Source organism: Carcharhinus amblyrhynchos, chromosome 19 (assembly GCF_965287045.1).
Source record: "Carcharhinus amblyrhynchos chromosome 19, sCarAmb.v2.hapA, whole genome shotgun sequence".
Classification (NCBI taxonomy): domain Eukaryota; kingdom Metazoa; phylum Chordata; class Chondrichthyes; order Carcharhiniformes; family Carcharhinidae; genus Carcharhinus; species Carcharhinus amblyrhynchos.
This window is the reverse complement of record NC_137342.1, coordinates 12,222,021-12,510,378: the sequence shown is the minus strand read 5'-3', so window position 1 is coordinate 12,510,378 and position 288,358 is coordinate 12,222,021. Positions and strand designations below refer to the sequence as shown.

Sequence of the window (288,358 nt, the reverse complement as noted above, 5' to 3'; positions counted from 1 at the left end):
GCGGGTTGATGGGTTTTTGATAAGAGAGGGGATTAAGGGTTATGGGGAGAGGGCGGGAATGTGGAACTGAGCCACGACAGATCAGCCATGATCTTATTGAATGGCGGGGCAGGCTCGAAGGGCTAGATGGCCTACTCCTGCTCCTATTTCTTATGTTCTTATGTTTATGTTCTTTGTTTTAATAGAAACATAGACAATAGAAGCAGGAGTAGGCCATTTGGCCCTTTAAACCTGCTCTACTATTCATTTTGATCATGGCTGATCATTAAATTCAGTATCCTAAAGCCTCAATCTCCTCATATTCTTTGATCCCTTCAGCACCAAGCTGACTTCTTCAATGCCCTGCTTGTGTTTATAATTTTTGAATGCCTGTATTTTGCTGCTAGTTCCATTCCAATTGCAGCTTCTGCCTTGCAAATTTCATGGTTATTCTGTATTTTTCTGATAGCCTCAACATTCTCTCTAGCCTTCTTGTTAGTAGGACATCAAAGATAAACTAAAGCATGTTTCCACATCTATTGATTGCTTCAAGCACGTTTGGGTTAGATATGATTATATGACTAATGCGGAATTGCCTCAAGATTTATTTCAAGTCAGAAAGCAGCTTTCTCTGCTGCACCAAGGCCATATATGCAGATGTCTCTCTTCTCCAGTGTTTCAAATAGTCTGGCATTTGGCCCTCGGTTCCGAGTGAACGCTCCCTTGCATCTTATTATTCTTCTTGTGTTTCTTGTTAATCGCAGCTCCTTGTTGCCTCACCTCACACTGTTTACTGATGACTTTTTCATTGTTCTCCTCAGCCTGCCACCTGATGATTGACCTCAAGTGGTGGGCTAATTATTAAACTGCAGCAAGGAGCTATGCGGAAAGAGCGAACCAAATGAGGGGCTTTGGTTATACTGAATATAGCAATTCTGGTGTTTATCGAGTGAATATGTATCTCTTCAATAGAAACATTCATTTTTATTATCATTTAGCAAAGGCATAACAAGGAAAGGATCAAATTTTGCAATCATCCAAGGCTGTGCAGCTGCAAATCCTGCTCAAAGTCAAAAGACTATTTGGGACTGGCTGGGAGGGCATCATAGTTGGCATGGGCCAGTTGGGCCAAAGAGGACCTGTTTCCGCACTATATTGCTCTCTGATGCTATGATCTTTGGTTGGTTGGGCAAATTTTCAATCCCACCCATGATGATTCCCATCAGAGGTGGGACTGGAAAATCCTGGCCTTGGATCTCGCCATAAAACGGAACCATAACGGCCCCCAGAATACTTAGTCTACAATTAAATTGGCCCGTAGATAAGGGGAAATGTTGTGACATAGCACTCTCAATTTGGAGCATTCCCCAATGAGAGGGCACATCAGGAATTTGTCCATCCAATTTTCAACCTATAATAACTCCAGGAGTCAGCAGTAAAGGAATGGTGTTTTTTTGCTCAAGCAAAACCACAAAGCCTGTGGTGGACACAACCAAGTCCCAACCAAGAGAATGCAATAATGGATGCACTTAGGGGCCTCCTTCATAAAGGGCTCGGTATATGAGCTCCACCTGCTAAGATAATTATCAGTCATCAAGGAGCTCATATTCTCAAGTCTGACAGAGGAGTTAATCAGCGAATCCCCATACAAGTCCAGATGCAACAAATAGTCGCTGAGCAAATTTAGGACAGGTAAGTGTATGGCACAATGTTAAACATGAATTAATTTTAAAAAAGCAGAGACATGGAAAGAAACAACTTGCTGAGCAGAAATAAAGCTAAATGAATCGCTTTTAAAAATGAGTTACAAACGTAGATGACAATTAAAGGGTGAGGGAGTGTGTAACCAGCTCACTCCCTCAGGGTGCTCACTCACTCACCCTCTCTGTGAGTGGCTATGAGAATGTGTTGGTGTATAGTGGGAAGGAGTAATAGTGAGGGTGAATGAGAGTCCCAAGACTGGGAGTGAGTCAAAGTCTGTCACACACACACACACACACACACACACACACACACACACACACACACACACACACACACACACACACACACACACACACACAGTGTTCTCTCTCTCTCTCTGTTTTTCACACTTTCACTCTCACTCAGGCAGAGGCCCTATTCAGTCCCCCTCTCCTCCCCTGCCATGTGTCTCCAGCTACCCAGAGTCCAGCTTTGCACTCTGTGCCCTGTCTCCATCTGCTCTGGGTCCCACTTGTGTTCCTGCTCCAGACCCTAGCTCCATACCTGGCCCCAGCCGCACTCCCGGGGTGAACACAGACACATGGTAGGCCAGGTTCCGGCCTCTGGGCTGCCAGTTGGACGAGCCTGTTCCAGACTGTGTGGGTCTTGAGTCAGGCAATCTGACCTCTGCAGCTGAATTTCCAAGGTGTGGTCCTGCTCTGTGAGGCACTGCTCTGGAAACTTGAAGAGGTAACAATCACCCCATTGCCACCTGAATGAATTGAACGATTCACAAAGCACAGGGAATCCTCACAGCAATTTCCACACCTTCATACAACCAAAGCAATGTTTCTGTTTGTATCTGTTTGTTTTGTATTCTGGCCACTGTACTCCAATGAGTGAGATTTCAAATAAATAAGTGTGCCTGAAACACAATGCGAGGAAGTCAGTATACTCCCTGTATGTACAAAATTAATCAATAGAGGATGTTAACCCCAGCAAATGTAATGATAAAGTCAACAATAATGCGTATCTGAGTGTCTCCAATTTGAAGTAGCATTTTAAAGTTAAGTTCATCCTCTATTAATGCATTAATGATTAACATTTGGACACACAGTTCATTACGGATTGTGTCAGTGTTATCTAGACGAATGGGTAATGTGCCAAATAACATTGTTGGCTGCACTGGAGGAGTATCAAAATACTGGCACCTTATTTATTAAGAACAGAAATTGTGCAGCACAGTGGTTAGCACTGCTGCCTCACAGCACCACAGTTCAATTTCAGCTTTCCAGTCTGTGTGGAGTTTGTACGTTCTCCACGTGTCAGCATGGGTTCTCTCTGGGTGCTCCAGTTTCCTCCCAAAGTCCAAAGAGGTACTGGTTAAGTTGACTGACCCTGCTAAATTGCCCCTTAGTGCCCTAAGATGTGTAGTTTAGGGGGATTAGTGGGTAAATGCATGGGGTTAAGGTAATGAGCGAGGTTGGGCCTGGGTAGAACATTCTGTTAAGAGTTGGTGCAGGCTCAAATCGGCCATGGTGGAGTGGCCATGCCAAATTGCCCCTAGGTGTCCCATGATGTCAAGGTTAGGTGGATTAGCCATTTGAAATGTGTGGGGTTACAGGGCTAGGGTGGGGGAGAGGGTGTGTATAAGATACTCTGTCAGACAGTCAGTACAAACCCACATTCTCTGATACAATCTTTTATTGCATTCTCCCCATCATCCTACCTTGCCTTTAGTCATCTGGGCCCCAGGTTGTGGATTTCTCCCTCAAAAGCCTTTGTTTTCCCATCTCCCTCTCCATCTCTTCAGTCCCTCTCTTTATATCTCTTCACTTAATTCATGTGATTACCCCTCTGAGAGGTACCCATTCTTTATCTGCATTCTATAAATGCAAATTGTTGGTGAAATTCCACAGAAAAGCAGAGTTCAAAATGTTACATAGCTCCAGGTCCATTTGCTAAGTTTCAGCAAATGTCCCTGGGTGAATACTTTTGATAGCCAATCAGTAGCTCCAATCTGTCATTTTTCTGTCCATTACTCTGGACACATAAGCAATCGGCAAACTCCAGATGGGCCAAATTTTGAATACAGGATCTCCCTACCTTCTCAGTGGCTCCCCTAGTCATTAATACTTAGAATTCTTAATGGCCTAAAAAAGTATCCCACTAAACACTTAGTGTGAATGGTTAAATGGTTTTTGAGAGGTTTTCAGAAGACAGGTAATTAGTGATAAGAAAGATTTGCCTTTCGTGAAATGGAAGGGATGAATAATGAGTGGAATCAAAAAAAGAGTGGCGTGCCATTAAACAGACTTGAGGAAAGTGGAATGGTCAACTAAGTGAAAAGTGGCAGGGAGGATGTAAGGTAAACCATGATTGCAACATGGATAAGTAAACAGCTCCTTCTTAGACAACTGCTTGCAGTGACTAGCCGTTATGTTTCACTGCAGAACTGTGGCCCTTAGGAAGAATTTGCTAACTTTCATGAAAACTGCTGTCACCCTGGTCTTGATGTAACAAGGAATAAGTTTTTTATAAGTTTGTTTAATAGTGCCACAAATAGGCTTACATTAACACTGCTCATGTCATAAGAGCTTATTGATGCCAAAACTAGTTTGAGTCTTTGGCCAATCACTGCAGATTTCTGAAATTTAAAGCTTAGTGCCACAAGTAGCCTTACATTAACGCTGCAATAAAGTTAATGTGAAAATTCCCCTAGTTGCCGCACTCCAGCGCTTGTTTGAGTACATTGAGGGAGAACTTAGCATGGCCCAGTGCACTTAAATCAGCATGTCTTTCAAACCATGGGAGGAAACCTACACAGGAAGAATGTACGGACTCACACAGACAGTGACCCAAGCCGGGAATTGAACCCGGGTCCCAGGTGCTGTGAGGCAGCAGTGCGAACCATTGTGCCACTGCCGTTACACCCAATGAACAGCCCATGACACGATCTTCAAGAAAAAAAAAGGTAGCCTCCATTTTACTCTGGCTAGCTACACAAATAAACCACAATGTGGGAGGTTAAGGAAGCTGGATTGAATTTGGAGCATTGGGGATTGTGTTCATTGTGGCATGGCTGAAAGGAACATACTCAATGAACCAGCCGATGCTTCTCTGTCCACATTCCAATTGCTCTTGTCTGAACCATACTGGGACTAAGCACCTTGAACTGCCAGTGGTTTTGGCAAGAAGTTGGACAATATCACCATAAGTAAAGACCAGCAGGGCTGTTTATTCAAAGGTCCTGTTATTATTTGGTCTACCTCGTTCCTCAGAGGTGTCACAGGAACTTGTTGATGCCAAAAACAGTTTGAGTTTTTGACCAATCACTGGAGATGTCTGAAATTTAAAGCTTGCTTTAATATATTTTTCTACAAGATTTGATAATGATTTCACTCTGTTGATCTTCTTTGTTTCACATAACAGATTATCTTCATTTGCAAAGTTGCCAGTGGCTAAATTAGAAAAATACTGTGGTTGCAGGAGTTTTCAAATTAACACACTTTTCAAATTAATCGGTGCTCATCCTGAATGCATATGTTGGTTCTGGAGATTCTCCTGTGTTTACGGTCAGTTGACACTTGGCATTCTGCATGCGTTTAAACTGATCTTGGCTCTGAACAGAAATCTTCTTTCAGCACCCAGTAATTCAAATGAATACTTTGGTACTCTGAACTTGACGTCAACAGCTGTCTATTTGCCGGAGCGTGCTCATTCTTTTGGGGTTAAGTGACACGTTAATGAAATTTCCTTGTAGACAAGTTAATTTTATCGTTCCATCATTGGTGGAAGTGCTTTCAGTTCCATTGCCCAGAGCACACAAGTTCCAGAACACTCGAGTTCTTCCTGAAACCTCTCTACATCTTTACCTTTCTCTCTTGTTTTAAGAAGCTTCTCAACACCGATCTTTTCCATCAAGTTTTTGGTCATCTTTCCAGAATTTTCTGTGGCTTTGTGTCAAAAAGTACCAAAAATTGTTTTTATTGATAATGCTCTTGTTAAGCACCTTGCAACATTTAACTATGCTAAGAATATTATAATAAAGTTATTATAAAGAAGGCACAATGGCTCAGCTCCAGGAACTCGGGTTCAGTTCCGGCCTTGGGTGACTGTGCAGAGTCTGTACTTTCTCCCCTTGTCTGCATGGGTTTCCTCTGGGTGCTCCAGTTTCCTCCCACACTCCAAAGATGTGTGGATTAGGTGGATTGGCCATGGTAAAATTACCCTTTAGTGTCGGTTAGATGTGTAGGGCGATTGGTGGAATAGATGTTTGGGTTTACAGGGCTTGTAAAATCTCACTTACTGTCCTGTCTGGAGACAAAACACATCTCTTTAACCTATGCTAATACTATCTCCACTCACATTGTCTGCACCTTTAAACTTAAATAGCAGGTTAGCTGTAAAGACGAGCATTCTAATCAGTATTCTGTAAACTGTGCATGTCTTTATATGCCCTTCTCTGATCAGAACCTTCCACAGACCTGATGAAGGAACATTATTTCCAAAAGCTCATGGGATTTCTATCAAATAAATTGGTTGGGCTTAAACCTGATGTTGCGAGACTTCTTACCATGCTTACAGGGATAAGGCAGGGGATCGGCCTGGGTAAGATGCTCTGTCGGAGAATTAGTGCAGACTCAATGGGCAGAATAGCCTTCTTTTGCACTGTAGGGGTTCTATGATCTGATCTATGATCTATAACCTCTTGTTCCTGGAAGAAATCTGTATGACAAAATTATTATTCATGGTTTGACAAAATAGTATTTCCTCAGACATAATAAGCTGTCTACCTGTGAGAGGATATCAGAAAATCCCAACTCTCAGGCCAACAGTTCTCAGAATTTGCATTCCTCTTACCTTCAAGGTACTTGAGGATTGAAATGATTAAAGTGGGTCCACCTCACCCTAATGCGCGGGGTGGAGGGGGTGGTGTTGGTGGTGTGCATTGTTAGCTAACATGAGAGTGCAAAAGACCCCAGAGTTACCTGGGTGTCGTGGCAGTGAAACTTGTTTTTGCCATCTAAGCTTCACTAACCAGGTCTTTCTGCAGGTTGGTACTGAGTCCTTCAATCACTTTGTTGAATGAGCAGAAAAGTAGTCCATAAAATACTGTAAAATGCACAGTACACTGCAGACACTCACTCAGTATTGCATTGTCAGAGGTGCTGTCTTTAGGACGAAACATCAAATCAAGGCCTCGTCGTTTCTCTCAGCTGCACGTAAAAAAATCCAATAGAATTACTTTGAAGACAGTAGGGGAGCGTTTCATCAAGGATTCTCCTCAACAAAATCGCGGTGGCACAGTGGTTAGCACTGCTGCCTCACAGCACCAGGGACTTGGGTTCAATTCCCATCTGGGGTCACTGTCTGTGTGGAGTCTGTACATTCTCCCCATATCTGTGTGGGTTTCTTCTGAGTGCTTTGGTTTCCTCCCACTTTCCAAAGATGTGTGGGTTAGGCAGATTGGCCTTAGTGTCAGGGGAACTAGCTGGGGTAAATACATGGGGTTATGGGGGATAGGGCCTGGGTGGGATTGTGGTTGGTGTAGACTTGATGGGCCAAATGGCCTCCTTCTGTACTGTAGGGTTCTACGATTCTATTAAAATAGACAATCCTGTCAGTGTTACACTGCAGTTTGTGGGAGCTTGCTGATGCAAATTGGCTGCTGTGTCTTCTACATTACAACAGTGACTAGGCTTCAAAGTGTTTAATTGCTTGGAAAGCACTTTGGAACATCCCGAGGTTGTGCAAGGCACTATGTGAATGCAAGGCTTCTGTTTCTTTTTGAAGTGGATAGTTATGGTCATATGCCAATTTACGTAAGTGTTAGCAAGTGGCACACCATCCAGATACTTACTTGTTATATGGTTCTTCACCACACATTTCAGCTAAAGTGTGATTTTGTGATTACTCCCTGAACAAGCAGGCAGTTATGAATAATTATGTAACTAACCCGACCTGTACAAAATTGCAGGCACTCAGCACAGGCTGGCTTTGCACCAACAACTATGCATTCCAATCTAAATTTAGCCTGGACCAGAAAGTCAGCCATACTGTTCTCATCAAGGAAAAGTAATATCTTAAAGTAGCTGAAAAAACAAGATTATTAAAAAGGCTTGAGAGAACGTGAGACCATAAGAAACAGCAACAGGAGTAGGCCGTTCAGCCTCTTAACTATGTTTAACCGTTGAATAGGATCATGACTGATCCAATGCCATTCTCTACAGCCATTTTCCTGCCCTTTTCCCATAACCCTCGATTCCCTTACTGGTCAAAATGCATCTATTTCAGCCGTAAATATACACAAAAACTGTCCCTGCAGCTCTCTGTGGCAAAGAGTTCCAACGACTCATGGCCCTCTGACAGAAGAAATTCCTCCTCATTTCAGTCTTGAATTGGTACACCTATATTCTGAGATTATACCATCTGCTCCAAGACTCTCTCCCATTAGGGGAAACACCCTCTCAGCATTTACCCTGTCAAGTTTCTTAAGAGTCCTCAATGTTTCAATGAGGCCACCTCTCATTCTTCTAAATTCCAAACAGTAGAATCCCAACCTGTTTATCTTTCCTCATAAAACAATCCCTCCACACCCAGGATTATCCTAGAGAAATTTCTCTGAACTGCCTCCAATGAATTACGATCTGTCTTTAACTAAGAGGACTTAAACTGCTCACAATACACCAGATGTGGTCTCACCAGTGCCTTGTACAGTTGCAGCAAGACATCCCTACTCTTGTACTCCAACCCCCTTGAAATAAGGGTCAACATTCCATTAGCCTTCCTGCTTACCTGCTGCACCTGTGTGCTAGCTTTCTGTGTTTTATGTACAAGTATCCCAAAGTCCCTTTGTGTTGTAGCTTTCTGCAGATTTTCTCTATTTAAATAATAGTTTGTTTGTTCTCCGTTCCAAAATGAAGAACTTCACATTTTCCACATTATACAACAGTTGGCAACTTTTGCCCACTTACTTAACATATCAAAATCACTTTGTAAACTGTTTGCATCTTCTCATAACTTGTCTTTTTGCCTATTTTTTTTGTGGCATTTGTACGTTTGGCAACAGTATATTCACTTCTTTCCTCTGAGTCATTGGTATATATTGTAAACAGTTGTGGCCCCAGCACTGATCCCTGTGGAATCCCACTGGTTACAGATTGCCAAACTGAAAAAAAATGCCTTATCCCCACTCGCTCTTTCCTACCCATTAGCCAGTTCTCTGTCCATGTCAGTATACAACCTTCAACACCACGGCTCTTATCTTATTACTTAGCCTTTTGCGAGGCACCCTGTTGAATGCTTCTGGAAGTTCAAATACAATACATCAACAGGTTCTCCTCTCTCCACTCCAGTTGAGACTCCCTTGAAAAATTCCAATAAATTGGTCAGACCTGATTTCCCTTTCACGAAGCCATGCTGATTAGGTTATCATTTTCCAAAAGTGCTGCTACTACTTCCTTAATAATTGATTCGAATAATGGAAGTTAGGCTAATCGACCTGCTTTTTATCTCCCTCCCCTTTTGAATAGGGTTGTCACTTTAGCAGTTTTTTGATCATCCAGTAGTTCTACAGAATCCAAGGATTTTTGGACAATTACGACCAACGCATCCACTATCTCAATATCTTTACTACAAATGGCTATCTGAAGTTTCCTTCTGACTGGGGGCACCCTCTCCTTAAGGCCCGGTGACCTTCAAATCATCCTTATACCTAACCTCCATGGCCTCTGCCCCAAGGCATTAATCAACCCCTTGCTACTTCCCAGGCCTTCCCTACCCTCCCCACCCTAGGGCCACTTACACTTACCCTGTGCTCCACACTTAGGCTCAAGCAGGTTTGTGCAGTTCCTCTTCTGTCCACTGTAGCACTGTCGCTCTAGTGTCTGGAGAGCTCCCAGCCAATCTGACTTCCTCGTGAGTTAGGAGTGGACGTTCTGACTGCAGCCAATCAACAGTCATCAGAACATTAATTGGCCGTGGGGCAGTAAGTGTCAGCAGAGATGTGTTCCCATTGACTCTTTGAATGGCAGGAAGTTATCCCGTTATTGAAAAAAATCAGGCCACTACCTAAAAGATGGTATGCATATCTGAATGTATAATTTGGGGAAAGAAAATGGGTTAGAGAAGCTAGCTTCAGTTATAGTTGAGCTAGTAACTCAAGCACAGTGGGCTAAATGGCCTCCTGTGTGGCAATGCAGTGTTCCTTCACTCTCGCTGGGGCAATATCCCTTCCTAACGGCACTGTGGTTGTACCTACACCATATGGACTGCGGCAGCTCAAAAAGTGGAGATGCTGGCGTTGAACTAGGGTGGACACAGTAAGAAGTTTCACAACATCATGTTAAAGTCATGATTCCAAATAAACAGGTTGATTTGGAATCACGAGCTTTCAGAGCGCTGCTCCTTCACCAGTTGAGTGGAGGAGGTTAGTTCATAAACACAGCATATATAGGCAAAGACACAACTGCGAGATAGTTATAGATTGGAATGTGAAGAATGATTGGAATGCAAATCTTTACAACTAATCAAGTCTTTACAGGTACAGACAGTGTGTGTGGAGAGAGGAACAATCACAGGTTAAAGAGATGTGAATTGTCTCAAGCCAAATAAGAGGACTAAAACTGCTCACAGTTCTCCAGATGTGGTCTCACTAGTACCTTGCACATTTGCAGCAAGATATTTCCACTCTTATACTCCAACCATCACCTTCTGAAGGGCAATAAGGAATGGGCAATAAATGCTGGCCTAGCCAGTGAATCCCATATCCTGGGGATGAATACATTTTAAAAATTCAAGGCATCAATTAAACTGGGAGAAGAAGAAAAAAAATGATTGTAAGGTTACAAATTTGTTAAAAGATAAAGCTAGTCTGAGGAAATTGAGAAAGAAGAATTCTTGAAGGAAACAAATTATGGTAGGGAGAGCATATTTGTCTTGTTCCCTTAAAATCTGACCATTTCATTAGGAATTAAAAACTGTGTCAACTTGAAATTATATTACTTTAATATTTTTTCAGCAGTAGTAGAGGTGAGTGCAATTTTATCTTTTGAAAAGCATTTAGACAGTTACAAGGGTAAGATGAGTATTGGGGGGGGGGTGGTATGGGTCAAATGTGGGCAATTGGGACTAGCTTAGTGGTACAAACTGGGCAGCATGGACAAGTTGGGCTGAAGGGCCTGTTTCCATGCTGTAAACCTCTGACTCTAATGTCAATCATTCAAGGTTGCACAGTTTTCGGGCAGTAAGTTAAGATTTATAGAATCATAGACATTCCAAAAAAGACATTTGTTCCATTTTTCCTAAGCCAATACTAGCCCTTCAGCTGTGATACCTCTCTCATGGGTTCAATCCCACCATGGCAGGTGGTGGAATTTGAATTCAATTAAAGATATCTGGAATTAAGAATCTATTGCTGACCACGAAACCATTGCTGATTGTCGGAAGAATCCATCTGGTTCACTGGAGCAGCACGGTGGCACAGTGGTTAGCACTGTTGCCTCACAGTGCAGGGATCCGGGTTCGATTCCGGGCTTGGGTCACAGTCTGCACATTCACCCCCGCGTCTGCGTGGCTTTCCTCCGGTTTTCTCTCAGATTCTGAAAGACGTGCTGGTTAGGTGCATTGACTTGAAGAGGCGCTGGACTGTGGCGACTGGGGGAATTTCACAGTAACTTCATTGCAGTGTTAATGCAAGTCTTTATTGTGACTAATAAATAAACTTTATAACTTAAAAAAAAAATCTTTAACGACCTTTAGGGAAGGAAATCTGCCATCTTTACCTGGCCTGGCCTACATGTGACCCCAGAGATACAGCAATGTGGTTGACCTAACTGCTCTCGGGCAAGTAGGGATGGGTAATAAATGCTGGCCAGCCAGCAATGCCCATGTTCCATGAATGAATAAAATTAAAATCAGAGGCAAGAAAACACAAAATTAAGGTCCAATGTCACTTTTTTCTCCCCTTTCCAGAAGGAAAAAAAACTGTTCAAAATAATCAAAAACTAGAAATGCTGGACCCAGTATTATTGGAGTTCCACATTCAGATATAAAGTTTAAGTCAGTTCACTCAAGTACCAGTCACTTCCAATTTTTCTGCTTTTTTCCTTCTAGGCACCAAAGATTAGGAGAATACTTTTGGTTTAAAGATATAACAGTAATTGTTCCGAGTGTGCGTGTGTGCCAGGAACATTCCTCGTGGTTTTCCATCCACAGGTTACAAGGATCGTGGTTACAATTACCCAATATAGGCTCCGCACTGGGAGCGGACATGCAGGTTACCCAGGGAATGTTAGTAGAGTGATGATGGTATTGGAACAGCTACTCAAGAGCTTGTGAATTCACAATCCTCCATGATAAGTTTTGAAATTGTGCTCAGTGACTCATCGAGAGATCACTCAGAGCTGCTGAATTGTTAGAAACTCCCAACTGTTTAAACATCTTTTAGAGAAGGGAATCTGCCACTTCTACCTGGTCTGACCAACAGGTGTTTCAAATACACTGCAGGATTAACTTCTGAATATTCTCCCAGGAACCGGGGGAGCGGCGGGGGTTGCAATCTTACCAAGCAAATTCTAAGTGCCAAATAAGCATGAAAACGGGAGAGAATTGTGCCTTTTTTTCTGGCAAGTTAAAAATTGATTTTTACCATTCTCTGAAGCAAAAAATGAACCAAGATCTGTTTCCCACCAGTAGCGGGAGGGGACTGGGCCTAGACTCTCCCAAAAGTCAGCAAATTACAGTAGAGGGTGCCATTGCACATGCAACAGCACAGAACAGTGAGATTTGTCACTGCCTCTCCCCAGCCATCACTGGCCTCCATAGCTGATCAACCCCCCACCTCCCGCACAGGACATCTGATCATTTCCCCGCCCTGCACAGACCACTGCGCCAGGCTGGCACTGCCCAAGGAGCACCCTCCCCCGTTGCCCTCAAACTCCCAGGGAGTCTCAATGGCCTTGGTCCTACTGGCCATGCCATCACAACAAGTCCCACGTTGATGGGGACCATACGTAATGCTAACTGGTGAGAACCTTCACCAGCGAGGTAGCTGAAGGACAATTGCCTCCCAGGCTCACTTATAATATTTAAATTCTAGCTATTAGAATTTAAATATTACAATCAGCCTCGCGCTCTTCCTGCGTGCAAGGTTCATCTCACTGGGTATCTGGGGTGTCAGTAAGACTGCGTGAGGTGAGAAACTGGGCGTGAAGAAGGTAAGATTGCCCCCAAAGAATGGACAATAAATATTGCCGTACCACTCTTGCCCACGTCCCAAAATTAAAATAAAAACAGGCGCAAGTTGCAACTATCTTCCTTCATGTTTACAAGTGAGTGTGGCTATGGGGAAAGAGTAGAGGAGTGGTATTAATTGGATCGTGTTTCCAAAGAGATGACATACGCGTTATGAGATGACTAGCTTCCTCCTGTGCTTTAGGATTATGTAACATCTTCAACAGTTGCCAGATTCATAGCACCAGTCAGATGAGCTAATTGACTGCTAATCACTTCAGGATTTCTGTTCATTGTTTTCTGGTAGAACCTCCCCAGGACCTGGCTTCAGCCCCAGGCCAGCTGCAATTGGGTGCAGTGCCGTTTGACCAAGATGAGGTCAGCCATGCCCATTGTGAAGAGCTACTTAAGAATGAAGTTGCAAAGAGAGAAAGAAAGCAAAAACCAACCTGGACCTTGGCATCTGTGGCATTCTGTCATCGTACGAGAGACAGGAGCAATGTTCCACATGTCGTGGACAAGGGTGTGCCTAAGGTTGATCAACATTTGTTCCTGGCATTGGACTGCAGATGTATCCATTTGGGAAACGAGTGTCAATGTTCAGGAAGCAGAGTCTGGTCAGCACATACCTTCTGTTGGGTGGTACTGCTTACATCAGTGCCACAGCAATCAGGATGGGAAGGTTTCACAATCAAATAAGGGTGAGGCTGCCACCTAAGATACCCTGGGCACCCACCCCAGCAAGATAAATAAAACAAGGACTTGCATTTATCTAGTGCTTTTCATAGCCACCGATGTTTTAAAGTGCTTTACTTTTTCTCCTAGCTTGTTATATCTAAAAGTTAAAGTTTATTTACCAGTCACAAGTAGGCTTAGATTAACACTGCAATGAAGTTACTGTAAAAATCCCCTAGTCGCCACACTCCAATGCCTGTTTGGGTACCCAGAGGGAAAATTTAGCTTGGCCAATCAACCTAAACCGCACATCTTTGGACTGTGGGAGGAAACCGGAGCACCCGGAGGAAACCCACGCAGACACAGGGAGAATGTGCAGACTTTGCACAGACAGTGACCCAAGACAGGAATTGAACCCAGGTCCCTGGTGCTGAGAGGCAGCAGTGCTAACCACTGTGCCACCCCTCACCACAGATATTAAACAGATTCACCTGTACTTGCTGGATTTATCTTTCTCTACCTTGAACAAAGGAGAAACTAATTGCAATCCTCCAGTTTTCTGACAGTGTGTGGAGTTTGCAGATTTTCCCAGTGTCTGCATGGGTTTTCTCCGGGTGCTGAAGTTTCTTCCCACAGTCTGAAAGATGTGCTGGTTAGGTACATTGACCTTACCAGGCACCGGAGTGTAGCAACTAGGGTAATTTTACACTAACTTCATTGCAATGTTAATGTAGGCCTTACTTATGACTAATAAATAAACTTTAAATCACTATATCTCAACAGGATTGGAACGCTGTGGTCAGCCCCTCCGCAGTTTCTACCCATACTCCCCTCAGCAATGTAGGATGCATGCCAACCAGACTGAGTGGCTCATTCACTTTAATCACTGCCAATGTTTCTAGTACCTCCTCTTGATCCTTTTTTTTAAATCTCATCCAATATCTCAGCAACCTCTTTGTTTACTGAACTTTGGCAATGTCCTTTTCCTGTGTGACCATTGATGCAAAGTATTACTTTATAATAAAAACGTTATTCCCTTCTCAGAGTTACCAAGCCAGTATATAGATTGGACATGGCAAAGTCTGTCATCCATCGCCTTCCTTACTTCAGAAACCCTTCAGTACCTCAGCCATGCCTCCATTTTGATCCCTAATCCGACCCACTGCTCCTCTGACAATCCCTTTACTAGGCCCCTAGATATCCCAATATGCATTTCTCCAATTTATTATTGATTCATAAATCCAGAATCGAATGGGCAGCAGAAAGCAATGAGGTTTAAAGAGCCTTAACTTCTGAACTCAGATACAATACACTGGAGAAGCGCCCCCCCCCCCCCCCCCCCGGCCTCCCGCCCCGCCCCTACCCAACCCCCCTCAAGTTCCCAGGTAGGAATTTCACAGCAATTGCTGGGAAGTTCAAGCTTCCTTTGGGCAATTGCCCCACGCTGGGAACCATCCAAAAAAAAAAAAAAAAATGCGATTGAAATCGCAAACTTGGGATGGTTCCGACTGTGGTTTCAGAAATATCATTTTTATTTGGCCTCAGTAAGCACTGTTCTCAAACGTGCTTTCCTGGTTGGAAATGATAGGGCTTCTGTATAGCTGGATGGGAAATAGTGATAGTGTATTAACGTTGATAGTTTGGCCATTTTCCAGAACGAATGAATAACTCAAGGCCTGTCAGGGGACAGAGATGATATGCCGAGTGCAAGTGCTACCTGCAACAGCAAACGTTTTGATGTACATTCTATCAAACGGATTCCATACCATGTGAGATTTCTGTGACAATGAATAGTCTGCAGGATCCTGGACCGTGGCCCAGTTTTCTCCAAGTATATGTAGCAGCTGTTTTATGTTTCCACGCCTCTTGCCAAATGAAAGGGTTCTTCCCATGTCATCATGTTTGTGAAAGGAATCTTCAAATTCATACATCCTCATCAGGTCACTCCTTGACTCTAACCCCATTCTCCAGAAGCTCATTCACAGCACAGGAGGAGGCCATTGTCCTCATCATGCCTATGCCAGTACTTTGAAAGAGCCGTACAATGAGGTCCTGATCCTCTGATCTTTCCCCATAGACCTGTAAATTTCTACTTCTCAAGTATTTATCCAATTCTCTTTTGGAAGTTTCTATTGAATCTGCTTCCTCCATCCGTCAAAATGTGCATTCCAGATTTTAACAACTCGTTTTATAAAAACCATTTCTCCCCAGGATATTTTGCTAACCACCTTACATCTGTGTTCTCTTTACTGACCCTCATGCTAGTGGAAACTATTTCTCCCAACCCAAGCTATCAAAGTTCTCATAATTTTGAGCAACTCGATTATCCCCTCCATCTACATTGCTGTAGATTTTCCAGTCTCTACACATAGCTGAAGCTCTTCACCCCTCTTCCCATTTCTAATAAATCTTCTCTGCACCATTTCCTCCAAGGCCCAAATGACAGCTTTCCAAAGTGTGGTGCCAAGAATTGGGTCACAACTTGGGGAGGCGATGGCCTTGTGGCATTATCGGCAGTCTATTAACCCAAGCATCCACCTAATGTTCTAGGGACCTGGGTTCGAATCCCACCACAGCAGATGGTGGAATTTGAATTCAATAAAAAAAATTATCTGGAATTAAGAACATGCAGATCACCATGAAAACATTGCCGATTACCAGAAAAACCCATCTGGCTCATCGTATCTAACTAAGGGATAGAAATCTATCGTCCTTATCCGATCTGGTCTACACGTGACTCCAGAGTCACAGCAATGTGGTTGACTCTCAAATGCCCTTGGGCAACAAGACATGGGCAATAAATGCTGGCCAACCAGTGATGCCCATTTCCCATGAATGAATTCACAAAGTGATTCACTTTGGTAAGAGTAACAGGAGTACAGAACATAGGGCTAATGGAAGGACTCTTAGTAGTGTTGACGAGCACAGAGATCTTGGGGTACATGTGCATAGCTCCCTGAAAGTTGGCACCCAGGTTGATAAGGTTGTTAAGAATGCGTACAGTGTGTTAGCTTTTATTGGTAGAGGGATTGCATTTTGGAGCCATGAGGTCATGTTACAACTGTACAAAACTTTGGTGCAGCCGCACTTGGAGTATTGCGTACAGTTCTTGTTGCCGCATTATAAGAAAGATGTGGAGGCATTGGAAAGGGTGCAGAGGAGGTTTACCAGGATGTTGCTTGGTATGGTGGGAAGGTCTTATGAGGAAAGGCTGAGGGACTTGAGGCTATTTTCATTAGAGAGAAGGTGGTTACGAGGTGACCTAATTGAGGCAGACAAGATGATCAAAGGATTGGATAGGGTGGACAGTGAGAGCCTTTTTCCTCGGATGGTGATGGCTAACACGAGGGGGCATAGCTTTAAATTAAGGGGTGGTAATTATAGGACGGATGTCAGAGGTAGGTTCTTTACTCAGAGGGTAGTAAGGGCATGGAATGCCCTGCCTGCAGCAGTTGTGGACTCGCCAACTTTAAGGGCGTTCAAATGGTCAGTGGATAGGCATATGGATAATATTGGAATAGTTTAGGTTAGAGGGTCATTAGATTGGTTCCACTGGTCGGCGCAACATCGAGGGCCGAAGGGCCTGTACTGCGCTGGAATGTTCTATGCTCTATGAATGAAAAAAATTGAAGGCTGATCAGTATCTCAAGATTAGCTAAGTCATGGTTTCCACTTTCAATCTTGGAATAAACTTGGTTGTTATGGACATTCCTTTCTGTAACTTCTATTAATCATCCATTTTACTACAACTATACTAGGCTCATCGACTCGTAACTTAGGTGTGGCTGTGGGGTCCATTTCCATAGAATCCCTACAGTACAGAAGGAGGCCATTCGGCCCATTGAGTCGGCACTGTCAACAACACCATCCCAGGCCCTCTCCCCACAATTCCATACATTTACCCTGGTGATCCTTTTGACCTACACATCCCGGAGACGAAGAGGCAATTTAGTATGGCCAATCAACTTAACGCACACATTTTTGGACCGTGGGAGGAAACTGGAGCACCCAGAAGAAAGCCACACAGACACGGGGAGAACATGCAAACTCCACACAATGATCTAAGCTGGGGATCGAACCCAGGTTTTCGGAGCTGTGAAGCAGCAGTGCTAACCTCTGCGCCACCATGCCACCTCATTGCCCTGTCCCTTCCATATTATGATGTGGGTATGCCGGCGTTGGACTGGCGTAAACACAGTAAAAAGTCTGACAACACCAGGTTTTAGTCCAACCTATTTATTTGATAATATACTCACAAGCTTTCGAGGGGACTGCCTCTTCGTCAGGTGAATGGAGAGTTCTGGCCTCAGAACTGCTCTGTCTGAGGCCAGAACTCTCCATTCACCTGACGAAGAGGCAGTCCCCTCGAAAGCTTGTGAGTATATTATCAAATAAATAGGTTGGACTAAAACCTGGTGTTGTCAGACTTTTTACTGTGTTCCTTCCATATTAGCCCTGCAAACTCCCCCATTCCTCACTCATTCAAATGTTTCTTCAATTCCTTTTAGATTGCTATAATTGAATTTGCTTCCACCACTCTTTCAGACAGTGTTCCACTGGGTAAAACAAAACCTCATCAGCCTCTGGTCATTTTGCCAACTTTTAAAATCTTTAGCCTTGGTTACTGACCCTTCGATCACTGGAAATAACTTTGTCTTATTTATACCATCAAGATTTGGAGTGCCTCGTTAAATCTTCTCTTAACTTGCTCTGCTTGAGGGGAATAACAATGAGGCCTTAGTATTGAATCAATTTGGGAACTTTTACTGATTTAATGTGGAACGCGATTTACAATAAAACAAGTTGTGGTGTTCCATAGTTAAATTACATGACATTTTCATAGTCTGCCAAACATTTCTGAAAAGTGTTATTTGTTTAGCAGGAGTGGATACAATTGTTCTGGTTCCTCTCACTGTAGTTCAGGGTGGGGTTTATGGGAGTTTATTTTCCCACAATTTCATTGCAGTGTCAAAGGAAGGAAACTGTCTGTACGCCCAGCCAAAGAACTTTGACCAAATTTAATATTACTGTAGCACGGTGAAGAAAAAAAGCCCGTATAAATCTCGGGTGCTATGTTTTAGCGGGATTCCATTTAGCTGAACGCTTCAATTAACAGGAAAGAAAGGGAAATATGAGTTTTTATAAAGTGTATGTCTGGAATTTTTCAAAGTTTGGGGATTTCATAGAATTCGTGGGAATGATTGAATGGCGTATTTTGTAGTAATTTAAAATGTTACAGAATTACAAATGTTACAAGAAAAACAAAATTCTGGCCACGTAACTTTTGCATTAGTGCTGTTAACAGTATATGGGTGGGATTTTATGGTCTTGCTCATCCCAAAACTGTAAAATCCTGCTCGAGGTCAACAGACCTTTCCTGCCCGACCTGATTCCTGCGGCAGGCAGGGTAGTAAAATTCCGGCCTATATCTACATAAATATTTTATATTTATGTGTGTGTATATATAGCTCTATACATATATCTATACAATGTAATAATAAGTAAATACACAAAAGCCACATCTCATGTGTTTTTCAAACTAATTCACTCCAAAGTCACTATCCTGGCAATAATATACGTTCAACACTGATTTGTTGCTAATATGGATCTGAACTTATCAAAGCTCACATTGTGTCAAAAGCCCAGTACTGGTAAGTATGGTTATGAGCATAAAACAACGATGAATAACATGGTGGTTGATTTGTCTCCAAATGTGTCAACGTGCTTGTAAAAATAGATTTAATTAGTAGCTGGTTTTTTTATAATTAATATATCCTGTGTAACTGTCTGGTGGCATGAAAGACAAATTACACCCTAGAAGTCGAGTGGTTAATGATTACCCATGTTTCTCTTCATGTATTCCTTTGCTCGGAGGCGTTTTCATTTTCCCAGGCTGTGTGGAGCCATGTATTTCATGGCGGAATTATTGAAGGACATTTCCATCATCTTACCATCCCAAACTGGTGCATTTCATGAAATCGGTTCTTCTAGAATGTTGCTGGTTTTAAGCCCCGTTTCAAGCAGAGACTTAATTAACCTATGCAAATGGATACGGAGAAAGATGCACTGACATTTTCTGGTCAAGGGCAGGCCAGGTGCGAAGTTCACAGGACAACCAATTAAATCTGATGGTCAGGAGGCTTTGGGGAGAACTGTAGGGCGATTGTAACCAGGCATCAAAGATTCTGTTGTGAACTAGCTGATAGTACAGGCACATTCCAGATCCCTAACACATCAGCACCTATACCATCATAGTGCTCCAGCTACAGCAAGCTTAAAAACATTAGTGAGTAGGTTCCCAATGTAACTACCCTGTTTTGCGACCAAAGGATTTTAAGGGCCATAAGACATAGGAGCACAAGTAGGGCTTTCAGCCCATCAAACCTGCTCTGCCATTCAATGAGAACATGACTGTCTTGATATGATTATCCTCAACTCCATTTTTCCACCTTCTCTCCACAACTCTTGATTCCCTTATTGATTAAAATTCTTGTTTGTCTCAGCCTTGAACACACTGAGTGACCCAGCCTCTACAGTCCAAGAATCCACAGGTTCACTACTCAGAGCAAAAAAAAAATTCTCTTCAGTTTTGCCTAAAATGGATGACCCCTTTCTCTGAGATTATGCCCTCTTGTCCTAGACTTTCCTAGTGGTTAGCATGCTGCCTCACAGTGCTAGGGACCTGGGTTCAATTCCCAGTTCGGCATTGTACAGACTCCACACAGACAGACATTCTCCCTGTGTCTGCATGGGTTTTCTCCGGAAGAAATCTCACAACACCAGGTTTAAGTCCAACCAGTTTATTTGATAGTAATCCCACCAGCTTTCAAAAACGTGTTCCGAAAACTTGTGGGATTACTATCAGATAAACTGTTTGGATTTAAATCTGGTGTTGTGAGACTTCTTGCTGTGTTTACCCCAGTCCAACGCCAGCATCTCTAGGTCATGGGTTTTCTCCCACAGTCCGAAAGATGTTCTGGTTAGGGGCAATGGCCGTACTAAATTCAGTGTACCCAAACAGGTGCTGGAGTGTGGTGACCAGGGGATTTTCACAGTAACTTCATTGCAGTGTTAATGTAAGCCTAGCTGTGACATTAACAAATAAACTTTAATGTTGTTGTCATGTAGCATTTACAAATTAAAGTCAGTTTCTGTTTTACATTTTCTTTAAATTTTTTTTTAATAAATTCGTGGGACATGGATGACGTGAGACTGGCCAGCATTTATTGCCCATCCTGAGTTGCCCTTGGAGGGCAGCTGAGAGTCAACCACATTGCTGTGGCTCTGGAGCCACATGTATAGGCCAGACCGGGTAAGGATGGCAGATTTCCTTCCCTAGAGGACATTAGTGAACCAGATGGGTTTTACCAACAATTGACAATGGTTCCATGGTCATCAGAAGATTCTTAATTCCAGATACTTGGAGATTTGTTGGCCAGTGGTTCCTTTGATCAGCACTAATGTTAATCCGTAACTGGTCACTATTCACAAGTCAGCAAGTTTGCCTTCCACTTTGTCTTGGACAGCCTTGCAAAATGGGTGATACTGGGTTAACCAGCCGCCAGTTTTAGGTGGCATCCGATATACAGTTGCCTTATAGTCAATGGAAGTATTAGACGCTGTGTGTAATGTTGGATCCAAAACAACTGACTAAGACAACACCCCCTGACCCCCCCCTCCCCGTTTTAAATCATCAAAGCACCCAACAATAGTGAAACACCCTGCCGCCCATCAAAATGACCAACGCTTCCAGAACGAACCTCCAGTGTTACACAGAGTCTAACATTACAATTCATTACATGCGGTGAATTGAATGGAATGTGGAACTTAGCAGTTTTGTAACATGAAGAGTAAATTGCTTGTGTATTTTGGCATTTCATTGCATTACCAGGCCATGTATTTCTGCACTAATGAGACTATCAACAATTGCAATCCAGTAAAAATGCTAAATTAGCTCAAATGTCAGTGTCAAGGGAGTTGTTCTCTGAACCTAGCAACCTGGGCGAATGTGATCTCGTCTGTTTTTTATTCTAGGTCATGAAAGAGCATGTTCTTGGCAGTTACTCCTGAGAATGTAATAATTATTTAATCATGTTCTTGATTGCATCCACAGTGATCACTGCGTTTTTTGTTTTCAAGTGCATGCTGTGATTGTCTGTCAACTTCAAGAATGTAACTGATGTAATCCTGAGGAATTGTGTAGGTTACGTCAAACACAGTCCTGATTTTGTCAGTTTATATGTTTGGAATTTAAGGAATTGCCGTGGTCTTTGGCGTTTTTAAGAAGAGAAGAACTTGCTTTTGCCCATCATGTCATGATGTACCCAGAGCCATAGCACATTGCATCCAGTCAATCACATTCTGAACAGCAGTCTCTGTTGATCCACCAGCAAATGCTGCGGGCAGTTTGCACACAACAGTCCCACAAACAGCAAACCAATCTTTAATTAGGAAGTATCTTTATTTTACCACAAACAGCACTCCCCGCCCTTCTTTCAACAGCACCAAGGGTATGGCGGACAAACAGAGCTTCATCCAAAAGGCAGCACTTCTGACAATGCGGTGTTTCCTCAGTACTGAACCAAAAATGCTGGGCTGGATTCGTGTGTCGGGACTGGAAAATCCAGGTCGGGACCTATTGCAGCTTACAAAATGCAAGCTCGGCTCCAAAGCCTGTTGCTGCCAGATTTTTGTCTCTGAGGTCGTGGGCAAGGAGAGATAGGAGCAGAATTCGGCCACTTTATCCGTCAAGTCCGCTCTGCCATTCAGTCAGATCATGATTGATGTCAGGTTTCTTGAGCCACGATCCATGAACGAGCAATGTGGAAGGAGTGTGGGTACAGAAATGGGCTGGTTAGAAGGAGCGCCCAGATTCTCAGGGAGAGCAACCTAGTTCCCATCACTGTTCATAAGCCCCTTAAACCTCTCTGCTCATCCTCTCAAATCACCATCCTCCCCAATGTCTACTCATGCTCCTCAAGCCTCTTCCATGCCTCCTTATACTCCTCATACCCTCTGAATACTCCCCATTACCCCTCATACTTCCCAGTGCAACCCCCATATGTATTCGATGGCTGCTCACCCTATTCCCGTAACCCCACACCTTTATCCTGTTAATCCCCCTGACACTATGGGCAATTTAGCATGGCCGATCATGCCACACATCTGTAGAGTATGAGAGAAAACCAGAGCACTCTGAGGAAACCCAGGCCCTAATCTCAATTACATGTTCAGTTCTTGGAACAGGGTTTGGACCCATGACCTCTGACATAACGCACTGGGCTAAACTGACAGAAAGAAGGGAAACAGCAGAGAAAGAAGCAAAAATATAAATTAATTGACGGTAAAGTATATTATGATTTTGGCTAGGTGATCTTTAGCATTGCTGTTACTGATTGATAGACAATTGTGTAAGGATCCACATATGTCAACCGAATGTATGAATGTTAATCATGGAACCCCTACAGTGCAGAAAGATGCCATTCAGTCTGCATGACAACAATCCCCACCTGGACCCTATTCCTGTAAACCCACACATTTACCCTGCTAATCCCCCTGACACAGAGGTCAATTTAGTATGGCCAATCAACCTAACCTGCGCACCTTTGGACTATGGGAAGAAACCAGAGCACCTGCAGGAAACTGAAGCAGACACGGGGAGAACGGGGAAAACACAGACAGTGACCCATGGCTGGAATTGAACCTGGGTCCTTGCCACTGTGAGGCAGCAGTACTAACCACTGTGCCAGAATCTGGCCATTTGATCTGTTAGAGTGCTAAAGGTTTGTTGGAAACTTTGATTTTCCACATGCTGGGTGATCTGATTTGCATTTATATTGGTGCAAGGCTTCCTCTTACCTACAAACTAGACATTCTTGTATGTCCTTTTATTCTGCAAGAACGTTGCTTACAGTTTCATTTGAAAGAAGCAATTTGGGAAAGTGTGACCAAGGCACAAGGGAGGGTGTGATGATCGTAACATACTAATCAGTGCCCATTCGTCATGGACTGCCTGTTCATTTACATGATTGTAGTGTCCAGCCTGAGTCAAGTGCTCTGTGAAGTGGCTACATGAATGAACAGGGGAGTAGTACAAGATCATGCCAGGCTGCACTATTTAAAAATCGGCCTCTTCCTTCTAAAATGGATGTGCTCTTTGACTTGAGCAGATCCTGGAAGTTCTTAAGACACAATGTGGCAGAGAGCTGGTTCCTAGGTCCTCCACACAGCAATGGAGGCTTCACTGTAAAGGCTTGATGGGAGGACAGATATCCGAGTGCCTCCAGACCAATTCTGAGAAAGCAATAGAAGAATCTATTCATCTAGATAGATAAGGGAGTGTAGCCCCAAGGGCCGGAAGAAGTTCATTGACTTTAATGACTAGTCAAGGTTAGTAAATGTATCTTCATATGCTTCATCTCAACAATAGTGTCACTCACCTCAAACTGCTCAATGCACCATGCCTCCCTCAATCACCTGCCTACAATCTGCTAACAATTGATACCCGACATTCACACCTTCCCTCCCCCTCACACAGTTAACACTGTGGTAAGCCTCACACCCTTATCACACACCATTCACACACTGCCAGCCATTCAACCAATACAGCCACTTTGCACATACACTTCCGTCTCTCCACCAGGACAAGGTGGCACAAAGTCACCCTCACAGCAGTCTAGAAATCTGGCGTCCAAGCTCTTCACCCTACACAAGGCAGAAGTGCCTTTGATAACGTTCCACGTTCCTGGATGAGCGTGTCTACAAGAACACTCAAGCAGCAGCACCTAACCAGGAATGGGATGTCCTCACCCTGGTGGGCATCACTGGGGCAGCCAGTGGGATAAACAAATAACTTAAGGTGATGGCATCTTTTTAGGGTGGAAGTGACCAAATCTAAAATCTAACCATAATTTATGCCTCTGATTCCATTCCATTCAGATTCTGAAAATCTAACCATAACGATGTCTCCGACTCCATTGTAGCAGAAAGAGAAACCACCCCCGCCCCCGCTATCCGAGACCTGCAAACAAAGCTCAGACTGAAATCATACAATCTTAACTTGTTTCCAGGTGAGCCCGACTTGGTAAGGTGCAGGCTCAGACTGCTGCTATCACGGCTGCAGATACCAGCACTCAACTGGTCTCACAGCAGTTGTGAAATCTGGTGTCCAAGCCCTTCACCATAGACAAGGCCACAGTTGGAAGTGTCATTGATAACCTTCCACGTTCTTGGATGAGCACAGCTGCGAGAACACTCAAGCAGCACAACACCGTCGAGAATAAACGCTCTGCTTGATCACCACGCTATTTACCACCTCAAGCATTTACTACTTCTGCTACCAAGTAGCTGCAGTGTGTACTATCCACACAATGCGCTCAAAGGCAATGGATGACCAATAAATGTGGGCCTGGCCCCGATAGTCTTACCTCAATATCTCAGATGGGATTGTCTTTGTTGCTTCAATTTCACTGAACTATGCTAACTATCAAGACCGGTCTCCATCAGGAAGGCTACGCTAGTGGGTAATAATAGTTTAAAGTTTATTTATTAGTGTCATAAGTTGGCTTACATTAACATTGCAATGAAGTTACTGTGAAAATCCCCTAGTCGCCACACTCCAGTGAACCTGTCTTTATGTCTGCCACTACAAGACCACCTCCAAGTAGCTGCCCTGCTTCTCAAACACATCACAGGACCTTGAAGGAATGAAGAAGTCATTAATAGCTATCCACCTACTGCAGGCGGGAAGCTCTCCCATGCCCCTTCCCCATTTGGTACCTGGGAAAATGGTCTGGGATAGTAAGGTATGGGAAACTGCCCCACCCACCTCCATACCTCTCCCCATGGGGCCTAAAATTTCAGGCTTTTGTTTGCAAGGGAATGCATGTGGATCGGCTTCTCTATGGAAAGGAGCTTTCAGCTCCATAGAACACTGAACTTATTTCTATTTAGACATCTCACGAATGCAAAGCATTACAGATGGAACCCATGTATGTATCAGGTCAGCTAGTTGCTCTCCTCCGCTGCCACAACAGGGTGGCACAGTGGTTAACACTGCTACCTCACAATGTCAGGGACCTGGGCTCGATTCCTGGCTGGAGTCACTGTCTGCGTGCAGTTTGCACATTCTCCCCATGTCCGTGTAACTTTCCTCCGGGTGCTCCAGTTGGGTGGATTGGCTATGCTAAATTCTCCCTCAGTGTACCTAAACAATTGTCAGAGTGTGGTGAATAGGGGATTGTCACAATAATTTCAGTGCCGTTAATGTAAGCATACCTGTGACACTAATAAATAAACTTTAGCCTTGCTCTGCCTTAACTGTGCACTCTCCTTCTATGAGTACTCTTCATTCTTATACTGAACATCTGTTCCTGGATCTGCCACAGTCCCAATATAAATGCAAACTGCGATAAGGCAAGGTTGTGACATCCCATCAACACTCTTTGTCATCTTCCTCACTGCAACCCTCCAACTCATTCCCTGAAGCTCACCGGAGTGGAGCTATCCTACAGGATGAGAGGGAAACTATTCAATGCCTGTTGTATTGAGTTCAGAACCAAGGTCACGCCTCTCTCTGTCATTGAGCTACAGTAGGTTGGTGATACTTGCATATGCATGCACTCAGAGGCCAAGTTCCAAACTATAGTCAAAGCATTCACAGGCAAATAAAAGAATGGACCTTAGACTAAACATCTGGAAGACAAAGATCTTCTACCAGCCTGCTCCCACTGTGCAACACTGTTCCCTCATTATCAGGATCCATGACAATCCATTAGACAACGTGAACCATTTCTCATACCTTGGGAGCCTCTTCTCAACGAGGGCGGACGCCACTGATGTCACCAATGTGCTAGTGCAGTCTTCAGCTGACAGAAAGAGTGTTGGATGACAAAGATGTGGAACCCCAAGCTCATGGTCTACAAAACTCTCCTGCGTGCATCAGAAACAGGGTCAACGTACAGCAACAATTGTTAAATCCCTGGAGAATTATCAGCAGTGTTACCTCTGCAAATTCAACAACCAGACAGATGCTCCAACGACCCCTATTACACTGTAACCAATGGCAACATGCTGTAGTGGTCAGCTGACCTGTTTCAATGTAACCAATGGCAAGATGCTGTAGCAGTCAGCTGACCTGTTTCACTGTAACCAATGGCAAGATGCTGTGGTGGTCAGCTGACTTGTTTCAATGTAACCAATGGCAACATGCTGTGGTGGTCAGCTGACCTGGTAGAAATAGGAAGCAAATGGGGTTTGGGGGAGAGTATTTGTGGCCCAGGGTGGGATGAAGTTTTTTTTAAATTAAACCATTACTTTGTGAAGTTGTGTTTTTTTGTTTATTATTGTTTAGTACTGGAGGGTTCTTACTGCTGATGAACATCCTCTCTCAGGCCAACATTCCCAGTACTAAGATGCTGGATTTGATGAATCAGCTATGTTGGGTAGAGCCATGTTATCCGCATGCCTGATATAAGACTCCCAAAACAATCCCTCTCTACTTTGAGCTGTGTCACAGCAAGATGTTATCAGAAAAATCAGAGAATGTCCTCAGAGCCGCCCTGAAAATATACAACGTCCCCACTGAACTGTGGCAATCTTATGCTCGGGATCACTCAAGTTGGAGAAGAAACATCTGTTTTGGTGTCAACCATTTTAAATATCTCCAACAGATCCAGGTGGAGACCAAACGCAAATAGTGGAAGGAGCAAACCAAACTCCAAACATCCTGTCCATCCACCTCATAAACCACAACCAAAACTGATGCAGAATGCACAGATCCAGCATTGAATATTTCACTTACCTCAGGAATCCACAACCCTAGCGTGGAAGAAAGTCACCCTCAATCCCAAGAAAGAAAAAAAGCATCCTCTGAGGTATGTGTGGTTGTGTTAATGCTTGGAAACATCAGCAAGAGGGACAATGTTCCCCAAGTCCACTTATAGAACTGTGAGGCTGTTCTTTCAGGCCTATTTGATTTGATTTATTATTGTCATGTGTATTAACATTACAGTGGAAAGTATTGTTTCAACACAATATTGTATTGTAGAAAGCATACCATTCATAGAGAAGGAAAATGAGAGCACGCAGAATGTAGCGTTACAGTCATAGTTGACTAACCCCAGCTGAGTGTGAGGTAGGTTCATTCAAAAATCTGTCAGCAGTAGGGAAAAATCTGTTCCTGAGTCGGTTGGTATGTGACCTCAGACTTTTCTATCTTTTTTTCCTGGTGGAAGAGAGAATATCCGGGGTGTATGATGTCCTTAATTATGCTGGCTGCTTTGCCAAGGCAGTGCGAAATGTAGACAGAGTCAATGGATGGGAGGCTGGTTTGCATGATAGACTGGGCTTCATTCACAACCCTTTGTAGTTTCTTGTGGTCTTGGGCAGAGCAGGAGCCATACCAAGCTGTGATACATCTGGAAAGAATGCTTTCGATAATGTATCTGTAAACGTTGATGAGAGTCATAGCTAACGTACCAAATTTCCTTCGTCTTCTGAGAAGGTAGAGGCCTATGATGGAGCTGGATGATTGTGTGACTGTTATTGGCAAGCGGCAAATGCAGAAGAAAAGACAAAACCTTTGACCTGGCAAATGATACGCTGAGCTGTCTCACCTTTTGATGTTCCGTAGAGCGTACTGCCTTCAACCTCTTCTCAGTCTCAATGCATACAATATGATCATTATGAGCTGGCTGAGATCTTGGGAGAGTGCAGTATCAAATAAAATCTTTCTGATTCATCTTATCCACACCACTATGCCAACCAACAAATAGAGGTTTGGAGTGCTGTATCACATTACTTATCAAAGACTGCATTTCATAGAATTCCTAAGTGCAAAAGAGGCCATTCGGCCCATTGAGTCTGCAGCGACTGTCTGATAGACCCTATCCCAGTAAGCTATACATTTATCATGACTACTCCATCTAACCTACACATCTTTGGCTGTGCTAAATTGCCCTTTAGTGTCCAATCATAAGAACATAAGAAATAGGAGCAGGAGTAGGCCATCTAGCCCTTCGAGCCTGCCCCACCATTCAATAAGATCATGGCTGATCTGAAGTGGATCAGTTCCACTTTCCTGCTTTCTCCCCATAACCCTTAATTCCCTTGTCTATCAGAAATCTATCTACCCGTGACTTAAATATATTCAACGAAGTAGCCTCCACCACTTCAATGGGCAGAGAATTCCAGAGATTCACCACCCTTTGAGTGAAGAAGTTCCTCCTCAACTCCGTTCTAAACTGCCCCCCCTCCCCCCTCCCCCCTCCCCCCTCCCCCCTCCCCTTATTTTGAGGCTGTGCCCTCTAGCTCTGTTTTCCTTTCTAAGCGGAAAGAATCACTCTGCCTCTACCCTATCTAGCCCTTTCATTATCTTGTAAGTCTCTATAAGATCCCCCCTCAGCCTTCTAAACTCTAACGAGTCTATTCAGTCTCTCTTCATAAGCTAACCCCTCATCTCCGGTATCAGCCTGGTGAACCTTCTCTGTACTTCCTCCAAGGCCAATATATCTTCTCACAAATAAGGGGACCAAAACTGCACACGGTACTCTAGTTGTGGCCTCACCAGTACCCTGTACAGTTGCAGCAAGACCTCCCTGCTTTTATATTCTATCCCCCTCGCTATAAAGGCCAGCATTCCATTCGCCTTCTTGATCACCTGCTGCACCTGCAGACTGGGTTTTTGCGATTTGTGCACAAGGACCCCCAGGTCCCTCTGCACTGTAGCATGCTGCAGCTTTTCACCCTTTAAATAATAATCCCTCCTACTATTATTTCTATGAAAATGGATAACCTCACACTTGCTAATGTTATACTCTTTGCTGACGTTCTCTAAATCCACCTAACTTGACACAGAGGGGGTGGTGGGGAAATCCACCTAACTTAACACGGGGGGTGGGGGGAGCAGGGGGGGGGTTGGAGTAAGCATGCTAACTCAACACAGACAGTGACACAAGCCAGGAATCTAACCCGGATCCCTGGCACTGAGGCAGCAATGCCAACCACTGCCCCACCATGCTGCCCATTTCATGCCTTCGTGATCAGTTTCCTCATTTTATTTATGTCCAGCTCAAACTGTCTTGGCAAACGATGACATCTCATCAGGATCCATTTTGAGCCTTTTGAAAATAAAATTGACCCCACGCTCAGACAATTGCTTTCATCTGGGTGCGGTCATTTACGTTTCAGTCTCTGGCCAGATTTTCCACATGCCCAATAAACTAGGTCCTGGCGCCAGCACAGATCACTGCACATCCTAACTATCCGAGGGAGCTGACCACAGAGAAACCACAGGCAGTCAGCTCCTTGTGCTTCTGGCTAGCTTTCCGCTGGCAGCGCTCATCCCGAGGGTCACTTTGTCAGGGTTACAACATCAGTTCTCTAAATCAGTGGCTTCGCATTCTTTCCTACAGTTGCTTCAGAACCAAAACACTTCATAAAGCAGTTTTAAACAATCCAATTTTTGAAGAGTCGCCATTTCCTTTTGTACTATTTACCAATTACAAATGAGAAGAGTGGTGCCAGTATTAGCAATTAGAACAATACGGGTGAGTATTAAAGCCAAACACGCAGCTCATTTCAATTGTATTGCTGTTGGGAGTGTTATTTCTCTTTCTTGACACACTGGCTACTCGTTGATAATCTGGTGATTAATTTTTCTTTGGAAAGGTACAGTGTGTAATATTATAATCTGTACCGGAGCTATATGCAGGGTATGGCAGACTTGCACTGTTGGTCTAGGTGCTACTCAAATGCCGGCACCATCTGTCCTGTGACTGTGGAATTCCTCCGAGCGGCCTTGCAGTTGCTGGAAAGTTTACTTACATCCCCTTCTGCATCGCCGTCAGCTGCAGAAGAACTGATCCCAGCATCTGGCTGGGAGCCAGCTGTTTCCTTGGCTCTGGCAGACCTCCGCCTGCCCAAGCCCTCTGACACTCCTGCCTCCACCTGCTGTGCATCAACAGCTGTGTGGTGCGCAGATTGCAGCTTACCTAAGAAAGGTCACACAAATGCAGGTTTTGTGGATCCTCACTTCTGTGGCACACCCTGACTTGGTTGACAATAATGGCTCTACGCTCGGCCTTCCCCAAAATCTCCAGTGCTCGTTCCTCAAATGGGGTGAGGAGTTGCAACTCAGGAACCCCCATCCCTGCTCCTCTTTGGCTGCTGGAAACAATGGGCTGTCTTCTCCTGTGGGGACCAAAGGAGAGACTGAAAGCCTGATGGCTGGAAGGGCATGGGGCAGTCGGGTGGTGTACATTGGCACTGTGCCACAGCAGACAGGGATTTGTCAAGGAGGGTGCCAGAGGGGTTGGAGGAAGGTGTTGAGAGTTGGATGCTGTAAGGTCATGAGGTGTCAGGGAACGGATCGATGTGGACATTCCAATGAATGGGACTGATGCCAGGGTGGGATGGACACTTGCTCTTGATGCCTAAAGGAGGTTGTTCATCTTCGTGCCAGTGCACAGGCACTCACTCCACTGCCGCTGCATTGCTGACCCAATCCTTAGGCCCTGAATGTCCCGGGGGAAGAATATGGCCCCCCTCTCCACTGCAGCAGCCAGCTCAGATCCCCCTCGGTAAATCATGGAGCCACTCTTCATGGTGCCATCTTCCTGGCGTGATTGACTGAGAGTCCTTCGTTAGTGCTTAAATGCTGCTCCCCCTGTTAATGGCTCCCAGCTGCAGCCTCTTTGGGTGAGTCTTGTACTTGGACGGTCCATAACAGTGTGAGTCTTTCATGGCACTGAGCTGTAAGATTGTGGTGCGGGGCACGCCAAAAATACCAGTGCAGAGGATTCCCATTTTCACACTACTACGACACTTAGAAACCTTTTGGGAAAATTCTGCCCTTGATGCTGTGTAGCAAAGGCACAGGCATCTATTTCCTCATCAGTACCTGGCATTAGTTTGGCTGCACTAATTGGTTCAGACAAACAATAAGGAACCTCACTAGAGATGAGCGTAGGTTGGAAATAAGGCTGAAAACATTGTAGTTCCAAGTCCTACCTACTCTCATTGCTGCCAGGTACTGAGATTTGTAATATTACTCCTCTGGAGTTGGAAGTAGACTTTAGTGGCTAGAGCAAGGGAGAGTTTTGAATTAGGCACTGAAAACATTGATGTAAACATCAAAATTCAATTTAACAAAAGAGTACGTATGTGGAAACTTGCGATCTCTACTGTGTAAAAGGACAAAGACAGGAGAGGCAAGAGAACACCATCAGTGGCAATCTTCCCCCACCAAACAAGACACCGCCCTGATGTGGAACAATATGGGTGTATCTACAATGCAAGGACTTCAGTGATTCAAGAAAGCAGAACACCAGCAAGGGCAGTTAGGGATGCGCATTTTATGCTAGCCTAGCCAACAATGCACACATCCTGTGAATGACTAGAAAACACCTCACCTACTCCTTCACACACAACCCACTGCTGGCAACTCAGCAGCTCTTAAAGGGCTGTCGTTTCGATTTAACAAACTGCTCTAGGGTTTGAACAATAAACTTTAGGTTATAGAAGAATACAGATGCAGAGACAGGGCAGGAGTGTTCCATTTACTAGTTCTGTCCTTGAAATATTGTGAGTAAAGCAGGCTTTATCCCTTCATTGTGAAAGAGGGCTCATTACCAGAAACACTGTTTTAAACTTCCTGAGCGGAGGTAGCTGAGGGAGTGAATTCAGACTCTCACTGCAGCAAATGGAGGGCTGGGATATAAGTGATGTTTACCTCTTTAAAATGTGAGGAAGCATGGTTCACAATCTCTCTCAACCTGCTACAGCTTCACTGAGACAATCACCCAATTATATATGTGCATTGTTTTAATGATACTGATATGCTACTAATATTGTACAGAAATCTTGCACTGACCAAACACACTGATAACTGAAATCACTTGAATGCTGATGGGTCCCATACATTGACTGGGCAGATGGATGCTATCACTCTCTCACATTTCAGCACATGTTAGACATACAGGTAAAATCTGCATAATTGTTAGGAACTGCAGCAAAATGGAGTGACCTTACCCATTGACTAACTATGAAGAGTATCCAGAAACCTCTGGGACTAGAGGCCAGTGTTTCATGCCTCAGATCCATATGAAGGCGAACCCTTACTGACCAAGGTCCTAATTTTCTGAAATGAAATGCTATCTCCAATATCCAGCACTATCTCTTGTCTGGTTTCAGCATTCTTGTGGATCAGATTAAGCACGCTAAAACACAAAGCTTTATCAATCACAGTGCCCAGTAATCTGCTCTCACACAGGTATTTGGACCTGTTGAGATAATTTGTACCCCTGGAAAAATACCCAATTCTCTGAATATTTGTTCTGTGCACAAACTGATTCATTTGGTGATACTACACAGCCTTGTCATACTCCTCTCTTGAAACATTCAATTTCCATCTTCAACCTAGCTGGACACTTGCTATTTGGTCACAATATAGGCTCTGGAGACATCTCACATCTTTACTGTCAATATCACATTTCAGTAACATGTCTATTAACTTTTGGTGATAAATACAATCAAATGTTTTTTCATAAGTCTATGAAGCATAGTTAAATGTGCTTGTTTACCACTAGGTTGTAATAGTGTGGCCTCTTTAAGGGACGATTTCTTAAGGGCCACGTGGTCAGGTCAGACCTTATGGAGTGTCAAGACAGGAAGCTGAGTCAATCAAGTGCAAGGGTGTGTATCCTGTATCAGGGGAGGATCTGCACTTAAAACCAGGAAGGAGTAGTGTACAGTTGTATAGTTATTCTGTCTGGCCCTGTTTGTAGATATCGTTATTTGACAATAAAGCCTTTTGCTTCCAAGCCTCAGCGAGACATTCTTGATTTATTATTTATTGAAAATTGCTCTTGAAGTAAATATTCTTACTCTTGTTCTTACCCCAGATCTATATTCAGCTGTGTTTCACCAATTTCTACTTCAAATGCATTATTATTTCAATCAATTATGATTTTCAAGATCACTTTAATGGGAGGCCTGATTAAGCTTGTAATCCTAAATTACTTTCATTCTGTTGCTTTAGGTTTCTTAGATAACCTAATGATTAAAGAATAACACAAGTCACCTGGAATGTGTCCTCTAGTATATCTTTTAGTGACAAATGCCACTTCTAATTCTGTTTCTCCGAGGACTTTTAGATGTTCTGTTATTACCTCATCACTGCCTGAGGGTTTTCCTCTGCTCATAGATTTCAAAGCATTCTTTACTTTTGACATCATGTTTGCTCCTTCAATTTTGGTCACCCTGTTATTGGAAAGAGTGTAAAGAAGATTTGCAGGGATGTTGCCAGGACTAGTAGGCCTGAGTTATAGGGAGAGCTAGACCAGGCTAAGACTTTATTATCATACATTCCAAGGATTAAGGAGTGAGCTTATTGAGGTGTTTCAAATCATGAGGGCAATAGATAGGAAAGGGGAATTGAAAACTAGAGGGCGTAAGTTTAAGGTGAGAGTGAAGAGATTTAAAAGGAACCCGAGGGGTAACTTCTCATGCAGAGAGTGGTGTGTGTATGGAATGAACTGCCAGAGAAGGTGGCTGAGGCAATTACTAAAGCAATATTTAAAAAGCATTTGGATAAGTACATGGATGGGAAAGGATTAGAGGGATGTGGGCAATTGGGACTAGCTAGAAGGACAGTGTGGTCAGCATGGACCAGTTGGACAAAAGGACCTGTTTCCATGCTGTATTACTCAATGACTGTATGGGCTCTATTTTGATTCAAAGTGCTAGGTGGACTTGAAACTGGGAGTGTTTCAGATCCAACTTTTAGACCCATTCTCAGGCGTCCCGTGTGCACCCTGCCTGAAAAAATATCAGGTGGGGCTTAGCGCGCCCAAAATCCTGCAGCTCCGATTGGCGCCTCCAACTGGGCGTGATCAGACAATGAGAAATAGAATGTGGCTCCCCTGCCACATCGCTCCTGGGCTACCTCACCATTCTCCCACCCCCCCCCCCCACCACTTCCACCCCCACCGATCTCAAGCAGAGACTCGTTCGGCACTAAGCACCTCATTAGCTGGAGTGCTCGGATTGGTCTTTTGTAGGGCACGTCTGTTTCACGTTGAATCTGGATGGGTGAATGCGGTGGTAAAGGGGGAGGTGCCGGTAAGGTTGGGCGTGCAGCTTAGAAGGAGTTGGCAATAGGATCTGTCATTAGCTGTAGACAGGCTTGGTCTCAGTGTCCCTTTTGCCCAACATTGCAGATGGGCCTTTGATTCTCCCATTTGGCGGTAATGCCTCTGTGATAAAACCATTTAAAGGCTATAAATGAGTGTTGCCAACTTACCCGGACTCACCACGGACAGACCCCCTGCCCCATGCCGAAATGAAAATAAAATTTTACGTATCAATTACAGACTTCACAATATTAAAATAAAACATTCAGTACATTTATGTACAAAGATACATACATGTACAATTTAGGTACAAGAGCAGACCACTCAGCCCTTGAGCCTGCTTCACCATCCAGTAAGATCATGACTGATCTGATTTGACTCAACATTCCTGCCAAGTCCAATAAATTAGTTAAACGTGACTTCCCTTTCACAAAACCATGTTGGCTCTGCCTAATTGCCTTTGTTATGGTGGAATTAAAAGTGATGGACACAAAATGGTTACCCGGCACACACAATGGCTACCTGAGAAGGGACATTAAGAGGCACTTACTTTGGGCACAGACAGTTACACGAAAGGTTAAAACCTGCAGTATCTGAATTGCTGCAGGAAGCTGGTCAGAGCTTGAAGCACTCCAGATAAGAGCAGACCCAGAACAATGAGTCTGATAATAAGGTCAGCCACAGATGGGAGCATAAATACATAAATGTAACAAGATCAGCCACTGAATGTATAGATCAAAACCAGTCATTGATAGAAGACATAACTGCATCAATGATATGTTAACTGTCCACGTCAGTACCTGTCTGCTTGCAACGATGTGTTAACGGCCAATGTCCATACTGCCTTTTGTCTAAAAGGTATAAAAATGATTAACTACCATTGTGTAGTTGAGAAGTTAGCTGCCAAGTACTGCAGAGTACCTGTGCTTTCTCCCAAAGCTTTGTCTGAAATAAAACTGTATTGTTGGAACCTCCAACTCTGACTCCAAAGTGGTAAATTTCCCACAACACCTTGAAAGTTTCCAAGTACCCCAACCTGCTATAGCATCTTCAATAATGGCTTCTAACATTTTCCCCATGACAAATGTTAAACTACTGAGGCTGTAGTTGCCTGCTTTCTATCTCCATCCATTTTAGAATAAAGGATTTATTGGCTGCATCAATAGTGGATGGCATGGTGGAACACTGCTGTCTCACAGCGCCAGGGACCTAGGTTCAATTCCTGGTTTGGGTCACTGCCTGTGTGGAGTGTCTGTGTGGGTTCCCTGTGGGTGCTCTGGTTTGCTCCCACAGTCCAAAGGTGTGTAGGTTAGGTGGATTGGCCATGCTAAATTCTCCTTCAGTGTCAGGGGGACTAGCTAGGGTAAATGCATGGGGTTATAGGGATAGGTTTGGGTCAGATTGTGGTTAGTGCTGACTTGAGCCTTACATCAGTGGTAGAGAAATTATTGGAGAGGATTCTTCAAGACAGGATTTATTTCCACTTGGAAATAAGAAATAGGAGTAGGAGTAGGAGTAGGCCATATAGCCCTTAATGGACATATTAATAAGAACATAAGAAATAGGAGCAGGAGTAGGCCATCCAACCCCTCGAGCCTGCCCCGCCATTCAATAAGATCATGGCTGATCTGTCGTGTCTCAGTTCCACATTCCCGCCCTCTCCCCATAACCCTTAATCCCCTCGCCTACCAAAAACCTATCAACCCGCGTCTTAAATATATTTAGCGAGGCAGCCTCCACCACTTCAACGGGCAGAGAATTCCAGAGATTCACCACCCTTTGAGTGAAGAAGTTCCTCCTCAACTCCGTTCTAAACCGCCTCCCCTTTATCTTGAGGCTGTGCCCCCTAGTCCTACTGTCCTTTCTGAGCGGGAAGAGCCTCTCCACCTCTATCCTATCCATCCCATTCATCATCTTATATGTCTCAATGAGATCTCCCCTCATTCTTCTAAACTCTAACGAGTACAAGCCTAGTTTATTCAGCCTCTCATCATAGTTCAACCCCCTCAACTCCGGTATCAGCATAGTAAACCTCCTCTGCACTCCCTCCAAGGCCAAAATATCCTTGTGTAAGTGCGGCGACCAAAACTGTACACAGTACTCCAGCTGCGGCCTCACCAGTGCCCTATACAGCTGCAGCAAGACCTCCCTACTTTTATATTCAATCCCCCTCGCTATGAAGGCCAGCATCCCATTAGCCTTCCTGACCACCTGCTGCACCTGTAGGCTGGGTTTTTGCGACTCATGCACAAGGACCCCGAGGCCCCTCTGCACCGTCGCATGCTGCAGTTTTTCGCCATGTAAGTAATAGTCCTTCCTACCATTATTCCTACCAAAGTGGACAACTTCACACTTGCCAACATTAAATTCCATTTGCCAGTTCCTGGCCCATTCGCCCAGCCTATATAGATCCTTCTGCAGACTCTCCACACCCTCCGCACAATTTGCCGTTCCACCAATCTTGGTGTCATCAGCAAATTTCGACACCATACACTCAGTTCCCTCCTCCAGATCATCCATATAAATGGTAAATAGCTGAGGCCCTAGCACTGACCCCTGGGGCACTCCACTAGTCACCAACCGCCAATCCGAATAGCACCCATTGACCCCCACTCTCTGCCTCCTGTTTGATAGCCAATCCTCTATCCACGCTAACACCCTACCCCCAACTCTATGCCCCCTGACCTTCTGTAATAACCTCTTGTGAGGCACCTTATCAAACGCCTTCTGAAAATCAAGAAACACCACATCCACCAGCTCTCCTCTATCCACCGCCCTAGACACATCCTCATAGAACTCCAACAAATTCATCAGACACGACTTCCCCTTAATGAAACCGTGCTGCATCTGCTCTATCAAACAATTCTCCTCAAGTGAGAGGCAACATGGTTTTGTGAAGGGGAGGACATGCATCACGAACTTGATCAAGGTTTTTCAAGGAAGTGATGAAGATGATTGAGGGATAAGCGAGGGGATTAAGGGTTATGGGGAGAGGGCGGGAATGTGGAACTGAGCCACGACAGATCAGCCATGATCTTATTGAATGGCGGGGCAGGCTCGAAGGGCTAGATGGCCTACTCCTGCTCCTATTTCTTCTGCTCTTAGGTCAATGGATGTTGTCTACATGGACTTCAGTAAGGCCTTTGACAAGGTGCCTCATGGCAGACTGGTGCAGAGTGTGAATTTGAATGGGATCAGAGGTGAGCAGACAAGGTGGATACAAAACTGGCTCGGTCAAAGAAGACAGAGGGTAGCAGTGGAAGGGTATGTTTTTGAATGGAAACCTGCAACAAATGCTGTTCCTCAGGGATCGGTGCTGGGACCTTTTGCTGTTGTAATATATATAAATGATTTGGAGGAAAATGCAACTGGTTTGATTAGTAAGTTTGCGGATGACACAAAGGTTGATAGATTTGCGGATAGCAATGAGGACCATCAGAGGACACAGCAGGATATAGATCAGTTGGAGACTTGGGCGGAGAGATGGCAGATAGAGTTTAATCCAGACAAATGTGAGGTAATGCATTTTGGAAGGTTTAATACAGATAGGAAATGTACAGTAAATGGCAGAACCCTTAAGAGTATTGATAGGCAGAGGGATCTGGGTGTACAGGTACACAGGTGACTGAAAGTGGCAATGCAGGTGGAAAAGATAGTCAAGAAGGCATATGGCATGCTTGCCTTCATCAGCCGAGGCACTGAGTTTAAAAATTGGCAAATCATGTTGCAGCTTTATAGAACCTTAGTTAGGCCGCACTTGGAATATGGTGTACAATTCTGGTCGCCGCACTACCAGAAGGATGTGGAGGCTTAGGAGAGGGTTCAGAAATATTGCCTGGTATGGAGGGCATTATCTATGAGGAGAGGTTGGAGAAACTGGGCTTGACCTCACTGGAATGATGGAGGTTGAAGGGGCGACCTGATAGAAGTCTACAAGATTATGAGAGGCATGGACAGAGTGGATAGTCAGAAGCTTTTTCCCAGGGTGGAAGACTCAATTACTAGGGGGCACAAGTTTAAGGTACAAGGGGCAAGGTTTAAAGGAGATGTATGAGACAGATTTTTTATACGTAGTGGGTGCCTGGAACTCGTTGCTGGGGAGGTAGTGGAAGTGGATGCAGTAGTGACTTTTAAGGGGCATCTTAACAAATACATGAACAGAATAGGAATAAAGGGATATGGTCCCCAGAAGGGTAGGGGGTTGTAGTTCAGTCGGGCAGTACGATCAGTGCAGGCTTGGAGAGCTGAAGGGCCTGTCTCTGTCCTGTAACTTTTTTTCTTCTTTGGGCCAAATGGCATCCTTTTGCACTGTACGATTCTATGAATTTCCAATCTAATGGAACCTTCCCCAAATCTTGGGGAATTTTGGAAAAGTAAAAGCAATACATTAACAATCTAACTAGCCACTTCTTTTAAGACCTTCAGGTGAGGGCCATCACAACCTGAGCACTTGTCAGCCCACAGATCCAACAATTTACTCAGTACCACTTTGGTGTTTTTACATTTTTTAATTCATTCGTGGGACATGGGCATCGCTGGCTGGCCTGTATTTATTGCCCACCTATGCTTGCCCATGAGAAGGTGGGTGGTGAGCTGCCTCCTTGGATCACTCCAGTCCATGCGCTGTGGGTTCACCCACAATACAAAGATTTCCTGAGTTCCACTCTTCCTCCATTTTCAGATTAACACTTTTTCTGGGATGTTAACTGTGTCATCTACAGTGAAAACAAATTCAAACTACCTAAAATAAAAACCAGAAAATGCTGGACAAACTCAGAATGTGCAGGCCTGGCAGCAATGGTGGAGAGAGCAACCACAGTTAATGTTTCATTAATGTCCCTTCTGGGAAATGGGATTTTCATTTTGTTTCATCTATCCAATGCTAGATTGAAGTGCTCCCAATCAAATATACCAAGATAAACATGTTTACTTTCTGCCTCCGTAATGTGCCTCAATCCCAGAATCAGAAGAATACCACATCATAAATGTGTAGGCCTTTATTGAACTATTGAAGCAGTCATCCTAAGGGCCTCTCACAGCAAGTTTGTCCATTTATTGGGAGCTTAAGAGTGAGATATTGTGCACCCATATCAATTAGAACTTACCACAAATTACACAAGCCCATTTTACAAAAACACTTAGTAGGAACATTCAAGAGGTGAAAGGTCAGTGTCCAACCCACTGTCTCTCATTAAAAATGTACCTCCATTTAAAAAAAACTATTTTATTCAATATGTAATAGACAAAAATTCTTACCAATATTATGAAAATAACTTCATACTTTTCACATTTGATACTGAAAGCAAGGTACTGGAATTGCAAACAATAACGTGGTATTTAGCAACACAGATGACTGAGCATTTTGTAGACGCAGGCCCTTCCAAGAGAAATAAAAGATTGCAGACATATGGTTTATGGCTTATTGTGCTAGCATATTGATTCCAGACTTTACCATATAGAGTGTGGCTTAACTAAACCATTTCCTTAATCATGCATGTGCTCTCTTGCGTTTACATTCCTCTTTGGTTGGGACTACTATCGCAACCTGGAGTCATGGCAACTCTGTTATATGGCAACTTTTTGAAGTATGTCTGATCATCTAAATTTAGATCACTTTCCATTCAGAGAAATGATTTGTAAACAATCATGATTTGTGACCAGTGCCGTTTTTGTCTGCGAGAGCTTGCATTAGCAAATCATTCCATTAGTAGAAAGAGTGAGTAGCCTATTGGACTTTTGTTTCAGAAACAAAGCCTTGGGCCACTGTGTGGAGTTTGCATGTTCTCCCCGTGTCTGTGTGGGTTTCCTCTGGGTACTCCATTTCCTCCCACACTCCCTTTACTGTCGGGGGCACGAGCAGGATAAATAAATGGGGTGAAGGGGATAGGGTCTGAGTGGGATTGTTGTCGGTGCAGACTTGATGGGCGAAATGCCCTTCTTCTGCACCGTAGGATTCCATGAAATGTCAGAAAATTGGCAGCTAATAGAGAGTCCAGATTTAGTAACATTGGCAAGATGTGTGTACTATGTTTTTAAGATTAGTGCTAAAAGGAATACTTTATTTCCCTCAACAGCATTGTGCAAATGATGGAGACCAATCCGGTGTACTGGGTTTTTAAATGTATTTGGTTTTTTTTAAAGTTTATTTCTTAGTGTCATAAGTCAGCTTACAGTAACACTGCAATGTAGTTACTATGAAAATCCCCTAGTTGCCACACTCCAGCGCCTATTTGGGTAAACTGAGGGAGAATTTAACATGGCCAATATTAGCCAGCACATATTTTGGACTGTGGGAGGAAACTGGAGGAAACCCACACAGACATGGGGAGAACATGCAAACTCCACTCAGACAGTGACCTGAGCCGAGAATTGAATGTGGGTTCCTGGTGCTGTGAAATTAATTATTATAATTTATGATTAAATTTGTTGTGCTCTTGAGAGAGGTGATTGTATTGAACTGAAGTTACATGGAAAAGGTCAGCCTGGAAGATTTCTTCCAACTAAGTTACAAGAATAGGACAAGAAGCTACAGGCTCAAACTAGGAAAAGGCAAATACAGAACTGCTGTCAGAGAGTTCTGCACAGAGCCAGTGCTCAATACATTGAATGGATATACAGCCATAACAATAACAGCTTTATTTATCTAGCATAGCAAATTCCAAGGTGCTTTACAAGAGAATTATAAAACTAAATTTGATCAAGATTTTGCTTGATTGGAAATCGGTGTAATTCATGGAATCCGTTCAGCCCATCAAGTCTACACCGACCATAATCCCATCCAGCTCCTGTCCCCTTAACCCCACATACTTATCCTGCTAGTCCCCCTGACACTAAGTGGCAATTTAGCATGGCCAATCAAATCTGCATATCTTCGGATGGTGAGAGGAATCTGGAGCATCTGGAGAAAACCCGCGCAGACTCCAATTCAGCACGTACAGGTTTGATAAGTGAGCAGGACTTGGGACGAGTTAAGTCAAGGACTGCAGGGTTTTGGATCTCCAGTTTACTTAAGGTAGATTGTGGAACACCAGCTAGGAGTGTGTTGAATTTAAATCTAGAGGTAACTAAGGCGTGAATGAAAGTTGCAGCAGCGGATGAGCCGTGACAAGGACAAATTTGGCCATGTTTATGGAGAGAAAATGAGCAGCCTTAGTAAATATGTCTGGAAGCTCAATATGGGGTCAAACATGACAGCAAGGTTATGAACCGGGTTTAGTTCTCAGGCGGATATCAGGGAGGGCAATGGAGTTGATAGCTAGGTACTGGAATTTCACGTGGGAATCAAATAATCCTGATTTTTAATATTCTCAACCTGTTTTCAAATTCCTCCACGGTTTCACCCTTCCTTAGCTCTGTAGTTTCCTCCAGTGCCAGCACCCTCTGAGACATCTGCCCTCATCTAGTTCCTGATATCCACCATTGGCAGCTGTGCCTTCATCTCTCTGGGTCCCAAGCTCTGGAATTTCCTCCCTCTACTTCTCCACCTCTCTACTTTGCTTTTCTTCTTTCAGACACTTTTTACAATCTGCTGTTTAACCAAACATTTGCTCGTCTGACTTGATACCACCTTATGTGATGCAGTGTCAAACTTTGTTTTATAATACTCCTGTAAAATGCCTTTGGAATATGTTACAATGTTAAAGATGCTATATAAACTGCTGTTGTTGTTATAGCTGGATATCCATTCAATGTGTTGAGTACTTGTTCTTTGTAGAACTCCAACATTATTATAGAATTCCTACAGTACAAAAGGAGACCATTCAGCTCATCGAGTCTGCACTGACAACAATCCCACCCAGGTCCTAACCCCATAACCCCACATATTTACCCTCCTAAATTTCCCCCAAAGTGCCAGGGGGATTATCACAGCCAATCAAGCTAACTCTCACATCTTTGGACTGTTGGAGGAAACCCACACAGACACAGGGAGAATGTGCAATCTCCACACAGACATTGACCCAAGGCCAGAATTGAACCCGAGTCCCTGGCATTGAGGTAGCAGTGCTAGCCACCGTGTCACCCATATGTTCTGTATTTGTCTGTTTCTTTGTGTGAAATATGACTCCCAGGTCATGAACAGACTGGTTAATCTCAGCCAGTTGCTGGAAAGAGCAATGGAGTCAGTGCTTAGGTATTAGAATTCTGAATGGGGATCATTGGCTTCAGTCTTTGCTATGGTTAATTGGAGGAAGTTTCTGCTCATCCAGTTTTGGATGTCAGATAAGCAATCTTATGATCTCATAACTGTGGAGGAGTCAACAACAATAGTGATATGTTTGACAATACCTAGCTTTGTGTTAAAATGAATAGTGTGCTTTCAGATCACATTGATTACACCAGGTCACACCAGCTGATTCCAGGGATGGCGGGACTGATGTATGAGGAGAGTTTGACTAGGTTAGGGTTGTTTTCGCTGGAGTTCAGACAAATGAGGGGGGATTTCATAGAGACTTATAAAATTCTAACAGGATTAGGCAGGATAGATACAGGGAGGATGTTCCCGATGGTGGGGGAATCCAGAACCAGAGGTCACATTCTGAGGATTGAGGGTAGACCATTTAGGATGGATGTGAGGAGACATTTTTTTCATCCAAAGAGTGGTGAGCCTGTGGAATTCATTACCACAGGAAGTAGTCGATGCCAAAACATTGAAGTATTCAAGAGGCTGCTAGATATAGCACTTTGGATGAATGGGATCAAGGGTTATGGGGGAGAAAACAAGATTAGGTATTGAGTTGGACAATCAGCCATGATTGTGATGAATGATGGAGCAGGCTCAAAGGGCCAAATGGCCTCCTCCTGCTACTATCTTCTATTGCTGAGGGCAGTGTGCAAATTGAGAAACAGAAGACCTGGGCTAGATCTTTTGGAGGACAGCAGAGGTAGCAGGAAGGGAAGCTATTACATTAATACTGCAACGAAGTTATTGTGAAATGGCAAATGAAGTTCCAGCCAACTGGACAACAGAGCGGAGGCAGTAGCAGAGAATAGCGAGATCGAGTTTGCCAAAGACTACAAACAAGTCGAGGAATATGAAGAAGGATAGTGTACCTTTGTCACAATCATGGAATATCATTAACAGCTGTTTCAGTACTGTTACGGCAGCGGAAATCTGACTGGGATTAAAACATGGAATTCCATGAAAGAAAAGGCTGGATTTGGAAAGCAACAACACATTCAAACACATTGAAAAAAAAAAGGGAGGATGGAGGTGAGATAGTAATTTGATGTTGGGGGTCACAAGTTGTTCTTTTGGAGGAGAGGGGAAACAAAGGTAGATTTAGAGGGACAACAATAGAGGAAAATACCATGAAAAGTATTGATTAACGTGGGGAGCAGGAGGGGAAGTTGTGATCAGTAATTTTAGTAGGGGTAGGGTCAGGGGAGCAGGACCGCATGACATGGACAAAAAGGGCTTGGGGAGGGAATAAGAGCTGCTAGGAAGGGAACAAGAGAAAGATGCGAGTTCAGGGCTAGGGCAGCAGAAGGATTTAGGGGATGTTTGAACCAGTGGATTAGTGCAAGGGATGGAAGAGCATAGACAGCTGATTAGATTCTCTCCATCTGAATGCTTAAAAAAAAATCCACCCTTCCAAGGAAGAGGTTCCTCACAATGATGTGACAAAAGTTAATGGCATATTGTGTTAATGCAAGGGGGTGTTTCTAACCCAATTTATTAACTACAAGTAATCTCCAAATTTTGCCATTCTTTTTCACTCCACAGCAATCCCTGAAGCCTCTTTAATCATTAAGAATTCTTGTGTTTTTTTTCTCATTAAATTGCTAACGAAAGACATGAAGGAACGGACGTGGATCTTTTCATAGTTCCCTTCATGACTCAAATTTGAAAATTACTTTGTAATTATTAAGTTATGTTACAAAACTATCTTGCAAACATAATACATAAATTTTAATGACTTTAACGTGACCCATGGTGTGGACCTCGTAGAATATGAGCTCCCAGACTAAGGCAGTAATGGCTTGTCCAATTAGAGAGCCCTGCCTGTGTAGATAATGTGGAGTGTCAGGATTACTGGAATTCCGGGTTTATACCCTGTGAGTTCAGAGTCTGACCGTTGCTTACTATTATAAATAAATCTAAATTCAGTGATGTGACCCTGGTCTCAGAGGAGTTATGTCATAAATGTGCTCACTTTTTATACAACAGTCTTCTTGAGTTAATGTTGCATCTCATTAACCTTAGTCAATATATCCTTAAATCAGTTCTCGAACCTAATTTTGGAATGGACAGTTCTTGACAACTAGTAAAAGTGAAGTGGTGGCCCATTAAAAGGTTATCCTTTGTCAGATAACAGTATAGCAAATCTAGATTTAAATCAAAATGAAGAGGTGGAATAGGTTTGGCTTTTTGATCAAGGAATTCCTGATGGTTTATTCCATTTACAAAGGTAACTTTTAATAATTTCATAGAATCTTAGAATCCCTACAGTGCTGAAGGAGGCCATTCAGCCCCTTGAATCTGCACTAACAACAATCCCAGTCAGGCCCTATCCCTATAACCACATATTTACCCCTCTAATCTGTGCATCTCAGGGCAATTTATCATGGCCAATCAACCTAACCCACACATTTTTGGACTATGGGAGGAAACGCACGCAGATAGGGAAAGGACGTGGTCACACAGTGACCCAAGCCGGGAATTGAACCCAGATCCCTCTATCTGTGAGGCAGCAGTGCTAACCACTGTGCCACCATGCCGCCCCTGTGCAAGTCTGTAAGTGTCTGAAACAAAGTTATGCCACGTTCACTTTAATGCATGTTGAATAGCTACTTCTAAAAGTGAAAATGAATGAATTAACCAAGGAGTGCTTAATTAACACACCTTGTAACAACTGTCCAACTCTCTAAATGGAGTGATGGTAACTCATTTGTGGGCTTGTAGCTTTGGTTACCATAGAAATTTGAAACAAATATTAAAAATAACTAAAAAATCAGGAAGGGTTCAGTGGGAAATGTCTGTTCTCAGCAGTGAGCTTGCCAAACCCCAGGTACATGTTAGTTTGAATGTGAAAGCTTTACACAGAGCCTAAGTTAAGCTGAATGACTATTGGTGACTGGTTCCACATTTACAATGGCAAATGCATGTACAGACCAAATGTAAACATAAGAACATAAAAGTCGATATTATCAGAGTCTATGGTAAAATCCCAAAAGAAGTAGATTCAAACTTATAATTTTGTATCGAAGGATGAAAGGTAGCAGATAACAACGCACAACAGAAAGGCATATCTTATTAATTTATTGAGGCCAAGGTGATGGGTGGCCAAAGAAGCTGACCCAAGAGATGGTGGGATGATCACCAGAACTGAACTTACTGCAAATTAAAATAGTTGCTGAAATCTATTAGTGATGCTGCCTTGCAGAACTGTGCAAATCACAACACTACTAACTTCATCGATATCTGAGAAATTTAGAACACGGAAGGAGGTATCATGTCTGTGTCAGCTGACATGTGGCCATCCAGCCTAATCCTGCTTTCCAGCCTCCATCAGGTACATGGTACATACTCTTGCAACTTGGCCAATGTAGTCTACCTGATACGCTGCAGGAAAGGATGTCCTGAGGCATCGTACATTGGGGAGACTGTGCAGACACTTTGACAATGGATGAATGAACACCGCTCGACAATCACCAGACAAGAGTGTTCTCTTCCTGTTGGGGAACACTTCAGTGGTCACAGGCATTCGGCCTCTGATCTTCTGATAAGCGTTCTCCAAAGCAGCCTTCAAGACACACAACAGCGCAGAGTCGCTGAGCAGAGACTGATAGCCAAGTACCACACACATGAGGACAGCCTCAACTGGGATCTTGGGTTCATGTCACGCTATCTGTAACTCTCATGACTTGCCTAGACTTGCATACTCTCTCTAACTGTCCACAATGCACATTTCTTTAACCTGTGCTTAAAGTTCTCTCCACTCACATTATCTGTACCTTTAAGACTTGATTAGCTGTAAAGACTTGCATTCCAATCATCATTCATGTAAATTGAATTTGTGTCTTTATGTGCTCTGTTTGTGATCAGAACTCCCACTCACCTGACGAAGGAGCAGTGCTCTGAAAGCCGGTGGCGTTTGCTACCAAATAAACCTGTTGGACTTTAAGAAGTCTCACAACACCAGGTTAATGTGTTTACCCCAGTCCAACGCCGGCATCTCCACATCACGTCCAGCCTTTGGCCCAGAGTCGTATAGGTCACAGCACCTCAAGCGCATATCTAAGTATTTCTCAATACACTGTGAACTCCATAGCCTCCTGCAGCACTGGACTTCAGTCATGTCAAGGTAGTTGGTTCACTGCCTGTACACCCTAGCAGCTGGGTAGGGGTATCTCCTCCAATGCTATCCCCCTTGTCCTGCTGGCCCTAAGCACCCTGTGCCTGTGCCTCTGCTCTGAGGTGACGCCTGTGGCCACCTGGTCTCCTCTCTCTTTGCCCCCTGTCTTCCTGCTCAGTAGATGCTTCCTGTTGAGCGCACAATATCCATCTGCAGAGATGACCTGTGCATGGAGAGTGCCAAAGGGACGAAATTCTCAGATGTTACAAGACTAGATACAAGAAGTTGCAAAAAGCAGTGAAAATGCTTATAATGTTCCAAACTAATCCCTCATCAGCCTATCAATTTGGCCTGCCTTTGCTCCTACCCCTTTTATCCTGCCTTTGGATCACAAAACACTAAAAACGGATTGTGTGAGGACCTGAAAGTCGCACAGCCAATGTACTTTCTGGCCAATAGTGCATTTAATCCTCTAATTTAGCTACCTAATTGTTGATGGGCATGCATCCAATTCGCACTCGTGCCCGCCAACTGAAAAACCGCATGAGTGCATGATTGTGGGCCCAACATCTTCTTGCAGGGTTCTATGCATTTCCAGTTCTAGAATCATAGAACCATAGAATCCTACAATGCAGAAGGAGACCATTCTGCAAAAACAACAATTCCACCATGCCCTATTCCGGTAATCCCGTGTATTTATCCTTCTAATCCCCTTGACGCTTAAGGAGCAATTTACCAGTCCATCTAATCTACACACCTTTGGACTCTAAGGAGCAATTGAACATGGCCAATTTACCTAACCGGCACATCTTTGGCATGTAGGAGGAAACTGGACCACTCGGTTAGAGACAAGTCTTTTACACAGGGGGTGGTGGGTACGTGGAATTCGCTGCCAGCAGATACGAAAGTGACTTTTAAGGGGTGTCTTGACAAATACATGAATAGGATAGGAATGGAGGGATATGGTCCCCAGAAGGGATTTTAGATCAATTGGGCAGCATGATCAGTGCAGGCTTGGAGGGCCAATGGGTTTATTCCTGTGCTATAATTTTTTTTCTTTGCTCGCCCAGAGGAAACCCACATAGACACTGGGAGAACATGCAAATTTCACACAGACACTGGCCAGAGGCCGGAATTGAACCTGGGTCTCTGGCGTTGAGGTAGAAGTACGAACCACTATGCCACCATTCCGCTGTTTATTTGGAAGCAATTTGCATTGCAAAAAGATCATTTAAGCACCTTATCAGAAAGTCATTTAATCAAGATTGGAAGGTTAATTTGCAGATTTTGTCATGCGAATAAAAGGGCTAGCTTTCCCTGAAGAATCTATTGAATACGGTAGGGTGCGTAACCAATTAAAGTATAGACAAGAGAGGCATTCTTACAGAGACAGCTAAGCATTTCCCCAGGATTACAGATAGCCTGCATCTAGCACTTGGAACTTAGTCAGAGGGAATCTCCTCCTGTCCTGGTTGCAGCTACCTCTGCAAGGCAGTCTGCTGTCATTGCTATAAAACTCTCATCTTTCTGTCCTCACACATCCGCTGTTGCTCTGCAACCACCTTGTGATGTCTGTCATCCAACTCTGCTGAGCCATTTCAGGCACGCACTACCCAGGCAGCATAAATTTCTGGCCCCATCGTGCTCGTGGCTTCCCTCCGTTGCACGACTACGCAAACAAGTCACTGAGTGCTTGTGCAAGCATCATTCAGACCACAAACGTTTTTATTGAAGGCATCGGGCCAAATTTGCATCACTTTTATTAGGAAAAGCCCCCACCGAATGCCACTGTGGTGTTCAAGCCCACGTTAGGGACAAACTGCCAGAAATTAAGTATAAATTGTGCACCTAACACATCAGCCGAAAGATCAAATTGTAAGGCTTCTGCAAAATAAACATATATTCTGAAACCTTTGATTGGGAAGTTTTGGCACATTTCCCACCATAAACGCTTCAAGACAAAGCAACATTATTGTGGCTATGAGCTTAATGGTTACCAGTGTAACTGATTGCAAGTCCCAAATTACTCTTTAGGTACTTGTTGTCTTTTATCTGTCCCTAAGTTTCAAATTAGTCGGAGAACTATGGGGGAATACCAGGCACTGGTGCAATCCCCTAATACCTTCATTGGTGGCTCTGTAATTTATCAAGCAGTCTCACATCAGTGACTCAAGTACAAAATTTGGACTGATGCTCCAGTGGGATACTGAGGGCATACTGAACTAGTAGAGGATTCTGTCTTTTGGATGAAAGTTTACATTGAGATCCTAACTAATCTTCCAGGCCTATGGTTGATGAGGGATCCTGGGCTTTATAAATAGATTATGACTTTATATGACTTTATAAATAGAGGTATAGGCTGGAATTTTACTGGCAATGGAGAATAACATTCTCCATTTGCCTCAGGCGGACATGCCAGTAGAATTCTGCCCACAGATTATGGAAGATAAGATGAATCTTTATAAAACCTGGTTTGGCCTTACTTTGAGTATTATCTCCAATTTTGGGCACCACACTTCAGGAAGAATTGGAGAAGACACAGAAAAAATTTAAGAGAAAGGTTCCAAGAATGAGAGTTTTTTTTTCAAGTTTATTTATTAGTCATAAGTCAGGCTTACATTAACGCTGCAGTGAAGTTAGTTGAAAATTCCCTCTTCAGCTACGAAGCTAGATTGGAGAAACTGGTTTTGTTTTTCTTAGTGAAGAGAAAGTTGAAAGGATATGTTTGATAGAGGTGTTGAATATTGAGAGGGGTCGAGATGGGGCAGATAGCAGAAAACTGTTCCGTTTAATGGGAGGGTCAAGAATCAGAAGACACTGATTTTAAGGTGATTGGCAAAGGGAACATGAGGAAGACTTTTTTTACGCAGCGAGTGGTTAGGATCTGGAAGTGTTAGTGTGCTGGAGGCAGTTTTAATCATGACATTCAATAAAAAATTGCGTAATAATTTTAATAAAGATTTGTAACAATCGGAGATGAGGCAAGGGAGTGGGACTGGCTGAGTTGCTTTTGCAGAGAGCCGGCACAAACGTTATAGGTCAAATGGCCTCTTTCTGTGTTGTAATATTCTAAAAGTCTATAGTTTTATCTTTTTCTATAAAATCAATTGTCACATGACTCCTGTGCCGTCTGAAAACCCAAAAGGGAAAATGTTCACTGACTATCTTAGCTGGTAAAGATGTGGCTGAGATGGAGCTATAAGCTGAAACGCTGATTTCAGCTTACAGCACCATCTTGGCAAAGGAGTTGCAGCTCTAAGAACAGCCGCCTGGAGGCTGATTGATACTTACATTGTTGGCCAGTTTTCCTTAAAGAGACTGCCTGGCATTTCAGTGACTAGCATTTCAGCTAACGCCCTCTCCTAATGATGACCAACTGTTTGAGATCAAATAGGTCATTGACATCAACCTTAAGTGCTTCTCGCCATTTAACGGAATACTTCACATTTCACGATGGTTGCTGCTGGAGATGTGTGTAGGATGTCCAGGGCTTCCTGAGACCCTCATTTGTTTCCCTTAAACTAATCTGGATGCAGAACACACAATATATTCTGACCAGAGCACAGTATAATTTGGTCACTACCCGAGACAGGATACTGTAATATTTGGCTCTATAGGTCATCATTCCATTGGCCTTGTTGACTGCAGCTGTGTTTCTGTTTTGACTACGTGCATTATTAGTTCAACTAAGGCTGCTAACATTCTTTTCACTTCTTGCTTAACAGTTCCAACACCATTCGTAAAGTACATGTTGCTTTTTTCCAGCCATTTACGTTTTATAATATTGTAATAAGTCCTCGGAGGCAGAGATCCTTCATCAGAATTGCTTTATTTACAAGAACCAGTGACATGAGTATTCTCAGTATGCAGTCTACATCCAGAATGTCAGAGGAATTGACTCCTGCTTAAGAACAGAACATAGGGCTCCCTGATTGGACCACCAATTGAGTTCATAGTCAAGCCAACCTCAATTGCCTGATTAAAGTTGTTACAAATATTAAATTTAATCTGCCCTCTTTCATGTTCACACAAAACCTGTCGTATCCTGCATTTTCTGAGTTGCATCTTTCAATTGCGTTCTTCCTCCTGATTTGATATTGTGATAACCCTAAGGATTTATATAGGGAATTGATTTTCCTATGGGAATTGTGAAATACGAGTCACCATGGTGATGGGCGGTTGTGTACCCAGCTGGAACTTGTCTTTTGAGCCTTGATAAGGTGGGTCTAGTGATCTATTGTCCCGAATGGGATTCATGTGTACACACCACAGTATTGTGGTTTAACTTGTGATTTAAGCATAAAACATCGTTCATCTCCAGTTGGCTTCCTGATTTATTACCGACATCATCTACAAGTCTGACTAATTTGCATGAGATTCTGAGTCGATGCAAGTTAGAAACAGCAGTGGTCCTGAGACTGAATCCTGGCGCACTCACTGTAATTTCCTCCAATCCTGACCCAACTCAAACCCAATCTCTGTCCAACCCCTAAAGCCTAACTCCTCTGACATATCTCTTTCACAGAGCTACTCTGAATCTCCACACCCTTGACTGGCAGGATTTTACATCTAACTCTGCCTGATGCCTTTTCATATATTTTAAGTGCAGCACAAGGGATTCCTTCAGTCCACACAGGTTGTGCCTTTCAAAGAGATCGAGAAGGTTCGTGAGGCAGGAACTTTGGACGGTCGCAGCTCTTGTCAGTGGTGGAGTGTGCGACTGCATTAAGTAAATGTGTAGCCAGGACTGTATCCGAGGGTAAATGGAGCCCATGCCAGCCTGACAGATTAATTTTCCTATAGCTGCTTGGTCACAAGGTTTAAAAATTTATTTCTGGGGAAGGATCAGTTTTTGTACAGAGCAAATCCTCTTCAAGCAATCTGCCAGTCCTCTTTATCCTCTTATCCCATCTCTTTCCCTGGTGCTGATCTCCACTGATAATGTTCTGGTCCTGAGTCTCCTCCTCACACACTTCTCAATCCCACTCCTCAGCCTGCCAGCCCATTTCCCCTATCCCAACTAATAGATTCCGCTGGGGGAACTACTACCCCTCTGCCCATCCACCAATTGAGGGAAATGCCTTTGAGTGCAGAATTTAAATAATGTCAGGGCCACTTTGGACCATTAGAGGGGAGTCCTGCTCTCCATGTGGTTAAGAAAGTGGAACAGACCTTTGGATTTTCAGGGTCTGATTGTTGACAGCCTGTTTGATTTCTCCACATTACCCACTCTGTACAAAAGCAATTTGGATTCTAGATCAGAAATAAAACAACTAATTATGGTATTTGGGGATGGGGAGGGCTACAAAATCCCTTTAAAAGGAATCGTCTGTAATAAAGAAATGCTATAAACGTTACCTTTGCCAGCTGCTCTTTTTTGCATTTTTTTTTCCCCCGAAAGCTATTTAATTTTCCTTGGCAGCAGGATATGTTACACCTCTGGCCATAAGCTTGCCCATGACTGAAGGCTTTGTGCTCCCCATCTAAAATAGGGCTCTATGTTGTCGGAATACTTCAGTTAACTCTCTGGAGAACTGGGTAGGCGCACAGCAACAAGAAAAGTTTTGGCAGATCTCTGCCTCACATCTAGTTTCAACTTTACCTCCGTCACCAACCAAATTTATTACCAGTCGAGTCCAATGCATCACCAGTCAACTGAGGACAAGCATCGTGGATGGTTCATGTAATGTTCAAATTAGTGAATGAAGGTTATTAAATGGAGTTAAATTGATATTTTAACTATGAAGACCCTTATTTCAGAACTCCTACTTCTTTGTGAGTCTCAAATAAAAATGCTTGTGGAGTTGGAGAATTCTGGGGTATTGTGTCACCAGCAAATCTCTTGTGCTGGTCAGTGGCAGAATGCATTGTTTTCAAAAAATGAAATTAGTGTGAACAACGTGACTGTGTGGAGTTTACACCTTTTCCCCTGTGTCTGCGCAGGTTTCCTCCCACACTCCAAAGATGGTTAGGTGGATTGGCCATGTGCTAAATGGCCCCTTGGTATCCCAAGATGTGTAGGTTAGGGGGATTAGTGGGACAAATATGTGGGGTTATGGGAAAGCGCAGTAAAAAGTCTGACAACACCAGGTTTAAGTCCAACCGATTTTATTTGATAGTACACTCATTAGCTTTCGGGTTAGTCCCTTCGTCAGGTGAATGGAGAGTTCTGGCCTCAGACAGAGCATATAAAGCACAGACAGTTTACAGATTACTGATTAGAGTGCAAATCTTTACACCTAACCTGCTGTTCAAGTCTTAAAGTGGCTGACAATGTGAGTGGAAGGAGCACTGATCACAGGTTAAGGAGATGTGTATTGTCTCCAGACGGTACAGTAAGTGAGGGTTTGCAAACCCAGGCAAGTCACGGGGGTTACAGATAGTGCGACATGAACCCAAGATCCTTGTTGAGACCGTCCTCATGTGTGCGGAACTTGGCTATCAGTCTTTGCTCAGCGACTCTGCGCTGTCGTGTGTCGTGAAGGCCGCCTTGGAGAATGCTTACCCGAAATAAATCGGTTGGACTTAAACCTGGTGTTGTCAGACTTTTTAGTGTGTTTACCCCAGTCCAACGCCGGCACATCCACGTTATGGGAAAGGGCAGTGATGGGACCCTCTGTTGGAGAGTTGGTGCAGATTTGATGGACTGAATGGCCTTTTTCTGCACTGTTGGCTTCTATGAATGAATAGGAACACATTGTCACACGGTAAGTATTACAGTAATTAAGTGTGATACCAGTGGAAGTCTGTGGTGCTCAATATGTTGCAAGCATTACTCTGCCATAGTTTTAGTTAGTGATAAAGGTGAATTTTGACCTTGTTCAATCGTGTTAAATGGGTGATGATTGGTTAGTTCCACGAGTTACACCTTTGCTGCTTACTTCCATTGATATCTCATTTCACAAACTTAGGCCTAGGCAGCAGCACAGTTTTACAGATTCCAATCAGGGGTATAATGTGATGGGGGATATTAGGGCCAATTCCTATATATTGGCAAGGGACCCTGTGTAAGTGTGTCTAAAACATAATTGATGGGGAGATCTAACCCTGAATCAGCTGTACTAGCTCAGCCTTTCACAGATTAGGATAGCGTGTATTTAACAATAATGACTTCCACAAGTCGTCAACAGTCCCAAGTGCACTGTCCAGTTGTCATCGTCATCTCTTGTATTCAGTGAGACCTGGACTACCACTTCAGTGATGCATAGAAGTGCTAAAGAAATTCCATCAGCATTGCCTCTGCATTGTCTCTCCAGATTCAGTGGGAGGACCATTTAAACAAATGCTAGTGTCTGCAGCAAGTTCACAAGCATTAAGGCAAAAGCCACCTTGATAGACTGGTCACTGTCCGTGTATCTCTGTGCCAGGCCTTGTTCTCTCAAATGGCTAGCAGTCTGGGAAGGACAAAGAAAATGCTTCAACGACACACTGAAGCCCTCCTTCATGCGTTGATCTTAATGACTGGGAGGAACTTGCTACCAGTCATTCAGAGTGGTGACAACTGGTCCATCAATTTGAATTACACTGAGTCCCAGCAGATGGCACAGTGGTTAGCACTGCTGTCTCACAGTGCCCGGGGATCTGGGTTTGACTCTGGCTTGGATGACTGTCTCTGTGGAGTTTGCACATTCTGCCTGTGCCTGTGTGGGTTTCCTCCCACAGTCCAAAGAGATGCAGGATAGGTTGATTGGCCATGTTAAATTGCCTCTTAGTGTCCCAAGGTGTGTAGTTTAGGAGGATTAGTGGGTAAGTGTGTGGCGTTCAGGGAATGGGCGAGGTTGGGCCTGGGTAGGATGCTCTGTTGAAGAGTTGGTGCAGACTCGATCAGCTGAATGGCTTCCTTCAGCACTGTAGGGGTTCTATGATTAACGTTGAGGCAGAGCAGCGGCCGAGAAGGAAAGATAATGAAGCAAATCCTGCATTCTGGATGTCACTACATTGTGAGATGTCTTGTCCCTTGTGCCCATAGATCTAGAATCAACATCTTCAGTCATATGAAGACCCAGAGCAAATCTCAACCGAGTAGTCCTTCAAATCGAGGGACAGCTGATGTGTCTAAAACAGTTACTGAAGTTTATTTATTAGTGTCAGAAGTAGGCTTACATTAACACTGCAATGAAGTCTAGTCGCCACCCCTGGCACCTGTTTGGGTATACTGAGGGAGAATTTAGCATTTCCAATGCACATAACCAGTACTGCGTTTAGGCTATGGGAGGAAACCAAAGTACCCGGAGTAAACCTGGGGAGAATATGCAAACTCCCCACAGACAGTGACCCAAACTGGGAATCGAACCCAAGTCCCTGACGCTGTGAGGCAGCAGTGCTAGCCATTGTGCACAGACTCTTTTCATATGTAAATAGATTATTCAACTCTTGTTAGTTGGCCATTTGCAATTTTATGAATGATTGACTGCAGTAGTTTGCATTCTCAGATACTGGGCAACCCAAATCAGCGATCCCCAAAGATCGGTTTCAATCATTAACTTGCATTATTGTGGAATTGTGAGGAAGAGGAGCGCTCTTCCAAGCTCCACAATAAATTCCTCAGCTGCTCCCCCCCACAGCGCCAGGGGCCCGGGTTCAATTCCTGGTTTGGGTCACTGTGCGGAGTCTGCACTTTCTCCCTGTGTCTGCGTGGGTTCCTTCTGGCTGCTCCGTTTCCTCCCACAGTCCGAAAGATGTGCTGGTTAGGTGCATTGGCCGTGCTAAATTCTCCCTCGGTGTACCCGAACAGGCATCGGAGTGTGGTATGGCAACTAGGGGATTTTCACAGTAACTTCATTGTATTGTTAATGTAAGCCTACTTGTGACACTAATGAACTTTAAATGTGCCCCAAACATGTCAAGCTATGTGTCAGGAATGTTCATTTCTAAAATCTATCCCTAATTAACTTAAAAATAATCTTCCATCACTCAACATTTCTAATATAGTAAGCACTGTCGTGGAGGGTACCATGCAGCCAGTATGCTTATAATTACTGGATGAAGCAATTGAGTGAATTGACTGAGATGTAAGCAGTGAGTTATCAATTATGTCATTCAGGATGCTGTTGAAATTTAGAGAGTGGCCTCATTAATAATCAATAGTTTTATTGTTAAATGTAGATCTCTGAAACAAAATCGTGCGTCAACATTGCAGCAAAATTGAGTTTAGACTATCAAGTCTGCACCACCTATCTGAAAGAGCATCTTGCCTGGATCCCTGATGCTGTGTGGCAGCAGTGCTAACTACTATGCCACTCAAACTTTTCACTATGCTCACTCTGGACAGACTGGTCTGATGGAAGAATTGAAAGGGAATAAGTAAAGCAGATGAGCCCTGAGACAAATTTTAAGGGTGGAATTGGGCTGGAAGGGCCCAGAAATTGTTGTGCGTTGTGTTGGGCAAGTCAAATGGTGATCACTGAGATGTGCAACCTGGGAGTTGAGACAAGGAGAAGTTAGAATGGCCTATTGAAGGGTTGTACTGATATTATTGTGCATTATTGTTTGTTGGCCATTTGCAATTTTATGAATGATTGACTGCAGAATGTATTGTGTTACGCAGTAGGTTGCGTTCTCAGATACTGGGCAACCCAAATCAGCAATCCCCAAAGATTAGTTTCAATCATCAACTTTTTTCGGACACCCTTCTGCTGGGTATCCAACAAACCTAGTCCCTGGAAGATCAGGTGGGAAGTTGGGAATGTCATCAGAATGGATTGTATGAACAGGCACTTACTGCAACACATCGCAACTTGAATCTCTCATTCCTGAGAGAGCCTACGGGGTGAAGAGGACCTGATATAACTGGTTTTCATCCTGTGTTCTGCCTCTTCCCTGGGTACAGGGAACATGGGTGACACAGGGCCCAGGATAATCTACTTTGAATATACTATCAACTCTTTCGTTAATTACAGTGCAAATCAGCAAGGGCAGCACAGTGGCATAGTGGTTAGCGCTGCTGCCTCACAGCACCAGGAACCCAGGTTCGATTCCCGGTTTGAGTCACTGTATGTGTGGAGTTTGCACATTCTCCCCGTGTTTGCATGGGTTTCCTCCCGGGTGCTCCAATTTCCTCACACAGTTCAAAAGACATGCTGGTTAGGTGCATTGGCCGTGTTAAATTCTCCCTCAGTGTACCCAAACAGGCGCCGGAGTGTAACTTCATTGCGGTGTGACTGTAAGTGGACAAGATAGCAATAAATAAACTTTAATAGCCATGATTCAATCTTTTAATGTATTGAGGGAATTACTGGGGCAGTTGAATAGTTGTTTTTTGTGTAGGCAGGGAATGATTATAAGTTAGTCAGTGGGGTGGATTATCTGATTAGATATCCAAACTTCATGTAATAAGCACCTGACTTACAGCACGCTGAGTTTAGCTGATTGTGTGGAGGTATTTACTTAGTGATAGACATTCCAGTCCCAAAGTGTGACCTAGAATTGGGGATTTGTCAGGAGGCTGGAACTTGACCTGAAGCAGTGCTTCAAGGGACTGCCGTTAAGTGAACAGGTGAGGGTTGTGGGCAGGGGGGGGTTATGGACAAATTTAAAAGGCATTGCATTGTTCCTTTAAAAGTAAATGGTTACAAACATTCGTAGTAATTACAAATGTTGCTGGTATTTCTTTAAATGCGTATTTCAATTCTTGCAAAACGCTGTTGGACAACAAGAACGCCTGGCGAAACCCAAGATTTGGCAAAGTAAATATGAAGGTGTCAGGAAGTGGATTTCCTGGCTAGGTGATGGCATACTCCAGCTAACTGGTTAATGGTGTGGAGTTGGCACAGAATGCAAGGCAGCACGGTGGCACAGTGGTTAGCAATGCTGCCTCGCAGTGCCAGAGACCTGGGTTCAATTCCGGCCTTGAGTCACTATCTGTATGGAGTTTGCACATTCTCCCCATATCTGCGTGGGTTTCCTCCGGGTGCTTCGGTTTCTTCCCACAGCCCAAAGATGTGCAAGTTAGGTGTATTGGCCATGCCAAATTGACCTTAGTATCAGGGTGATTAGCATGGTAAATAGTGTTACGTGAATAAGGGCTGGGTAGGATTGTGGTTGATGCTGATTCAATGGGCCAAATGGTCTCCTTCTCTACTGTAGGATTAACTGGGTGGTGGCAAGGATTGTGCAGCAGAAAGTGTGACATTCTTTACTGACAGTTGTCCAAGTGGGTGTGCTGAAAGACGCATCAGAAGCATGCGCCACTTGTCATTCTGTGAATGGACTAAACCCAACATTGTTAAACTGTGCAGGACTGACACGCAATGGCTCACTGGGCTACTGTAAATGGTGCAAGCTGCAACATGCTGCCCTCCCTTGATTTAAAAGCTGGCATTTCCAACTGGGATGAATGCCAGTCGAGGAAGCTAGCAGAAACCTAGCCTCAAAAAAAATTCACAGAATCCTATAGTGCAGAAGCACATCTTTTCCTCCGGAGCACTTGGAGGAAACCCACGCTGACATGGGGAGAATGTGCAAACTCCACAAACACAGTGACCCAAGCGGGGAATTGAACCTGGCTCCTGGCGCTGTGAGGCAGCAGTGCTGGCCGCTACACCACCCACTATTGACACAGCTAACAAAAAGCTTAGAATTCAGAAGGAATCCTAAACAAAAGGTCATGATAAACAGGCTTTGTAACTTAAACTGAACATGTACACAACATGTACACAATCTTTTTTCTTTCTTTTTCCAGTGAATCTAAGATGTATAATCTGAATTGTGTGTACAAGGTCGGTGGTGCAATCTGAAGGACATGCAATCTCTCAAAATGCTGCATGTTTACTTGAAAAATGCCGCATTCTACTTTAATTTGAACCAGTTTTATATTTCACAATTTTTTTTTGTATCTTTAAAGAAAAGTAAGGTGAAGTTTGGATCTTCAATACCTCAGGAAACCTCAACATTCACTCCTTCACATCCATTTCTCCTCCTCTTCCCTATCCATTATCGACTTTGTAATTCAGTCAACTCTCCGTTCCTTTTACAGAGAATTTCTTTCATGCACGCTAGACTTTTCTCCGGCTATCAAAATTCTGCACATCTATCTTTAACTGCTGGAATTTTTCTTCCACTGTAATGAAGCTGGTGCTTTTGTCCTTTCTCCGGACCCATCTTGTGCTGGTATTCCACCTATTCCATCAGAGAGGTGGTACGTTGATTCCCCTCACTAGTCCTGGCATTTGCTCCCTCCCCTGGCTCCTTCATTGGGATTCAATTTTTCTCCCATCTCTCCTTAGCATGAATGTTCCCCGTCAGCACCACATTAGACCAGTGCAGCTGCCCCTATGAAAAAGACCCTTTCTGAGTCCTAATGCACTAATGGATCAACCCCCCTCCCAGCACCAACCACGTCTGCACTAATAGGATGGGATCTCTCTCCTTCCTGCTCCACTGCTAGAAGTAGGGATACACCAGACTGAGAATGGGAACTCCTGTGAGCGCTCCTGCCTAAACCTTGAGATAGGAAACCTTTCCACAAGCAGCATTGGCAAGCAATGCTGAGAAATTAACATGGGAAATGGCACTGAGGAGGAAGTATCCCTGACCGTTGTAAATGGCTGTACAGTGATAATTCTTTTCCTCTGAAATCCAAAGTGGATATACAGACACGGTGGGATCAGACACATTTCTGAACTCCACTGTCAAGACATTATTGAGACATGGTCCCTACCCCCTTTAATACATTAATACCATTCCACTATTGCTGCCCCTGATTTTTCTTATAATGCATCCCTTGTAATAAATTGGGATTTGGTCACTTCCTAAATATTTCATTACAACTGGATCTAGCATATTCTCAAAGTTGAATTTACAGTCTTCCTCCTACTTAAACTTACTAGAAAACAAACAAATTAGCTGCAGCCAATGGATCCAAATTTACACAGTAGCCGGGCTCGCTTAGTCAGTAGAGCATGAGACTCTTAATTTCAGCATCATGGGCTCAGGGCAAGTTGGGCATCACTGCTTTGTGATCGACATGGTAGCACAGTGGTTAGCACTGCTGCTTCACAGTGCCAGGGACCTGGGTTCAATTCTGGCCTTGGGTCATCGTCTGTGTGGAGTTTGCACATTCTCCCTGTGTCTGCGTGGGTTTCCTCTGAGTGCTCTGGTTTCCTTCCACATTCCAAAGATGTGCCAGCTAGGTTGATTGGCCATGCTAAATTGACCCTAAAGTCTGGGGGATTATCAGGGTTTACAGGAATAGGGCCTGGGTTGGATTGTGGTTGGCACAGACTCAATAGGCCAAATGGCCACCTTCTGCACTGTAGGGATTCTATGAAATTGTTCCAGCATTTAAAGTTACTGTCAGGAGGAGATTTTCAAGGATGGGGAGGGGTAAAAGGGGTTATATGGTAGTGCTGATTGTCATGGGGTGTGAATGTACAGGGTGTTAATGAGGCCATACTGGAGTATTGTATGCAGTCCCTTATCTGACGAAAGGTGTCCAGGTTGATTCCTGGGATGTTGGGTCTGTCATATGAAGAGAAACTCAGTCGGTTAGGATTATATTTATTGAAGTTTAGAAGAGTGAGAAGGGATCTGATTGAAATGTATAAAATTCTAACAGAGTTAGACAGAGTAGATTCAGGGTCGAGTCCAGAACTAGCGGGTCATAGTTTGAGGATAAGGGATAAACTTTTCAGGACCAAGGTGAAGTGAAAGTTCTTCACCCAGAGGGTGGTGAATGTGTGGGATTCACTGCTGCAGAAGGTAGTTGAGGACAAAACATGGGCAGCACGGTAGCACAGTGGTTAGCACTGCTGCTTCACAGCTCCAGGGTCCTGGGTTCGACTATTGGCTCAGGTCACTGTCTGTGTGGAGTTTGCACATTCTCCTCGTGTCTGCGTGGGTTTCTTCTGGGTACTCCGATTTCCTCCCACAGTCCAAAGATGTTTGAGTTAGGTTGATTGGCCATGCTAAGAAATTGCCCCTTAGTGTCCAGGGATGTGTAGGTTAGAGGGATTTGTGGGTATAATATGTAGGGATATGGGGGTAGGGCCTGGGTGGGATTGTGTTTGGTGCAGACTTGATGGGCCAAAGGGCCTCTTTCTGCACTGTAGGGTTCTATGATTCTATAAAACATTGTGTGACTTCAAGAAGAAGTTAGATATAGCTCCTGGGGCTAAAGTGATCAAGGGATATGAGGGACTTTGATGATCAGCCATGATCAAAATGAATGGTGCGGAGCAGGGTCAAAGATCCAAATGTCCTACTGTTTCTATTTCTAAGCTTTTATGAATGGGTCACGAGTGTTTATTCTGCCCAGGAGTTTCAGGAATAAGTAAACTGGATTTGTGCATAGCCTAATGCACCAGAATTGGCTACACTACTGGTTTATGTGATGCCAAGGATTAGCCACCATGCTGCAAAGCAATGTTGGCCCCAGCATCTTACACATCCATCCTTGGAGTTGAAGATCTAATGGAAAATGTTGGAATAAAATCCTCCTTTCAGGAAATTGTTTTGAAATCGAAGGAATTTCAACGTCTTTGAGTAACTCGGCACTTACCAACTTAATTTATTTGATTTGCTCAAGTCATTATCATTCCAGTGGAAAAGTTCCAATTTTTGCATCCCATTAACATCATATTTCAAAGCGCTTTGCCCTTGCACATTGTTTCCAATAAGACTTGGCGATAGTACCCTAATTTTTGTTGCACCTTTAATTAGTTCTAAATGGGACGCAAAAGAAAGGTCAGATGGAAAGTTTACGATGCAAAGTCAACTGTGAGTTATAACACAATTCACAACTTGTTTATTGCAGTTAGAAGAATTTGTGTGTGTAGATGAGACAAGGCCAGTAAAAATAAAGTATTCTCTTTGGATTTTACAAATAGTCCCATTTCTCCATTAGCCTCACAGCCAGCACTGAGAAACACAATGCATGGAAATATTAGCAATCCTCTAATCAGACTGTGTATCTAACCCTTTCCCACTCTTCCTGGCCTTTAACTGGCTGTAAATTCACTTTGAGAATATACTAGATCTTGTTTATAATGTGATATTTAGGATTCAGCCAAATCCTGAATTATTACAAAGGATGCATTGTAACGTACACTAGGGAGAGCAATGATGGAATGGCATTACATATTAAAGGGAGTGGGGGCAGTGACTCAATAATGCCTTGTCAATGGAGTCAGGAAAAGTGTCTGATCCCACTATCCCTTTCATTTGAATATTGCTCCATTGTTCGCCTGACTGGTCTGTATTAACAGCTGCTGCTTTCTGACACTACGTTGCTGCTACGGCAAGCTTTTGTGCAAATTGGAGTTAGCAGCAGAGTGTACTAACTATCCGGTTTGTATTTTTTTGAAGGACCAAATGTGAGTAAGCTTGTGAACCAACATTGTGAGGGGTTGAATCCCACAAAAACATAAAGAATGGGTCTCTGCCAATCAGTTAAATGATTGTGTACAAGATGTCTTCAGGAGCAGGTATTATTTTGATATACGGGACTGCTAATCTTGATGGACATTACCAGGGCATTACGAATGAAGTCAAGCAGGAGATTGGTGAATGTTGGAGAGCAGAACTCTAAAGATAGGCAATCATCAGAATCCTGAACAGTCTTATCCATAGAATCCCTACAGTATGAAAGGAGGCCATTCAGCCCATCGAGTCTGTAGCGACCACATCCCACCCAGGCCTTATTCCCATAACCCCACACATTTACCCCGCTAATCCCCTGATACTAGCATGGCCAATCAACCTAACCCACACATTTATATGGAGCAAAATGAGCAAACTTATCATTAAGGGCATGTAGAACTCCAACAACAAGTATGCAAGAGACAGTAATGGCACATCAAGTAAATAAGTTGTGGTATTGTTGTCAATGTGGGATAGCACGGTGATACAGTGGTTAGCACTACTGTCTCAGAGCACCAGGGACCTGGGTTCGATTCCTGGCTTGGGTGACTGGTGTGGAGTCTGCACGTTCTCCCTATGTCTATGTGGGTTTCCTCCGGGTGCTCTGATTTCCTCCCCCAGTCTGAAAGATATCTGCATTGACCATGCTCAATTCTCCCTCAGTGTACCCGAACAGGTGCCAAAGTGTGGTGGCAGGAGGATTGCAGTGATAATGTAAGCCTATTTTTGACACTAATAAATAAACTTTAAATATTGATCTCTGTAAGGATGGGTAGTCAGTGAAATTTAGTACTAGGTTCAATTCAAGGTATATTGAATTCACATCATATATCGTTTCAAACACTGATAGCACTCATACACAAAATACCTTTCTGAATCTCAGAACTGTTGGAGTGCACAAGGTAGCCATTCAGCCCATTATGTCTGCACTGACTCTCTAAATGAGCATTGATTTAATGTCATTCCCCTAACTTTGCCCCATACCGTTGTGCATTGTTTCTATTCAAATAATCATCTGTTGCCCTCTTGAATTCTTTGATCAAACTTGCCACTATCACACTTCCAGGCCTGAACAACTCGCTGTGTGAAAAAGCTTTTCTTGCACCATATTTGCTTCTTTTGCGAATCACTTCAGATCTGTGCCCATTCATTCCTGATCTTTTCATGAAAGGAACAATCTCTCCCCATCTACTCTATCCAGTCCCCCAATGATTTTGAACACCTTTATCAAATATCCTTTCAGCCACCTTGTCTCTAAGGAGAACAGTCCTGGAATACGTGCCCATTTTGTGCATCGTAGTGTTGTGGTTAATTTGCAGCTATTTGTGATGACGGAAATAAAGGATTTTTATACATTTTTAAATGTAACTTTTCACTTAGGGAGTGTTAGGTGTTCATCCAACGGTAAGGACCTTCAGCTGCAAACAATAAAAGGACTAACTTCATAAAATAAATCATAGAAAAAGGTTTAATAAAGAAACTCCATTACATCGACACTCTGTCTGCATCCTGGACCACACAAGTTCCCCAAAATCTCCATCTGCTTGCTATTTAGACCCTCACAACATTTCACCATTGGTTACATACAAATAGAACATAGAAAAACTACAGCACAAACAGGCCCTTCGGCCCACAAGTAGCACCATACCCATAGATATCCATACCTACTAGGCTTACCTATAACCCTCAATTCTACTAAGTTTCAGGTACTCATCCAGAAGTCTCTTGAAAGACCCTATCGAATTTGCCTCCACCACCACCGACGGCAGCCGATTCCACTCACCCACCACCGTCTGAGTGAAAAACTTACCCCTGACATCTCCTCTGTACCTACTCCCCAGCACCTTAAACCTGTGTCCTCTCATAGCAACCATTTCAGCCCTGGGAAATAGCCTCCGAGAATCCACCCGATCTATACCACTCAACCTCTTATACACTTCTGTCAGGTCACCTCTCATCCTTCGTCTCTCTAAGGAGAAAAGACCGAGCTCCCTCAACCTACCCGCATAAGGCATGCCACCCAATCCAGGTAACATCCTTGTAAATCTCCTCTGCACCCTTTCAATAGCTTCCACATCCTTCCTGTAATGAGGCGACCAGAACTGAGCACAGTATTCCAAGTTACACGATAACATTAGGAGGTCTTGCGATATGGAAGCTCCAGGTTTGAGTCCCAATGCAGGAGCTAATGGCCAATGATGGTTCATTCATGTTGATCCATGGGTTGAGTATCAACCTGAAAAGTCCTTCCGACATGTTCATGACAGGTGGCGACAGTGAGAGAGACTCCTGATCAGCTGTGCTTGATGGAGAGTGGCACCTATCAAGCTATAAGCTCCTGGTGACAGGTTAGCTAACTGTTCCAGGTAAAACCTTACTATGGGAACAGATGACAGTCTGTCTTGTGCATTACTAGATCTGGAAAAAAAAACAAACAAAATGGTCCAGTTTCTGACAGAATTCCCTCCCTACTAGACTCTACTATGTGTGGCCTGATCAGTCCCGATGGAGTAGAAAATCTATCCATGGTCACTCTCTGCATCAAAATGTAATAGGCAAATAGAGAAGAAATTGATTCCCAAATTCAATACCCCATTTCCAACCCCTGAATTAATCTTGCTTTCTCCTCTTCAGAATTTCAGGGCCACTAATTCTCATTTGGTCTGTACAAGCTGATGCAATGTAATTCAGTCCACCAAGTTAGAAATTCATCTGGCTCAATGTTTTGATTCCAATTTATTTCCCCAGTGTTCCTGACATCCACAGGGGTTTGCTGTCAGTAGCTCAGCTGTGTCCCCATCCTTTGTATGTCTATTAAATCAACTGAAGTGGGGGGGCCATATTTCGCACTTCTAGCCATGTGTGGGCAGACAAATTGCACTTCCCCCTCCCAAGATATTTAATGGGCATGGCTGAAAACAGCTGAATAATCTTGTAAGGTCAGAGAGCAAATGTATCATTTCTTTTGTTCTGTTTCATGTCTGGTGACCAGGATCAAAAAACCAACAGCCCCGGCGATTTATTTTTTTATTCATTCGCGGGACATGGGCACCGCTGGCTGGCAAGCATTTATTGCCCATCCCTAGTTGACCAAGAGCAGTTGAGAGTTGACCACACTGCTGTGGCTCTGGATTCACATGTAGACCAGACCGGGTAAGGATGGCAGATTTCCTTCCCTTAAGGACATTAGTGAACCAGATGGGTTTTACCGACAATTGACAATGGAAGAAGGTATATCCCAGGTGCATGGAGTCCTTAATGATGCTAGCCGCCTTCCTGAGGCAGCGGGAAGTGTAGATGGAATCAATGGACTGGAGGCAAGTTTATGTGATGGACTGGGCTTCGTTGGCAACACTGAAGAAAATAAAATCAGAAACAAAACTACATTAATTTTAAAATAAACTTACAGTTTTTCACATTTTAAGTCGTCATTTATAAATTGCTCATGCTGAAAGGCAAAAAAAGTTTCATTTTAAATTCTTTCTTAGCCCTTATCGTTGTAACAACTTGCCAGACAGTCTTGCTTCACAGCTGACCAATCACATTGCCATTTATCACTGAGAAGCTAAGAATACACCAAAGAAACATGTAAAAAAAAAGACAACTATTTGTTAATTAATCTTTTGGACTGAAATTCCTGGAATAACTGCCAAAAAGAGTGAAACGGTTTTTGTTGTTGCCAGTTAGTTTACATGGACATTTTTTTTAATCATTCATGGGACGTGAACATTGCTAGCAAGGGCAGCACTTTGTTACCCTTCACTAATTTCTCCTTGGCGGCCATGAGCTGCCATCTTGAGCTGCTGTGGCCCATATGGTGTAGGTCCACCTGCAGTGCTGTTAGATGGCGAATTCCATGATTTTGACCTAACGACAATGAAGGAACAGCGGTATAGTCTGAAGTCAGAATATTGTGTGATTTGGAGGGAACTTGCAAGTGGTGGTGTTTTAATCCATCCGCTGCCTCCTTCTTTTAAGTGGCAGAGATTGGGAGTTCGGAAGCTTTGTGTAGGAGGAGGAGACTTGATGAGTTGCTGCAGTGCTTCTTGTAGGTGGTACACACTGCTGGCATGTGCACTGGTGATAAGAACATAAGGACCTAAGAAATAGGAGCAGGAGTAAGCCATCTAGCCCCTCGAGCCTGCCCCGCCATTCAATAAGATCATGGCTGATCTGAAAGTGGTTCAGTTCCATTTACCCGCCTGCTCCCCATAACCCTTAACTCCCTTATTGATCAAAAATCTATCTACCTGTGACTTAGCCTCCACCACTTCAACGGGCAGAGAATTCCAGAGATTCACTACTCTCTGAGAGAAGAAGTTCCTCCTCAACTCTGTTCTAAACTGATTCCCCCTTATTTTGAGGCTGTGTCCTCTAGTTCTTGTTTCCTTTCTAAGTAGAAAGAATCTCTCTGCCTCTACCCTATCTAGCCCCTTCATTATCTTATATGTCTCTATAAGATCACCCCTCAGCCTTCTAAACTCCAACGAGTACTGGCCCAATCTACTCAATCTCTCCTCATAAGCCAATCCCCTCATCTCCGGTATCAACTGGTGGGATAAATATTTAAGGTAGTTGATGTGGTGCCAGTTAAGCTGGCTATTTTGGCCTGGATGGCATTGAGCTTCCTGAATGTTGTTGGAGCGGTACACACCTAGGCAAGTGACAAGTATTCCATCATGCTCCTGATTTATGCCTTGTAGATAGTGGACAGGTTTTTAGGGCCCAGGATGTGTCACTTGCCACAGAATGACCTAGTCTCATACCCACACAATTTCTTTGGCTAGTCCAGTTAAGTTTCTGATTAATAATAACCCCCAGAACGTTGATGACAGGGGATTCAGTGATGGGAAATATCAAGGGGGTATAGTTTTTCTCTTGTTGGCAGTGGCCATTGCCTGGCATTTGCTTGGCATGAATGTTACTTGCCACTTATCAACCCAAACTGCACACCAGTCATTGTCAAATGTAGAAGATGCTATTGCGCTATTTTGAAGCAAAAAGAGGAACTTTCCAGAGTATTCTGAACAATGTTAACTGGTATCCTTAAAACACAGATTACTCGGTCATTTATCTCATCCCTATTTGTGGGATCTTGCTGTGTATAAATTGGTTTCCCTACAATACAACGGTCATGACTCTTCAGAAATATTTCATTGCCGGAAAACTTTCATGACAGGCCTCATCTGAATGCAAGGTCTTCTAATTGTGTATTTTTGAAAAACTTGGCAGATACTTTGCAAAAGAACTTTTGCAACATGCCCCATTAATGTATCAAACGTACGATCCACACAAAGTTTGAGGTCTTAACTCCTTCGATGCACAGTGATTCTCCTAATGATGTTACCACGGTCCACATAGGTCCTGAACAGCCAAAATAATGACACATCTATCTCTCCAAGGCTACGGGGCTGCGGTGGGAACATCAAATGTCCCATAATGAACTAAGAAGTTCCAGATGTTTTGTTGACCTCTTTGGAACTCACACTGGGGCCTAAAGGGTTACTGCGAAACCGTGTCCCTCAGAAAACTAAAGTGATTAAACTCAGCTCACAGATAAAACTGCGCATCATCTTTAGTTTTATCATTGTTACACAGAAAACGTGATTAAGGTTCAGAACTGGCATCCAAAATGTGTTGTATTCATTGAGTTAAAAAAAAAGTTCAGAGTATATTTGCACCAGGGTGTTTTGCATGAGATTTTTCAGTCCCCGCATGTGTTTTCAATAAACTGCAGAAATAGAGAACTGCGCACTGAGGTAAAATCCAGGGCTGTTTTAAACTCTGTCCTCTACCCCATGCTAGAAGAGTATGTATAATTGCTCCAAAGGCTGCAGTCTCTCCGCTTCTCCCTAATTTTTTGTTTTGTAGTGAGCCAAGTGAAAGCTCCAATGAATGCATGTTCCCTGGCATTAGCATTTCATATGATTATACATGACAGGCTATTTACTTTCAGAGGCCCTGCAAAGGATAACCAAAAAAGGCCATGTAGCAGGACATTTTTGGCAGCAGGCAACAGTTTTCAGGGGTTTTAAAGCCTTGTTTCTTGATGAGTGGCTTCCTGAGCATGCCTGGGGGATGACAGGCATTCCTGGGACGGAGGCTGGACCCAAGGCTGGCTTTGGGTACTTGTGATTGGCTCCTAATCAGAACAAGCTCGTAGACTATGCATGCTAGTGGCTGTCAACGGTAAAAGAGGGGAGAGGGGCGGGGGGGGGAGACAAGTAATCACTTGGCATTGACTTTGGGCGGGGCTTAAGCATGACTGGGGTTTTATTGAACAGAACTGTGTATGTGTGTTTTGACTGCCTGTACTTCCTCGCAGTTCTGACTTCAGTGTAGTCTGTGCGCTTTGAGAGCCGGCCAGCTTTGAAACTAACAAGAGGTAAGGCATATAACTAACTCCTGGTATCCCGTCCAGTGGGGCATCGCTTCAAAGCAGTGAAAGGTTCGCGGAGGAGCTTGTTTAATTTGACTGACTGAACTTTATTATATGGGGGCCGGTTAAACTTTTAATTGACCCATATGAAGATGGAAAGAGACCTAGCGCGCAGACAATGGTATTTTCTTCTCCCCCCCTGGTAGTAGACTTTCAATAGGGAAACATTGGAAAGGGTTTTGATATTGATTTGTTGAAGGGCTGCAGTCGTGAAAATGGGCCATTTGCTAAAAGAATGGAGTGAGTCATGCAGACTTCAGGGCAACAATTGTGAACCTTTCCCTCGCAAGAGCAGCTTTTGCAGATGAGTGCGTTTGCCAATCCTCTGCTCTCCTGCTGAAATGTTGCTTCTCATGTTTTCATCTTGAACCCAGAGAAGGAAACTCGGGCAGGCTCTGTCTGATCAGCAAACGGGTGCGAATTCTTTTATTTTTAACCACCCTGAAATTGAAGACCAACTTTTTTTGTTTCAGCGAACTCTCATCAGCTTATTTCAGTCGCGGTGCTGCTTAAATCTGTTCATCATCACTGCTGGAATGTTGCAGCGTTTTTTTTCTGTCTTGTGGGGGCTGGCTCTTTAAAGTCTCTCTCTCTCTGGCCTCCCCCCCCCCCTTTACAATGTCCACACAGTTAAAACATCCCCAATATCTCAGCTTCTCCTCAAACCTATTTTCTTCTTGGGGAAAGGGAAAAGAAGAGGTTTTCAGAAGCGTTTGTCTAATTGTACATCTGAACCAAACTTTTGATCTTCCTAAGTGGTTCTCATGCTGGGAAGCTCCCACTCTGTTGGGTGGGAGGGGGAAGCTGGGGGACTTGGGAAGGGGGTTGAAGTCATTAGTGCAAACCCCCCCAAAAAAGATAAGATTTGAGATGCATACTTGAGAATTTGACTACTCCAGTGAGTTCCTTTTTGCTTAATTTGCTTGGGACAGTTGGCGGTGTGCCAGTATTTTGAAAAGTAAAGAGGTTAGCTAAATATTTGCTGGCCTTCTGTGAAACCACATCTGATAAGGCATCCATGTTAGGAAAAAATGAAGGGAATGCACTCAATGCATAGGCCTTATAAGGAGTAAATTTAGTTTGGTGACAGATGATGGGTTTGACCTATGGAATGTAAGTATGCATTTGGGAAAAAAAAAGTTCTGTGGGATTTTTTTACATGCACAACAAGCAGAAAAAGACTTAGCAATGTATTTGTCTATTATGCATTACATCGTTCTCTCCATTGTAAGTGTCTGTGCCAGTATTACAGTTTGTGTTGCTTGCTTCCTGTGTTATTGCTAATTTTGAACTGTCCATGTTTGCAAGGCCTTTAAAAATGGCTTAGATTTGGATCTAATTAGTTATCTATAATCATGCTTTGTTATCCTTTTGATTTTGCTGTTTAATAGTTCAGTATACATAATTGTGGTGGAGATTCAGAACCATTTAATAATAAGATCTCAACCCGTCTGGAAATGTATAATTGCTCCTTTTTTATCAAACAGATCAGTAGTCTTGCCTTAGTTGGAGCACTAGTTGAGTTTTTTTTTCCTGTCTCTTTGTTAATTAGACCTTTTGTTGATTAGACAGGTTAAAGCATTCTTTGATTTAAGATTTGTTCTCAGCTCGTAACTTTGAGACTCTCGAGGATGAATCAGCTGAAAATGTTCCTGTGAAAACCAGAGACCACAAAATGGCCCAGCCTCATTAGATCTGTCTGATAGTGATGGTGGTCAGCATTGCAGAGATGTCTGGGCTTTCACCCAAGGGAGCTGCTGCTAAAACATGACAACTGATTGAGAATCTGAACTGAAAAGCCCGAATTACGTGAAAAGCTTGGGCTGCAAAAAGACTAAAGGAATCATTCGTGCCCTTTTGGCAACTTTTGATTAAGGGTTTGTTTAAACCACAAACCGTAGCGTCAGTGTGAAGTAGCTTCCACTTTGCAGCAACACGAAAATTGTATTGCCTGTGTAGCCTGGCCCAACATGACACAAGAGTGAAAGGTACCGGGACTCCCTTTATTCTTACCCTGCTTCACTGTTGACCATTTAACTGATCACATAAGCCCAACGTCCCTGTGATCCAGAACTGCTTTGCCCCACTGTTAAACTTGTAGGGTGAACAAATGATTGTAATTTCCTGCTTCCCATTATAAACTACGTATTGGCCTAAGTAATATGGATGCCTAGATGTGAAACTAGGGATCAAGGCTCGACTCCTTGGTGTGCATTCATGCAGGTGTGACTTTACTGAGGCCTGTCTTCTGCCTTCTCCCATGATGTGTTTGGAGGCAGGGAGGACATTTAATCAGCTAGGCGCGTGGCAACCCTGCCACCTTCCTGTGCCCACATTGATTAATTCCATGGTAGGACGTCCTGTGGACAACTTTCCTGCCCCACCCCGAATTGAGGTGCTTAAAGTGGTCAATTGACACTCGCTTAAGGACTTCATCCCACCACCATCTGCTATGAACCCATTGGCATGTGGGAGGCCTGTCATGTGGGGAGCACAGCGAGCAAACCGGTGTGTGGGGATATTTGCAGGCTCTGGGGGGGCGGGGGTCCTCGTTTAAAGACACCGAGTGCCTGATGAAGTGACCTGGCATTAGGCTGTGGGATGTCTTGGGGGGAGGGTGGGGAGGGCTGCTGCTGCTATGAAGCATTAGCTGCCCGTGCTACTGAACCCCTTCCCCACCCCCAATCCCATGAGCCCCTCAGCTATCACTCAGATGGCCTGGGATGCAGTGATGATGCTAGGCCTCAAATCTCTTACCGCCAGCGATCAGTGGCGCAACTGTTCCATGTAGCTGTTGGCCTCAGGCTGGCAGCTGTTGACGGATAGGAGTTCACTCCCTCCTCTTCTCTCTCCACCCCTCCCCCCCCCCCCCCCCCCCCCCCCCCCCACCCCCCCGCCCAAGTCCATGATCCTGGTGAACAGTCTGCCCACTGGGCTGTCAAGTGCCTGATTGGCATATGACGCAGTAAATTCTGCGGAAAGAGGTAAAGCGGGCTGCTCTTGCCAACTTTTTAGCCTGTGGCCAAGATTCCCATTGCCATTGAGATCTTTGACCTTTTGGCTTCACCTAATAGGGAGCCATCGGGTAGGAGAGAGGCAGATGAGAAGATTTTCGCCGTATTGAGTTGCCTCCTACTGAGAATTGAGGCGCAACTTAGGAGAAATGATTAGCCCTAATTGACTTGTGTTGGAGAACAAATCCAAAACAAATTACAAAAATATGACGCACACTTTTTGTATGCCTCTGTAAAATGATGAACATCTAATATATTTGATTGGAAGTCAAGAAAGGAAGCAAGTAAACAGGAGGGATTAGTATTTGCATTATTCAAGCAAGTCATGGAATAGTACAACCACAACTGTGACTGAGATTTCAGTTCTATCAGGAAGATTGGCACTGCTGCCTCTCAGCACCAGGGACCCGGGTTCGATTCCCAGCTCGGGTCACTGCCTATGTAGAATCTGCACATTTTCCCTGCGTCTACGTGAGTTTCCTCCCACAGTCTGAAAAATGTGCTGATTAGGTGCATTGTCCATGCTGAATTCTCCCTCAGTGTACCTGAGTAGGTGCCGGAGTGTGGCGACTCGGAGATTTTCACATTAACTTCACTGCAGTGTTAATGTAAGCCTACTTGTGATATTAAATAAATTATATTAGAAGTGTACACTTCCCTGTGGTTTCCTGATGCCAGTAAAGTTGTTACCACCAGCGTGATCTTTAAGAGTCTCACTTAGGTGCTGGCAGGTTTAGTTGTTCTTGAGATCTGGACCAGTTACTATCACACTGCTGGGCTTGTTTCTCTGCTCTTTGTCAGTTGTTTAAATGGCTAATGTAGCTTTGTAATTATGTAATCATATCTGGTGTGATTGTATTATTTCAGTGCCTGCCATTGACTTGTGTAGAGGATAAGAACTCATTGCAAGTCTGCAGTTTGTAATTCGTTAGATGACCACAAATTACTTGAGGCCCATTTTGGGATGCGTTCACCCACCACAACCTTAAATTTAGCGGAAAGGCCAAAATGTATAGTAAATGAGGTGTAAAAGAGCAGAAATCACTCTGAAACGAAGTAGATTGTGATTCTCTCCTCCGAATGATCTCAGTCCTTCTTGGTCAGTAAAGGCCTGATTCACACTGAAATTGTGCTATCCCATGTCCTTAATCCTGATACAAATACACGTGGGGCTTTCGCTGAGAGTGTGTTCTTATCCTCAGCAAAATCCCTTGAACAGACACTCAGCTGAGGTCTATTCCTTTCAAGAAGGGAAAGAAAGGATGGAGGGAAGATTCAGAAAAGTGAGTTGTGATGGCACAGTGGTTAGCATTGCTGCCTCACAACACCAGGGACCTTGGTTCAATTCCCAGCTTGGGTCGCTGTGTGGAGTTTGCACGTTCTCCCCTTATCTGAGTGGGTTTCCTCTGGGTGCTCCAGTTCCTTCCCACGCTCCGGAAGATGTACTGGTTAGGTGCGTTGGCCATGCTAAATTTTCCCTCAGTGTACCTGAACAGGCACTTGGGTCTGGCAACCAGGAGATTTCCACAGTAGCTTCATTGCAGTGTTAATGTAACACTAATAAATAAATTTACGTGATTGCTATTTTCCTCGGGGGGGGTGGGAATGAAACTAGTGGGACGTGAGTTGGTTACCCCTCATCATCTCAGAGTTGGGCGTGTCAAATAAAGAGCAATACATAAGGAGAACATAAAAAGGATGAACATTGCATGTTCCTGATTTCTAATGAGTTTTAATTATGTTATGACAACTATTGAAACAATTCCCATAGACATTGCTTGTTTTATGTATTGAAAGGTTACACTGGAGCTTCTGATTAGAGGAGTTCTTATTCAACCCCAAAAAAATTACACCTTTACAATAGAGCTTGCTTTGCATTCCGTACTTGTATGTATGTTTTTGGAAAGAGACAGTAATCACTAAAATATATTTTGGGATAAAGCTGGAAGTTGTAAGACAGAAGTGAGCCTCGTAGAAAACAGACAACAGGCTGAACTCATCGAGCACTGGAGCCCTGTGCTCTACTTTAATTCTTCAAGAAATTCCATTCATTGCTTTATAGCAACGAACAGTCTTATCTATCTTCAACAAAAATCAGAATTGACATTCCTTTGCAGACATTTTGTCGGGAGAAGAGTTATGTTTCCGTGTGGGGCAGAGACAGGGTGGGACGGGTGGCTGTGCCTGCCAGGAGGTGCCTGCAGAGAATTTGGGTGACTCTGGTTGAGGGTCCTTGTTAAGGACACAATGGTTGGCACAGTGTGAGCACAAATGCATGGTATCTTGGCAGTCTGCAGGCAGGGAACTGGGGATTTGAAGGATCTGCACCAGCATCTTAAAGGAAAAGGATGAGAACATTGGCAGTGAGGAGAAGCACTTTACGGCAGCTGCCAACATCTTTGCAGAACATAAAACAAGAACATTGAATGTGGAAGCCACAATGGATTACAATAGAATTTATGCCAACCGTGTGTCCATGCTGTGGTTACACTGGGATTGTACGTGCTGATACAATCTGCCCTAGCATCAACTCCACTAGAATTTGGGGTTTCATTTGGAGGACACCTCATTTTCTGACCAGGAGGTTGTACCTCTGCAGACACATGCGAGATACCTTCCTGCCCAACACCATATCACATATTCTAGTGCCTGTTGGGAGTGGCGTTTCAGAGACCCCATTTAATTTTCCTTTTAGTTTCCTCTCAAAGGGACCTGATAATCAAAATTTTGAAACAGAAATGACCACTTTCAAGGGTGCAAACCATTTGATGGGTATGGACTTCCTGGGCGGGATTTTTCCATTCTGTCCGCCACAGGAATCGCAGCAGCTGGGTCACGGACCGTGTCAAGGTCTGTTGACCTCAGGCAGGATCTTCCGGCTTTTTCTGGCCTTGGTCAAGCATGGCTGGAAAATCCTGCCCATTTTCACCTCCCTAGATATTGTTATACCTTATCTCACTGGCCTCCAATCTTAGGTCACTTAAGGAGAGAGAAAAACAGGATCAGCCAGTGTAAGGGTTCCTCATCAGTAAGCTAGCCCCAACATATCATTGGCTTTTAAGGGGCCGGTATAGACTTTTCTCTGTGCAAAATCTCAATTCCAGTTGGAGGGGAGAAAATCCAGAGTTGGAGGTCTGGTGGAAGATCCAAGGAAATTCAGTGACATTGGGCCCTTAAGGGATGGGTGCAAAGTAGTTAGAGATTATAGTGTCCAAGTTCTTTAGTTCGGTCTGGAATGCAACCAAAAGAAGACTACAGCACAGGAACAGGCCCTTCAGCCTTCCAAACCTGCACCATGCTGCCCATCTGAGCTAAAACCCCCTACCCTTCTGGGGACCATATCCTTCTGCTCCCATTTGATTCATGTATTTGTCAAGATACAATTAAAAATCACTATTGTATTTGCATCCAATACCTGCACATGGACAATGCACCTAATCAGCACATGTTTCAGACACCACCACCCACTGCATACTAAAAAAGGACCTTGCCTAGTACGTCTCCTTTAAACGCTGCCTCTGACACCTTAAACATATCCTCCCTGGTATCTGACTTTTCCACCCCGACATAAAGCTTCTGACTATCCAATTAATCTTAATAATTTGAATATAATCAAAGTGACAACACTGTCAACGAACATCTCCATAATCATGCCAACTGAAGTGCAGTCCACGTCATCAATATGTTTGCTCATGCGTCTAAGATTTCTTTTGGTAATTTTGGATTGCAGCACCTTTTTCATGCTTTTCTTTCAGCAGATAAAGTCAAATTTATCTGTGCTGCTCTTTAGAAATTAGTCACATAATCCCATGTTGGTGAAGAATTGGGGCTTTTTCAGACTGTTTATTTCTTGGAACACTAAGCTGCATGACGAGAGACGGTGATGTTCCTGGCTGGCACTTAACACTGTCCGGTGTAGAAAAATACGAAGCACTTTACTGGGTAACAGCGATCCAGTAGCAGCTCCTTACTTGACAATGATGACCTGATAACAAAAATGCTTCCAATGTTTATTCAGGTGGTGTGGGTGTCACAGTAAAATGGGCAATAGGAGAAGGTGGTGGTAAGCTGCCACCTTGAAATGCCATGATGTGGAGATGCCAGTGTTGGACTGGGGTAAGCACAGTAAGAAGTCTTTCAACACCAGGTTAAAGTCCAACAGATTTATTTGGTAGCACGAGCTTTCAGAGTGTTGCTCCTTCCTCAGGTGAGTCTCACCAGAAGGAGGGATGCTCCAAAAGCTTTGTGCTACCAAATAAACCTGTTGGACTTTAACCTGGTGTTGTGAGACTTCTTACTGTTCTTGAAATGCTGCAGTCCATGTTGTGTAGATACATGCACAGTGCTGTTAGGGAGTTCCAGGATTTTGACCCAGCGGCAGTGAAGGAAGGGTGATAAACTGCTTTCTTCCTTTTCCTTGTGTTTCCCTCCAGTGGTAACCCTGATATCCCACTACCATACTGCTCCAGAAAGGTGAATGGAGTTAAAATATTTCTCAGGTGAAGAATCAAATTTTTGCCAAAGCTTCAGTCCATTTATAGACTAACGTGCATGAAGCATGTCAGTACTAATATAAAAGCAAAGTATTGTGGGTGCTGGAAATTGGAAATAAAGAGAGAAAGTACTCTGATAGCGTCTTTGGAGAGAGATAGTTTTGATATTTTGAGTCCAATATGACTCCTCTTTGGAGCTATGCTTCAGCACTAATAATATGTTAGTACAAATGCAAAGATGGAGTGGCCATTGGCTCAGGAATAATGTTCCCACTTCTGAGGGAGAAGAGTTGTATTCAAGCCCCTTCCAGAGAGTCTTGGCAAATATGGGCTGAAATATTGCCCAGGAAAGGCACTTGTGTCCCAACAGATCACTCTCTTCCATCACAGAGTCTAAGGGCAGGATTTTCTGGTCACGCCTGCCTCGGGTTTGGAAATTCCTGCCCAAGGTCAACAGACGTTTAGTTCTCTGTTGAATTCTCCATCTTTTCTGAGCCCTTCCTGTTGGCGGCATCTTCCAGTCCTGCCGCAGGTGAACTCCCTACAATAGGATTCCTGGCAGTGGGTGAGAAAGCCATGCAAAACGCCCTAGACTTTGGTGGCTCTGGAAGATCTAACTGGTGGCCAGTGGTGAGTTGCCTCTGCCACTGGAAAATACACCGCAGCGGTGAGGGGCATGTGTGGAAAATACCAGCCTAAGACTTATCAGCCTCATTTGTAACCTAAAGAAAGAGAGAGCACTCTGAAGTATAAGACCAACTTAAAATTAAAAGCTGTTGAATTACAGGAATCGGATGCAGTTGCTGCATCGTTATCCACAGATGGAAGAGTTGAAAGCCAAAAGGAAGGATCTTATGGTCTCCCCTAGTTAAGTGGGTCAAGAAACTTGGGCATGGGACATGAGTGAAGACCTAATCTATGACGCAAGACAATAAATGGACAAACTAATGAATCGAACACCATTCCTCAGCCATACTGAATAGAGAGACTCGGCAGACTGCTTGCTTGGAGCCAGCAGCTTCTGTTCCCTCTGACTTGTACCCGACAACTGTACATCTTTACATATATACAAAGCTGGAGTCCCAAACTAATGCTTATTTCCTGCTTATCATCACAAATAGCATGCCTTGTTCACTGCTGATAAAAATGTTTTAAATTTAAAACTGTGTTCTCTGTAATGAGCTTTTAAGGAACTTTCAGAATTTTAAGTCTCCCATACATGGATAAGGATACAGCTGATTCCTGTAATTCTCTATTTTTAAATTGGTCTATATTTTATCACTCTCACACTCCCACATCCCCATGCATTCTCATCCTATTTTCCAACTCCTTCAGTACAAGTTAAACCTTTGACTCCCATCCCAAACTTGACATCATTCCATTCAGTTCTTTTTTTTCACTTGATGAAACATTTAATACTCAAGTATTATTGCTTCCTTTTGTGAACCACCAGCAATCATCTGGAATGTTACTGGATTCTTTTATACTTGCTTTCTGTCCGTTGCATTGCTGTGTCGTATATAACTACCCTATTAGTGGTTGTAAAAGGTATTGAGGTGTCCGCTCGGGACGTGATCATCATAGAATCCCTACAGTGCAGGAGGAAGCAAGTTGGCCCATCGAGTCAGCGCTGACTCTCTGAAAGAGCACCTCAACTAGGCTCACCCATCCCCTGCCCCTGTTCCCATGGCTAATCCACCAAACCTATGCATCTTTGGACACTAAGGAGCAATTTAGTGTGGCCAATCCACATCTGGACATCTTTGGACTGTGGGAGGAAACCGGAGCAGCCAGAGGAAACGCATACAGACTTTAATTTGATTTATTATTGTCACATGTATTAGCATAAAGTATTGATTCTTCCATGTTGTACAGACAAAACTGTTCATAGAGAAGGAAACAAGAAAGTGCAAAATGTAGTGTTACAGCCATAGCTAGGTGTAGAGAAAGATCAACTTGAGGTAGGTCCATTCAAAAGCCTGATGGCATCAAGGAAGAAGCTGTCCTTGAGTCGGTTGGTACATGACCTCAGACTTTTGTATTTTTTTCCTGATGGAAGAAGGTGGAAGAGAGTATGTCCAGAGGGATCCTTGATTATGCTGGCTGTATTTCTGAGGCAGTGAGAAGTGTAGCCTGAGTCAATGGATGGGAGGCTGGTTTGAGTGATGGTTTGCTGCTTTGTGACATGAGAAGAATGAGCAAACTCCACACAGGCAGTCACCCGAGGCTGGCATCAAACCTGGCTCCCTGGCATTGTAAGTCCCCATTCAAGGTTGATATGCATCTAGACTGTTGTGCTAACCACTGCCACCAAACGCCATATCAAATGGTGAAACAGGCTTGATGGGCTGAATGGCCTACTTTTAAACAGATCATTAAACGTTGAATACCACCAGTACTGATAACATGGTCAGATGCAATAGTGCAAGTCAAAAGATTGGCACTTTATGTATTGTTGTTAAAACTTTTTTTTCTGAAACCAGAGATTATCATATAGTTAAGCACTAATGCACGTGTGATTGTCTGGCTCAGTGAAAAGCCAAGAGCAGTTGCACAGCAATCAGGAATTAAGCAGATGGCACTGCTGTTCTGGAACAAATGACACCAACACTGGCACTGATGCTTCAAGAATCATTCGCATGAAGAGATTTTGTTTTAAGAATTGAGCAATTAACATTTCAAGGGAAATGAAATTGTGACTTATGGTAACAGTTGGTTAATGTAAAATGTATGGTGTTAAACCAGGTTTATTGAAGCAGTCCATGTCCAAGTGCAGTAAGACTTAACAATATCTGGGTTTGGGCTGATATGTGGCAAGTAATATTCATGCCACACAAGTGCCATTCAATGACCCATCTCCAGCAAGAAATAATCTACTCATGACCCATGGACTTTCCCCACAATCACCATCTTGGGGGTTACCATTAACCAGAAACTAGACCAACTGTATAAATACCATGATTACAAGACTAGGTCAGAGGCTGGGAATTCTTCAGCCAGTAACCCATCTCCTGACTCCCCAAAGCCAGTCCACCATCTGCAAAGGACAAGGCAGGAGTATGATGGAATACTCTCCACTTGCCTGGATGAGTGTAGTTGCAATAACATTCAAGAAACCTGACACCATTCAGGACAAACCGACTTCGTTGGCACCCCATCTACAAACATTCACTCCCTCCACTACTGACACACAGTAGCAGCAGTTCTTGCCATCTACATGATGCACCACAGGAACTTACAGGCCTCCTTAGACAGTAGCTTCTAAACCCATGACCATTCTCACTGAAAGGACAAGGGCAGCAGACAAATGGGAAAACCACCATCTAGATGTTCCCCTCCAAGCCATCTCCCATCCTGACTTGGAAATATTTCTCCATTCCTTCACTCACACTGGGTCAAAATCCTGGAAGTCCCTCTCTAACAGCACTGGGTGTGCACCTACACCACATGGATTGCAGCTGTTCAATAAGGCAACCCACCATCACATTCTTGAGGGCAAATAAGGATGCACATCAAATGATCTAGTCAGCACCATCCACAGCCCATGAATTAAAAAAATGCATGTATTAGTGAGTATGTCTGGTTTTTAAATGCATTTGTTGAAATAAATGTTAGAAACATCGAAGAAGAAGTATGAAAAGGGATAAACAATTTGTTTCATATTTCTAAACTTTTCAAAGAACTTTCACGGCTGCTTTTTAAGTCTACCTGATTCACCAGCAATGTTGTTCAGCTGTTAATTAATAGAATAAATGTCAGTCATTCTTAAATTAGAAGGAGCTTAGACATTTCATTTTGGGAACTGCATCTTTTTAAAGCTTCCGTACTTCCGTTCCCTGTTTCTGACCTCTGTGTCCTTTGCACTTTCTTTGAACTGGGAGCCAGGCTCCTTAATTTCTCTAGGATTTTATAAAACTCATCACTGAGACGTGAGCACTGCAAGGCAAACATTTATTGCTGATCTCTCATTGCTTCTAAGAAGGTTCTGTCTTCTTCTTGAATCTCTGCAGCTCCTGTGGTGAATGTACTTGCACAATGCTGCTCTGTAAGAGATTGCAGCATTTTTGCCAAGTTGAGTTGGTGTCTGATTTGAAGGGTAATGATGTCAATTTGCATGCATTAAGCTCTCAGAAACAGCATTGAGATAATCAGATGATCTCATGTAATGATATCGATTTTGAGGAATAAAATTGGGCTAGGATGTTAGGGAGAATTTATCCGTTTCTCTTCAAAGTTCTGCCGTAAGATCATTTATCCAAAAGACAGCACTTTAAACAGCACAGCAGGCTTTCAGTAGTGCAATCAAGTACCAGCTTAGAATTTTTCTTTTTGAAGTGACCCTTGTATCCACAATCTTTTGGTACCTGAGTGGTACCATTGAGCCATAACCCAGTCCAGGCAGGAATGCATTTATAATCTGTTGATACAGACATCACGTGAGGTGAAATGCATGTAGATAGAAGATGTCTTACCTGCCACCAGATAGAGGAAAAAATAATTCCACATTGCTGTTGGATTTGAGTGTCGGCCATGTTCAAGGCTAACAATTAGACTGAGATGCATCTAAACTGTTATAAAGCTGCATTTAAAATTTATCTGCAACTCAGAGACTGACTCCTGAATTCTAGACCACAAATGTTGCTGCAGTAGATTCCAATCTGTAAATCAAAGAGACAGTATTACCGTGTAGAAGTTTGCATGTTCTCCCCACCCAAATCTGTGTGGGTTTCCCCTCACAGTCCGAAAGTTCTGCTGGTTAGATTGACTGGCCTTGCTAAATTACCTCTTAGTGTCCCAGGATGTGTAGCTTCGGGGGATTAGTGGGGTAAATATGAGGTTACAGAGTTAGGGCCTGGGTAAGATGCTCCTTCGGAGGGTTGGTGCAGACTCTGGTCTGAATGGCCTATCTCTGCACTGTGGGGATCCTATTTCACAATGGCTGTTCCATTCATTCCTCCCAATCTTGCCCAATAGTTACGCTCCTCATGAGCAAATGGCCTGTCATCAATTTTAAATGATTAGAGCTGTAACGTGTGTTTCAATGTATAGAATGCACCAAATACTCAATTTCCATAACTGGTAATGAACTTTCCCTCACTAACAAGAGTCAGTCGTACACTGTGTTCTGTTCTGTTTCACTGCAGAAGATGTATCGCCAAGTCCTCCTCCTGGTGATGTTCAAGGTAATTCGCTTTAAACATTCCAAAAACATTGAATCACGGAATAGCAATGGCAGAAGTTACATTGGTGCAGCATTTTAAAATATGCAATTAATGCTTTGCAGATATTTACAAAGTAACATAATCTATTAACTTTTCTTCCTTAGGGTTTTTACTCAAATTCTTTTGACAGATCAAAGTCGGAAACTCCAAAAACCTATCAAATGTGATCAGGGTGTTTTTGTATCAGGCGGTTACGGAGAAATCTGGTGGGAGGGAGGAGTTTTACTAAGTGGCTGTGACCAAACTCCTTAGATGGATGTGAAATGAGCCCAAGACCAAGTACAGACATACTTAAAGCACACAGTCAGCTGCTAATGTATGTTGCCTTTCTGGGGTTTTCAGGGAGTTTGCCTCCTGCTGTAGAAAAGGATGGGAACACGATTAGATGCAAGCTCACACTTGTCCGAATGATCGCTTGAAACAAAAAATGCATTGCAGAGCCTGAGAGTGGTTGCAGTTGTTCACTCCCAGCGTAGATTTTGGGAATGGTACAGCAAATGGAGCTTTGGTTAATCTTCACTTATTGAAGTGACATTTTCCTGTCATTAGGATGATACTGCTCTCAAAGGTGGGAATTGGTGGGTATTGGCCAAATAGCTTCATATTAAAAGGCTTCCCTGTTTAGTTATGAGCCTAGAAATTGTTTTTAATAATCTCTGCACAAAATGTTTCTTTGCTACTTTAAGGCAGGCATTAAATGCCTTGTTTCACTGTTGAGACAGAATGTCACACAAGCTCACCAAACTTGCATCACAAATTGTCATTTCTAGCCTATTGTTGCAAAGATTTTATTCAAATATTACCCCATAAAATGTATGGATTTCAGGCAGACATTGTACCTACGACAACTGTATACTACATTCAAATTGCCACCTAAATCAGATTGAAGTGAATGTGCCAGCAGAACAAACTACAATTTATTCCTTTGTCGTTGAATATGCTCCCTGTTCTGAGAAATTCTGCCTGTATACCCATGTTTCTTCTGCTTTTCATGATATGCAGCATCCTTAACACAGTATGTTTTTGTTTGATTTTTAAAAAATTATTCATGGGATGTATGCATTGATGGCTGAGCCAGCATTTATTGCCCACCCCTGAGGTCATTGTTGCAGCTCTGGAATCACATGTAGGCCAGACCAGGTAAGGATGGCAGATTTCCTTCCCTAAAGGACATGAGTGAACCAGATGGGTTTTTACAACAATTGACAATGGTTCCAGGGTCATTGTTAGACTCTTAATTCCAGATTTTTATTGGATTTAAATCCACCGTCTGTCGTGGCAGGATTCGCACACTGGCCCCTGGATTACTAGTCCAGTGACAATATCCCTACTCTCCTATCTCTCCTGTTCTGCCAAATTTTGCTTAGAGACAAGAGGATGTGTTGTCAGGCTGAAAGTTGCTGGACCAGGTCCAAGGAGTTGTGGGAGGGAAGGGGAGGTCTCCAGTGCCAGAGACCTTCATTGGTACTAGCATTGTGTAACTGCCTGTTGCCCTGTGAAGGTGGCACGGCAGCATGAGGATAGAGATGTTATCAGCAAACCCAAGTCTCCTGAGGCACTGGTGCTTGCTCATGACAGAAAATCAGGGACCCAATCCCCTTAAACCTTCTCTTGTGGGTCCGGGGGTTTGGAGATCCACTGGTATCTTTTACCATTCTCTCTGCCTTTTGGAAGGGCATGCAGCTGCAGAGAAGGCAGCTGTGGTTGGTGTTGCCCTAACTGCAGCTGGAGCATGTTGAGGAGGAATTCAGCTCCCATTCTGAGATTCTAAGCCACTGAACAAAAACACAACTGAATCTGCCATATAAACACAGGGGCTATGAGAGTAGGTCAAAGGCTAGGAATACTGTAAGCGAGTAACTCACCACCTGACTTCTCAAGACCTGTCCACCATCTATCTACAAGGCACAAGTTTAGAGTGTGATGGAATACTCCCTGCTTTCCTGGATGGGTGCAGCTCCAACAACACTCAAGAAACTTGGCACCATCCAGGACTAAGCAGTCCACTTGATTAGCACCACATCTACTTTCAATCCTTCCACCTCTGACTCTCTTAGCAGCAGTATGTGCTATCTATAAGATGCACTGCAGCAATTCACAAAGATCCTTAGACAGCACCTTCCAAACTCATGACCTCTTCCAGCAAGGGCAGCAGGTACATGGGAACAGCACCACCTGCAAGTTCCCCTCCAAGCCACTCGCCATCCTGCATTTGAAATATATTGCTTTGCAGTCACTGGGCCAAAATCCTGGAATTCCCTCCTAAAGACATTGTGGGTCAGCCCACAGCTCGTGGACTGCAGCAATTCGAGAAGGCAGCTCAATACCACCTTCTCGGGGCAACTAGGAATGGGCAATAAATGCAGGGCAGCCAGCAACGCCCATGTCCCACGAATAAATTTTTAAAAAGTAGACATGGTAGCTGTACAAGTTGCTCTGCAGGCTGGCAGCAGGGATGTGCTTCTGAGGGTGAGTCAAGTTCTGGTCAAGTGGAGTGTCTTCCATGCCTTTGGCACTCACCTGCCCAGCAGTGGGAGCACTCGCTGGCAGAGGCTGTGTTGTGTGAGGCAGTCTCTCCGCTGTGTGTAGGTGATGAGTGCTTTTGATTAAAACCCTTCAAGCTTCTCAGTTTAATGGAGTCAGCCTCTCTGCAGTGCTCTCGATTCCTCCTTGCTGCTGGGATAGGGAGACAGGATCAGAGTGCTCCAATTTCGGCAAGGGGTTTCACTTGTAAAATAGCTTTTTGCGTTCGATGAACCCGGTGGAGGGGATCCTCCTTCCGTGTTGGGATTGCGACGTAGGAGTCGATATCCCCAGGTACCTTTTAAACATGGAGCCCTCATGACGGAAGGTACACGCCATCCAGCTTAGCCCCTTCCCCACATAATATGGGTCCATAATTATTGGGTTCAGCATCATGTGATTTGGTGCAAATTCCTACCAAGCTGTCAAAAGGAAACAATCCTGGTTTCCATCGCTGCCTGAGGAAATAGGCACAGAATGGAAATCCCATCATACTCTTTCTGGAATGAGGTGTTTTTCATTTGCGCCTCCTCCATACCTCAGGAAGCTTGGAAGATTGTAACAAACCCTTCTGCTATCTCCACCTGCTTTTCCTGAGCAACCTGGGCCATTTACTCATAGCAAAGCTGGACTTTCCGCTATGTTCTTCCTATTATTTCTCACCCTATCCAATACCTCCTACCATCTCCACTTGGATATTTTATCAGCCTGATCTTCCTTGGTAAACACCAATAGAAAGTCACGCACCCTGGTCTTGTCCTGCACTTGGAGAATAATTCTGAAATGGAATGAATTACTAGTCTTGTGTAATGGACTAGAATATCAGGGAGTTTTACTGCAACACGATATAACATTGGAGTAATGCTGAAATGGAATGGAGTATTAGAGAGCAATACTAGAACTAAATAAGCAAATATTTCTATTCGCGATGTCAATGCGGAAGGCATGTCAGAAGCACTTGCGACCATCTTCATCCAGAAGTGCCATGTGGATGATGCATTATGGCTTCCTTCGGAGATCCCATCTCACAAATAACAGTCTTTGATCAATTTGATTGCTCCATGCAATATCAATATACGGCTAAAGACATTGGATACTGAAAAGCCCAAGGATTCTAACAGCATCCCAGCTGTAGCTGTAGTTGATGCTCAAGGACTTGGCATGTTTCTAGCCAAACTGTCTCAGGACAGCTACAACACTGACATCTAGCTGAATAATATTGTCCAGGTATGTTCTGTCCACAAAAAGCAGGACCAATTCAGCCTGGCCAATAACTGCCTCATCAGCAAAGTTGTGAGTTGTCATCAACTCTGCTATCAAGTGGCAGTGACACGGTAGTAATCTTACTCATTGGTGCTCAGTTTGGCTTTCACCAGGGCCGCTCGGCTCCAGACAACGTGGAAAAAAGACCTGATTTCCAGGGATGAGGTGAACATGACTGCTCCTGACATCAAGGCAGCATTCGGCCGAGTATGGCATCAGGGAACCTAAATGAAGTTGAAAGCAGGGGCAAGATCTCTGGATCATACCTGGCACAAAGGAAGATGGTTGGTGCTGGTTGGGATCATACCTGGCACAAAGGAAAATCCATTGCAGTTGTTGGGAGGTCAATCAATTCGGTCAAAAGACATTGATGAAGGGCCTCCTGAGGGGCGTGTCCTGGGCCCGACCACCTTCAGCTGCTTCATCAATGACCTTCCCTCCATCGTGAGATCGGAAGCGCAGAAGTGGGGATGGTTCAGTGTTAGTCACAACTCCTTGGGTACTGAAACATTCCCTGGGCCAAGAGAAGGTTGTGATAAGGAGACTCTGTAATGAGGGTGATAGATGACATCTGAAGCCAAAAACAAGACCCTGAATGGTATATTGCCTATCTAGTACAGGGTGAGAGAAATCCTGTGAGTGCTGAAGATGAATTGCAAAGGAAGGGAGCAAATCTGGTCGTTATGGTCCATGATCCAACCAACATTGTTCTGAACAGGGAGTGTGCCCTGCTCAAAGGATATCATCGATTAGCCTCTAAATTAAAAAGCAGGATTTCAAGGGAATAATCTTTTTGGGTTATTGCCCAATCATGTGAAAGTTAGCAGAGGAACATAGAATCCCTACAGTGGAAAAGGAGCCATTTGGTCCATCGAGCCTGCACTGACGACAATCCCATCCAGTCCTGTCCTATCCCTGTAACCCCACACATTTACCTTCCTAAACTCCCTGACATTGAGGGGCAATTTATCTTGGGCCAATGCACCTAACCTGCACATCTTTGGACTGTGGGAGGAAACTGGAACCTTCAGAGGAAAAGCACAAACTTGAGGAGAATGTACAGACTCAGACAGTGACCCGAGGCCGGAATTGAACCCGGGGCCCTGGCATTGTCAGGCAGCAGTGCTAACCACTGTGCCACCATGCTGCCCCAGTATAGATCAGTGCACATAGGACATGGATAAAGGGCTGGTGTGGGAAAGAGGGGGGTTTCTCTTTCATGAGACACTTGTCACCAGTTCCAGGGCAGGAATGAGCTCTACTGATGGAATGCACTCCCATCTAAACTAAGAAATATCCTGATGGACAGGGCAAATAAGGGAGAAATGGGATCTACAAGTAACATAAGCAACAGGATGGAAGAACACAAAAGAATATGAAGTAAGGGAGCTTAATGGCAAGACAATAAGTAAAGCTGGAGAACAACAATCTAAAAAAATTGAGCATAAAGTGAGAGGAAATCCTGTTCAAATGTCTGTAGAGCATTGCATGCAGTGGGTAATGAACCATTGGAGCTGGGGGTAATGGTGCTGGGAGGAAGCAGACATTACAGGGAGAGGGGACTTGGAATTAAAAGTTGCAGGGTGTAACATGTTTTGAAAATTTGAAGAGAGAAAGTGTACAGCTGGGATATCTGCTTGTAAGCTAACGGCAGTGAAAAGGAATGCTAACAGCAAGACAAAAATAGAATCCATATGGATAGAGTTAAAAGCTGATAAAGGATCCGTCACTAACTGGTGTAGTGTGTGACCACCCGATAGTGGAAAGGTGTGGAGGAAGAAATATGCAAATTACAGCATTGAGGGGGGAAAAAAAAACAGAAGGGGTGGGAGGGATGTTGCTGTTAGTTCACTCAACTGATGGCTGGATTGGATTGATGTGAACAAAATGGCTTCCAATCGAATCCCAATCAGCCCATAGAGACCACACTGACTCTCTGAAAGGGCATTTTGCTCAGGCTATTGGCCTACTCTGGCACGGTAGCACAGTGGTTAGCACTGCTGCTTCACAGCTCCAGGGTCCTAGGTTCGATTCCCGGCTCGGGTCACTGTCTGTATGGAGATTGCATATTCTCCTCATGTCTGCGTGGGTTTCCTCCGGGTACTCCGGTTTCCTCCCACAGTCCAAAGATGTGCGGGTTAGGTTGATTGGCCATGCTAAGAAATTGCCCCTAGTGTCCAGGGATGCATAGGTTAGAGGGATTAGTGGGTATAATATGTGGGGATATGGGGGTAGGGCCTGGGTGGGATTGTGTTCGGTGCAGACTCGATGGGCCGAAGGGCCTCTTTCTGCACTGTAGGGTTCTGTGATCTATTCCCTCCCCCACCCTGTACCTCCAGCCTAGCCCTGTAACACTCTGCATCCTTCATAGCTGATCCACCTAACCAGCATATCTTTGGGAGGAAACGCACACACGCACCCATGGAGAGAAATGTGCAAACTTCCCACAAGCAGTGACACAAGACTGGAATTGAACCATGAGTGCCTGGCACTGCAAGGTAGCCATGCCAACCGCTGTGCCACCGTGCTGGCCAGTGGGGGATTTCAACAGCACTTGCGCTAATTGGACAGAAGAGGTGAATAAAAAGAATAGGACTCCAATGTGTAGGATTTCTTTCTAACTCAAAAGCCCAAATAAGGAACATTCACTAATGGATTTAATAATGGGGAATGAACAAGGACAGAGATGAGAAGTGAGTTAGAGTGACCCTTATTTAACTTGCTTTGATATGACAAGAGAATGAACAGAACAGAATAAACATGAGTGAGATTCCATCAATGAATGATGACAGAGGCTGGGATTTTCCAGCCCCATCCGAGAGGGGCTGCAGGGGGAGATTGGGCGCTCCAACGAAAAGCCCACTGACTCTAGGCAGGATCTGGAAAATCTCACCCACACTGGAAGAATTGATGATTAGGGAGGAGGCACAGGTTTTGTACATAGACAGCATAGGAATGCACGATCAGAAAGGTTATGCAGCGATTCGGACAAAAGTGCAGCTCTGACATGCAAAAATCTCAGCATCATCCAAGACAAAGCAGCCTCCTCGATCGGCTGGGAGCTGTATAAATCTGACAGTCTACATCTGAACCACAGTGGGATAAACCTCCTTGCAGGTGGGTGTGCTGGTACTGTTGGGAGGAGTTTAAACTAATTGGACACTGTTAGCAGAATAGGTACGCAGGATAATGTCGTAAAACAATCAAGTCAGAGGGAGTACAGATGTATTAAGTTTCAAGTGAGCAAGGGGAAGGCTGGATGGCTTCTGTTGTCAGGAGTGTTATAAGTGAGTTAAAGTGGGGATTGATGTGTGGAATTGTGCCACAGCAGCCATCGCAGATGCGTGTTTGAGGGAGGGGCAAGATTGGCAACTCAACATTTCCGGGCGTAGAATCTTCAGGCGATACAAGAGAGGAGGAGGCATTGTATTATTAGTTAAGAAGCTGGATATTTTGGAAGGGGCATTAAATAAAGCTTTATGGGTAGAACTGAGGAACAAAATAGTGGCAGCCACATTGCTAGGTGTTTATAATAGACCCCCAGAATATCAGGGAGTAGTACTGAAATATAACATTATCAGAGAGGAGTGCTGAAATGGAATAGATTATCAGAGTGATGCTGAAATGACAGGGTATTAGGTGTGCTGGAATGATCTCCACTAACACAGTCAATGAACAGAAGTTCAGTATCCATGGGCAACTCCACATAGTTCTTTCCAAGTTTTGTTAATCCTGAATTATTCTGAAATGTCTTGCAAAATTCTCTCTCTCTTGCAAATTACTTGCAGAAAGCATGCAAGGATAATATGTCAACTGAAAGATAATGATACAAAAATGAGTTTGGATGAAGCGAAGCATAAAATGAAAGCTTGTACTTTTTTTTGCAGGAGTGTGTGTCTTATATTGACTTAAACGGCTTTGAAGCTAAATCAGTTCCATTTCAACACACACTGTTGTGTAAATGCACCTTTTCCCATAAATATGCGCCAGCTATAAAATGTTTTCTCGCCTAAAATCCCTCTGTTTCTTTGCAAATTCTAATTTTCTGCAGGCTTCTTTGTATCTTGTGGCCCAAGAGATCTTGGGGTAATGGCAGCAGATAGATGAATAAAGCAAAATTAAGGTCCGACATCAAGCCACGTTTGAGATATTAGTTGAAACTAGTTTTAAAATAGTGACAACCCTCAATTGTTCGCTGTTGTGGATGTTTGTTTGATGCAGGAATCGACCCGCCCAAGGTTTAGCCCTTTTTATTGGCTGAAGACATTTTATCCTCACCAAGCACATCTTCAAGAATGAGCTGGTGGCAGATTTATCAGCCTCTGGCAGACAGTATATTGCCCCAAGTACAACAGGGAAAAACATCAGGATAATTGCTATGGTCATAAAGAGACCCAAAGGGCCTCGATCTGAGCTTATTCAAAACTCTCAACCTCCTCAAGGATGGGTATCTATAATGAGACATTTCATAGTTTTAATTACACGCAATGCTTTTAATTATAATAATAACACAGGCTGACGTTTAATCAAAGTTTATCATAAAATCTTTTCATTACTGTCATTGGTCTCTGAAAGGAATATGATTCCTGACTGTTCATGACGTATCACTGAGTAAATATCTCTAAAGTACCTGGATCATTGCCATAACGGAGAACAAAAATCTCTGATCGTATAGAGTTCAGTTGAAGTGAACTGCATTAAAATAAGTAACATAACTTTTCCAAATGGACTGACCCTCCCTCTCACCCCCAAGACCAAAGCCAAGACTCGCGTTGCCATCAATCAATTCACTGACGTATTTACATCTGGGTATTTTTATTTATTCATTTTCAGCCCAGCTTTATCAAGTTGTCCATGTTTCTTTAAACCAAATGTAACAATGTGAAATAATATTCATATCAGAAGAATTAAACAGGAAGCCGTGAATTAAGTTCCCAAGTGGGTAAAAAGGAGGATCAGTTGTGGGCAGTGCAGTATGCTGATAGGCAAATTGCTGATTTAAGTTTTGTCTCCGTTATGTTTAATTATTCTGATAGATATATGCATGGAGGGGCATTTGTACATCCTGTTCCATGTGTGAATTCCCCATGACTTGCCTAGTCTTGCAAAATCTCATTAACTGTCCTGGTTTAAGACAATTCACACCTCTTTAATCTGTGCTTGACTCTTTCTTTGTGCACATTGTTTGTACCTGTAAAGACTTGATTTCCTCTAAAGACTCGCATTCCAAACATTATCTTGTAAGTTGAGTTTGTGCCTATGTATGCCTTGTTTGTGAACACAACTCTTCACTCTCCTAAAGAAGGAACAACGCTCCGAAAGCTTATACTACCAAATAAACCTGTTGGACTTTTAACCTGATTTTGTGAGACTTCTTACTGAAATAACTTACCCAGGGAAGTAATAGAAGGGAAAGATGCTGTGAATTTTATGAGGTGATAGAAATATTTTACTTCAGTAGACAGTGCTTTCTAAGAGTATCAGAAGTAATGTGGGATAAGAAGTCAGAAGACCTTTGGAACCAAACTGATGAAGATGAGCCTACAATGGTTTTTCTGTTAGAAAACCAAAGTAGATGAGGCATTTATGACGAGGTTTATTTCAAGTTCATCTCATAATGCTTGTCATGGTCTCCTAAAGTCTGCTCAGTTGTCTTGGGAAGGAATTTTCCACAGTTTTTCCAAAGAATTGGCAGCTGTTGCTTTTTAATTTTTGGCTCTCACATGTCTTACACTCCTCAAATGTGAGTGGTGATGAGTGTGGGTGCACATAGTACTCCATTGAATAGATTACAGCAGCAGTAGTTGGGTCTCCTGGTCTTGTCTCACCTTTCTCCTTTTATATGTTCAATGTTGCAATTCTTTTAATGGGCATAGAAGGAGTTAGCAGTCTATTTGTTCACTATTTACTGCACCTTCTCTGACAACTGATATTTTTGGTGTTTTCAAAATGATTTTAACTAGGATTCATGGTGCGTGTGGTACATATTTCAAAATTTAAATTACTGCCCATCATATCTGTTGTTGACATAACAGAAACATTTTATCAATGAAAGTTGTCATGACCAAGACTCCCTAAGGCTTCCATCTCCAGTCTCTCAGCACAAGATTCTTTCCATCACAGTTCATTTCCTTCTGTTGCTATTTTAGTGGGGGTTCATCAAAGAAAAAGGCTTCCAAACATATTTTCATAAAATCCCTACAGTGTAGATGGAGGCCATTTGGCCCATTGAATCTGCATCGCCCACAATCCCATCCTACTCCGTAACCCCTGCAAATCCCCCTGCCACTAGGGTCAATTTGCCATGGCCAATTGGTCTAGCCCACACATCTTTGGATTGTGGGAGGAAACCGGAGCAGCCAGAGGAAACCCACGCAGACATGGGGAGAACTTGCAAACTCCACAGAGACAGTGACACAAGTACGGAATTGAACCCGGGTCCCTGGTGTTGTAAGGCAGCAATGCTAACCACTGTGCCGCTGTTGCTCCTTTAGGAGAGTGAAGAGTTGTGTTCACAAACAAGGCATACGTAGGCACAAACTCAACTTACAAGATAATGGTTGGATTGCAAATCTTGAGATAATCAATCTTGCTGTTTGAACTTGCACAAAACCTTGGTGGCATGGTCACATTCTCCCCATGTATGTGTCATTTCCTCTGGGTGCTCCAGTTTCCTCCCACAGTCCAAAGATATGTGGGTTAGGTTGATTGGCCGTGTTTAAAAAAAAATTGCCCCCGATTATCAGGAGGACAAGCAGGATAAATACTTGGGGTTACGTGGATAGGGCCTGTGGGATTGCTGTGGGTTCAATGGGCTGAATGGCCACTTTGTGCGCTGCAGGGATTCTTTGTTTCAACTCGGAAGCATTTGAAGAGACAAATGGCCGATTTCTGCTTCTATTTCATAACGCATGTTAAACCAGGCTCTTGATGTGAAATATTGTCCAACAATGCTAGAACCATAACTTCATTACAATTCTACCGTGATCTGAGCAACTCAAAGAATTCGGTGACCGGTGATCAAATGATACATTATATGGCCAGGCGTAGACATTGATCAGCACGTCAGTGGAGCAAAAGCAGTGTGGTGAAGATTAACATCCAGTGAGTCGCAGGCCTTCATGAGAAATATCTGCCATTGATTCAAAGGAAACTGCAATGCACTGCCTCAAAATCGCAAGGAGAGATTTGTGTTTGTCAGAACTAAGTACTGACACTACCATCCCCAATACAACAAAGCAGAGAAAGGTAGACAGCTGCCAGTACACTTGTGCAATGTCCAAATGAAATATCTATACAGGCAAGCAAGCTCCTTTATTTAAAAAAATACTTACAATTTTAATTCAATGCTCACGTGCGTATCAAATCAACCTATTGATTTCTGAGTTGATCAGAACAATACAGCACAGAAACAGGCCCTTCAGCCCACCAAGCCTGGACTGATGCACAGTTTCTATACCTTTTTGTTTGGCTTGATACACCTTGAACATTGCTAACGCTTCCATCACCTCCACTGTCAGTGTGTTCCAGGCACTCACCACCCTCAGTGTGAACAATTTTCCCTGCAATTCTCCTTTAAACTTACCCCCTCTCACCTTTAAACCTGTGGCCTCTTGTAGTCAACTCATCCACCTTGGGGAAAATCCTCTGACTATCCACCCTATCTATGCCTTCCATAATATTGTAATCTTCCATCAGGTCACCCCCTGCTCAGTGTCAGTCTTTCCAGTGAAAACAATCTGGGTTTATGCAATCTCTCGTACTTAAAACCCTCCAGACCAGGCAACATCTAGATAAACTTCCTTTGTGCTGCCTTTTGTTTGCAATTAATGCTTGCACCATCTCTGCATACCTGGGTGTATATGTCATGGAACTGCAGCTCATCATTAGGTTTAGAAGTCTTCATTCCACTGTTATGATGGGTGACATGTCTGTAGTTCTCTGGAGTCAAACAAAATCCTGTTTTGATTTACAATATGGCTTGATCTAAAGCATACACCCTTCATGAAGCCCCTTGCTACAGATGTAATTCCTGATCACAAGACCATAAGAAATCAGAACAGGAGCAGGCCAGTCAGCCCCCTGAGACCGCTCTGCCATTCATGAGTTCTTTCAGTTGCTCCACTGGGGTGTCTTTGGCTGCTTTTATGGATTTGGTTGCTGGGAGACAGTTGATGTTTGAAACTCTACTTTGACAGTCAACCAGTTTAATTGTGGAGGATGCCGTTTACCACACGGCTTAATCTCTGCACTGCCAAGACAGCCAAAGACACCCCAGTGGAGCAACTGAAAGAGCTCATGAATGGCAGAGCAGTCTCGGGGCTGATTGGCCTGCTCCTGTTCCGATTTCTTATGGTCTTGTGATCAGAAATTACATTTGTAATAAGAGGCTTCATGAAGAAGGGTGTATGTTTTAGATCAAGCCACAGTGTAGATCAAAACAGGATCTTGTTTGACTCTAGAGAACTATAGACATGTCACCCATCATAACAGTGGAATGAAGATTCCTAAATCTAATGATGAGCTGCAGTTCCATGATATATACACCCCAGGTATGCATAGATGGTGCAAGCACTAAGTGCAAACAAAGGAGCTTTACCAAGATGTTGCCTGGTCTTGTGGGGGCAGTTTTGATACCAGGCATTAGTCAGATGAATGATGCATTTGCTTCGCCCACTGGCTGAATTAGGCAGCAAGCTTAATGTATTTTTAGAGTCCAGAATTTGTTTTAATGTATGTGGAAAGCTGCCAACGCTGAACAAACACCGAGGGGCAGTTCACTGCCTGACAGGTTGGGTAATCAGAGGGCTCAACTATAGATTAGGACAGAGTGTGTCACTGAGTGGGAAGAAGGAGGCAATCCCAGTGCAGTGACTTCAACAAGGCCTGTGAGGTTGGGCTCTTGGAGCATGAGCTCTCTGAGCAGGCAATTATGACTGCAATCAGGGAGCTCGTACTCTGAGGTCAATCTCCTGACCCTCGTTGAAGTCATTACACACAGGTGGAGGATGGCTGAGTGAAAGATCAGAATTGTATTAAAGACTACAATTTAAATGTTTTAGTGAGATTCCTGTTTGTTTCAGGTGAGTGCTTGCCACCTAAATTGAGCCCATTCCAAAATCTGAGTGCTGGTGGGAGGTAGTGAGATAAAAACTCAACCTGTAATTAATTGTATAAAGGTATTTGAATAGAGAAGCAGTTTTTTTTAAAGTAGTGCAGAGAACTGGTTAAGCTTCTTGACGTTTATTGTTTTGATAGATATACTGAATTACTGCAGCTTTTATCAAATCCTTCTCGAATTTTCTGTTTGAAAGCTGGTCTTTGATTATTTACCAGAGTTTTTTTCACTACGGGTAAAGCTGGGAGGCAGGTTCCAATCTAACACACAGCTGGGATAGGGATCAAACACCAGACACTGTTCACCAGGATCAAATCTGATCCCGATACTGGGCTAATGGGCCATTATAATCTAACCAAAATTGCTGCTTGATTTAATATTGCTTCTGTCAACCTGATTTCTTAATAATCTCATCTTACAGTTTTTAGTCAGAAATACATCTGTCAGTGTTGTTTGTCCTTTAGTTGGAGAAACCAAGGAGATCCCATATACCATATATGACGCACTGTAATGGTAAAAATAAGGTTAATTGTTTGCCTTGCAATATGTCTAAGATTATTTCCTATAAAAGATCTTACATAAGAACATAAGAAATAGGAGCAGGAGTAGGCCATCTAGCCCTTCGAGCCTGCCCCGCTATTCAATAAGATCATGGCTGATCTGTCGCTGCTCAGTTCCACTTTCCTGCCCTCTCCCCATAACCCTTAATCCCCTCTCTTATCAAAAACCCATCAACCCGCATCTTAAAAATATTTAGCGAGGCAGCCTCCACCACTTCAACGGGCAGAGAATTCCAGAGATTCACCACCCTTTGAGTGAAGAAGTTCCTCCTCAACTCCGTTCTAAACCGCCCCCCTTTTACCTTGAGACTGTGCCCCCTAGTCCTACTGTCTTTTTTGAGCGAGAAGAGTCTTTCCACCTCTATCCTATCCATCCCATTCATCATCTTATACGTCTCAATGAGATCTCCCCTCATTCTTCTAAACTCTAACGAGTACAAGCCTAGTTTATTCAGCCTCTCCTCATAGCTCAACCCCCTCAACTCCGGTATCAGCCTAGTAAACCTCCTCTGCACTCCCTCCAAGGCCAAAATATCTTTGCGCAGGTGCGGCGCCCAAAACTGCACACAGTACTCCAGCTGCGGCCTCACCAATGCCCTATACAGCTGCAGCAAGACCTCCCTACTTTTATATTCAATCCCCCTCGCTATGAAGGCCATAGTCTGTAGGATGTGCAGGTCTGCCTACGGAAGTGCTTTTTGTTGGGCATGAGGGAAGTTTTGAACCTTAATCTACCTCTCACCAATTTATATCAAACTTAAAAATCATCTGGAATACTGTGCAGAATATTGATCTGCTTATTTGATGTTTTAAACGTTAAAGTTTGTTTATTAGTCGCAAGTAAGGCTTACACTAACACTGAAATGAAGTTACTGTGAAATTCCCCTAGTCGCCACACTCTGGCCCTTGTTGGGGTCCATGCATCTAACCAGCAGATCTTTTAGACTAATGGAGGAAACTGGAGCACCCGGAGGAAACCCACGCGTTTGAGGAAGGATGTAAATGCATTGGAAGCAGTTCAGAGAAGGCCCATCAGACTAATGCATGGAATGGCCGGGCTGTCTTGTGAGGAAAGGTTAGCTAGGCTAGGCTTGTGTCTGCTGGAGTTTAGAAGAGTAAGAGACACCTTGATTGGAACATATAAGATCCTGAGGTGTCTTGACAAGGTGGATGTGGAAAGGATCTTTCCTTGTGAGACAATCCAAAACTAGGGGGTCACTGTTTAAAAGTAAGGGGTTGCCTACTTGGGGGGAGACGATGGCCTAGTGGTATTATAGCATGACTATTAATCCAGAAACTCAGCTAATATTCTGGGGACCCTGGTTCGAATCCTGCCATGGCAGATGGTAGAATTTGAATTCAATAAAAAATATCTGGAATTAAGAATCTGCTGATGACCATGAAACCATTGTCGATTGTTGGAAAATTCATTAGGTTCACTAGTGTCCTTTTAGGGAAGGAAATCTGCCATCCTTACCTGGTCTGGCCTACATATGACTCCAAAGTCGCAGCAAAGTGGTTGCTTCTCGTGCAACTAGGGATAGGCAATAAATACTGGCCAGCATGTGACACCCATGTCCCATGAGTGAATTAAAACAAAAACAGAAATGAAGAGAAATGTTTTCTCTGAGGATTATGAAATTTTGGAAGTCTTCCACAAAATACATCAGAAGCAGAGATTTTGAATATTTTTAAGGCAGAGGTAGTTAGATTCTTGATGAGCAAGGGGATGAGAAGTTATCGAGCTAGACAGGAATGTAGAGTGGAGGTTACAACCAGGTTAGTCATGATTTTAGTAAATGGCGGAGCAGATTCGAGGGCTAAGTCACCAACTTATGTTTGCACCCCTGCTATAGAATTGTGATTTATCTAAATCTGGTTCTATATTGGAAATACATTTAACACATAAAGAGTGTAAAACCAATAACAGTAACCTTAACCAGGAGGACAAACACACTTGAGAAAGTCTGTCCATTCTACTTTCCCTTTCCAGAAATTATGACTTTATACCAAAATGACTACAATTCTCTCTTTATTGAAAGGGCTGGCTCTAATTTTAGTCCAACAACACCACACTTACAATCGAATGTGGGAACTTGCAGTTTTTAACCAGATTTCCAGAGGACAAGCCAAGGCTGTGCACTTATTTATAGAAACATGCATCTGTATTTGCACATGGAATAGTTGTGTAGCATAGTCAATAGAACTTAAATTACATTGTTAAAAAGGCAAGGACTTTTCACTGGAGTCATGCTGGCTTTTTTGTGTAGTTCCACTAATGCCTGACAGGCCTGGACTAACAATCTAGAGAATGAGTTTAAAACCCATCACAGCAGTTGAAGAATTTTAAGAAAGCCCACCTCTACTTTCTCTGAAGACCTAAGGAAATTTGGCATGCCAGCTACAACTCTCACCAGCTTTTACAGATGCACCATAGAAAGCATTCTTTCCAGACATATCAGCTTGGCATGGTGCTCTGTTCTGCCCAAGACCGCAAGAAACTACAAAAGGTCATGAATGTAGCTCAATCCATCACGCAAACCAGCCTCCCATCCATTGACTCTGTCTACACTTCCCACTGCCTTGGCAAAGCAGCCAGCATAATTAAGGACCCTACGCTCCTCCTTCCGAGGGGAAAAAAATACCTAAGTTTGAGGTTACATGCCACAACCGACTGGAACAGCTTAAGTTGATCTTTCTCTACACTGTGTAGCTATGACTGTAACACTACCATTTCCTTCTGTATGGACAGTATGCTTTGTCTGTATAGTGTGCAAGAAACAGTACTTTTCACTATATTGTTAATACATGTGACAATAAATTAAATAAAAAGAATTTGAACTCTGTTTGTTACCAAAGTGACCATTTAAGCTTTTATATTGTTTATAAAAACACAACCGTTCACTAGTGACCTTTAGGGAATGTTAGCTTTTGGAATGATACTCTCCCCTTCACTGTGACTCATTCTTAACTGCCCTCTGAAGCAGTCTTCATGATGGCCACTAAACGCTGGCCCTGTCACCCACATTAAATATAAAGAAAAAGACGAATTCTGACTTGCTTATTCTCCTTCAGGCTTGGCACCAACTTCTAATGAATTGAATCTTCCCAAATGTTGTAAGAACCAATATCCCTTTCTATATACAACTTACCATAGATCAGGTTCCAAATGAATGGCAGAACAGGGGGGGTTGGGGGGAGGGCTAGACTATTAATTTAGGAACTCGGCTAATGTTCTGGGGCTCCAGGATCAAATCTCACCATGGCAGGTGGTACAATTTGAATTCAATAAAAAAAAATCTGGAATTAAGAATCTACTGATGACTATGAAACCATTGTTGGAAAAACCCATTTGGTTCACTACTGTTCTTTAGGGAAGGAAATTGGTCGTCCTTACCTGATCTGGCTGACATGTGACTCCAGAGCCACAGCAATGTGACTCTCAACTGCCCTCCAAGGGCAACTCGGGATGGACAATAATAAATGCTGACCCAGCCAGTGATACCCATGTCCCACAAATGGAAATTTTAAAAAACTCTTGTCCTCCTTAAATCAAAACAGAAAATGTTGGAAATACTTAGCAGGCCAGGCAGCATTTTATCGAGGGGGGGAGGGTAAGGAATTAATGTTTAGGTTCATGACCTTTGGTGATGGCATTGGACTGCAATGGGCTGCATGATGACCCCCCCCCCCCCCGATCTGATTGATAGTTCAAGCCCACAATCCTGACTGCATCCTGATAACCTGTCTTCCCTTGCTAACAAATAATCTATCCAGCTCCAGTCTTAAAAATATTCAAAGATTCTGCTTCCACTGCCTTTTTTGAGGGAGAGAGTTCCAGAGAATCTCAACCCTTTGTGGGAAACAAATTCTCCTTGTCTCCGTCTTAAATGGATGATCTTTTTTATTTTTAAACAGTGAATCTGAGCTGAGAGTGGTGGTTGCCCACCCCCAACACACACACACACACACACACACACACACACACACACACATCAGTGAGAGGAAGTCACACCTTCGAGAGCTGCTAACTAGTCTGCTCGATGGCTCTCAGTGCCGACAGCAGACTGAGCTCTGGTGTTGCTGGGTTATGGGAAGGAACACAAACAGTAGGTACAGGAAGGTACGTCTGAGAAGGAGAGGTCTGAGATTCCAAGGGAGGTCTCTTTCTTCTCATTAATTTTCATCTAGGCCACAGAAATAGCCTGTCCATGGTACCGATATTAAGAAGACTAACTGACACTTTAATTCTTTTATTTAAATATGGAGGACAGGAAGTGGATTTAGCACCTGTCTGCCAGTGAATTCGGGGGGGTGGGGGGGGGGCGGTGGGGAGGTTGGCTGGGTGGGAGAGTGGTAGGCTTTGCCTCTGAATGTAACACTATAATCTGCATCCTCTCTTTCTCTTCTATGTATTCTATGAATGGTATGTTTTATCTGTATAATGCACAAGAAATAATACTTTTTACTGAATACCAGTAGATGTGGGTTTCCTCCGGGTGCTCCAGTTACCTCCCTCAGTCCAAAGACGTGCAGGTTAGGTTGATTGGCTATGCCCCTTAGTGTCCTGGGATAGGTAGGTTAGAGGGAGTAATGAGGTAAATGTATGGGGTGCTTGGGTTAAGCCCAAGGTGGGATCATTGTTGGTGCAGACTCGATGGGCTGAATGGCCTCCTTCTGCACTGCAGGGTTTCTATGATTGTGTGTGGCCGGTCGGGTGGCACAGTGGTTAGCACTGTTGCCTGACAGCACCAGGAACCCGGGTTCGATTCCCTGCTTGGGTCACTGTCCGGATGGAACCTGTATGTTCTCCCCAACTCTGTGTGGGTTTCCCCCGGGTGCTCCTCCCACAGTGGATTGGCCATACTAAATCGCTGCTTAGTGTCAGGGGGGACAGGCTAGGGTAAATGCATGTGGTTATGGGGATAGGACCCGGGTGGGATTGTAGTTGGTGTAGGCTTGATGGCAGAATGGCCTCCTTCCACACTGTAGGATTCTGCGATTCCGTGAAATGTGACAGTCAAATCAAACATAATTTACATGCGCAGTTTCCCTCTGCGCAGAAGCTGCTTAACCTTCTGCATCTCTCTACCATTTAATTTTCCAGCGTCCTCAGTATTTTGCCTTTGTCCCAATATCTCCTTGCGTGGTGCAATGTCAAATTTGATTAGGTGCTCCTGTGAAGCTCCCTTGGGACATTTACTCTGTTAAAGCTGTAACACCAATGCTGATTGTTGCTGCTGTTTATTCTGGGGTTGGATAGGTAGGGGGCCTTGTATCTGCGTGTGTCCACACATATAAATGTTCTCAGGACTGCATCACCACCTCTGTCAAGGAAATGAAGACTCAGCTTTTTCCCCTTTCTGAAAATTCTACATTTTGAATTTGAGAGAAATCCTGAAAAACCACAGGGCCTCTCAAACTGCCAAGAAGCACAAACAGACATCTCCAGTAAACTATTCAGCAACTTGGCCGCCCACCAACCTATAAAGTGCCAAACATCCAGCTGCCCTAGACCACGAGAGAATTAATCACAGACCACCATTATACAGCTAGGAGTTACGGCTCTTTACATTAAAACAAAATGACAAACTGTTTTAGACAAAATTGTGGACAGGCTTGAGAGAAAGTGACATAGCGTAGGGTCGATCTCAGTACTACTAATGTAACGTCTTCCCTAGATGTTCTCGCAGAAGTTGCCGGGCCAACCCATACACAAACCGTCATTAACTTAAATCCGAGGTTTGCTTTATTAGTCAATAACATTCATACGTTCTGCCTGTGTTAGTGTGACCCAGAGCCCTCGCTTGCTAGATGGTTTGATTGTCCTTTTATGATCTCGAATCTGTTGTAGCCTTCTGAAAGATGATCTAATTTTCCATTAAATAAGACAGGATTGAATTGGCAAGCGAATGAATAGATAAATATTTGAAGCAAGTCATCGCATCAAAAAATAACTTAATTCTGTTACATTGCTAATAAACGAAAACTTAAATATACCATTCTGACCCCATTTAGCATGCTAAAACATTGGCTTCCATTTCTTCATTCAGTTTCATTTTATTGTCTGTAAGGGAAATTCATTTTGGATACATGAATGGTGTGTTAAAAAATTACATGATTAATGACAACATAAAGATTAACAGACCTAAGTTTAGTTAAATATATAAAGAACTATCCCACTGGATTCAAATAAACAGTGACCCCCCCCCACCCCCCCTCCCCGTGAGTGCACCACCTCATCCACACATCAAACTCCTTGTTCAAAGTTCAAATGGGACAAACACAGGGGTTAGCACTGCTGCCTCACAGTGCCTGGGACTGGGGTTCGATTCTTGGCTTCGTGGACCGTCTGTGTGGACTCTGCATGTTCTCCCCGTGCCTGTGTGGGTTTCCCCCCCACAGCCTGAAAGACAAGCTGCTCAGGCGTATTGGCTAAATTCTCCCTCAGTGTAACCGAACCAGTGCTGGAGGGGATTTTCACAGTCACTTAATTGTAGGGTTTGTGTAAACCTATGTGTGACACTAGTAAATAAACTTCCAGCTTGTGGTGGAGTGGTGGAGAGTCCAATGTGACTTTGTCCTCCATCTGAGACATTATAGCCTTTTGTCTGCACATTTCCAACAATAGCTGTGGGACACGGAGTGATTCTTGAACAGGCCTTGAAATCTTAAGGGAGATTTTGTGTTGTTTTGTTTCCCCCTCAGGAAGTTCAGGGGCTAAATGTCCAGCCTGTACCATGTTGAAGGAACTGGACATGTCAGACTTCAAATTAAAGCAACTATCCCACATTTCTCTTCTGCCCTGCCATCCTACCACCTCCTCCCCTCGATGGGATGCTCTGATCATGATCACTTTCTGGTGTGGGCATGATTGGGAAGCCTAGGTGCATGAGAAAGACAGTCTCCATTCCACTGTCTGGCACAGACGTATTTACATCTGAAGATCCCAAGGCTTGATTAGAGGTTGAAGTTTCTCTCTTCCCTCATTCACTGCTTCTTGGCAATGTCCACTTATCGAGGGTTTTTGCTACTCCCATTACCATTCGTGTTTTTTAAAAAAAATAAACTTGGAACTTTATTCACTTTAACCGTGTTACTAATTATTAACAATTCAAAGCAAAGCCATAGGTTTGCTTTAAAAAAAAACTTGAATTAACAGAGCACTTTCCACGATTTCAGACTATCTCAAAGTGCTTCACAGTGAATTGAATCTTTTTATGATGTTGTTACTACTCTGAGGAAACACAGTAATCAGTTTGTGATCATCAAGGTCCCACAAATAGCAATAGAAACTCTACAGTGCAGAAGGAGACCATTTGGCCTATCAAGAATGCGCCAATAACAATCCCACCCCAGGTCCTATCCCACAACCCCACACATTTATCCCGCTAATCCCTCTAACCTACACATCCCAGGACACTATGGGCAATTTAGCATAGTGAAGCAACCTCACCCGCAAAACTTTGAACTTTGGGAGAAAACCCACACTGTGATCCATTCCAGGTCCCTGGAGCTGTGAGGCAGCAGTTCTAATCACTGTGCCACCCTATGTGACAGGATAATATTAATTCGTGATGTTGATAAAGGAATACCTGTTGGCCTGCACACTTTCAGTGGGTGTGAACTGGTAAAGCCAACATTTGTTGCCCAATCCTATAGTTGTTCTTGAGGAGGTGATCGTGACATCTTGACAGCTGAGAATTGTTAGGCCAATTCGGATGGCAAAAAAAGGGTATTGCTGTGGGCCTGGAGGCACATACAAGCCAAGCCAAGCCAAGCAAGTGGGGACGGCAGACTTTCTAAACAAGGTTTCTTATTAGTCGCAAGTAGTCTTACATTAACATTGCAAAGAGGTTACTGTGGTAATCCCCTCATTGCCACACTCTGGCACCTGCCTGGGTACACTGAGGGAGAATTTAGCATTGCCAATGCACCTAACCAGCATGTCTTTCGGAGTGTGGGAGGAAGCCAGAGCACCCGGAGGAAGCCCACGCAGACACTGGGAGAATGTGCACTCCACACAGACAGTGACCCAAGCCAGGAATTGAACCCAAGTCCCTGGAGTTGTGAGGCAGCAGTGCTAATCACTGTGCTGACCTTAGTGTCTTTGGACACTAAGGGGCAATTTAGCATAGCTAATCCACCTAACCCGCACATCTTTGAACTGTGGGAAGAAACCGGAGGAAACCCACACAGACACAGGGACAGACAGGCAAACTCCACACGGACAGACCTGCAGCCGGAGTCAAATCAGGGGGCCTTGGCGCCACCATGCTGCCCTTCCTTCTGAAAAGAAGGCATCTTTATGCCAGTGCAGACCTCCTAGTGCTGGCATTGGAACGTCAGCCGAATTTTATATCTAGGCCTCTGTAGTGGGATTTTAAATCCAGAAACTCCTGACCCTGAGGCGTTTAATAGCATTGCCAATGAGCCATGGCTGACACCATTTGGAAAGCGGGGTAAGCTGGTTCTTTATATGAGCTGTAAAAGACTTGAAGTACTTGCTGGCTTGCTGATGCATAGACAGAAGGAGTCAAAATGTTTGCAGTGAGTCATTTCAGACAAATAAAGAAGAATTAAACTGAAAATGGATTAAAAAGCTTGAATGCAAAAACGGCAGTCAGACCATTTCTATCCATGATAAAAATCCCAGACAAAATTCTTGTGTTTGAAAGCTCTACAAAACAAGGAATTGCTTTTACAATTGTGTGTTTGGCTGATAAATTTGCATTTAAAATTACACTGATGTAAATCATGTCTATCTCAATGCTTACACATCAGTCTCATCTTACATTGCAGTCTCTCAGGTCTGTTCATGACCTATGAGTGATTGTAATTATAGGAAGAAGAATTCCAGAGATTAATATCAAACTGTTAGCCAGGCATGATATACTGAGCATAAATTTACAGAAGAAAGGGAGGGATCTAATTACAGTTGCATGTCACATTTTGAGTCCTAATTGTCGTCTTTTCAGAACACAAACCTCTTTTTCAGCATTTAACTTCTATAAGATAGTGCTGATTAAATTATACTGTGCAAAGAAAGAAAAGGGAATGACCAGAGTTTTATAGCATGACTCAAACTTACAGAATCCTGAAAGGCCTGGACAGAGGGGGAGATGTTCCCATTAGTAGGACAGACTAGGATCCGAGGACAGTAAAGGGATGACCCTTGGGAACCGAAATGAGGAGGAATTTCTTCAGCCAGAGGGTGGTGAATCTATGGAATTCATTGCCACAGAAGGCTGTGTAGCTAAATCATTCAGTGCATTTAAGACACAAATATACATTCTTGGTTGGTAAGGGGATCAAAGGCTACAGGGAAAAGGCAGCAGAGCAGGCTCAATGGGCCAAATGGCCTAATTCTGAAATATCTTGTGGTCAATCACTTGTGCTGATGGACGCTGCATTTTCTGCAGCATTGATTAACGCTGGCTCATGGTGAGTTAGGCACTACACCAATGTCTGATGTCTAAAGTGTGACAACTGAAATATGAAGTAACTAATATTTACAGGAAAGGTAAATGTGTTAGGGGCAGGAGAGATGCGGGATAATCTCATCTTTTCTCACCTTATGCCTAACCACAACAAGATGTCTTTTAAAGAAGCGCTTTAACCCCTTGAGTGTCACGACTGTCAAGAACAGACGCGGGAGTAAACTTTTTTTTCAACACTTGAAACACAACAATAGCCACTCACTCTCATAAGACCCGCATATACAAGGAAAAATGGTACAAAAGATGTAGCGCGTACTTAGATTGCTGAAAGAATAAACAAGTCATTTCTATTGTCAATCGTTGAGCTGGTGGTTGGAAATGTTCCAGGCCTGAGATTCATGGAGGAGAACGGAGGTTGGAGGTTTCTGACGATGAACTCTAGCTTATTCCAAACAATTTTCAGGCGAGTCCCTGGCTTTTCCAGTTGATGTTGTGGTTGAGCTCTTGTCGCAAAGTTATAATTCTGCAGCTAAAACAAATTGGTTCCATTTCTGTGCTCATGGGTGAGGTTCTAGGCAAGATGTATCCCTGTGTGTTCCTTGTCCCAGACTGCTTGCTCTGGGTTGTCCTTGTGAATTAACAAGGCGTTGCCTATCAGAAGTCAGTTTTGTCATGTGACCACAGTATCAAAGTTCCTCTTGTCTGTAGTTTGAGGGTCTGGCACATAAAGGTTGGGAACTGAATACAGTACCGCCCTCATGGTGATGTAAGAGAATACATGACTTGCATCCAGGGTAAAGTTGGACAGGGCCATATGGAGAAGTAAGCAAGGAGACAGTTTGTAATTTGTACTTTGCTATACCGATGTACATACACCAAAATCTTGCTCCCATTCCTGACAAGATCCTGCCAACAATGCACTCCTGCCATGGGTTTCTGGGCGGTGAAGGGTGCAAAACATGCCACAGAATGGGAGGAAAGTCCCGCCCATAGTTTCTCGTGGTTAATAAATACATTATTACTGTTACTACGAGAAGACCTGCTAAACAAAACTCAATATGTTACAACATTGTCTACACAAAATAGTTTGGGCTAAGCATTTCTCACGACAGTTTCTGATTTGCACCTCCTTGTGATAAAGTTCCCTTATACTCATGTGGAATTTCAATTGGCAGACACCATGGGTGGGATTTTCCAGTTGTTCTCACCGTGTAACCTGAAAATCCCACCCAAGGTCAGTGGACCTTTCGATGATCCACTCCTTGCTCACCATGATTCCTGTGACGAGAAGAATGGAAAGATTTGCCCCCAAGTGTGGATGCCTATTCCAACCACCATGTTTCTGTAAACATGTAGATGATAGCAACTATTAATTCCACAAGCAATCTGTTGCGTCTTGGTAGCTTTTCAATGGGAATGTCTCCAAAGGATTGTTTACATTTAATGATTTTTCAGAGACATGTGGCAGCCTGTGTCTGCATGGAAGCCACAAAAGGTCACCTGACCCTCACAAGTCCATCTTGTCAGGGTAAATTGTCTACGTTCCATTCTGCTTATGAAAAGTAAAATGTCCGTCTTCTTCATAAGTTCTCAGACACATGACCTGAGTCCAAATACAAGGCTTTTAGTAAATGGGCTGGAATTCTCTGACTGGTCACGTCGGCAGGATTCTCTCTGGTCCTGGCAATGGCGCACTCCATGTCGTGGCTTGCCCAATGGTCGTGGGTGGTATGGTGGCACAGTGGTTAGCACTGCTGCCTCACAGCGCCAGGGACCTGGGTACAATTCGCGGCTTGGGTCACTGTCTGCATGTTCTCCCTGTATCTGCGTGGGTTTCCTCCCACAGTCTGAAAGACATGCTGGCATTGACCTGAACAGGTGCTGGAGTGTGGCAACTACGGGAACTTCGCAGTAACTTCATCACAGCATTAATGTAAGCCTTACTTGTGACTAATAAATAAAACTTTAACAAAAACTTTCTCTCTAAAGCTTTTAGACAGTTACATGGGTAAGATGGGTATAGAGGTTTATAAAAAAGGGCAGCATGGACCAGTTGGGCCAAAGGACCTGTTTCAATAGCTGTAAACCTCTATGATTCCATGACTCTATGACATAGGGTGGCTTCAATGGGGATTCCCGTTGATAGTGGCAGGTTCAGAGGATCTGGTTGCCAGGGAATGGTATGCTACCTCCTGCTGAGGGAAGGCCAAAGAGTCATTCTTAATCAGAAAACGTGGAAAGCCAAATTTTAAAGTTTCAGTTGGTGATTTACTAGTCACTTTGGATGTAACTCCCAATGTGCAGCAAAAGAGTAATGGTTAGACTGAAATCTATTTCCAATGTTTCTACTTGTGTCTCTGATATTCTCCGAATTCAATCACTGATTTCAAACGAAAGAGAAGAGACAATCCTGCATTTATCTTACACCTTTGCCATCCTCAAGGCTTCCCAAACAACAGAATGCTTTGAAAGTGGAACCCCAGTTTTTCTGATAATGAAAATGGCAGCAAGGACAGATTAGCGCAACTAATCTGTTAGTAGTGATGTCGGGATTGACAGGAATTGATAAGAGACAGCAAGATATGGTATCGCAGAATTTTTAATGTTTTGCCGATAATACAGATGTAATATCTCATCTGGTAGATATATAGGGGCCTGCTCCCAGGGCACCCTGCTCTGACCAACCAAAGATGTGGATAGTATTTCTTGCCCTGATATCTCTTTCTTGCAATGTGGAATGGAAGTTCCTTTTTGCTTGCTTGCTTTCCCTAGTGAGGCAATTGCAATCAAGAATTCGATAGACCGGGGAACGGGAGGGTGGAGGGATTGCGTACAAGAACGCTTCCTGACCAGATTCTAATGTTTGACTTTTTTGTACAGCTGAATCTTGATAGGTCATTTGCCAAGAAATGTTGTATTTCCTATCTCATTCTAAATGTAGATAACGTTTGAATTCTGGAATAACCGTAGTGTGAAGAAATGCGTGGTTCTTGACTGGAAATATGTGGCACCATAATTCACATTACTGCATGATTTATAAGTGGATCAATACAATGAGGTGTGGGGTCCTGCAGATAAACTGTGACACCATTTGTGAGCCAAATTTAAGTTAATTAAGTGCCCGTTACCACCTTCGGTTTATTTTCAATTCCTAGTATTAGTGAGGCAGGAGTGGAATGAGGGGTTGAGGTTGTTTGATTACCTGTCAAACAACTACTAATGGCTCCTGATTTAGGCTATCAATGACCAGGCTCCTGCAGTCAAACAAATCTACGGATATGGCAGATAATGTTCTTGTCTGGAGTTGGGCCTTCTATTCCAGAGCTCTCGAAGCATTTGGAAACATAAGGTGGAAGGAAACCTACACTAATGCACAAGGTTTCCTAGCATTATTTCCTCAAGTCTTAAACTCAAACTTTAAAGATGTTCAGGCCATAATTCATAGAATTATAGACTCCCTACGGTTGCAGAAGGAGGCCATTTGGTCCATTGATCTGCACTGGCCACAATCCAACCCAGACCCTATACCTCAACCTCAAATATTTACCCTGCTAGTCCCCCCAACACTAAGGGACAATTTAGCACGGCCAATCAATTTGACCCAGGTGTCCGTGGACTGTGGCAGGACACCTGAGCACCTGGAGGAAACACGCAAACACATGGGAAGTACATGCAAACTCCACACAGACAGTGACCCAAGGCTGGAATTGAACCCAGATCCTTGGCACTCTGAGGCAGCAGTGTTATCCACTGTGCCACTGTGTTGCCTCTTGATTCAAGTTAACCTGCCATCTGATAGCGAAATCAATTTCCCGAAGGTATACTTGATCAGTGTATCCTAACTGCTTAATCACTGAGAACAAGCCAAACCCTAAACCACACCATAAGTGGAGTGAACATGAATGGTACCCTGGAACTCCATATTTGGATACTGACTCTGTTGCACTAGCTCGTTATCCAGGCTCGACTGTATGCTGACTTATTGAGATTAGATTACTTTGGCTTTTATGTTACAGGATTTTACCTTCAACTGGAAATATAAATAACTAGAACTCAGAGTGCCAAATATATAACTACTAGGGGAAAATAAACATATTCTCTTCCCTTCTGTAACTGTAGCAAGGTACATGTATGGCAAAAAAACACATTGAGGACATATGGTATTTAAAGTGGTGTATGACAGTTTGTTTACAGAGTCTCATAGCTCTGTAGTCTGCAGTTTACTTTCTTTCCCTACAATTTAAATCAAGAGCTTGAAACATTAAACGGCTAAACACATCTGTCTGACTTTGCTGTTTGCTGGATTCGACAGAATACTCCTGTGTAAAACTCTGCTAGTTTCTGTAAGTGGACAATGGTGCATGGCTCTGATGTGGATAAAGTTCCATTGCAAACATTAATGAAATGATAACAGTAATAAGGAGTTGTTTGAGTTTGGTGGGGTGGGGGGAATGCTGGCTGCGGGATGAGGTGACGGGAAGAGGTTACTGGAGCAGCAGAATTTTCTGATCCATCAAAAGTGAGTGTCAGTCCTGTCCAAAAACCCTGATTCTGACCGGCTAGAAGTAACTATCTCCCGAGCTGGTTCCGTTTGACCTGTAAGTGTTCATTTTCAAACTGAGATTCCTTCTAAATCAATGGGAGGTGGTGACATAGTGGTATTAACATTGGACTAATAATCCAGAAGCCCAGAGACCTGGGTTTGAATCCCACCACAGCAGATGGTAAAATTTGAATTTAATAAAAATAAAAACTCTAATGATGACTATGAAGCCATAGTCAATTTTCATAAAGACTCATCTAGTTCACTAATGCCCAACGAATAACAAAGAATACTTGATGGCTGTCAGGGTAGCAGAATTGTCTTTTCCCATCTGCTTTGCTACATGTCTCTGTTCAAAAGTTTCCTCTTTGACCATGCGTTTTCCATCCACGACCCTTCCTTTCAGAACAATGAATTGCAAAATGCTTCCATCTGGGTAGTGGAGAATATTGGAATCTGTGAAATATTGCCTCAAAAGGTTATGCCACTCGAACAATGTTGCAGGACTAATTCACAATCAAAAGCTGGTATTCAACTACACTACTTAGCACCGCAATTATTGGAGGTGTCACTATTTAGATGAAACATATGAAGCTTTATGTAGAGCATGAAAGATTGCAGTGTACTATTTAAAGAGGAAGGAGTCATCCTGGTTCCCTGACCAACATTACTTTCTTAACCAACACTACCATAATGGATCAAATGGCAAGTTATCATTATGTGGGAGCTGGCTGTGTGAAAGTGAGATATCATAGTTACCTACATAACAACACATACAAAGAGTTAAAAGTCATTAATTGGCGGCAAAAAGCTTTAGAATTTTGTTGTAACGTTGAAGGCGACTCATTGTGGCTTCAACGATGAATGATTTATTATTAATATATGTACAAGGTAAGGGTCTGTCAGAACTAAAACACAAGTCCACCCTCTCCTCCTCCTCCCTGTCTCTGGATGTGCACCCTGCTCCCGATTGGCTTGGCTTCCCGCACAGCCTCACCACAGGGTCCAGCCCCTTCCTCAGAGGATCGCCCTGTTCAGGGGGCCACATTGTCATAAATATCTTGAGGATGCGGAAGATCAGATCTAAATCACTTCTGTGAAATTGTGCCAGACAAAGGTGCTCATTTTGCAAGAATTTATTCCTCTGTGTTTGCAGCAGTGCTAACGAGCAGTGATGTACTATGACATGATCATGATTAATGTTTCATGCATCTCATTTCCTATGAGTTTAATCTGGCATCAGTGCGACATTGAGCAAATCAAATATACTTGCACCCCACCCCCCAACTGCAACTGCCCCACCCTCTCAAAGATTTGCCTTGACCACCTTTTTACGTTCTGTTTAGGGAGCTACAATTTGGTCTTAAAGAACATAACTTTGCTTTGTAGTTAGTGAGACAAAAAGTCGATGTTGCAGCAGTATTTAATCAATCGGTTCTGTAAATGAAAGCAAGCTTTTTAGTGTCCGGGAGGGTGAGGGCACCATAAAATGAAAAATATATTTAGCGTCAGATCTTGTTTTTTTTAAAGCTTAGCTGAGCTAAATTACTTTTAAATTTTAATTTGGATCGGAAGCAAATAAAGAAGGAATGGTTTGATTTGACTCAGTTCTGGTTATCAAACGCTGGTGTCAGAGCTAACTTCAACTGTAATCTTTAAAGAAACCCAGCTGCTGCCACAATTTAATGGAAAATGCAATGTCCATTGGTTTGACAAAAAAAAGCCCCATATATGGCCGGGGAGATAAGTTTCATTGCACAATCAAGATAGTGACACAGTAACACCCACGCGTCATTTTCCCAAAGAGTGTCAAATTTCACTCTCAAACTCCGGAGAAAAGTAGAACTGTTCCTTTCATGCTGTAATTTCATCCATTTCCTACCCTCCCAAGATGTAACTTCTAATCCTTTGCAAACCAGCGATGGGGAATGGTACTGAGAGTTGCTGCTGTTCCACAAGGTTTTTTGCCACATGTTGTTCTTCTTGCTTCATTTAAGCTGACTTCCTTTTTTCCCCACCCTTTCCACAGCCTGGTTCCATGGAGCCTTGATGAGTAGGTCAAACTTGATGCACTTATAAGGAGTGAAATGCTGGAGTGGAGCTTTGGACGGAATCAGATTTTGGCTGGAGGAGCCATTCTAATGCACACATTGCAGTATAGGTGGAGCATAAAAGGATCATTATCTGACTTTGTGCTCCCACCCAGTGAGAATGCATTTTAGAAATTCAGCTGCTCACCACTTGTGACTTTATTATGGACTTTATGGGTAATAAAATTATGGATATAGTACAGCCAAGTTTCCAGTGTACACTTGAGGTATTAAGGCAGCAGGTTATCCATCCATCTGAGCTCTCTGGCTCTGAACTCGATGGAGTATAGAAGATCGGGGTGACCTCGTTGAAACTTACAAAATAATGAAAGGCTTGGATAGAGTGGACATGGGGGAAATGTTTCCATTGGTAGGAGAGACTAGGACCCAAGGACACAGCCTCAGAGTTAAAAGACAATCCTTTAGAATTGAAATGAGGAGGAATTTCTTCAGCCAGAGGGTGGTAAATCTATGGGATTCATTTCCACAGAAGCTGTGGAGGCCAGGTCATTGAGTATATTTAAGACAGACGTAGATGGGTTCTTGATTGGTAAAGGGACCAAGGGTTAAAGGGAAAAGGCAGGAGAATGGATTTGAGAAGCCTATCAGCCACAATTGAATGGCAGAGCAGGGCCGAAAGACCTCATTCTTTTTGTTCATTCGTGGGACTTGGGCATCGCTGGCTAGCCAGCATTTATTGCTCAGTCCTAGTTGCCTTTGAGAAGGTGGTGGTGAGTTGCCTTCTTGAATTGCTGCAGTCTATGTGCTGTGGGTTGATGATGAGGAGGCGATGGCCTAGTGGTGTTATCACTCGACTATTAATCCAGGTAATGTTCTGGGGACCTGGGTTTGAATCTGGCCACAGCAGATGGTGGAATTTGAATTCAATAAAAAAACGTCTGGAATTAAGAGTCTACTGATGACCGTGAAATCATTGTCAATTGTCAGAAAAACCATTTGTTTCACTAAAGTCCTTGAGGGATGGAAATACACAAGAACACAAGAAATAGGAGCAGGAGTAGGCCATCTAGTCCTTCGAGCCTGCCCCGCCATTCAATAAGATCATGGCTGATCTGTCGTGGCTCAGTTCCACTTTCCCACCCTCTCCCCATAACCCTTAATCCCCTCGCTTATCAAAAACCCATCAACCCGCGTCTTAAAAATATTTAGCGAGGCAGCCTCCACCACTTCAACGGGCAGAGAATTCCAGAGATTCACCACCCTTTGAGTGAAGAAGTTCCTCCTCAACTCTGTTCTAAACCGCCCCCTCTTTATCTTGAGGCTGCCCCCTGCTGTTCTTACCTGGTCTGGCTACATGTGACTCCAGACCACAACAATATGGTTGATTCTCAACTGCACTCTGAAATGGCCTAGCACGTCACTCAGTGGTAACAATTGCTACAAAGTCTCAACAAAGAAATTCTGAGCCTATAGCTTGTGGTCACATCAAATATCTTGAACTCCCTATTTAATAAGATTTCTGAGATAGAGATTTTGCCTGGGCATTACTCATCCCATGGGCAGAATGGGCAATATGATTGGAAAAGTTTGCATGCCCCTTACAGAACCCGCCAGAACTTCCTTTCCACTGAACACTTGGGCTCTTGACGCTAGGTAGGAATTCCGTCTGCCACAAGTGTTCGCAAATGATGCTAGCATTTTGGGTAGCATTTTCTGAAGCATAACCTTCAAGTTTCAAAGCTACAGAATGGATTACAGTACTCAAAAATTGCCAACGGCTGTGCAGCAATTTTCATGATATTGGTTGAAATGATAGCAGAGTTCAAACAAGCTGTCATTGTGGTGTCCTTAACTTGAGCATCAGGAACCAATCTATTAGAACAATATTTTGAGAGCAGCCATAAGGAGCAGCCTGGAACTGACGAACTGTTTCCACTTGTCCTTGGCTTGAAGTGAAGGTCAAAATGTTAAACGTCAGTGTTACTGCCACCAAAAATAAAATCTTTTTGCCCCCTTCTTCTTGCATTCAGAGTCAAATCTTGGCCATTTTTGGTATCTCTGACAAGATCCCAGTGGGCTGTTACCAGGTTTAAACTTGATATAATTAAGTTATGGCGAACCATGATTTATGAACCTGAACTGTGCGAATTGTGAAGCTGTGTTTAATTTAATAAAATTTGGCCACCGAGTCTGTCAAATGTTTTCATTCCACAATAAGCACCATGTCCAAATTTGGTGATGTGGATGTAGGCCAAACCAGCCACAGAAGCCTGACGCACTGCACGCACAGAGACGTTTTGCAATACCTGGCATCCAGTTATTTAGAACAGTCCTTCCAAAAAGATCTGCTAACTGAAACCGATTTTATTAATGTCTTTTTCAAAATAGAACTCTCCAAAGAACAGTTCTAACTGCTCAACAAGAGCGCTGTGGTATTGACATGTGGAGGGCTCTGTTTGATAATAGATCACCTCTGATTTTGCCTGCTGCATTGCCTTTTGGCAATGCTCTTGGCGTCAAGAGGCTCAAAAATCATAAAACATATATCAGTGCATGTGAAAAGTAAGAGTTGAGATAAAACAATGCTGTCCTGGTAGAAAGAATTATATCTAATATAGGAGTGTCTGAGCTATAAGCCATAGGTTATATGCAGCTCCTGAGATTCTGGGCAACAAACTGAGAACCTCAGTGCTATTCACTTACTTCACAGGGTACGTGAGGATTTAGTGTCAGTGCAAAGTGATTCCTGTGGAGGTGAAGGAAGTGTATTTTAAGCAAATCTGTCTGCTAGAAATTGAGCAAGGATGCTGCTAAAGTTTCCTGGGTTACTTAACTGCCAGAGTTCCTCAGTTTTTGCTATTTCCAATTTTAATAGACGCTTCCAAAGAGGCAGTTAATCTCGAAATCAGAATCACCTAATTATAGCAGTGCCAAAAGAGGCCATTCAGCCCATTGCATAATACATCCTCCCAAACTCAGAAGGATCTTAATTCACAACATGTCAATCAGCATCCAGCATCGAGTTTAACTTTGACCTGAACAGAACAGTCCCGTTCCAGACAGGTGAAGGGAGCCTGTGAAGCTGACAAAATCCTCCAGGTAGTCCTTCATCTCTGTTGGACCAGGTTTAGTGCACCAGTGGATATTTTGCAATATCTGCCTGAACCGCACCCTAACCAATCCTCCAAACCTCCCCCCCCCTGCCACCCTTAAAGTACTTGTAAGTGTTGGTTAATGGCCTTTGGCCACCCAGATTTCCAGTGGTCAGTGTCCATTTTGGACCCACTTGTGCAGATTGTGGACCCATTAATGAAGTTAAGGTCACCATGGTTTCATACCGCAAGCAGGTGTTAAATTAACCAAAACCCATATAAAAAACCTACTGATAATCTTCCTGAAAGCTGGGCTTGACCTAGCTTCAGCGTGAGGCACTGGAACCTACAGACATGTTCTCCCACCATATCGTTGGCTGGCACACATCAAAAGCCCTGGTTTGCTAAGTGCTTGTACGAATCTGTTGAACTTGCTGGGTGCTGGGTAAACCCACCTAACCTCAATCCAAATAATCACCTGTTCTGCACTCCAAACATTTACATTTCTCACTGGTGAGAGAGTCAGCTTTGCCTTGCATCTACCAGAAATGCACAATGTTCACCCAACAGAACATCTTGAGGTTCGGGCAGTGGTGAAACATGGCAACGTTCCAGACACTCGCTGTACTCCACCGGCAGGCAGCTAGCAATCTCGCCTCTGTGGCTGAAATGCAAACTCATTCGTGGACTTGTTTGATTTGAATTTTGTGGTAGGTTTTTAAAGGGCTGGTGGTAATGTTGTTGTCTCTCTGGTGGATAAATGCTGAATCAGAACACAATCTGTGTGAGCACCATCAATTTGCAAAATAAATGAGAAGACAGATTCAAACTTTCAGGGGGCTCTGCTGAGTATTAATGATGTGAGGTTTGAGGCCTGTGAAGACAAAGGGGTCGGTTTTACCCTCCTAGTTATGCACATCAGAAATCTCAGTAGGTGATCAGTGAGCCTTACAAGACTTTTTAAAACAAATTTTACTCCATTCTTAATGTTACAAAGCCAATGTGCAGAGTGGAAGGGGCAAACCCCTAATTCATCTTCTCACTCGCTCCAAAACACAACTTAAATCGAATCCGATTCATGGTCTCCACAGGAGAAACACACAAGATCCAAGCTGACAAGGAAAGGCATTGAACCTGATCTTAGGCCTTCCCTGATGCTTGATCTTGGCCAATTTTCACTTGCCTGCATTCCTGAATTCTTGATCTGTATTTGCATGGTGTGAGGCTTTGAACTTATAGAGAATCATAGAAATCCTGCAGCGCAGATGGAGATCATTTTGGCCCATGGAGCCTGCACTGACGACAATCTCACCCAGGCCCTACCTCCATCCTTATCACCCCACGTGAAACTGGGTGCAGAAATTTGTGAAATCTAGCCTTAAGGCTGGACACTCTTCATCTCTTCTGTGACATTTTTGTTTGACTTTCTTTCTCGTTGTCTTGTGGCCTAGTTCTGGATATTGTAACTGACAATATTTTTAATTGTCATTCAGAACAATAGTATCGCTGTTGCAATCATCATGTAACACGTGAGACAATTTTAGATAAAGTCGGAGAGATTTCACGGCAGAATTAAATGACTGCAGAAAGCACCAAAGCTTGGAAAAATACAATTCGGTGACCTCAATTTGGTTTCTGGCAGGGGTAGAATTTCTCTTTTGCTGTTGCTTAACCGTGCCACCAATTAGAAGATGCTGTACATTACCAAAATCAGTGCCTACAAGCCTGACAGAAATTTTGCATGATATTGAATTGATTGAGGAGGGAAATGAAACATTTTGAAATTTAAAATAAGTATGTAGCATTCAATGTTTTCTTCTATTCATTTATGGAATGCCAGCATTTATTGCCCATCCCGCATTGCTCTTGAATGGAATGGCTTACTAGGCTATTTCAGTGGATGTTTAAGAGTCAACCACTTTGCTGTGAACCTGGCGTCACCTATACAGACAGGCCAGACCAGTTAAGATTTCCTTCCCTAAAAAATATTAGTGAACCTGATAGGTTTTTACAACAGCCAGCAATGGTTTTGTCAGTGGACTTTTAAATCCAGAATTTTATTGAATTCAAATTTTGCTATCTGCCATGGTGGGATTTGAACCCAGATCCTCAGATCATTACCCTCGACCTCTGGACAAGTCCAGTAAAAATACCACCGCACCTCCCTTTAGTGTCCTTCAGGTAGCGTTGGTGGAATTATCAGCAAATTGACTTAACGATTGAATTGGCCAGATCACAATAAAACCTAGCAGATAAATTAAATCTTTGCATGATTCTCTTCCCTTGAAAGGATTCATGGGAACAGTCCCAGTGGTGAGGGACCTCAGTTACATAGATTGCAAAAGCTGAGATTGTTCTGTCTTTGAGAAGTGAAAGCTACAAGGAGATTTGATAGAGTTGCTCAAAATCATGAGGGATCTGTACAGAGTAAATTGGGACAAACTATTGACAGAATGATCAAGAACCAGACAGCACAGCTTTAAAGGAATTGGCAAAAACAGCAATGACGACATGAGGAAAAAACCTTTTACACAGCAAGTGGTTTGGTATCTGGAATAGACTGCCTGAGTGTGTGGTGGAGCTAGATTCAGTTGCGGAATTCATGAGGGATTTGGATTACTATCTGAACTGGAAGAATGTGCAGGACTACAGGAAGGCAGCCGAGGAATGGTACTAGGCGAACTGCTGCCTCACCAGAGCCAGTACAGGCAAGACGGGTCACGTGGCCTCTGCCTGTCCTGTAATCATGATGTGATTCTTTGAGAAAACTAGTGTTACAGACCCGGTAAGCTGCCACTGTCATATTTTTGTCCATTTGTTGCCTCAGATGAATCAAGGTCTTCCAAACGTGTTGTCCTGGGTGAGCAATGGAACTAAATTATAAGACAGCTGTCGATTCTACACATTATCACCGTTCTGCGGGCGAGTGGCTGAACAGAGCTGCCTAACATTTGGAAAACTCGTTGACAGAACCCCATAAGCTCGAGTTTGCACGTTGCCTGCTTATCTCTGTGTGATATAGTGTGCATTAATTGCAACATATTTGGGAGCTTGCAGCAGTCAATGTAGTAGCAATGGTTTTGAAAGGGATAATGTTTATATATACACATTAAAGCTTCACCTTATTAACTGCACAGACGAAGCTATATCATAAAGTGTGCCCATAAATGTATTGCGATTCAATAAATTACTTTTAGTAGTAAAGTAAAAGCATGACTATGGGCGGTGAAATCTGAAATTGTAATATAAATCGTCAGCCCATTCCATTCACCATCCATTTCCTGGCTGTTCTTATGATAAATAGGAAAGTGACCCCTTGACTTGCACCGTATATCACTAAGTGATGAAACAGCCTTGTTTAAAAAGAATAATGTTCATTTGAATAGTTTTCTCTGCAGGATAATCTTCAGGCATGTTGCTCTCACCACATCCTGCTTTAGTCTAGAATAATGTATGTTCTACCACAAATGCTGCAACTGGACATTCTTCTGCCTTTGCAGTAGAGGCTGACTCAGTGATGAATAGATCTCATTGCTTAAAAAAAGGTCCTAGATGGGGTTCATTCAGCAATTCCTGTAATTAAATGACCTAGGATGTTTCAATTGCAATCAAGTTAACTAAATGATGTCCTGCACTTTTGTACTGGAAACAACAACTAATATTAGAATGCTTTGGTATAGGAAGTAGTTGAGATAGAAGATGTTTTTCTGTGAAAAATAGATAAGCAAGGGAAGTAAAGGAAAGTGCAGCACTATCCTGAGAGAACAAGGTCATGCTAATAGTGTTGGTTTACTCTCACCAAGAGCCAACACAAAGGCAATAGGAGATGGGCGAAGTTTTGTGTTATAAACCGCTTTGGTGCTAAAGATGAAGCATGTAGCATTCTACCCATTTGATGTGGTTAGCACTGCTGCCTCATAGTGCCAGGAACCTAGGTTCAGTTCCCGGCTTGGGTCACTGTGTCTGTGCAGAGTCTGCTCGTTCTCCCCGTGTCATCGCAGATTTCCTCTGGTTTCCTTCCACAGTCTGGAAGATGTGCTGGCTAGGTGCATCAGCTATGCTAAATCCTCTTTCAGTGTACCTGAACAAGCGATTAGGGGGATTTTCACAGTAACTTCATTGCAGTGTTAATGTAAGCTGACTTGTGACTAGTAAACTTTATTTTTACTTTATATGCTCAAATTCTTCCTGTGGGCAATTGGTGTGAATAAGGAAATGGTATGTGCAACCTGAGAATAATCAAAAGGCAGTACATTTCTGGCTTAAAAAGAAAGGTCCTACCATATTGGGATGGCACAGTGATGAGCATTGTTGCCTCACAGTGCCAGGGACGGTTTAATCCCTGACTTGTGCCACTGTCTGTGCGGAGTCTGCACGTTCTCCCTGTATCTGCATGGGATTCCTCTAGATGCTCTAGTTTCCTCCTACAGTCCGAAAGATGTGCTGGTTAGGTGCATTGGCCATACTAAATTCTCCCTCAGTGTACCCAAACAGGCTGGAGTGTGGTGACTAGGGGATTTTCACAGTAGTTTCATTACGGTGTTATTGTAAGCCTACTTGTAACAGTAATAAAATAAACTTTTAGGGGCAGTACTGTGGCACAGTGGTTAGCACTGCTGCCTCTCAGCGCCTGGATCCCAGGTTCAGTTCAGGCATCGGGTCATTGTGCGGAGTTTGCATATTGTCCCTGTGACTGCGTGAGCTTCCTCCAGGTGCTCCAGTTTCCTCCCATAGTCCAAAGATGTGCAGGCTATGTTGATTGGCCATGCTAAATTAACCCTAGTGTCAGGGGGATTAGCAGAGTAAATATGAGGGGATACGGGAATGGGGCCTGGGTGGGATTGTGGTCGGTGCAGACTCGATGGGCTGAATAGCCTCCTTCTGCACTGTAGGGATTCTGTGGATATGTTTCATTTCTAGCATGTTACCAAGATGTTAGTCTGAGTGACTATGCCATACCAGATTCTGTAAAAAGTCTGACAACACCAGGTTTTAGTCCAACCTATTTATTTGATAATATACTCACTAGCTTTCGGGTTAGCCCCTTCGTCAGGTGAATGGAGAGTTCTGGCCTCAGACAGAGCATATAAAGCATAGACAGTTTAGAGATTACTGATTAAAACGCGAATCCTTACACCTAACCTGCTGTTCAAGACCTGAAGTGGCTGATAATGTGAGTGGAAGGAGCACTGATCACAGTTTAAAGAGATGTGTATTGTCTCCAGACAGTACAGTAAGTGAGGTTTTGCAAACCCAGGCAAGTCACGGGGGTTACAGATAGTGCGACATGAACCCAAGATCCCTGTTGAGACCGTCCTCGTGTGCGGAACTTGGCTATCAGTCTCTGTTCGGCGACTCTGCGCTGTCGTGTGTCGTGAAGGCCACCTTGGAGAATGCTTACCCGAAGGTCAGAGGCTGAATGCCCGTGACCACTGAAGTGTTCGCCAACAGGAAGGGAACAGTCTTGCCTGGTGACTGTCGAGCGATGTTCATTCATCCGTTGTCGTAGCGTCTGCATGGTCTCCCCAATGTACCCCCGTGACTTGCCTGGGTTTGCAAAACCTCACTTACTGTACTGTCTGGAGACAATACACATCTCTTTAAACTGTGATCAGTGCTCCTTCCACTCACATTATCAGCCACTTCAGGTCTTGGACAGCAGGTTAGGTGTAAGGATTCGCGTTTTAATCAGTAATCTCTAAACTGTCTATGCTTTATATGCTCTGTCTGAGGCCAGAACTCTCCATTCACCTGACGAAGGGGCTAACCCGAAAGCTAGTGAGTATATTATCAAATAAATAGGTTGGACTAAAACCTGGTGTTGTCAGACTTTTTACTGTGTTTACGCCAGTCCAACGCCGGCATACCCACATCATGAATACCAGATTCTGCCAGGCACTGATGTCTTGAGGTTTGATTTCCTTGTTAGTGTTGATGGGTGCTGTTGCTTTCTGATTCCCTCCTATTGATTTTAGATTATGCAGTGCCATTGACCCGTTTCACCCACATCTAGTTAACATTCTCTCTTGATTGATCTCTGCATCCTTTTTCCCACAGGTACAGCAAAGCAGTACACAAACAAGCTCTCATCCCTCTAGCAGGACAGAAGGACCAGTTCTTAAACACCAGAAGTGGTGTTGACAATCCAACTACCTGTCTGTGAGTATATTTTGAGTTAATTATAGTTAGTTTTACACTGCAGCCTCTTGTTGATTGATCATTCTCCTTTATTGATAGAATGTTGACATCTCTAAAATGAACATTGCAATTACCATTCCCAATCTTATGCTAGAACTTGTTGCTCATGAACATTGTATGTTGTTTCATGTTGCATTTTTCAACACTTCTAGCATTGGGAAACACTGCAGCTTGTTGCCACTGTAGGGATTGGAAAGAAACAACTTGTGTTAACATGGTAACTTTCACAATCCTGAGGTAGTGCACAACTTGGTTACTTTTGAAATGCCATTATTGTTTTGGAAGCGCACACAGCAACTAACTTTTGCAAAAGTATTGTTGTTTTAATTGACAGGGTGAGTAGCCAGGTAGTCGGCTCCCTGGTGGCACTGCCTCATGAAGCGATGTTTGTCAGGACGTTGAGAGTACGCTCCCTGCTCTTCTGACGGGGAGCGCAGGATAGGTGACTGGCAAGGAATCTAGGCTGAAGGTGATTAAAGGCATGAATGAGGATCACATAGCAAACAATGTGGTTAAGGATGGATATGAGTAGGACGGCATGTGGCACAGCACCTCAAAGCGTCAGGGACCCCGGGTTCAATTCATGCCTCGGGTCACTGTCTGTGTGGAGTTTGCACATTCTCCCCATGTCTGTTTGGGTTTCCTCCGGTTTCCCCCCATACTCCAAAGATGTGCAGTTTAAGTTGATTGACCATTGTAAGTTGTCCCTTTAGTGTCAGGGGATTTGCAGGGTAAATACATGGGGTTATGGGGATAGGCCCTAGGTGAGATTATTGTTGGTGCCCTTTTGATGGGCAGAATGGTCTCTTTCTGCACTGTAGTGATTCTATGATATGGTAAAGGCTTTATTTAGGATAGATAAGGTATGGTGGGGGTGGGGAAAAGCTGCATGGCAGCTTTCAGTGAATGTCAGGATGTCAATTTAGTCATCCCCCCATGACTCATCATGTAAGATCCGACATGCAAGAAAGCAGGAGGTCTTGAAGGAAGTGCAGAAAGGGAAGGCAACTATCAAATCAGTAGCTGAACCCAGTGGTATGCAGGGTGGGATGCTCGTGAGGAAGGCTGAGGCCCATGTGAATGAACTGGACAGGAAAATTGGCAAGTCGACATTGGAGTACCCAATGCTTCAAGTTGTGGGGTGGGAACCAAGACTAAAACTTGCTGACTCAGAGGCAAGAGTGGCATTTATGTGGAGCTTTGCAAAATATACAATTCTCCTTCATATGAAAAATGAAATTAAGAAAAGTTCCTGGGTTAGAATGACAATTTCTGAATTTGACATATTATTTTCCCTGATCGATAACTAGGGGATAGGGAATGGAAGGGATTTGAGGAAAAGTTTTTTTTCTCACTGTGCGTTGGGGGACTCACTGTCTGAAAGGGGTGGTCTGGTAGAGACAGGAACCCTTACAACATGAAAGTAGCATTTAGATGAGCATTTGCAACAACATAGCATAAGGCAATGGAATAAGTGCCGGAAAATGGGATTAGAATAGATCGGTACTTGATGACTGGTGCAGACACAAATGGACCAAAGGTCCTCTTTCTGTGCTGTAAAACTTGATGATTCGATGACTCTAAATGGATTTGCAGAGAAGAAATGTTTTCTGTTATTATCATCTTCATTTGTGGGAAATCATTTTTTAGACTACTTTGGGCTGTGGGAGTTGACATTTTAAACCCTGGGTTCAGTGCTAACATTGAAATTAAGCTTTTAAGGAAACTATTCCTAGCTTTGCAAGGAGCATTACTTACCCAAAAATAAATCTTCAAAACAGCAGTAGTTAATGACCCCTTAAGTAAAATTACATGAGAGTTCATGGCTTTTGTACTAATAATCTCTGTGTTCTGAGTCGACATCAGTGATGATGTGGAGTTGATAAAGCCATGCTGTCGGATGGAAGTGATGGATGGCAGTGTGGGTGGTTTTTGCTTGGCCAGGAGTGCTTTTTGCGAAGATGAGTCACCATTGTCTGGACCCTGACTGATTCTTTTCAGGTGAAGCTAAAATACTGATAGAAGACCCAAAGGGAGCCCAGAGCACGTCAGGCGAGCTGTCAGTCAGTGTCTGTCAAGTTTAAAAATAGGCTACCTTTGAGTAAGGCCAAGAGCCTTGAAGATTGATTCAAGCGTCTGAACTAATTGATAAGGAAAGAACACCGGTTCTTTCTAGAGAAACTTGAAGCAGCATTCTAAGGAACGCCAGGGAATGGAAGAGCAATCAGCTGGGGTTTAGGTAAATCACCGTCTGGGCTACAGCACGGTGGTTAGCACTGCTGTCTCACAGCACCAGAGTCCCAGGTTCAATTCTGGCCTTGGGTCACTGTCTGTGTGGAGTTTACGCATTCTCCGTGTGTGTGTGTGTGTGTGTGTGTGTGTGTGCGCGCGCGGGTTTCGTTGGGTGCTCAGATTTCCTCCCACACTCCAAAGATTTGTGGGTTAAGTTGATTGGCCATGCTAATTTGACCCTAGTATCAGGGGGATTAGCAGGGTAAATACATGTGGTTGTGGGAATAGGGCCTGGGTGAGATTGTAGTCGGTGCAGACTTGATGGGCTGAATGGTCTCCTTCTGCATTCTAGGGATTCTAAGATGATACACCTCATATCAAATTCCTTGTAGACAGGATCAGTTGGAATTATATAGTATGAATAGGGAACATGTATTCCTTGTATAATGTTGGAAGCTTTAATTCAACATATTGAGTACATCAAGAGCCATATAAATATCCTCAGGAACTTTTGATGGTGCCAGGAAAAAAGGCTGGAAGCAAAATTAAAAGAAACCTTGTTCTGTCTTTTTGAACTAAACTTAAGTTTATAACCTTAAATGGTTTGCTGACATCCCTAACTTTCCATGTCAAAAATATTAACCAAAACACTGTGATCAGCACGCTCCATAATTGACATTTTGGTCTTAAAAGATTGGCTAGGGTATGGGACACAATCCAAGGCTTTCGGTGGGTGTGCCTGCGGTGTTCAGTTATTCTGTGTTTGATTATATGAATCTGTTACTATTGGTGCTCACTATGCTCGATTGGCTAAGCCTGGTTGTGACTTCTGGGGAAGGTAGACAAAACATAGAATGAGATGGAGCACAGAGCTGACATTTTAAAGTACTTGTTATGCATGTGAAAACTGGTGTCATCTTTGCATGGATCCAAGATATAAAATGCACGACAGTCACCAACTTTCAATGCCAAGCTCAAGTTACATCTTCAAAACAATGGCCTCCTTCTTTCACTAGCCAATCCTTGCCACTGGCTGTAAAGTTCTGGTGTGGGGACCTTGAGGAAATGGGGATTGTAAATGTGTCACTTAGCGAGGTGAGCATAACAGAACTTATGACAGATATTCTGAAGTGTATCTCCCCTCCTGGTAGGTTTGCTGCTGCGATATTGGAAAGTTGTATGAACATCCTTACATGTAAAGTCTGTTCTTGATAATTTCCTAATGACATCACAAATTGTCATCGCAGAACAAGTGAAATAGGCACCAGCTGTGCATAGAGAAACCCCTGTTTTAGTCAGATTGTCTACGAGTATAATCATACTCAGATGAAATGGGCTGGCATATTGAAGGCATTTCCAAGAGTCATGGAATCATAGAAACCCTACAGTGCAGAAAGAGGCCATTCAGCCCATCAAGTCTGCACCGATCACAATTCCAGCCAGGCCCTACCCTCATATCCCTACACGTTTATCCACTAATCCCTCAAACCTACGCATCTCCGGACACTAAGGGGCAATTTTAGCATGGCCAATCAACCTAACCCGCACATCCTTGGACTGAGAGAGGAAACCCACGGGAAGAACATGCAAACTCCACACAGACAGTGGCCCAAGCTGGGAATTGAACCCAGGTCCCTGGAACTGTGCAGCAGCAGTGCTAACCACTGTGTTACCGGGCCACCCCAAGACCCTATCATGGTCACATAACATTTTAAAAAAGGCAGGATAAAAAGAAGATAGAAAAAAAGATAAAAAAACTGAAGAAGAATGTTACAAAGCTGTAGTCCAAACCATTGTGTCCCGAGGAGGGCAAAACAGCATTTACTAAGGCCACTGGGATGGAAAGTGACAAAATATCTTCACTTTTCCCTGAATTGAGAATTTTCTGTCACCATGATCACCAAGGCCATTAACTGTTTCCATTCTGCTCTCACCCCTTTCCCCTCACTTCTGATTGGGTTCTCCTCATTTCCATCTCCCACCCCACCAGCACATTCAGTAGACTTTCCTCTGCCATTCTGGTGGCCCCCCCCTTGTGCCACACCATATGCATTTCCCCTCTGTTTTCTGAATTCTAAAGGGATTGTCCCCTCCACGACACAATGGTCCATTCCTTCATCACTCCCTCTCCTTTCCAGATACAAATAGCTATTTTCTTGGGCTTCTTTTCAATGTAATATACTGTATATATCTAATATAAAGTCACCACAGTCCCAGATGACAAGAGGCTGCTCTCCCCTTTTGAGGGGGAGAGCTGACTGGTGGTGATCTAACCTGAGGATCATCACACCTCAGATGAGGGACAAGGTTGAGAAGGCGGGGCCTTTGTGAATAAACTCAGCTGATACGGGAATTGAACCTGCACCCTGCATCACTAATCAGCCTTCCAGGCAACTGAGATTCATCAAACTTGCAAACAAAAATGAAATCTGTGCATGAAGGAAAACTAAGAAATTTCTTCCTGGACCTCTCTGCATTATGCCAAATCCTAATTGCCCCTAATTTGAACTTAAAATAAACTGTGGGGAAATATGTGAGAAAAGTCCAGTTAACTAGGCCCGACGGGGGAAATTAATTTGCACTGTGCACTATTTGAGGTGCTGTATATCAATTCACTGGGGCAGACTGGAAGTCAGTCTAGGACTCTGAAGTAGCACGACATGAACACATTTCTCACCCGTGTTCCCTTCCATTTTCCGATGACCATATTCTACATTTAGTGTTTCCCTAAGGCGGCATGGCAGAGACCAGTAACTTCCCAGCTAAGATACCACGTGCATATAGCCGTACACTGCCACTCTATACGTTAATCAAAGAAATATCACTATTGCTTCCCATGCCAAGCTTCCAATTTACATTATCAGCAATAATCTTTAAATCATGGTTCCTTCCCTTCCATGTTAGAACTCATAACACTTTTGCGATGTGCTTTGCTACAAGTAGCTAATCATGACACTGGACAGTTAGGTTGGGCTTTGGTGAAAGAAAATGCTGAGTTCAGGAGGTGATGCCAAGTCAGTTACTGTAGACCTTCTCAGATGAAAAGTATCTCATCTCCAATTGTAACCAGGTCCTCCCGCTTTGGTAGTTGTCTGACACACCACTCCACCATGATGTGAGTATGAATGTAGAGCTGAAAGTCATGTTCTGAGAGTATGGTCGACAGCTGATTTTGAGTTCCACGCTTATCGACAAAAATTCATGGAAAAAAAAAGAAAAATGTTATCTCTGCATGAAGGACAACTAAGAAATTTCTTCCTGGCCCTCACTGCATTATGCCAAATCCTAATTGAACTTAAAACCAGCAATGGGAAGGTATGTGAGAAAAGCCTAGGTTAATTAGGCCCAACGGGGAGAAATTAATTTGCACTGAGTACTTTTTGAGGTGCTGCACAGGCGTGCACAGTTTGGAGAAAGTATGATATGCATTCCCTGAAATTTTTAGTAATTCCAGCACAAGACAAGCAGAATGAAAAAGATAAGTGCAGTTTCCCCGAGGCAACTTAACTTGTCCTACTTGAGTAACAGATGATATTCGGGCAAGTCCTCAGAGTCTTATGTTCATTAATTATCTAACGACATCTGTTAAAATAATGAATAATTCAAAGAGTGACTTCTTAAATTATGCTTGGTAAAATATCATAGAATCCTTACAGTGCAGAAGGAGGCCATTTGACCCATCGAGCCTGCACCGACAACAATCCCATCCAAACCCTATCTTTGTAACCCCATGTCACCCCTTGACACTAAGGGGAAATCCCAACCAGACTTGTTACCCCAAGTATTTATCCCACTAAATCCTACACATCTTGGGACACTAAGGGGCGATTTAGCATGGCTAATTCACCTAACCTACACATGTTTGCAGTGTAGGAGGAACACCTGGAGGAAACCCATGCAGTTCTGGGAGAACGTGCAAACTTCACACAGTCACCCGAGGCCAGCATTGAACCCGGGTCCCTGGCACTGTAAGGCAGCAATGCTAACCACTGTGCTACCATGGTGCCCTACGCTATCTATAGTAAAACTGTTCTCACTGATGCAGTTCTGTGCATCAGTGTTAGAAGTATTGATCAACCTTCCAGAACTTGGGCAATCCCTAATGAATTTCTCATCTTGGAATTATCACTAGAAGTGTGTTGTTCCAGAGAATGTAAGAAATTATATGTATTAACAGTACTGTAAAGGACAGGAGCAGAAGTTGGAAGAGATATGGGGCAACATTCTCTGGCTAACCATGCCAGCGGGATCTCTGGTCCTGCTGCATTGTACAGAGGTTTGGCTGAGTACCAAACCCTCCGTCCTCACTTGCAGTGTTGGTGGCACATGAGCAGCCAGAAAATTCCGGCCATGGGATGGGATTATCTGGCCTCATCCGCTGCTGGGATTGTCCGGTCCTGCTGAAAGGCTTTCGAGTGGTTTGCTGTATCCTCTGCAGCCGATCCCACTACGGCAGGGCTGAAAAAATCCCAGCCTTTGTTACTTAAAGGGCAGTGACCATGTCGGCAGGTAAAGATTCAGGTAAACTCTTCAACGAAGGCTGTAAAGATTTTATGAAAAACACTGTAGTATTTTCAAAAACTGTATATCAACAAAGACAAAAAAGATTGGATGGCAGTGTGTGAAGTGGCCTAAGTGAGTTAACACTCCGTTCCCTCTTTGGTGGCTGGGTAACTGGTGGTGCTGCTGGGTAAAGTTGGGCACTACCAGAGGTGGGGTGAGGGTCACTACCCCTGTCTTCAAGGCAGTATTTGACCAAGTGTGGCATCAAGGAACACTAGCAAAATTGAAGTCAATAGAAATTGGGGCAAAACTCTCCACTGGTTGTAGTCATACCTAGCACAAAAGAAGATGGCTGCGTTATTGGAGGTCACACAGTAAGAAGTCTCACAACACTAGGTTAAAGTCCAACAGGTTTATTTGGTTGTAGACACCACTAGCTTTCGGAATGCTGTTCCTTCGTCAGGTGAGTGACGTCTGGTTGGGATTTCCCCTTAGTGTCAGGGGATCACATAGGGTTACTCACATGACGAAGGAACAGCGTTCTGAAAGCTGGCGGCGTTTACTACCAAATAAACCTGTTGGACTTTACCCTGGTTTTGTGAGACTTCTTACTGTGTTTACACCAGTCCAACGCCGGCGTCTCCACATTATTGGAAGTCAATCATATCAGTCCTCGGAATATCACTCCAGGAGATTCTCAAAGTGTCCTTGGTCCAGCCATCTTCAGCTGATTCAGCAAGGACCAACCCTCCATTATAAAGACAGAACTAGGGATATTCACCTAATGATCTCTCAACATTCAGTACTATTTACAGCTCCTCAGATACTGAAACAGACCTTGCCCATATGCAGCAAGACATGGACAACCTTCATACTGGGGCTGGTAAGTGGCACATAATATTCATGCCACACAAGTGCCAGGATGACTTGCCTGGAGTGCAGCTGTGCAACATCCATAGCAGAAAGCTGCAGCACATAGGAACTTGGGGGTATTTGTGCACAAAATACAGAAAGCTGACACACAGGTGTGACAAGTCATCAGGAAGGCTAATGGAATGGTGGCCATTTTTCAAAGGGGTTGGAGTATAAGAATAGAGACATCTTACTGCAACTGTACAAAATACTGATGAGACCACATCTGGAGAACTTGAGCAGTTTTGGTCCCCTTATTTAAGGAAAGATACTATTTCATTGGTGGATCAGCCATGAATGGTGGAGCAGGCTTGAGGGGCCAAATGGTATATTCCTGTTCCTATTACTATGATCTTATGGTCTTAAGAGGTGGAGAATCATTGCCAACATAATGTTCAGTAGTCACAGGGCATGGGCAGAATACAGAAACAGATGGTAAGGAAGCAGCCAGGATATGAATACCCAGCAGAATGACTTGCAAGTAAATAAATGGATGGAGAATCTTACACTGCCCGCACCTAAGTTGTAAATACATTCTCTCCAGCAAACGGGGTGAAAAAATCCACCCTCATAGTCACTACATTCTGCTGGCATTCCACGTCAGATGGGAGCTTGATAAAGTGTGAAATCCTTATCTACTGCACATTTTGTTTTCTGAATGTGATCGGTCAGTGAACCATCTTGTGGATTACCATCTCTCGTGCAAATGCTGACCGTTTACCTGTCAGAGCTGCGAGCAATCCAAACCTTGCCTCCAACATAAAATTGCTGGCTCTGAGAGATTTTCTCTCATCGCTGGAGATGACCCTGACCTTGGTACCAATAAACAGGGTGCGATTGGCAATAACAGCCACTCAACTTCACGGCTCAGCCACAAATGGATGCATGCAAACTTGCACGGGCATGCTTGTTTATGATTTTGTTCCAGCACTTTGTCCTGTGCTGTCAATAAGTTGGCTTAACCAGCATCGCTTTCTGAAGAGATTCTGCAATGCAAATAGGCCATGTAGCCTTCAGTCAGATACTGAAAGGCCTGAAATTCCTCATTCAAAAAACAGGAGATCCTCCTTTTTTTTTTCCCTAATTAATAATTAGAAATGAAGTTAGTGGTAACTTGTGGAACTTTGCTAAATGCAGTCCCATTAGCTGGCTACCAATGTTGGAAGAAAATGTGGGCACCCTTCCATTCAAAACAAAAAAAAACACCCAAAACACTCCAGATTAAATCATAGGAATCCTACAGCACAGAAAGAGGCCATTCGGCCCATCAAGTCTGCACTGACCACAATCTCATCCAGGCCATACCCCCATATCTCTACATAATTGCCCACTAATCCCTCTAACCTCCGCATCTCAGGACACTCAGGGCAATTTTAGCACGGCCAACCAACCTGATCCACACGGGAGGAAACCGGAGCACACACAAGGAGAATGTGCAAATTCCACACAGACAGTGACCCAAGCCAGGAATCGAACCCAGGTTCCTGGAGCTGTGAAGCAGCAGTGCTAACCACTGTGCTACCGTGCTGCCTTTCAAGTTGCTGCCTTATGTTTCTTGAAAGATATATGTAATGTTGTGTTAAATATAACACCCGTGCATTGCCAGGGGTACTCAGCGTCAGATGTCATTCGAGCCTTGCTCCAAACACGAACACAAATCGCTGAATTTTGGAGGTGAATTAGAGAGACTGCCCTTGTCAGCAAGACAGCATTTGATCAAGTATGACATCAAGTAGGAGCCCTAGCAATACTGAAATCAATGGGAATCAGGTGGAAAACTCTCCACTGGTTGGAATCTTACCCAGCACAAAGGAAGATGGCTGAGATTGTTGGAGAGCAGCCATTCCATTCATGGGATATTGTTGCAGAGCAATGGACCAACCATTATCAGCTGCTCCATCAATGACGACAGCGCTCCCCTATCATAGAGTGTGAATGCTGATGATTACGCAGCTCCTTTTAAAAGCATCATCTAAACTGACAACCTCTACCAACCGGAAGAACAAGAGTAGCAGATGCATGTAAACGCCATCATCAGTTAAGTTCCCCCCCCGCCCCCGCCCCCCCCCCCAAACCACACACTATCCTTACTTGGAACTAAACCACCGTTCCTTCATTGTCACTGGGTCAAACATCTGGATCTCCCTTCCTAATAGCACTGTGGGTTACCTACACAGTTCAAGAAAGCAAGTCACCAGCATCGGCTCAAGAGCTCTTAGGGATGGCCAACAAATGCTGATCCAGCCAGCGATTCTCACGTCCCATCAACAAATAAAAAAAAAAGTGGTAACACTTTCAGTTGGTTATGTTTACTTTGTGCTCATTTGTGGTAAGAGCTTTATAGACCCAAGAGAACAGCGCATAACACATAATGGAGGAGACTCTCAACTAAGGCAACTTGTGTGAAAAATAGATGTGCAGCTAAATCTGTTGGGGTCGTTTTGTGCCCATTTACTTGGCTGAATCAACTGTTGAGCAGGCTTGTATTTCGCACTCTCATCCCGAATAGTCATGAGCCTGTTCAACTCAGGAAATTAGGCCTTGTTGCAGGGACTTGATTACAACTTTAAAGGAGAAATGGATTACACAGCTCAGTCATATTTCTCCAGGCATTGAGAGGCCAAAATGGAGGCCCCAAGGAGGAGGAGAGCAAAAACAAAATCAACTACTGACCCACCTAGAGCCACCCCCCAGCAGCTGTCCCTGTGCTGGCACATCAATAGGCCAACCTGCCCAGTGGTTGCATCCTGTCACTGAGCGAGTTTCCTCCCAATGGGATAAGCCCACCCTGCACCCTGAAAACAGTTTCAGTCTCTCCAGTGAGTGTCAGGTGGAGTGACGCCGTGGGTTCACTGCCTGTGTTTCACCCATTCAGCATCCAGCCCAAAAATCTTGGCAACGACCTTAATTTTGGGAATTCAGCTATTGGTGGGGTGGGGGGTGGGGGGTGGGGGTGGGGGGGGGGGCGCCATGATCCTGGAGAGTTTTCCAATCAGTGCTTTAATTTTTTTAATTCATTCACGGGACACAGGCGTCGCTGGCTGGGCAGCATTTATTGCCCCTACCTAATTGTCCGAGGGCAGTTGAGAGTCGACCATGTTGGCAGGACTCTGGAGTCGCATGTGGGCCAGACTATGTAAGGATGGCCAATTTACTTCCTTAAAGGACAATAGTGAATCAGATGAGTTTTTTTTGATTATCACTAATGGTTTCATGATCATCAGTAGATTCTCAGTTCCAGATTTTTTTAAAATTAAATTCAGATTCTGCCAAGGTGGGATTTGAACCCAGGTCCCTAGAACATTAGCTGGGTTTCTGAATTTATAGTGTAGTGATAATACCACTAGGCCATCGCCTCCCCCACTGAGAAGTGTTTGCAACGTAGACCTTTACCAGTACTGTGTGCAGTTTTGGGCGCCGTACTTACGCAAGGATATTTTGGCCTTGGAGGGAGTGCAGAGGAGGTTTACTAGGCTGATGCCGGAGTTGAGGGGGTTGAGCTATGAGGAGAGGCTGAATAAACTAGGCTTGTACTCGTTAGAGTTTAGAAGAATGAGGGGAGATCTCATTGAGACGTATAAGATGATGAATGGGATGGATAGGATAGAGGTGGAGAGACTCTTCCTGCTCAGAAAGGATAATAGGACTAGGGGGCACAGCCTCAAGATGGAGGGGGGGTTGTTCAGAACGGAGTTGAGGAGGAACTTCTTCACTCAAAGGGTGGTGAATCTCTGGAATTCTCCGCCCGTTGAAGTGGTGGAGGCTACCTCGCTAAATATTTTTAAGAAGCGGGTTGATGGGTTTTTGATAAGAGAGGGGATTAAGGGTTATGGGGAGAGGGTGGGAATGTGGAACTGACCCACGACAGATCAGCCATGATCTTATTGAATGGCGGGGCAGGCTCGAAGGGCTAATTGGCCTACTCCTGCTCCTATTTCTTATGTTATGTTCTTATATTAATAAGAATCTAACCAAATAATTACAGTGCAGAAGAACGCCATTCAGCCCATCTAACAGAACTCGCAGTTTGCACAGCAGGGTAGCTTTAGTGAGGCTCTTCTGCTGGCATGAGTCTCAATTGATAGGAGCACAGGTGTTGGGTACAATTGATGGTAGTCGGATCTTTGTCTCAATCTCTGATTCCTGCCATGGTCAAATAATCCATGCCGTCAACATTTTGATGCTTGTCTCAATGGTATAGCTTCTCAACAGGGACGCAACTAAATACTGTCACTGAAAAGTACTTAACAAACATCATATGCGGCTTGGTTCTATTTATTTTACTTTTAAGTTATTCCTTTGTGGGTCTTCCTTGATTTATTGGAGTGAACGGGAATATTCATATGGACAGCAATAGCATTACTGTTCATGTTAGCTTTAGTGACTGTGACCCCTTTTGTTTTGTGCTCATTGAGTGCTAGTAAATGTTTATCAAAAAGAATTACAAAGGAATACTCTATGATTGCTAACTAGATTGTAAATCTTCGTCTCCCTAAGTGCCGTTCACCGGACATAGTACAAGGGATCTGTCTTGACGTGCAGTACATTAATCCTAGGCTTCTTTTCATTTACTATTTCAACAGATGGATGCAATCAGGCCTCCACAAAGGAGTACTGTAAACTGAGGCTTTTTTTTTAAGTTGAAAACTCCCAGGGAGATGCCTTTTGATGAACATTTGAGAGCCAATTCTGTGTCGCTTTGCTCCTAGTAAGGAGCCACGCTTGCAGAGGAAGCTGACCAGAGAATTAGCCAAAGGAATTGTCATCGTCCTCTTCAAACAGCTCTCCTTTTGAGTACAGCTGTTCCTCGGGGAACATGGGGATACCCTTTAATTTCCATACTCAATCTTTAAGTTACAAACCACTCTTACACCACTTTAGAATAACAAGCAACATTGACATTACAGTGGAATTCACGACCACAGAAAGTAGTTGAGGCCAAAATGTTGTGATTTCAAGAAGATTTCTTTAGCTTTTGGGTCTAAAGAGATCGAGATGTTGCGGTTGGGGGTGGGGTTTGGGGATCAAGATATTGAATTTGATGATCAGCCATGATCGTAATGAATCGTGGAGCAGACTTGAATGGCTGAGTAGCCTACTACTGCTTCCATTTTCTACGTTTCTATGTCGTGACAGTCTCACTCACAACATAGACAATGTTATGACTGACTTGAAGGGGATTGGATGATTTGTTTACATTTGTATTCTTTCTCCCATTTTTCCATCTTTTTCCAATACCATAGAGTAAGTGAAGAAGGCGTACGGACAGTTCCTGAAATTACAGTGAGATGTTTTTAATGGGACTACCTTCTTTCATATGACCAAACTTTAGGCCTCTTAACAGAAGGCAGAAGCAAAGAAAATTGTTCCAAGCCATTTGTAGGAACAATGTAAACTGATTCTTTGAGCTTTAGCTTCAAAATGTTCCTTGGGATATCACAATGATATGAAGAAAATGAATCTAAAAATCTGCAGGTTAGTTGGATTGGCCATGCCAAAATTGTTCCATAGCGTCCCAAGGTTAGGGGGATTTGTGAGGTAAATTTGGGGAATAAGGCCAGGAGGGGATGCTCCTGTTGGAAAATAGGTGTAGATCTGATGGGCTGAATGGCCTCCTTCTATACTGGAGCGATTCTATGATTAATAGCCAAGCAACACATTACTGGTGCTTAGACTTTGTGCTTTGTCTGACAAAGCTGTTTTGTCTTCATGATATCTTATTTGAATTGTGGAATTAATGGACAGAGTTCACTGGCCATTCCCACCAGCAGGATTCTCTGGTCCTGCCGGTGATGCACGTCCTGCAGCGGGTTTCCAGGTGGGTGTGGGTTGGCTTCAATTAGAATTTCCATTGACAGCGGCGGGAGCGGAAGATTTTTCTGCCAGTGAACCGCACGCCACCTCCCACTGCTGAGAAAAATGCTGAGGGGGGTCCAGAGAATCTCACCCAATAATAATCAACAAATTTCTAAATGCCAATAACGTGAAGGGATATCGGACTATTGTGGTTTTTAAAAAAACGGCAGTGAAGTGAATAATCAGCCATGATCTTAATGAATGGTGGATTAGGCTATCAGGCTGAATGGCCGCCTACTTCTCCTATATTCCTGTTGTGATAACCCCACGGGGAATCTCCAGTTGATCTCCCTGTGGGTCTCATGAATATGAGTTCCCCTGGTAACAGGCCGTGGCCATCCATAGTGGAACTTCTCACCTGAGTCCTGTTTCAGGCAGACACCGGGACAGGTTTGCACAAATGTTGTCCCGGCTCAGACGTGTGTATTTACACCATGGAATAGCGGCTTTACCTTTTTTTCTGTTTTTATTCCAATTCAATCAAATCGAGTCCAGTTCAGAGTCTCAACAAGTTGAGACATTCCCGATCCAAGCTGACAAGACAGGGCTGTCACCTCCTGTCTTGGCCTTGATCTACATGATCCAAACTGATTGGAGTAGGCATAGCGCTTCCTCCAAGGCTTGATTTCATTTGCATCTTAGCCAAAAGACTGAGATGCTGCTTTTAAAAATTGCTTCAAATGAAGCTAAAATGTAACCTAGTGACTTCAACCAAGCGCAGCATGTCTGTACTACACTTGACCTTAGCCAAAAGACCGAGAAGCGATGTTTAACAATAAATACTATTCCTTTCCAGTTAGGCTTTCTGAGTTAGTACACCTATGATCTATTTGAACCTTATTATGAAATTCTTGCATGAAAAATAGATTTTTTTTGAAGCAGTTGTGTTGGCTTGGGAAGCGCATGTTCCAAAATCCATTCTCTCCCTCCTCTTCATCCCAGAAAAAAACACAAAGAGCCTCCACCACTGTCCTGCACCCCTTTCTCTCGAAGGTGATCATTCAACCGGGAGTAGTGTTCCACAGCCTCCCTGCATCCTCCTTCAATCGTAATTAATTTGTGTTATATTTGTTTCAAATTCAGATTTGGTTTACTCTCAATCCTCCTACAAAATCTGAAGTAAATAAAACTGAAAGGTATTGGTCAGAATTCTCCAACCTCGCCAGTGGCGGGGATTCTCTGGTCCAACCGCAGCGAATGGAGTATTGGCTGAGTGCTAAATTCCACGTTCTCACAGGCAGTGTTGGTGGGGGCGAATGAGATCGGAGAACCAAGGCCATTATTTACTAAGAGCCGGAATTCAGTCCAGGAACCAAAATTCCATGGATCAGCCTCAGAAAACAAGCTTGCCACTGTGGGGACATCTTCATAGAATCCCTACTGTGCAGAAGGAGGCCATTCAGCCCATGGAGCCTGCACTGACCACAATCCTACCCAGGCTCTATTCCTGTAAGCGCACATCTTTACCTTGCTAATCCCCTGACACTAGGGTCAATTTAGCATGGCCAATCAATCTAATTCACACATCTTTGGACTGTGGGAGGAAACCAGAGCACCCGGAGGAAACTCACATAGACACGAGGAGAATGTGCAAACTCCACACAGACAGTGACCCGAGGCCGGAATTGAACCCAGCCCCCTGGTGTTGTGAGGCAGCAGTGCTAACCACTGTACCACCATGCCACCCCACCACTGGGAGCTTCTGTGAGGAGTGAATACAGTGAGGTTACTACAGTGACTAAAATAAAACACTACGTACCATGAACGAGAATATCCATGTGGGAGCATTGCAAATAGAGTTACTATTGGCATTCTGTTTGGTGATTTGTGAACCAGATTGTTGTTTTCACAATAAAACTGCACAGGCAGAATTTCACCTCCCTCTCATGGCAATAGCGGGCCCTGGAATGCTGTGAGTCGTCCAAAGGGCCATTGATCTCTGCAGGACTGGAAAATCCCACCAGAGGGAGAGGCTGGAAAATTTCACTGCTAGTATTTGTGTGTGTGTGTGTGTGTGTGTGTGTGTGTGTGTGTGTGTGTGTGTGTGTGTGTGTGTGTGTGTGTGTGTGTGTGTGACCATATGATTGAAATATGCCATTGTTCAGATGGGCCCCGAGTTTTGTGTGGATTGAAACCATGGCATATTTTGTTCGACGAACATTGCAACATGATATGATTTAAATTGTAAGAATGTGACCTACGTTTGCCAGTGATAATCTCCTGAATGAGATATTATCAGAGCAAGGACACAGCTTGTCATCACCTTCCTCTGTGTAACCAGTCTCATATCTAACACAATTCATGCTGTGCCTTTTGACGATTGCAAAACAGCTTTTTTTACAAATTGCTGAGTTTTATTGAATGAGCTTCTTCACTATCAATAGCCACTGATAGATTTACACTGGTAAGTTGGAGTAACCATTATGAGTCAGTGACTGGCCTCTAAATCTTTGGCTCTGCAGAGTTGGCTTGCTGTGCACTTTGGAATTCCAAGAGTGAGGAGTAAGGATTATCTCATCTTTCTACGAATTTCCATTTGTCCCAGCTTGCTTACTCACACGGACTGTGTACATTTCTGACCTGTGGTTTACTTGCCAATTAGGCGATAGCTCTAAGATCAGCCTTCTCCAGTCCACATCATTCAGAAAGGAAAAATAATTCCTTTCGCTTATGAGCCCAAATTGTCCCTCGAGGGTTCAGTAACATGGTGGGGCAGGCTCGAAGGGCTAGATGGCCTACTCCTGCTCCTATTTCTTATGTTCTTATGTATTTCTTATGTAACAACGGGTTGAGCTGCCTTTGATTTAAATGGAAGTTAACTGCCTCAGAATTACCTTCATCCAGTTTTAGGAGGAATGTGTAGCCCTAAGTACACAGATGCCGTGATTCCAATTCTCTTCCCACACCTAGTGGTGCGCTAACTTCCATGTTTCTATAGCTAATAATTCTTAGAACAGGTCAGTTGTCTGTCACGGGGGGCTCACAGCTTGAGGGGCAGCACTCCACATCAAATATGGCTGACCAGGAGCCTCTCCCACTCTTATTGCCAGACATTGGCATGTTGGAAAGCTTTTTCAGGTTGACCCACTCAACCTGTTTGACCGCATTATGAACGCGCTTTCCTTGAGAAACAAGCCCTGAAGTGGGACTGGAACCCAGAGTTTTTGGCTCAGAGGCAGGGATCCTGTAATTACTACAGAGTCAATCCCATTGACTCCGAACACTTCACAACTTCTAATAAGAAATGCAAAGTATCGGCATACATTATTAATAGATGTAGAAGTAAAGATTGACTTGGAAAGTCAAATATTCCACAGCACATGATGGATCTTGTGCAGTTGGTTCAGAGAGTATGTTCTCTGTAGAAGATAGCAGGTCAGGCTCCTATCATGCGGATGGATGAGCGCTCTCAAATTTTTCTGAGAGATCTTTAGGATCAGTGATTAATTAAAAGTCCCTTTCCCGATTTTGCACTGTCAGGGGAGCCTGCTGGAAACTTACATTGGAATCTAGGAGCACAACATCTTTGATTTTCCGATTTTGAAATATGAATCAGATTCCTATGATTGTGAAGTCGTACTGTGGATGTACCTGAGTTGCTGTTGGTATGCGAGATTCCCTTCTGGGTCAAAATCCTGGAATTCCCTCCCTAATGGAATTGTACATCAACCTACACCACTGGGGACTGTAGCGATTCAAGAGGGCAGCTCACCACCACCTTCTCAAGGACAACTAGGGATGGGTAATAAATGCTGGCCAGCCAGCAACACCCATGCCCCACAAATGAATTTAAAAAAAGTCCCCTCAGGGAATTAGTTGTGGAAGATGGACTTCATGATGGTATCTATGCTGCGAAGGAACATACTTGAAGGCTTCTGCTTCTGCAAATTTTTCTTGGGTTCAAACGATTAATGGTAGAGCTTGGAGAATATTTACTTTGTTGGTGCTGGAAGTATTTGAGGTTTTTCAGTCAAACAAAACCTTTCATTCTACGTTTGAGCTGGAAGGAAGCCTGTGATTGTTTAACCCTGAGGGATGCAATGATACTGTGAACAGACAGTCACCAATGAAAAAAATGCAAGGATATAATTATAAGGTTGAAGGGTATCCCAGCTAAAATCATAACTTTTGAGCCAGGGCCATCACAGGATGACGAAGTGTTGAAAAGCACGTTCAGATTAAACGGTTGTTTGAGAAGCTCATATTAGGGAAAGGAATTGAAGATTGGGACTGGCTCATGCCCTTCCTGTGTCGTTTTTTTTTAAACAATAGAAACTAGAAGCAGGAGTAGGCCTTTTGAGCCTGCCCCACCATTCATTTGGATCATGGCTGATCATCAAACTCATTAAAATGGCTAAATGCCAACGGCAAGATACGTTAATATTTCATCACAGATAAATGTCACTTTAAATGTCAAAGGTTCGAGGCTGTTCATAATTTATATTTTATTTGGCTGTTTGAAGTTTCTGAAATTTAATCAATCAATGTCACAGCCTGGAATTTGCAATGGCAAGGTCTGCTTTGTCATCTGAAAAACGTCTCCTGTTTCCTCTTGGTGAAAATGTGATTGGACACAGAGATTGGTTGGTTACTCAATGTTTCACCTTTTTACATGATCTTGAATCATGCCCCCAGTAATTATGTTTCAAAATAAACATTCTTATTTAGTATTTAAATAATCACTCAAAATAAAGACTTAAATTGAAGGGTAGCTTGACCAATCCCCTGATCCTAGTGTGGGGTTGGCTCGGAAGGGTGGGGGTGGGAGGGGGCGGTCAGTTTAGAACAGAGTTGAGGAGGAACAACTTCTCTCAGAGGGTAGTGAATCTCTGGAATTCTTTGCCCATTGAAGCGGTGGAAGCTACCTCGTTGAATATGTTTTAAGTCACGTAGATAGATTTCTGATCAATAAGAGAACTAAGGGTTATGGGGAGCAGGCGGGTAGGTGGAACTGAACCACTTTCAGATCAGCCATGATCTTATTGAATGGCGGGGCAGGCTCGAAGGGATAGATGGCCTACTCCTGCTCCTATTTCTTATGTTCTTATTTTGGATGGCTGGAGGTGGATTTAACCTAACAAAAAAGGGGTGGATTTCATAGAATAGAATACCTACACTGCATAAGGAGGCCATTTGGCCCATTGAGCCTGCATCAACGACAGTCCCATCGAGGCCCCATCTCTGTAACTCCATATATTTACCCTGCTGGTCCCCCTGACAGTATGGGGCAATTTATCATGGTCAATCCACCTAACCCACATATCTTTGGACTATGGGAGGAAACTGGAGCACCCAGAGGAAACCTACACAGACAAGGGGGGAATATGCAAACTCCACACAATCACCTGAGGCCTGAATTGAACCTGAGTTGCTGGCGCTATGAGGCAGCGGTGCTAAGCATTGTGTCACTGTACTGGGATCATGTGGGAAGTTGGTGTTAAAAATCAAAATCCTGATTCCCCCCAACCCACTCATTTCTAATTTCAAAAGAGACATGATGCAAGGCAGAGGAGGCAACTAGCTCCCAGGAGGTAAGTTGGCATCTAATACTGAGGCTTTTGACCTTTTGATCTTAACCCTGGCTGGTTGGGTTTCCTGAACCTTGGGAAATCTGGCAGCTACAGGGGAGTGTGGACCATTGGATCTATGAGGTAAGAGCTAAACTCGTGATCAGATCCATTGTCCAAACCTCTTCCCTAAGGGCTTCACGGTGGCGCATTGATTTGCACCGCTGCCTCGCAGTGCCAGGGACCTGGGTTCAATCCCAGCCATTAGTGAGTATCTGTATGGAGTTTACACATTCCTGGCATTTGCGTGGGTTTCTTCCGGGTGCTCCAGTTCCCTCCCACAGTCCCAAGATGTGTGGGTTAGCTGCATTGGCTGTGCTAAATTTCCCCATGTCCCAAGACATGTAGGTTAGATGGATTGGCCATGGGAAATGTTTAGGGTTACAGGGATAGAGTGGGGGAGAGAACTTGGGCACGATGCTCTGTCAGAGAGTCAGTGTAGTCATGATGGGCTGTATGGCCACTTCTGCCATGTAGGGGATTTGATGATTTAATGATCTCACCCTAACCCTCCATTTTTCCCCCTCTGATTACTCCGTGTCTTCCAGAAAACTAAAGGAATGTGTTTCCTCCTCTACTATGGACGTAAGGCGAGTGGAAAGCTTCATACATTGGAACCATTGTTTCATTTTCAATGGTTGGACAATGGCGGTCATGCTAAGCTCCCTCCAATCACTCACTTTGAAAATCGTTCCTTATATTTCTATCTTGTTGCCAATAATATTAAAGATTTGAATTCATGAAAGCTGCCAATGTAAGATTGGGCAAGCTAACTCTTAAACTGAAATAACCTAACTGATCTAATGTTCCCAGTGGAATCCTTGCTAAAAGTGGATTTAACAATGAGAAAGCTCAGTATATAAGGTCGTTGCCCAGAATCAGTGTTCAACTTCTGCCGGATTTACAGAAACCTCTGCAGCCGTTGAATGAAACATCCTTTGATACGCACAAATAGAAACTCGAGTTTATTTTAAATCATGTTGTAACTTTGGCATAAAAGGTAAGGATCTGATTCAGTGGGCGGCACACTGGTTAGCACTGCTGCCTCACAGTGCCAAGGACCCGGGTTCGATGCCTGGCTTGAGCCATTGTCTGTGTGGAGTTTGTACATTCTCCCTGTGTCTGAGTGGGTTTCCTCCGGGTGCTCCCATTTCCTCCTGCATTCTGAAAGATGGCTGGTTAGGTGCACTGACCTGAACAGGCACCAGAATATGGCGACCAGGGGAATTTCAAAATAACTTCATTACGGTGTTAATGCAAGCCTCACTTGTGACTAATAAATAAACTTTAACTCTTATTTTCAGTATGTTAATGGGAATCACTAATAATATGATGCTGATTCTCTTCTTTGCACTGATCTCTATCTTTATCCGATCTCTACAACGTCTCTAAAAACTCTTGTATGAAAACTGCTTAATATTCCTCCTAATGTGTTTCATGAAAGTCTCTTGACAGCAATATTATAGAAAGCAACCCCACCCAGACTAGGCAGACAGTAGTCAGACACAGTAGCCAGTTTAGTGGAGCGGTCTGTGTTTGCGTTCATGCCAAGTATATTCAAATATCACTTTATGTAAGAAGTGAAGCAAAGATCAAGTTAAAACACACGCTGGTAAGCATAATGGCCTGGGTTTTCGTTGCACGCCAGGATTGTGCTCGCTTCGGCAGCACATATACTAAATTTGGAACGATACAGAGAAGATTAGCGTAGCTCCTGCACGAGGATGACATGCAAATTTGTGAAGCAATCCTTTTTTTTTTGGGTAGCATGGTTAGCACTGTCTCACAGCGCCAAGGACCCGGGTTCGATTCCAGGCTTGTGTCACCGTCTGTGTGAAGTTGCACATTCTTCCTGTGTCGGCATGGGTTTCCTCCCACAGTCCAAAGGTGTGCAGGTTAGGTGCAGTGGCCATGCTAAATTGCCCCTTTGTGTCAGAGGGACGAGCTAGGGTAAATTAATGCATGGGTTTATGGGGATGGGGCCTGGGTAGGATTGTGGTTGGGGCAGACTCAATGGGCCAAATGGCCTCCTTCTGCACTGTAGGATTCAATGATTCTGTGAAAACACCAGGATAATCCTTTTGTGCTTTCAAAAATCTCGAGCCAATGTTCAAAAATCATTCCTGCCATAACTCCTGTCTCTGGAGTGTGTGGGCAGGGAGGGCATGGTTTGTGTGAGCTGCAGTGCAATGCAATGCAGGAGGAATGCAGGAAGACTGTGTGTGTGCCAAAGTGGGCTCGTTAAAAGACCCTCCTCAATTCTCAGGGACAGAAGCATAGCTCCCAAAATTTGGCTTATGTCCCCTAAATCAACCCACCCAGTTGCCATGCCCCATATATATTTCCAATGTCACTTCTGCCCCCTATAGCCATTCACTCAGTGTCCACTATGGATAGATCTCAAGCTGTCATTAAACAGAACATTAAGAAAAATAAACTGCTAAAAATCGATAGACCTGGAATTCAAAGATACGACATACTGATAAAACACTCATTGATAGAATCTACTCAAAAATGTAAATCTCCTCAATCTGCTCTAAAAACATACACTTATCGACTTACCACATCGGAGATTGTTAAAGACTGAACTATGTCGTAAAACTGAATCGAAGTCTGTACACGGTCCTTTATGGAGTTAAGTGGTCCAGGAGCTTTTGAAATTCAGTCAAGCATCCATATGAGGGAAATCTAAGCAAATGGAGTCTATTGAAAGAATTAAAAAAAGACAACCGTTTTTAAACTTCAGAGGCATGCATTTCCATTTAAAGCAGTTTGCCTGTGAGTCAATGAAGTGAAAGAGATGCTTACTTTATTTTTAACCTTAAACAAAGTTCCTTTCAAATCTGGAGATCCCTTCACATTTAAATCACAGTCCAAGCATGAAAAGAAATTGTCCAGTATATTTTTCAATTGTTTTGAATGCATTATGGCACTTTCTCCTTGGAAAAAGTACTTGAATGTATCTCAGCACTTAAACAGTGCTGGCTAAGATACTGGTCACGTTACTGGTATAGGACAGAACGCTGTAATGACTCACTAAATTTAGAACAGGTTAACCTTACAATACAGGATTAATTAAAGACATTTGAAGATGTAAAAACATTTAACGCAGGCCCATTGGAATGTTCATGATTTCAGTGGTCACAAACTGTCCGATGAGATGTTCTTTTATTAAGGTTTGCAAAATCATGGAAATAATGGGGGGGGGGTGTGGCGCTGTTGAATGGAGGTGGAAGAGGGAATGGAGTTATACAGTTAAACTCTACATTTCAGTCTTCCTGACCCCACTACCGTCTGCACGGGGGGATGAAACTCCAACCCTATGTAAAGGTAATAAAAAAAATACAATCTTCGTTGTTGCTCATAATCTGATTTTTGTTCCAACACCAGGCACGAGTTTCTCCTTTAAAGACATAAATGCAATTGGATTAGTGGATGCTATCACAATATATTCAATTCAGTGTCCTCTTTATTGTCTGTACAGAAATTTATTTTTGGGTACATTTCCCTCGGGTGTAAAACATATAAATGCATAATAGCAACAATAGAAAGAAGATTACCCTATCACACAGGTATAACATTTAAAATATGTATTAAATATGTTAGATTTAATAGAAATATTGAGTGATGAGCGGAATGGACAGAGCGGATAGGGAAAAACTGTTCCCATTTGAAAAAGGATCAAGAATGAGAGTATCATTATATATTAGACTATCCCGCCAGTGGGATGGATCAGAAAATTCGGAATCTTTTTTATCTCTCAAGTTTAAAGATGTGCCGCCTCTTGTAAATCTGTGACTGTGTTGAAAGTACTAATTTTTTTGTATCACTTGTATTGAATACCATAAGACCTATCCTAACCTCTGTCAGCTCATCTATATAATGCATTAAGCTGTTTCTTGAATCTTTCTATTTAGTTCATCCTTTGAATCTCTTTATCTATTTTATTTATCTAATTACAAGTCTTGCAGGGCAGACGTTTTAAGAGTAAGATGTAGTATCACATATCATCAAATTTAAGTCTGCATACGTAAATATTTCTGACTTAAATGTTCAACTTAATCCGATTTGTCTAAACCTTCTTTTGGCCGTGTTCTGCACCTCTGTAGCAGCAATCAATAACCAGCCTAACCCGGAGACTTGACTCATTCAATGGGCTGAATAATATGTTGTGAAAATGTGTTTTGCACCCTCACCTATTGGGCGTGATGACTGTATTCCTGACTTTATCACACCCGATCCAGATGATAAAGCAGGTCAGCGGGATAAGAAATTGGGAGCCCACTAGCATTGCCCAAATTTAATCAAATGGGATATTTAAGCTTGTTAATGTTCCAACCTACTCCAACAAAATTTGAAGAGCATATTTCTCACCAAGTGCAGTTCTCATTTTAAAGAAAATTAATATGGATTTAGTGTCTTCAGGCCTGCTGTGACTGCTGGTAGTGCTTTACTGAAAAAGCAGAGTTTCCATTTTTGACCTCTTATTTCAAGGTCTCATTCCTCCGGTTGAGTGGTCAGTTTGAACCTTTACAACCACCTCAGCCTCCTTATGAGGAAAAAGATCAGAATAGTTGACATCTGGGAACCACACCATCCGGTGAGGAGTATGTAGAGTAGGAGATTGAGAGTGGCAGGATGAAGAGCAGATTGAGAGATCCAGGGTGTGCTGGTTTGTGATGGGGGTGGCAGAGCTATGCCAAGAATCTGATAAAACCATCATAAATCCTCTAAGATACAGAGGGACTTGTGCAGCCCTCTAAGTATGTAGACAGAGACTGAACTATCTTCAGATGTACACCACACAGTGCCAGAGGAGGCTTTGATTCTCAAGAGTGACCTCTGTTTGTGACGTTTTGGTCTTGTCCAATTATGGTGGTGTTCGCCCCTGATGTTTGTAACAGTAAAGATAATGATTGCGTTGAACTTCTGCGGGGACGCCTCCAGTGGTATTACACAGCTTGCTAAACACCACTGTGTTCAGACCTTCACGGATACTGTTCAGAAAGGCAGCTCACTACGTTTTGTTTTCAATGGGCCGCCATAATTAACTTGAACGAACAGAGTATCTGCAGCAAATGCAGGTTTCTCCAGGGATCAGGGAGAGATTCACTGAATGCACGTTGCTATAAAGGCTCCAACAGGCCAGCCCTGTACATTTATCAACAGGAAGGGATTTCACTCATTGAACGTCCAGCTGGTTTGTGACTACAGTTCATGAGTTGTACAGGTATGTGTGAGGCGCCTGGTTAGCAACCATGACTTTGTACGTTCTGTGTCAGATCTGTTCAGCAGCCCTGATGTCCTCCATGGTTGGCTGAGAGTCATAGAGATTTGCAGCATAGAAACAGGCCCTTTGGCCCAACTTGACACCCTTATTTTTAACCACTAAACTAGTCCCAATTGCCTATATTTGGCCCATATCCCTCTATACCCATCTTACCTGTATAACTGCCTAAATGCTTTTTAAAAGACAAAATTGTATCTGCCTCTACTACTACCTCTGGCAGCTTGTTCCAGACACACTCAACCCTCTGAGTGAAATAAATTGCCCCTCTGAACCTTTCATATCTCTTCACTCTCACCTTAAAACTATGCCCTCTAGTTTTAGACTCCCTTACCTTTGGGAAAAGACATTGACTATCTATCTAGCTGATCTACGCCCCTCATTATTTTATAGACCTATATAAGATCACCCTGTCAGCCTCCTAATGCTCCAGGGAAAAAAGCCCCAGTGTGTCCAGCCTCTCCGTATAACTCGAACCATCAAGTCCTGGTAAATCTTTACTGCACACTTTCTAGTTTAATAATATCCTTTCTATAATAAGGTGACCAGAACTGTGTGAAAAGGGTTACCCCTCAAAGAGATGGCTCGTGAGCCCAGTGAGGGGGCCCCCAGAACAGATGCAGGGAGGCATTACGACTGACACCAGGATCCCACTTTCACATTGGGTCTTGCCCGAGTTTACATAATTGTGATTTTACGTGGCATACAGGAGTGAGAAAACTGCCCTCATCACTGTGCAGCTCCTCCAACTGTGGCTTTTATTTATTTCACTCGATGTGGGCATTGCTGGCTGGGAATTTATTGCATTTCAGAAGGAATGTGAGAGTCGACCACATTGCTGTGGCTCTGGAGTCAGATGTAGACCAGGCCAGAGAAGGATGGCAGATTCCCTTCCCTAAAGGATATTAATGAACCAGATGGGTTTCAACAATAGTCATCATTAGACTTTTAATTACAGTTTTTTTTTATTGACTTCAAGTTGCACCATCTGTCATGGTAGGAATTGAACCCCGATCACCAGATCTTGTCCAGGGTGTCTGGATTACTAGTCCAGTGACAATACCATGATGCCACAGCCTCCCCACATATTATTCAGCACAGTATTTTGAAAGCTACTAACCAAACCAAACTCAAGGAGGGTCTTGTGGTGCAGTGGGTAGTATACCTGCTTCTGAGCCAGAAGCTCTGGGTTCGAGTCCCACCCCAGGAGCTGATGACCAAGGAAGGCACATTCATAACATGGCCAAACAGGTTGAGTGTCATTCTTCAAAATCCTTTCAACATACAAATAGCTGGTGGCATAAGCAGGAGAGACTCCTGGTCAGCCATGCTTGATGCGGAGTGGCACCTCTCAAGCTGGCAACGTCTAGCTACAGAAGTGCTGTCTGTCTTGTGTGCTGCTAGATATGGGAAGTGAAACAACAACAACAACAACAACAGCACTGCTGCCTCACAAAGCCAGAAACCCTGGTTCAATTCTGGTCTCAGGTGATTGTGTGGAGTTTGCACATTCTCGCAGCGTCTGCATGGATTTCCTCTGGGTGCGCCAGTTTTCTCCCACAATCCAAAGATGTGTGGGTAAGGTTGATTGGCCGTAGTTAAATTGATTCCAGTGTTGGGGATTGGCAGGGTAAAATATGCAGGATTATGGGAATCGGGCCTGGGTGGGATTGTGGTCGAATGGCCTCTTGTACTGTAGGGACTCTATGAACAATATATGCAAATATGTGAAACATTCAAATAGTTAACTCAAAGACCTCAAATTAGTAGATTGTAACTTGACATTATATTCCATTAACAGTCACAGACAGTGAGATAATTTGTTCATAGATGTTTCAATCAGCTCAGTTGTGCCAGTGTTTATGCCACAAAAACACATGATACTGGAACCGTATATGAGCATTCTGCACTAATTCAGAGCCGAGATACCAATATGAATACACAGCACTCCAGCCTGCCTATTTCATCATTTGGAAATCCCCCTCTTGCACACATTCAAAAGAAAAGTACAATTTGATTCTGATTATGAATGTATTTCAGAACATGGATGAAGACATGAGAAGCCTTTCCAGTTTGTCTCTTTGACTCACTGTATTCATGTGTTATTCTGCAGCTGGTTAATTTTATTACCAAAGTTTATTGCATATCATCAGCTTTTGTAATATGATTGATTCTGTGAAGGGCTGATGTTCAGCCTGAGGGCAACAGTGAATTGAGGAGGGCCCAGTGGGTTAGAAACAGGCCAACGTGGTCCTGTTATTAAAAATGATGATAAAACAAACCTGGATAATTATAGATTCTTTCATCTTTTAACTGGCCAAAAGATAAGATCTGTCATTAAGAATGACCTTCAGAGAAATAACGTAGTAAGTGATTATTTAAAGGGAGATTCTCCCTCAGCAAATATCTTGCAGGTTGAATTTCTATTGAATCTTTGCCCACTCCCAGGGTCTGAGCTAACTTATCACATAAATGGACATGGTCACCAGCCAACCTGCTATAGGTCACAAAGTCATGTTATGACCAGGTAACAGGAGCGAACTGATGAGGGGGTGGTGGGGGTAACCACTGCTGGTGTTCCTCAGGGTAGTATCCTAGATCTAATCTTCATCTGTTTCATTAATGACCTTCCTTCCATCATAAGATAAGAATTGGGAATATTTATGGATGAGTGCATAATGCTCAGCGTCTTTATAGCTTCTCAGATTCTGAAGCAGTCTGCATCTAAATGCATAAGACCTGAACAATATTCAAGTTTGGGCCAATAAATGGCAAGGACTATTCTTGCCACACAAATGCCACGCAATGGGCATCTCCAGGAAGAGAGAATCTACCTGCCTCCTTTCAACGGCAAAACCATCGCCAAATCCCAACTTTCAAAATGCTGGAGATTACCATTGTCTAGAGACAGACTTGGACCCCAGCCCCTTACATACTGTGGCTACCACAGCAGGTCAAAGGTGAGGAATCCTGCATCGAATAACTCGCCCTCTAACTCTTCAAAGGCTATCCACAAGTCAGGAGTATGATGGAATATTCTTCACTTGTCTGGATGAGTGAAGCTCCAACAACACTCGAGGAACTCTATCATCCAGGATAAAGCAACCTGCTTGATGAGCACTCCACCCACCACCTTCAACATCCACTCCCTCCAACACCAACACACAGTAGCAGCATGTGTACCATCTACGAGATGCACTGCAGATGTGACCTCTACCAGCTAGAAGGACAAGGGCAGCAGATGCATGGGAACCGCCACCCAGTTCGGCTCCAAGTCATCCTCCTGACTTGGAACTATATTGCTGTTCCTTCACTGTTGCTGGAGATCCTTGAACACCTTTCCTGACAGCACTGTGGATGTGTCTGTAACATATGGACTGCAGTGGTTCAAGTAGACAATTCGACAATACCTTATCGAGGGCAGTTTGGGGAAAAGCAATAAATGCTGGCCTAACATGCAATACCAGCATCCTATGAATGAATAAAACAAAACCTCCTTGTTACGCCTATCTCACCATGAAGTGTATCAACTATTCTCCTAATCTCCTCTTGTTCAGGTTCCTGAATCTCCAACTCCTGAGTCTTCTGTGTGCTGATCTCTCTAGTATTGACAATATCCCTATATTCTTCAACAGCATTGTCATCAATTCCACTCTTTAAAACAAACACCAAAAAGTCTTCCATTCACTTCAGTGATTTTTCTCATATAATTTTGCATTTTTGGTGATGTGCTGCTGCAATTTAATCCTCCATCGCAGCTTAAAGCTTTTATTACAGTTTTTATCATTTCCACAGCATTGAGACTGTTTGAGGTAACAACTTTTGTGACTGCAGCTATAGTTCATCATTCTTTCTCATCCTTTTTGATTTTCTCTCCTTCCCTGATGGCACATCCTTCTATCTAGGTATCTGTACCACATATAGTCACGCATTTTTGTACATGAAAACGTATTGACTCACCAATGATAGAACAGTGAACTAAATATAAATCAGGATGGTGCATGATTATGAAGAGATTGTCCTGCAGTAGAAGTTGTCTTGGTTGTAGTTGGACACTTACACCCAGTGGAGTGAAAATGGCTTAGTTTTTTTGAAATTCAGTGTTACTGGCTAATTACCCTTGAACTGAGTGACTTGGTAGGCCATTTTGTAGTCAACCATTGGATCTGGAGTCACAGATAGGAAAGACAGAACAGGTACTGGCGGCACAGTGGTTAGCACTGCTGGCTTACAGTGCCAAAGATCCAGGTTCAGTTCCCAGTCTGAGTCACTATCTGTGTGGAGTTTGCCCGTTTTCCCTGTGTCTACGTGGGTTTCCTCTGGGTACTCCGGTTTCCTCCCTCAGTCCAGGTACATTGGTTGGGTTAGGTGCTTTGGCCATGCTAAATTATTCCTCAGTGTACCTGAACAGGCACTGGAGTGCGGCGACTAGGGGATTTTTACAGTAACCTCACTGCAGTGTGAATATAAGCCTACTTGTGCATTAATAAATAAACTTTAGGTAAGGACAGCAGAACCATACAATAGGCAACAATGGTCATCATAAGACTTTTAATTGTAAATTTGTTTTCAATAGAATTCAAATTCCATCATCTGCCATGGTGGTATTCAAACCCAAGTCTACAGGGCATTACTAGTCCAGTGACAATGCCACTACGCCAGTGCCTCCCCATAGTGAAGGAATATAAACCTCTGAGCCTATGCCCTGGCAACTGAATCCTATATTCTCATTCGCCCTGTTTGTGTCTTTGGATTTAGAAGGTTTGGAATGTCTTTTTTTAAGGCTGTTGCCATGTAGTTGGACAATCCTGAACCAGAGCACCAAGATCAGTTAATAACGTCAACTTGGAATATATGAAAGTTAGTGAGAACAGAATTTAAGCTTTGTGTGCGGCATGGTGGCACAGTGGTTAGCACTGCTGCCTGTCAGTGCCGGACACCCAGGTTCAATTCCAGCCTCAGGTCACTGTGTTTGCACTTTCTCCCTGTGTCTGTGTGGGTTTCCTCTAGGTGCTCTGGTTTCATCCCACGGTCCAAAGATGCACAGGTTTGGTTGATTGGTGAAGGTAAATTGCCCCTTAGGGGGAGTTGCAGGATAAATACGTTGGGTTATAGGGAAACGGCCTGGGTGAGATTATTGTCAGTGCAGGCTCGATGGGCTGAATGGCCTCCTTTTGCATTGCAGGGATTCTGAATCTCTGATTCTAAGTGGCACTTAAAATGTTATGGTATACTCGCCAACCTAGGACATTCTGTAATCTCTCTACGTACTTTGATACAATGTTCACCAAAGGGTGACGACTGAATTTAAGAGTACTATAGCTTTGGAGAATCAAAGTCTAAAGCTGGGACAGGACAATTCTGTATTATAACAGATGTTTTTGTAAAGATCTAAATTACTATCAGTCATATATCTTGGTTTATTGCTATTATTCTCAATTTCCTGACAAGGGTGAAATCAACTAAATGTATTTGAAGCTAAGGTCAGCTACCCTTCAGGAAGCAGGCACCGCCATATCCAGGCTGCCACTGTCTGCACACAACTTGCAGAATGTTTTCAGCGCTCGCTGATGGTCTGGGCTTGGATTCCAAAGGAAATGGAGGCCTCCAGCACTGTACAGGAAGCAATCTAAGAGTTGGCCTTAAACGCCAGATTCCCTTCAGAGTTTTGCAAACCACTGACAGCTCTGTAAACAAAGCAAGCGAAGGCAGCTTTCCCTTTTGCCCGTAGTCACTTTCTGGACTGCAAACGCTGTAAAACAATGGGCTGTCTGGCCGAGCTGGGGGAACCCACGGCCGTGGTAATCAAATGAGCATTCGCTAATAGATATCAGCCAGAAGATACGGTTTGATTAAACCCGGGAGATTGGGCTGCCAGAGAGCCTGATTCGCGGAAGGAATCAAGCACTCTGAGGCTTCTGGGTGGTCCCAGGGATGTAACACACGCTTGCTTCTATTTCTCGTTAATCTATTCAATTGGAAACATTTGTTACTGGTAAGACTTGGGTTCTGAATACTTGGAGCACGCGATATGCGAGTCCCTGCTACAGCATTTTCTGTCGCGCACTGTAGCTTGAGCAAAAGAGTGTTAATGTTTGGAATGGGGAGCTTTTAAGTGGCAAAACGACTGCTCGATATTTACAGACTGAAGACCTACTGTTAGGGTCATTCCTACTGACTGGATGGTAGTAATCAGCAGAGTTTTCATTTTAAACACGCTCCTTGTTTTCTCTGAAAATCTTTCCTACATTTGTTTCACATCTGTATTTGGTGTTGATAGATGTAAATGGTTCTGCTTGTTGTGAAGTAATCCAGATTATTTGACAAAATCAAAAGCGCAGACTTTCTTTTTTCATCAGAAGTTTATTTATTAGCCACAAAGCTTGGTATGGTAAAAGTTCTAGAATGGTGTGAGTTATAGATACATCTGTTGGCCCTGCGCCTGCACAAACCGTCTTGCTGTATTTTAATCATTAAATAACTTGCTCTTTTCAGATCTTTACCAAGGCACAGGAGAACGCTTGTCTGTAAGCCATGGATATGGATGAGTTTGAGCGTCGCCGTGAGGAACGCAGGAAAAAGCGTGAGGAAATGAGGCGTGAAGTGGAAAGGTAAGGGTTTGTGCATGTTGTGTGGGACTGGTAAATTCAACAGCTGGCATTTAGCGGCCCCGCCTGCTGCAGACATCTTTCGGTGCTGCCGAAAATCGCAGGACACGAAAACAGAAAAGTGCTGGAAAATCTCAAGTCTGGCAGCATCTGTGGAGAAAGGGTAGAGTCAACGTTTAGAGTCTAGATGACCTTTCGTCAAAGCTCACTTTGGTTGGCCCGCCCACATCCCCTGTGGCAGGTCCCACCACGGAGGTGTTGGAAGATCCCAGCGTCTGATTCAGTTTCTGCTGCATGATAGAGATGCTGAGTGAGGGTGTTGGGCATGGAGGTGGGATGTCCGTGACCTGTGTAATGCCCATTTCAGTGCCCGCAAAAATGGTGCAAGCTCCATCTTTGAACTCCCTGCTGTGCACACTCATTGCAGCAAGACCTGTACTTTGTGAATTTACCTCCAATTGCAAACTTGTAAAATCTGCCATTGGTGCAAATTTAAATCTACATTATTTAAAAATATGTGATAGATTGGCCAGAATTCTTTGGCCATTCAGGAGATGTAAGATCCTGCCAATGATGCACCTCCTGCTGTGTGTTTCATGGTGGCCTTGGGTGCATTTAATAGCAAACCCCTTGACAAGAGTGGGACCAGAAGATCCTGCCACCAACCAATGGTGGGGCCGTGTCTCACTGCTGTGAAACACATGGCAGGTTGCGTGGTACATCCCATCCAAGGTGGAATCGGTGATTCAGAAATGTGCTCACTTGCAGTTTTCTGCTTGTTTCATTGAACTTGGAGAACCGCGTGCAATTCTAAGCAGATCCCAATTCCATCTCGGCAACATTGCTTAGAAACATTGGCCGGCATTCTCCCTGCCCGCCCAACACAGGAAAAGTCGCAGGCGAGGGGGTGAACCATACAACGGTCCATTGATTTCGAGCGGGATTTTCTCATTTTGAGGTGAGCGTAGCTGGAGAATTCCGCCCAACCTATATCGAAGAGGGGGAGAAAAGTCTGCTTTAGATAATATCTCATTAGTATTGCCTGATCGACAGATTGAGCTTTGTAAATGCAATATCTGTTGTCAAGTAGGAATAAATGGCAGAACAACAAACGAAATAGTGGATTGGTGGCACAGTGGGAAGCACTGCTGCCTTACAGCTCCAGGGACCCGGGTTTGATTCCCGGTTTGGGCCATTGTCAGTGTGGAGTTTGCACTTTCTCTCCATGTCTGTGTGGGTTTCCTCCGGGTGTTCCAGTTTCCGTCCACGCATGCTAAATTTCTCCTTAGGTATCTAAAGATGTTTAGGTTAAGTGGATTACCCATGGTAAATACATGGGGATAGAGTGGAGAGGAGGGCCTGGGTGAGATGCGTTTTTGGAAAGTCTGTGCAGTCCATTTCTATAAAATGACTGACCGGTTAATCTGCATTTTTTCATGTGGGTTGTTTGAGAGGGGAATTTTGGCCAGCACAGTAGACAGTTTACATTACGATTATCATCCTAGAATCTTTAATGTCTACTTGATTGAGACAAACAGGCAGAATCTTTACAACTCTGGCAATGCAGCACATCTACAATACTGTATCCAACCCAGTAAAGTTAATTTGTTAGTCACAAGTACAGCTTACATTCACACAGCAATGAAGTTACTGGGAAATTCCCTTAGTTGCCGCACTCGATGTGTCCACAATGCAGGTTCTGATTGAAAAGACTTGTGATATAGTTTGAGGTTAATATGTGCCAAATGGAGTGTGTTGTGATTTATGACATGGTGATATTGAATGGACTGTCAATCTCTTGGTTGGGGGCTGCACAGTCAGATGTTTTGGCTAAAGGGAGACCATTCCCAAGTGGCAGGTGGGGCAGAAGCTGTCAGTTTATGGGTGGGCACAGACCATATGATGAATAGCTGCTGACAAAGATGTAGTAATTTGGTTCCACTTGGATTGGTTGTTCCTTTATTTTGATACGGCGAAATGCATGAACCTCTTTGCAAAGCTCCAAGTTGACGACATACATCTGTTTCCTATGATTCATTGGGCCCTATTTATATTTCCAAGTCAGTGCAATTATCTTTATTTAGCTGTAATTGGCACAGACTAAAGGGATCATTCTGGGATCAGGCATTCCCAGTGGAGAAGATTGGGAGTGCGGATTGGAGATAAGGCTACAATATTGTGAGCCCAACCTCCAACCCACAGGTTTCCCATTGGGATTGCAGACTTGTCCCATTATCCCTCGGGTTTTTCCAGCAGCACTATTTAATTTTTTAAAAAAGCAATTCTTTTTGTTTGGGTTTGACATTAGCTAGATACATAAACACACCCAAAGTAACATTCTGCTATTCCAACTCATCACAAGGCGTTTTGTTTAATGAAGAAGAAGCATTTATATCATTTTGTTTTCCCAGGAATGGGGGTGAATTTGCCTACTTGGGGGTGGCACAGTGGTTAGCCCTGCTGCCTCACCGTGCCAGGGACTCGGGTTCGATTCCTGACTTGGGTCACTGTCCGTGTGGAGTTTGCACGTTCTCCCCATGCCTGTGTGGGTTTTCTCCAGGTGCTCCGGTTTCCTGCAGTCCAAAGATGTGCAGGTTAGGTGCATTGGCCATGCGAAGTTCTCCCTCAGTGTACCCAAATAGGCACCGGAGTGTGGCGACTCAGGGATTTTCACAGTAACTTCATTACAGTGTGAATGTAAGCGTACTCGTGACTAATAAATAGGGGAAAAGCCTTCACCTTAGTAGTGAAGATGTTGCTCATTTCTCTGCATTGTAGCGTTTCAAGGGTGTTACAGTGGACCTGTGCTGAAAGCTGTATTTGAAATATCTCGTCACATCCCGATCAGATATCACAGAGTCATACTGGCGAACATAGCAGTGTATTAACGATGGGGACGAATCCACAAGCAGTATTTGGAATGATTGACTTGTCTCTTAGATGAGGTTGAGAGAGGAAAACTCCAAACTCTTCTTTGAATAGAATCATGAGATGGCTTACCTTGACTTGAGAAGGCATCCTGGGCCTCAGACTGGCACTTCACCCAAAACGATGTGTATGTTGCATTCACACGATTCTAAACTCTGTTGCAAAAATTGAGAGAATTATTGGACAAGTTTTCTTGTAACTTACAGTTTCTTGATTGGTACTGGGAAAAGGCGGGAGAGAATGGGGTCAAGAAACGTATCAACCATGATCAAATGGCAGTGCAGACCCGATAGGCCGAATGTCCTAATTCTGCTCCTATGCTTATGGTCTGTCTTGTGTCTGGAGATATTTACTCCCCAAGCACAAAACTCACGGTAAAGGGATGGACAAATATAGGTCAAGCCTTCACCCCTTTTGTGGCCCCACCAGGGTCAGCCTCGTAGCTTTCCTCAGCTGGAGGAAGCCAGGTCCGTTAGACAAAAGAACTTTGCCCTGTTCTCGCAGAATCCCAGAACTGTTACGCCGCAAAGGAAGGCCATTCAGCCCACTGTGCCTGCATCGGCTCTCCAAACAAGCATTGTGGTGCCGTTACCCTTCCTTTAACCTGTACCTTTGCACCTTGCTTCTATTCAAATAATCATCTAATGCCCCCTCCAATGCCTCGATTGGACCTGCCTGCACCACAATTCCAGACCCAAACCACTCACTGTGTGAAGAAGTTTTTTTCACATTCTGTTTGCCTCTTTTGCAAATCACTTTAAACCTGCGTTCTCTCAATCTCAATCTTGATTGTCTTATGAGTGGGAACAGTTTCTCCTCCTCTACTCCATCCAGAACCCTCATGAGAATGTCATTTCAGCCTTTTCTCTAAGAAGAACAGTCCCAATCTCCCTCATCTATACTCCTAACATCCCTGGCTTCTCATCCCTGGCACCATTCTTGTGAACCTCCTCTGCACCTCTTCCACCTCATCTTCCTCTTGGGTCACCACCAGGGGCCCAATTCGTGTCACACCCAGAGAAAGAAGGGAATAGGTTCTCCACCAAGATTATTTTTGACAGAGACCTTTTGTAGGAAGGATTATTACTTACGTGGCGCAAAACTGCAGCAGGCGACGGTGCAGAGGGACCTCGGGGTCCTTGTGCATGAGTCACAAAAACCCAGCTTGCAGGTGCAGCAGGTGGTCAGGAAGGCAAATGGGATGCTGGCCTTCATAGCGAGGGGGATTGAATATAAAAGTAGGGAGGTCTTGCTGCGGCTGTATAGGGCATTGGTGAGGCCGCAGCTGGAGTACTGTGTGCAGCTTTGGGCGCCGTACTTACGCAAGGATATTTTGGCCTTGGAGGGAGTGCAGAGGAGGTTTACTAGGCTGATGCCAGAGTTGAGGGGGTTGAGCTATGAGGAGAGGCTGAATAAACTAGGCTTGTACTCATTGGAGTTTAGAAGAATGAGGGGAGATCTCATTGAGACGTATAAGATGATGAATGGGATGGATAGGATAGAGGTGGAGAGACTCTTCCCGCTCAGAAAGGACAGTAGGACTAGGGGGCACAGCCTCAAGATAAAGGGGGTGCGGTTTAGAACGGAGTTGAGGAGGAACTTCTTCACTCAAAGGGTGGTGAATCTCTGGAATTCTCTGCCCGTTGAAGTGGTGGAGGCTGCCTCGCTAAATATTTTTAAGACGCGGGTTGATGGGTTTTTGATAAGAGAGGGGATTAAGGGTTATGGGGAGAGGGCGGGAATGTGGAACTGAGCCACGACAGATCAGCCATGATCTTATTGAATGGCGGGGCAGGCTCGAAGGGCTAGATGGCCTACTCCTGCTCCTATTTCTTATGTTCTTATGTCAGAGCTCGGGGCATATTGGCTGTTGTTTTTTTTGAAACAGCAACTGGAAGGCCAGAGCCTAGATGGCTATTCTGGTAACTTCAAACCATCAGCTGATTATCTTTCCTTCATTCAAAGCAGTCCACTCTTTCAGCAGTGTATCTGTACCAGGGAAGAGAGAGATGGGCCACGCAAATGATCCTGATCATTTCTGGAGGAACGTGTTTGAGTGCAGCTAATCCTTCTCCCCCCTAGGCTATGGCAATTCCCCAGAGACCTTTAGTTTAAAACTAGCCAACCGAGTGATTATACTGTTGTCCATTATACAACTTGGACGTGGATTAGATTTCCAGTGGTGAATACACTTTTCTTCATTCCCTGTTCTATTTTGATAGAAGCTCTGAGATGAATAGGATTCCTTATCAACTATTAACGATTAGCACAACAGTATAATTTAACTTTTCTTCAATTGGCAAGCTTGACTTTACTCGGGAGAGAGAAACAGGACTTGAGATAGTGGGAACATTTTGATTTATTTTTAGATGTATTGCAAAAGCTAATTGATGCCAAAAGCAAATATTGTATTTCTGATAAAGTTTTCAGAAATCTAGTTGCTTTATGAATGCAAGTGTTTCACAGCCTCAGGATGTTCAGCGAGTGGCACAGTGATTAGCATTGCAGAGTCACAACACCAGGGACTCGGGTTCAAATCCAGCCTCGGGTCACTGTCTGTGTAGAGTTTGATGTGGAGATGCCGACATTGGATTGGGGTAAATGCATTAAGAAGTCTCACAACACCAGATTAAAGTCCAACAGGTTTGTTTGTAGCAAATGCTACCAGCTTTCAAAACTGGCTGTTCCTTCGTCAGGTGGGTGGGTAGTTTTGAAAGCTAGTGGCATTTGCTACAAACAGACCTGTTGGACTTTTAACCTGGTGTTGTGAGACTTCTTACTGTGTGTGGAGTTTGCACATCCTCCCCATCTCTGCATGGATTTCCTCCAGATGCTCTGGTTTCCTCCCACACTCCAGAGATGTGTGGGTTAGGTTGATTTGGCCATGGTAAATTTCCCCTTAGTGCCAGGCAAATTAGCAGGGTGAATATTTGGGGTAACGGGGATAGAGCCTGGATGGGATTGTGTCGATGCAGGCCCGAAGGGCTGAATAGCCTCCTCCTACACTGTAGAGATTCTATTATTTATTCAAGTATTGTCTTCAAGCATACTCATCGTTGTAATATAGAGAACATGGCAGTCAGTTCACGCAGTGGCAATGAGATAAAGGCCAAGAGATGTCTTGGTGATGTCAATTGGAGGATAAATCTAACAGGAGAACAAGGAGAAATGCCCCCACTTTTTAAATACTTGGTTTTCTTTAGGTATATCGCAGGAACGTTTTAAAAACACTGGGAGGGAATTTGAGCATTGCACAATGAGAACACAGAGGAATTTAAATTTGACCAGTCTAATTTTTAACATGTTTAAATTTGAGTTGGCAAATCACACACGCACCTGCACCCACATTGATTACCTCCATCACTGGAAGCCCTTTCATTTGCCCTCTTGTAAACAAGTGTCTAGTGAAATCCATTCCGGAAAATATTTCACCATGCATGAAAACTACATGGACAGAGTTCTAATCCAGTCAGTCGTTGTGATTGACTGAGGGTTTACCAATTAACCATTTGATGGTAGTGGGGAGCTTGGTTTATGAGTATACACTGCCTCACATTTTGGCTCTCTTTATTGAGAATTCATGAGCAAGCATCAGTGATTTCAGCATGCACCCCCACACTTCCGAAAAGGTAACCCTAAACGTTCACAATACCTTCTTTAGTCAGGGAAGTACAAAAAAAACTTTCTTCGGTCCGTCTCCATATGTCTCCACCTCTTTTTACTTAGACCCAAGATTTTTGGAGCTTTTCCCTGAATGTATTCAAGAGCTAGAAATAGCACTTGGGACGAATGGGATCAAAGGTTATGGGGAAAAAGCAGGATTAGGTATTGAGCTGGACGATCGGCCATTAGTGCGATGATGGCTGAGCAGGCTAGAAGGGCCAAATGGCCTCTTCTTGCTCCTACCTTCTATGTTGTTGCTGGTCATTCCTCTATAGCAGGCACAGGCTTGTTCCAATGATGCTTTGAGGTTGGGGAAGGCAATTCCAGCTTATTTCCCTTGAAGAATTCAATCGGCACTCCACTGCTTGGGAGTTCCCAATGAAAAGTAAAGCTTTCGCTGCCCACCTCAATCCTACCGACCAAAGGATCACGGCAGTACTGGGGCTAGACTAAAGAGTTTGGAGGTGAGCAGAAGTGCATCTCCTCTTGTTTCCTGCGCCTTTCCCCACAGTAAGAAGTCTCTCAACACCAGGTTAAAATCCTGGTGTTTAACCTGGTGTCGTGAGACTTCTTACTGTGCTGAACCCCAGTCCAACGCTGGCATCTCCACATCGTGGCCTTTCCCCACACCCAGTATTAATGAAAATCTCAGGGCCTGGTGCTCTCTTCCACCCAGGAGGCCTTTCTAAACAACCACAAATGCATTGCACACCTGCAGCTTGTCCTGTTGTTTCAGGGTGCTTTAAGTCACCAAACTAGGCTGCGATCAATCCGTCTTGGTCATGCTAATGGTTAGCCCTGAAAATACCAGTGCTTTTGGGCTTGTGTCCGGTGCAGATCTGAGTCCAGTGACAAAGAGAGAGGCGCCTGGCAGGATGACATGGTAGCACCGTGGTTAGCACTGCTGCTGCACAGGATATAGGTAGCCAGCCACAGCTTCACTTTTCATTCCCAGCCCGAAGCACTGGAGTGCCGACGGAATCCTTCAAGGGAAATAAGCTGGAATCGCCTTCCCCAAACTCAAAGCATCATTGCAACGAGGCTGTGCCTGGGACCTGGTTCAATTGTGGCCTTGGGTGAATGTCTGTGTGGAGTTTGCACATTCTCCCTGTGTCTGTGTGGGTTTCCTCCAGGTGTTCCAGTTTCCTCTCAGATTCCAAAGATGGCTGCATTAGGTTGCTTGGCTATGCTACATTGACCCTAGTGTCAGGGGGGATTAGCAGACTAAATATGAGAGGTTATGGAAATAGGGTCAGGGTTGGAGTGTAGTTGGTGCAGACTTGGTGGGCCGAATGGCCACCTTCTGCACTGTATGGATTCTATGAAAGTATGTCATGAGGCTGAAACTCACTCCTTTTTGAGCTATCACTTGAACCAAACTGGCCATAGTGAATCCCAGGGCCCTGGGACTGGTGTTCATTTGAGCTTTGACAATTAAGTCTCCTGGCCATGAAACATGGAAACCTCTAAGGGGTTTTGACAGGGGAGGCACTGAGATTTCCCTGTCTAGGAAACCTAGAGCATGGGGTAGGTGGGGACAGGATAAGAGACTGATCACTCTAAACTGAAATGAGGAGAAATTTCTTTACTCAAAGGGTTGTGAATACTCCTAAATTGAATATATTTAAGGCTAAGAAAGACAAATCTTTAGCCTGTCAGAAAATCAAAGGATATGGAGAGCAGTCAGGAAAGTGGAGTTGTTGCTCAGCTATGATCAGAGTGACTGGAGTGTGGATTATATGGTCTTTTGCAACTCTTATTTGTTTTAGTTTATCGTAGAGTTTCTAGTGGCAGCTGAACATGCTCATAGCTATTTTAATGGAGCAGCATTAATAATTAATGTTCCTGATTACTATTCAAACCATTTAACTCTTTGACCTGACAACAACCCACAACAAGATGGTTATTGAAAGGTCCCGTACATGTGATGCTATCAGCTTGCTTTGGGAAGAGGGGCCTGTGCACACCCTAATTGTTGGCAGAACTTGAGGGTGGTTCACTTCTACCTGCACATATAGGTGAGGAATTAGCTGATGATGGGCACTGAGCATCTCTCCTGCAACCAGACCCTCCACATGGTCTCTTGTTGAGCTAAGGCAGTTCATGTTGGGAAACTATTTACCATAAGGCAATATAACTTCAGAATAGAAGAAGGCAGTTTGGCCCATTGAGTCTGCTCAGCCATTCAGTGAGATCATGACGGGTTTGATATGTCAATCCTAAACTCCACTTTCCTGCCTTATCCACGTAACCCTTGATTCCCTTACTGATTAAAAATCTGTCCATCTCAGCCTTGAACATTCTTAATAACCCAGGCTTCACTGCTCTCTGCGGTAAAGAATTTCATGGATTCACTACTCTCTGAGAGAAGAAATTCCTCCTAACTCTGTCCTAAATAGGCCATCCCTTACTCTGAGATTATGCTATCTGGTCCTAGACTATTCCACAAGGGGAAACTGCAGGCCCTGTTTTACCATTTTAATTCTAAGTGCTGGGCAGACTTGAAACTAGGAGTGTTTCAGGTCCACTGAGGGCAAAAAGAACAAATCTAGTTTGATCAAGGGACACAAATGTTGGCAGAAACACAATCATCAAGAAATGAATGAAAATATAAATCTAACTGATATATTTCAGCCTTCCAATCATCCACAGTTGTAGGAAAACTGTTTCTGCATTTGGAGTAGTCCAAAAGCAGGCGCTGCTGTAAATATAAGATTGTCACCAGGAAGACCTTTACTCAGAAGAGTGGTTAGAATGTGGAATTGCTGCCACATGGAGTGGTTGAGGCGAATCACAGGGAGACATTGAAATGGAAGTTAGATAAACACCTATATGGGAGAAAAGGATAAGGTGAAATGAAATAGGGAGGGACAGAAGGAGCATTTTTACAATCACAGCTTACATTGTCTGAGAGTGGCCCAATGTGGAACCCCGGTTTATGGGGGTGTACAATTTCATTTACAAGAATGGTGTGCAGAGTCACATGCAAGACCCAGTGAGAACAGTAACCAAAAGAGAAAACGCTGGAAAATCTGAGCAAGTCCTGTAAGGAGAGAAAAGAGCTGATGTTTTGAGTCCAGACGACCTTTTGTCAAAGGACTCAAAACGTCAGCTCTTTTCTCTCCTTACAGTTGCTGACAGACCTGCTAAGGTTTTCCAGCATTTTCTCTTTTGGTTTCAGATTCCAGCATCCACAGTAATTTGCTTTAGTATTATGAGAACGATAACCAGCCCACTTGTAGTATGGTCATTATTAAAGACTCATTATTACAATAATGAAAAGACACACATACACGAACAGGTCTAAAACGATCTAAAACAGTTACATACAAGAACTATTAAACACCCCCAAAACAGGTAATGTAGAAATTACCCTTTCTGACCCAAAGTATGTTTACAAGATCTGCCTCCTTTAGGACTTAGCTCTTCCCAAACAACATCCAATTCAATAGATCTGTAAGTAAAGGCTAGAGTATAGTTAACACACTGTGTATGATTGAGGAGCTATTCTAAGGAATGTTTCTTCTTGGTTCGGCAAAGATCTGGTTTTTAACTGCCTTCACAAAGGTTTCTGCTACTGGTCTGCTGACTGGAACTCACTCACAGGCTGGTAGATGGGATGCACCCCCTGCTTCTGCAAAAGGTTGACAATTATACTATTTTTCACTTTGGTTCTCTGCATATTTGCTGTCTGTCCCCTCAGCTTCTATAGTCTGAAAGATTAACTTATATATACAAAGAACAAATTACAGCACAAGAACAGACACTTCAGCCCTCCAAGCCTACACCAACTATGCTGCCTGACTCAGCTAAAACTCCCTAACCTTCCGGGGACCATAGCCCTCTGTTCCCATCCTATTCGTGTATTTGTCAAGACACCTCTTAAAAATCACTACTGTCTCTGCTTCCACTACCTCCCCGACAATGAATTTCAGGCACCCACTGCTCTCTGTGTTTAAAAACATCTGCTTCATACATCTCCTTTAAACCTTGCCCCTCAAACCTTAAACCTGTGCCCCCTAGTAATTGACTCTTCCTCCCTGGGAAAAAGTTTCTGACTATCCACTCTGTCTATGCCTCTCATAATCTTGTAGACTTCTATCAGGTCGCCCCTCAACTTCTGTCATTCCAGTGAGAACGAACCAAGTTTCTCCAATCTCTCCTCATAGCTATACCTCCCCTTAATGGTTCATTCGTCTAACTAAGGTGTTTTCTATTAGCGTGCCGATGTTATTTTTCTGGTCAGTCTAAAGCTGCTAATCTCGCTACTGGGAGACACCCATCCTGTGAAATGCCTTTTACAATTCTGTTGGCTTTGAAATGATTAGCTTAGTTATATTCTCGGTAATGCTTGTAACTAGGCATGTTTGTGACAAACATAAACGCTGGCGTAGACTGAATGGCCTGTTTCTGTGCTGTAAGTACTATGGTAAATACACTTTTAATTTGAATGGCCTTAAAAAGCAACATTCTATATATCTGAACACTGGGAAGCATTGGAGTCAAAGGAGATAGTGACATTAACTGTTTGCCAAAATAAGGCCTTGATTAAATAAACCTTCTCAAAAAAAAGTTTATTGATTAGTGTCACAAGTAGGCTTACATTAACACTGCAATGAAGTTACTGCGAAAATCCCCTAGTCGCCACACTCCGACGCCTGTTCGGGTACACTGAGGGACAATTTAGCATGGCCAGTGCAGCTAATCAGACTATGGGAGGAAACTGGAGCACCCGGAGGAAACACATGGGGAGAACGTGAAGATTCCGCACAACAGTGACTCAAGCTGGGAATCGAACCTGAGTCCCTGGCAGTGAGGCAGCAGTGTTAACCACCATGCAGCCTGCCTCTGGTTGATACTTCTCTGTTGTCATTTCCCAGTGCCCCACTGTCAATCCTCTCCCCTATTGTCTCTTCTCCCCCTATTGCCTCCTGATCCCTGTAGGATTGCCTGTTCATTACGGGCATTGCCTATTCACATTAATGTGAAGACTAGCTTTTGAAATAACAGTGAAACCTTCAGCGGAACCAGCAACGAGGGTGTTAACAGCTGCATTTCTTACTTTGAAACTTTGATTTCTCAATGGTAGCTGCCTCATTATATAAGTAATGTCTAGTAGTCAGTAATATGATCCAATCTCATTTTCCATTTTTGTTCTGGAATCTTAAAAAAAAACTCTGATGCACACAGGTCCTTTGTTAGAAAATTCGTTGGGGTCTGTGTAAAACTTGATATAAATAGCAAGTTAGTATTTGTGTTTGCGATAATCTCTAGAGAGAGTATTTTTAACTGCACATAATGTTTATGATAGGAAATTCTTCAGATACTAATTCTCCCACCCCTAGCTTTGTTTTTTTTTTGTTCAAGTCTTGCAATGTTCAAGGTTATTATGAGTCTGAATGCAGTGCCTGGTTAGAAAATGCTAACCATGGCACTTCACAATCTATTGGGAATCCTGTAGGCTTCTTGGGGATACTGGACCGTAAACTAGATATCCTACTAAGCTGTCAGCACACATTTTTGCATTGAATGAATGCTTTATTTCTCCAACACATGGAACTAATGCTTGCGGAACAGCAACAGTAAGCCAGCAAATTTTATACTCCCAAGGAAATGCCCCCTTTCTGCACTAGTCCATTTTAGCATTGCCAGGACCTTCACTTGGTTAAAAGTGGCTGTTTTAAGAGCAAGCTGGTCATGTAAAGTTCCAGGCAGCAGAGAAGTGGAACAAAGATTCATTTAACTCATGCTGAGCTGAGTGGCTGTGATTTGAATTTTGCATTTCTGAGTTTGCCTGCACGTAATCGTTACATTACATCGTTTCTCATTTTTATTAGTTAAGCCACTTTAATTCGGACAACAAATCGTTTTCAAAAGATGTTACACCTTGAGCAGTCGGAGGTTACTTGTTGGGGTGAAAGGAGGACGTGACCTCTCAGCATGTGGCTAGCAGCTTATTCTGAGCGAGGGTAAAAGGTTACCACTGGAGTTAGGGATTGGACGTTGGGTGTGGATGAGGGATTGCTCCTTGCGACGAAAGGTGAGAAATTCCCTATTGACCGAGGGAGCAATTACCACCTGGCTAACCTTTCACTGACTTGGGGTGCTTGGAATTCCTGCCAGTTGAGATTTCAACCAGCAGAATTTTCTGCAGCCTGTTTTCCAGCAGATCGCCAGTGGCCATCAGCAGGATCTGGGAAAATGCTGGAATATATTATTAGCAGTGCGCTTAGAAAGCACAGTATGATTAGAACAAGTCAACGTGATTTTAATAAAGAGAAATCATGTTTGGCAAATTTATTAGAGTAGGGTAGATAAAGGAGAACCAGTAGATGCAGTATACCTAGATTTCCATAAAAAAAAATTTGATAAGGTGCCACACAAAATATTAATAGGGCTCATAGAGTTAGGGGTAATATATTAACATGGAAAAACGATTGGTTCACAGACAAGAAGCAGGGAGCGGGCATAAGCACAGCATTTTCAAGTTGGCAGGCAGTGAATAGTGGAATGCTGCAAGGATCAGTGCTGGGACATCAGTTTTACAATGTGCATTAAAAACTTAGATGAAGAGAGAGGGGTAAATTTTCAGGATCTGTTGCCACAGGAATCATTGCAGGTGGGACAGACAAATTGGTGGACTATTTAAATATCTTGGGCAGGAATTTCAAATTTCAGGGTTTGTGTGACCAGAAAATCCCTCTGAGTGAGTAATGTCTCGCAGTTTATTAATGATACAAAGCTATGTGAAAAGGTAAACTAAGGGTGAGCACAGTGAGGCTGTAAAGAGACATAGTCTGCTAAGTAAGTGAATGAGCAATAAGATTGTAAGTGGAGTTTAATGTAGGGAAGTGTGGAGGTATTTACTTTGCTCAAAAGAATAGAAAAGATCAGATCTTGTAAGTGTTGATGTTCAAGGAGACTTTGTGTTAGCATGCAACTACAGCAGGCAATTAGGAAGACAAATGGCATGTTGGCCTTCATTGTAAGATAACTGAACAGCAAGTGTAAAAACCCTTTCTACAACAGTATTGAGTTTTGGTCAGACCACCTCTGGAGCACTGTGCACGATATTGGTTAATATTCACTTAAGAAAGGGTATACTTGCATTGGAGGCAATACAGCGAAGGTTCAAGTGTCACACAGACTGGAAACATTAACTCTGTTTCTCGTTCCACAGATTCTGTCAGATCTGCTGAGGTTTTCCAGAATTTTTTATTTTATTTCACTGGATTGACCCCTTGGGTGAGGGGTTTGTTTTATGATGAGAGGCTGAGTAACTGGAGTCTACATTTCCTTGGAGCTTAGAAGAATGAGCGGTGATCTCATTGAAACGTACAAGATTCTGAAGTGGCCACGTGGTGAGCCGCCTCCGTTTCCGGAAAACGTGTCTCATTATCCACACTAACAACCCTGTTGTTTTTCCGACGTAGATTGACAATTAGTGCTATTTGTGGGATCTTGCTCTGCATAACTTGGCTGCTATGTTTTCCTGCATTGCAGCAATGTCTTCACTCTGGCAGTTACGAGGCACTTTGGGACTTCCCCCGTGTCACGAGCAAGGCTACACAAATAATATGATTAATATTGATGAGCACAAACTACATGGGAAATACCAACGTTCACTCGCAATCACACATTATTTCTACGGAAATTCCCTACCGCTCACACTTGTTGTTCTTTGACACCGGCAGTGCTAGTGACCAGGGTAACGCATCCAAATAAAAGATGCAATTGAAAGATTCTAACTTTCCATTAAGAAGTGTAATTGCAATGAATCAATTGTTCTGTGATGTCTGTGAACTTAATTTCACGTCAAGCTGGATCCTCAGCAAAGTAAAAGGTGAAAGTCTAACGTTAATTAAATATGTTTTGATGGATGTACGTTGGCACATAGTTAATTTCCTGAGAATTGAACCCGGATTTTTCTGTGTTCTAAGTGTTCATTGCCAGGAAATGAGTAATCGGAAGCAGGCATGACAGGAAGTCAGCATTTCAAAGAAGACGCATGGTGTTTTGAGAACACTGAAATACAGTACATAAACATAGAAATGTAGAAACTAGAACAGGAGTAGGCCACTCGGCCCTTCAAGCCTGCTCTGCTCCTCATTCTGATCATGGCTGATCATCAAACTCAATATTCTGGTTCCCCGCTTTCCCCCACGTTCCTTGGTTCCTCGATCCCTTTAGCTCCTAGAGCTATATCTAATTCCTCCTTGAAATCACTCCACGTTTTGGCCTCAACTACTTTCTGTGGTAGTGAATTCCACTGATTCACCACCCTCTGGGTGAAGACATTTTTCCTTTCCTTAGTCTGAAAAGGGCATGAGCGGAAGAATAATTCAATGTGTTGGTTCACATTTCTGTCTGCTTTCAGCATTGATTTTCTCCCAGAGTTTTGGCCTGATTGCCACAATCAATTTAAAAAACCAATCGGGATTCCTTTTCCTTTTCTCTGTCATTTGGAAATTGAGGATGTGAGTGAAAGGAGGCATGCCAGGCAGGACAGATTCCATCAGAGGTGGAATGCCCTTACACACCTTAAGAAGTGATGTCTACAAGCAGAGTGAAAGACTATATAAAGAAATCAACTTTTTATTGGTTTCTGTTCACTAAGGCCTCCAATCGACCCATCATTAAGGCAGTGCTTGGGTCTCTCTGACTTCTATGATTCGTTACAGGATGTTCTATCAATACCAGTTATGAAAATAACAAGTATGCAGGCTTTGTCACTAGGATTGACATCACCTATTCAACTTGCTCTGCTACTTCCCAGTTCACCGAGTTTTCACAAACTTCCCGAAAGTCTGCATCTTTCTCTCATTTCTTTCTCTCGTTTCTCTTTCATCTCCCCTCGTTCCTCCCCAAGTTCATCTTGTCCATGAGACCTCCCTCTGCTTCCATTAAACCGTTGACCTCCCAACTTTCTTTCATGGTGCCCATGTAAATGGACCTTCCTCTAGGTTCCATCTCCTCAGATACTTTCTCCCAGCTCTTCAGATTCACAACACACTTCCAGAGAATTACACACGAGATTTTGCACTTTAAACAAAACCTTTACTGTGCAAGGGTTGAATAATTAGGTATCATTAAGTTAACACTATAATTTGTAAACACTTATTCTTTAAGTCCAAAATCCCAACAGCGCTCTCCTTGCTTTTTTAACCATTCAAAATGTCCCCTATGTTTTACAAGATCTTGTATTCCTTCACTTCTCCTGTGACCAAATCAAGGTGTGCCACAGCTCACAGGGATTCAGTTTGAGTTTCCTCAGTGTTCTTCAAGATATGAGATTTCCTGATGTCCTTTCACCAGCATACAGCTAGGCAAATCCTTTTTCTCTCCTTCAACACATCATGGTTGTGAACTCCCCATCTCGAGCGAGGTCACAATCAGAAAACACTCTTCTGGACAGCCCCTACCACTGACTCCAGAAAGTTCTACGCATAAACTGAACCCTTCTCTGAGAAATCGCAGAGATAAATCCACAATAAAAATGGACCTCCATGCATATCCTATTGGTGTGGCAAACCAGGAAAGATCCAAATAGAAATTTACACAAATTACCTCCTACTCCCCAACCTTTCCATTGCCCTGGAAAACCTGTATGAATAGTTTCAACCCCATATTAAGACAGCTGTAGACTCTGTGGAGAGGACTTTCCGGCTGTGTTTGCCCCAAAACCAGAAAATCCCACCTGAGGTCAACAGACCTTTGCATGATCTACCCCCTGCATGCTACAATTCCTGTTGCAGACGGGATGGGAAAATACCCCGCAGTCTCTATTATGAAGCCTGAGAAGTCTATTGTTTAGTGTATTCTCACTTCCCACTGTGACCTTATTAAACAAACATAGGCCAACCTATTTAAAATTCTCATCCTTGTTTTCAAGGTTCTGACATTAATATAAACCACCACACTGCACTGATGCAACGAGGCCAAGTAGTTCCCAAGAACATCATTTGGACACCCTATATATAAGCATGTTGAACAGCACTGCAAATACATGGACGGATCAATGGCATGTTCCAGTATAGCCCTGCCTGAGGCGAATAGTCTTTTTTTCTCACATTTAGATGTTTCAGACTTTGTTGTCTCTGATATCCATCCCTCGCCAAATACCCTGAATATTTCTTCAGAAATAATCTTTGCAAGTACTTTGTCTACAATAACCTCCAAACATGCCTAGAAAGTTGGACAAGGACCAATGACTTCTGCTTAAATGCACAGCAACAGATGTAGCCCTTTGAAATAGCACTACAGCCTTAAAGAATTCCAGCTATGTGTTGCTCCTCACCCCCACTAACAGCACGCAGCCCTCAAGCAGGCCCAACTGGCAGTGGAAATCTGTTACGAATGGTTAAAGAAGCAAAAATCAGGAAATCCTGCACATTGTCGCTAAGTGCCATGCTCAGTGCTCCAAGGTACCACTGATCTGGCGTTCATACCGGAAAATGTACCGTATTAATATTTTATGAAAACCATATCAAGATTTATTTTCTTCATGTGATATTCATAATCCTTATTGGCACATTGCCATCTTAGCACATCTGCGGAATATTTGGAGGTTCTACAACCTATTCGACATTTGCAAATAAAACCTTTGGTTGTAGGCTCGTGGGATTAAATTCATGTTTCTCTTTCTTCACCCATTTTGCATGGCAGAAAATCTTTTCTAAAAAGCTAGTTCCTTGTATAACAGCACAACGTGTGATTTTCCACCATCCACTGATTTTGAGTTGCATGATGAATCTCCGAATGACTTTTTTAAGTTGTAAGTGCCCTCACCACTGAGTGTCAGACGACCGGAGTGCAAATCAGGACTTCAGTTCAAAGGTCCTGAATACACGGCCTGTATAGCCTTAGAGTTTTTAATTTTAACGGCAGATAATTGGGCATGTTGAACCTCCAGCCTAAATTCCAAATCTACTCTGGTGTCTGCAACTCTATAATCAGAACAGCAAATAATTAGCTCCCAATTCCTGTGGACCATATTTTTGTCTTTTCAGTAATATTTTTGATGAAATGGATTCAGGAAAAAAAAAGAGTGTCCTGGCATTTGATAATGCTGAAGAACTCTTGGGCCGTCCTACCAGGAGTAGGCTTAGACTCAAGTGGTCCTCATAACGGATTGTTTGTCCTTGCAGGCCATCTATAAGTAGATAACCATCGGTGATTGTTTTTATTCATTTGGGAACATGGGCATCATTAGCCCTTGGAGGGCAGTTGTGAGTCAACCACATTGCTGTGACTCTGGAGTCACATGTAGGCCAGACCAGGTAAGGATGGCAGATTTCCTTCCCTAAAGGACATTAATGAACCAGGTGGGTTTTTCTGACAATCGACAATGGTTTCACGATCATCATATAATTCCAGATATTTTTCATTGAATTCCAACATCTACCATGGTGGGATTTGAATCTGATTCTCTAGAACATTTGGTTTAATAGTCTAGCAATAATACCACTGGGCCAGCACCACCTCAGTTGGTACTGCATTAGTGGTTGCAGTGAAGATCATTGCATCTTCTAATTTTGTTTCCAACACATTCTTCCAAGCACTCTGAGAGAAAAACAGCTATCTTAATTAAGGATCCCACACACCCCAGACGTACTCTCTTCCACCTTCCATTAGCAAAAAGATACAAAAATCTGAGGTCACGTACCAACTGGCTCAAGAACAGCTTCTTCCCTTTTATCAGACTTTTGAATGAACCTACCTCACATTAAATTGATCTTTTTCTACACCCTCGCAATGACTGTAACACTGCATTCTGCACTCACTTCTTTCCTTCTGTACGAATTGTATGCTTTGTCTGTTTGGCATGAAAGAAACAAAACCTGTCACTGTATACTAATACAGGTGACAATAATAAATCAGGTCAAAATCACATCATCTCAGGAATCTGGGTTTTAGTATGAAGAGCACTGTAATTTAGTGCACTAAATTACATAGTACCCATAACACAGACACCCAAAAAATTTGGCGTAACTGGCCCCTGTCAATAGCTATGTGTCACATAAGCCTTCACCCCTCCCCCCAAATCTTCATGAAGCCTTATTAGTATAGCTTTCTACTAATTTCTCTCTCTTTACCTGGTCTCCCTTCGTTGCATCAACACTTTTATCTCAACCACTTCAGATGGTGGTGAACTCATGGATTTCTGAACATGTACAAACATTAAAATTAGGAACAAAGGTAGGCCATTCACCTGCTTGAATCTGCTCCCCCATTTGGATCAATCATGGCTGATCTGATTGTGGCTTCAACTGCACTTTCCTATGTCCTTTTGACTCCCTTTATCAATCAAGAATCTATCTAACCCAGCCATAAAAATGTTCAATTTATCTTGGCCCCACTTATCTCTGGGGGAGACCCATGACCCTCTAAGAGAAAAATTTCTCCTTGTCGCCATCTTAAATGGGAGACCGTTCTAGTCTGCCCCACAGGGGAAACATCCCCTCATCATTCACCCTGTCAAGGCCCCTCGTGATTTGAACTGTGTAATAACATCACCTCTCATTCTTCCAAACTTTAATGGGTATGGTCCCAAACTATCCAACCTTTTCCTCAAAATAATTCCTTTGTCCCAGGAATCAGTCAAGTGACCTTTCCCTGAACTGCTCCTAATGCAGTTATACCTTTTCTCAAATAAGGAGGTCAAAACTATACACAGTTACCCAGATGTTTTTTTCACTCTCACCTTATACAATTAGAGCAAAACTTCCTTATTTTTATATTCCATTCCCTTTGTAATAAAAGACAAGTGCTTATTAGTGATTATTAATTTATAGTGATTATCTATATTTATGAACCCTCATTTTGATTGAATTTATTATTGTCACATGTATTAACAAACAGTGAAAAGTATTGTTTCCTGTGCACTATACAGGCAAAGCATACCAAAGGAAACGAGAGAGTGCAGAATGTAGTGTTACAGTCATAGCTAGGTTGTAGAGAAAGATCAACTTAATGCAAGGTAAGTCCATTCAGTAGTCTGACAGCAGCAGGCATGAAGCTGTTCTCGAGTCGATTGGTCCGTGACCTCAGACTTTTGTATCTTTTTCCTGATGGAAGAAGGTGGAAGAGAGAATGTCCGGGGTGCATGGGGTCCTTAATTATGCTGGCTGCTTTGCTGAGGCAGCAGGAAGTGTAGACAGAGTCAGTGGATGGGAGGTTGGTTTGTGTGATGGATTGGTTACATTCACGATCTTTTGTAGTTCCTTGCAGTCTTGGGCAGAGCAGAAGCCATACCACACTGTGATACAACCAGAAAGAATGCTTTCTGTAAAAGTTGGTGAGAGTCGTAACTGACACCTGATATCCCTGCAAGTGGAAACATCTCTTGCCATGGCTCTGGCGCGAGGGGCTCAGTGTCGTCCTCCTGTCCTAGTTCATAATTGGCAAGATACCTAACAGATCGCCTGTAGGTCTTCTCTTTATTTTAAACTGAATGTATGACTGCATCATTGCACACCCTGATACACCAGAAACTCGTAGCAGAAGCTGTCATAACAGATTGCAAATTGGCAGCTCTCCCAAGGTGAAAGAGAATCATTTACTGTATATGTGCCTGCTAACAACTCTGAATGGACAGACTATATTTGGCCAACACCTGGGGGGGAAGGAATGTTCGTACAGTAAGGTTTATGAGGTGGTTAATAAAGCGCTTTCATTATTAGGCAATGAAATGCTTCAGCCCTTTGCAGGAGATGGAAAGGAATGATTCCTGAATTCTCAGGCCATGTAACCATGGCTGATAACAGATCTGTGACCTGCATGGTGGTACAGTGGTTAGCACTGCTGCCTCATAGCGCCAGGGACCCAGGTTTGATTCCTGGCTTGGGTCATTGTCTGTGTGGAGTTTGCACATTCTCTTTATGTCTGCATGGGTTTCCTCCAAGTGCTCCGGTTTCCTACCACACTCCAAAGATGTGCAGCTTACGTGGATTGGCCATACTAAATTGCCCCTTAGTGTAAGGGGGACTCGCTACCCCGTAAATGTATGGGGTAATGGGGATAGGGGCTGGGTGGGATTGTGGTCCATGCAGACTTGATGGGTTGAATGGTTTCCTTCGGCACTGTAGGATTCTATCTCCATGCCTGGCTAGAGAACAAACGGAGTGAAATGCATGGGCAAACCAACATTGTGATGGTTTAGTTTAAGGTACATATTGAGAGTACTGAATTTCCTTGTCCTGATGGAGCATGCATAGGATCACGGGAACGATGTAGCAAGGAAGACCTTGTGTCAGCTCTTGAAGGGACAACTAAAATCACTCTCTCACTTCTTCTTCCCTTCTCCATAGATCTGCACCATTTTCCCCCTTTGTACTTATCCAACTCATTATCATTGAATCTGCTCATCTCTCTTTTGGGTAGTGCAATACAAATGGAGGCATATACTAAAGCAGTGATATTGATGCTGATATAGTTTTGATTAGAGGTCGGGGAAGGGGCCGGTGGGGCCCTAAGTGCTTTAGAAAGAAGGACTGTAACATGACTCTGGGCTGGATTTTCCTGCCGCGCTCGCTCCAAGACTGAAAATCCCGCCCAAGGTCAACAGACCTCTGTACAGTCCATGTTCTGCCTGGTGTGATTCCCGTGATGGGCTGGGTTGGGGAAATTTTCACCAGTAGGTTAGATGCTGTACAATATGGCATGAAGATGGATGTTCCCATGGGCCTAATTGACAAGCATGTACATGGCAAACCAGCCCAAAGATGTTACACACAGCAGGCTGCCACTACAGAGTGTTTCACTCCTATTTTTCTGCTTTGCATTTGGGAACTATTACTTCCAATTTGACATATTTACATTTATGGAGCCAGTTGTTTTGACACAGTACCAAACTTCATTTCTCCTTTTTTAAAATCAATTGAAAGCCTCAAGCTCAGCACAATGTGACAACCCACCAGATACATTGAAAGAGAATTTGTCTTGCTGAGCACTTCAGTGCTTGTGGGTTATATTTTAATTTGTTTTGCTGATGTATGTGCTGTTCTACTCTGGGTACTTTACTATTAGCTAAGAGAATAGCACCAGTGCATTCCTGCATTGCCAGTTTGGTAAGCTGTAAGCAATACAGAAGACCTGTATCTGTGCCTATCTGTGATAGATTTGTGTCAAAACTGCTCTAGTCAAGGACTCATTGTTTTCAGAGCCAGAATCTACAGTGTCATGCAGATGTGCGTGAGGACACAGGACTCAACATAGGGCGGCACAGTTGTTAGCACTGCAGTCTCACAGTGCCAGAGATCTGGGTTCGATGCCTGCTTTAGGTTACTGTCTGGAGTTTGCACGTTCTCCCCATGTCTGTATGGGTTTCCTATGAATGCTCCATTTCCTCCTACATACCAAAGACAAGCAGGTTAGGTAGATTGGCCATGGTAAATTGCCCCTTAGTGTCAGTGTTTAGCAGGGTAAACACATGATGTTACAGGGAAGGGGTGTGGGTGGGATTGTTGTCAGTTCAGGCTTGATGGGCTGAATGACCTCCTCCTGCACTGTTGGGATTCTATAAATCTTGAATGAGAACTGGTTGTTCTTGGTTGGCTTCGTTCATGTCACTGCTATAGGGATCTCGCGTGATACCTACTGATTGAGAAGTCCATAAAATACTGGGCATCTTGGGTTTTGGAATCTTTCCCTCTTCCTTTCCTGCCACCTTTCCTGGTTGTAGTTGCGATAGTCTGTTTGAGTCTGGTCACTAAACAGAAACGTATGATTTATAAAGAGTACCTGAGTCCTGCCTCATTAATGATTTACTGGTTTTACTTTGAGATCAATGGCAAGTAACTGTTGTTCCAATCTAACCATGCCACCTTCTGCTTCTGTACATATGGAAGCAAGTGAAATCTGTCATGGACCAGATATCCTAATGTTCTAACATCTGCTTAAGGGATGTATGAATATTTGACTTAAGAGGCACTCAAAACCTGGCTTTCTGCATTAAATCGATTATCTTCTCGCAATCCTCATCGTTATTGCAGAATCAAAACACTACCTGTCCTTAGCCTGTGATTTCTACCCCATATCATTGTGTCAAGCCAGCGTGTATATGTATGTGGGTGTATATCTGTCCAGAAGTCTGTCATTGCTGTTCAAATGGATGGTTCTCTTTGGAGTTCTTGCATGACATCTTGGGAGAGATTCTTCCAGCCCATGATGCTGCTCTAGCAGGGTGGGGAGGGGAGGATTGGCGAGGGCAGTGATCGAGAAGGCTGGCGGTGCGGGGCCACTGCGCACACGCCGATCTTGGCACTGACAGACTGGCGCATGCATAGCACTAGGCTGCCGACCCCTCCAGCGGGAATGGGCCCTGCCCACTGATTTTCAGAGGGAATCACACTAGGGCACTCTGCAATGCTCAGTGTGGGATAGTCATTCCGAAGATCCCACTTTTGTTAAAAAAAACAGTGGGAATTACTCCCATTTTCATGCGAATTGGGAATTTAGAATTTTTTTGGGAGAAATCCGGCCCTTGTGTTCCCTGATTCCTTGAAAAGGCAGGATGGGACTATTGTTATCTCTAATTCCCCCTCGCTGTCCATAACCCATTTATTTCCCTGTGTGGACTCTTTAAGATTGTCGTGCGGCTGCCAAGTGCCTAACTTTAAGGAACAACTGCTTGTGTGAAGCCTGTTTATCGCCTCCACAACACATTCCTGAATGCTGCACGTCCATGCAGCTTACAGGGAAGATTGGATGGGGCATTCTGGGGCTGTATTTTACAATGTGGTGCACCGTTTGCTGAGGAACGAATGGGAATGTTACAAGAGAAGATTAAAGCACCTGCTTGGCAAGCCTATTTTCTGTTCTTTAAAATCCAGCAGCTAGAAATCTTATGTGATAGTCACATTAATATGCATGGTGCCAAAAGCTTGGAATTGAAAGTTCCACATCATAAAACCTGTCCCATAAGAGTAATGAATGTACTTATTCATTGAGTGCGTTATGTTTGCCTGATCACAGTATTGTTAACATTTGGGGTGGCACAGTGGTTAGCACTGCTACCTACAGTGCCAGGGACCCAGGTTCAATTCCAGCCTCAGGTCACTGTCTTTGTGGAAGTTGAAATTCTCCCCATGTCTCCATGGGTTTTCTCCGGACGCTCCAGTTTCCTCCCACAGTCCAAAGATGTGTAGGTTAGGTGGATTGGCCAAGCTCAATTGCCCCTTAGTGCCGGGGGGGATTAGCAGGGTAAGTATGTGGGGTTACGGGAATAGGGCCTGGGTGGGATTGTGGTCAGTGCTGTGAGGCAGCAGACTCGATGTGCCGAATGGTCTCCTGCACTGTAGGATTGTATGATCTATAAACATTGCACATGTTATGGAATATGTGTGACATGTGTGATTTGATACAACAGTTAATCTGTGCATCAGTCAAATCTCCACAGTCACAGCATCTCCCAGTGCCTCTTGCATAAATATGTCCTCATGTGCCTTGAATTTCTTTCCACTACATACTTTTTTACTGTGCCCTGTGGTCATGTGCCAATTTTGACTTTAAACAAAAGAGCAGTGTGCATTGAGACAGAGTGACTTGACCCATGGAAATTCTTTCCTGCAGCAAATTCTTTTTGCCATCAAGGCATGTTTCATGCAATTCGCATTATCCTGCTACACTACTTCACTTTTGCATCCTCATTTGTTTTGGCTTCACTGATTTTTCTGTGTGCCAGTACAATATTATTTTTACCCCATCTTTAACAGCTACAGTTGTCCTATGTTGCTACAATATAGGCATATACTTGCCTTACCTTTTATGCTCTTCTAGTGAATTTTTTGAGGGTCTTCCATTAGATCTTTAAGTAATTGATAATGGTTCAAATTGCTTGCCACATGTTTACAAGGACAATACCAGAACTGAGGGGGTGTATCTATCAGGGAAGTTTGAACGGCTTGTGTCTCTTTTCTCTAGAAAAAAGACCGAGAGATGGCTGGATGGAAGTCTTTTAAGAATGGATCTCTAGAATAGGTGTAGGAGGTCTTGAGTCAGAGTTCAAGTCCATTCTTGGGGCGGGATTTTCTGGCGCACTCGCCCCAAGTTCGGAAAATCCCACCCGAGGTCAACGGATCTTTCCATGGTCCGTGTCCCACCCGCTACCATTCCCGTGATGGACGTTTCGGTAAAATTTCACCCTAGAACTGCAAAGTACAAGCGGATATACCGCGGATGCTGGGCAGCACAGTAGCACTCTGGTTAGCACTGCTGCCTCACAGCGCCTGGGAGCCAGGTTCGATTCTCAGCTGGGATCACTCGGCACATTGTCCCTGTGTCTGCGTGGCTTTCCTCCAGGTGCTCTGGTTTCCTCTCTCAGTCTGAAAGACATGCAGGTTAAGTGCATTGGCCATGCTCCCTCAGTATACTCGAACAGGTGCTGGAGTGTGGCAACTCGAGGAGTTTCACAGTAACTTCATTGCAGTGTTAATGAAAGCCTACTTGTGCCTAATAAATAAACTTTACTTTCCTAAATCAAAACAGAAAAATGCTGGAAGCACCTTGCACATCTGGCCGCGTCTGTGGAGAGAGAAACAGAATTAACATTTCAAGTCTGTTTGACCCTTCTCTCTGCACAAACGCTGCCAGACCAGCTGGGCTCTTCCTGCACTTTTCTGTTTTTGTCCCACTCCAGCTCTTGATGTCCAAGATAGGTGCATTCATAATGTGGCCAAAAGGCAGAGCATCAGCTGTAGATTATTCCATTACACGTCAATGCAGGCAGTAAGGGTTGGACAGAGTTCTGGTCAGCCACGTGGTGGAAAGAAAATTGCAGCCTCTCCCATCACTATTCATAGCTCCAGGCCACAACATTCATGTAAAAGTGTATGTTCGCATGGCAACTCGGACTCCTTGGAGGATTGGTTGGCTAAGCTGGATGGTGTCAATCAATTTGATGCCAATCAGCTGCAGTTTGATCCTCTTTCAGGCTGGGGTAAATTTGAAACCAGTCTCCTCACCCCTAGAGGTTGTGACACTTTGGATCGTACCTGCCTTTGGGCAGAGAGAGAACGGAGGAAGAAGAAGTGGAGGTATTGAGGGGATGTTATCATTTGAGAGCTGCTTTGGAACTAGGGGCTACAAATATAGGAATGTCAGCAAACAAGGAATTCAGGAGAAACTCTTTCTTTGAACCCAGTGTGCTGTTGGAATGTGGAACTCACTACCACAAAGGGTAGCTGAAATAATGTGCATCGATGTATTTAAGGAGACGCTAGATTAGCACTGTGCAGAAGGATTATACTGATAGGGTGAGACGAAGAGGGATGGGAACAGACTCATGTAGACAATATAACTGCTGACACAGACTAGTTTTGCACAGTCAGTCATTCTGTGCAATTCTATTCTGCCTTACTTTATGCCTGAATGTCACATCTAAAGCTTGTCCTCCACCCTGAGATAATAATTTCCATTACGCAATTCACAGTCATTTGTAGGACCTCGTTGCTGAAAGTGTTTGGTCACTGGACATTTTTAATTTGCCCATTCTTCAACTATTTGGATATTTATGCTTGCAAACTGCAAAACACGAAATGATCAAGAGCAGTCAAACACAAATTAGTCTAGTTTTGCACTGCCAGTGATGAAGCTGGATTCTCAGGAGTGCTGCATCCTTCCCCGTCTTTGACAATTAACATAATATTAAGCAATTCTCTTGTAGACCTGGCTTGAGAAAAGGGGGAGACATGGTGGTTTAAGTTCTGTAAACGTTGAACCAACAAGTGAGTTTGCAAAAACCTGGGAAGAAATTTTCTTTGTTCGCACTCTTTGCTTTGTGTAACACATTGATAATGTTGGCAGCACACAGCAACTGAAGGAAATCTTCCTGCTGTATTTAGGATGTTACTAATGCAGAGCAATGGGAGGAAATCCTTATCCGTGATTAGTAAAGCACACAACTGGGGAGACAGTATCTTGATGATGTGGCCTGCAAAACATAAATGAAGATGTTGGCTTCACAGTGGTTAGCACTGCTGCCTCATAGCGCCAGGGGCCCAAGTTCAATTCCCAGCTTGTGCCACTGTCTGTGTTCGCTCCGTCTCTGTGTAGGTTTCCTCCGGGTGTTCCGGATTCCTCCCACACTCTGAAAGACATAGTGTGGAGATGCAGGTGTTGGACTGAGGTGGGCACAGTAAGAAGCCTCACCACACCAGGTTAAACTCCAACAGGTTTACTTGGTGTCACGAGCTTTTGGAGCACTGCTTCTTCATCAGGTGAGTGGACATACTGGTTCGGTGCATTGGCTATGCTAAATTCTCCCTCAGTGTACCCGAACAGGTGCTAGAGTGTGGCAACTAGGGGATTTTCACAGTAACTTCATTGCAGCGTTAATGTAAGCCTACTTGTGACACTAATAAATAAACTTAAAACTTAACAGTGCATGTAGTAAAGTTGCAATTCAGCATCGTGTGAATAAGAAATTCTTTCTAATTCTGTGTACAAAATTGTAGTGTGGGGATAAAGCAGTCATGAGTTTGAAATTGTTTACTGTGCTGGAAACCTGGGGGTAAAATCAGGAAATGCTTGAAATACGCAGTAGGCCGATCAGAACAGCGTAGGCAATTCAGGTTTATAATGTTTAACAGGACTCGGAATTAGAGGCTCGAATAAGTACTTTTGTAGGAGTACACAAAACAACCCCCTACAACCACCCTCTGGCTTCTGTCATCAAGCCAATTTTGTATCCATTTGGCTACCTCACCCTGGATCCCATGAGATTTAACCTTATGCAACAACCAGCCATGTGCTACCTTGTCAAAGGCCTTGTTAAAGTCCATATTGACAACATCAACTGCATTGCCCTCATCTACCTTCTTGGGTACCCTTTCAAAAAACTCAATCAAATTTGTGAGATGTGATTTTCCACTCGCAAGCCATGCTGACAGTTGCTAATCAGTCCTTGCCTCTCTGAATGCCTGCAGATCCTGTCTCTCAGAATACCTTCTAACAATTTACCCACAACAGATGTGAGGCTCAGTGGCCTGTAGTTCCCAGGTTTCTCCTTGCAGCCCTTTTTAAATAAAGGCACAACATTTGCCCCCCTCCAATCTTCAGGCACTTCACCTGTGGCTGTCGATGATGGAAATATCTCTGCTAGGGGACCCACAATTTCCTCCTTAGCTTCCCACAATGTCCTGGGATACACTTCTTCAGGTCCTGGGGATTTATCTACCTTGATGCATTTAAAACTTCCAGCACCTCCCTCTGTTATATATACACTCTTCAAGACATCACTGTTTATTTCCCCAAGTTCCCTAACATCCATGCCTTTCTCAACAGTAACTGCTAATGGGAAATTTCATTTAGGATCTCGCTTAGCTCTTATGGACCTGCACATAGATGACCTTGTTGATCCTTAAGAGGCCCTACTCTCTCCTTGTTACCCTTGTCCTTTATGTATTTATAGAATCTTTTTGAATTCTGCTTTGCCTTATCTGCTAAAGCAATCCCATGTCCCCTTTTCGCCTTCCTGATTTTTCTCTTAACTCTACTTCTACGCCCTCTATACTCTTCAAGGGATCCACTTGATCCCAGCTACCTATGCATGTCATGCACCTCCCTCATCTTCTTGACCAGGACCTCAATACCCTGAGTCTTCCAGGGTTCCCTACTTCTACCAGCCATGCCATTCACTCAAAGAGGAACGTGCTAACCCTGAACCCTGGTTAACACACTGTTGAAAGTCTCCCACTTACCAGATGCCCCTATTCCTGCCAACAGACTCCTCTAATTAACTTTTGAGAGCCTCTATTTGATCCCATCAAAACTGGTTCTGCCCCAATTTAGAATTTTAACTTTTGGGCCGGACCTACCATTCCCCATAGCTATCTTAAAACTAATGGAATTATGGTCACTGGTCCCAAAGTGATCCCAAGAGGAGGTCAAATTTTGCCCCTCTCTTGTCAGAACATCCACATATTGAATGAGAAATTCCTCCTGAATACATTCAATAAATTTCTCTCCATCCAAGCCTCTAACACTATGGCTGTCCCAGTCAATGTTGAGAAAGTTAAAATCCCCTACTATTACCACCCTGTTTTTCTTGGAGTTATCCGTAATCTCCTTACATATTTGTGCCTCAATTTTTCACCGACGATTTGGGGCCCTGTAGTACAATCCTATCAAAATGATTTCCCCCTTCTTATTTCTCAGTTCTATCCATATAGACGCAGCGAACCCTCAGATATATCCCCTCTCCGCACTGTCGTGATGTTTTCCTTAATCAAAAGTGCAACTCCCACTCTGCTCTTACCTCCTGTTCTATCTTTCCGATAGCATCTGTACCCTGAAACATTGAGCTGCCAGTCCTGTCCATCCCTTAACTATGTTTCAGTAATAGCTGTAATGTCCCAGTCTCTCGTATTCATCAATGCCCTGAGTTCATCTGCCTTGCTCATCAGGCCTCTTGCATTGAAATAAATGCAGTTTAATCTGGACTTCCTTCGTTCTCTACTCTGCTTTTGTCTGACCTGTCTAGTACTGGGGTTACTGACACTGACTTTACCACTTAATGTGCTCTTTTTAGCTTCTGTGGTGTCCTCAACCTTCTCTTCTGTCTTCCTACTGCTTTGGGTCTCATCCCCTGCCAAACTAGTTTAAATCCTCCCGAGTGGCTCTAGCAAATATCCCCACCAGGATATTAGTCCTCCTCCAGTTCAGGTGTAACCCATCCTCTTGAACAGATCATCCTTCCCCAGAAGTGATCCCAATGATCCAAAGATCTAAATCCCTGCCCTCTGCACCAGCTCTCAAGCCACGCATTCATCTGTCTAATCTTCCTATTCCTACTCTCACTAGCATGTGGCACCGACAGTGGTCCAGAAATTACTACCTTTTGAGGTCCTGCACATTAGCCTTCTGCTTAACTCTCTATATTCACTCTTCAGGACTTCATCCCTTTTCCTATGTTGTTGGTATCAATGTGTACAACAACCTCTGGTTGCTCACCCTCCCCCGTAAGAATGTCCTGTAACCGGTCAGAGATGTCCTTGACCTGGCACCAAGGAAGCAACACACCATCCTGAATGAAGCTTGCTTTTCTAACAAGCTTAATTCTACTCGCCTCCATAGTTCAGTACAATCACGTATTGATATTGAGCTTATTGTGACAATCTCTGTGAGCTATGATACCTTGGACTTGAGGTGAAACTGTAGCTGCCTTTACAAACAATATCAAGTGTGACAGAAACATGCATTTACACTTCACACTAATTATTTTATGCAGGTTGATGCCACACCTTGTAATTATGTATGAACCATATTGGATCCTCAATAACTGGCAAGTCAATTCTTAGCAAGCGCCGCATTTTCAAAAATGGCAATAACGTGCTTTATTATAGAATAAGGTGTTAACTTTGTTTGGATCTACAAGAGTAGTGCAAAAACTACTTGCGTCAAGTTGAGTTCACCCATTACACTGGTGCTTGCTGACCTACGTTAGCTCCCAGCTGACTAACAATTCAGTTTTTAGCTAGGAACGTAGGGGTGGCACGTTGGTTAGCACTGTTGTCTCACAGCGCCAGGGACCCAAGTTCAATTCCGGCTTTCTGTCTGTGTGGAGTTTGCACGTTCTCCCCGTGTCAACGTGGGTTTCCTCCGGGTGCCCCGGTTTCCTCCTGCATTCCAAAGATGTGCAGGGTGGGTAGATTGGCCATGCTAAATTGCCCCCTCAGTGTCCAAGATGTGTAGGTTAGGGAGATTTTTGGGGTAAATATGCTCCAGAGAAGGGTCTAGTGGGTTACTCTATTGGAGAGTCAGTGCAGACTCGATGGGCCAAATGGCCGCCTCCTGTACAGTAAGGATTCTATTCTATGACTTAACAGGAGGGGTAGGCCATTTAGCCATCCTCCCTCTCTTTCTCTCCTCTAAGATGCTCCTGAAAACTATCGTCTTTGACCAAGCCTTTAATCATTTGCCCTACGTGTCCAATTCTATTCAGTAAAACTCCTATGACGTTTTACAACTAAAGGTGTTGTTAAAATCCAAGTAGTTATTGTGAATGTAGCTGTTGTAGTTATACAGATCAGTGGTGATCTAATTGAATTGAGGCTCAAGGGGGTGAATGTCCTGTTCCTATGTGTTCTAGTTTCAACACATGATCTCTCAGCCTCAACTGCCTCTCCCAGACCAGGTAAGAATGGCAGATTTCCTCCCCTAAAGAACATTAGTGAACCAGATAGGTTTTTATGGCAATAGACAATGGTTTCAGGGTCATCAGTAGACCTTTAGTTCTGCATTGTTATTGAAATTAACCTCCCAGTAAAGACTGGGTGACCTGTGATGAAACCTTGAGGAATACATCTAACTAGATTTACTTGGACTCCAAAGTTTAATGAGGACAGTTTACACACACTTCTGAAATTTCTAAGTGCTGAATTGACCAAAGTTTGCAAAATGTTATGGAGAACACATGGGTGGCACAGTGGTTAGCACTGTTGCCTCTCAGCACCAGGGATCGGGTTCAATTCCGGCCTTGGGTCTCTGTGGAGTCTGCATGCTCTCCTCGTGTCTTTGTGGGTTTTCTCCAGGTGTTCTGCTTTCCTCCCACAGTCCAAAGATATGCAGGTTAGGTGGCTTGACCCTGCTAAATTGACCCTTAGCATGTCAGGGAGATTAACAGAGTAAATCCATGGGATTATGGGATTGTTGTCAGTGCAGCTCACTGGGCTGAATGGCCACTTTATGCACTATTGGGATTCTATGATTCAATAAGATAGGGTAGATAAAAAAAAGATTTCCACTGGATGGGAAGCTGAGGACTACAGGTTTAAAGATTAGAGCCACAACTTTCAGATGTGAAGTGGGAAACACTTACAATTCAAGGTGAAAAAAGTTTGACACTCTCCTGAATGCCAATTGTTGGCAGAGCAATTGCTAATTTTAATTCTGATGCTGATAAATTATTGTTAATCAAAGTGGCTCAGTGGTTAGCACTGCTGCTTCATGGCACCAGGGACTCGGGTTCAATTCTGGCTTGGGTGATTGTCTGTGTGGAGTTTGCATATTCTCCCTGTGTCTGCATAGGTTTCCTCTGGGTGCTCAGGTTTTCTCTCACGATCTAAAGATGGGCAAGTAGGTGGATTGGCTTTGTTAAATTGCCCTTTAATGTTCCAAGATGTGCAGGTTAGGTCGATTGACAATACTAAATTGTCCCTCAGTGTCTCGAGATGTGTAGATAGGGGGAGTAGTGCATTAAATATGTGGATTACAGGGGTATGGTCTGGCAGAGAGTTGGTGCAGAGTTGATGGGCCAAATGGCCTCCTTCTGCACTTTAGGGATTCAATGATTTAATGATTCTATGATCTTTCACGACCAAAGGGATCTGAGTCAATGGCTGGTGTGTGGGCCAGGATTATTAGGATGGCAGCATTTCACTTCCGCTGAGTTTGTGAAGAATGATACCTTGCAATGCTGGCCACCCTGCGGTTCTGTAATGCTCCAGTGAAAGTTTACTGATTGGGGATTTTACTGCTGTCCCCTCAATTGGCAGGGAGCTGCCCATCAGCTCTCTTGATTGGCAGCTCTGGGAGCTGCAGGAAACAACTGAGATTACAAACTGCCCCCGATGTCCAAATCCCACCAATCTCGGATTGAGTAAATGTATGAGTCTCGGGGAGGGGTGGTGAGGCCCAGGGATTTGGCCAAAGGCAGGATGGAGGTGTTGGGGGGAGAGTCCAGGGGTGGAGGGAGCACACACATAGATCAGGGATGGTTCTTTTGTGTTGAAAGGAGACCATTGATGGAAATGCCTCCTGTCCCTTCCCACCCGAGGCTTAAGCAGTACTGCTTTTCAAGCTTGCCTTCTGTCTGCAAGCTCCTCGTGCCAACCTGAATATTGAGGCTGGGTGGGATCAAGTGTTCATTCTTTGGCTATTTAAGGGGCTCAGTTGGGGAAAGGCTATTGGGCTGATCCTTGCCCATCCCACAATGAAATTGTGGAGAGGTCAGGGCAGGCGGTAACCTGGTGGGAAGGCCATCCAAAGAATGTTCTAGACCCTAGCCCTGTCTATAAACCTGTCGGCAGGGCAACGTGAAATTCTGTCCCTGATGTTTTTCGCAGATAGCTATGAGCTCATTAAATGGCAATGGAAGGGGCTTACAGGGCCAAATGGCCTACTCCAGTTGTTCATAAGTTCAGCAAACTCCACGTTGGATAAGTGTTGCTGACAGGAAAAGTTTCACATTGAATTCATGGAATTTACTGCTTCCTAGAAAATCATCTACTTTATATGAAAGAAGAAGAAACTTTAATCATAGAAGCTGCCTTATTGTGTGGTGGTGCTGCTGAATGTGAACAAAATAAACCAGCAAAATAAAACCTTTAAAAACACAAGTTCTGTTTTTGACAAAGAAAACCCTATTTCCATTTAGAGCTTTTAAAAATATGTAAGTCTGAATAAAGAGAACTTTCCTCGACAGTCTGAGGCCACCAGGGTACACGTTTCTGTGCAGGGCCTCATTTTGCAGTGAACAGAATATTCACATTTCACTGGTTTGGAAAGTAGGAAAAGGTGACACGTTAGCCAAGATTATGACATAACTGAAGATATTTTTAGTTTCATTTTTGAAGTGTAAAGGAATAACTCTATTGCAGTTATAACAGGGCAAGAACCACTGGTGAATCAAACTGCACATTACATTTGGACGGCAGCCATGGTCATTTAGCCTTAAAGGTCAGAGGTCAGACTGATACTCCCAACGTTCAGCCAAACCTGTATGTGTGCCCTCTGTGAGTGGCAAGATGGCAACAACAACTTGCATTGATATACTGCCTTTAACATAATAAACCAACCCATGGTGCTTCACAGGAACACAACCAGACATAATTTTATTTCAGTTTATTTGTGGGACATGGGCATCGCTGGCTGGTCAGCATTTATCACCCACCCTTGTTTCCCGAGGGCAGTTGAGAGTCAACCACATTGCTGTGGTTCTGGAGTCACGTGTAGGCCAAACGAGATAAGGACACAAGATTTCCTTCCCTAAAGGACATTAGTGAACCAGATGGGTTACCAAGATAGAGGGCACTTTAAATAAATATGTTTTAAGGAGCTTCAAAGGAGGAGACAGATGTTTAGTGAGGAAATTCCAGAGCTTAGGGCCTAACTGAAGGTGTGGCTGCCAATGATTGGGTGGAGAAATGTGGGAATGTGCAAGAGGGGAGGTTTGTAGGTGGGTGATAAAGTTGTGGGTTGATTTATTTCCCATTTTCTTTCGTGGCTTCGACCTGCTGAAATGTTTGTGTCCTCATTTCCCTCCGATGGGTTGGTTGTGACTAACTACAGGAGCTCCATAAGAAGGAAGGAAGAATCTCCATTCTACCATTCCTTTATGCTATGCATCGGCTGTTCCACAAAGGATTTCAACTTTGACAAGAGTTAGAGTCACAGAGGTTTACAGCATGCAAACAGACTCTTCAGCCCAACTTGTCCATGCTGCCCTTTTTCTTTAAACCTATAAGTCAGTCTTTTACATCCCTAAGCTAGTAAGAAGCATATTTTTGTTGCAATGTTAAATTAAACATTTATGAGTTTCATTTGTCCAGTTTTTTTGAACAGTTGATGATGCATCAATACATCACCTTCTCTAATTTCTCAATATCATCCCAAAGCATGTCACACTGAATGGTTTACCTCAGTGATGGGCAATCTGGGCTAATGAGTGGGCCACTTGAGTGGCGCTCCTTCATCTCAATGGGCGTCAAGATTGAAATCGAGCTTGTTCACTGACCCTTGAATAAGATTAAATACATTTAATGCACTTTGAGCATTTCATAATGAGTTATAGAAAGTGCTTAATTATTCATATATTTATAGAACTATCATCAACTTATAATGGTTTAAAAGAAAGTATTTACATTTTGGATGCAGAGGGTGTGCATGGCTCTCAGAGTCAATGTTGGGAGCAATCAGCACGTTCCTCAGTTCACTTGCTCTTGCTTTCGAAACCCTACAGTACAGAAAGAGGCCATTTGGCCCATTGAGTCTGCACCAACCACAATTCCACCCAGCCCTATCCCCATATCCCTACATATTTTACCCACTAATCCCTCTAACCTAAGCATCTCACGACACTAAGGGGCAATTTTAACATGGTCAATCAATCTAACCCGCACATCTTTGGATGTGGGAAGAAACCGGAGCATGCGGAGGAAACCCACGCAGACACGAGGAGAATGTGCAAACTCCACACAGACAGTGACCCAAGCTGGGAATCGAACCGCAGGTCCCTGGAGCTGTGAAGCAACAGTGCTAACCACTGTGCTACTGTGCCGCACGCCTACTGTGCGTATCGTTTCAGTCACACCAGCAGTAAAAAACTACACAGATGAAGTCAGTGGAATTTAGCAATCCTGGACAATAGTCAACAAAATGTCTTGTGGGCTGCACTCAGAACACAGATGGACTGTACGTGGCCCCAGGCTGCAGATTGACCACCACTGGTTTAACTAGTCAAGGACTTTGATATGTCAAAGATTGGCAGATATTAACAGAGTGCTGCTTCTCTTGATCCATCTGCCACACTCCCAATAGTTTCATTCTCCTCTTCTGTGAGGTGCTTCTGGAAAGGGCAAAGATCAAGGGGAAATGGTAAGAATATGGGTAGGCGGGATTAACCCAATGAAAATGGTGATTGGGTAAAATGATTCTTTCGTTCTTCCCAAACTACTGTTTGTTGGTATTGTTTGCCCATTGGGGACTCCTGTGCCAATTTTCTGGATGCGTTTCCCATCAGTGTATGGTCTCATCCATCGGGAATACAAGTCATAGTATTGGAATTGCACTCCAAAGTTTTCTGCACAGCCTCGGCAAATGTTCTAAAAATAGCAGAACGCGCCTGCAAGTTTCCATTGTGCTGTCACAGGTGAGTGAGGCTGTGTCAGGAACAACCACTAAGGGAGCCCTGTCCCTGCACCATTTTTCAACCATTTTCCAAAACAATATTCAAAACATGAGTATTGAGGCAGATGTCTTGTCATCCAGAGTGGAAGTGTTGGCTCTATTCTCCCTCTACAGATGTTGTCAGACCCCTGCTAGGTTTCCTCAGCATTGTCTGCTTTTGTTTCAGATTCCAACATCCGTAGTGTTTTGCCTTTATTCCATACCTCTCTGTTTGCTTGGCCTGTTTTGTGTAAGGTGGAAGACCTTTCTCCCCTGCCCCTTTGAAACACACTTTCAAAGCTAACTCTTTGACCAGGTTTTTGGGCACCTGTCCCAATATCTCTTTGTGACAGGCGCTATACATTGTTGTATCCTCCACCTCAGTGAAGCACCTGTGGACATTCTGCTACATCAGTGGCACCATGAAAATGCAAGTTGTCGTTGCGTAAACCTCTGGGAAGGTGTTTGGGGGCGGGGGTGGTATGAATCCTCCGATGAAACTAAAAATACTTGGCAGTATGGGCTGCCCTTTTTCCTACACCGGTAGAAGTTTGAACTTTAAAGGTTGGAAGAGAAGGAGAATCTCTTTTTCAACTAAATAACCAGGGGGGCTTCTATTACAGGCAATACCACAGCAAGCTAGCATCATGTGACCCAGAGCTGACCACAGCCTCTCTGAGTTGCGATTTGGGCTGTGGATGCGAGTCGTATTGAGCGCACCGTGAAAGGAGAAGGGCCCTGTGAAGGTGATATCCCACTCCATTAAATAATTCAGCTGCGCTTAAGAAGAGCTCAGTCGACAGTGAGAGGGAAGAGAATCTGGCCAGAGCCTGCAGGAATCTGTTCTTGCAGTGATGACCAGCAGAACACAATGCAAACGACACTGGTCTGCCTTCTCCCAGTAAGTACCCATTCAAAGAGTTTCTGGCTTGCAATATTGAGCCCCGGCGAAGCATGCAAAGGAAAAAAAAAACTCCGGGGTGTTTTTCTTTGCGGATAAAGGAGCCACTGTTCCTTTGAGGATGCGCCTTTCCTTTTCCTGAAAGTGTTCAGATTAGGCTTCGACTCGTACTGTTCCAGCTCCCCCCCCCCCCCCCCAAACAAAGACAGCAACAAAAGGACAAAAGTCTTGCTTGTGCGTGCTGTCGCTGCTAATCCACTAAAAGGGCTTTCAAGTACGTGTGCTGCTCACTTTGATACGCACCCCTGGCTTGTAAGGAAGCAAGAACAGCAGACAATGGGGCTGCAGCGGGGGTCAGAGTACTGTCACGGTGAGGATTCAATTGATGCACTGCTGACGGGCTCAGCATTGCCTGCCTGCTCGTGTGTGTGTGTGTGTGTTGCCAGACAAATAGCCTGGTTGTTGGCTTTGGCTGGCCAGGAGTTGAAAACCATTCAGAAATTAAGCGCGCACAAACAAGGCATTGTTTACCTCTCCATTGCAGACTATTATTAATGAGAGTTACACTATTGGCCATTATTGGCTGGAAATGAATAAAGAGCTGGGCACATGTGAAGCTACACTGGGAGGAGGATTCTTAGCAGCGAGTGATGCTGTGACAAACCAGCTAACTTCTTGTTGAGCACTTGGGGAAACAAAAGGTTCATTCAAATCCTCAAATTTTTAAATTGTGGCACCAGTGCCAACCTAGTCTCGTTATGAACCAATTACAGGATTTATTACAGGCCTGGGTGGAAATTTTGTTTTCACGTTCCTGGCACACATTGGGTGTGCCGCTTTTGAAATGTGTACTTTCAGTCTGCACATTTTCCATCCCTTTTTTTTAACCTCAATGATTAAGAAATCATCATACAGTCCCGGAGTGACACTTCCTTGATTGTATGACATGCCCCGTTCCCTGCCTGCGAGCTACACGGGTGACCTCCTCCCAGAATACTGAGGCGCTTACCCATTCCCTCCCTTCACTGCCGTGAACAACTGCAATTTTAACTCCCAGGTGGTGGGGACACCCGTCTCGAGGCAGGGGTTCCTCTGCGAACAGAGTCATGGGGCGAAATTTTCCTGTCCCGCCGCCAGGGGAATTATAGCGGGCGGGGCAGTACCCGTACAAAGGTCCATGGGTGGAATTTTCCGGCGTTGGGGTGAGCGCATCCGGAAAATCTCACCCATCGAAACGTACAGTGCAGAAAAGGCTCTTCGGCCCATCGAGTCAGTACCAACAGTATCTCAAGGTGCGCTAATCCCGTTTTCCTGCATTTGTCCCATATCCCTGAACGTTTGTGATATTTCAAGTGCTCTTCCAAATATTTCTTAAAGATTGTAAGGTTTCCAGCTTCCGCTACTTTTCCAGGCAGTGCATTCCAAATTCTCATCATCCTCCGAGTGAAAATGTATTTTCACTAATTCCCTCTGATTCTCCTGTCCCTCACTCTAAAACTACGCTCCTCGTGATTGATTCTTCCCCGACCTCCCGACCGAGGGGAACAGCTGTCCCTACCCCTCATAATATTCTACACCTCAATTATCAGGCTCCAATGACATCATCTGGGCCTGATCTGTGATCTTAGCCTGAGGCCTTGTGCAGAGAAACTGCAGTGACATCCACTTGAGGCCAAACCTGTCAGAAACAGGATCCAGGACCAGAAAGGTAAATATGTTCATTGTCAGACCAGGAGCTAGACTTTTCTAGGTTGCACGAGGAAACCTGAGGCCTCCTGTACCCTGAGACTTCACCCTTCACTCCATTCACCTCTGAACCCACCCAATCTAACCATTTATTTGGCTGTTTGGGTCCACATTCTCTGGAAATGGCCAGCTGCCATCTGAATTCATGCTTCTGCTCACTGTCCAATATGTTCCACTGTTCCAATATGGAAATGAAGGAGAGTCTCTCTGCATCTCAGAGTGAGAGTTTGCCACTTGCACAGATTACAATGGCACCTTAGTTTGCATCCAGCTGCACCAAGGGCCATAACTTCCCAGCTCCAGGGCACTACATCAGGGGGATGTTGGGAGGGTAATCTGGGGAATTCCCCTATCCAGTTCCAGCTAATGACAATCTCAAAAATCACAGAAGATATTAAAACGATATATAGTGAAAAATTAGTTAAGGAATTGGTAATAAAGACACAGAGACTTGGCCTGATTCTTAGAAGATGAATCATAGAATGATAGAAGGCCATTCTACCCATCAAGACTGCACTGACAATAATTCCACCCGGATCCTATCCTCATAATCCCCTGACACTTGGGCAATCTAGCATGGCCAGTCCACCTAACCTGCATATCTTTGGATTGTGGGAGGAAACAGAAGCACCCAGAGGAAACCCACGCAGACACTGGGAGAACGTGTAAACTCCACACAGTTACCCAAGGCCAGAATTGAACCTGGGTCCCAGGCGCTATGAGGCAACAGCGTAACCACTGTGCCACCATGCTGCGCATAGTGCGAATGTAGAACAGTTGTCTTCTGCGAAAGGTTTTTAGAACATAGAATGATTTCTCACAAATAAATATTGAGGTGGAGACTATGACCTTGTTGACCAGTGAGAGGGAATAACTCACAGAGAGATCACAGGCCAGCCGTAAGGTTAAGACACTAAAGTCCTGGTTCTCAGGCTCCGAATATGTAAAGGATTTGGTAAATTTAATCAGTAGCATCATTTACATGGAAACCTGAAGTCTTAGACAAAGGGGAGAGTAGATCCAGGAAAGGAGCTAACATAGACTTAGGCTGATTGATTCCATCTGTTTTAATTGCTGCAATTGCGTGTGGCAAACAATGGGCATTGAGTAATTGTTTTTGAAAAGATTGAACAATTAAAATTAATATTTGCAGAGGACAGCCAAACATGTCCCTTTAGCTTAGGGAAAAGTCACTATAGATCCAGATGACCGTAGGCTTTCTGATGGCGATTTAACCTCAAGGCCACTCCACCTCAGGTGAGAGAGAAAGTTGAGAAGGCCTTCGTGAATAGTCTGACACTAGGACAGGAATTGAACCCATGCTATCGGTGTTGCTCTGCATCATGTAAGAATGTAATCGGTGACAACTTTGTGTTGGATGTAATGTGCCCAATGGTAACAAGATGTAAGAGTCAGCCGACCCAGTAAACCATGGAACCAATTACAGAATGATGTAACGGTCAGCTGACTCGCTATAAATAAGAACCTGTGTAGATATGTGGAGCTCAAGGTTGGAGTAATGATGTTTCTTTACTGAACCCTTTCTTTGATGTATGAGTTGGAGTAAGTTTCTGTTCTATTTTTGTTGTCTGCATTTGAAGAGTTACTTCTGATGAAACACATCATGAAGCATCAGTCCAGCCAACTGAGCTAAACTGATCCTCATGCTTCATGTAACAAACATCCACCTCAGTACCCTGGATCTGCTGAAAGCATTGTTTGATGGGTGGTTATAGCAAAGACAGCTTGTGCCCACTTTAGTTTCTGGTTATGATGCAATTTTATTGCTAATTCAATGTTACATTTTTTTGTCTCTAATCAGAAGACGAGGAAAAAACCCTTTGTTATTGAAGTGGTACCTTGTGCCTGTCCAGAATTATATTTTTCTTTTCAGATCAGAATGCAAAATGACAGGATATTGAAACATTGGATGCACTCTAGATTTCGTAAGTAAGTCGTTCACACGAGAATTAATAATTAAAAGCTCATCAAAAGCAGCCTCATCACCAAACCGCTGAATGGACAGGCCCCATTGTACAGACTATCATAACAAACTAGATTTGCCATAGGATGGGAACAAAAGCATTCATTTATCCATTGATTTCCTTCCACCAGCCAGCATGCCCTGGAGCAGTAATCATATACCAAGATAACTGAGTGCAGGCATTGCCTACTGTGTCTCACAGTCCAGGAGCAGATTTTTCATAAACTCAGGATAACTGGTATAAAGCCGATGGTCTCCAGACAAAGGAGCTGGAGGTTCAAGTAAATTCAATCCCATTTAGCTCTCTGTGTTTTCCCCATATGCAACGCATTTGGCAATCGGCTAGCTTGAAAAGTTACTTTTAGACGTGCAACGCTATCCGTTACTGCCTACAAGTAAAATTGTATCTATAACATTGACCGTTTTGTCAATATTAACAAAACGTTCACAACGGTAAAAGCAGTTTATCACTTTGTCACAGTGCCTCACAAAGACACTAAAACATGAAAACGAGCGTCTGTCTCGAGTAGGCAGTTGTATAAGATTCCCAAGAATAATGTGGATTAATTGGTAAATTATAGGAATGGTTATTTCATCCATTTTTTTATGGTGTCTGAGGGAGGAACGTTGCCCAGGATATCTGGAGAACTCCTCACACTTTTTGATGGCGCTTACAAGAGTGGGAATACGAATGGGATGATGCAATTAGACAGGATGTGAAATTTTAATTTTCCCCACAGCAGGCAGAGGTGCATAAAAGTCAGTGACATAGATTCGTACTTTTGATACACTTGCAGGCCATGAATAATCATTAATGTGAAACAGCTCTTAATGAAGTCCTACCTTCAAGATAGTCAGTGCCAGAAACTCACGGCACCCACTTTGTTTTAAGGTGGTGTGCATTGGTTGACATTGTAATGTCAGCAGTTTCCCTCCTTTCCTTTTGTTCCCGAGGTAGGGGAGCAGGAGGATGGAGGCTCAGGAATGGGGAGGGAGAGTGAGTGGTGAGGGAGGTTGTGGGTTGGGGTGGGGAAGATGGAGGAGGGATCCAGGGGAGGACAGAAGGTGGGATCAAGAGCAGGAAGGAGTGTAGTGGGATGGGCCTGGTCCATCTGGGCGTGATGGGAATAATCAGTCAAGGTAAGAAAATGAGGGATCTAAAGAGTCAGTACTGTTCAAATCATAGAATCCCTGTAGTGCAAAAGGAGGCCATTCGCTGCATTGAGTCTGAACCGACTCTTACCCAGGCTTTCCATATAACCCCATGTATTTACCCTGTTAGTCCCCCATCCCATATATCTTGGGACATTAAGGGGCAATTTTGTGTGGCCAGTCAACCTAACCTGCACATCTTTGGACTGTGGGCAGAAACCCCACTGCCTTCCCCTGGCCATCGCCTCCCACCCGGGTCGCTCACCCGAACGTTGCTTGATCACCCTCCTGGCTGATGTCCCACCCTCCCCCACAATGCAGAATACCTCCCTTCCCTCTTTCCCTGCCTTCGACACATCCTCTATGATGCTCTCCCCACTTCCTCCATCATGTTCCTGGCCCCCTCAGGCTTGACCCCCTTAGCACTGCCAGGGTGCCTGGGTGGTACTGCCAGGGTTCCATGTTGATAGTGCCAGGCTGGCAATGCCAGGCCCTGCCCCATCCACCTGGAGGGCTTCAGTGGCTTCCGTTTGCACTGGAGAGGCTATCACATCACACATGGGGACTATATGTGATTCCCGCCATGAGGATTTCGACCAACGAGTAGGTAAGGTCAGGTGAGCTCAGATAATAGCTCCAGGGACTCACTAATTATATAAATTTGCTGACACATATTGAAATTGGTTTTTGTGCCCTTTATGAGCATGAAGACAATTTTGCTGACAAATTATTGTCAGTAACATTACGAGAGGTGAAAAATGGAGCGCAAAATCAATTTTTCATCTCTCGCCTAATTTTGCATGTCAGTCAATTGGTGGGAAGAGTTGACAAGATCATCCCCTATAATTAAGTATGCTGAAAGGGTACACTCAAAAGCAATAAGAGAAACGTTATAACTTCTGAAATAGTATTTTGGATAAAAGCAAGCAGAGTGGACCAACGAGGGACAGAGAAAGGTAACAGAAGATCAGGAAACAATAGTAAAGTTAAAGGCCTCATATCTGAATGCATGAAGCATTCACAATAAAATAGATGAATTAACAGCGCAGATAGAAATAAATGGGTTTAATCCAATAATTGTTATGTAGACATGTGCTGGAATTCTATCATCCAGCCCGCCAGGGAATTGGAGTGGGAAAGGGGCGGACAATGGAAATGTCCGGTGACCTTGGGTGAGATTTTCCGGTCTCGGGTCGAGCGAGCCATGAAGTTCCGCCCATGGTTTCAGCGTTTGAGTTTGGAAACTAACTATATCAGGATACTTGATTTTTAGAAGTTACTTTTAGGAGGAGAGTTTAAACCTAATGATAAAGGATGGGATATGCAGTAAAGAGAAAGCACCTTAGCTTGCAAAATCAAGATATTGAAAGAGTTTGGTTGGGGCAACAGGGTCAGAAAACCTGAGTGGGAGTAATTAGTAGCTCTTCACTATAGTTGTAGTGTTGGACAGGGTATAAATCTGGAAATTAGAGACGTATATATGAAGAGTAATGCAGTAATCGTGGTGGAAAGTTTGATCTTTATGTAGGCTTCACAAAGCAAATTTGTAACAATAATGTGAAGAGGATGCATTCAAGATAGTTTTCTAGATCAGTAATTTGAGAAACCAACTAAGGAATAAGCTATTTTGGATGCAGTATTATGTAATGGAAAATTATTCATTTATAACCTTTATAGTGAAGGAACATTTGGGGAAGAGTGATCATAACGCGACAGAATTTTATATTGAGTTTGAAGAAGATTTAGTTGATGTGTCATACTGTTATCTTAAATCTGAGGCAAACAAACTGTTTGGGCGTTAGGGGCAAGTGGTTAGGGGAGACATGGAAATCATTAAGAGATAAGATGATACAAGAGTAACCATTCAAAGAAATTTCTCCTAATGGACATACGTTTCCTCAAGGAATAAAAACCCATGGGAAAAGTGATGCGAACATTGTAACGAGAAGTTAAGTAAAGTATTACTTTAAAGGAAGAGGCTTATAATTTTGGCAAAAGGTTTGATTTTATTTATTATTGTCATATGTATTAGTATACAGTGAACATATTGTTTCTTGCATGCTAAACAGATAAAGCTGTTTGAAGCTTTAACATGTTAAAGGAATTGAAGCTCCTGACCATTGATGTAGACATGGGCATGTCCTCCACTAAGCTTTCTGAAGTTCAGGACTATCTCTTTCATTTTGTTGACATTGAGAGAGAGATTCCTGTCATCACACAAGTTCACCAAATTATCTGTCCCTTTCCTGTGCTCTATCTCGTCATTGTTTGAGATCCAACCTACTACGTTGGTGTCATCAGCAAACTTGAAAATTGAGTTGGAGGGGAATTTGGCCACACTGTCGTAGATGTTTAAGCAGAATAGTAAAGGGCTGAGGATACAGCCTAGGATTGGAAGAATTTTAGAATTCAGAAAGGGACGTTCAACTCATTGATGGAGAGAAAAAGCATTTGAATAAGTAAGAGACAAAAAAATTGTAAAATCTTCTGCACACAATGTAAAAAAAGATCTTGCAAAAATAAACATGGATCCAACAGAGGCAGATATAGAAGAAGAAATTATAATGGGGAATACAGAAATGACAGACATCAAACACATACTTTGAATGGACTTTTCACATCCCGCCTAGCACGGGAATCGATGTGGGCGGGACACGGACCATGCAAAGGTCCGTTGACCTTAGTCGGGATTTTCCAACCTTGACGTGAGCACGGCCAGAAAATTCCACCCTCCATCTTCATGGTAGAACACACAACAACCACTCCAGATATTGTAGAGAACTAAGGGCGTAGCAAGCGTGAGGAACATAAAATAACATACCAACATAGAAATAGCATCAGAGAAATTAACAGGATTAAAATCTGACAAATTTACACCCTAAGGTTATAAAGAACGAGCTGCAGAGAGAGTGGACCCATTACTTTTGATCCCTTGAGTTCTTCCCCAGATTTTAAACTCATTCCCTGTGGTTTGGAGGGTAAGATCACCCTAAGTCTCCTATGCTCCAGAGAGAAAAGTCCCAGTCTATCCAGCCTCACCTTATAACTCAAACCATCAAGCCTGGGTAGCATCGTAGCGAATCTTTTCTGCCCTCTTTCGAGTTTAATAGTATCCTTTCTATAATCTGCTGGAGCTTTTGAAGGTCTAACAGGCGGGCTAAATAAAGGATGACCAATGGATGTGTGGATTTTCAAAGCCTACTCGATAAATTACTGCACGAGCGGTGGTTATAGAAAACTAAGACTCGTGGGATTGGGGGTAATACATTAGCATGGATTGAAGATAGCTAAATGTGCAGGAATCACAAAGTGGAAAGAAATGGCTCATTTTCAGGTTGGCAGGCTGTATCCAGTGGGATAGTGCACAGATCAGTGCTTGGACCTCAGTTATTTACAAGCTGCGTTAATGACCTTGAGTGTATTGTATCAAAGGTTGCTGGAAATAAAATGCAGGTAATTAAGTAAGTGTGCAGGAACGTGGCAGATGGAACATAACATGGCGGAGTGCGAATTTATCTACTTTGATTGGAGATGCCAGCATCGGACTGGGGTGGGCGGCGCTCCAAAAGCTCATGATACCAAATAAACTCTTTGAACTTTTAACCTGGTGTTGTGAAACTTCTTACTTTATCTACTTTGGCAGGAGAAATTGAAAGTCTGAATATTTTTTAATTAATGAGAGACCGTGACCTCCCCCTTCCCCAGGCGGGTTCCAAGGTAGGGATTTGAGGGGGGCGGGGGGTGTACTTAAAATTGCATTCCCTCTGGGATCCCAACCGTCCCAACTAAGCTGTCATTCCATGGTGGTTGGACAGGACCTTGGGTGGTTCAGGCCTCAGTTAAGGCCCTTAAGTGGCAACTTAAGGGCCTTTTCCTGCCCGGCCTGAGTTTGTAGGCTGGTGGGCACAGGACAAGGGAAACGCAAAGCCATTATCCAGAAGAATACAGCTTTACTTGAGGAAAAAATAGCATTGCTTTATATTCTGCAACCGTGTCTTTTAACAGCATGCTGCTATTGATGGAGAAAAGAAAATGCAGCAGGATGCTGAAGGGTCAACTCATTCGCCATTACCCACTTTTGCCCATCATTAAAAGTTAAGACCAATGTCTGCAAGTTAACCCTGCTAGTGCTAGAATGGGCAGGTTATTCGAGTAAATTTCCTCGCGGGCTGTAGCACAAAATGGGCGATGCCACATCAGTCAATGGAAGAGGAAATCAATTAAATTGTAAAATGCATTTTGTGCCACTCCTTAAGATCTGTGGCATTCTCCATTAACGGTTAAATATTTTGCAGCTTTCATACAGCTAAAGGCTTGGGGGCTTTCCCACGTCCACTGACACATGAGGCAAACAAGGCACGTGTTCTGGCTAATTTTTCCTGGGATCGGTTGTCAACCTGTCGCCAGAAGCAATAGCTTGAGGCGTACCACTGTGTCAAGCACTACTGACCAGAAGACACTCTCACTCTTGCTACCTACGTTCGGTGTATTGAAAGGATTGACAGGTCGATGATCAACCTGCTTTGGCTGCATTATCGCAGAAATCTTATGGCACAGAATGAGACCATTCGGCCCATTGTGTCTGCACTGGCTCCGTAAATGAGCATTGAGTTAATGACGTTCCCCTCCCTTTACCCCATACCTTGCACAATGTTCCTATTCAGATAATCATCTAACGCCTTCTTGAATGCCTCGATTGAACCTGCCTCCACCACACTTCCAGACAGTGTATTCCAGACCCGAACCGCTCGCTGTGTGAAGAAAGATTTTTCTCAGATCACATTTCCTTCTTTTGCAAATCACTTTAAATCTCTTTAGGTTATGACTGCACCTTTTGTGACCAGGAAGCCCCAGGGTGGGACCGCAATGCAAAGCTTCTGGCTCAATGCAGGGACAGTACCCATTGTACCACACGGCTTCTCCACAGCTAAAAACACTAGTTTAATTTTGTTCAAACATCTTGTTTACGGAAAAGTCCGGATTGTGCCTGACTGCACGGTCACCACATGGACCACAGAATTTTGTGACCACTATCATTCTGAAGAAGAAGTGTCTCCATATAGATTTCCATCCCAAGAATGGAATGAGAAGCATTGAGGTGGTTGAGTATACTAACAGAGCATTTAAGATTTAAATGAAAATTAGGAAGTAACTAAGAGAGAGGATGATTAAATAAAATACTAATTGCATTGTAATGGCAATATTAATAGCACGTCCGGTTAGGTGCATTGGCCATGCTCAATTCTCCCTCAGTGTGGCGACTAGGGGATTTTCACAGTAACTTCATTGCAGTGTTAATGTAAGCCTACTTGTGACACTAATAAATAAACTTTAAAACTTTACTAGCTAAAATACAATAGAGTTACTTGTATATAAAATTGTATTGGCATTACATCAACGCAAGCCCTTTCTTTCTTCATAAAAGACAACTCTGGCTTCAAGAATAACTTTATTATCTACAGGGAGTTAACATGCAGAAAACCTTGACTGGAGATTCAGTACAATAGCCATTGTCACCCGTCCCTGTCCTGAACCCACACCTCAGCCAGGGAACCTCCTATTTTTGCCCCAACACTGCTGCCAGCAAGAATTTGGTACCCTGCCAAAAACTCCATTTACTGTAGCGGGACTGGAGGATTCCAGCTGCGGGCAAGGTGGGAGAATTCTGACCACTTAAAGGTTATTTTTAAAAGTTACCATTATAGAAAGAGCACGCACCTGGGGCAGCAGCTCTTCCATGATGACAGGTTGAGTTCATTGTGAGTAGGCATCATTTTGGCCTTGATCCTGTTTGGTCTGCATGGCACCACACCACGTGCTTTTGAAAATGGACCACTTTCAAACTGGGATTCCTGGCTAAGATTCACATATTTTCGGAAGAAATGCTTGGTGTTTACCAATTTGATACAGTGCTCATTCGGAACAAACACATTTACTTTGTTCAAATCCCACAAGAACACATTCTGTCAGAGATTGGTGCAGTATTCCAGGTGCGTAGAGCTTTGAATTAAGCTATCAGCAATGGAGCGGCTATGGGTCATTTTATAGATGAAAAGACAGCACGTCAATCCTTGTCTGACCCTCCCAATTTAAATCCATTACCAGCTCCCGACTGAAGTTAATTTGCCTTGTCACTCCTACAAGGTCAGACATTTCATTGCAGTACAGTAGAACTACTGTATGCAATTTTTAAAACATCATTAGCAGTTTAGCAGCATTCTAACTGTTTTTATTCCATAGGTGGTCTAATTTTCATGTGGTCTGGTAGGTTTTATAGTTACATCAAGATCATATTCGCTATAGCGACTGCCCCAGGTTTCGGGGAGGGGGCTGGGGGGCACAATGAGCCTTTATTTTCCCTTTGCTGGCATTCTTGTCTGGTTCCAAATGGAGAACAAATTATCATGTTTTCCACATTTGGGTCAAGGCAACATTTAGCTAAGCTGGAAAAGTTGTTGGATCATCATAATTGGATCAAATGTGCAGCCCAAAAAATCTTTAAAAATGAACTGATGTACCAGCAGCTAACTCCGCCTGGAATATGGGAACTATCAGATTGACTTGGGTCTGTCTGCCACATCATTCCCCTGGGATAGGTGCTGCATGTGGCTCAGTGACATTCTGGCCCCTGGGAGAATCAGGCCATTTGGCCCAAATGGTCATTCTCCACACTCCCTTCTACTCCTCCTCTTCCTATCAGTATAATCCTCCATCCTTGTTATCTCTCATGTTTGCCTCTCAAAGCCTGAATAGCATCTATGCTGTTCACTTTAATTGCTTCCTTGGTTGCTAGTTCTATATTTTAACCACTCTCTGAGTAAAGAGGTTGCCTCTAAATTCGCTATTGGATTTATGAGTGACTATATTTTTATTTATTGCCCCCAGTTCAGATTTCTTTCCAAAAGTGGAAATATTTTCTCGACATTTTCTTTGTCTTTATTTATTGGTCACAAGTCGGCTTACGTTAACACGGCAGTGAAGTTACTGTGAAAATCCCTGAGTCGCCACACTCTGGCACCTGAGGGAGAGTTGAGCACGGCCAGTGCATCTAATCAGCACGTCTTTCAGACTGTGGGAGGAAATTGGAAGACCTGGAGGAAACCCATGCAGACACGGGGTGAACATGCAGATTTGGCAGACAGTGCTACAAGCCAGGAATCGAACCTGGATCCCTGGTACTAAGAGGCAGCAGTGTTAACCACCCAATGGATGGAATTTCTGCACCTACCAACCCCAATCCCAACCCCACCCACCCCTGTTGGCAGGGGCTGCTAGTGGGATTTCCAGTCCTACCAATGTCTGCAACATTTTGTGTAGCTCACCCATTCTTTCTTGGGGGGGGGGGGGGGGGTTAGTTTCCGAGTTTCCGCCTTCAGCAGGGCTGGATGATCCTGCCAGCAGAAATCGCTACAAAACCCCATCTTACATCTCACCATCAAACCCTTTTATACCTTTAAAAATATCTATCAAGTCATCCCTCAGACATTGTACTGACACTTTTGCCTGACCTTTGAGTATATGGCTCAATGGTGCGAATGGCCTATGCTTCCTTGTTACTAAATGGGCTTCCTCGCTCACCACTAAAGCTGGAAGCTGTGGATAATGCATCAATGATTGTTCAGTGTGGGTAGAGAGTGATAGCCCTCCCCACTGTCTTGTAGTTGTCAATTTGGATGTTTATCTTTCTAGAAGAAGCATAAACAGAAGGTGATTTAATAATATTCTAGCATTAATACAGAAATAGGGTTGCTTTCGCTGATTGAAAGTTTTATCCCCTGGGGTCCTGCCATGGACGGTGCCTTCCTCGTTCTTTCACCGTAGGAAAGCAAACACACCCATCGGGCTGAATTTTCCCATCCATTGGAGACAGGCTGGGAAATGGGAAGGGTAGCAATATGGCTGGAGATGGTGTTGGGAAGGAAGCAGATTGCCATCTAGCCACTGTGGCATAGAACCCTTGGCTCCCTGCAAATTGAGCTACTTCTGGACCTAATCAAACGTCATTTCCCACTCGGGTCTTCTGCGTATGGGGCATTTGGCAGATGTATCCTGATAGCCTCCCATAAGATTCACAGGGTGGCACCCTTTAATGGGAACTTCTTGGTCCATGGAATGTCCTCTAAGAAAGGAATAGCCAACCATGCTCATGGCGCCAACGCCATAACCCAAAGACTCTTACAAGTTTTTTGCAGGCACCTTGGTATTGAGATGACCTTCCTGTTGTGGCCAGTCTGGGGGTGCTGAGGCTTCCTGCTCTCCAAATGGGCTAGCCACTCTGGGGAAGGGCTACTGTCCATAATTGTGCAGTTCCCCTTTGGCCTGCTGATTGGCCATGTGGCAAAATGCTGCCTCAGAGACCTGCTGCCTGTTGGGGTGGTGGGCTCCCAGTTTCACCCTGGTGGCAGGACTTCAGATTCCTCAAAAATTCAGTGTGAACTGAATAAATTGATTTTTGCCCACTTGTGAGAGGTAGTGGGAACTATTCTGCCAAAACAATTCTAAGTGTCAAATTTGCATAAAAATTGGTGTAACTCTTATGATTTACTCAGCGGGAGTTTTAAAATGAATCTCCCACATGCTGTGCACTGCAGAGAGCGATAGCGTAAATCAGTCCAAAAATCAGTGGGTGGAACCTGTTCCAACCAGAGAGGCTGGCATTATTGCGTTGAGCAAACCACTGCCCGTGCACCAATTCTGATTGCTGCAAGACCGCAATCCCTGCATCACTGTTCTCTGACCCACCAAGGTCCAATCAGTTCACCCCCGCCCCCCCCCCCCCCCCGGGCATGCCCGGGCCAACCTTGACCATCCCCTTCCCAGCCCACCTTGATGTCCCTCTTTCCTCCCCTCACATCCCCAATTTCTTTTCCTTTCCCCACCCCGCAACCCTGATGGCTAGCCCCCATCACTGGCATCACTCCCTCCTGTCACTGCCCAGTGCAGAGTGGCAGTGGGACTGATTGCCCCCAGAGGCCCCAACCCTATTGGTCCCGCCCACATTATTCTCTTCTGCCTTGATACTGCCCTATGCCTGGTGGGCAGTGTAGAAGTGCCCCCTGGGCATGGGCACTTTGCCTCTTGGGCAGTGGTGGATGCCTAGGCTGCCTCTGCCAAGGTGGCATTGCCCCAGGGGGCACCACCCCAGTGCCCAACCTTCTGGCAGGGCTTTGATTGCCCTCCCCCTTCACTCCCTGGTCAGGCCACAAACCTGCACAAGTGGGGAGCAACTGTAAACCCCACTGGGGTGAAACACTCGTGGTCAGGATGGGGGAAGAGATGCTAATGAGCCTGGATATTTCAGTCCTGGACCCACTAATTTAAAATATATTGCAAAGGTCATGTGCATGACTAATTCAGCCCCACGCCGATTTCTGGTGCAGAGTTGACGGCACGGAAATCCGACACTCGGGAGACTCGCGGAGGCCATGGCACCCAGCAGGAAGTCCACAAAACAGCCTCCGCTCGAATCTCCCGACCCGCTGTGTTGCTGGGAGAATCACTCCCTGCATTTTGCTCCATCTTCAATACTTCAGTAACTGAAAAAAAGTGTTCAGTGAAAATAAAAAGAAACACAATTTGTTTTCATGTCCCTGTGATTTTTTGTTAGTCTCTCTTGGGTTGTTTACATGTAAAATTAGTCTTAGATTCCTGAAACTCCAGGGGAATCCTCAAACATTAACAAGATTTTTTTCTTCAGATTGCCAAAAGGCAAGTGAGAAAAGCGGTATAGGCTAATTTGTTAGCTGTGAATAAGTAACTTATCCCTAAATAACGTATATTACTGTGCTTTACACAGGCATCTAGTTTGTTGAGTATTGGTGCTACATCATTGCAAACTAGGAGTGTGATGGAATACTCTGCTATTGCCTGGTTGGGTGCAGCTCTAAGAATCTCAGCACCATCCAGGACTAGGCAGCCCACCCTCGTTGACACCACATCACAAATATTCACTCCCTCCACTGCCAGCGCACAGTGGTAGCCATGCATACCACTACAAGATGCACTGCAGGAACGCACCAATGTTCCTTAGACAGCATCTTCCAAACCCACAACTACTATCATCCCTAGAAGAACAATGGCGGCAGATGTATCTGCCTTCCTGAATCGCTGCAGTCCACGTGGTGTAGGTACATCCACAGTGCTGTGTGACAGGCAGGTCCAGGATTTTCACCTAGCAGTAATGAAGGAACAGCAATATAGTTCCAGAGAGAGGATTATGGCTGGCTAGGAGGGGAACTTCCAGTTTTTTTTTAAACTATTAGTTGCACAAGTAGGTTTACATTAACAATGCAGTGAAGTTACTATGAAAATCCCCGTGTTGTCACACTCCGGCCGCACCACCAGAGGGCAGTACAGTGGCATGGCAGCATGGTACCTTTGCACAATAGAGTGGCATGGTGGGCACAATTATTAGCACTCCTGCCTCACAATGCCAGGGACCAGGGTTTGATTTGTGGCTTAGGTTACTATCTGTGCAGAGTCTGCACATTCTCTCCGTGTCCATATGGGCTTCTTCCGGTTTCCTCCCACAGTCCAAAAGAAGTGCTGGTTAGGTGCATTGGCCATGCTAAATTCTCTCTTAGTGTGCTTGAACAGGCGCCAGAGTGTGACAACACGGGGATTTTCACCGTAACTTCATTGCATTGTTAATGTAAACTTGTGGCACTAATAATTTTTAAAAAACTGGAAGTTCCCCTCCTAGCCACTCATAATCCCCTCTCTCGAACTATATTGCTGTTACTGCGAGGTGAAAATCCTGGTCCTCCCTGTCGCACTGCACTGTGAATGTACTTACACCACATGGACTGCAGTGATTCAGGGAGCCAGATCATCACCACTGACTTGAGGGAAAATAGGGATGGGCCATAAATGCTGGCTTAGTCAATGCAGCCTGCATGAATTGAATGAATAAATTAAAAGAAATGCTCTAACAATACTCTGAAAAGCTCAGTACCATCCAGGATAAAACAACTGGCTTGATTGACGCCCTATCTACAGCACTCTGTCCACCATGGGTGAACAGTGGCAGCAACGTATGCCATTAACCTGGTGCACTGCAGCAACACTCCAAGGCTTCCTCAACATCACCTTCCAATCCTGTGACCTCCACCTTCTCCAAAGATAGCAGCAACAGAAGCCTAGGAGCACGACCATCTTCAAGTTTTGGACTAGTATCTATGTGCCATTCCAGGACCAAAATCCTGCAACTCCCTCCCTGACAGCATTGTAGATGTTCCTATTCTACACCATTGCAGCAGTTCAATTAGGCAGCTCACCAGAGATGGGGAATCAATGCTGGCCTTGCCTGTCATGCTCACAAGCTATGGAAGGATAAAATAGTTAAAACTATCCTGGAACCAGCTTCCAAACCTGTTGGCAGAAATGTTCCTGATGACTGTGACCAGCAATAAGCTGAAAATATGATCATTGGTTGAACATCAAAATGTGGAAAATATTGCTAAATTCAGGAAAGCACTTTAAAGCAGTCACTGCAGAAAGAATAAAAAATACCAATTTAGTGATGCGTTGCTAAGGCTGGTATGAGATGAGAAATGAACCTCTGTGCAAGTGTAATTGCCAAAAACTGAATGTTGACATCATGTAAGAGCAACTCGTGGTCATGTCATCCCAGACATCTCTCTTTTTTCAGTATTTGTGATTTAAAAAAAAAAATTCTGGTCACATTAAACATCTGTAGAAGATTTATGAATATGTTTTCAATATACTGTGGAATTGTGCAATGTGCGTCAAACAAACGGGAGGATCCACCCAAATGGTTGCTGAGTGCCCAAATCTGGTGTCAAACATATCCTTGAGATGGGATCAGCTCAGTAACTGTCTTCACTCGGAGAGTGGTTGGGGTGTGGTATGGACTGCCTGCTGTGATAGTGGAGTCGGACACTTTAGGAACTGACAAGTGGCTATTGGATAGGCACGTGGAGCACACCAGAATGATAGGGAGTGGTGGGATAGCTTGACCTTGGTTTCGGACAAAGCTCGGCACAACATCGGGGGGCTGTACTGTTCTGTGTTCTAATAAGCAGGTCACGGCTGGGTCAGTGAGAATCAGATCAGAAGGTTGTATAAAATGGCAGCTGAGCCCAGGAATATTCATCCCCCTGCTACAAAGGTCTAACACCGTAGACAGTATTGGAGGATTAACTCTGAATTTTGTGACTGGTTTTATTTGAACCTATTTTAGTTTTATATCAGAGAATACCTCCATTGACTTTGACTATTGGCTAGAGACTCATACCACCAGCTTCAGCCAGGAAGTATCCACTATCCTATTAGAATGCTATTTTGGAGGAATCCGATACTTCCATTTGGGAATTGTCGTTGCTCATCGTCAGCACGTGGCATGTGAGTTTCCAATGAGGTTATGATCATCCTGCACCCGTCACCGGGGGCACCACTGGGTATCATTGGCAATCAGTGCCATGGCAAGATGGCAATCCACCGAAAAGGCAGGATATACCACTAGATATAGAGAGCATCCAGAGACACTAATAGTAATTGATCAAGTTACTTTTCTGGAGTTGCTTTGCTTAATTAGGATGTGTTGGTCTGATGAAGTAGGTGGTCCTGTGGCGCAGTGATAGCGTTCCTGCCTCTGAGCGTCAGGTTTATTGGGAACGTTTTTGCCAACAGTTTTGGAAGCTGGTCCCAGGGTAGTTTTAGCTACTTTTATCCTTTCATAGCTTGTGAGCATCACAGGCAAGGCCAGCATTGATTTCCCCATCCTTGGTGTGCTGCCTACTTGAACTGCTACAATTGGTGTAGAATAGGAACATCTATGATGCTATTAGGGGGAGAGTTGCAGGATTTTGGTTCAGGAGTGAAGGAATGATTGTGCTCCTAGGCTTGAGGTTCGAGTCCCACTTCAGGACATGAAACGTGTGTTTGTAATTCATTTCTGTAACTGTTCATGGGATGTGGGGGTGGTAGGCTAGGCTAGTATTTATTGCACATCGCTATTTGCCTTCAACAAAGTGGCCAGACAAGTTGACTATCAGCCTATAAATCCATCCACTACCCCCGATCACGTTTGAGTAACAGTGGGAGAGTTTCTTGGTCAGCCACTCTGCACTAAGCAATGACAAACCACTGCACCACTTTGCCAAGCACTAGCGTAGACCAGGTCGATGGAAGTTCCTGGCCCTCAGTGCCCTCTTAGGGCATGGTATCTTGAGGAGGCACAGTGGTTAGCACTGCTGCCTCACAGCATCAGGGACCCAGGTTCGATTCCTGGCTTGGGTCACTGTTTGTGTGGAATCTGTGTGTTCTTCCCACGTCTGCTTCGGTTTCTTCTACAGTCCAAAAGACGTGCTGGTTAGATGCATTGGTCGTGCCAAATTCTCCCTCAATATACCCGAACTGGTGCCAGAGTGTGGTGGCTAGGGGATTTTCACAGTAACTCCATTGGCAGGGATAATGTAAACCTCCTTGTGACTAATAAATAAACACTATTTTATAGTAGTGCTGCCCTTAAAGTGATACATGTGCTGCCTCTTGTTAGCTGACTGTGGTGCTTTGGTGTCACCCTAACTGGTTAATCAAAACGATAATTTTGAGATTTTCTACTTGTTAATACTATTTTGTGTTAACAGCTTCAGATTATTGGAAACATTCTTCTATTCATAGGTTCCCTCAATAATAGCAAAGCCAAGCAGTGTACCACACCCTGTGACTTCCTCTTTTCTGAATGTGTTTTATATAGGACTCCCTCACGGTCATTTCTCGGAAAGATTTGTCATTAAAATGTATTATTCAGATGCTCTAACACTGAATAAGAGGTTTGTGTGTGTGTGTGTTGGAGGGGCTGGGTGGAATTTTGAACTGATGAACCAAGTTGACTCAGCACAGCAGTGGTTACGATGAGTGAGCGGACGTTGACTATATTCACCGTGGCTTCTCTTGTGTCGGCAGGATGACCAGTCAGCGGACAGATGACGATGAAGAAGAGCTGGCGAAGGAACGCCGCCGCAAAGCTCGCCAGGAGCGACTGCGGGAGTCTGCACTCAGCCAGGACACACTGGAATTCAATGCCCAGAACAGGTAGAGAGATTCCGCAGGGAGCTGCGTTTTGTTCGGCTGCCGACGGTGTGCTGGGACCGCGTTTCCAGCTTTTGACCCAACTGGGAGGGCAGGATCAGTGAATGTACGCTCAGGGGTGACCCAGCTAACTTCAGCCACGACACCGCGTCAAACCACCACCCTCGTTTGCAGCAAATGGTGTGTGATTGAATGGGCTGAAATGTAGGCAATAATTGTGTGGCTCTTTGAAGAGCTAGCAGGGATACACTGGGCCGATTAGCCTTTTTTCTGTGCTTTCCCTTTTACGTGTTTTGCTATCCTGCGGATCACATCGATACGTCGAGAAAATGCCCATTTGTCAGCAGTCAGGGTCTCCCGTTCAGCCGGGTTACCCTGAGGTTTCACAGCCCGAGTGCGCTCCACCATCCATATAATCCCTTGGGAGAAGCAAAACTGCAGATAATAAAACCCTCCAATCTCCTTGATACTGGTCCAGAATAGTCCACTTTATTGTGTTTGTAATGAAACAACTTGCATTAAGGTGTGATAAATAAGCCTGAGTTCCGCTCCAAATAACTGTCCAGTGACCCTCAGCTGTGTGCAACTGTCGATGCCAACTGAAGTCAGGGTTAAGCTGACCTGTGATGCTTCCTGTGGTGGCATAGCTTGGCATTGACCACTGCCCCAAGTCTACATTAAGGAAGGTTCCCTGGGGTAGATGGCGATAAGAACATAAGAAATAGGAGCAGGAGTCGGCCATCTAGCCCTTCGAGCCTGCCCCGCCATTCAATAAGATCATGGCTGATCTGAAGTGGCTCAGTTCCACTTTCCCGCTTTCTCCCCATAACCCTTAATTCTCTTGCCTACCAAAAACCTATCTACCCGTGTCTTAAATATATTTAGCGAGGCAGCCTCCACCACTTCAACGGGCAGAGAATTCCAGAGATTCACCACCCTTTGAGTGAAGAAGTTCCTCCTCAACTCCGTTCTAAACTGCCCCCCCCTTTATCTTGAGGCTGTGCCCTCTAGTCCTGCTGTCCTTTCTGAGCGGGAAGAATCTCTCTACCTCTACCCTATCCATCTCCTTCGTTATCTTATATGTCTCTATAAGATCCCCCCTCATCCTTCTAAACTCCAACGAGTACAGACCCAGTCTATTCAGCCTCTCTTCATAGTTCAACCCCCTCATCTCCAGTATCAGCCTAGTGAACCTTCTCTGCACTCCTTCCAAGGCCAAAATATCCTTGCTCAAGTGCGGCGACCAAAACTGCACACAGTACTCCAGCTGTGGCCTCACCAGTACCCTGTACAGTTGCAGCAAGATCTCCCTGCTTTTATATTCTATCCCCCTCGCTATAAAGGCCAGCATCCCATTTGCTTTCCTGATCACCTGCTGCACCTGCAGACTGGGTGTTTGCGACTCATGCACAAGGACCCCCAGATCCCTTTGCACCGTAGCATGCTGCAGCTTTTCGCCCTTTAAATAGTAATCCCTCCTACTATTATTCCTGCCAAAGTGGACAACCTCACACTTGCTAACATTGTACTCCATCTGCCAGGTCCTCGCCCACTTGCTCAGCCTATCTAGATCCCTCTGCAGACTTTCCACACCCTCCGCACAATTTGCTTTTCCACTTACCTTCGTGTCATCAGCAAATTTCGACACCCTACACTCAGCCTTCTCCTCCAGATCATCTATATAAATGGTAAATAGCTGAGGCCCCAGCAACGATCCCTGCGGCACTCCACTAGTCACCAACCGCCAATCAGAATAGCACCCATTGATACCAACTCCCTGCCTCCTATTAGACAACCAATCCTCTATCCACGCTAACACCTTACCCCCAACTCCATGCCCCCTAACCTTCTGAAGCAACCTTTTGTGCAGCACCTTATCAAACGCCTTCTGAAAACCGAGAAACAAATGACACTAAGCATCTGCAGAGCTTATTCCACAACCAGTCAGAGAGCTCTGTCCTGCTGTCTGAGTTCCCACTCTCTCTCTATGACCTGATCTACTCTTTGGATATCCTATCCCTCTCTCTCTCCCTTCCCCCACACTCTTTCCCACTTTACCCCTCGCTCTCTCACTCTATTCTTCCCCCACACACCCTCTATCTCTACCCTGTCTCCCTCATCCTCCCTCTCTCTCTCTCTCTCTCTCTCTCTCTCTCTCCCCCCCCCCCCCCCCCCATCATCCCCTCTCCCTGTCCCTCACCCCCCATCCCTGACCCACCCTCTCTATCCCTCATCATCTCTCCCCCTCTCTCTCCCCGCCCCTCTCTCCCCCTACCTCCAGACCAGGCAACATCTTGGTAAACCTCTTCCGGATCCTCTCCAAAGCATCCACATCCTTCTGATCATGTGGCAACCAGAATTGTACACAATATTACAAATGAGTCCGAACTAAAGTTCTATAAGCTGCAACATGACCTGCCAATTTTTCAACTCAATGCCCTGACTAATGAAGGCTAGCATGCCGCATGCCTTCTTGATTACCTTATCCACCAGCGTTGCCACTTTCAGTGATCGGTGGACATGTACTCCCAGATCTCTCTGCCTGTCAATGTACCTAAGGGTTCTGCCATTTACTGTATCATTCTTACATGCATTGGACCTTCCAAAATGCATTAACACACACTTGTCCAGACAACATCTGCAGAGAGGAAATAGAGTCAATGTTTCTTCATCAGAGCTTTGTCTTCCAGACCCGAATTGTTAGCTCTCTGCTCTCGCCACAGATGATGTCAGACTTGCGAAGAATTTTGTTTTTGATCCTTATGTGCCTCTCTGGAGGAAAAAATGTCACAAGACCAAATGTTTTGTGACAAGCACTTGCTCACAATGGTCGAATGGAGTTTGAAGTTTTTAAGTTTAATTTATTAACATCACAAGTAGGCTTACATTAACACTGCACTGATGTTACTGTGAAAATCCCACCTCTGGCGCCTGTTTGGGTACACTGAGGGGGAATTTAGCATGGACAATGCACCCTAACCAGCACGAATTTCGGACTGTGGCAGGAAACCGGAGCACCCGGAAAACGTGCAGATTCCACACAGGCAGTGATCCAAACGGGAATCGAACCCGGGTCCCTGATGCTGTGAGGCAGCAGTGCTATCCGCTGTGACACTGTGTCACCGTGTGAGACACAATAAGAAGTCTCACAACACCAGGTTAAAGTCCAACAAGTTTATTTGATAGTAAACCCACAAGCTTTCGGGGTTTGCCCCTTCATCAGGTGAGTGGAGGGTTCTGGTCACCGTGTGAGAGACAGAGAGAGAAACTTTCCCATCCTGTCTGCCATGGGAATCGGTGGGGGGTGGGAGGGTGGTTTAGGCCCAGAATGGCTGAAGTTGCAGCTGTGGCTAAAAGTTATGGGGTGACCTAGGGAGAGAAAAAACAATTTTCTGAGTCCCACATGCTATAGCTGGATTATGGTGTAGTTTTCCTTTTGACAAACACATACCTGATCCGAGGCCAGAATTATCCTAAATCATTTCCCATTCACAGCCGTTATCACTGATCTCATCATCATTCATAACTCTTAAATATAAAGGCCAGTTCCAAGCACAAAGTATTATTATTCGTTTAGTTATTGCTCAGCACCTGCCAACTTTTGAACACTGCCTAATCCTCTTATCGTAGATGATATTTCATTTATTTATTTTGTTACAAGTGATTTTGTTGACTTTGACCTAAAAATGGAGTCAATTTTACACATTCACTACACCCACGCCCCAGTACAAGCACATGGGGAACTCGCACGCTGCAATGGATGCACCTAATTTGTAGCCCACACAGTTTTCTTTCTGTTAAGCTGTGTTTGTTGTGAGTTGAATGTATCTCAAATGCCCAAAATGCACTGCCGTCACATTGAACCGTGTGCAGGAGCAATGAATCGTCAAATTTGGCATCAAGACCTGGAGGTAGCAGCAGGGAAACCCCTCTGAACAAGTTAGAAGTATCATGAGCCCAATTTATTGCCCTTTGTTCTCAGTGGGGGCTAAGTTGGATAGCACCCCCAAAACAGGCACAGTGATGGCGAAGCACAATTAATGGGCAGCGCAGTGGTTAACACTGCTGCCTCACGACTCCGGGGGCTCAGTTCAATTCCCGCCTTGGTCTGTGTCGAGTTTGTATGTTCTCCCCCGTGAGATTCCTCCGGGTCGCTGTAGTTTCCTTTCACACTCCAGAGATGTGCAGTATGGTGGATTGGCCATGGTAAATTGCCCCTTATTAACCAAAGATGTATAGGTTAGATGGATTATCCATGGTAAATGTGTGTGGTTATGGGGATAGGGCAGGGGAGTGGGCCTGGGTAAGATATTCTGTCAGAGAGTCGGTGCACAATCTATGGGCCGAATGGCCCCTTTCTGCACTGTAGGGATTCTATAATATACTATCACCCATTGAGTGTAATGTGGGCAGTACTCCAGTTTGTTGCTGTCCCCTTGTCTAAATGACTGATGCGAGTGCTAACCATGCTATTCACTTGCAATCTCAACTTACTGGCAACATTTAAAGCTAGCCTGCATCCCTTGGTGCACCCTGAAATTGCAGTGTGACTGGCAGCCCTGCAGGAAATGCATCTGGAAAACAGTGACAAATGGCACAACGTTGGAAGAAGTCTGATCTTTCCGACACTGTACTCTGGTCTTGTTGGTAGGTCTGGAAAGCCCAATTCTATCAGAAGCAGATATCTTTGCATGTTGGTGGTGAGAGTGAGGACCCAAACCCACGGAGGACCACAAGACATTCATTATCTTTGGACAAGCGCAGTGAAGGCATCTTCAAATGTCATCCTCCAGTGGCACAGTGGTTAGCACTACTGCATCTCAATGCCAGGGGTGCAGGTTCGATTCCTGGCTTGGGTGACAGTGTGGAATCTGCGTGTTCTCCCTGTGTCACGTGCTCTGGTTTCCTCCCACAGTCCAAAAGATGTGCTAGCTAAGTGCATTGGCCATGCTAAATTTTCCCTCAGTGTATTTGAACTAGTGTGTGGCAACTGGGGGATTTTCACAGTTTTCATTACAGTGTTAATATAAGCCTACTTTTCTTTCAACCATCCCCAGTAGCCTCAGCTATTGTTCAGTTCACTACCCCCACTTCACTCATTTTACCAACGTTCGATTATTTGTGACTTAGATCCAGTTTTAAGTTACTTCATCACAGCCTCACACTGATGTCGCATTGTTTGCATATACTGACAACTATTCAGTCATGATAGGCACTTCACCCGAATGCATTGCACCACACTCACTGGCACACATGCCTGTTTTATTGCAGGAGTAGCTGGTGTAAAGGGAGTTAACCGGAGGGACATAGGCACAGCCACATGTCCTCGATCCCACAGGTACTGGTCTTTATTGGGTCGGCCACTTTGAGGCTGTAACCAGCACCAGGGTTCAATTGTAAAGTTGATGACACTCCCTTAACTAATTTTCCTTTTCACGTCACAGTTTCTCATTCAACCACTCTCTTCGGATTTACAAATTGCAATTAGTGTAAGCAGTGCCTCTAATTTTTCCTTCCCTTGTCACGACCTTATCCCTTCATGTAACCAAGAGGTACATTTTGGTTTGACAGTAGGGGAACACATGATGATGAAACCATCACTTTCCCTCATACTCTTAGTCACCAGCCCAGATAGTGATGCCGTTGCCTGTATCTTAGCCGATAGATTAAAGATGAGATGTACACCTAGTGAGACACCAGGCACAAGTGGGCAACACCCAGGGCAGAGGGCAAGGATAGCAGAGCCAGTGCAGTGGAGAGTGAGAATGCCGACTGGTTTCACTGCAGTGGATGCAGGTGAGCACTCAGAGAGAGAGAGAGAATGACAGACTGCTGAGGCCATATTTCACCATCAGTTCAACTGCAGAAGCCATTCCCTTCCATGACATTGGGTCAAGAGAAAGGGTCTTGGCAGCAGCAGCCGTAGCCCAGCACTAAGGGGGCATGGGGGCCCCTCTTTGCAACATTTAACCTTTGTTATCTTTTTGTTGATAAATATAAGAGCTAATTTTCAAGTCTGTGCTCACTCTGCATGGTGGAAATCACAGCCATACATGGCCTTTGATTTGCAGACCAGCTGGGAGGCACGGTGGCACAGCGGTTAGCACTGCTGCCTCACAGCACCAGGGACCCAGGTTCAACTCTTGGCCTGGGTCACTGTCTGTGTGGAGTTTACACATTCTCTTCCATGTCTGTGGGTTTCCCTTCACAGTCTGTAAGACATGCTGATTAGGTGCATTGGCCTTGCTGAATTCTCCCTCAGGCCGGAAATTTACTGGCACGCCTGCTCTCGCAGAATGACATTCTCCTTTGACCTCGTGCGGGTGAGGTAGTAAAATTCTGTTACCAGTGTGCCTGAACAGGCGCCATGGTGTGGTGACTAGTTGATTTTTACTGTAACTTCGTTGCAGTGATAATGTAAGCTGACTTGCGACACTAATAAATAAACTTAGCGGTATTCTGTATGCAGAAAATTTATATTGTACACGTTACACATTTCGGAAAAGGTCAGTTATGTAAGCCTTCTCAATCCCCTCAGGGATAGGGAGGAACAGGTTTGAGTTGATAATGTGTAAGGTCTACAGAGCCTCCTCTCCACCTATCTTTTTTGGGGTATTAATGGAGTCTCCATGTTCTGATGCTGACCAGTCACAGGTTGTGGTTAGAAGCTGATTACTTTCAGCAAGACTGTAAGATGCCTTGAGATTATAAAGGGAGTGCTATAAAAGTCCGATGGTGCCAGGGTGATTTATTGTAAAATATTAAGGATATCCTTTTCTACAACGAGCATTTTATTAGTCACAAAAGTGCAATTTAATAGGAGACCTCTAAACTATCAGGAATTTACAGGGGGGATTAAGTACAAGTGTTATCATTCAAAAGAGAACTGGAAGTGCAGTTGCCGAGAAAGATTATAAAATAATATTGGGAAAAATCAGGGAAGTGGGAGTCCCGTAGGCAGCTCCGATCAAAAAAAAGTCCAACATTCAACAGGCTGGATGGCCAGCAGGGAGGCATGGCGCTGTTATTTTACTATTTTACTATTATTTACTATTTACTACACTTACTATTTTAATGGTTTCCCTGGAAACGGGGAGTGAACAACTGTCACCACCAAGGTAGCACAAGAAAATAAACCATCCGGAGTAACGATAGTCACTTTAGAGATTATGAAGGGTATCTGTTTTTCTCTTACCTTTTCCATTTTGAACTTTTGGGTAGTTGCCAGGGTGTGTGTCTGGGAGAATGTGAGATGTAGCTCATTGTTCTCTTTCGAGCTGAAGGATTTCACCAGCATCATTCCCAAGGTTTCCCTGATCACACTGCCTGTAGAGGGCATCAGTTCCCAGTCTCCCACAGCCCGTTGATATAATGGGGTGGGATTCTCCGGCCACGCTCACTCTAAAACCAGAGAATCCCGCCCAAGATCAATGGACCTTTGTGCGGTCTGTCCACCCCCCTGCTCGCTGAGAGAATGAGGGGGGCACGGTGGCACAGTGGTTAGCACTGCTACTTCACAGCTCCAGGGTCCTGGGTTCGATTCCCGGCTCGGGTCACTGTCTGTGTGGAGTTTGCACGTTCTCCTCGTGTCTGTGTGGGTTTCCTCCTGGTACTCCGGTTTCTTCCCACAGTCCAAAGATGTGTGGGTTAGGTTGATTGGCCATGCTAAGAAATTGCCCCTTAGTGTCAGGGATGCGTAGGTTTGAGGGATTAGTGGGTATAATATGTAGGGATATGGGGGTAGGGCCTGGGTGGGATTGTGGTCGGTACAGACTCGATGGGCCAAAGGGCCTCTTTCTGCACTGTAGTGGTCTAATTCCACCACCCACCCACACCCAACTCCCAGGATTATAATGGGCAAGAAGGTCAGTCAGCCCACAAAGATCCTCAAGTTCCCAGCATCCAGTGGTTTCTCAAAATATTCCAGGATTTTCACCTTCAACACTCTGTATGCAGAGATAAACTTCAATGCTAAATGTTCTGTTTTGTTAGCTTGAACCAGTGTCCCTTTATCTAACTCTTGCAATTTACTGTTCGTATTCGCTTCACTATCTTATAAACCTCTATTATATCACCTCTCAGAGGCCTCTTTCCCAGGCTGAAAATCACAAGTATACCGGTCTTTCCTCATAACCGAAACCTCGGGACACTTTTCTCTGAAATCATAGATTCCCTACAGTGCTGAAGGAGGCCATTTGGCCCATTGAACTGCAGAGGCAATAATCCCACCGAAGCCCTATCCCCCTGTTTATCCCTCTGACACAAAGGGGCCATTTAGCTTGGCCAACCCACCCTAACCTGCACATTTTCAGACTGAGAGGGGAAACTGGAACACCCTGAGGAAACCCTTGCAGACACAGGGAGAACGCGCAAACTCCTGACAAGCGGTAATCCAAGGCTGGAATTGAACCCGGGTCCCTGGCTCTGTGGTGCTCTAGACTAGACCTCTAGAGTTTATATTGTGTGTCTTGTGCACTGTGAATTGGACATAGTATTTAAATTGTTAAATATGATAAAATATTAATTTGAACCAAAATTATTGCTCTCTTTGCAAAATGGGACAATGTCCTTTCATTCCTCCCCTTTAAAAGGTGTAGTTTTAAAAAATATTCCTGAATAAAATTGTTCATGTCGGGAATAGAGCAGCACAGATCCTGGGTGGAAATCTAAGCTGCTGTTCATTTGTTTGTGCCTAAGAATGAAGAGTTTATATTTCTTTTAAAATAGCAGGAATTTCCTTTACATAAATCTAGATCTGAGGCATCAAAATTAAATATGACTGAGTATTGGGTTGTGGGGAATTTTGAAGATGGCCAATTGTGTCTTAAACGGAGACAGTTCAAAACTCGCAAGGCGAATATCTCTGTGCAAAGACGTAACAAAATTTATGAAACATAAAACATAAGAACAAAATAATACAAACGTATAGCTGACCAGAGTGTCTCAAAGGGTTAAATCGCTCTGGGTTAGAGTGACAGAACCCCTCTGAAAGATCTGAAGTACAATGTCAAATTCATATCAATTATATATTATTTTCTAATCAATAATTCCATCTTTCATTAGCTTAGAATCAATTTCATTTAACAGTCATACATTAATACAAATCTCTGTCAAATACCTCAATCAACCATATAATACTTAATAGCCTGGTTATATCTTATTTACCCTTCTACATCCAGATGCAGTCTCCCCTCTTGGCACTAACTATATCCCCATTGCCTAATAGCAAAAGCTATCGCAATGTCAAAATGGATGTTCCCACCAGCTCACTGCCAAGCTGAATAGTCATGTGCGTCCAAGGGCATATCTATCCTTTTGTCTGGGCAGTGAACGCATCTATTCATTGAAGTTGCAAAATACATTCCCTCAGGAATTCCCAGTAAGACTTGCTGACCAGCTGGTTCCCAGACCGTTGCCTTTGAACTATTGACATTTACCACCATGCCTTTCAGTAACTTAGCTTGATCAAAGTGAACAGTACATTAAAATATCAGTATATATGTTTTAAAACCATAGCTACTTGTTTTGATTATCCTACTGCATTCACACGTGTGCAAAACTGTGTTGCTTGTTTAAGGTCATTTAACTCCTTACTGATTTTTTTGTGCTCTAAAGAATGCATTCTGCCTAGCTGGTTAGAAATCCACATATTCTGACTTGGTTAGCAATGGTTTTGTGAGCTAAATGGACTGAATATAGAACATTACAACGCAGTACAGGCCCTTTGGCCCTCGATGTTGCGTTGACCTGTGAAACCAATCTAAAGTCCATCTAATGTACACTATTCCAATATCATCCATATGTTTATCCAATGACCATTTAAATGCCCTTAATGTTGGCGAATCCACTACTATTGCAGGCAGGGCATTCCACGCTCCTACTACTCTCTGAGTAAAGAACCTACCTCTGAGATCTGTCCTATATTTATCACCCCTCAATTTAAAGCCATGTCCCCTTGTGCTAGTCGCCTCCATCCGAGGAAAAAGATTCACACTGTCCACCCTATCTAATCCTCTGATCATATATGCTTCTATTAAGTCACCTCTTAACCTTCTAACAAAATTAGCCTCAAGTCCCTCAGCCTTTTCTCATAAGACCTTCCCACCATACCAGGCAACATCCTGGTAAATCTCCTCTGCACCTTTTCCAATGCTTCCACATCCTTCCTATAATGCGGTGACTAGAACTGTACGCAATACTCCAAGTGCGGCTGCACCAGAGTTTTGTACAGTTGCAACATGACTTCCTGGTTCCTAAATTCAATCCCTCTACCAATAAAAGCTAACACACCATATGACTTCTTAACAATCCTATCAACCTGGGTGCCAACTTTCAGGGATCTATGCACACCGAGATTTCTCTGCTCAACCACTCTACCAAGTAACTTAGCATTAGCTCAGTACTTTGTATTCCTGTTACTCCTTCCAAAGTGAATCACTTCACACTTTTCTGCATTAAATTCCATTTGCCATCTCTCAGCCCAGTTCTGCAGCTTGTCTATGTCCCTCTGTAACTTGCAACATCCTTCCGCACTGTCCACCATTCCACCGATTTTAGTGTCATCCGCAAATTTACTAAGCCTTCCTTCTATGCCCTCATCCAAGTCAGTTATAAAAATGAACAGCAGTGGCCCCAAAACAGATCCTTACAAGTAACTGAACTCCAGGATGAACATTTCCCATCAACCACCACCCTCTATCTTCTTGCAGCTAGACAATTTCTGATCCAAACCGTTAAATCACCCTCAATCCCATGCCTCCGTATCTTCTGCAATAGTTTACTGTGGGAAACCTTATCAAACACTTCACTGAAATCCATGTACATCACATCAACTGCTTTACCCTCATCCAACTCTTTGGTCACCTTCTCAAAGAACTCAATAAGATTTGTGAGGCACGACCTACCCTTCACAAAACCGTGCTGACTATCCCTAATCAAATTATTCCTTTCTAGATGATTATAAATCTTATCTCATATAATCCTTTCCAAAACTTTGCTCACAACAGAAGTAAGGCTCACTGGTCGATAATTATCAGGATTGTCTCCACTCCCCTTCTTGAACAAGGGGACAACATTTGCTATCTTCCAGTCCTCTGGCACTATTCCTGTTGACAATGACAAAGATCAAAGCCAAAGGCTCTGCAATCTCCTTCCTAGCCTCCCAAAGAATCCTGTGGTAAATCCCATCCGGCCCAGGAGACTTATCTATTTTCATACTTTCCAGAATTGCTAACATCATCTCCTAATGAACCTCAATCCTGTCTAGTCTAATAGCCTGTATCTTGGTATTCTCCTCAACAACATTGACTTTTTCCTGTGTGAACACTGACAAAAAATGTTCATTTAGCGCCTCTCCTATCTCTTCGGACTCCACACACAACTTCCCACTACTGTCCTTGACTGGCCCTAATCTTACCCTAGTCATTCTTTTATTCCTGACACATCTATAGAAAGCTTTAGGGTTTTCCTTGATCCTGCCTACCAAAGACTTCTCATATCCCCTCCTGGCACTTAGCTCTCTCTTTAGGTCCTTCTTGGCTAACTTGTAACATTCAGGCTCCCTAACTGAGCTTTCATGTCTCATCTCGATATAAGTCTCCTCCTTCCTCTTCACAAGCGATTCAACTTCTTTAGTAAACCAAAGTTCCCTCGCTCAACCACTTCCTCTTGTGCCTGACAGGTACATACTTATCAAGACACGTCGTAACTGTTCCTTGAACAAGCTCCACATTTCAATTGTGCCCGTCCCCTGCAGTTTCCTTCCACATCCTATGCATCCTAAATATCGCCTAATCACAAGGTAATTTCTTTTTCCCCCAGCTATAACTCTTGCCCTGTGGTATATACCTATCCCTTTCCATCGCAAATGTAAATGTAACCGAATTGTGGCCTACTGTCACCAAAGTGTTCATCCACCTCCAAATCTAACGACTGGCCTGGTTCATTACCCAGTACCAAATCCAATATGGCCTTGCTTCTTGTTGGCCTATCTACATACTGTGTCAGGAAACCCTCCTGCACACATTGGACAAAAACTGACCCATCTAAAGTACTCGACCTATAGCTTTTCCCATCGATATTTGTAAAGTTAAAATCCCCATAACAGCTACCTTGTTACTTTTGTTCCTATCCGGAATCATCTTTGCAATCCTTCCCTGTACATCTCTGGAACTTTTCGGAGCCTATAGAAAACTAACAGGGTGACCTCTCCTTTCCTATTTTAACCTTAGCCCATACTACCTCAGTAGACGAGTCCTCATCAACGTCCTTTCTGCCACCGTAATACTGTCCTTGACTAACAATGCCACACCTCCCCCTCTTTTACCATCTTCCCTAATCTTACTGAAACATCTAAACCCTGGAACCTGCAACAGCCATTCCTGTCCCTGCTCTATCCATGTCTCCGAAATGGCCACGGCATCGAAGTACCAGGTGCCAACCCATGCTGCAAGTTCACCCACCTTATTCCAGACTGGGGCACAGCTAAGCACATTTTCCAACAAGGAGTAGGCTCGTTGCTTAGGCTCGAAGTGTGACTTATTGTTGATCTCTACTGCTCTGTCTTCACTCGTCTCTAACGCTAGGTAGTTGGTTTAATATTACAATGAAGTTACAGGGAGAATGTGCAGACTCCGCAAAGACAGTGACCCAAACCAGGATCGAACCTGTGTCCTGGTGCTGAGAGGCAGCAACGCTAACCACTGTGTCAGCGTGCCGCCCCAGCGTCTTTGCGGATTCTGACTGTCGTGGTCCACTCTGCAAAATATTAGAAGGACAGTGCGATGATGCAGGGTTGAGGTTGCCTTTTCCCACTTAAGTAGCACTGACATCAAATATCATAGCTCTGCCAAAAAAGTCTCTCTTTCCAAAGCATTTTTAGAAGGTGTTGAAACTTTAAATTAAAACATCTGCCGTCTCCAAGTTAATAAAATTGGATGTCTCTAGATAGCAGCGGGATGTCAGCTAACCCAGCCAACGCTTGAGTAAGATTCCCGGAATAGTTTGGGAACTTGCTCTGAATTTCAGCCTGTGAGCTTTCCAAGGGAGACTGAGAAACAACATAAGATTCAAATTGCAGTCCTGTGTTGTTTTAAAATGGTTAGGAAACCAATCAAAAGCAATGTTTGAGGGGGGTAGACATCAAAATTTGCCAGCTTTTAAAGTGAAGTTTATTTATTAGTCATAAGTAAGGCTTACATTAACACTGCAATGAAGTTACAGTGAAATTCCCCTAGTCGCCACACTCTGGCACCTGTTCGGATCATTGCATGTAACCAGCACATCTTTTGGACTGTGGGAGGAAACCCACGCAGACATGGGGAGAATGTGTCAATGCCACACAGACAGTAACCCAAGCCGGGAATTGAACCCAGGACCCTCGTGCTGTGAGGCAGCAGTGCTAACCACTGTGCCACCGTGAAATCTTGTTACTGAAACCCTGTTACAGCCTTGTTCCAAGACTGTATATGATAGTGAAAAGAAAGTTTCACCAAAACCCAACTTAAAAATGATTGGGGTCAACTGCATAAGATAGCTGAACGTTTTCAGCTGAAAATATATTCTCGTGGAAACCCCTCTGACAATGACAGGCTGCCAGTAAATCATTTGGCCAGGCAGCATTTGTGAATAAAGGACGCTTGGGTTAATATACCCTGAAATGTTAACCTTCCACTTTCCACAGATCCTACCTACCCTGCTAAGTTCCTTCAGTATTTTGTGTTAAATATTTTCAGGGAATTTGGACATTGCTGGCTAAGCCAGCAATTTTTTTTTTTGCCCCTTCTTAATTTCCTTCAAGAAGGTGGTAAGCTGCCTTTCTGAACCACTGCAGCCCATGTGGTGTGGATACACCCACAGTGCTGTTAGGGAGGGAGTTTCAAGAATCTCGCCCAGTGACTGTGAAGGAACGGCAATATATTTCCATGTCAGGATGGTGAGTGAAATGGAGAGGAACTTGCAGGTGGTGCTGTTTTCATGCATCTGCCCTATCCTTGTCCTCCTTGGTGGTAGAGATTGTGGGTTTGGAAGTTGCTGTCAAAGTAACTTTGGGGAGTTGCTGCAGTGCATCTTGTAGATTCGACATACTGCTGCCACTGTGTGTCAGTAGTGGAGGGGTTAAATGTTGAATGTGGCCAATCAAACAAGCTGCTTTGTCCTGGATTGTGTCAAGCTTTGTGAATGTTGCTGGAGCTGCACTCATCCAGGCAGGCAGAGAGTATTCCAACACATTCCTGACTTGCACCTTATAGATGTGGATAGACTTTTGGAAGTCAGGAGTGAGTTACTCGTTGCACCATTCCCAGCCTGCTCTTGTAGCCACAGTATTTATAAGGCCAGTCCAGTTGAATTTCTGGTCAATGGTAACCCCAGTATGTTGACAGTGCAGGATTCAGCAGTGGTAATACCATTGAATGTCAAGGAGAGATGATTGGATTCTCTATTATTGGGAATGGTTATTGTCTTGCATTAGTATTGCATGAATGTAATTTTGCACCTAATAGTCTGAATATTGTTCAGATCTTGCTGCTTCAGTGTCTGCAGTCACAATAGTGCTGAACATTGAGCAATTTTGTGTTTCTATTTCAGATTTCTCCAGCATCTGGTATTTTTGCCGTTTGACTGTCATTCAGTTCTCTTGAGCGAGAATCATAGAATCGCTACAGTGCAGAATGGAGCCATTTGGCCCATCGACTCTGTACCAACCACAATGCCACACAGGCCCTATTCCTGTAACCCCACACATTTCCCTACTAATCCCCCTGACACTAGTGTCAATTTACCATGGCCAATCAACCTAACCCGCACATCTTTGGACTGTGAGAGGAAACTGGAGCACCCAGACGAAACCCACGCAGACACACGGAGAACATGCAAACTTCACACAGATAGTAACCCGAACTTGGGTCCCTGGCGCTGTTAGACTCAGCTGATCCCCTTGGCAAAAAAATCAGAGGCTTGATTGTGACCAGAATTACCCAGCTATCCTCCTGAATATCTACATTGTAGGCTGACACTAGACTGTCAAGGATGCATCTACGTTAGATGATCAGATGGAAACGTAACCCGTGACCATTCCAATCTACCGAACATGCACATCTTTAGACTGTGTGAGGAAACCCATGCAGACACTGGGAGAATGTGCAAACTCCACACAGTCACCCAAGGCTGGAATTGAACTGGTGTCCCTGAAACATTTGTGTGTGCTCTGTCTCAGGTCCTTGGCTTGTTCTCTGCTGATGCTTCATCCTGAGCCAACCTCTTAGCAGTTTTGTCCGTGGTGTTGTGCCATTGTCTTCCATTCCCTGGCGCTATGAGGCAGCTGTAACCACCATGCCAAGGTTACACAAGCTGGTGTCAGCTGGCCAATGGTGAGGGTGTTGAGATTGGCCTGAGTAGATTCTAAAGGTGTTGTGGAGGGGTAAGGGGAGAGAGCAGGAGTGTGGTGTTGAGACAAAGGATCAGCTGTGATCATATTGAATGATGGAACAAACTCAAGGGGCTGAATGACCTGTTCCTATTTTTTTTCATTGCTTCTATGAATACTTTAGTTGAGAGTGGGATATAGCTGAGATTCCCAATGGCTATTCAATGACATGTAAGAAATCTGGGCTTTTTTGGACAAGGCGGGGGCCAGAGCAAGAGTTCATCGTTTCTTGTGAAGGCGCTGACTTCTTGCTGAAGTACAGTTCCATGGGAAACAATACACACCTGGACGCCAGGGGTTAGCACACTCCTTCCGCGTGAGGGGATGTCCCAGCTGAGCCTTACGAAAGCAAAAGACTGTAGATGCTACAAATATGAAATAAAAACCAAAAGTGCTGGAAATATTCAGAAGGTCAGGCAGCATCTGTGGAGAGAGAAAGACAGAGTTCATGATTCAGGTTAATGATGTTTCATCAGAACTAGGAAAAATTTAGAAACTATATAGAAATGGGTATTAATCAAGTGAAAGTGGAGAGGGTGAGAAAAGGACAAAGAGACAGGCCAGTGGTAAGTTACAAGGCCTAGAGAGTTTTTGGGTGTGATTCTCCTGGCCTGCTGGCTGATTGAATAGTGCTCCAGGCCGCAAAGTATCAACCTGTATCGGGATTTGCGACCAACGTCTGGCCAATTGTGATTCTCCCAGGCCTTTTTTCTCGAGCCGGAAATCAACGCGAGGCTGATTTACCATTTCAAAATCAACATTTCCATATGATTAGCGAGCCTGGGGTGATATCATCTAGGCTCGCGAATGTCTCCCATCACCCTGCCCGGAGAGGTCCCCACCAGCGGGGATTAAAGTTGGTCCCTATAAACGGGGAACAGGTGTGATCACCCTGCTGGTCGGGACAGGGGCCATCGAGGCCCCTCCTGGAGGTTGGGGACAAGGAAGGGGTACCCCTGGGGGGGTCAGGGAAAGACACTGGTAGGCTGGTGAGGTGGGATGGGATGGGGAGATGTGTGGGCTGATCACTGCATGCACAATAGGCCGCTCAGTGTCCTGATGTTGCCCTCTTGGGCATATTCAAGGTTCGCCCCTCCCTCCCACCTTACCAGCATGAGTTGTGTTATGGACTCTGACGCACAAAGTCCCAGAAATTCATTCCACTCAGCCCACAAAAAAAGGGGGCTAGAAAAACAACCGTATTCTTAGGTTTTTGGGGGTGAGAATTGCCCCCCATGGCCCTGATTTTACCAGCACGGATGCCTGAGGCTTGTAAGATTGTGCCCAAAGCCAACAGGGTATACCGTTCTGTGAGCCCCGCCCAGCCTGATATCAGGGCAGCTGTGCTGTTAAAATCCAGAACTGGTGATGCAAGGGTGTGGTCGTGGGACAAGTAAAGAAACCAAAGATATATTTCTAGGTGGCATGCAGGGCAAAATCATGAAGAACTGTCACCCAAAAGCAAGAGAGAAATGAGACAAGAACAGGAAAAGGAATTGGAGGTGGAGCTTTGGAGATTATAGTCTTAAATTATTGCACTCAACATTGAGTAAGAAAAGCTGTAAAGTGCCTTAGCAAAGGGTGAGGTGTTGTTATCTGAGCTTTCGTTGAGCTCTAGTGGAACACTGGAAGGTCAGTGGGAGAGTGAGGTGAGAATTAAAGTAACAGGCAACTGGAAGCTCGTCACACAAGCGGACTGAACTGAGGTCTTCTTTAAAGTGGTCACCCTGTTATAGAGCAGACTGCATTACAGTCGAGAGATACGGTCCGTTAAACCGAAAGATGTTTGCTCACAGCTAAGTTTGAACCTATTCACCACAGGCTGAGACATTTACAACTGAGGGCGTGGGAGACACAGCCTGCTTGCTAAACTAAGGACCACTAAGTATTGACCTGGTGAGATCAGTGCTGGCTGACAGTCAAACCTGGGGCTTTGCTGTCCTTTTGTGACTCAGCAACTTGCTTACAGAGTACACCGTACTCAGCCATCTGAGAAACTTTCAAACAATGGCTACTGAGGCCAGAGATATAAGAATCACTTTTTGTTTCAATTTGTGGATGATTTGCTGCAGTCACCCTCAAATTATGTAACTTTTTTTTAACGTTTATTTATTAATGTCATAAGTAGGCTAACGTTCACACTGCAATGTAGTTACTGTGAAAATTCGCCACACTCCAGCACCTTTTCTTGTACACAAGGTATAATTTAGCACGGCCAGTGTACCTCACCAGCATGCCTTTCAGACTGTGGAAGGAAACCGGAGCACCCGGAGGAAACCCACACAGGCACAGGGAGAATGTGCAAACGCTGTACAGACAGTGACCCAAGCCGGGAATCAGGCGCAAGCGCTGAAATGATGGCGTTCCTTTTCACTGTACTGTCAGCCTGTTACAATGTGAAAAACGTGTAAAAATCCCACTTAGTCATCTGGATGTGCTGTGTGTTCAGGAATGAAATACATCATCTGACCTTTATCAGTCCTTCTGCACTGATTGCATAAACACAACATTGAGCAAGGCTGTGCTCCCAGATTGGAGACTTGTTACATGGGAGAATGAGTCAGAGTGCGGGTTACAACAACCAAGTCCCAGTCAGGAGGCTCATGCACCACCCCACCCCCGCAGCCCCGTGTTGAGTTGCCCAGTGGCAATCATTTGATAATCATTAGATTGAGCAATTGAATTCTACTCATGACCACTGGACATTATTCATGGTATGTGGGAGCAATCATGTCTTGTTTTTTAAGTAGAACTTACACCAGAGGAACAGACCATTTGATCGCTATTTGGGGTGGCATGGTGGCACAGTGGTTGGCACTGCTGTCTCACAGTGCCGGGGACCCCATCTGTGTAGAGTTTGCACATTCTCCACGTGTCTGCGTGAGTTTTCTCCAGGTGCTCAGGTTTCCTCCCACTGTCCGAAAGACATGCTAAATTCTCCTTCAGTGTACCCAAACAGGCACCGGAGTGTGGCGACTAGGAGATTTTCATAGTAACTTCATTGCAGACTTGACGTAAGCCTACTTGTGATAATAGTAATTAAACTGAACTAAATCTAAAATCTGTCACTGTTTATGCTCCTAAGGCGCTTTCTTCTACCTTACATCCTTTAATCTAATCCATTTATCCTTCTGTTTCTTTATCCCTCTAGATTCCTCTGAAATGTACCTGTGATGTAGAACCCAGACCTTTGAAATTCGAGAAGATTAAAACTAAAGTTGAAATTTGGTAGTAAAATGGAGAAGAATTAGGAGATGAGAATGGGGGGGAGGGGAGGCCATTCACCCAAACAGTTCGTACCAGTTAAGCTGCACACTAAACATTTAAATGTAACTGTTGAGGAGGGAATCTGTGGATGTCTCCACCTATAGAAGTCCCCTATTGGGCAAAAAACGTGCGGTGGAAATGGAGAAAAATAAAATCCTGCCTTTGTATAGCACCTCTAGAATGGGAGAATGTTCTGAATTTCTTCATGGAAGCGTAATCAGAAAGTACCGAACCACAGGCAGAATAAAGAAAAGTTTAGTTAAAGAGGTGGGTCTTAGGTAGGATGACAGGGAGGAAGAGGGTTAGAGGGGTTCACCGAGTAGCCAAGTGAAGAGTTCAGGGAAGAGGAGGGCGGAGGGGTTTTTGGAGGTAATTCCAAAGCACGTGGCCTAAGCAGGTCAAACCACAGCTACACAAATGGGACAAAGGAGGGAAAGATGTTTAAAGAGCAGCGCTGCCAGACTGAAGCTACTACTTGGCTTCCAGTCTATGGTATAATACCCCATTGGTTGCATATCTCCTTTCAGCTGAATATCCGAAAACAGATGCCCTCTTAAACCTTGTGCGAACTCAGCAAGAGCTTTGGAAGTGTCAATTACAAAGATTCCTCTTACTCACCAGACAAATCACAAGAAGCGGGTGCCTAGTCACTGGACCATTAGTGGAAATGTGGATAGATCAAACACTTCCCTTTTCCAGTCTGCTAGAGACTCAGCTTCTTTAAATGAATCCGTTACAAGACCGCAGAAAAACAAAAATCAAATACAGGAAATACTGCAAGAAACTATTTAAAGCTAACCTACTTCTTGGTTGCTGTTGGTGATACCAGAAGGCCAGAGAGATGCACAGTAATCGAATAACAGTTTAGCTGATTAACTCAAAAGTATTGACCAGGTTCTCGATTCCTTAGTGGAGGTTCAGAATCCATCTCTTTTTCTGTTTTGTGTGGTATTCTTTGAATGATAGCATCCAAGAGTTTTAAGATTAGCTTTCAGTCACTGGAATATTGTGTGTGAAAGATTAATAGACATTGGCAGTACATCAGGTCTACCCTAGGTTGGGTTCAGATTCCAAGAATTATGCACAGCGCTCCACATTTGGGTGCAATCACTAACAAAATGATGTGCTGGCACGTGTATAAAAATAGAAATTTCACTTAATAGCAACCTGCGGAGCCAAGCAACGTCCTCTGGACACCAAAAAGGTTCCAATGTTAATGAAAATAAAGAGGAATGAGATCATTTCTAATAGCCTTTCTATATATGGAAGATATGCGGGGTCTACACGCCCAGTATTAACTGGAATTTGTGCATGGTTTGTGTCCATTTAGAGAATTGATCTCCAAATCCACATGTGAATGTTAGCACTGCTTAATTTAAAAAAAACACTGGTTTCACATTAAGTCACTGAATAGACCCCTGACCTGGCAATGACCTGATCTGAGATTCTTGAGAAAACATTCAATTTGATTCACCATGAGCCATAAATGGGTATGATTCCACATCACCTCATCAACCCCTGAACACTCAGTAGGGACATTCTGAAAATTAACAGATGTCACAGCTTTTCATTTGGATTAATAGCCAATATTTCAGGTCTGTATAGCTAAAAACTATCTGGAGACAAAGTAGTTACTTGTAGACAATCCCTTTTGTTTTGAGGGTTCATGAAGTTTTTTATTGGGATGTGGGTATCGCTGGCTGTCCAGCACCTATTGCCCATTCCTGGTTACCCATGAGAAGGTGGTGATGGGCTGCTTTCTTGAACACTGCAGTCCAAGTGCTGTGTGTTGACCCACAATGCCATTAGGGAGGGAATTGCAGGATTTTGACCCAGTGACTGTGAAGGAGTGATGATATATTTCCAAGTTAGGCTGGTGAGGGTCTCAGAGGGAAGCTTGCAGGTGGTGTTGTTCCCATGTATCTGGTGCCCTTGTCCTTCTAGGCAGAAGTGGTCATTGGTTTGAAAGGTGCTGCCTAAGAATCTTTGGCTGCAGTGCATCTTGAACTTGCTAACCTAATAATTAGTCATCGGTAGTTTTGAACAAAGTGTGCTCAATTCTGTCCATGATGCTGATGGCCATTCAGGGTTTGGCATTCTTTTCATTTTTATCAGTGGGTCATTAAAGAGGAAGTGTTGAATGTGAATGAAAGCTTACCTACTGTCCATCCCACTTTGCAATCTTCACTTCTTCAAAAGAGATTGCACACAAGTTTGCTTGGCGATCTGGAGCTTAGAAGAGACGTGAAGAAGCCCTTTGGCAGATAATGCCATTATCTTTTCCATCACACTGGGTGTAAGCTTCCTCAGAAGTCGTCCCATTTTTCCATTTTATAGGATCTGCAGGAGTCAGCTGTAAAAGAACAGTGCTTTACTGTTCAAAATTAAGTAAAGCAAAACCACGAGCTCGTGGTCAGCACAAACTGGTCCCAACCGGGGCAATGCAGCAATGGACCCACTTGGGCCTGCTTTATACAGGGCTCAGTATACGAGCTCCATCAGGTAAAATAATTACCAATCACCAGGGAGCTCGTACTCTGCAAATCCTGCAGGGAGTTCAATCAGTGATTTCCCCATGCAGGGCCATTACAACTTCAGCACAAGAGCCAAGGAAACTGTACAAATGGCGCCAACACATTCTTATGTCATCAGATGAGTAACAGAAACCCCCCAAAAATTGTTCTGTGATTTTGTTATATTAATGGTTACTGATTTGGTCACCCTTCAATTGTTTTCAGTGATAATTTCTTAATAAGGTGCTGTAGTCAAGATAGTCACTCTCAGAGATAAATTGTAAGGTTAGTGATGTAGCGCGCATTTCCCTGTTCCTTGCAGGGTAGTGAAACGGGTCGGAGTTCTGCTCAAAGCTGAGAGTTCACTGTGACCCCCAGCCCATTTTTCTGGGGTTTGGGCATGGTTGACCAATCTGCAAAACAGACTTCTGACAGGATCCCTCTCTCGAAAGAAGGTGTCCATTGCTGTGAGTCCCCCACATGGCAGGAGCTTTTAAAGAGGGAAGAAGCAGTGCAAAAAGGAACACAGCCACTTCCTGTAAAGGCGGAGTCTGAGGCCAAAATGTGTCTCAGGCCTTCATGGAGTGAGACAAGGTCACTATCAGGCTCTCCTTCAAGCCAACAATTTTGGGTGACGACAGTCTCACCAATTTTGCACCATTTCCCATCAAAATTTGAATTGATTTCACTTAGTTTTATGAAACAGGAAATAATTCGAAGGTTAAATGAATGAGGTGGAGGCTAATGCATGGCGTAAGGAGGACAATTATTTGAAATGACTTTCGAAACTTATTTAATTAGATGAAAACCCTTTTATTTTTACACATTGCTCACTTAGTCAATGCAGCTGAGTCAATGTTTCTTCATAAGCAACTCTTCAAATGCAGACAATAAAAAATATAACAAAACTTACTCCAACTTATAAACAAAGAAAGTATTTAATTAAGAAACTTGATTACTCCACACTTGGGGCCATGCCCTGGGCTAGTACAATTCCAAACATGTTCTTATTTATAGAGTCAGCTATTACAACATTCTGGAATTGGTTCCATGGTTTACTGGGTCAGTTGAACCTCACGGTTTGTTACCATTCATCACATTACATCCGATAAAAAGTTGTCACTGGTTACATTCTAACGAGAAACACGCTCACTTAAATTGTAATATTCCCGCATGGAGTTTGACCCACTGAAAGCATCAGGTGGTTATTGGGGGGGTGGGGGAGAAATGTTAAAAGTAATATTTGTCCTTTAAAATAATGTAAGCGTAAATGTGTAATACAAACGTGATAACAATGAATCCTCTTCCAACACAGTGCATTGGATGAAGACACCAAAGTTTCAAGAACTCAGATTATGGATGAGGACAACGATATCGCAGAGCGACTGCAGAAACGAGAAGAGCGACGCCAGAAACGTCTTCAGGAGGCCATGGAGCGTCAGCAGGAAATTGACATCATGGCGAAAGGGGAGACTCGAGATACCCGAAGAAACGAGAGGGAGGAGGAGGAGGAGAACAATCAGCGCAACAAGTGGCGGCAAGAGCCAGAGCCAGAACCCGAGCCGGAGCCAGAACCTGAAGTAGAACCCGAGCCGGAGCCAGAACCTGAGGTAGAACCCGAGCCAGAACCTGAGCTAGAGCCGGAACCAGAACCTGAGCCGGAACCCGAGCCAGAGCCAGAACCTGAACCTGAGGTAGAACCCGAGCCAGAACCTGAACCAGAGCCGGAACCAGAACCAGAAGTGGTGGTAATAGAAAAAGAGAAGATTGTAGAAAAAAATATTGAAAAACCCTATCAAATTGAAAAGGTAAAATGAGTATTTCAACAAATAAAATGCCAGCCGTCACTTTGATCTCTTTCCCTCAGCTGACTTGCCCTTACTGCACCATTTTAGTTTTATTTTAACTCGTGCAAGTATAAAGCTAGGATGGACATGTTGATTCCATTGTCTGAGTGTATTGAAATGCCTGGTGGACCGTATAAAGGGCACGGTGGCACAGTGGTTAGCACTGCTGCCTCAGCGTCAGGGACCCGGGTTCGGTTCCCGGCTTGGTTCACTGTGTGGAGTTTGCACATTTGCCCCGTGCCTGAGTGAGTTCCCTCCGGGTGCTCCAGTTTCCTCCTACCAGTCCAAAGATGTGCAGGTTAGGTTGATTGGCCATTCTAAATTGTCCATTCGTATCTGGGGCATTAGCAGGGTAAACGTGGGGTTACAGGAATAGGGTCTGGATGGGTCAGTGCAGACTCAATGGGCCGAATAGCCTCCTTTTGCACTATGACTGTTGGAGGGGTGGGGGGGGTGGCGGGCGGGTCCCTACACCTGTAATACAGTCTGCCCAGTTTTTCATCTTTTAAGCTAATGAGTAGGCTCCCTGCATCTTTTCTCTCTGTGTGCTACACCCTGAAAATGTGCTGTACCCCCTCCCCACCTCCACCTCCCCCTCCACTGGCACAGAACCAGGACTTGGATCTGTTTTCAATTAGTTAACTAGCCACTATTTAATTTCTGAAATAGCTATGAACTCAACATTTTACCTGCGGTTCTGAAATAATCTGCCATCAGTTTTATTCCTGTAACTTTGCCTCAACACTTTGGCCTGATGTTTGTTAGTGGCTGCACATATTTCCATTCCCTGTACACTTCCATATTCAGTGCCAAACTCCGGCTAATTTGTGTCCTGCAAACTCATGTCCTGTGCCGATTAGATTAATGTTACACTAGATTTAGATTAATGAACTCAATTGGCTTATAACCATTAATGGGCAGTGGTGAGAGGAAATGTTTATCCAATGTGTCTGGATGGGATTCAAATTGAGCTCCAGGGTTGAAGAGCAATGCTGGTGTTGGAGGAACATTCATTGCTTTCTGCAGTCGTAATCCAGCATTTTATTTAAAGATGGCTTTGGGATTTTGCCGTGTTTGTGTCAAAAGTTGAAGTTGTGGGGTAGAAACAGAGAGCTTGGACGGTGTTGCGAGACTGGGGGCTTCAAATCGACAACCTGCTATCTATTCACGTCCGCGTTGGACAGAAGGCTGGGCTGGGTGAAAGATGGGTTCACCATCACATCTCTGCCCCGACGCAGTCTGAGTTTGGGGAACCATGGAACAGATTCCTTACTAAAGGGCTGGCACGGTGGCACAGTGGTTAGCACTGCTGCCTCAGAGCACCAAGTTCAACTCCTGGCTTGAGTCACTTTCTGTGCAGCGCCTGCACATTCTCCCTGTATCTGCATGGGTTTCCTCCAGGTGCTCTGATTTCCTCCCACAGTCCAAAGATGTGCAGATTAGTTGGATTGGCCATGCTAAATTGTCCCGTAGTGTCCCAAGGTATATAGATTAGATGAATTAGCCATGGTATTTGTGTGCATTACAGGGATAGGGCAGGGGAGAGGGCCTGATAAGAGACTTTGCCAAAGAGTCAGATGGGCAGAATGGCCTCTTCTGCACCGTATGGATTCTACGTGTACAGACACTTGGAGAATTGGATTCTGCCGAGCACAGTTTGAACAGTTGTCAGACTCATTCTTCATCTACCAAGCTGGAACATAGGATCAGAATTAAAGTTAGCAGGAGAGCGAGAAAGTACATCTTGTGTATAAGATTACAATTACATTATAAACCCACTCTATCTTTTCTTTTAAAATAATGATTAGGATAAATTGGTAAATCATCAGTCCAAATGATGACGGTTCCTAGTGGGACACATGTCTATTCTCCACCATCTTCTCTGGCTCATGTTATGCCTACTGTCCAATCCTGCTCCAGATCCCAGAACTATTTTAATGGGGTCCCCAGCTCCATGGCAGTGTCTTGTATCGGCATTTGGTACAGACAGGCAGCTTTATCTTCAGGGATTGAAACTCACTGCCTTCTGTGGGTAGCTGTTCTCACACTTTGGTTTGTGAGTGAGGTGGGAGTGTGACATGTGAAGATATCAGCAATAGGATTTTGGGGAGAGTGAAGTGATTGGTGTTCCAAACAGAGAGGAAACTGTAGATGGACTGTAACTTTAATTCAAAGAAAATCCACTGCAATGGTTTTCAAAAAAGTCAATCATGGAAAGGCAGCAATTAAAAGCAGTGTTTTATTCCACACAAACTTACAAAATTCCACTTGGAGTCTGAGGCTGACCTCATGGTTTAGGCTCCACTTTAGATCCAGTTGTCAGTAGTTCCCATTACGAAACAAGTCAATTTCTGAGTTACACAGAGCAACATATATCTTTACAGCACAGAAGCAGGCCATTCGGCCCAGCAGACATGTGCCAGCATTAATGTTCTCCACATAATCAGAATTTTTACAGCCCAGAAGGGGGCTTCACAGCCCATCGTGTCTACATTGGCTCTCCAAATGAATTAGTGTCATTCCCCTGCCTTTCCCCCATACCCCTGCACATTGTCTCTATTCAAATAATCATCTAAAGCCCTCTTGAATGATTTGATTTGATGTACTATTGTTACATGTATTAGTATACATTAAAAAATATTGTTTCTTGCGCGCATACAGGCAAAGCATGCCATTCATAGAGGAGGAAAGGAGAGAATGCAGAATGTAATGTTACGGTCAGGGCTAGGGTGTGGAGAAAGATCAACTTAATGCAAGGTAGGTCCATTCAAAAGTCTCTTGGCAGCCAGGAAGAAGCTTTTTTTTGAGTTGGCTGGTACATAACCTCAGACTTTTGTATCTTTTTCCCGATGGAAGAAGGTGGAAGAGAGAATGTCCTGGGTGCGTGGGGCCCTTAATTATGCTGGCTGCTTTGCCGAGGCAGCGGGAAGTGTAGACAGAGTCAGTAGATGGGAGGTTGGTTTGCGTGATAGATTGGGCTACATTCACGACCTTTTGTAGTTTCTTGCGGCCTTGGGCAGAGCAGGAGCCATACCAAGCTGTGATACAACCAGAAAGAATGCCTCCTATAGTGCACCTGTAAAAGTTGGTGAGAGCCGTAGCGAACATGCCAAATTTCCTTAGTCTTCTGAAAGAGTAGAGGCATTGGTGGGCTTTCTTAACTATAATGTCGGCATGGGGGGACCAGGGCAGGTTGTTGGTGATCTGGGCATCTAAAACTTGAAGTTCTTGAACCTTTCTACTTAATCCCCATTGATACTTCGATTTGAACCTGCCTCCACCACACTGCCAGATCCGAACCGCTTGCAGTGTGAAAAAGCTTCTTTTGCAAATCACCTTAAATCTGTGCCCTCTCATTCTTTAACAAGCAGAAACAGTTTCTCCCTCTCCAATCTATCCTCATAACTGACGTTTCTTTTTCCTGGAACCATTCTTGTAAACCTCTTCTGCACTCTCTCCAATGCATTCATACCCTCCCTATAGTGTGGTGTCCACATCTGTACACAGTATTCCAGCTGAGGTCCAACCTTTGTCTTGTATAAATTCAGCATAGTCTTTTTGCTCTTGTACTTTCTCTGTACACAAGCCTTCATCCTCCTCTTTGTTCAATTCTATTGTAACACGTTTATACTCCTTTCTGTCTCAAATGTGTATCTAGATTTTCTTTCAAGGCATCTCTGTTATTCACCTCAACTATTTCATGTGGCCATGAGTTCCACACAGTGGGTAACGAAGGTTCTTCTGCATTCCCTATTCAATTTATTAGTGACCATTTTGTGTTTGTCATAGAATCCCTACAGTGCAGAAGGAGACAATTCAACCCATTGAGTCTACACTGACTCTCTGAAGGAGCATCCCACCCAGGCCCATCCCTATAACCCCATGTATGTACCTTGCTAGTCCCCCTAACCTAAGGTGCAATTTATCATGGCCAGTCTACCTAACCTGCACATCTTTGGACTGTGGGAGGAAACTGGAGCACCCGGAGGAAACCCACACATACAGGGAGAACGTGCAGACTCCACACAAACAGTGACCTAAGACCGGAATCGAACCCAGGTCCCTGGAGCTGTGAGGCAGCAGTAATAACCACTGTGTTACCGAGCTCTTCTAGTTTTGGTCTTGCCAAACAGTTGTGATTTGCAAGAAGCTTAACTTGGCTGGCACGCATGTTTGCTGTTGTTCAGAATATTGCTGGGAAAACTAAATCCAACATTTGTTCCTGGCTGAAACCTTCTGCAAAACCATCTGGCAAAGTGGCAGCTCTGGAGTCTAATATTCAGTTAAAAGAGTGTGAAACAAAATGAAGTTCAGTCAGCGTGTACCGTGCATGGCATTTGAGAAACCTCGTCCTAATTAGTCAATGACTTGAGCTCCATTAGTGTAAATTAGGTTGGCAGATTGCATTCTTACCAATGGCATTTTAGTTCTACATTAGGGAAACATTTGGATTAGAGTATGGACAACTCCTGCTGCTGCACTATGCATTTGTTTTCCCCATTCTGAATCCATCACAATCCCAGATCATATTTAGAACATAAGGAGTAAACCACATGGCCTCTGGAATCTGTTCCAAACCTTTCCATCTCAGTCTAGAATATAATCATCAACTGAGCAGCTATTGCCCTCCCCAAAGGTGGAAAACTCCAAAGATTCTCAATTTTCTAATTTAAAAAAAATTATCCTCGTCCGCAGTTCTGAAAGACCAACCTCTCAACCTGAGTTGTACCACACCCACCACATCACCACCCTCGACCACCAGGGCAAGCAGTCTCTCAGCAGCAATTCTTGTCAAGCCCCCTCAGAATCTTGTACGTTTCAGTGAGATCACCCTTCGTTCTTCTGAACTCCAGAGAATGTAGACCCACTGTACCTCCAGCTCTCATCATTGGACACCCCTCCCAACTCAAGAATCAGTTGATTGAACCTTCGCTTCAGGGCCAGTGTATCTTTCCTTGGATAGGGTCACTAAACCTGTACACTTTCCTGCAGGTGTGAGCTCCTGTACAATTGTAGTAAGACTTCCTTATTCTTATTTGTTTATTTATTTAGTTGAGCTAGATAAAGCTCTAAGGGATGCAAGTTCATAGAATTTTTCATAGAATCCCAACAATGCAGAAGGAAGCCATTCAGCCCATTGAGTCTGCACCCATCGGTCTCCTACCCAGCCCTATTCCCCTAGCTCCACATATTTACCCTGCTAGCCTCCCTGACACTAAGTGGCAATTTAGCATGGCCAATCAGCCTGACCCACATGCACATCGTTGGACTGTGGGAGGAAACTGGAGCATCCAGAGGAAACCCACACAAACATGGGGAGAATGTGCAAACTCCACACAGGTAGTGAACCTGGGTCCCTGGCACGTAAGGCACCCATGCTAACCACCGTGCTACTGTGCTCCCCATTTTGTTTGAGACAATTTGCAGAAGTTTTATTTGGGATATATATACTTTTTAAAAAGCTTATTTTATGACACAATCAGTCATAAAATATTTTGCCTATTTGAAAAAAAAACTCAATTTAAATCAGTAAATTTTGGTGCAATATTTCTGTAGGTTCACTAGACTCAGTTCGCACACCTTTTTTAAAGTCAGAAGGTTGTGGGTTCAAGTCCCATCCCAAGGTCTTGAGAACCAAATTGCCTTCTATGCAGTGTAAATGTAAGCCTATTTGTGACACTTATAAATAAACTTTAAAAAACTTTAAATCTTTCAACTTTTGTAGTGGTTTTAAAATACAGGCTGCTGGACTCAAAGGTTTAAACAAACAAAGAGCTTTATTGTAAGGATGGTAACACTGCAGACTGTCTGTTTGCCCACACACGTTATCGGTCTCTTAAAGTGCCCCTATTCCACTACAAAGCTGTTAGTCAGGAATAACAGTAATTCTAGACTGATGCCTCCAGTGTCATACAGATGGAGTGCTGCAGTGTCAGGCTTTAGGATGAGACATTCAACTGAGTCCTTCTCACCCTGACTGCTGAGGTAGGAACAAAGATCCAGTGAATCAAAGACAAAGAACAGGAGGATCCTTCCAGTATCCTGGTCAATGTCCATAGCCAAGAACAGTTGAAAGGTTTATGGGATCTTACTGCGCACAATTGGTTGTTGTCTTAACCGACAAAACAGCAGTGAACTCGAGCATAATCTCCTGATCATGAATCACTGGATGTCCTAAGGCTGAGATAAGGTTTAATATAACTGCGTGTTCTTTATTTTTAAATCTTTCTCCCTTATCTAAATAGACCATTCTGAATATATTGTTCCTATTGAAGGGAATTGAATTTGCTGGCAGGATCATCACTAGAGAGGGACAGAAAGAATAGGAGGCCAATAGAGCACAAAATTGGCACTGTGCTGGAACCAACAGCAGAAATATTAGATGCCAATGAAAATGTACTCGTAACTGCAAGAAAAGGACATGTTAAAATAAACAAGTATGGGCCTTGGAAGCCTTACAAGAAACAAATCAAATCAACTGATGTTGACTTGGTGCTTTGTACACTTAGCATTCATTTACCATCCTCCTTTACATATATATTATGTACCAACTAACCCAAGAATAGCTTCTTCCCCACTGCCATCAGACTTGAGAATGGACCTACCTTGCATTAAGTTGATCTTCCTCTACACCCTAGCTATGACATTACATTCTGCACCTTCTCCTTCTCTATGAATGATATGCTTTGTCTGTACAACGTGCAGAAAACCATACTTTTCACTTTATGCTAATACATGTGACAAATCAATAACGTGTTCATTCTGAAGAATCTGCAGTAATTCAAGTAAAACAGATATTTTTCATTTACGTTTCTCTCCGAAGAAATCATTTTTTACAATCTCCTTACTTACATTCTGCTTTCTGAATGTGCTGTCTTGATTAAATTGGCTTTTTTAATTTCAATGTTGCTTAAGCCAGTTTATGGCTTTTGTATAATAACTTACTGAAGGGGCAGCACGTCTGACAGTGGGGCATTCAGACAGTACTACACAAACTTGTCAGCTTAAGTTCTGAAATCTGGTTTGAAGTCCATGACCTTCTTACAATGAAACATCAGCTAAGCTTTTAGATTCTGTTTTTCAAATTTGTTTACTGATGTAAGCAGTGTTTTGATATATATTGTAGAACGAATAAAGAAGATTAGTAAGTATTGCAAGGGGAAGGTTGAAGGTAAAACCCAATGATTTCTGTGCAATAATGATAAGGATTGTAAGAACATTGACAAAATAGTTAGTGTAACAGTCAGATACCAACGATGTGCTACAGCCTTGCTTTTACTTTAATAAACCCAATATCAGAAAACGTCTTCTCGGGATACCACCATATCAGTACTTGAGAACATATCTGTAGAGGAAGTATCTATAGGGGGAGTACAGCAAAGGTTTACCAGGCTGATTCCAGGGTTGGCAGGTCTGCCATATGAGGAGAGAATAAGTCACTTAGTATTATATTTATAGGAGTGAGGGGATCTTGATTTGATTTATTATTGTCACATGTATTAGTATACAGTGAAAAGTTTTGTTTCTTGCATGCTATTCAGACAAAGCATACTGTTCATAGAGAAGGTGAGGAGAGGGTGCAGAATGTAGTGTTACAGTCACAGCCAGGGCGTAGAGAAAGATCAACTTATTGTAAGGTAGGTTCATTCAAAAGTCTGATGGCAGCAGGGAAGAAGCTGTTCTTGAGTCAGTTAGTACGTGACCTCAGGCTTTGGTATCTTTTTCTCAATGGAAGAAGACGAAAAATTCGAACAGAGTTAGACGGGATTGAATCAGAAGGAATGTTCCTGATGGGGAGGGAGTCCAGAACGAGGGATCATAGTTTGAGGATAAGGGGTAAACTTTAAAGGACTGAGGTGAGCAGAAATTTCATCACCCAGCGTTACAGGGAGCTCACGTGTGCAGTGTTGCATCGCCTATGCAGTTAATTTTTAATGTTATGAGAGGCAGGATATGGTGTCAATGATCTAAGAAGGCAAGGAGCTGAAATGAGTTGTACCTGACCTGATGTCGGAATTACCCTCAGCAACTTTGCACTGGCGTTGTAACAGTTTTCTAAGCAGAATACAACATGGTGCAAATCTAGAAACTGTGTAAGATCATCAGTTCATTAATCCTGCAGGTTATTTATCTTTAAATAGCACTATCCTTTGAGACTGAGGTGAGTGTCCTGCTAAAATATTCTTGACGAAGTAACAGCACTGTGCTCGATACGTGCCTTTTCTTCTTGGGATTCAGCCAAATGAACCGTGCTCTTGAGATGTGTTTTGCCAGTGGTTTGATATGAACTGTCTGTGGTTGGTGGGCATTATTTCATTAACACTGAATCAAACTAAAATTAACCGAGGCTAAATCTACATATTAATGACATTTCAATCCATTTTCTTCGTCTTCAAAAAAAAATTGCAGAAGAGCCAGGTATGGAAAGAAGAAATTGTGGAGCGCACAGAGAAGAAGATATCCAAAGCAGGCCCAGAGAACGGAGAAGCTCTGCAGGAAGAGATTGCACAGAAACATAAAAAAATGGACAGAGCATTGAGGTAAGAGCAACCCTCTCAACTCCGGAATCAACGTAGTGAACCTCCTCTGCACCCCCTCCCGTGCCAGTATATCCTTCCTCAAGTCAGGAGACCAAAACTGTACACAGTGCTCCAGATGTGACCTCACCAGCTCATTATACAGCTGCAACAAAACCCCCCTGTTTTTAAAGTCTGTCCAGAGTGAGCCTGCACTGCATCTTCCCAGCACCCTGCATCCTGAACATTTGCTCCCTGTTATTTAAGGAAAGATACCCTGTCATTGGAGGCAGCCCAGAGAAGGTTCACTCGGTTGATCCCAGGAAGGAAGGGTCTTTTTATGAGGAGAGGTCGAGTAGATTGGGCCTGTACTGATTGGAGTTTTGAAGAATGAGGGGCAACCTTATTGCGACATACAAGATTCTCAGGGGGTCTGACAGGGTAGATGCTGGGAGGTTGTTTCCCCTTGAGGGAAAGACTAGGACCAAAGGGCGAATCACAGAGTAAGCGGTCTAAAATGGAATAATTTCTTCTCGGAGAACAGTGAATCAGTGGAATCCTTTACCGGAGAGGGTTGTAAAGATTGGGTCGTTAGGGTAAGGATGAAATAAACAAATTTTCAATCGATAAGGGAATCAAGAATTATGGGAATAAGGCGAGAAAGTGAAGTTGAAAATTATCACATCAGATCAGTCATGCTCTCATTGAATGGTGGAGTGGAGCTTAAGGGCTGCTCCGACATCTTAGATCTCCAGTGTTTGAATGTGTTGAAAGTCTTAACTTGCTTAACTTTGACTAAATACTAAAGACAAGTTGCTTTCTCCTTGAGTACACACAAATACACGGAGATGAAAGCATGATATTCTTTTGACTTGCTCTGTCTTATGTTTTACTCTCTTGGCTGTATCATGTTGAATTACCCCAAGTGGAGGCATTGTCATATGGATGTGTCATGCGAGCTGGTCTCTGTGTTTCAGCCATTCTGAAGACACCCAGAGTGCAGCAACGATGATGTGTCTTTATTAATAATGGATGCGTAAAGGAGGGCTGCTGAAACGAGCAGAGTTGTTGGTGGGAGAGTCCAGAGTGTGGCCTGGTAACATTCTGTTTTTTTCCTTTTGGGTGGGGGGGGGAGTGCAGCCGTCCAGAGTCGAAGTCGGTCCAAGAGACAGAGGAAGCTGCAGCCAAACTCGAGGCGGAGAAGAAGCTGGAAGACCTGAAGCGCCGCCAGGATGAGAAAGAGAGCGAAGAGTTTGAAAAGATGAAGCAGAAACAGCAAGAGGCTGCAATGGAGCTGGAGGAGCTGAAGAAGAAGCGGGAGGGGCGCAGGAAGATACGGGAGGAGGAAGAGCAGAAACGGCAACAGGATGAGGCTGAGCGGAAAGCCAAGGAAGAGGTGAGGATCGTAGAATTACAGAATCCCTGTAGCTCAGAAGGAGGCCATTCAGCCCATCAATTATGCACCGACTGGCCAACAGAGCATTTTACCCCAACCTGTCCTATTCCCATAACCCTAGATATTTATCTCGCTGATCCACCTAACTTAAACATCACTGGACACTAATTGGTCAATCCACCAAACCTGCACATATTTGGACTGTGGAAGGAAACCAGGGCACCTGAAGGAAACCCACACAGACATGGGGAGAATGTACAAACTCCACACAGACAGTGACCCGAGACTGGAATTGAACCCAGGTCCCTGGTGCTGTGAGACAGCAGTGCTAACCACTGTGCCACCCATTGCACCTCTCCTCACAACCGACACTTAACTCCACTTTAGGGGAACAATTTCTCCTCTCAGGAAGCTAGATGAAACGGAAAAGGAAAGGGGAGAATTCATACAGCTTGAAGTCCTGTGCTTAAATCATAAACAACCTTAAAAATGCATTCAGCTTGCCAAAGGCTGAAATGGAAATCTCATAATGGCTTGTTCCAATGCTGTAAATTCTTTTTAATCGAAAGAACTAGGTATTAAACACAAGCACTCCCCTTTCTGGGTCAGTGAGTAATTACACTGGTTTGAGGTTTGCTGTTTGATTATGGGTCTGTGCTGCATTGGCCTTTCTCACACACACAACCGTAATATTGCACTTTGCACCCTGCTGTCTGGACAGGGACATATTGCCCTGCTGACCAGAACAGAGTAGGAAAGACCTCGGGATAAAATGAATTATTGAATCATAGAATTGCTACAGTGTAGAAGGGTGGCCATTTGGCCCATCAGACCTGCACCAACAATGATCCCAGCCAGCATCTATTCCTGTAACCCCACCTAATTATAGTGCTATTCCTGCTGATATCAAGGAGCAACTTAACATGGCCAGTCCACCCGTATACCTTTGGAATGTGGGAGGAAAGCAGAGCACCCGGAGGAAACCCACGCAGACATGGGGAGGATGTGCAAACTTTGCACAGATGGTGATTAGATTTGAACCTGGGTCCCTAGTGCTGTGCTAACCACTGTGTCACCGTGACACCCTGCCGGGGCATCATGCATGGTGATTTCACTACCAGCCCCCAAACTCCTGCTCTAATTTGGATGATAGATTGGAGGAAATTCTGCACAAATGGCAGAACTCTATGGGTGGGGTTTTCCTCGAGGCATGCTTCAAAGCAGTGGGGATTGGCCTGCCGTTGTTGGGTGGTGAGATTGTTTGCTCCCACCACTGTCAATGGGACTTCCCCCTCTTCTGCTCCTGCGTTGGGAACCCAGAGTAAGGGTTAGCCATTGATCGGATTGGCTGGAAAATTCTGGCCTATTTCTTCCAAGTTCCTTGTTGACAGAAATCTGGAGATAGCTGGAGAAAACGATTAGCATTTGAACATAGAACAGCACAGGCCCTTTGGCCCTCGATGTTGCAACGACCTGTGGAACCAATCTAAAGCCCATCTAACCTACACTATTCCAATATCATCCATATGTTTATCCAGTGATCATTTAAATGATATTAATGTTGTCTATAAAATATTGGGAAACTTGTTTTGTGCAGGGGGATGACCAAGGCCATGAATCAGCAGAGCGGTCCTGATATTGCTCCATCTGTTACCCTAAAAATTTAAGCCCCGATATTATTGCAGGCATTTCCATACCCTTGCCACTTTTGTACGAAAATTCTGTTGTCTCTCTCCCATTGCCCTCAGTCCCACTCCTGGTGCCTCCCCCCCCCCCCCCCCCCCCAGCTCCCAGTCCCACTCCTGGTGCCTCTTTCCCACCCCCCCCCCCCCCCCCCCCCCCCAGCTCCCAGTCCCACTTCTGGTGCCTCTCTCCCCCCACCCCCCGCTCCCAGTCCCACTACTGGTCCTAGTCCCACTCCTGGTGCCTCTCTCCCCCCTGCTCCCAGTCCCACTCCTGGTGCCTCTCTCTCTCTCCCCCCCCCCCCCCCCCCCTGCTGTACGTCACAATGTTGTTGAGAACTGTTGCTGCTGCTGCTTTTCTCATGATGCAGTGTTTGCAAAACTAATTTGCACTTAAAATTCTATAATTCCTTTGCGTGGGTTGCACAGATTTTGGGTAAGTTATGCCAGAAAAGCTCAGCTCAGCAGAACAGTCAACTCTGTTGCGTTTTACATGGTCTAATGCCCTTACTAAATAACAAATCACCTCATTTACTATGAACAATGCCACATTTATTAGCCTATAAATGATACACCAGATAGTGCAAACATTTTAAAATAGCGTGTGTTCCTGAGCTACTGAAAGGAAACTAGCAACTGTCTTCCAATCTGCAATATTCCCTGACCAAACAACAATTCCACTCAGTGTGGATTAGACTGCGTTGATTCTCAATTTTGCAGAAGTCCCCAGCCTGAAAGATCAACTTGTCTCATCTCTCTGCAGATGCCGACTGACCAACTCTCTCTGTCCCCAATGTACTTAGTACAACTTTATCATACTTTATTTTTTTTTTACATGCCACATGTAGGCTTACACTAACATTACAATGAAGTTACTGTGAAAATCCTCTAGTCCACAGTCTGGCACCTGTTTGGGTACACAGAATTTAGCATGACCAGTGCACTGAACCAGCACATCTTTGGACTGTAGGAGGAAACCCACACTGACATGGGGAGAATGTGCAAACTCCATTCAGACAGTGACCCAAGCCAGGAATCGAACCCGGGTCCCTGGCGCTGTGAGGCAGCCGTGCTAACCACTGTGCCGCCGCTTTAAGATTAACCTGCCTGGTCATTTTTACAGATTTGTAAAGGAATTGTGAGGGAGATCTATACAACTAATCTCATACCCTCAATCCAGGTACCATTAAACCTTCATGGTTTTGGTGGGGACTGGAAAAGCATTAAAGCCAATGAGTACTCATGTTGCGTGTCATTCCCCGAGATCCCGTGACTGCTAGTTTAATGCTCGATTTTGTTTCTAAGGAGGAGAAGAGGAAGCTGAAGGAAGATATCGAGAGACGAAGGGCAGAGGCAGCGGAGAAACGGCAGAAGCCAGAAGAAGCTGAAATAACCAACGATAAAGAACCATTCAAATGTGTGAGTCCCCGGGGCTCCTCCTTAAAGGTAAGCACTTGGCGAGCGATAGGCCAATCTCCCTCCTTACTGGGACAGGGAACAAAATGAAATATGAATTTAAAATATAATTAGAGCTTGTGTAGAGCAAACAAAAAGGTGGAGGAAGCAGACATGATAGTGATCTTAAGGGGCATCTTGACAAATACATGAAAAGGATGAGAATGGAGGGATACGGTCCCCAGAAGACTAGGGTTCAGATGGGCAGCATTGTCTCGGTCCAGGCTCGGAGGGCCAAAGGGCCTGTTTCTGTGCTGTAATTTTTTTTTGCTCTTTCTAACGTTGCGAAGCTCTACTTCCAGAGTGGGAGGGTTTCATTAGTGCACAACACAGACCAGAGAATTTGATCCCTTTTATTATAGCCCTGTCTCTGATATTTGAACCTGTTCGGGCTCCACGCCCTGAGCACAGCCTTACAAAATTGTCCCAGATCCTTTAAGAAGGACAAAAGAATACCATCTACTGGCCAGCGAAGCTTGGAATAAAGCTTTAGGCTGGAATTTTACCGACCATTCGTGCCAGCCAGATTTTCCCCTCCCGCTGCAGTGAACAGAGGAGATTTGGCTTGTTGTCAAATTTTCCATCTTCACTGCCGCATGAACCGGCGATAAGATCATGCCCTGAATCTTATCCCTGCCAATTTTGTCCCTGATTTCTGTTCTCTGAAATTATTGATTTCCCCCTTCATGATTCTCAGTCCCAGAAGCCACCACATCGTGGCCCGATGCCTCACTAAATGGTCAGACAGGACTTTGTTAAACTTCGCGACAAAAGATAGCAGCTGCAACTCGCAGTGCTCACTCAGTGCTGCACTGAAGGCCCAAACTACATGTGCTGCTCAAACCTCTCAGTTGGGACTTGAACCGACAACCTTCTGACTCAGGCGAGCGTGAGGCGTGTTTTCTGATGAAAGCATTGACAAACTGAGCTGTACTGTTTACTTGATTGGCCTAGTGTCTCCCCTAGATTGATAAAAATGACAGAATACTATCAGTGATAATGTAAGCTTGTCTCGATTTGTAGCACTCTTCAACTCAATCGCAAATTCACTTCTTAAGCACTTCATAAATCCATAGAATCACCACAGTGCAGAAGGAGGCCATTCAACCCATCGAGTTTGCACCAACCACAATCCCACCCAGCCACTAACCCCGTAATCCTCCAACACAAGTGGCAAATTAGCATGGTCAATCCGCATAACCTGCACATCCTTTGGACTGTGAGAGGAAAGCAGAGCACCTGGAGAAAACCCACACAGACACGGGGAGGATGTGCAAACTCCACACAGTCACCTGAAGCCTGAACTGAACCCGGGTCCTTGGTGCTGTTCGGCACCAGTGCTAACCACTGTGCCAGCGTGCCACCTCTTGGGATAAAGCTTTAGGCTGGAATTTAATCTGGGTTGCTGCTTCGGTGCAGTGTTGTTTGTGGTCAGATGCTAAACCAATGCCTCTCCAGCTGCTAAAATGATTCCTAAGCATTGGCAAAGAGCAGGCTGCTCTTCCAGAAAATTGGCCAAATTCCTTATTCAACTAAAACTGCCAAAAAGTAAAGGTTTTAAAAAAATTCATTTATGGGGATGTAGGCTTCGCTGGCTAGGTCAGTCCATCCCTAGCCGCCTTTGAGGAGGCGGCGGTGAGCTGCCTTCCTGAACTGCTGCAGTTTCTGAGGCGTAGGTACACCCACAGTGCTATTAGGGAGGGATTTTGACCCAGGAACAGCGGGCGATACATTTCCAAGTCAGGATGGTGAGTGACTTGGAGGGGAATCACCTGGTGTCGGTGTTCCCATGTATCTTGCCCTTCTAGATGGTAGTTGTCATGGTTTTAAAAGGTTCTGCCGTCTTAGTACTTGTGGGCACGAACTCAATAACTGCATCTCACGACTAATTCATTGGGTATGAAGCACTCTGCGATGTCTTCAGGATGTGACAAGGTATTGTGGAAATGCTAATTCTGGTGTTGTAAGGCACCAGTGCTAACCACAGTGCCACCGAGCTGCCTAATTTGTTAATTGTCATTAACAAAATATGATTATTTTAATTATGCAATTTCCACTTTAACTATTTAGTTTTCACAATTGTGGCTGTAACGTGAAAACCTACACTGTCCTCTCTTTGTTACTGATGATCGCAGTATCAGTATGCTCACTCAGTGGGAATTATCACTGCAGTTAATGGAATAGGATACCAGAGTCACAAAAAGGACGCAGCAATGATTCATCAGAAATTACCAAAAAGATAGTTTGATGGTTATGCAGAAATACTCAATTTGGAGCATTTACCCTGAAACAGTCGGCAATCATCTCTGTCCTTGTACGTGGCTGGGATTCTCCGGTGAATGGAGTGTTGGCCGGAACGCCAGATTCTCCATCCTCACTTGCAGTGGGGGCAGCCACAGGTGAGATTGGAGAATCCTACCCAGAGGAAGTTGAGGAAGAATCTTATTTCTTATTTCTGTTTGTTGTGAGTCTGCATTTAGGCTGAGAATTATTAGCAGAAGAATGAAGGAACAACCGACAAGAAATGTTTTTCATGCCCAGAGTTATTGGAGCATGGAGCACTTTACTACTAACTACTCTAAGAGATTAGAAAGCCTACTTTGCCAGTGTATAATATGGAACCTTTCTGAAATAGTCGACATGGTGGCACAGTGGTTAGCACTGCTTCCTCACAGCGCCAGGGGCCTGGGTTCGATTCCTGGCTTGGGTGACTGTCTGTGTGAAGTTTGCACATTCTCCCTGTGTCTGCGTGAGTTTCCCCTGGGTGCTCCGGTTTCCTCCCACACTCCAAATAAGTGTGGGTCAGGTTTGGCCATGCTAAATTGTCAGGAGGATTAGCAGGGTAAATACGAGGGGTTACGACGATAAGGCCTGGGTGGGATTGTTGTTGGTGCAGGCTCGAAAAGCCGAATGGTCTGCATCTGCACTGTAGGGATGCTGTGATATGGTGTATAAGATTCATACATAGTATGAATGAAAGAAAAATGTGGACGGATTTGTGGGAATGGCTGTAGTGGTGATGTTTTTAGCATGTTGACGAGTTAGTTATAGTACAAATTCGGCAAGCTGAATCACCTCCTGCTGAGCAATGCTTTCCAGAACTCTGAAGCACTCCAAAGGTTTAACATTCGTTTACATGTCTGTACTTTTCTGGAATCTGTTTCAGATCTGCCGGTATATGTGCATCCTGTTTACCGTATGTGTCTGCTCATTTGATATACACTTAAAGGATACCATTTCTTTTTGCTGAGTTGCTGTGTCCTGTCCTCTCTTCCTTTTATAACTCAATACCGTACGCTTCTGAATTGACGTAGCTACCTAAAAAAAAAACCAGCTTGCTTCATGAATTGGAACGTTTTGTTGACCGAGTTCTTTGTGCTGAGTGCATGCTGGGAGTCTGCCACAGATTAACCCTTTCACAACTCGATCAGAATTTGTACCCAACGCAAAGCACGTTATTGCTGCCCTATCGAGAGCAACATTCTGATTGTTAAACTTTTTTTAAAATTAGAATTTTGTGGAGGAAAGGACTAACAGCTTCTCAGGAGAACCTGACCTTTCTGTCTCATGATTACTCGTGATTCATAATTTGACTTAGATGCGCTTACACACACACACACACACACACACACACACACACACACACACACACACTCTGAGGTATTCAGACATACACAGACACAAAGTAAGCCAATCGGTCAGTGTTATTCTGCTTCCAGTAATCCTGTCCCACTCTTGTCATCTTGCTCGATAATCCAAGTTCTGATGAAAGGGGAACCCCTTTTTCTTCTTAATTTGTGTCAGGGGTAAATTGTCAGAACATTCTCCATCAAATTCTAATTGCGGAATTAGTGTTACAGTCATTTATAACAGCTCCGCGTATTTGATGCGGATTCAATCTTGCCGGGCCGTTATTCATTTGGCCTAGTTGCCACCTAATTTCACAGAAATTGAAACATGGAAAGGGTTATTGAAGTGGCTGAAGCAAAGTCTTGTCTTTCTAAGTCTGTTATAATTTGACGCTTTTTTTGAAAAAAGGTCTAAATTTTGTCACACTGTGCAAATTGCAGCTCACCCAAGGTTACGGTCTTTATTTTCACTGGATCGAGGGGTTGTGTGTGGATCGTACAAGTTCCAAAGCAGGCAGCAACCCAGGAGCTGCTGTCGGGGATTTAGATTTTAGCAAAGGGACTATGCTCCATCAAGAAAAATGCTTTCAAATCAGTCATGAGCATCAGCAGCTGTTATGAACAATAAGAGTTTCGGAATGCTTTAATACGGGAGCATCCTTCAGTCAAGGAAATCTTGAAGGGTCCAGTGAGGTGGACAAAGAAATTCCATTTTGTTTCCCCCAGCACCATTGTGTGGCCTTATCTTGAACGTAGCAGAGAGTTGGTTGGAATGCACGTTACAAAATCATGCAGTAACACCAAGTGTCTCTTGATGGCAGTGCTGAGAGCGGAACTGGTTTCAAACGCAGTGGCACCATCTTCAGGCATTGAGTGAAATAACAGCTTCATTAAGCATGCACCTGAATCTGATGTATAACTTCCATCCTGGCAATAACAGCAAATTCACTAATTTTGCACTCCCAGCTGTGACGTGCGTTGGAAGTGAGCCTGGGTTAAACCGCTGTGGCAAGATGTGAATTTCTATTGGATCTGTACAGTGCAGAAGGAGGCTGTTTGGCCTATCGAGTCGTCACCGACTCCCCAACAGAGCATTTTTTACCCAGGGCCCATCCCTGTAACCCTGCATATTTACCCCACTAATCCCCTTAAACTACAGATCTTGGGACACTAAGGGGCAATTTAGCGTGGCCAATCAACCTAACCTGCACATCTTTGTGGGAGGAAACTGGAGCACCCGGAGGAAACCTGCCTACAGTGCTAACCACTGTGCCACCATGCTGGCCAAATTTGCAAACTTCAGTTGCCACTGGGAGCATTGAATTGGTAAATTTGCCCCAAAGAGAACTAACTGTCAAAAAAAAAACAGAAATACTATAAAGAGACAGCTTGGTAACTGTAAGGTTTCCTGGAATTTAGAGTGAAGGCTCAAAAGGATGTATTCTCATCTAATTGGATTACAATTGGAAACCGCATGCCTGTGTGCAAGATCATGATAGAATTCCTAAAACAAATCTCCATTCAGTGATGATGCCAAACAAAATCCTTTTTTAAATAAATTGTAACATTCTAATATTTCTCTGAATCACTCACTCAAATTCACATTAACCAAGAGAAAATGCAAGACCATAGGAGCAGAATTAGGCCACTTGGCCCATCGAGTCTGCTCCGCCATTCAATCATGGCTGATATTTTTCTCATCCCCATTCTCCTGCCTTTTCCCCATAACCCCTGATCTCCTTATTAATCAAGAACCTATCTATCTCTGTCTTAAAGACACTCAATGACCTGGCTTCCACAGCCTTCTGTGGCAAAGAGTTCCTCAGATCCACCACTCTCCGGCTGAGGAAATTCCTCCTTATCTCTGTTTTAAAGGATCGTCCCTTTAGCCTGAGGTTGTGCCCTCTGGTTCTAGTTTTTCCTACTAGTGGGAACATCCTCTTCACGTCCACTCTGTACAGGCCTTGCAGCATCCTGTAAGTTTCAATAAGATCCCCCCTCATCCTTCTAAACTCCAACGAGTACATACCCAGAGTCCTCAGCCGTTCCTGAAGCTCTTCATTCTTGCGAACCTCCTTTGGAACCTTTCCAAGGCCAGCACATCCTTCCTTAGATACAGGGCCCAAAACTGCTCACAGTACTCCATTTGGGGTCTGACCAGAGCCTTATACAGCCTCAGAAGTAAATCCCTGCTCTTGTATTCTAGCCCTCTCGACATGACTGCTAACATTGCATTTGCCTTCCTAACTGCCAACTGAACCTGCACGTTAACCTTAAGAGAATCTTGAACAAGGTCTTCCAAGTCCCTTTGCGTTTCTGATTTCCTAAACATTTCCCCATTTAGAAAGCCTCCATTCCTCCACCCAAAGTGCATAACCTCACACTTTTCCACATTGTATTCCATCTGCCACTTCTTTGCCTACTCTCCTAACCTGTCCAAGTCCTACTGCAGCCCCCCGCTTCCTCAAACTACCTGTCCCTTTACATATCTTCGTATCAACTGCCAACTTAGCAACACTGCTTTTGGTTCCTTCTTCCAAATCATTAATGTATGTTGTGAAAAGCTGTGGTCCCTCAGGGACCAACCCTGAGGCACACCACTAGTTACCAGCTGCCATCCTGAAAAAGACCCCTTTATCCCCACTCCCCAAATGTATCATTTATGAACATTTTGTACAACAGGACAGTAATGTTACTTTGTGTATGGACTTTGAATTGTGATCCGGATTACTCCTTGGTGGAAAGTTTGAAAAAAAAGGGATTTTCTTTCTGGGGTAACTTCGTGAATTTAGTACACATGATAAGAACATAAGAAATAGGAACAGGAGTAGGCCATCTAGCCCTTCGAGCCTGCCCCGCCATTCAATAAGATCATGGCTGATCTGAAGTGGATCGGTTCCACTTTCTTGCTTTCTCCTCCATAACCCTTAATTCCCTTGTCTGTCAAAAACCTATCCACCCGTGACTTAAATATATTCAGCGAGGTAGCCTCCACCACTTCAACGGGCAGAGAATTCCAGAGATTCACCACCCTTTTGAGTGAAGAAATTCCTCCTCAACTCTGATCTAAACTGCGCCCCCCCCCCTTATCTTGAGGCTGTGCCCTCTAGTCTTGATGATGTCGAACTGTACCTAAAAATATTAATTGTTAAACTTTCTCCCCCAGTATTTATGCTTTAGACATTTTCAGCCTGGAATCTGTAGCTAACTCGCTACTCTGAAACTTACTTCAGACCTTAAAATGAGAGGCATTGATACGCGCACAATATTCGAACTGGAATTGGACAAGAGATTGCAATACCATCCTCTTATGCACAAATACTTTAATCTTGATAAGGGGATCAGGGGATATGGGGAAAGGGCAGGAGAATGGGGATGAGAAAGATGGCAGCCATGATTGAATGGCGGAGCAGAAGCAGTGGGCCGAGTGGCCTAATTCTGTTCCTGTGTCTTATGGAGAAAACTGGGTCCTGAAACCTCACGTAACTTTTCTACCAATTGTCTGAAGGGGCCATTGCAATCCAGAGAGTGAAGTTTCCTTTTCTATTTCTGGCAAGATAAAGCGGAGGGAGCAGGGTATATTGTGTACTTTGCTCGCAGTATTATTGGAAAGTTATCAGACGTTTCCAAAGGGTGCCGAATACAGAAAGTTTAGGCATGACGTTTGTTAAAATGCTTCTATCTGTTTTCCCACTGTGAAGTAACTCCTCACAGGCCGGTGTCTCCTTACCAGATTCCCTTTTATTTACAAACTCTACTCCATTCCTAGAGTGCTTCAGGTACGGAGTCAGAATTGGAGTGCCAGTGGACCTGTCACAGGTGAGGAGACTCCCTGATTGGGCAGGCGTCATTACCTCAATCAGGGAGCTCATACTCCAAGAGGCCAACTTCATGGGCCTCGTTGAAGTCAGTGCAGTGTGTGAGCATGTTGCAGATTATGCTGTGACTTTTGCGTGTTAATAATTTCCAATATTCTCTGCTTGGCTTTCCCATCACCTGAGCTAATACCAACCTGTCTTTCCATGTGGCATTTTCAGATCGGAGAAAGGGCAGACTTTTTGAATAAATCGGCAAAGAAAAGGTAAAGCCTTCAGAGGCATATTTTCATATTTTTCTTTGAACCAATGCAGTCACTTGTTAATCAAGACTATTAATACTGTAAACTTATTTTGTATTCACAGCACTACAGCCAAGACTACACGCCCAGTAATAGGCATCTCCAAGATTGACAGTAAATTGGAGCAGTATACCAGCGCAATTGAGGTGAGGCTGCAGAACAGATGTACACATGATATTTGCAATGTTTCTTAGCCATTTACAGTAGACTAGTTCTGGAAGGGGAGGCAGTGGCCTCATGGTATTATCGCTAGACTATTAATCCAGAAACTCAGCTAATGTTCTGGGGACCTGGATTTGAATCCCACCATGATAGTGAAAATTGAATTCAATAAAAAATATCTGGAATTAAGAATCTACTGATGACGTAAAATCATTGTCGATTGTTGGAAAACCCCATCCAGTTCAATAATGTCCTTTAAGGAAGGAAATCTGCCATCCTTACCTGGTCTGGCCTACACTTGAATTCAGAGCCACAGCAAGATGGTTGACTCTCAACTATCCTCGGGCAACTAGGGATGGGCAATAAATGCTGGCCAGCGATGCCCATGTCCCATGAATAAATTTTTAATAATTCTAAATTCTGTCTGAAAAGATTTAAATGTCTGATAGAATTTCTCAAGTTTTTATTTTAATATTATAAAGTTTCAATGTTTACTTTAAACTTTTCAAAGTAGAATGTTTGATTTATGTCAACCTTTGGTAAGAAATTCAAATTATTCAATTAATTTAGTTACCTAAATGCGAGTTCTTATAACAATTGTGTTTTATTTAGCAGTAAATATTAAGTAAGAAATACCTGTATTGTTACAGTCTTAGAATGTTAATGCATAATCCCTTATCCTGTAACTTTCACCAGTCTCTGTCCTGCCTCAGCTCTTCATGCCTGAAACTCTCTGTTATCCTTTTGTCACCTCAAGACTCACCTATTCCATCGCTTGCCCGTTGGAATTCACTGTGCCACCCTCCTTAAATCCGCGCTCAAAACCTTCATCCGTGATTAGCTTCGCTCTACGCCATTGGAGACGGTGGCCGGGATTCCCCAATCTTGTCCATACCCGCCGCCAGCAAGAATGGAGAACTTGGGGCTCAGCCGAAACTCCATTCGCTGCAGCAGGACTGGAGAATCCCAGCCGCAGATAGGGCCGGAGGTTTTTGGCGCATGCCTTCAGCTGCCAAGACCTTGCCGAAAACACTCCTTAATACCAACCCTTTGACCAAGATTTTGATTATCCGTTCTAATGGGAGGGATATTCCAGCCCTTCCTGCCAGTGGGATCATCTGAACCTACCCAAGGCACCGCTAGCACCCCTCCCCCAGCGGTGGGTCGGGAGATCCCTGGTGGCTAAATGAGGGAGTCACGCACAACGCCGCGCATGTTGGCAAGACTGGAAGATCCCACCAGAGAATGCGTTGCAGGGGGCTGGATAATCCCACCCCATATCTTACTGGGTAGCTGACTGTTAAATTTATAGTAAGCTCCCAAGGTGTTTCGCCTTCCTGTAATAAGATGAAGCAACTTTGGATATTTTGCTACGTTAAAGGTGACATAAAAATACCAGTTGTTGCTGCTGTTGTGAAAACCCTTACCCAGTACCATTACTGTGGTGGAATTTTAATTCATCGTGCTGTGCTGACTGCTAGACGTGTTATTTCAGGACAACATCAGTCACTTTGCTAACTTTATTCTGTCATGATCCTTTTTTGTTCTCTCTTCTTCAGATTAGTGTTCTATTTGCGCTGTTTTGAACCCCTCTTATCCAGCTCACTATCTAATTGTTGTTTCTGTGTTCTGGCTCACTCTCCAATTCTCTCTGTTCTGTCTCCATCCCTCACACAATATCGCTGTCCATCTCTGCCGGCTACCTCTCTCTCGGCCAATTCTACATACACGGTAAACATGACTGTGAACCATTTTGTAAATTCTCTGACGCTCGTTGTGTAATCTTGGTTGGGTGGCACAGTGGTTAGCACTGCTACCCAAGTTCGATTCTGGCCTCAGATTGTAGCCTGTGTGGAGTTTGCGTGTTTTCCCTGTGTCTGCGTGGGTTTCCTCCGGGTGCTCCAGTTTCCTTCCACAGTCCAAAGATGTGCAAGTTAGGTTGGATTGGCCATGCTACATTGTCCCTTAATGTGAATATGTGGGGTCACGGGGTAGGGTCTGGGTGGGATTGCCAGTGCAGATTCACTGGGTTAAATGTCCTGTTTCTGCACTGTGTAGGGATTACATGATTCTATTTGGGGTGGCATTGTTGCTTCACAGCTCCAGGGACCTGGGTTCGATTCCCGGCTTGGGTCACTGTCTATGTGGAGTTTGCACATTCTCCCCGTGCCTGCGTGGATTTCCTCTGGGTGCTCTGGTTTCCTCCCACAGTCCAAAGATGTGCGAGTTAGATGGATTGGCCAAGCTAAATTGCCCCTTAGTATCCTGGGATGCGTAGGTTGGAGGGATTAACGGGTAAATGTGTAGGGATAGGGCCTGTGTGGGATTGTTGTCGGTGCAGACTCGATGGGCCGAATGGCCTCTTTCTGCACTGTAGGGTTTCTATGGTTTATTTCACTGCAGAGTATAGACACAGTGGGCTGAATCTTGAAGAGGGTGGAACTGAGCGTGTAGGCGATGCTTTAGTTGGGAAAATGAATATTGGCCGGATAGCAGTCCAGAGGAGGCCACAGCCAAAGTTCAAGTCGGCTGCTGCTGCTGTGGAGAGCGTGGGTGGATCTGAATCCTCAACCCCATCAGGGGAAAGGGGGGAAATCTGATCCCCGACTCACAGGGGGAGGTCCATATGTGAATGGCAGCTTAGAGTCCAGGTTAAGTAAGACATGGCTATCTCAAAGATATCGGGCTTGCTATCTGCCCTCCTCTTGTCCCTGTATTCACAGAATTGGACAAGACTGATAGCAAGAAAATCGCAAGCCTCCAGCTTCCTAGAGTGCACCATTGTACAGGAAATGATGATCCATTCATTTTCTAGTCAAACAATCATTGTAATTGAATCTTGGATAATGGTTTTCAAAGTAATTTGCGAACGGTAACCTTGACAATTGCATTGAATACTGAGGCTTAGTCATTGGGCAGTTAATGCAGTAAAATCCAGGGCTTTAAATTATAACTTAACTGATGAAAACTCCAGTATTAGCGATTCATCTATATTTAAAACCTGATATTATTAGTTTAGGGTTCATTGCTTAAACCTATGGCATTATCACAAGAGGAGCTTTGTGCAGATTTGTGTATTAACCTCATTTGGACGTTATTCCTAAACTTGTGCAAAACATTATTTTGGTCGAACTGCAGAGAAATCATACACACAGTATTGAACGTTTTAGCAATTCTGAAGCTGATAATGGGCAGCACAGTGGCACATTGGTTGGCACTGCTCTCTCACATAAGGACATAAGAAATAGAAGCAGGAGTAGGCCATCTAGCCCTTCGAGCCTGCCCCGCCATTCAACAAGATCATGGCTGATCTGAAGTGGATCAGTTCCACTTTCCCGCTTTTTCCCTATAACCCTTAATTCCCTTGTCTATCAGAAACCTATCTACCCCTGACTTAAATATATTCACCGAGGTAGCCTCCACCACTTCAATGGGCAGAGAATTCCAGAGACTCACCACCCTTTGAGTGAAGAAGTTCCTCCTCAACTCCGTTCTAAACTGCGGAACCCCCCCCCCCCCCGCCTTATTTTGAGGCTGTGCCCTCTAGTCCTACTATCCTTTCTAAGCGGGAAGAATCTCTCTACCTCTACCCTATCTATCCCCTTCATTACCTTATATGTCTCTATAAGATTTCCCCCCTCAGCCTTCTAAACTCCAACGAGTTCAGACCCAGTCTATTTAATCTCTCCTCATAGTCCAACCCCCTCATCTCCGGTATCAGCCTAGTGAACCTTCTCTGTACTCCCTCCAAGGCCAATATATCATTTCACAAGTGTGGCAACCAAAACTGTACACAGTACTCCAGTTGCAGCCTCACCAGTGCCCTGTACAGTTGCAGCAAGACCTCCCTGCTTTTATATTCTATCCCCCTCAGTATAAAGGCCAGCATCCCATCCGCCTTCTTGATCACCTGCTGTACCTGCAGACTGGGTTTTTGCGACTCATGCACAAGGACCCCCAGGTCCCTCTGCACCGTAGCATGCTGTAGCTTTTCACCCTTTAAATAATAATCCTTCCTACTATTATTTCTACCAAAGTGGATAACTTCACACTTGCTAACATTATACTCCATCTGCCAGGTCCTTGCTCACTCGCTCAGCCTATCCAGATCTCTCTGCAGACTTTCCACACCCTCCACGCAATTTGTTTTTCCACTCATCTTCATGTCACCAGCAAATTTTGTTACCCTACACTCAGCCCCCTCCTCCAGACCATCGATGTAAATGGTAAACAGTTGAGGCCCCAGCACCGATCCCTGCGGCACTCCACTAGTCACCAACTGCCAAACATAATAGCACCCATTGATTCCAATGGGTGCTATCTCACAGCGCCAGAGACTCCAGTTCAATTCCAGCCTTGGGTCACTGTCTGTGTGGAGTTTGCACTTTCTCGCCGTATCTGCGTGGGTTTCCTCTGGGTGCTCCGGTTTCCTCCCACAGTCCAGAAATGTGCGGGTTATGTGGATTGGCCGTGCTAAATTGCCCCCTAGTGTCAGGGGGATTAGCAGGGCAAATACGTAGAGTTACGGAGATATGGCCTGGGTGGGATTGTTGTCGGTGCCGGCTCAGTGGGCCAAATGCTCCCCTTCTGCGCTGTAGGGATTCTATAATTCTAATGTTGAGGCAATTGCAATCTATCTCAATATTGCCAGTTGTAGATTTACTGACTGAATTGTTTTAATGGAGGACTCAGCGCACTATTGTTTGCACTTAGGGTGCCAAAGCTGCGAAAGGAGGCAAGTCATCAGCTTCGGACCTCCCGCTGACCGCTGAAGGAGTGCGGAACATAAAAAGCATGTGGGAAACTGGTGATGTCTATAGTTCTGCATCCCCATCTAATAAGGGGACACCGAATAAGGTAAGGTATCTCTTTGGGATCTCTCCACTCAAACCCGATCATACTGAAGTAGAACGTAGGGAGGTAGGATGACTGTGTGTCCCAAACCGTGTCTCGTCACTGTGCTGACACTGGCATGAAGTTGCTCACAAATTTACTGCACAGCTTCTTTGTTTTTGATATCTGAGTCTGGCTTTTAAAACTCCTTATCCCATGGATTCTTGGTTGAGGCTGACAGTTCTGTACCTGTGCTTGCTTTTCTAGGACTGACTTCAATCAGTCTCTTGAGGAAAACCAATTTGGTTGAAATGTGCTTGATTGTTGAATAAAGTTTCGACTGCAGTAATTTAAAGATGTGATTCTGTGGTCTTCGTCATGTCTTCATTATCAACAGTTTTGTTCACAAACTGGTACAGACTGAGCAGTGTCACATGTCTACCAAAACCTTCTTTCGTATTACCAACATCTCTGGGTTAAAGAGTTAAAAGTCGAAAACCCACTTAATGTCACAGCACCATTCTTCATTAAACCAGTCTGTTGAATCGATTGGTGGTTATATATGTTGTTTCACTCACCGATTCATGAGAAAGGATGCACCCAGAAACACAGTGTTCAAAATCTGTCTCCACCACAAGTTTAAAAATTACATTAGCTCAAAGTTGCCTGAAATCCCCCAGTGTTTATTCCTCAATTGTGGATCACAATATTTAAAGCACTTTTTTGACATCGGCGCTGGTACACTCAGTGAGCTCCTTGTTAACTGCGCTGATGCATTTTTAAACTCCTGCTAAAGTTCGCCCCTTTGGCAGGACGGATGTAGGGCAGTTGATGGAGTGTACCCCCACCCAAATTCTACCCCAGCAGGCTTTAGCCAGAGCCAACAACGTTTGGGCTGCAAAGCTAAATTTATTCCAGACATCAAAATTGATTTCTTCGATGTCCAAGTTTGAAGATTTACTCCTGATATTAATAAGGAATATGAACGGCAAGAAGAAATTGCCTTTTTTAAAAAAAAATGAACATTGGTGAAAGTAAAAGCACTAAATTGGGTCATAGAATAACACACAGTGCAGGAGGTGGCCATTCAGCTCGTTGTACCTGTGCTGGCTATCTGAAAATATCTAATTAATCACACCTCCTCCCCACCCCTGCTTTAGCCCCGACTGCCTTACATTATTTTACAAGCATTTATTCATTCAATTTTGGAAACTACCCTAAAATCTGGTTCCACCACCCGTTCAGAGGGGGAATTCTTCAGCCATTCCCACCTGTAGGATACAAGGTTCTGCCAAAGATCCCAGAATAGGCGAGGAATGTAAAACGCCATTGACTTTGGTGGGATTGGAAAATCCCACTGGGGGCTGATGCCGGGCCACTTCCTCTGCAGGAAATTCTACTGCGGGGGTGCTGGAGAACATGTAAACTCTGCACGGGCAGTGACGGATTTGAACCCAGGTCCCTGGCGTTGTGAGGCAGCAGTGATGACCACTGTGCTACCATGCTGCCTAGCCCCGATATCATGTCCCAGTATAAAACCAGCCAGTAGGATCCTGAGTGCTGTGAAAATGCTATGACTCTGATATGGTTCAAGCTATACACAGCCTTCTGATCCAAACTCAAGCACTCTACCATTGCTCCATAAGGTCCACCGTGGGCAGAGTGCCTGAGATTAAAAGCAGTGAGCTGATAATTAAATACCTTGAACACACACTGAGTAATTCCTGGAGTTAAGTGCAATTGGCTCAAAAAATAAAAGTTAGAGATTTCCAAGTGCCTGGTTTGTGGTCCAGAATTACCCAGTGTAATTCAGGAATATCTATTAATGTTTGCAATATTAAGAACTAAATTTTTTTCCCTAATTATGTTCTGGGAATGTTTCAAAGGAACAGACGTATCACACTTTGAGACTGACATGAAGCAACTCCATCATAAAATGTTGAATTAGGTTACTATTGGTTGTAATCTTTGGGCTTTTTTTTGCACGAGTTTCTTTTTCTCAAAACAAGAAATACTTGACCGCAGTAGGTGACACACATTTGCAATAGATTTTTGCAATAATTAGAGTACTTGAAAAGAAATTTATCAGATCAAAGTTAGCATGATCAATTTTGGAATGGGCAGAGGATATTTCAGGAAAAGAACAAAAATCGTTCTTCCAATATGTGCTAGTTGTTGTGGTGACAAGCTTTGAAATCCTATTGAAACTTGCATGCGGTCGCACGAAGGCTTCACGAGATTCTGTTTATGGCTGTCCTTGTAGGAGGTAGCGGGTCTGAAAGTTGGCGTGGCCGGTCGCATCAACCAGTGGCTCAGCAAAACTCCTGAAACAAACAAATCACCTGCGTCTAAACCCTCAGTAAGTTGCCCCACCTCTTCACTGCTTTTCAAACAGAATTTCTCAGCTCGGGGGAGGGAGACCTGGTGGCGAGGGTAGCAGAGAGTCCTGCTTTGAAACAAGAGGCCCAACTCGTAAATGTGGCCGCTCAGGGGAACTGAGTTTTGTCCCAAAAGGAGAAGCATTCTCCCCCCGCCCCATCTCAGCCAAGCTATGTGAATTTGGGAGAAGGCTGAATGGGGGGGGTGGGGTGCGGTGCTGGGTACCCCAGGCCACATCATCTGTGTATAAATAAGGGTAAGTCTTGAGCGTTGACAATATGTTTGCAACTGTGCATGGTGACATTATTCAACCTTTATTCTCTGAAGACGAAAGCATGGAATGGCTACATCATGGCAAAAACAGAGAGAAAAATATATGTAACTCACGACATCAATGCCTAATAAACTGCCCTTTTCTCATTGAAGTTGGAAAAAAAATACACACATCCTAATTTTTGTGCCTGATTTTCTTTTCCATCTGGCCCTGTTAGAATAATAAGGATTCTCTGCAATTTGTTGAAACTCACCACCAATGTATATTTTTCCAAAACACGTGGGTAAAGATTTCGGATAGAACCTCCAAATTAAATGCCGTGATACAACAGTGTCTGTATTCTCTGTGCACGATAGAACAGGTAGACATTCCTGCGTTCTCCTCAATGACACCACGCTTCAGGAATGAAAATTCACATGGACTTTGCTGGAAATTGCACTCTCGTTTTTAGCCTTGTTTTGATCCGAAAATTGAAATACTAAAGCTACCTAGACTGAAATCCGCCATGATGGTTTGGTGCCTACATTAACCTCCAGTGAACTGTGATGCATACTCGATGTGGTACATATTCTTTATGGTTTCCATTTTAACTTAACAAAAAAACTGTTGCTTATAAAGTCTTTGCTTCTCATTGGCAGTGCCACAAATGTGGGGTGGGGGTGCCGGGGGGGGTGGTGTTTCCCTGTCCCACCTGCCACGGGAATCATAGCGGGAAGGGACAGGGGGAACCTGGCAAAGATCCATTGACCTCGGGCAGGATTTTCCATTTTTTTGTCAATTGCAGCGGGAAAACCTATGATACAGATGCCAGGAAATAGCACTGGCTGTTAAGATCTACAGAAGAAAATTTAAATTAATTGTGAGCGGAGTTAGAATAATGTTCTTTGCTTTGCAATGTTGCCACGTCCAGGGGATACAAATACTATACAGATATGTTAGTGTCACGAATGACTTTGCACTGAGGTAAAACATCAACCAAATGACCAGGCTAAAGCAGCCCACAAGAATAGATTTATTTAAGTTGCTGGTTAACTTATTGATGAGTAGCTTGGTCCGAAAACAAAAAGGCTGACAGTTAGGTATGAAAAGTATGATGGAGAAGAATTTTTGTGATAAACATCAAAGGCTATTAGAAGTATTTTACTCTTAAGCTCCTCCCACTTCAAACACTGAAAGAGCCGACTGTGCTTTGATCAGTCCACTTGCTCATTGATAGAAATCAATACATTTATGATATAAACTGCTGTACTTTGATTAACACAAGACTGTAGAGGCTGACACAATAGGTCTTCATGTAATCAAATATTTAAGTAGTTAACAAGTGAGATCAGGGCCCAATGCATTCTGTGGCACTTTGAGGTCAGTTTCTGGAACAGCCCAGTTACATTCATATCGAGTCTGTAGAAACCCTGCAGTGCGGAAAGAGGCCATTTGGCCCATCGAGTCTGCACTAACCACAATCCCACTCAGGCCCTACCCCCATATCCCTACATATTTACATAAGAACATAAGAAACAGGAGCAGGAGTAGGCCATCTAGCCCTTTGAGCCTGCCCCTCCATTCAATAAGATCATGGCTGATCTGAAGTGGATCAGTTCCACTTCACCCTCTAATCCCTCTAACCTATGCATCTCAGGACTCTAAGGAGCAATTTTTGTTAGCGTAGCCAATCAACCTAACCCGCACATCTTTGGGCTGTGGGATGAAACCGCAGGAAATCCACGCGGACATGAGAATGTGCAAACTCCACACGGAGAGTGACCCAGGCTGGGAATCGAACCCAGGTCCCTGGAGCTGTGAAGCAGCAGTGCTAACCACTGTGCTGCCCAGCACTGAAGCTGCTCACTCCGCTCTCCAGTGTTTGTGCTCCACACAAACCTCTCCTCACTCTAATCACATTTTCCCTCCTGTCCCACATCCTCCTACTCTTTGCAGCTTCAAGTGAGCAACGACGGCTCCATTTAAATGTGTCGGTGCTACCGGCTTCAAGCACTTTGCCATTGTTCTTGCTAGTCCCCGTTTAAAGATATTCCTTCTAAATACTTTATTGATTGTTAACCGGACGAGACCACAGCTTAAGGATAAGGGGAGCAGATTTAAAACGGATGAGAAATTACTTCTGTCAAAGAGTCATGAGTCTGTGGAATTCACTGTCCCAGAATACGGTGGACACCAGGACTTGGAGTAAATTTAAGGAAGAGGTGGACAGATTGTTAGTTTAAGGGTTTGAAGGGCAATGGTGATCAGGCAGGCAAGTGGAGTTGAGACCGAAATGAGATCAGCCATGATCATATTAAATGGTGGAGCAGGCTCGAGGGCAACTAGTTCTTGTGTTTCTTACGAGACACGAATGCACCCACATACCATATTCCGAAGATCAATGGTAACATTAAGGGAGATACGGGATAGACCACAGGCCTGAGATGGAGGAACCCACAGTTCTCAGAATTGTAAGGCTGATGAGACTGAAAGTATAGGGGCAAGGCCATAGAGGGGTTTGAAGACAAGTTGAGAAGTTTAAAATGGGGACCTGTGGGGACTGGGTGTCAGTGAGGCAAGTGGGACATGTTGCGAGTTAGAATAGGGGCAACAGTTTGTCATGAGCTTACGATGGGAGAGCACCTGGGAGATGATTGGAATAGCAAAGACTAGAGTTAAACAAGGATCAGTTGAGTGTTTCAGCAGACGATGAGCTGAGGCAGTCGCAGAATGGGATGAGATAGCAAATGTTTTGGTGCTGAAGTAGATATGTGGTCAGAATTCATACAACACCAAGATTGCGAGTGGTCTGGTTGAGACTCCAGAAGTTTCCAGCAGGAGGGACAGGTTTCGTGGCTAGGGAAGGATTCTTCGGCAGGGACGAAAGACAGTGGCTTCACTTTTCTTGAGAGTTAATTGGAGAGGATTGCTGCTCATCCAGTACTGGATGTCAGGACAAACAGTTTGACAAGAGCAGCATGGTGGCACAGTGGCTAGCGCTGCTGCCTCAGAACACCAGGGTTCCAGGTTCAATTCCAACCTCGGGTGACTGTGTCTGTGTGGAGTTTGCACATTCTCCCTGTGTCTGTGCAGGTTTCCTCCGGGTGCTCCAGTTTCCTCCCGCAGTCCAAAAAGGTATGCGTTTAGGTTGATTGGCCATGCTAAATTGCCCCTTGGTATGAGGGGGATTAGCAGGGTAAATATGTGGGGTTACGGGGATAGGGCCTGGGTGGGATTGTGGTCGGTGCAGGCTGAATGGCCTCCTTCTACACTGCAGGGATATTATGACAAAAAGAGAGACGTAAGCGAGAGTAGAACAGAGTTTAGTCATCAAACGTGTGCAACATGATACATTTTCGGATGATGTTGCATGTGGGTGAGAAGTAGGAGGGAACCAAGGATAAATCATGGAGAGAATTCAGGAACCTTGCTGCGGGAGTGGGAGGAAAGTAAGTGCAGGTTGTGACTAGATAGGTAAGAATTGAACCAGACAAGGACAGTCCCACTCAGCTGTTTGATGGTGGGGAGGTGGTGGAGGAGAATTGTGTAGTCAGCCATGTCAAAGATCACAGATATGTGGAGGAGTATGAGGAATGATGAGTAACCTTCACCACAGTTACACAGGAGATCACTTGAGACTTTCATAAGAGCTCTTTCAGTATTGTGCAGGGAGCAGGAACCCGATTAGAGGGATTCAGATGGAACTGCGGGAGAGATGGGGCATGGATTTGGGAGGCATGTTCAAGCAAAAACAGGAAAGTCTCGGCAGGTCTGACAGCACCTGTGGAGAGAGAACCAATGTTTCGAGTCAGATTCCAGCATCTGCAGTAATTTGCTTTTATCAACATGTTCAAGTACTTTGGCGAGGAGAGGGAGGTTGGCGTTGGAGCACTATTTTACAACGACAAACCCATTTTGGATAGTGTTTTTTAATGGAGGGGGTGATGATAACTGATTTGAAGGGAAATTGATCAGTAACTGAGGTAAGGGAACCGTAAACACCATTTAACATTGGGACCGGGCTAGGGAGGCAGGGTAGAGTTGCATTGTCAAAGGTCTAGGGGTGATATGATCCAGAGAGTAGGAGCCAGGTCTCATGGAGAAGGTGAGTATTTTTGAAAAGAGAAACACGTTGTCAAAGCTTTTTGTCTTGCATTCATCAAGACAAATGCAAGAATGCCATATTTCCAACAATCACAGAAACTTACATTACAGGGAAAAAAAAAGGTGTTTGCCAAATATTCAGGGAGCTGTTCTCTGAAAGCAAAACAAATAAGTTCAACACAAAAACAGAAAGTGCTGGAAAGTCACAGCAAGTCTGACAGCATCTCGGTGACTGTGGTTAGCACTACTGCCTCACAGCACCAGGGACCCGGGTTCAATTCCAGCCCAGGTCACTGTCTGTGTGGAGCCTGCACATTCTCCCCGTGTCTCCCTGGTTTTCCTCCAGGTGCTCCGGTTTCCTCTGTCACGCCAAACGTGAGGGTTAGGTTGATTTGGCCGTGCTGAATTGGCCCTTACTGTCAGGGGGATCAGCAGGGTAAATACACGGGGTTACTGGAATAGGGCCTAGGTGGGATTGTGGTTGGTGAATACTCGATGGGCCAAATGGCCTCCTGCACTGTAGGGATTCTATGATCCTGTGATTCTATTTTATGATCTGCAGAGGGAGGATGGAGCCTGGATGACCCTTTATCAAAGCTTCCTCAGCTATTTACCATTTATATAGATGATCTGGAGGAGGGAAACGAGTGCAGGGTGTCGAAATTTGCTGATGACACCAAGATTGGGGGAAAGGCAAATTGTGCGGAGGGTGTGGAGAGTCTGCAGAAGGATCTAGATAGGCTGGGCGAATGGGCCAGGAAATGGCAAATGGAATTTAATGTTGGCAAGTGCGAGGTGGTCCACTTTGGTAGGAAGAATGGTAGGAAGGACTATTACTTACGTGGCGAAAAACTGCAGCAGGCGACGGTGCAGAGGGACCTCGGGGTCCTTGTGCATGAGTCGCAAAAACCCAGCTTGCAGGTGCAGCAGGTGGTCAGGAAGGCGAATGGGATGCTGGCCTTCATAGCGAGGGGGATTGAATATAAAAGTAGGGAGGTCTTGCTGCGGCTGTATAGGGCATTGGTGAGGCCGCAGCTGGAGTACTGTGTGCGGTTTTGGGCGCCGCACCTGCGCAAGGATATTTTGGCCCTGGAGGGAGTGCAGAGGAGGTTTACTAGGCTGATACCGGAGTTGAGGGGATTGAGCTATGAGGAGAGGCTGAATAAACTAGGCTTGTACTCGTTAGAGTTTAGAAGAATGAGGGGAGATCTCATTGAGACGTATAAGATGATGAATGGGATGGATAGGATAGAGGTGGAGAGACTCTTCCCGCTCAAAAAAGACAGTAGGACGAGGGGGCACAGCCTCAAGATAAAGGGGAGGCGGTTTAGAACGGAGTTGAGGAGGAACTTCTTCATTCAAAGGGTGGTGAATCTCTGGAATTCTCTGCCCGTTGAAGTGGTGGAGGCTGCCTCGCTAAATATTTTTAAGAAGCGGGTTGATGGGTTCTTGATAAGAGAGGGGATTAAGGGTTATGGGGAGAGGGCAGGAAAGTGGAACTGAGCCACGACAGATCAGCCATGATCTTATTGAATGGCGGGGCAGGCTCGAAGGGCTAGATGGCCTACTCCTGCTCCTATTTCTTATGTTCTTATGTTCATTCGAATATGTTCAATCCCTGCAGCTCTTTTGAATCACCCTGGAGCTTAGGGAACCCCTCGTTCCCTGTTGCTTTCCCTATGATGACCGTGCCTTGGCCAAGCAGAGTCCGCTTGCCAACCAGTCTGCTCGCTCTTCTCCCACGGTGCAGGTTGTTGTGATTGTTTGAAATTTGCCATTCTTGCTTTTGTCCTGAGGGAAAGAGTGGCAAAAAGCTTCAACTTCGTGTCCCTCGTTTCATCAAATTTAAGCATTGTGTTTGGATCAGTTTTGAGGCGCTGTGATGAGAAATTAGGAGGGAGCTTGGAAGAAAGATGTGAGTTCGGGGTGAGGACAAAGGGGGGGAATCCTGAAGAGAGATTTTGCTCAATGTGCTGGGAGAAAGGAAGGGAAACTTCAGAGGCATTAGCCAGCCAAACAACTTCATAATGGTGGAAATACAGATGACCGCTGCGAGATGCAGTAATGTCCACTTACTCTCAACTGGCACAAGTCCCTGAGAGTGTCCCCTTATGCTTGATGGAAGGACTCTGCAGCTTATCTTTACACATCTCTAAAGATTTCAGTCAACAGATTCGTTAGACTTCTGACCTCGGTATTAATGATGAAAAGAACAATGGCTTCAGTGATTTTTTTGTGTCCGCAATGACTGGTGCCAGAATCTGTCACGGCAGTGAACAATCTTTGTTCTGTTGCTGACTCATTTCAATCCTTGAAAACTAGTTACCAAAGCATGGTTTACAGACCACTTAATCTGGCTTCAGTCCACGGGAATAATAACCATCTACTGTGTGTACACGTAGGTTACATTCCAAATAACCAGTCTTGCGTACAGCAGGACTAAGTAAGTATACTAGCATTGGCCTGTAAGGGGTTAAATTATAGTTTGGTTATAAATGATCTCCATGAGGGTTTTTGTGTGTAATATTTTGTTGTAACTGGTGGAGATATTTAGTTGCCGAAGCATATCATCTCATACTAAACACAGGAAGAAATCTCACAACACCAAGTTAAAGTCGAAGAGGTTTATTTAGTAGCAAATGCCACTAGCTTTTGGAGTGAGTGGGAGATCTAATCACAAACAGGGCACATAAAGACACAAACTCAATTTACAGAATAATGATTGTTCATTATTCTGTAAATTGTTATTATTCTGTAAATTCCAATCATTATTCATGTAAATTCAGTTTATGTCTTTAAATGCCCTGTTTGTGAACAGAACTCCCACTCACCTGATGAAGGGGCAGCCAGCACTCTGAAAGCTAGTGGCTTTTGCTACCAAATAAACCTATTGGACTTTAACCTGGTGTTGTGAGACTTCTTACTGTGTTTACCCCAGTCCAACGCCGGCATCTCCACATCCTGTCGGTGTAATGCATGTTCCACATGTTATTATCAAATTCGCCACAAGAGGGAGGTATCGCACCTCCAAGGAATGGGAATTGGATTCTATGAAGAAGTTTATGCTTGCTTGTGGCCAGTTCCATTGTTTGAACCTTGTTCCTGTGCTTTAAGTATATTTACGGTACAAATCTCTGTTCTCATCCCCAGCAGTGCTACACTTGTATAAAGCACCAACAGCTTGTGTCGCGTTAATAACTATTAACCTCTCCTGTTCTCTTGATCAGTTGGTTCCTCCAATTCCTTTCTTCATCTCTTCATTCCTTTCTATCGGCTTGGCGTAGCTTCTCCTTCTTTCTTTCTTCTGCTTCCGGGTGGTCAGGGGAATCTTGTGAACAATCAGGTAAACCTGCATTCATTCTTTTATTGTGTCGCCAGGACTGCAGTTCTATTAAGTGCTGCGATATGTGATTTTATTTTTGCCAAACAAATGCACGCAGAGCAACGTCATTACTCACGGTGACACGGTGGTTAGCACCACTGCCTCACAGCACCAGGGACCTGAGTTCGATTCCCAGCTTGGGTCACTGTCTGTGGGAAGTCTGCACATTCTCACCATGTCTGTGTGGGCTTCCTCTGGGTGCTCCGGTTTCCTCCCATGGTCCAGAAGACGTGCTGGTTAGATTAATTGTCCATGCTAAAATTCTCCCTCAGTGTACCCAAACAGCTGCTGGAGTGTGACAACTAGGAGATTTTCACAGTAACTTCATTGCAGTGTTGATGTAAACCTATTTGTGACACTAATAAATAAACTTAAAAGTTCAGAATAATTGAACCCGATGCCAATAGTGCCCCCTCTCCATTTTGCCATGACATTAAGAACATAAGAAATGGGAGCAGGAGTAGGCCATCTAGCCCTTCGAGCCTGCCCCGCCATTCAATAAGATCATGGCTGATCTGAAGTGGATCAGTTCCACTTACCTGCCTGCTCCCCATAAGCCTTAATTCCCTTGTCTATCAGATATCTATCTACCCGTGACTTAAACATATTCAACGAGGTAGCCTCCACCACTTCGATGGGCAGAGGATTCCAGAGATTCACCACCCTCTGAGAAAAGAAGTTCCTCCTCAACTCTGTTCTAAACTGACATTCTCCCCTAGCCAGGGGAAAATTAAACATCTTGCAACGTAATCAGTAGACTTTGGCTAAAATTGCATTAGTAGCAGTACAACTGAGAAAGATCTCCCCTCAGATCTCAATTTATAGAATCCCTGCAGTGCAGGAGGCCATTCAGCCCATCGAGTCCGAACTGACTCTCCGACAGAGCATTTTACCCAGCCCAAACTTCCCCACCCCATTCCCTTACACCAAGCATTTACCCCGCTAATCCCCTTAACTTATACACCTTGAGACACTATGGAAGAATTTAGCATGACGTATCCACCTAACCTGTACATCTTTGTACTGATGGATGAAACCCATGTAGACACGGGGAGAACATGCAAACTCCACACATTTACCCCCAGCCAGAATTGAACCCAGGTCCCTGATGCTGTCAGGCAGCAATGCTAACCACTGTGCCGCCCTGACTGATGTAGGAAATTACATTTTACTGAGAATCTTTGAATCTATAGATTCAAATTAAAATCCAGTGTTCAATGGAATGCAAAACAATTCTGTGTAATTGGATATTGTTCAGCATTTCTCTTTCATGTAAAAGGGAGATAAGAAAATGTATAAGTTAGTGATCTCTTCCATCTCTCCACAATCTCCCGGGCTTCACCCTTCCACACTCAATCCCATTGAAGAGCAGTGTCTGAGTGTCAAACATTGGAACTCAGCCCTGCTTCGACAGCCATATTCACCAAACAGGCTGCATCCGAAGGACGGGAGCCTGGATTTCAGGGATTACAACAAAGGCCTAAAAACTGAGGCCTGTCTGTCACCCCGGAGAACATTCCATGCTGAAAGAGAACCCTCGAGAGAGAGGAGAAACAAACTGAAAATGGGATCGAGGAATTTAAAGACAGCGTAACTAAATCATCTTGTGTAGGTTGCCCTCGGCCTGTTAGCCAGAGCTAAGCTTAAAGGTGGAAGAGAGCTGTTACTCATCTCTTATCCCATCCAGCTCTGATGTCCTTTGAAGCAGAGCTTTCCTTTTCACCAGTAACATCAGAACCCTTGCCGTTCACACATTGCTCTTTTTGAAATTCTTAAGGATAAATTGATTGGCAAATAGTTCCCAGCTGTAGCAGTGTTTGGGATGTTTGGCTGTGAGTGCACTTTGGGGAGGCACAGTGGCACAGTGGTTTGCACTGCTGCCTCACAGCGCCACAGACCCGGGTTCCATTCCCAGCTTGGGTCACTGTCTGTGCGGGGTCTGTATGTTCTCCTCCAGGTGTTCTGGTTTCATTCCGAAGACATGCTGATTAGGTGCATTGACCATGATAAATTCTCTCTGTGTACCCGAACAGGCGCTGGAGTGTGACAACAAGGGGATTTTTGCAGTAACTTCATTGCAGTGTTAATGAAAGCCTACTTGTGACTCTAATAAAAAGAAACTAGTAAATCATACTGTACACCTGAGTTAGAAAGGAAAACATGCATTTATCTTGAAATCACAAATATCAGATGCCCCAAAGCCCTTTACTATGAAGCACTTTTGCAATATAGTTAGTGATGAAATGTAGGAAACACAGTAGCCAGTTTGAGGATACCAAGCTCCCACAGACTGCAGTCCCGTGATGACCAGCTAATCTGCTTTGGTGGCATTGATTGAGAGATAAATGTTGACCAGAACAATTCGCTTACTCTGCTTCGAAATATCACGGGGGTGGGTTGCGGTTACGCCCAACTGAGAGGGCAGGTGAGGCCTCAGTTGGCACCTCCAATGACGCACAGCTCCGTCTGTGCTGCACTGGATGCCTGTCAGCTTTGACTTTAGTGTTCAAGGTCTGGCGTAGGGCTTGAACCCATAATCTGGGAGATGAGTGTTACCAACAGAGCCATGGTTAACAAACACCTTAGTATAATAGTGTCTGGGGGCAAGCACTGTAAGTGTGGTATTGTACGTTTGTTACTGAAACTGGTGATAAACCAATTAAATTAATTTTTCCTTCTCCGCTATTGTAACACATCAGTGAGAAAAGCCCACTGTTGTGTCCAATTTAGCCACCAATGCAGTCCACTCCTCTCACGTGAGTTTGTATATACATCTTGCTAAAAGTTCACTATCCTGCCCGGTTCCTTGAATCTGCTTCTGGTAAAGAGCATCTCTCTTATCTGCATATATTTCCCTTTGCAAATCCTAATCTATCCGTAGGTAGACCGATTAGTACATCTTAGTTTAAAAAAAAAAGATTGATTTTGAATCTGTTGCCCAACATGGTTGGTTGTTTTTTTTTATTTCCACTGATTTTAAATCTGAAAGGTAGCTGACTCACAGCTAGTTTTAAGCTCTCTCAACTGACTTACTGCTGTAGCAGTACATCCAAAAGGGCATTGTAGGGGATGAACTGTTTCGATTCTGCAACTCACTTCATTTGCCCTCCCTTCAAGATCATGAAGAGTCGCAGAAAATGAATTTTGAGGTTCAGTGACGTGTCCCATTTAGATTCTGTTGTGCCAAGATATATTGATGGATTTTAGTTTTAATACTATGTTCAAATTATTGGATTAATTTTAAAGGGACTGGTCTCAAATTCGTAAAGGTACCTGGTTATCAGAAGCACACTTTGCTTCATTTCCTCTTCTCCTGCTTCACGTTTGCACAGAAGGTAAAATGATAGTGTAACGAGAATGTCAATCACCATCACCAAATAGTGTAAAAGTGCAGTCCCGATTATTATTTTAATTAATCTGCAATTTTCTTTTTTTTAAAAAATGCTTTACGTTTCTTTGTCTCCAATTGCAGGATGTGAGACCGGGAGATGTATCGAGCAAGCGGAACCTCTGGGAGAACAAAACTGATTCTTCCAATGGAAAATCAGCCACCCCGTCTAAGGTCATCATTGGATAGGAGACGTACATCTATATCCACACACATTTTCTACGTTATGTTTAGATATAAACTGTTACATCCCCGGGGGGTGGGGCGACTGTACAAAACAACAATGTCCGCCAGGGAGCTATTTAAATGTTATTAGTTGATATCCAAATATTATGCTGAAATTGTTGATGCCGTTCTTGTAAGTTATCAAAAAATGTAAAATTCTGATTGGTAGTTAGTGCCTAAGGTGGAGGAGGGAAACCTGGTGATCAAAAAGTAAAGCGCAAGGGAGAAATTGGTATCGAGGGAGATCCTCTAAAGTTAAAACTTCCACTCACTAAAACTGGAGTTGCTGTTAATTCTAAAAGACCTGATTGTTCAGAGGAGCTGAATTGAAATCTCAGCTTTGACTGTGTCTCTTGAGTTTGGCTGCTCTGTATTGGTGAGTGTCGCTAGTCTGTAAACTGCCAAATCACAAAACACATTCCGCTGGACTGCTGTTTCACAAAGTACAACGTGTTGTAGGTCAAAGCAGTCAGGGTTCTTTCGCAAGGGTCGAGGCCCTCTACTTTCTGCCCAGCTTTCTAAGGCTGCATGCTGCCTCTGGCCCAGGGTGTAGTCCTCTCCCAGTCTACGGGTGCTCAGATCCAGCTGATGCAAGGTGTACGTGAGCAGGCAGGGGGAGACGAACCTTCTCTGCAGCCTTTCCTTGCCTCTGGAGAAGTGTATCTGGGACCCTCCCAGAACGTTGGTGAGATCAAGCGAATCGTGGAAGTGAGCACCTACCACTGTCTGTGTTAGGTTTTGACGCTCTAGAATGCTGTGTAACTACTTCACTAACTGTGTCCCGCCTTATCAACCATCAGCGTTTTGTAGTTTTTGAAGGATTGGTCAGTGTGGTCAGCTTTTGCTGCCACAAACTAATGCAGTCAGGAAACACCACCCCACCCCCCACCACCACCATCACTTGGTTGCAATGCACACACTGAATGGGCTCACTCCTCCTGTGAGCTTCTTCCCAATTGCAAATGGCCCAAGTTGCTATCATAGATGGCAACAGGAGTTCCCAAGTATATCATCTACATGAAGGAATATCGGGCCGTGAGCTTGGGGAGTTTCTTGTAGAGGAAGCATGAACCACTGAAATCAGTTATCAGTGGGATTGGAGGGAGATGGTAGGGAGCGTCAAAGGGTTTGGTTGGTAAGAGGATGAGTAAATGTTGGCAAGGGGGGAGGAGGGTGCATTTGAATAGGGGAGTGGGCAGAATTGATGGAAAGGGGGTGGGGGAGGCGGGTACGGTCAGCCAAGGAAGGTGGCAGGAAGTGGTTTGCAGCAGGAAGTTGTCATGGGAAGGGGGAAATGGCAGGGAGGAAAGCAGGGAATGACTGGCACAGGAAAGGGCAGTATGTATGACCAGGAGGGAATTAGAGGGTAGATTGCACAGCATAGATTCAGTAGAGTGGTTGGCAGAGAGAGGGAAAAGGTAGTAGAAAAACAAAAGAGGGAGGGAATGGGAAAATGAAAGAGAGGGAAAAGATAGTGCAGGAAGAGGTGAATCCACAACAACACGGGAAAGAAATAAATAAAGGTGGACGGAACCCTTTGGCAGTAGGGTAAAGGGGGAAGTAGAAGGGGCAGAAACTGGGAGCAAATATTTTGCCATGGGGGTGTACGGCTGGGAAAATGGGAGAAGTATGTTGGGGGAGGGATGTCGTAACATAACAGTTATCGGGGCGGCTCAAGTGGTCAGCACAGCTGCCTCACAGCGCCAGAGACCCGGGTTCAATTTCAGCTTTAGGTGACTGTCTGTGTGGAGGTTGCACATGCTCCCCATGTCTACTTCGGTGACCTCTGAGTGCTCTGGTTTCGTCCCACAGTCCAAAGATGTGTAGGTTAGGTGGATTGACCGTGGTAACTTACTGCTGAGTGTCCAAAGATGTGTAGGTTAGATGAATTCGCGATGGTAAAGGCACAGGGTTACGGAGATGGGGTGGAGGGAAGGGTCTGGGTTGGGATGTCTTTTCAGAGAGCGATGAACACTTGATGGGCCAAATGGTCTCTTTCTGCACCATTGGGATTCTATGATATGAACTAGCAGAGTCAGATCCCATCAGAGTAACGTGTGTTAGCACATGAAAAATTACCATTACCGCTACAGACTGTCATTAAAAAGCTAACTGATTCAAGGAAAACTAACAGATCCCCTGTAACTGTCTAGAATGTTATTATTGTTTTAAAAAAATTACAGTAGAATAATAATAACAATATCACAGATCTAATGACAATGACCAGGCAATGCATTAGTAGAAAACTCGGGTCACAAATTAAACCCATTCAATTCTGTAAAGTCTTCTTCACTAGCATCTGGGAACTCATCGCCTTCACATCAAAGTGTCAAGTGGACAATCCAACTTGGTCACCCGTGACAGCCACACAATAGTAAAGTCCAACCATTTAGTTTCACTCCATGTATTGAGGAACTGAGTGCATTTGACTAAACAAAGCCCCTGACAATGTCCCAGCTATACTACTGAGGACAGCTAGCTGTCTCTCTCTGTCCAGCTGTTCCAGTGCAATTCTGGTGATTTCACCTACTTAGCAGCAATCTTACCCACCCAGCTGGATTGAATGACCTTCCATTTGTCATAAGGACAGAAAAGGGGCAGTTGACAATTTCCCAGTACTTAACTCCACTCAGACACGTCTGATAATGAAATAGCCCATGTCAACTTATAGAAGAGCCTTAGCTGGAGAGTAACATATGTACACACAAGTGAGATCTTCTCCAATTAGAAAATGCTGAGATATGTCCTCTGCTCTTGAATGGTACCATGAGTGCTGAGTTTACCACCATCAACATCTTGGGAGACATTATTGACCAGAGACCAGTAGATCAGCCTGATCCATATTATGATAAGAGAAAGACAAAGGCAGGTGACTCTATAATGCAAAGCTTATGCACAATTTTGCAATTCCATGCCCTGACTAGCTCTTGTTCCTGATGTTGAGGAGTGATATCGACCAGGGTGCCTTTCTGAAAGGCTAGTGAGTTGTAGATTAGTTAAGAGTGCCAATAGAAATTGAGCAGTGTGGTTTAAATGCCATCGTAAGCTGTTCCTTGATTCGAGGATGATATCTCAGGGTTACAAGTTTGGGTCTTAGTGAAGAAGCCAATTCCAATCTCACGAATCTTTGAGCACAAGGGACAGGACATCCCACTTGCCAGTGGGATGTGGAGTGCAAGATTTGCTTCCTTTTCTTCCCTTCTCTCCTGCCACTCTGCCTCATCATTAAGACTTCAAGATTCAATGCGTGGTGTATACCGATGACTATAAAACTAGTCTCGAGTCCATCAGAGTTGGTTTTGCAGGAGTTTTGCCTGTGGAGATGGTTTTGAGAAGAACACCAATGTTTGTTGGGTGGTCCTCCCATTGAATCTGGAGGCTGTGGAGGTGGTATTGCTGATTGGCATTGGGAGGGAGGTTTCTTTATCCCCTCAAACCTGTAGAATGAACGCATGGAGTTTTGATGCGTGAGCAAAAGCCCATCAGCTTTGAAGACCTCAGTTGGAATACCATCAAGCTTTGTTGTTTTACATCCATTTGATTGTGTGTTTCCGTTTTCCCAATGGTGGTGGTTCACACATGGATTTTATTTTCCAGAGGAACGTGGTCCCAGCTTTGCACAAGACGTGCTCCAAATTCATATTTTTAACTTGGGGTTCCTCCTTGAAGCTTGCATATTTGCTTTTTTTTTTCACTTCTTTCCCTTCCAATGCGAGAAAAGGAATCCAGGACACAGGCTGCTGCCTGTTAGGGCCTTTCTTGAATTGTTAGCCCTTTGAGTCAATTTGTTTGAAGCTGTTGTCCAACCTGTGGCACAGATGCATGGAACTTCTCACTATGTGTACTTGGGGGGTGAATCATTCGCAGATGTAATGTGGAGGTCTGCTAGGCACACTGAAGAAAAATCATTGAATTATTTGTACAAAAAGGGGGGTAGTACTGCCTGGGAGGAGGATTATAGGCTGAAAACAATACAGTTTAAGCACTGGAAAAATGATGACCACCTTTCCTTTGTTGCGCCTAGATTACAGCTGGAAGTAAGTGCAAGGCAGGCTCAGCAGGCAATCACTGCGGTTACACCAATGGTAAGTGACTTTCAGAAAAAGTCTCCAAATGGAAAATTAACGTTATGGCCAGGTACTCCTGGATATGTTCACAGTACTATTTTGGGCTTCACAGACAGTTATTACTAATGAACGCTAGCAGCTGAACAGTAGATTTTCTTTTATTGTCTTCAACATACGTCAGCCGAAAGGCTGTAAAATCATAAAACTAAGTAAGTGACAGTTTAGAACAAACTGTACATTTGCTCTTCTGGGGTAAACGAGAGAAATGTCATTGTGATAAATGACCTGCCATGTGTCTGCTCAATGTTCAACTACCAATCACTATATTTATGGAAACAGTGATAAATCATGTGTTTATTCCACGCCGGGAATGTATTAAAGTGTTAGGTGGCTGCATTGCATCATATCGTCTAAATTTACATGGGCGTCGGAATCTGAAGCACGTTAGCTGTGTCACACGTTGGTCGGGCTGTGTGCTGTTAAAATGAGGAGCATGTTAGAATTGATCATTAATCACTCTTTAGCTGCGCTGGGGATTTAAAAATACCTCATACAGAGGGAGAGAAAGAGAAGCATGAGTCAGATCATTATACCTCACAACAGCTGGGTATTATTCCTAGTTATTGCACATGCTAAGCAAGGTTAACAACTTGTCAGGCACATGATAGTGGGACAGAAATTATTTGAGTTTGAATAGCAAGGATGTAAGCATGTTGTGAGATCTTTTTAAAAAAACTGTGAAGCTAACGATTTTGATACAGGTTTGAGTTTCATTTCTCCTGGAATTCGGTTACTAGATGTTGCATTCAGCCTACATATTTTTAATAAAATCACAAACCAGATTACCACTTCCATTCTTTTCCAGGCCTTTTGAAAGAATAAAATACAGCATTGGTGACTTTGCATTGGAATGTCTATCAAGTAGTCACTAATTCGATAAATAATTCCTTCTGATCTCCTCTTTTGACAACTCTGAATATCCAATTGTGTCTTTGGATTCTGCTCTCGCCATCAAAGATAGTCTCCGTATGTCTCAGCAGATTAAAGGTCTGGCTTTTGCCTCGCCTCCATTTTATTTAGAGTCATAGAATCAGAGAGGTTTACAGCATGGAAACAGGCCCTTCAGCCCAACTTGTCCATGCTGCCCTTTTTTAAAAACCCCTAAGATAATCCCAATTGCCCGCATTTGGCCCCTATCCCTCTATACCCATCTTACCAAAGTAACTGTCTAAATGCTTTTTAAAAGACAAAATTGTACCCACCTCTACTACTATCTTTGGTAGCTTGTTCCAGACGCTCACTACCTTCTATATGAAAAAATTGCACCGCTGGACACTTTTGTATCTCTCCCCTCTCACCTTAAACCCATGCCCTCTAGTTTTAGACTCCCTTACCTTTGGGAAAAGATATTGACTATCTAGCTAATCTATAAAATAATGAGGGGCATAGACCTCTATAAGATCACTCCTCAGCCTTCTGAATATCCAAGAGAAAAAAGTCCCAGTCTATTCAGCTTCTTTATAACTCAACCCATCAAGTCCCAGTAGCATTTTAGTAAATCTTTTCTGCACTCTTTCTAGTTTAATAATATCCTTTCTATGATAGGGTGACCAGAACAGTACACAATATTCCAAGGGTGGCCTTACCAATGTCTTCAACAAGACATCCCAACTCCTGTATTCAGTGTTCTGACCAATGAAACCAAGCATGCTGAATGCCTTTTTCACCACTCTGTCCACCTGTGACTCCACTTTCAAAAAGCTATGAACATGTACCCTGAGATCTCTCTGTTCGGTAACTCTCCCCAGCACCCTACCATTAACAGAGTAAGTCCTGCCCTGTTCAATCTACCAAAATGCATCACCTCGCATTTATCTAAATTAAACTTTATCTGCTATTCGTCAGCCCACTGACCCAATTGATCAAGATCCCTTTGCAATTGGAGATAACTTTCTTCACTGTCCGCTATGCCACCAACCTTGGTGCCATCTGCAAACTTACTAACCATGCCTCCTATATTCTCATCCAAATCATTAATATAAATGACAAATAAGAGTGGACTCGGCACTGATCCCTGAGACGCACCACTGGTCACAGGCCTCCAGTTTGAAAAACAACCCTCTACAACCACCCTCTGGCTTCTATCATCAACTCAATTTTGTATCCATTTAACTACCTTACCCTGGATCCTGTGAGATTTAACCTTATGCAACAATCTACCATGTGATATCTTGTCAAAGGCCTTGCTAAAGTCCATGTAGACAACATCAACTGCACTGTCCTCATCTACTTGGTTACCCCTTTAAAAAACTCAAATTTGTGAGACATGATTTTCCACTCACAAAGCCATACTGACCATCCCTAATCAGTCCTTGCGTCTCTAAATGCCTGTAGATCCTGGCTCTCAGAATACCTCTCAACAACTTATCCACCACAGATGTGAGACTCACTGGCCTGTAGTTTCTCCAATAAAAGCAGTGCCAGAGACCTGGGTTACATTCCAGTTTGGGTCACTGTCTGTGCACAGTGTGCATGTTCTCCACGTGTCTGCGTGGGTTTCCTCCTGGTGCTCCGGTTTCCTACCACAGTCTGAAAGATGCGCTGATTAGGTGCATTGGCTAGGCTAAAGCTCCCCATCAACATAACCGAACAGGCAGTGGAGTGTGGTGACCAGGGGATTCTCATAGTAACTTCATTGCAGTCTTAATGTAAGCCTACTTGTGGCACTAATAAATACATTTTTAACACATCTTTGAAGAGAGAAACTGAGGGAATGTTTGGGGGGGGGCGGGGGGGAGCGGGGCGATGGTTTTTCACCAGAACTAGGTGAAATGTCAGGCATTACGGATGGGATTTTTCAGCCGTTCCCACCTGCAGGGCCTTCTGGCCCTGCTGAAGACCACCCATGACCATATGTTCCCCAGCGGCAGGTCCAATGAGCTATGCAAATTGCTATTGACTTTGGTAGGACATGACAATTCTACCGGCAGCCAATGGTGAGCAGGGTCATGGGGACAGAAGAACATGGAGAAAGCACGGGCAAAGTGGGAGAAGGTTCGATTGTGGGAGGGGGGCTGGTGACGATGGGAGGAAGCAGGAGCTTGTCTCTAGTTGCCACATGTTTGATTACTCTTGACCACATCACTGTCACATTATTTTGTGGACCTAAAATTGTCCACAGACCCCTGAGGACTGCACCACAGTCTGAGCAGTATATCAGAGCCTTGCATTCTTCTTTTCCTTGATTCTATCTAAAGTGTTTCCATCGCCTGCATGTTGTTACTGAAATTCATTATTTCTGCTGATGTAATTGCTTCTTTTTTGACACTGCTATCTCTCCATGTTCTCTGCACTTTCTAAACATCAAGTGGACTTGAATCCAATCCTGCCCACTATCTAATTATATCCTTTAAGCAGATTCGGGCTTTTAGATCCCTTATTTTATTTCTTACATTGTGCACACTGCATTCTGAGGCTAATCTGTCAATTTGATCTTGACTTGGATTCATTCTGAAAAGCCCCATTCATAAGTCTTAGAGTCAAATGTGCTTCTGTCCATTTTTTTATTGTGTGCCCATCCGATTACCATCAGGGAGTTTGTTTGTCAGGAGGGCGGTTTCGAGTCAGGACCCCCTGAGAAAGTAGCAACCACAGACCCATGATTCCAAAGCGAGGAAGAAATAACACACCAAAGTCAACTTTTTATTGAAGAAATAAAATGAAGGTGAGGCAAGAGCCAGACCTATAATATGCTGAGAGACATGGAGACTATTTTAGAGAGTGAGTGCAGAACTTGAGGATGCAATTGGATATTCAGAGGCCTCAAATGAGAACAGAGATAGGAAGGAATTCTTTATTGACTTAGTGACTACCTGATAGACATTCCAATGTAGCGTCACCAATGTTGTATCTTATTCTTTCAAGAGACCCGGAAAAGGATGGAAGTGGAAATTTGATTGATTTATTATTATCACATGTATTAGCATACAGTGAAAAGTATTGTTTCTTGTGCACTCTACAGACAAAACACACCATTCACAGAATACGAAGGAGAGGGTGCAGAATGCAGTGTTACATTCATAGCTAGGGTGTTGAGAAAGATCAGCTTAATGCTCATTAGGCCTATTCAAAAGTTGGATGGCAGTAAGGAAGAAGCTGGTATTGAGTCGGTTGGTGTATGACCTCAGACTTGTGTACCTTTTTCCCAATGGGTGAAGGTGATCGAGAGAATGTCGAAGAATAAGATAAATTCAATACTGGCAGCTGGCTAGAGTTGCACAGGCATTTTGGGTTTTTTTTCTCAAATGTTTTTAAGGGTTTTTAACAATCTTCACTCTTGACATTGAGTTACAGATCCACAAAGTGTCCATTGTTTGTACTTTGCTGTCAGCACGACTGACTGGAATGGTGGTTTCTCATTCCAAAAGGGTTTTTTAGTATTTTTATCCCTCGGACCAATTATATATGTAATCCTTGCTAGAGTGTGAGTGAAGTGGTGAGTTGTTTCATTGTTGGGACGTTTCCAGTCCCAATTCTTAAAGGAGCGAGGTGGGTGGGTGGGTGGGTGGGTGGGGGGGGGGGGGGCGAAATTACAGTAGAATTCCTGCTTTTCTGCTGAGAAGGACAGGCATGCTATAGATTCATGGTGGTCCTGCAGGGGTTAGCATGTGTCTGTGATTTTTGGTAGGAATGTCTGAATTATTCAGCTGCAGGACAGGAAATTGAAAACTCGGCCGACAGATTTGAGTGACAACCAAGTCGTTAAGCTTACTGCTTCGGTAATCCTGAAAATAAGGGGCCAGTTGCTTAAACTACCATCCCATGTAATCAGTTAAATACTATATCAGAGCCGCTAAATCAGAGCCACATGTACATACTTTAAGTGTTCATTGTTTTTGATGAGCAAGCCTTATGGAAGGTAAATAGGGAGTTAGCTGGGACTGGAGGATTATCCTGCCGTCCTTCTGCAGTTTGGCTGAATTAATTTAGTGAGGGTAAAAAGTACTTTCCCAGCATTTTCACAAATTGGCCCCAGTTGTCTGTGTCTCCTTCATGATTTTGTGAATGAGTCGAGGGCTGAGTGGGTACCTCGGTGGTGTCCCATTTTTAGACTGTTGGATTTGATGAAATAGATATTTTTTGTCCCCCGGCCTTATGCAACATTAATTCTGATTCACGCCAAGTACTAACAAGGTAAGAATCCACCATGATATTTTTAATTTTTTTCACACATTCAACAGCTAACATGACCTCTTAAAATCACACGTCTCTGTAATGGAGGGCATATTTTCTTCAGAATTACTTATATTTCATATGCGATGAATTTTGCACAAAGCATAGTGGTAAAAGTGTTATGTTTATTTCATGTCTTGCTTTATCCACTTGCCCGAACACACTTAATTTCTCTTTCTTATTTCTTCAGCAGGGATGGCACATTATGAAAACGTACCCTAAAGAGGTCTTCACAGAATTCCAGTCCATATGTTTCCGAGAGACGCCTAGATGAGCTTTTTTTTTTAATATTTATATAATATTTTTATTAACAAATTGGTTCACATTATTCCAGTCAAAGCCATGTGTATTAGCACTGTATTACAAATCCACATTTACAGTTGATCTCCACAGGTATGCCACCCTTTTTTTAACAGATCACTGAGACCCTTATTTTGAAAGAGAAATGTGCTGTGAAGTTTGAAGATTTAGAATATTGATAATTGTCATCTGCTTTGGAATAAAATTAAATATAGCAAAAGGAGCAATTTACTCAAGAACACACTGCTGAACTAAACGACAAACACCAGTAAGATTTCAAATTAAACTTTCTGCTCACTTTAAAGTGATCTGCCTAATATGTTAGAATTTTTACTTTTTTGTTAAATATGTTTAAATGGGTTTAAAATTTGATTTGTAATATTGGTACTGATTATTGGTTGTTTCATTTTGCCCTGAGTGGAGAAAATGAAGCAATAGTGGTTTATCATGGATAACGTTCACAACTTCTAGCTTTGTAGATTGATTAAAGATAGAATGCTTTTAACTAGCTTAAAACGCTAGATCATTTATTCAGTAATAAACCAGTTAGCAGCCGACATCACAGTGCTTTTGAAATATTCACATTTTCTCACAAAAGTTAGCTCCATCTTAACTGGCCTTACTTAGATGTTCGAAGTGAGTATTCAGACGACAAATACGGAATCTGCCTCAAAATTATAAAAAAAAAACTCAATATATATTAAGGTGTGAACGAGTGTGTGTATGTGCTGATGTGTGTGCCTGCAAGGAAATAGGACAATACGATGTGGTATTAGGAGATTTTTAAAAAAGGATTATGAGTTCTCTGAAACACTGAACTTTCACTATGCATGTCACAGGAGCTGTACCGCAAACCTTTTGATGTATCACACTTTTACTCGCATCTTAACCTGCATATATGGCGAATACACAAGAGTTCAAAGTCCTGATTTTTGAAGGGGTTTGAATTAATGTTAGACCGGAAGCAGTTTACTTTTGAGACTGAATAGGAAAAGAGGCTTTTGTCACTTCTTGTGTATGTTAGCCATTTCTGCATAGGGTTAAATAAAGGTGAAAAATCGACCCAAAGATGTGCTACAACAGCTTTGCTACAAAACGTTAACCATTTTGTACTTCTTTTGGTTTACATATAACATGAAATGCAAATGCACTCAATTATTGTATAGGTCTGGAAATAAAACTATGCAACTTTTATCTTAAATTGCCTGTTTTCTGCCATTTTGTGAACATCACAAATAGTTAAGAGCTTTAGGCAACTGAATTTTTCATTAAAAATGTTTTACAGAAGCAGCAATTCACAATAAATAGATTATTTCTATAAACTGACTGTTGGAAAACTAGTAAATGTTAAACAGATTAAAAATAATTTTAACACATCGGATTCTGCTTGAAAGGGGTTGGAGTCAGCAAATGACTATCACTTTTGAATCGGGAATAGAAAGCTGGTGAAATAGGCCACGTTCTGTTGCAGTGTTCGGAATACGGGGGCGTATCCCTTGTGATGTACTGGCTTGTTTCCCTTTGCTAGGGGCAATGAAGCATGTCTGGGGAAGTTGATACTAACGAGGAAGGGATCCCAGATTGTCTTAGTTCCAAAGAAAATCAGTGTGTTCAAATTAACATACCTTTTGCAAGTATTTTGTGAACACATTCATTGTGGAGGTGGTCATGCTTCACAAAACGTGGAGTTACACCTTATTGTCAACAGGAACATTTGCAACCGCACAACTTCATGCATTATGTTAGGGAAGTGGATGATGAGGATCAGGAAATAAAGTTAAAGTTTATTTATCAGTGTCACAAGTAGGCTTACATTAACACTGCAATTAAGTTACTCTGCAAATCTCCTAGTCACCGCACTCCGGTGCCTGTTCGGGTACACTGAGGGAGAAGTTAGCATGGCCATAGCACCAAGCCAGCATGTCTTTCTGACTGTGGGGGGGAAAACGGAGCACCTGGAGGAAACCCACGCAGATACGGGGAGAACATGCAAACGCCACACAGACAATGACCCAAGCCAGGAATTGAACCTAGGTCTCTGGCGCTGTGAGGCTGCAGCACTAACCATTGGACCACAGTACTGAAGACTTGTACTCCAAAACTTGTCACAACCCTTGTCAAGCTGTTCCAGAATACCTATTAAGCTGGCATCTACCCGGCAAGATGCAACATTTCCCAGGTATGTTCTGCATACACAATCCTACCCAGATGACTACTGCTCCATCATTTTATTCTCGATCATCAGTAAAGTGATGAAGGGGGTCATCAATGATTCTGTCAAGCTTGGTAACACCCTGCTCATTGATACAGTTTGGGAGTTCCTCGAGGGTCATTCAAATCTTGACCTTGGTCCAAACTTGGATGAAAAAGCTGAACTCCAGAAGTGAGGTAAGATTCACATCCCTTGACGTCAGGGCAGCATTTGAACTGGTCAGGAAGACCTAGCAAAACTAGTCAGCGAGAATCAGTAGAAAATTCTCTGCTGGTTTGAGTCATGCCTAGTGCAAGGGAGGATGGTTGAGGTTGTTGGAGGTCAAACGTCTCAGTTCCTCAACATCACTAAAGTAGTTTCTCAAGGTGGTGTTCTATGCCTCACTGCTTTCATCTGTTTCATCAATGACCTTCCTTACTACGTAAAGTCAGAAGTGGGAATATTCACTGATGATTGCAAAACGTTCAGCACCATTCCTTAGGTGACTCCTTAGGTACTCAAGCAACCAATATCCAAATATTAATATCCAGATATTATCCAGGCTTGGGCTGACAAGCGGCAAGTAATATTCGCGCTACACAAGTACCAGGAAATGACCATGTCTGGCAAGAGAATCTAATCATCAGTCTTTGATATTTAATGGCATTACCATCAATGAAACCTCCATTATGTATCAACATCCTGGGGGTTACGATTGACCGGAAGCCAAACTGGACTAGCCATATGAATACTGTGGCTACAGGAGTGGATCAGGGGCTTGGGATTATGTGGTGAGTAACTGATCTCCTGACTCCCAAAAGCCTGTCTGCCATCCAGAAGGCATAAGTCTGGAGTGTGATGGAGTAAACTCTACTTGCCTGCGTGAGTGCAACTCTAACAATGCCCAAGAAGCTTGACAGGTTGGGGCAGCACGGTGGCACTGTGGTTAGTACTGCTACCTCACAGCACCAAGAACCTGGGTTTGATTCCCAGCTTGAGTCACTGTGTGAAGTTTGCATGTTCTCCCTGTATGGTTCTTCTGGGTGCTCTGGTTTCCCCACAGTCGATTAAACCTGTTTGGACTTTAAACTGGTGTTGTGGGATTTCTTTGTGGTTTACCCCAGTCCAATGCCAGCATCTCCACATCATGTTCCCCACAATCCACAGATGTGCAGGTGAGTGCATTGGCCATGCTAAATTCTTCCTCAGTGTATCCAAACAGGCGCTGGAGTGGGGCGACTAGGGGATTTTCACAGCAACTTCATTGTAGTGTTCATGTAAGCCTATGTGTGATACTAGTAAATGAACTTCACTTTAAAAAAATACATCCAGGACAAAGCAGCCCACTTGTTTAGCACTCCCTCCACACCAACATGCAGTAGCTGTGGTGTGTACCAGCTAGAAGATGTGCTGCAGGAACTCAGCAACACTTCTGAGACAGTATCTTTCACACCATGAGTGCCACCATTTAGAAGGATAAAGGCAGCACATGCATGGTAACACCATCAACTGGAATTTCCCCTCCATACCACTAGCCATCCTGACTTGAAAATGTATTGCCGTTCCTTAAATGTCACTGGGTCAAAATCCTGCGACTCCTTCCCCAACAACATGGTGGATGTACCTACATCTCATGGACTGCAGATATTCAAGAAGGTTGCTCACTACCACCTCCTCAAGGGCAACTAGGGATGGGCAATAAATGCTGGCCCGCCAGCAACACGCATGTTTTCAAATTTAAAGAAGTATGTTATTACTTTTATCTTGACCTAATACATCGACAGTTTTCTGTACCTGTTGCATTTACTGCAGCAAATCTACTATAGACATCAGAGCCCATGCCAGGCCACAGGCTATCCATTAGCAGTGCTATCAAGATTCTGCTAGGTTTGAATTAATGACAGTGCTAAAAAGGTGAAATTAATGTGTATACCTCAAAGCTAAATTTAAAGATCATTCGGCAAGTAAGCATTATCAAATAATGGAAGAACATATTTTGCAGAATCCTTCAAGACCCATCCCCAGAGACTCTCTCATAAGCCAGAAAATATATTAAAAATTTGACATTCAGGGTGATTTCGCCAGAATGAGTAACTCCCCCAAAAGGCCAATGTAATTTATCATGAAGCAGCATTAAATGTTGGCCTAGCCAAGGATGCTCACACCCCAAGAATTAAAAAAATATCCAGCATAAGCACCGTGTATTGACTGGCTTCTCTCCATGTTGTATGCTCCAATACAGAAATATATCCCAGTTCAGAGCATAAACATTTGAGGGAATGAGTAAACATACTATCGCATGATTTGTGAAGGTTGTCAAAACAGGGTTACCACACTAAGAACAACAAATCAAATCAATCCTACATCATTAAAAAAAACTGTATTGTAATTGTGGACTGCATCTTTCGAAAAGCTTTGATGGGGTAAGTATGGAGTAACTATTTCCTCTTGTGGAGGGAATCAGGATGAAGGGGGTCACACTGAGAGCTCAACCATTCAAAGCAAAATTATAAACCAGATTGGGGGGGGGGGTGGGGGAAGCAGAACTGTGGAACTTTTTACCCGCATCCCCCCCCACCCCCCAAAAGTGGCTTTTGTTAATTAGACAATCAGAGCTTTCAAGACTGAGACAGGTTTGTATTATGGAATGGCATTATGGGATAGAGAGTAAAGGTGGGAAAATGAAGTTGAGGTGCAGACCAGCCACGATCGAATTGAATAGCGATGTTGGCCCACGCAGCTAAATGACCTAATGCTGTTCCTAATATTCCAACGTCCTTATTTGAAAACAACACACAGTATAGAGACATCAACCACAACCTGCTACACAGTTTAACAAATTACAAGTACGTTTTAATAAGATTCAGAATAAATTACAAAGCGAACGTACAGTCAAGATGCATCAGCTTAACAACAACATCAGTACTATCCTAGGTTAGCATGAAGCCTTTATGTACTTATACAGAATATTTCAAATTATTTTCTCAATATGTCTCTTACTTTGTTCTTTCATGGTATGAGGACAACGTTTGTTTCCCACGCCCAATTGCACTTGAAATTAGTGACTTGTTAGATCATTTCAGAGTACAGTTCAGAGTCAGCCATATTGCTGTGGGTCTGGAGTATAGGCCAGACTAGATAAGGGTACTGAATTCCCTTTCCTAAAGGATATGAGTGAACCAGATGGGGTTTTATGATAATCAGTGACAGTTTCTTGATCACCATTATATATTCCAATTTATGAATTGAACTTAAATTTCATTGGCTGCCATGATGATATTTGAACCCTAGGGTATTAGCCTGGGCCTCTGGATTACTAAATCAGTGATAGTATCCCTATGCCACCATCTCCCTCTTATTCCTATTACTATAGTAAAACCAATGTTAGAATGTAATCAGTGACAACTTTGTATTGGATGTAATGTGACCAATGGTAAAAAGCTGTAAGGGTCAATTGACCCAGTAAACCATGACACCAATTACAAAATGACGTGATGATCAGCTGACACAAAAATAAGAACCTATTGGGAATTGTGGGGAGCTTGGACTGGATTGGTCCAGGGCGAGGCTCTAAGTTTGGAGTAATGAAGTTTCTTTATTAAACCCTTTCTTTGATTCATAAGTGGAAGTAAGTTTTGTTATATGTTTATTGTCTGCACTTGAAGAGTCCCTTCTGAAGACACAACCAATAAATGCCATTGTTAGTTGGATAATCTGCTTAATATGTTTGTATATTGAATTGCAGGAAATGGTTACAGCAGAGAAGAACAACATTGGTAAGGCATGAATGTGTCAGCTTTCTGAAGGAGTAGATCAGTTCACCCCCCTCACCAGCTCTTTCCAGTAGCCTTTCAATTTTTTTTCTCTTCAGTTTCTCTTTTGGAAGCTATGATTGAACAAATCTTCACCACACTCTGAGGAAATGCATTCCAGATCCTAACCGCTCACCTTGTAAAAATTGTTTTCTCCTAAGAAAATTGATTCTTTTGCCATTGACCACAAATTGGTGTGCTATGGTCCTCAGTTTTCTGCCAATGGAAATGGTCTTCCCTATCTACTTTGTCTAGACATGATTTTGACATGTCCATTGACACTCCTTTCATCTTCACAGGGAACAACGCCTGCTTATCCAATCCATCCTTATACCTGCTCTTTGTGCTTTAATTAACATTCTGGCTTTTAACAAAAGATTTGCAGAGATGTTCAAATTATAAGTTATATTAGAAAGCACTGTGAAGCATTCCCAGCACATATAATTGCAAATTTTTAATGATAGTTGATAAAATTACACACTACTTACTGTCTGGATACTGGGGGACAGTATTGGAGCTTTTTAATGAAAGCTTAGTTGGATGATTATAATAATTCATTACATATCACTGAGTAAAAATTTGCATTACAATTCAGAAATCAATTGTTCAGAACCTTATGCGCAAATTCATCTTGGTTCAGAACAGGCGATAACAAATCAGCAATTCATTTTGCAATCCCCTCCTCTCTCAATTTTTTTCTTACACTGACATCAGTCAGCACAGATGCCAATGTGTTATCATCCATTTTGCACTAACGCGCATGAGGAATTTTGCTCACTCATTTGGTACTATTAATTAATTAAATTTATTTTGGACAGATTCAATTTTTGCCGTGCCTGTCGTGGTGGCCCAGATTTAAGTTAGTAATGAAAGTCAGCTTCCTGGTGCATTCTCAATTGTTCACATGTTTCTGTCAATGATTCTATTTTTCCTCATTAAGAGCGCTGTTGAAGTCACCTCAGACTGTAATGGTGTAAACTTGCCATTTTACTTTATGGTGCTCATTGTAAGAACACTTAAAAAGATTTTGAATGAGGTGGCGGGGTTGTGGGGGGGGGGGGAGGTTGTGTTCAGTTCTATGGAGAATTAGAAAATCAAAGTTAAAGGAGAGGGTAGAAATGTTGGGGAATTTCAACTAGGTAAAGGAGCCAAGGGCTCAGCAGAGGTTAGTAAAGTTTCAGGACCACGTAATAGAACAGAGAGTATAGAAGGTGGCAGGAATCCAACCTCCAGGCAGAACAAAAAAGTTGACGGGAGGTGGTCAATGCAGGACTAAGGGCGTTGTACCTAAATGTGCACAGTATACGGAACAAGGTAAATGAGCTTGTTGCGCACATTGAAATTGGCCGGTATGATGATGTGGGCATCACAGAGATATGGCTGCAAAGGAATCAAGGCTGGAATCTAAATATCCAAGGATATGTGTCCCATTGAAAGGACAGGCAGATGGCCATAGGGGACGGGTTGCATTATTAGTATGGAATGAAGTTAAATCGATTTCAAGAAGCAATATAGGATCAGAGGGCATAGAATCTCTGAGGGTAGAGTTGAGGAATCGCAAAGGTAAAAACATCCCGATGGGAGTTATGTACAGGCCCCCTAGCAGTAGTCAGGATGTGGGGCAGAAAATAAATCAGGAAATGGAAAAGGCATATAAAAAAGGCAATGTAACAATAATCATGGGGGACTTCATTATGCAGGTGGTCCAGGAAAATCTGGTAGGTAGTGGATCCCAAGAAAAGGAATTTGTGGAATGCCTAAGAGAGGGTTTTTTTGGAGCAGCTTGGAATGGAGTCTTGGAACAGGCAATTCTGGATTTGGTGATGTGTAATGAGGCAGACTCGATTAGGGAACTAAGGTGAAGGAACCCTTAGGGATGATGTGGAGATACCGGCATTGGACTGGTGTAAGTACAGTAAGGAGTCTCACAACATCAGGTTAAAGTCCAATAGATTTATTTGGTAGCACGAGCTTTCGGAGCACTGCCCTTTCATCAGGTGAGTGACCACTTGATGAACAGGCAGTGGTCCGAAAGCTCGTGCTACCAAATAAACCTGCTGGACCTTAACTTGGTGTCGCACATTATGATAGAATTTACCCTGCAGTTTGAGAGGGAGAACCTGGAATGTAATGGTATTACAATTAAATAAAGGTAATTACAAAGACATGAGGGAGAAGCCGGCTAGAGTTAATTGGAAAGGGAGCCTAGCAGGGATGACAGTGGAGCAGCAATGGCAGGAGTTCTTGGGAGTTATTTGGGAGACACAACAAAAAATCATCCCGAGGGGGAGGAAACATGCTAAGGGGAGGACAAGGCATCCATGGCTGACAAGTGAAGTCAAGGACAGCATAAAAGCAAAAGAAAAAGCATATAAAGTGGCAAGGATGAGTGGGAAGCCAGAGAAATGGGAAGCCTTTAAAAGCAAGCAATAGAGAGGGGAGAAAATGAAATACGAGTGTAAGCCAGCTGGTAATATAAAAGAAGATAGGAAGAGTTTTTTTCTCAATATATAAATAAATGGTAAGACAGAGGGAAAATAGCCAATGGACCACAGGGAAATGAGGCTGGAGAAATAATAATAGGAAACAAAGAAATGGCAGAAGAACTGAATAGTTATTTTGCATCAGTCTTCACTGTGGATGACACCAGTGGGATACCAGAGCTCCAGGAGAATCGGAGGCACAGGTGAGTGCTGTGACCATCACTAACGAGAAGGTTCTGGGGCAACTGAAAGGTATAAAAATGGATAAATCACCTGGACTGGATGGACTACACCACAGGGTTCTAAAACGGAGACCTGAGGAAATTGTGGAGGCATTGGTGGTAATCTTTCAGGAATCACTGGAGACAAGGAAGGTCCCAGAGGATTGGAACGTAGCTAATGTAACACCGCTGTTTAAGAAGGGATGGAGGCAGCAGACAGTAAATTATAGGCCAATTGGCCTGACTTTGATCATTGCCAAGATTTTAGAGTCCGTTATCAAAGATGAAATCATGGAATACTTGGAAGGGCATGATAAAATAGGATTGAGTCAACGTGACTTTGTCAAGGAGTGTCATGCCTGACAAATCTGTTAGAGTTCTTTGAGGAGGTAACAAAGAAGTTAGATAAAGGAGAATTAGTGAATGTGATTTATTTAAATTTCCAAAAGGCCTTTGACAAAGTGCTGCATAGGAGACTTATTAAATAAGTTAAGAGCTCATGGCGTTAAGGGTAATATCCTGGCATGGATAGAAGATTGGCTGACAGGGAGAAGGCAGAGAGTGGGGATAAAGGGGTCTTTTTCAGGATGGCAGCCATGACTAGTGGTGTGCCTCAGGGTTGGTCCCTGAGGGACCACAACTTTTCACAACATACATTAATGATTTGGAAGAAGGAACTGAAGACACTGTTGCTAAGTTTACAGATGATACAAAGGTATGTAGCGGGACAGGTAGTATGGAGGAAGCAGTGAGCTTGGATAGGTTAGATCAGTGGGCAAAGAAGTGGCAGATGAAATACAATATGGAAAAGTGCACTTTGGAAGGAGGAATGGAGGCTATTTTCTAAATGTGGAAATACTTAGGAAATCAGAAACACAAAGGGACTTGGG

At 43.8% G+C, this 288,358-nt stretch overlaps 1 protein-coding gene and 1 non-coding gene across 5 annotated transcripts; both read left to right on the top strand.

The window, feature by feature from the left end:
- The first annotated feature begins 68,612 nt into the window (after window positions 1-68,612).
- LOC145355309 (non-muscle caldesmon-like) lies at window positions 68,613-279,962 on the top strand. 4 transcript variants are annotated; one of them, XM_080207255.1, is made up of 15 exons: window positions 68,613-68,741; window positions 120,172-120,273; window positions 151,165-151,280; window positions 206,465-206,593; window positions 229,110-229,602; window positions 238,051-238,181; window positions 239,298-239,553; window positions 242,541-242,681; window positions 250,357-250,400; window positions 250,501-250,582; window positions 255,312-255,455; window positions 257,695-257,790; window positions 269,022-269,111; window positions 273,187-273,247; window positions 278,655-279,962. In XM_080207255.1, the coding sequence occupies exons 3-15, from the start codon at window positions 151,204-151,206 to the stop codon at window positions 278,681-278,683; spliced, it is 1,773 nt and encodes a 590-aa protein (XP_080063381.1). In that variant the 5' UTR covers window positions 68,613-68,741; window positions 120,172-120,273; window positions 151,165-151,203; the 3' UTR covers window positions 278,684-279,962. The 4 variants fall into 4 exon arrangements, with proteins under 4 accessions (XP_080063381.1, XP_080063380.1, XP_080063384.1 ...); XM_080207254.1 differs by having other exon boundaries at window positions 278,652-279,962; XM_080207258.1 differs by lacking the exon at window positions 257,695-257,790 and having other exon boundaries at window positions 278,652-279,962.
- On the top strand, window positions 141,035-141,141 carry LOC145355675 (U6 spliceosomal RNA). The gene has a single exon (XR_013889027.1). It is a non-coding gene; the product is annotated as a U6 spliceosomal RNA (small nuclear RNA).
- Window positions 279,963-288,358: the final 8,396 nt, after the last annotated feature.

Bases quoted from the DNA above. Each gene is read 5' to 3' on its own strand.
- LOC145355309 (XM_080207254.1), top strand. From the start codon at position 151,204: ATGGATATGGATGAGTTTGAGCGTCGCCGTGAGGAACGCAGGAAAAAG. The intron at 238,182-239,297 runs GTAAGAGCAACC...GGGGGAGTGCAG, and splicing joins AAAATGGACAGAGCATTGAG to CCGTCCAGAGTCGAAGTCGG. The intron at 242,682-250,356 runs GTAAGCACTTGG...TGGCATTTTCAG, and splicing joins CCCGGGGCTCCTCCTTAAAG to ATCGGAGAAAGGGCAGACTT.